Raw genomic sequence first — 288,358 nt, 5'->3', positions numbered from 1 at the left:
GTGTTCTTTTTCTAAAATTATCTTTTTTCTTCATTTTCTATGATTGGTTAATGTTCTGATTTCTTTAAAATGTTCTGAAAACATAACATGTTCTTATTATTTAAGTTAATCAATAATTTCCTTTTGATAAAGAGACTTGCATGTCACAGTTAAGTCTATTATTGTTATCTGTGGGAGGATTTTGATGGTATTTTCTAGATTATCCATATCAAATTTTTAATCCCAGCATGCCTCTGTGCAATCTTGCCTTATAGTGTGTCAGAATATGTAACAGGAAAATTATCAGTTGTCAGTCTAACTAGAATAAAACTGAAAAGACAGTTCATCAAAGTTTCTAACAATTCACTCTAGATCATTTGCTGCTAAAACAATACAGTAAACCTTCACTAAATACTTTAGCATTGCTTGTTTTGTATGAGTGTTTTGCGTATGAGGGGGAAAAATAGAGTTCTTAATTAAAAAAAAATTTTTTTTACCAGTCCCAGGGCTGGGTACTCTGGGCCTGGGTACTGTCCCAGAACTTCTGTGTTCAAGGCTAGTGCTCTACTGCTTTAACCACAACTCCACTTCTGACTTTTTGTGGTTAACTGGAGATAAGCATCTTGTGGATTTTGCTTCTTGTGGATTGGCTTCAGATCTCAGACTCCTGAGTAACTAGGATTATAGGTGTGAGCCTATAATCACCTGGCTTTTTATCTATAGCAAATGGATTGGGATTCATGCTCTTAAAGCCATGCATCAAAAATGAGAAAGAATGTGAGGAAAGTAAGGAAAGTCTCTTTTTAAATGAACTTACTTCTTGGATGTTAGACATAAATAAAATAATTGGTACTTTTTTTTTTGCACTAAGAATATAGTTTTCCTCATCAACTTACTGTACTTCTTGATTTGTAATTCACTTTTACAAAATATTGTTAGTCCCTCCCTTTCTCTGCCTACATCCTCTCCCATTCTGTGTGTGTGTGTGTGTGTGTGTGTGTGTGTGTGTGTGTGTGTGTGTGTGTGTGTGTGTGTGTGTGTGTGTGTGTGTGTGTGTGTGTGTGTGTGTGTGTAGGTACTGGTGTTTGAACTCAAGGCCTAGGTGCTGTCCCTTAGAATTTTTACTCCTCTTTTGTCAAGAACTGGCATCTATTTCTCCACCTTTTTTATGCAATGGAAAAAATAATTCCAAAAGATGCTTAGCTAGTGTTGCTTCACTGGCTTTCCTATGTCTCTGACCTTTATCCCCTCTCCTTCCATTATTTTAATTTTGGAAATATGTGAAGAGTCTTCTAAATATGTGAAGAGTCTTCTAAAAATGCATCATTGGTTTTACTGTACTAAAAACAAAGCGCAGAGATAGTGGCTCACGCCTGTAATCCTAGCTACTCAGGAGGCTGAGATCTGAGGGCTGAGGATTGTGGTTAGAAGCTAGTCCAAGCAGGAAAGTCTGTGAGACTCCAATCTCTAATTAACTACCAACAAAAGTCAGATGGCTCAAATGGTAGAACACTAGCCTTGAGCAAAAAGAAAAAAAATAGCTCAGGGACAGTGTCCAGGCCCTGAGTTCAAGCCCTAGGACTAGTACACACAAAATCTATATATTCCAGGATATTACATAAGAAAACAATTTTCTTGTAATTTTGACTAAGCCACTTGGGTTTGTATTCTGACACCCAGTGTCTTCTTCTACAAAGTAGGGATAAAAATAGCTAGTCGGAAGGGATGTGAGAATTAAATGAAAATCTATGGGGAGTACATGATAAATGTTCAATTACTCTTGACCCCTATTTTAGTCATTTCTGTGGGGTGTGTGCAATCAGCCTAGTTTACCAGGTTTCTACATGGGATTATCCTCTTAAAATAGATTAAGGAAAAGGTGTAAAGCGAATTGATCCACTCTATTGGGAGTTATTTTCTTATGAACTGTTTCCAACCGCAAACGTTTTTAGGTCACAAATATTCATATTAAAATATGCATGCCTAACTAGAATGAAGAACTCCTAGAAAGGAAGCTATTTTCTTTCCATGTTATTCAATTTGGAATCCTTCTACCTGTGTTTCAAAGGCTTGCCCCTAAAAGCCAGTTTGTGTAGTAAAAGAAGAGGATTTATGCTGTATTTTTATTCTTTGAGTGACATGTTCCCTCAGATGGGTTCTGAAAATGTTTGGCAAACTTCTGGCTTGTTGGATGTCAGTGTTTAGTTGCATGACCCGATCAGTTTGCAGTATCTCAGCGCCTTAATTAAAGTTTTATTAAACTGTGTAAACCTTGATCCAGTTTGGATTAGAAAGTAGATGGACATCTGTTTCAAATATTACTACTTCAGCTAGCAATTAATAGCCTTTTTTTTCTTTGAAAGTCAGAATATTTCCTCTATATCTCCTTGCTCTTCTTGTATCTTAAGAATAATTTTAAGGTATAGATCATTTCAAAAATTCACCTTAATAGTTTCTAGTATGTTTATACAGAATAAAACTCTTCAGATGTGTTTTATTAGAGAACAGTAAGTGGAATCCTCTTTGTTTTATTTTTAAAAGCAAGTTTTATAGAACTATATGAAGAAGTATCAAGCTTGCTTTCTTGATTGGCGGTCACAGTGTCTCCTTCCTTCCTTCTTTCCTTCCATCTCTCCTCCCTTCTCTCCTTTTGGTCTGTTTTGACCTCTTTGAGCAGACTACATCAATATTAGTGGTGTTTTTTTCTCACTGAGCAATGAACACTTTAGTTTTCTTTTCTTTTTTTTTGGTCAGTTGTGAGGTTTGAACTCAGGGCGTGGGTGCTGTCCCTGAACTCTTTTGCTCAAGGCTAGCACTCTATCACTTTGTGTAACAGCACCACTTCCAGTTTTCTGGTGGCTAATTGGAGGTGAGAGTCTCATGAACTTTCCTGCCTGGCTTGGCTTTGATGTGTGATTCTCAGATCTCAGCCTCCAGAGTAGCTAGCATTACAGGTGTGAGCCACCAGCACTAGCGTAATTACCTATTTTTTGACCTTTTCCTCAATGACATTACAGTAATCTTCAGGAAATGGAACTCTTATGCTGTTTGTTTCGCCCTAAGTTCAGGAAAGATATCCTCCTATTACATTTCACTCACATAGAAATATGTAATGTTATCTACAGAGAGAAAAAAACAGCTAAAATTTTATATCAAGTAGATTGCTCTATTTTTGCTATAGTGTATTGCTATATTTTGGTTCTGCAAACTCAGGAAAGGGTCAAAAAAGGAATTAGACTGCATAGAATTGCTCTCCTTGAGCCCATTGCTGCCAATTTGGTGGACCCCCCCTTACTGTTTCTCACGTATTATTTCTAGATAAGTTGAGCAAAGTGGAAAACTGCCATCCTGATTTTGTAGCTTTGAGTTTTACTTGACATATCATGGATTCCTCATGTCTTTAAATATGCTCTGAAATACTATTTGTATAAATGACAGGAAAATATTCATTTATATATGTACATGTATATGTTATTTTCATTATAAATACTGCTGAAATGAACATTTTTGTGAATAGATGTTTGGATGTTTACACGAAGGCTTTTGTCTCTCCTCCCCTCTGTCCCTATATTTGCTTATTTCTGAGCTTTTACATTTTGTTCTACTGATCCATTTAGCTCTTGTATAGTATTCTATACTGCCTAATTGCTTAAATTTCATTGTGAGTATAGGTGCTTGGCCAGTCAAGTCCCTTCATATTTTCCTTTGTCTTTATTGAAGTCTTGGCTGTGGACCTTTTCTTCTGTAAACATTCATTTATCCATTTATTCATTTATTTAGGTTGGACTGGGATTCGAATTTAGGGCCTTGTGTTTTCTAGGCGAGTGCTTTCCTACTTGAGCCACTCTCTCAACCTTTTTTACTTTAGTACTTCTTGGCTAGAGTCTTACATTTGCCCACAGCTGGAATTGGATGATGAGCCTCCTAGTCTATTAGGATTGAAACATGAGACACCACACTTGATGTCTCTTTTCATCTAAATTCTTTCCCTCCCTCCCTTCCTTCCTTCCTTCCTTCCTTCCTTCCTTCCTTCCTTCCTTCCTTCCTTCCTTCCTTCCTTCCTTTCTCCCTCCCTCCCTCCCTCCTTCCCTCCCCCTCTCTCTCTCTCTCTTTCTTTCATTTTTCCTCCTCCTCCTCCTCCTCTTCTTCCTCCTCCTTCATCTTCTTCTTTGTTCTGGGGCTTGAACTCTGGGTCTTGGCACTGTCCCTTAGCTCTTTAGCTCAAGGCAAGTATGCTACCACTTGAGCCACAGACACTTTTGGTTTTCTGGTGGTTAACTGGAGATAAGAGTATCATGGACTTTCCTGCCTGGGCTGGCTTTGAACCAAGATCCTCAGATCTCAGCCTTCTGAGTAGTTAGAATTACAAGTGTGAGCCACCAGTGCTTGGTTGTTTCTTCTTTCTTAATGATATCCTCAGATGCAGAAACCTTAGCAGCTTCAATGATGTTCAGCCTATCTATTTTTTGTGTGATTTATGCTTTGTTATCATATGAGCATCATGTATTACAGTTGTCCAGAGAAGCAGAATCCATAAAAATATCTATTTATCTCTCTCTATATGCTCTATATATTTATATTCTATAGGTTCTATATATAGATCTCTACATATATAGAACCTATAGAATATATGTCTATATGTATCTCTGTGTCTATATCTCTATATATCTCTATTGAGACATATATGTAGACATATTTATATAGCTATATATAGATACATAATTTTAAGAAGGGAGTTACTAAGGTTGCTCATGTTATCAGATGACCATTTGCAGGCTTGAGAGCCAAGGAAATGAATAGCTTCTCAGTCCAAGAAGCTGGGAGCCTCAGGACCAGGAGGTCCAATGATGAACCAGTGATGTGGCCTCATTCCTCAGTGGAAGGCCTGGATGGCTTTCTGGAGAGTTGCTGGTGCAAGAGCACATTCAAAGGTTGAAGAATCTGGAGTCATAAGTCTGTGGATGATGACAGCGTGAAAAACATAGACCACAACTGGGTGCTAGTGGCTCATACCTGCCATCCTAGTTACTTAGGAAGCGGAGGTCTGGAAGATCACCATTCAAAGCAAAGGCTGGGCAGAAAAGTCCAGGACATTCCATCTACAAAGTAACCAGTGAAAAAGCTGAGCTGGAATTGTGACTGAGTTGATAGAGCACTGGCTGAGGAAGCAAGCTGAGCAAAGGTAAGGCCCTGAACTGGCCAGGGTGGTAACTTCATACCCCAGCACCTCCATACAGTGAAATGACAGCAATGCAAACACGAAGGGTGGAGCTTTCCTGGGCACGCACTCCCTGCTTATTTTGCCTTTCCTCCTATGTGAGACTGTGGAGTAGTGAATCCTGCTGCCTACCTTTAGGCTTCATTTTCCCAACATGGCTCATCTCACGTTCCAGTCTTCTTGGGACCACAGAAACATCTTAGAAGTGTGCTTTATTAATTTACCAGGCACCTTTCCAGTCCAGGTTGTCAACCAAGATGAACCATCACACATCAAAGTAATAAACCGTGGCCCAATCCACAGGCCTCCATACTCGCATTTGTGTTTTCACCTTTGTGCTTTGAAGGATAGACTCTAAGGCTCCTGACTGGCAGGCGTTTTCTTTTAGTCTTTTGAATATTGTAACCCAGCTTCTTCTTGGCCTCCATGGTTTCTGCGGAGAAGCTTGCTGCCAATGACAGACATTTTCTCCTCTGTGACAAGTCATTCTTGTTTTTCTGCTTTCCAGAGGGTTCTCTCATTTTTTCCCCCCGTCTTTCATTGTTGTTAGTATGCTGTGTCTGGGTGTGGAGCTCTGTGTTGATTCTGCTTGGGGTTTGGGAGCTTTCTGGATCATTCCTGTAATGAAAGTTTCATCACACTGGAAGAGTGTCCAGCTCTTATTCTCATGTATCTTTTGTTGTTCCACTTCGTTCTTTTCTTTGTTTTTCCCCCCACTTCTTTCTTCTCTCTTTTTTATTCTGAGCACGCTCATTTGTCCCTGTTGATCCCATCTACCACATGCTATCCCCACTTCTCTGGGCTCTGCTGATTGTTCTTCATTTATTACTACCTGTTCTTAGGCTGTATAATTTCTATTGGTTTACTTTTCTGCCAGTTCAAAGAGTTCAAGTCCAAAACTCTTCACTTGATTCTTATAGGGCTCTTGCTGTTTGTTTGTTTTTGTTTAGATCTCTAGGATATACCTTGTAAAAATAGTTTATATCTCTTTAGGTATTCCCTGTATGATAGGAAGCAAAGTCCTTCCTTCCTTCCTTCCTTCCTTCCTTCCTCCTTTCCTTCCTCCCTTCCTTCCTCCCTTCCTTCCTCCCTTCCTTCCTTCCTTCCTTCCTTCCTTCCTTCCTTCCTTCCTTCCTTCCTTCCTTCCTTCCTTTCTTCCTTCCTTTCTCCCTTTTTCTCTCTCTTTCTTTCTTTCTTTCTTTCTTTCTTTCTTTCTTTCTTTCTTTCTTTCTTTCTTTCTTTCTTTCTTTCTTTCTTTCTTTCTTCTTCTTTCTTTCTTTCTTTCTTTCTTTCTTTCTTTCTTTCTTTCTTTCTTTCGTGGGTCATGGGGCTTGAACTCTGGGCCTGGGCATTGTCCCTGAGCTCTTCAGTTTAAGACAAGGCTCTACCACTAGAGCCACAGCACCACTTCCAGTTTTCTGGTGGTTAATTGGAGACAAAAGTCTCATGGACTTTCCTGTCCTGACTGGCTCAAATGGTGATTCTCAGATCTTAACCTCCTGAGTTGCTGGGATTACAAGTATGAGCCACTGGCACTGGACTTCATCCTCCCTCCCTCTCTCCCTCTCTCCCTCCCTCCCTCTCCTCCCTCCCTTTCCTCCCCTCCCTTCCCTTCCTTCCCTCCCTTCCCTCCTTCCCCTTCCTTCCTTCGCTCCCTCCTTCCCTCCCTCCCTCCCTCCCTCCATTCCTTCCTTCCTTCCTTCCTTCCTTCCTTCCTTCCTTCCTTCCTTCCTTCCTTCCTTCCTCCCTCCCTCCCTTCCTTCCTTGCCTCCCTCCCTCCCTCCCTCCCTCCCTCTCTCCCTCCCTTTTCTTTCAAGATGGCTTCCTTTTGGTTCTTTGAACATACTTATAGTAATTACTTTGCAATATTTGTTAAATTCAACATCTGAGACCTGTCACATGTGGGACTTTCCAGCCTCAGACATTATTATTATTATTATTTAATTTATGGGTCACAGTTGCTGTTTGTCTCATTATTGTTGTTGTTGGGTACTAGACATTTTAGGCAATACAGCAACTCTGGGATGTGATATTTTCTATCTGGGTGATACTAATTTTTGTTATTTGTTTAGTGGACTATTTTTATGATTTGCCTCTTGCAAAAGTGATGACTGAAGTGTCTTTAGAAAGGTGCAGGCTGGGGCCTGTGCTGGGTACCTTGGGGATGGCTGTGGTTTTAGCAAAGCTAGCTGAGTGTTAACCCTGGCACAGTAAGGCTCTGCTAATTGTCAGATTGCTCTATTGTTACGGTGCTCCAGGGCATAAATTGCTACGCAGTCTGAGCTAAGGAGTTCCAGGGCAGTTTGTAGGATCAGTCTTTGAGGGTTATACTGACCCTGGGATCCTGGGATGGCTTGTGGGTATATTTTCTGCAGTTCTCTTTGGTAAACTGGCCCGTGGAATAGTTTTTGTGACACGGATGGCTACCAGCTTCCTCTTGATTATTACCAACATGTTCATTGTTTCTAGAGTTCCCTTAGGGCTTGAACTTCTCTGTGCTCTCCTGGTCTAGTTTTGCAGATTTCCTTTCTCACTGGCGAAGTCTCTGGGTCACTGACTAGAGGGTATCGTAACCTGCTTCTCTTAGATTGAGACCATTGTTCTGTGAGTAGAATGCTGGGGTCTCAGGATTCTTAATCTTACCTGTCCTGATGTGAAAACTTCCAGTGAATGAGTGAGCTGGCCTTTTGGCCCCCCCTGTATTCTCTGTCTACTGGTTTGGGTATACAGCCCATGAGTGAGGTCTGAAAGAGGAAGGAGGTGGTGATCTCTGCTGGCTCTGCTGGCTCTCCTCAATAGGAATTGAATCATTGTTACTTGGAGAAATGAGAAATGAGAAATGCTAGTGGACTTTCTCTTTTAGGGAAGGCACTTTGTTCCTTGATTGGGACCTGAGGAAAGAGAAGTCACATTTTCTGCCAAAAAAGAAAAAAAAAAGACAGAGGTTCCTGAGGTTAATCCTGAGGTAGGGAAGGCATTAGGGTATATTGATTTGAGGTAGTGCTATAGTGTGTTTTCTTGAATGACTGATTACATCTTGATTTGCCGTTTGTACTCGTGATCATTTCCAAAGACTTAAAATAAAAAAAAAGAGTAACATTTTTATCTGTATGGTGTATTGGGCTGGTGAGTGGCTCCAGAGAACACCTTGTGTGAGCATCGTAGAAGTAAATGTTGTGTGATTAGTTTTTAATTTATTGATTTCCTTGTGTTCCTGAGAGACTTAGGAATGAAGGTTACTAACAATGGAAAGAGATGAGGAATTCAACTTCTTTGGATAAGTTCATATGAGGATTAGAACCTTGTATTCTTTGAGATTTGAAGGTAATGTTCTTTGAACGTTTGGTAGAACTTTGCATAATTATCTGAATCTGTGGGACTGATTTTATACTACTCATTAGATTTATATGTAATGAGTTTTGTATTTGAGTCAGTGTCAAAGTTGTATGTTTTTACCATGAATTTGCTCTTTTGTCTGAATTTGAAAATGTATATTGGTACAAAATTTATATTTTGTTCCATGGTTCCACATGCATTTCATTCAATCTCCAAACCATGGACGTTTATGGTACTTACCATTTAGAATGGACCCAGTCAGAGCCCAGAAATTCATGGTTATAACAGCCCTGGGCATTTCATTGAAATCTTATTGCTGATTCTCAGGTCATAGAGTCCCCACTTAGAAGCTTAGGTGCTACCTGCGTTTGACCCCGGGGGCAGGGGCCCTTACAAACCCTTCTAGATCATGGTCTGCACTGTCGGAAATGAAGGGCCTCAGGCATTTTCTAGAATTTGCTCAGAGGAGTCAGGTAGTACAGCTGGAAACTCTGGGGAGATTTTGTGCTGTGGTACACATACTTACCAGTCTATAGCTTATTAATGGGCCACCTTACAGTTGTTCGCCCTCTTCCCTCATTTATATTACTCTTCTTGCTTACTAGCAGTCCCCAATATATATTTATTATATACATGGTATATTTATTACATATAATACACAATATATAATATATTACTATATAATATAAATTTTATGTTATATTTTATGGAATATATGTATAATGTATATATTATGAATCTAATATATATGTATATAATAAATAATATGCATTATATATGATATATAATATGCTATATATCATATATAACATAATATATAATATGTTATATAATGTATATAAAGGCTCTCTTTCTCCCGTATACGAATTCTTTGAACTAAGGGCCCTCTTTTGTACTCAAGTCATACGCTTGGCATTAGATTCATAGTCATACCATGTTTCCCATCCCCCAGAGCTTCTGGCTGAAAGGTCAGTGTGTCCTATGGAATGGGAACAGGCTCAGTAAAGACAGCAGCTGCAACCACTCTGTGGATTTGAATGCTCCACTTATGGTACGTGCTGGTAACAGAAAACAAGAATCTGAGTATCAAGGAGTGGAAGTTGCATTTGCCTTCTGTGCTAGTCATGGTGATCTGCTTGCAGACTCTGTGTTTCTTGTCTAAGATTGTAGGCAATCTTAGACTCTCAGGGTAAGATGTCCTGATTGCTATAGGCTAGGATGAAGAACACTCATCAGAGAGTGAGGACTGGAAACTGTGACTACCCTATAATCTCTCTCTCTGTGTGATGGTGCACCAGTAGGCCTAAAGTATCACCTAGAACAACAGAGCTCAAACCCCAAAGGAGTTAAGGTAATTACTGCACAGGAGGGATAGAGAGGAATGTCTTTAGCCATGGGATTCACTGAGCTGTCTTCTGGTGTTCCTCTGTCTAGTAGTAACTGTGATTAGACAATTTGGATAACTATAGTCTGGCAAAAGGGAGGCAGTGTTAGGCTCAAGACCCAAGGCAATAAAAGTCACTCTGTAAAGCAGAATCTCAGAGTAGTGTCAAGATATCAAAAGTGGGAAATGGAGGAAGGAGGTGGTAAGTACAGCTTTATAGAGAATCAGGCCTTCATTTTGGAATAGTCCTTACTAAACTTGCATCTACATCACACAGCACAAAATTTGCTGAAGAATAACCAAAGCAATATTGGATTTTGCTCCTACTTTTTGGAAAAGTGCTCTCTGAAAGCAACAGTATTGCTTGTCTGCAGTGGTGGAAGTGGGAAAGAGAACACATCTGATACCAGTGAGAAGGGTACAGAGCAAATCTCTTACAGTGTGAAAAATAATTGTGTACCAGGTTAACTAACAATTAAAAGAAGTGGAAGAATCACATCATGCCTACATTTGGTAAAAGGGAGAATTAGATGGCAATCGGCAAGCAGAATTATAGAATGTTAGCCCCCAACTTTTCTGTTTGAATTTTGTGTTTGATAGATTCATGATGCGATTTGAAAAGTAAAGATATTGTTTGTCCTGTTTGAGGAAGAGTCAGTAAGTGATGTCAGGTTATGTTCATGTTTGCATTAAAAATGCTATCTTACTGAGCAGAAATGCTGCGTAGTTAGCAGGGTTCAGGTGCCTGGAACAGAGGATTTGTCTGCGTTCTAAGAGTAAATTTCATAAAATTGCCACACTGTGGCAGAGGTTTACACATCAACCTGTTTATGAATGGTCTGGACACCTACTACTAATCATTATTGAACAGAACATATTATAAGTCTTCTTAAGATTATCCACGAAGAGAAAATAATTCAAAAGTTTGATGTTTAAACATTTTTTAAAGTTTTAAGATTGAATAAATGAAATAAGTGGCATTTGAACACATCCTTTTCTTACTTTTTAATATCCTTAAAACAGATTTTAAACTGGGCTTATGCCTATAATCCTAGCTACTCAGGAGGCTGAGATGGAGCATCACAGTTTTGAAGCCGGCCCAGGCAGGAAAGTCCCTAAGACCCTTCCACTGACTGCAGCTGCCAAAGAGCATTGCTTATGCCATTTGATGAGAAATATAAGCCATGGTAGTTGGTGGGGGAAGTTTGTAATAACTGGGAAATTGCTCTACTTGTGTTATTGCATTGGCCAAATTGGCCTAACTTTTGAGTTTTACGAAGGGATTGCTACCATTCCCAATCAAATGTGCCCCCCAGCTCTCAAAGAAGTCATTAGTATTAAGAGACAGAAAGTAGCATGAAGTAGCCCTCACTCCTGCTATGGACTCCACTATCCATTGATAGTGCACTTAAAACCTCTGCTCACCATCATGCCCCAAAGGTCCATCCCATCAGCCTTCCCCCCTCTTTTTTTTTGCTGCTTCTGACATTTGCTTAGGAGCCATGAACAGTACTGTTGACATGTTTTCACGTGCTGATAGACCTTTGGCAGATTAGCTGCCTCTGTTCTAAGTGATGACTTTTCTGGTGACACCTGCCAATGGGTCAGAGGTGCAGAGTGGAGGGTTTAATCAGGGTGCTGATAATTGGAGGTGTCGGCTGTGGGGCAGGTTGAGAATGGCAGGCTGTGATTTACCCTTGAGTCCTTTAGGGTTAAAAGATACAGAGGAGTTCTCTTTTTTGAAACCCCTGCTTCCCCTTCGTATTTCAAAGTAGGTGAGTTGGTTCACCGATATTGCTCCTCAAGAAAGCAGCTTAGCCAAGAGCAGAAGAGAAGGGGTCAGTGACTTCAGCTAGATCTGTGACTGGTGTGTCATTGTGGTGGTCCAGACTTCCTGTTTAGCAGCCTGGGAGTGTTCTAGCACCTTCTCAGCCTCCCAAAGCTGTCTTTTTTTTAAGTTGGAAGCTAAAGAAAATCAAAGGCATGCAGTCATTGTGTGCTTATAGAACTGAGTTCTCAGTGCTGATTCTCTTAGACACTCAGTAAGGACTTGTTCTCCTTCCTGTTCCTTTTTTTTCCTTTGTAGCTTTTAATAATTGCACAAAATAATGTATTTCATTATCTGTTCTTCTTGATGGCTGAAAAGATTCTATCTTTGAGTGCAGCGCTGAATAGAACTCCCAGTGGCCCCAGAACATGGTGCGAGGCAGGGGCATGCTGGGGGGTCTGGGTAGATCCACTCTGGAATTTCAGCAACCAGGGAAACTACTCAGCCTCTGGGAACCTCAGTAGTTGTTTCTATTAGGGATCTTTGTCACCTCAGGAGTCCAATGTAATCTAAAGTTATCTTTGTGCCAGGAGGTAAATGAAGACAGATGAATGGGTCAAAATAGTGAAGGCTTTGTGGTGAATGTGGAATCAGAGTAGGGTTTTCTGAACAGGGTTTGCTGAACAGAAGACAGACACCATGAAGTGCTTCCAGATAGAGCTCATAACGGACGTTGGGAGAGGAATAGAGGACAATGGTTTGTGGGGGAAGAGGTCCCACGACTTTTTTTTAATGTTACAACTTGGATACACAGAAAAATGCATAATCCACCTGGGCTTTCTAAGTCATTTTGTTGTTTTTGTTGTTGTTTTGAAATAGGGACTTGGTGTGTAGCTCAGGCTGGCCTTGAATTTACATTCCTCCTTGATTAGCTGCTGGGATTATAGGCATGTACCACCAGGTCTGGAAAGCTGGACTTTCTAATAAAGCTTGTTTTTCATTGCTTACCAAGGAAAGGACTAATATATTAAGTTCATGTGGATTTAAAGTTGGATTGTGGCTCCCCCCCCCCCATTCTTCCTAGCAATAAACCAATATGAGAGCTGACGTATCTCTTGTAAAGATAGAAGAGTGCAGATTTGCTCACCTTATGTTCCTTGTCCCTTATCCTTGCTTCCCTAGTCCTTAAATGACCTATTGACCTTTAATGCTTACCCTTTGGCTCACAGTTGATGAACTCATGGCCCATTCAATTTTCTTTCCTTCACTGACTACTCCCACGCTGATAGATTCCAACCTCTTCTTGGTGTTTGCTGGACCAGAGGACCTCAGGACCTCTGGCTTGTGACTCACACTTGATTTCTTCCTGAGAACCTGACCTTGTTCAATTGAGTTATTTCAAGTGACAGCAGTGATCTTTAAGAAACTTCCTGGCCATATTCATCGCAGTAACTTAGTTTTTCCTACAGAATAACCAGTTCAGGAAAGCTGAGTCTCAGTGTCTCCTCTGTCTGAAGGTGCTGTGTCTCACAAGAGAGTTAGAGTGAGTGAACAGTGTGAGATCTGAGTAGTGGAAAATGGACACATGCCTACTATTCTTCATGTATTGGAAATGGGCAGAACTCCTTTCTTGAAAGTTTTCCTTATGTATGATAACTTATTCTAGCTCAGCAGAGAGGGTAAAGAAAGGATAAAGGGGTTTTATGTACTCTTTCTGAAGATAATAATACTTTAATTTGCAATGTTTTCATTTTGATGTAAAATCTTATTTTCTGAATGTCAGAAGTTGGATATTTCTTCTAACTTTGGTCTTTGCATATCAATTTTTTATGATAAATCTCAATCTGCCCAAGATAAAAGCCTGCACTAGACTTTAGGAAAAGGGTCATATGCTTACAAAGTTAAAAAGAAGTTCATATGTTATTAGTGGTATAAAGGAATGACTCCTGAAAACTGGCCCAATTTCTTTTAACCAGATTTTTCCAGACAATTCTCTTGTTCATGGGAGATTTAGAATGAGTCCATCCAAAAGAGACTTACGGCCAAGATGATCTGCCTTTTGGAGAGCCACAACAAATACTAATTTATTAAACTTTCTAAAAAGTCCAGGGTTAAATTTTGAGCAAGAAACTATCTTTAAAAACTACCAAATATTACTGATTCCAAATAGAAAGCAATTTTTTTAAACGCATAGCTGTGCTTAAGTTTCAGAGCAGGCAATGGTGTGCCAAGTTAGAGTTTAAACTGAAGAGAAATCGGAGTGGCTCTCCATACAGTTTGCTTGGTAATGCTTTAAAAAATTTTTTTGTTTTTGCCAAAAACCATTATCAGGTTGTAATGAAGGCATTTTTCAAAGTAAATGTGTAGTTCAAAGTTGTTCACCCAGTATTTACTTTGAACCAAGCTCTAGGTAGGAATCATTTTCTTTGGGAACCATTTTTTGGTAAAGTGGTTTATGTGATGTGGAAACTATTTTAATACTCATATACCTAAGCAGTGAGTCTTTTGTTAGATCCAATTAGAGTTTTCTCTTCCGATAAAATGTGAGATTGAAATGTTTCACTTGGCTACAGGCAGACTAATTCACTTGGGACCTCTACTGCGTCAGCTTTGCAGAGACGGAGTAAAATATTAATAATATTTATATTTACATGATTGGGGAATTCATTATAGATAGAAATAGCCAGGATAATATTCCCTTTTCTCAGATAATATACCATTAGCACTGATATAAGGATTCTTCCATGATCTATAAAATGAACAGACATGTTTGGCCTATAAAAGTGATGTAGTAAGACTTAGAACTAATTAATTAAGTAAAGAATATTGAGAGGGAAGAGAAAATGAAACAGTGCCTAGATTTACTGGATATGGAAGTAGAAAAATGAGGCTGGAGGAAAATTAAATAAGGATTCTGTAGTGTACTAACCTGTGATTTTTACCTTTATTGGTAAACCTGGACAGTAAGCATTTGGGTAACTATTTGTTTTGAAACTCAAAGAATTTGACTTCTAAAAAGATTTTAAATGTTATGGTGGTTGAATCCTTTGTTACCCCTGCATTTTTCCTTGAAAGGAAATAGTCAAGGAAATCAATAAATATGAAGAAGCAGTCTTGACATTGTGCTTGATAAGAAAATGGACAAATCTGTTTTGTACTAGGCTTTAACTTTTTTATATTAAAATTCTTTAATGGGCTTTTATTAGCTATACAGGGAGAGGTATTTCATTGCTTGTTTTGAAGTTCTTTATCTAAACGCATGAGTAGCAGCTAAAATGATATGTAGAGAATGAAAAAAGTATAGCTCCTAGTTTCCTTCTGGTGTATTTGTCTGGTATTTTCATTGTGTGGGTATCAACAATGAACTATATATTTTTGAGTCCAGTCCAGTCAACAAATACTTCACCAAGCAACATACTTTGTGAGATGACTTGTGTATTTCAACTTAGCTGGACTGAAAAAAACAAAACAAAATTTGTCCTAAAAAAATTGAATGGGACATTGCCCTTACTGGGTCAAGTTACTCATGAGGGAGTCTACCTAAAATTCACACTTAGTTGGTCAAGGCCCTTAACAATATTCCATGAATTCAGTCAGTGTTCCTATCAAATTTTTCTATTCAGGCTCAGAATTTAACATATTTTCCCATCTTAACTGGAGGTTGGAGCAGTTACTTAGCTGGTGCAGTGATTCACTTGGAATATAGTTCTTGTTTAGCAGGTAGTAGCTGTTGAATTTGAGAGGAATTCATTCAAGCTCTTGAACACTGTTTCCTCAAGAGTGTCTCCCTATGATTTGAGGTAATTGGGCAATAATGGTGAAATTGGCTATTTGCTGTGAGCTGTGAGCACAGTTCACGAAGATGACATTGTTCTCATACCTTATAGTTCCTTCTCATTTTCCCTTCTCTGCATCAGTGTTAAGCTCAAAATACAAATACCACTGTTTGTTATGTCTAGTGATAAATAGTTCCTGCATTATGCTCAGGACTTTCAGGAAATGTACTTAGATGCAGAGTTATATTTGGGTCAGATAAACAGCAAATGGTGGTTTGTTTTTTAAGACTCATAGGTCCCAAATATTACATGCGAACTAGTTACATTAAAGTTCTGAAATTCAAGTGTATTGATTGTCTTGTGTTTTATTTGATAGATATGATGACCGTAATACTTTATTTCCCCTTTCATTCAATAAGAACACACTTGACATTTTTATGCCAGACTGTGATAATCAACTACAACTCAGTATCAAGTGGCTCCTTGTTGGTGAGCCAATTGATTCAATGTAATTAGCATACTTTGATCGAGGCTGATTTTTTTTTAAAAGAAAATTGATAGCCCCAACTTACACTGGATGCGTGGGTATTCAATTCCTAACTCTCAGAACTGTTAAGCTTCAGTACTTTGGTCATGACAAATGGCAGGGAGGAACTTTTGAATCCAAATTTTTTTTTTGTATAAAAGGCCCACCCACAACATTCATTTGTAGAAGGAAATGATTTATTGCCACCTATGAAAGAGTGCCCAGTTTTCTCTTGAAATGTGGTGCCAATGTTTCCATATAAACAGAATGTTACCATATTTAGAGATGTGGAAATTTAATTTTTCATAGAATTTATGGTTTTTGAGATGCAAAGGGTCTTCCTAAAGTCCTGGTGCTTCTTAAAAACTTGAAAATAGTTAGTTTTCAAAACTGGGAGAGAGCAAAGAAAGGGGTGACATTATCCAAAAAGAAATGTACTCATTTCCTAACTTATGAAATGGTAACCTCTCTGTACATCACCTTTATAATAACAATAAAAATTTTAAAAAGAAAATATTTAACTTTCATAGTTCATAGATACATTTCATGGTTTTCTTTCTCTGGGTTTCATGGTCTACTTTTCAGCAGACTCTGATTTATACCCTCATTCATTAAACAAGCATTTATTGCACAGTACCTTGTTAGCTGTGTATTATTGAGTTGGCATTTTTTCCTCTAGTCCTCTAGAATTTCGAAGTCAATTTGGGCAGAGAAACTCCTAAACTATGGACTCTGACACATGGTCCATGCTTTCAGAGAGGAAACAGTCAAGAAGGAAGAGAATAATCTTTTTTGAGGAAAGGGTAAAGTTTTCACAGAAAAGAGAACATAGGCTTTGGGACATCAACAGGTTTTGCCTAGACTGGGAAAGATTAGCGAGTATAAAGCAAAATAAATAAATTAAAAAAACAGGAGCAAAATAATGACAGCTATGAAGGTTCATGAGGTGAGTTGGAATCTGGAATTCCAAAAAAATGGGAAGTATAATTTAGAGAGGAATTATGGAATACGCATCTGTACCAATAGACTGGACTGGCCCAATAGACTATGTTTTTGCCTTTTTTTTCTGTTGGGAAGCTGTGGGAGAACATAATTTGGGTAATGAGTTAATGAGGTCCTTATTTTTAAAGGATGGCTCTATTACCTTTGTAGATGACATACATATTGAAAAGGCAGAGTCAGGGGAGAGACCAAACTGACTCTAGAGAGGAGAGATAGCTTGCAGTGATTGCTAATACTTTGTGTACATTTTGTTTTTGAAAGTGTCTTCTTTTTTTGTCATGAGAAATTGAAAAGATAACTGTGTATCATTGGGTCATATATTGACCCAAACTATAATAATTTCACTTTAAAGTGTCATTTAAAGGTTATATCACGTGCCAAATCTTACAGTGTATAAAAGTTAAGAGTTCACAAGAAATCAACACAGCCTCTTTTAATTTTTTCTTTTCTTTCTTTATTTTTATTGTAAAGGTGATGTACAGAGGGGTTACAGTTACATAAGCAAGGAAATGAGTACAATTCTTGTTGAAAAAACCTCTTTTTTATTGTCAAGATGATCTACAGAGGGGTTACAGTTACATCAGTAAGTGCATAAGAACATTTCTTGTCCACCTTGTCACCCCTTCCCTCATTTTCCCCTAGTTTCTTTCCTCCCACCCCCGCTGTTTTTTTTTAATTGTGACATTTGTTGCTTCACAAAAGGTTTTATCTTACATGGGGCTTTTAAACATTGTTCTGATTTTATCCGTTCATTTTTGAATTAAACAAACTCAACACCAAAATGTGCTCAGAAATACTCTTAGGTCATCAAGACAAATGATAGAACCACAACCTGTGTGGGATTTGTATTCTAGGGGGGACAGGCAATGTATCAAATAAACAAGAAAATAAACACAATGGCAGACTGTGCTGAAGAATGATGTTGCCAGCTGAAGCAGATGAGGGGCATGTGTCAGAGGAGGGGTGCTGCTCGTTAGATGGGGTACATGAAAAGGAAGCAATGAGGAAGCAGGCTATGTGGATTCTTAGCGTGGGTAAAGCACAGCCAGGACTAGGATGGAGAGGAATACAGCGGTGTGTCTGGAAGAGAATGATGCAGGGGCTGTGGAAGGCGATAAGGTCTGGGAGGGGTTCAGAATGCACATCCACCTGCTGTTGGCAAGCTCTTCGCATTGTTCTCTGGATGAAATAGAATGGGGAGTTTTAAGTCGATGTGACATCAGCTAGGTTTTCAAAGATGGCCTTTGCCACTGTGTTGAGAGTCATCTAATGGTCCGAGGTGGGATGTTAAAGAAGAGGCTAGCCCAGAAGCACAGTTGAGAGAGCAAATGGTGGATTAGAACAGCTGATCGCAGTGGAGGTGGTGAGCAGGTGTCATGTTGAGACTCTGGGTGCTGACAGATTAGATATGTAGCCAGAGAGAGGGGAGGGAAAAGCAAGAGTGTGAGATGAAAAGATCAGGAGTTTACTCTGGCCATCTTAAGTTACCTTGCATGTTAGCTCCATAGATGGGGTTGCTATCCTGGGCAAGTGGTGCATATAAGTCTGTGTGTCAGGGTCGAAGTTTGATTATATTGTGACTATATTTGGAGAGTAAACTGGAATTAATTTAGAACTGGCAGCAAAGAATTCAACAACAGTTGATTCAAAAGTGCTTACAAAGATGAAGACATTTTAGTATGAATACGGATATATTATAACAACATTATTTTTATAAATGTTCCTCATTGACTATTTTGCTCACATCTTAAGACATTAAGAAAGAAACAGATTCCTGTTTTCGTATGTGGAAACGAGTACTTAAAACATGGCTCATCTTTCATTTGAAGTTCAGGAAGTAAGCTTTTCCAGTCTGCGGCATGCTATTGCCATCATAAACGTCATGCTTACCGTGTTTACTTCTGCTTTTCAGCAATAAGTTTGTGACAGTGTCACACACTGAGTGCCAACTAGCCAATTGCACAGTTCATACCAGTGTGGGCTCTGAGTACATCTTGGCTCTCCAGTTTATTAGCTGACTGCACTTAGGCAAATTACTTAATATGCCTGTGTCTTGTTTTCCTACTAGTAAATTGGAATCAATGCAAGTGTGATTGTGAAATTTAAATATGCTAATGTATGGAAAATGCTTAGAGTCTGTCACTGTATGTCAAAACGTACTCTAGGCACTTTGCTGAGTAATTTTAAGTGACTTTGTTTATACAGAATACATTTGCTACACAAAATGACAGCGTTATAGGAGACTAAATTGAAAACAAGTTTCATTTGACGCTACCAAAGTGTCTTTTCTTTTTCTTGGTTCCTTTTCTCTTGGGCCCATTCACTTACATATTTTGTGTATCTTTCTGTCACTTTTGCATGATGCAGGATGTTTGTGGGGGTTATGCATTTGTCTTTTGGTGGTACTGGGATTTGAACTCAGGGGCTCATGCTGGCTAGACAGATGCTCTACCACTTGAATCACACATCAAATCCTTTGACATTATTTTTCAGATAGGGTCATATATGTTTCTTGGACAAGCTCAGACTGTGATCTACACCTGCCACTTAGCTGGGATTACAGATGTGTGTTGCCACATTTGGCCCTGGTTATATTGTTCTTTTTTTCATGTTTGTTTATTTTTGTCAGTTGCAGGACTTGAATTTGGGGCTGGATGCTGTCCCTGACTTCTTTTTGCTTAAGGCCAGCACTTTATCTTGGTGCTAGCTCAAGGGTGGTACCACTTCGGGTTTTTCTGGTGGTTAATTGGAGATAAGAATCTCTAGGACTTTCCTGCTAGGCTGACTTTGAACCATCATCCTCAGATATCAGCCTCCTGAGTAGCTAGGATTACAGGTGTGAACCACCAGTTCCTGGCTTTGATTATACCAAGTTTAACAACAAAAGTGACTTGGTCATATCTCCACATATGGATGTTTGAAATATTGTATTTATAAACATGGCCATCATATGCTGTTTTGTATTTTTTTTGGGGGGGGGGTCCAGTAGTGGGGCCTGAACTCTGGGCCTGGGCACTGTTCCTCAGCTCTTCAGCTCAAGGCTAGCGCTCTACCACTTGAGCCGCAGAGCCACTTTGGCTTTTTTCTTTTTGCTTATGTGGTGCTGAGGAATCGAACCCAGGGCCTCAGGCATGCAAGGCAAGCACTCTACCACTGAGTCATCTTCCCAGCCCCTCATATGCTGTTTTGAATAGCTCATATTTCTCAGTAAATAACTCCCTTTATTTGCACTTACTTCTTTATAGTAAGTGCAAAAAGTGGAATTGGCAGGAAAAGGAATATGTGTACATATATATTGTATATATGTTCCTTTATCTGGAAACATTTTTACCAATTTTCTCAAAAAACTATGAAGCATGCATACCCTCCTATTATATATAGCCACATGGGGGAAGATGCATAAGGAAGTGGGTATTTACACAACAGAATTCCACACCCATCATCTAGACCTCAAGTGTGTTTAGCTTTGGGTCAGAATGTACAGTTTTATAGTTCAGGCCCTCCCCATCTTCCAAGTAATGGGCTCAGATACATTGTCTCTTCCTTTTGTTGATTCTTTTTTTTTATTTTATTGTAAAGATGCTGTACAGAGGGGTTACAGTTGCATGAGCAAGGCAGTGAGTACATTACTTGTCAATCATTGTTATCCCTTTCCTTCCTTGTCTCTCTATCCCTTCCCTCCCCCACCTCCCTCACTCCTCCCCACTCTACCTCAAATGATTTATTTTCGCGGGGGGAGGCAGTTGGTCATGGTGTCTCTTCTTTTATTCCTAAAAAAAAAAAAAAAAAAAAGGAATACCTAAAATGGAAAAGCAATCTCAAGTCCTGAGACCAATGACTAACTCTTCTTCACATTACAACTTTTCTCTGTGGTTTCCCACTCTCAGAGGTTTGTTGAGCCGTACAAATGGCCAAGGAACTGAACTAATATGAAGCAAATATTCCCGGTCGATACTAGCGCAAGGAGTGATCAGGTCTGATGCCAGTTAGATTTTTAGCTGGAATCTCAATGTGAGCTCCCAAAGAAGGAGCAGTGTGGGAATTCAGGCTCTGGGGCTCAGCCCAGGGAAGTATTTTTAGCTGTGGGTCCTTTCACCACTCCAGCAGCTGCTTACTCTGTGCGTGTGTAAACAAGTTCTTGTCCCTCTTCCCCGAGGACCTGGAGCTGAGACCCTTATTCAGTCCTTCACAAATATAGCATTGGTGGGGGCCTTGCACGCTAATCTGCACTCTTGAGATTTTCAAGTACATGCTGACAGGGATTTTGTGAGACTCTGTAAGTATCTGTTTAATGGCCAGAAGCAAAGCTTTGAGTCAGGGGCTCTACCCAGTGTTGTGCATTTAGATGTAGAGAATAGTGAATAGTGACTAGCTCAACTAAAGTGACAAGTTGGCTTGAAAATATTTTACTCAGTTGTAATTGGAGAGCTTTCTAGCCTAATGCAGAGTTTCTAAAACAGTCTGTCATCTTGAGTGTGTTGATCTCTCCTCATGGTTCTTCTGAGTTCTGCAGTGTTCCTTACTTATGACGAATGGTGCTGGAATGGAACTCAGTAGATTGAAGTGTTCTTGTTGATTATTTATATGCTTATGTATTTTTGTGCTTGAACTCAGGCCCAGGGAGCTTTCCATTAGTTTTTGTTGTTGTTGTTCAAGGCTGGTGCTCTACCACTGGAGCCATAGCTTCACTTCTGGGTTTTTTTTTTTTTTCACTAGTTAATTGGAGATGAATGTCTCTGGCCAGGCTGGCTTTGAACCATGAGCCTCAGATCTCAGCACCTGAGTAATAAGGATGGCGCATGAGCTACTGGTGCTCAGTTTTCCCTAGACTTCTTATCAGTATTAACCACAAAACTATGAGATCTTTGAGGCCTGGAATTCTTGGAGCATCTCGTTCAGTATATTCTTCTATACCGCCCTCTGCAAGCCCCTGAAGACTCTTTTTATCGACGGGTAGAAAGGAAATTTGGGATTTTTTCTTAGAGTGCTAGACCTTGTCTGTATGGAGCTGGAATTTCAATTGTATGGCCTGATTACAAAGTTCATGGTTTATCTTACTTCCTACTTAGTTACTGAACAAATTAAAAAATTATTAGAATAAAGGAACACACACACACACACAAACACGTGCGCACACACCCACACACAAACACGTGCGCGCACACACACACCCACACACACACACCCCCTCTGTTTTCTTGAAGAGCCTTAGGTAGTTCTGATTACTGTGCATGTTCCAGTTCATGCAGCTCTTGGCTCACTGTGGGCAGGGTAGGGAGCTTTATTCATTGTGTGTTCTCAGATGATTGCTGTTCCATGAAGAGTGTTAACCACTAATGCCTTATGGCTTTATATTATTTTATTGGGAGGAGGTGCTGGTACTAGGGCTTGAACTCTGGGACTGAGCTCTGTCCTTAGTTTTTTTTTTCCCCTTAAAGCTGGTGCTCTGCTACTTGTGCCACAGCTCTACTTCCTAATACCTTATGAATACCAGATGTTTTCCCTCCTAAAATGTAGTAGTGATTTTTTTTTTTTTTTTTAGCAACAGAAGCCCTTTCTCTGAGGTCTTAAAAGACATCAAAACTTAAAAAGAAGAGCACGTACTTATACTCAAAGAGCACTTGTATGTCAGGATGTAAAATAAAAATACATCAGAAATGTAGATTATATAATAAGTTCCTATAGGTATTTAAAAATCACAGATACCTAATCTAATGGACATGTGATCCTGCATGAGTTAAAAAGACATGTAAACTGTTTAGAAACACGAAGTGGTTCATTTTACTCTTAGCACTCACTTGAACTTAATAAAACATGTTGCTAAAATTAGAGATTTCAAAACCATGGTATTCACAATAATTGGAATAATGGATTCTAGAGAGAGATCATTAGAACTACCAGTATGCTTTAACTCTTACCAGCTGTGGAAGGGCACACCATTCCTGGTCTTGAGATTTCTGCCTAGAAGCTTAAAAGCATCTGTTTATAAAATGGAACCAATACATAAGTGTCACTGGATTAGCACTTCAGGATTTCATGTTTACACATATATTTCACAACTCTCCTTAATATGCTTTAAGTCTGGCTGAGACTTATTTATGTGTTACACAGCGATACTCAGTTCCATAATCTATAGCTACTTTCTTTTGAAATAAAATTTATTGCCACCAAAAATGGTGGCAAAAAATAAAGCCAAAAGGTGTTGCAACCTACTAATTGGAAACAAGTATTCCGTAGCTAGTACACTGGAGTAAGCATTTAAGAGGTAGGCTTCGTTTAGCTTATTTATTTATTTGTTTTTATTATTATTTTTTTGTAAGGCCAGCCTAGGCTACATATTGACCCTCTCTGAAACAATAAAAACAAAAAAAGGTAAAGGATGCAAAGATGTAATCCACAGAAGAAGTACAAGTAACTAATAAATATATGTCCTAATTTTCTGAGACATGCTTGATATAAATAGTTTACCTATAATAGAGTTAGGCAGGGAAGGTTTGGAAACTCCATTTATTTCTGGCTTGTTTACACTTATTTTTAAAAAAGATTAAAAAAAATTAAGTGGCAATCTAAAGTATAGAAATAAACACCCAGGCACCAGGGGCTCACCCCTGTAATGCTAGCTACGCAGGAGGAAAAGAGTACCAAGAATCATGGTTCAAGGCCAGCCCAAGCAGAAAACTTCCTGAGACCCCCTATCTCAAAAATAACCAACAGGGGCTGGGAATGTGGCTTAGTGATAGAGTGTTTGCCTAGCATGCACTTCATTTAGCTTTTAAAAAACAGTTTAATGTTAATAAAAATATTTAATAATATTAACAAAAGTTTCTCAAAAATCATGTTAGCATTTAGCTAGAATGTATATGTATCTCATGTAAATTTTTTTTGTATTTATATTTATACCAAAACTCTAATCACAATCAATTCATATAAAAGAGTTAATTCTTGGCTTTCGAGAATGTAAGAGAATGTCCGAAGTGGTTCTTAGGTCTAAGGATCTTAATCAAAATTACTAAGACTTCAGTAACACATGCAAAGTATTGAATTTAATTCCATTAAACATTTCTTGAATACCTACTAGGTTTCTATCAAGTAATAGGTGTGTGAGAATGAATTAGAGTCAATTCCTCAATTATCTGGATTTAATTTTGTCATAAGAACAAAGCTTCTAAGTGCTTTCTTGTTTTGAAGATTGAATGTACAATGTGTCAGTAGCTAGTGTTTTTTGATAAATCCATGCCTTGTGCATTTCTTTGGATCATGGGCAAGCAAATCTTCCAACTCGACTTCTCTTCCTCTCCCAGTTAATGAGATACTCCTGTACACTAGACGCAGCAATGTGTTCCTACTGACCATGTGATGGCTGCTCTTTGTCTTAGGCCTACTGGTGCGCAGCAACAGAGCATCTGAGTCTGGGTAATTTATAAAGAGTAGGAATCGACTGCCTCATAGTTTTGGAGGCTGCGGAGTCCAAGATCATGGTACTAGCGTCTTCCTGTTTTGTAATCACATGTCAGAAGGTGGAAGGGCAGAAAGACAAAAGAAGACCCAACTCACCCTTTGCAGTGACATTACTCCTACTTTCCAGCACCGCCATGATGGAGATGACTTCATGACAAAGCACCTGCAAGCCCCTTGAGCTCTGGGGGTGCCGTTTCTCGTATTCATTAGGATGTTCCCTGTCAGTGACACAGGGCCTGAATGACCTCAGGCTGAGATGGGTCTCCAGGGCTTATTCAAATGTCATGGCCACAGGCTTAGTCATAAGATGACTGGTCTGGAATGCAGTCACCTGGGAGACCTGTCTGTTCTTGCTTTGTCTCGAGCAGCATTGCTTTATCATATCTGCTCAAGCAGCTCAAAAGTCAAGACTTTTTTAGTATATTATTTCTAGTCTTTCCACCAGGCTTTTGTGACTTTTTTTTTGTCAGCAAAGCTCTGAGTGATGGTTTATGTAAATGGAAAATGCTATTCCTCAAATGTAGGCTTTAGATACAATTGTATTTTTGACTCCTGGTTAAAAGTATTGGTGTAAAAATGAATTTTTTAAAGTTTTTCTTTTCTCTTTTTTTCTAGTATCAGTGTTAGGTAAATATTTCCACAGGCAACCATTGTTTATACCATAGTGTAAGCTCTCTTGTTAACCAGAAACACTTTTAAATACTCAGTGGAAATATTTTGAAATCATTTGTTATTGAGGTTCTCTTCTGGCATCCTAAATTGGCCTCACCAAAAAGAAGCACTTAAAGAATTCAGAGACAAAGCTAGTTTTCAAAAGCTTGGTTAACACTGGAGTGGTGAACGCTTGGTTAACACTGGCCCAGATTCGAGTTCTTTGCTGCCGAGCAGTTAGTCAGAGAACTGACTTAATGGAAAATGAGCTGTTTCCCTTTGACTCCCCACTTCTCTCTGGTGGTCTGTCAGAATGTGCGTGGACAGGTGTGAACTGTAAGTAAATGTTGAAAGAAAAGCTTTGGTGAACCCTACCTCCACCAAATCAGAAGCTAAAAATGATTCTCAGAGACAGTCAACAAAGGAGCAGAAAGTAACAGTCAGAGTTGATGAATTAATACAGATTAGCCTTTCTATATGGCTGGGTCCTAGCCCAACATGTATTTCTCTATTTCTGCCTGAGAGGTGAAATAGAGGAAAGGTTAGATATGACTGTTTTAGCGACCCATAGATTGAAAAAAATATATATTTTTGTCAGTTGTGGGGCTTGAACTCTGGGCCTGGGCGCTGTCCCTCAGCTCTTCAGCTCAAGGCTAGCGCTCTACCACTTGAACTACAGTGCCACTTCCTGAAAAATAATTTATCCTAGCAGCCTTTTGATTTTTGAAGTTTAAAGCCTTACTTGGTGTTTAAATTCCCTTCAGAATTGTTGAGAAGTAAAACTAAATTTTAATCAAGCTGTGTGTTCAGTGATTAAACATTTTAAGCAGTTTTGTTTGAGTTTGCATCCATTAACTCGCAGAATTATCCTGATAAGCCTAGTAATTTGCCAGCACATTTCCAGACATCTGCTTTAGAGGAGCTATGAAAACTATCTTCACCATAGATTATTTTTTTCCTTCCCCCACAGTTACTTGAGAGAAACAAAGCATTTCATAATGGGAAAAAGATATCTAAATACTCTATTTAGGGTATTTTACTAGAACTCCCCAAGGAGGAAGTCGTGGAGCAACTTTGGCATAGTTTTGAGTAAAAACATGTCTATTAGATATTTGGTATGTGATTGTAGTAAGGTTTTATGTAGTGTTCAAATTACTGTCCAGTTTGTTTCTACGAAACTTTTAATGATCAAAAATCGTAGGAGTCAACAGTCACTAAGTTTGGTAATTTGAACAATTTGTTTCTTTGGTAGTGGTTCTTTGGTGTATTAGGTGGAATGACTTTGGATGCAAACAGAAAATTCTGATTAAACTGACTTGAATGGGAAAGAAGCATATAATCTCTCTTAAATAGATAACCAAGCAGTTTGGGTACCAGAGATGACTGATATAGAGGAGAGGCTCAGGAATGTCATAGCAAACTCAGGATTTTTTTGGGGTGGGTGGGTGGGAGGGACAGTTCACCTCTAGTCTCTGATATTACGTATTGGTCCCATCATCTAGAGATTAGCCATGAGACATGACAAACATACCCATAGAGAAGAGAAATGATATCACTGACAGACTTAGACTTACTGTGTTAGAGTAGATAAATCAGAGGGACTACTGTAATAGATCCATCCAGGCTGTCTGTGTGTGCATATCACGATACTTTGCACAGTATGGAAGCTGCATTTCTTTATTTTTTGTCGTGGTGCTAGGGATTGAATTCAAATGTATTTCATTGCATATGAATGAAAACATTTTTATGAGAAAAAAATCTTAAATACATATTACACTTGTAGAACATTTAGAAAGTACTGCCACGGAGGATATATTTTAAAGCTTTCTAAATGTCGGGCTAGGCATACAGTGACACTATTATTTATTTTGTTGTAAGTATAAGGTTTTGTATTAAGGATGTCATTTCTTTTCCCATGCCATTGGTTACTGAAAATAGGAACTGAAAGCTTTGTTGTGTGAGAAAAAGGGTGACAATAATTCTATGAAAAGGATATGGATTTACATATTTCTTTCATTGCTAATGGCCAATCCAAAGACAAAAATCTTGACAGTATGATACCCAATGTTTCTGTGAAGTGTAAGCGAATGCGGAGTTCCTTAAAGACTCGTGATCAATCTTACTAGAGGGCTTTGGCGGCTTTGTCTTGGTGGTAGAGTTGGCTGTGTGGAGAGGATGCAGCTTCAGTAGAGGGTGCAGGAGATTGCAGGTGTGAGTTCTCTGTCAAGTGTAGTCCTTGGCACACCTGCAGTACTGGGGTCATCTTTCAGCATACATTAAGACCTCGCTTGGGGCCAGACTGCTTCCAGATGGGCTTCCCTTGGTTCCTTTGGTTCCCTCCCCCCCCCCCCCCCCCCCAGTGCTTTCTGCAGCCTTTGCTTTCACTTGTTAAAGTGACATGCAGAGGGGAGAAATTTGTTCTTTGCACATTTTGATTTTCTTATAAAAGGTATGGGATCCTTGGAGTTTGTATAAAGAGATTTTTTTTGGTTCAATTATTGTTACTATTGCTAAGGTAATTATAAGGACAACCTAAGCAATGTATTCTCTGGAGAATATCAATGAGGGAGGAACATCTGGAAAGTTCTATGTAATAATGGAAATGGAAACAGATGCATAATCGCTACCCTGACTCCTGTCAGGAGTGGCTGTTATTAATAATTTAGGAAAAAAATTTATTCTGCCTCCCCACAGGAAAGATAAATAGGTACTTACCATAGTAAATTGTTGAAACTGAAATCAGTAGGTTTTCTATTAATCATATGGATTTGAATGAGAAAGCTTACATTTCTAAGAGTAACAGTTTGCCAATAAAACGGAGCAATTAAACTGCCAAGTGGATGTAAATGTTTTAACTAAAATTTATGTGCCTAAAAACATACAGCATTGCCAGGTGCTGGTAGCTCATGCATGTAATCTTAGCTACTCAGGAGGCTGAGATCTGAGGGTCATGATTTGAAGCCAGCCTGGGCAGGAACGTCTATGAGATGCTTATCTCCGTTAACCACCCAAAAGCCAGAAGCAGAATGGTGACTCAAGTAGTAGAGTGCTAGTCTTGAGCCAAAAAGCGCAGGGACCGTGCACAGGCCCTGAGTTCAAGCTCTAGGACTGGCATGTGTGTGCACATACACACACACACACACACACACACACACACACACACACAAACAAACAAAACCCCAGCATAATACTACTGTCAAAAATGACATAATTGTAAAAACAAGCATAGTACTTTAATCCCATACGAAGTATAACTTTATTTGGCTCATTAAAGGAATACTGTGCTTAAATGGCACTCAGTGTATCAGGAGTCTTAGTTTCCCCATTCTTGTGTGTGTGTGTGCCCATGTGAATGTGCACATGCATGTACACATATGTGTGTATGTGTGCATGTATGTGTGTATGTGAGTGTGAACTGATAGTGGAGCTTGAACTCAAAGCTTTGCTCTCTTGTTTACCTTGTTCTGCTCAAGGCTGACACTCTACCACTTGAACCACATGCTTACAGCTTTTTAAAAATTTTTCTGATTAATTTAAGAATCTCTCAGATTTAATGCCGCAAGAAACAAAGTTGTGCTGGTAGCTTTAGTATGGTCTTGTTTGTGATCATTTGGGTAAATGCCCAGAAGTGGGATTGCTGGGTCATAGGGGAGCTCTATGTGGAGTCTTTTGAGGAACCGCCATACTGCTTTCCAAAGTGGTTGAACAAGTTTACATTCCCACCAACAATGCAGTAGGGTTCCCTTCTGTCCACATCCCCTCCAGCATCTGTTGTTATTAGAGTTCTTGATTATAGCCATTCTAACTGGAGTGAGGTGGTATCTCCATGTTGTTTTGATTTGCATTTCTTTTATGGCTAGGGAGGTTGAGCATTTCTTCATGTGTCTATTGGCCATCCTTCTTTCCTCTTCAGAGAAGTTTCTCTGTAAGTCTTTCGCCCACTTATTTATTGGGCAGTTGTTTCTTTGAGGATTTGTTGTTGGGGCATTTAATTTTTTGAGTTCTAGGTATATTTTACATAAGAGACCCTTTCAGGTTTGTTTGATCTTGCTGGCTTCAAACCACAATCTCCAAAACCCCCTAAAACTCTTTTTTTTTCCTTTTTTTTAATTGTGAAAATACTGTACAGAGGGGTTACGATTACATGGGCAAGATCCCCCCAAAACTCTTATCCTCCAAAAACAAGAACAAATATAAACCAAACAACAAAATAAAACAATCCAAGAAAAACAAATCCTCAAAAAAAAAGGACAACAATAAATGTTTCTAAGTTCTGCTTTTACAATCTCATTTATGTTTGGTGGTGTCTTATATTATTGCTTCTTAATTGTTCCTTCACGAATTTAAGAACTAGAGGAGAATCTACAGTGTGTGCGGACTTTGGGTTAGGCACTTCAACAAACAAAAATCTCTTTCCTCCAAGAATTACTTGATTAAGTGCTAGCCAATAGGGTTCCTAGTCAGTAATGTCTTTGTTAAGCCCCCTTCCTTTCACTCCGCTTATACTTCATTGTTGCTATTCTTGGGGCAGCCATGATTGCTGAGCATCTGAAATAGAACAGAATTTGAACAGTATTTGTCACTTTCTTTTGCTGTGTCACATTTAAGGAGAAGGAGAAACGTGGGCCCATAATATGAACAGCATGGAAACCAAAGGTACTATCGAGGCAGGACCTAATGGTGGGGAGATGATTGGAATGTGAGTCAAGAGACATGTCCTCACCCCATCACCTAGTTCCAGCAAATTTGGTGAGTCACTCTGCTCTTCCTTACCCAGATCCTGGAAACGGAGAGAGATGTCTGCCCTGTCAGCACCTCATCAAGTGTTTATAAACCTCAGATAAGATCATTCGTGTGGCCATACCTGGCCTGATTGTACTTCAGGCATTTCATGCCATTGCCTGTAGCACTTTCTTACTACATGGGAACTAATCAAGGTGAATTTATAGCTTCCAGTTATTCAAATTCACAATAGTGTTGGATTATGCATGCTTTCTAATTAATTGGATTATGGGTTGATCTTAATATTTACTTCACACTCAGAATGACAAAAGAAGAAATGATCGTAAGAAATGATCTATGTGATTGAATTAAAAAAAAAAGAAAAACACCCCAAAATTACCTGATCTAGAGTTGAGGTACTGTTATTTTATTTGGACAGGAATTGTACGTGGTAAGAAGTTGGATTATTTCCAAGGGCAGAATTACTTTGTGCTGAAATACATGTTAAGGAAAACAGTTTTAAATAGTAAAAATGTAGATTTCCTTCTCCAAATGTATTCTGCAAGGCATGGCCAGAAGTTGCTTTCTGCTCGTTGACTCAGAGGTTCAGTAATTGTGCTTAATAAACAATGGTAAGGATGTTCATTTGTTGCTGAACTTTTTGGAGCTTTTAGTATGCTAATGTGTGTGGTGGAATTTGAAGAGGGGCATATTAATATACAGCATTCTCCAGCAGTATTTGAAAGTGGACCCCCAGGCACCATACAATGTGTGCTAACAGCACAGTAGGTCGTCACAACATAGTAGGTTGCTTGTCATGAAAGTGGGGTGCTACAGTACCACCCACCTGGACTCACCCCAGACATGTTGAATTAGGTTCTGGGGTGGGGCCCAGATGTCTGTTTTAACAAGCCTTTCAGGTGATTCTGATACATTTGAGAATAACTACACCAGTTTCCTGGAACCTGGCTTGGAAAATAACGATGTAATGAATCTGAACCAGGTATGAACTAGGTATGCTTTTAAAAAGAATCCATTCTTTTCTATTTATATCTCAAGTTTTTATGCTGAGATTGTGGTGTGTGTGTGTGTGTGTGTGTGTGTGTGTGTGAACTCATCAGAGAAAAAGTACATGGACTTTGCCAAATAGACTAGGTGTGGTAGAATTGAATAGGTGTTGAAAGTTTATGATTCAGGATTTAATAAACGCGGAGTTCCATCAGTCTTCGTTTTGACATCTAACCTCATGCACCACACCCTGACGAAGCGTGCTGTTTATACTTTCTTAAGTTAAAGATGTGTGCACGCTTGCAGCTGATAAATTTTAGATAGTAAAATTCTTCAGGATTTTTGATTTTCACAAAGAAATATGCAGAGCTAAGGGCTGTGGAAAGGGAGCCCATAATAGCAGGGGAATAAAAGGGCACATATTCCAGACTTTGGGATTATAGAAGGTTTCTGGGAGGAAGTGTGATTCCGTAGATGGAGTTTCCTGTATCTGCACAGTGACTGGCTTGGAAATCGGGGCAGGAATGTCACAACATTCTAAGTCTGAGAAGGAAAAACAGTACTTTGTTGGGCGGTATCTCCTGGAGCAGTTCACCTTGTAGAATAAGATTTCACTACATGTATATTTTTGTAGGGTTTGAAACTAACATCAAAGCCATACTTTTCTTGAACTAAAACATTTGCAAATGGAAAAACAATGGTGTTGATACTCTGGCTTGAACTCGAGGCCTGGACACGGTCCCTGAGCTCTTTAACTCAAGGTTGGAACCCCAAGATAGGGACACAAGTGGTTTTTTCTTTCTTGCTACTGTTTTTAACATATTTATAATGTACTATGTGATTTTTTTTTTTGTTTCTTTGGTATGTCTTCCCCCACCGTATAACCCGTTTTCATTGTACTTGATTCTGGTGCCCTACATCTTGTATATACATTTTTCTAATTTGGAGAGGGGAAGGGAAATAACAAAATGCTGAAATAAGGATACAGGTTGGCCCATTGTAACAATGAGATGTACAAGACGGTATGTTGAAAACGAACTTTACAACTTTGGGGGAAGTGGGGAGGAGTTGGGGAGGTGGAGAAGGAAGGGATGGTAGGGGAAAAACAAAGGAGGGGGTAATAATGCTTGATAGGAAATGTACTCATTACCTTACTCATGTAACTGTAACCACTCCGTACAGTACTTTTACAATAAACACACACACACACACACACACACACACACACACATATATACACATATGAAGGTTAGAGCTCTACCACTTGAGCCATAGCTCCACTTCTGGCTTTTTTTTTCTGGTAGTTAATTGGAGATGAGTCTCTTGGACTTTTCTTGCTTTGGTTGACTTTGAACTACAGTCCTCAGATCTCAGCCTCCAGAGTAGCTAAAATTATAACATTTAATAAATATACATATAGTTGAGTCATTCAAGCCAATTCTGCTAAATAGTGTCATCAAACTATCATAAGAAAGAATTATTACAATGGAAAGATTGAATTTATTTTAGCGAATATTACTAGAGCCAAATAATAAATTACTTGAATACTTTCAAAAATTTCCAGATTAAAAATTAATATTAAAAGTGTTATTACAATATTTGTAAATGAAAACCTCCAAGAAAGATATAGAATTCCATCCACATATGTATTTACATTTATGTACTTTTTCTTTATAAATAAATATAATAAGTTATGCATGTTGATAAAACTATCTTTGAATTACTAGTTTTCATGCAATTAGTTAAATTATCTGCTTGTTAATCAGCATTGTATGAGTTGACACTATGTTGTATAATTTTACGTTCTTCCTCCCTCTACTTTTTAAAATTGTACTGTAAAGATGCTGTACAGAGGGGTTACAGTTACATGAGTAAGGCAATGAGTGCCTTTCTTACCCCCTCCCTTGTCTCCCACTAGCACTTCCTTCCCTCTTACTCCTTCTCCCTTACTCTCCCCCACCCACCCCAAATCCTCTACTTTTTAAAACTCTTTTAGGTCTTGTATTACTAAAATTGCCTTTGGGAAAATTTATTTCTCTATTGCCATAATATGTGAAATTTTAATAAGACACATCAAAAATATGTACTCCTTTAAAAAAGTTCTCTGCAGGGAGTGAATTTTCCTCCTCCTCCTGCTCCTCCTCCTCCTCCTCCTGCTCCTCCTCCTCCTCCTCCTGCTTCTCATGGGGCTTGAACTCTGAGCCTGGTTCAAGGCTAGCACTCTACCACTTGAGCCACAGTACCACTTCTGGCTTTTTCTGTTTATGTGAGGAATTGAATCCAGGGCCTCATGCATGTGAGGTAAGCACTCTACCATTGAGCCACCTTTCCAGCCCCCAGAGGGTGTATTATCTACTCTAGACACTATGATTACTACAGTTGAGATAGCATACGTTCTCAAGCCTTACTGCTTGAGTCCAATCCTAGCAGCAATGAAAGCGAGCAAGTAACTGAACTTTTTCTGTGCATTTTAACTTCCTCCTCTCTAAAATGCAGTTATAAATTGTACCAACTTCATAGAGCTGTTATGAGCATTGAAAAGGTTAATTATTACAAAATGCCTCCACTAGCTTGAGGCCCTGAGATCAGTAAATATGAGTTGTGATCCTGTTTCCTATGACCTTCAAGAGCCTTTCATTATTTGTAGGGTAAAGAACAGTGCCCTTCAATGGCCCCTACTCATTCTTTATATGCTGCTGCTTCCTCGCTCTTACCCTTTAGTATCCTCTCCACCATCTTGTTAATATCTCTGGACGTGCTCTCTTCCATATCCTTCTTGACCAACTGATTATTTTCTCAAGCTTCTTATTTAAGCTCAAATTCACATCCTTATCCTAGGCTTTCCTGATATTCAGAACCAGCTCTTAAACAATTCTGCCCCAATAGATACTGACCCATTCAATGTGCTCCTTGTCAGATTTTCATTAGGTCATGTCTTGTCTTTCCACATAGGACTGTTTTATGGACCTAGATAGGTTCTTAGGTCATAGTAGGCACAGAATGTTTGATGGATGAGGAAAAGGGTAAATTATGAATGAATCGCCCTGTGCCCATTTGGGTATTATGCATATTTAGGAATTAGAAATGCAGGTACCAGTTAATCCTGATTTATGAGATTAGACATTTGTTGTTCTTGAAACTTGAGATAGTTAAGTGCTCCAACTTGTGGGCAGGTGCACTTGAGAACTGCCTATATAGTATAATGTTTGGTTTTTGTTGATGAACTGGCTTTTTAAAAATTGGGCTAAACCAATGAGAAGTATCACTGTTTGAATTATGCCAATCATGCTGTGAATATCACTGGCCATTCCCATTGTACCTGGAGATGGATCACGCAGCTCCAGTGTGAACAGCTTTCCCAGGGTTCTTTGGTGGCTGTAGGGGGCGCCATTGGATCCAATCAGGTGCTTGTCCTAAGGCTGTGTGGCCTGTAGGAAGTCAGTGAGAATCATGACAAGTTCTACCCTGGGGAATCAGGCATGCACATTAAGAAACAGATTTGTTTGTAGGAGTGATCAGTTCCACTGGGCTGTGTTGTGTGATATGCTATGTGTCTTATTTTTCTCCTGTCCCTTTCCTTACATTTGCTTTCTTTCTTCCCAACCCTTGGTAGTTTTCTTTCTTTTTCCCTTCTCTTCCAACTTTCCATATTTACTTTTCCTCCCTCCATTTCCTTTTGAGTTTAACCAAGTTGAGGGAGGTTATTTTCCTTCTTCTTGTAAACTCTTTAAGATTTTTGTGTGCGAAGTCTTTCACACCTTTGACATCGGCAGTGAAAAGCTGAGCAAAATTTAAGCCCGTTCAAAGATGTTAAATTCCTTTTCCAATAGAAGATTAAGGTTTGGCCTAGAAAATAAAATTCTATAGTCAGAGTCTTATGAACCAGAACCAATAAAATGGTTCACCAGTACGGCAGTGTTTTACACTTTCTGGATGACTGGTTGTCCAGAAAGTTCAGCATCACTGACACAAACAGTAGCAGATCTCCAATATCTTACTAGCAGGCAAGTGGCAGGGCTGCCAACAAATGAGTCTCATGTTTTCCTTCACTGATTGAACTCCAGATCTCCAGAATGAGGCTATCAATAAAATGTTAAAGGAATCTGAGTATTATGCCAGTTTGTACTTTTTATTTTACACTGGGTTTGAGTTTTCTTTAATTTTTTTTATTGTTACCTTTAGGTACAAAGGAGTTGCCATTTAACAAAGCAGTTTATGAATATAACATATCTTGATCAGTATCATCCCTGTTAACATACTCACTCATGCCTCCTATATGTAGGATAGACATTGGATTCTTGTCTACATTTCCCCGTTCTCTTCTTCCTTCGTCTACCCCTTTTACCTTGACCCCACACCATCCCTTTTCAGTACTCACTTGCTGGTATTTAATTTTACTGAACTTTGAGTTTGCTTTTCTAAGGAATGACTACTATATTTCAGTTAGTACATTTGTATACACTTGCATACCACCTGTCATATTTACTTGGAAATTTAAAAGCTAAACTGTCCACAGAGAAGGGAAAATGTGGATCCTTGTCTCTCTGGGCTTGACTTAGCATATTTTTTCCAAGTCTTTCTACTACTTTACAAATGGTTCAATATCATTCTTTCTAATGGAGGAATAAAATTCTATTGTGTGTAGATGCCACGTTTTCTTGATTTATTTGTTCTTTGAGGAGCTTCTGGGCGGATTCCATGTCTTAGTTATGGTGAGTAAACATTAGATTATTTGGAAATGTTCTGAATATCACAAAGCCTAAGATAGAGTGCACCACATAGATGAGGAGTGATATTTTTATGAGATTCCTGAGTTTGGGAAGATGGGTAGTAGGACTAAGAATGTTCAGTTCTTGAGGTCTTTATTATTTGTTCCTAGGTTAGCCTATGACTGATTCTTCTGTGAATACTTGATTGTTTTCTCTGTTATGTCTAAATTGTTTAAAAATAAAAATAAATACTACTAGCAGGTGTGGTGGCTCAGCGCTGTACTCCTAGCTACTCTGAGGATAGAGATGGGAGGATTATGGTTTGAAGCTAGCCTGGATGAAATTTGCCCATAGCCAGGGTAGATTATAGTCCTTCTATTTATTCTGTGTAATCTAAAATTTTTAGGAGCCATTTTACAAAATAAAAAGAGATAACATTAAGTCTAACAATGTATATAAGCAGAAAAACTTAATGGGCATTGGGGTAGATAACATGGCATCATATGGAATTTACAAAAGTATTAAACAAGGCAGAGCTTTAATCTGCAAAGGAGGACCTAAAAAAATGGAAGTGTTAAAAATACAGGTGCATACCTGCAAAAGAAGAGTCGGGAAGTTTGGTCACAATAGGCAGACAGGAGAATGTTTGTTCTAAAACTTGGAGAGAAAGGGGTAAGAATAATAAAGTTTGTATTTTAGGGTAAGGTTTATAAGTCTAAGGAAAGTAAAAAATGTGTTCTCAAATCTTTTCATGATGAAAGAGGAAACCTTTAAAAAAAATCCAGATTGTTCACGAAACAATAGAACCCTGCTATAGGTGTTCAGTTTTCCTTTTTGGTAATATTAATCCACACTGAAGCTCTGGCTTGTGATTCCAAGGACAAAGTAGAACAAAGTTGACAAGAAATGTCACCGTAGAGCTTCGTGCAGATTTTTCAGGAGCATTCAAGGCTGACTGTGCCAGACAGTGTCTTGGAAATTTAAAGCTGATTCATAAAGAAGGAGATGCATGTTGACTGATGGGAATTCTTGGTGCCAAGCACAAAGAAATAGTGGAGGTGAGGAGGAAGGATAGCATGTGGGGAGAGAAAGGGAGTTCTCGCATGAGTGATCAGTAGATAAGAAAATCTGTGCTCCTTTGCCACACATCATTGTTCTGTCTTTGAATCTTTGCATTAAAAGTATTTGTTACAAGGGACTGAAATGCATCTCAGAAAGAAAAGGAAAGGCAGAAAAATGAAGAAAGGAAAGAGGGAAAATGAAGGAAGAAAAATGAAGGAGGGAAAGACAAAAGGAAGAGGGAAGAAAAGGAAGGAAGGCAGGAAAAATAATCCTGGCTCAACAAATAGAAAAGTTCAGGGATATCTAACTAGAATTGATCCAGTCTCAGAATGCCCTCAGGGTAGAGCCTGCTTTCTCGGACACTCAGCTCTTTGGCTCTCCTTCATTTGTTTATGCCTTCCCCCAGTGCCTCTACTGCTGTGTTCTCTACAGCAAATGCCAGATGCATTTGCCCATAGAATCCAGGGAGGGTCCTTAGGCTCTGGCTGATTGGGTCCCAGCTGATTGTAAAAGTCATGTCTGGGGCTTGGGGTGGAGTCAGGGTTCTTGGATTATACATTCCCCCGCTGAAAGGAGAGCTGTTGGGAGGATGGGGATAGTACAGTCAAGAGTCCTTGCAGTACCAATGGCAGTGAGCGGTAGACACACTCCAGGGACTTGTAACCTTGTGTAAAAACTTCCTTTACACGTTTTGTTTTAATTTCCTGCTTTATTTTGAATACTAAGTATAATTTCAAATTACATTCCAGAATGCCCTTTCATATAAACCAAGGATTCTTTGTATGTCTTTTGAGTAAAATCAATGATTCAAAGCTATTGTTTAACCTATGACTTCAAACATTCCTTCACCAGGAGGTAGGAGTAAACATTTCTTAAGTAATCATAACCTAGTGGAATCTTTCCTACAGATAACATACGTGGTATATAAAGTAAGTAGAACTCTGATTATTTTATAGATATCATGTCTTTAATATACGTTCTGGAAAATCATGATTTTTTTTTTTTTAAAGAATAAGACATTATCTATTTTAAGGGAAAACACCACAATTCACATTTTTTTTTCTTTTTTTGGGTCTGGTTGTGGGGCCTGAACTCTTGGCTTGGATGCTATCCCTCAGCTCTCCAGCTCAAGGCTAGCGCTCTACCACTTGAGCTACAGCACCACTTCTGGCTTTTTTTCTTTTTGCTTATGTGGTGTGAGGAATCAAACCCAGGGCCTCATGCATGCAAGGCAAGCGCTCTACCACTGAGCCACCTTCCCAGCCCCACAATTCACATTTATTTACAACTGCCTGTCTTTGCAATTAACCAGCTCTTAGATATTAATAACCATAGTAAAAACATCTGAGGGTACTTCATTTTTTTTTAATGTGCTTTGTACCCAAGGTCATTACATTTAGTCTGCGAATGTGTTTAGTAGCTGTAATTGTGCTGTAGGACAATTTAAAGACTCACACTGAACTCTTAACCCCAGGTTTCCTCTGAGATAATTACAGGATGAAACATAGCTAAGAGAAAATAAATCTATGGGTCTTCATTAATAAAAAGACCTCACAGCACTGCTCAATACCTTTGAAATTGAATGATGTTTTCATCTCACACACGGTCTGTTCTAGCTGTTTTTAGGAAATAGCTATCAATTTATTCTGATATCCAGATGTCCTAGGAGACATAGATCCTAAGGAATAAACTCTTATTTTCAATCAGAAATAGGGCTTATTATTTCTAAGGTGCCATTTTCATGTTAGCAACATAATCACATTTAGTACTAAAAAGAAAAAAAGAAATTGAGGTTCAGTGTGATTAAATAACTCGTTTGAAGCAAACACTCAGTTACTTAGAGCTGTGATATTAACTTCACACGCCGTGGATTTCTGTTGATGATAGATAGATGTGTATTATATTACATATACATTATATGTATATTATATATACATAACGGGTTGCAGTATTGCTCATGGACTTTCCCAGGTTGAAGGTGGATGGCCTGGCCAGCCCCTACCTGAGCTCAGGCTCTGGGGCACCTTTTCCCAGAGGCTCACTTGAGCTGTACCTTTTGAAGTCATGCTTCCTCGAGTCTTTGATGTGTTTCTTCTTGACCAGGTTCCTTTCAGGTGTCCAACTTCAGATGAATGATAATGGTTCCATTCTTCAGCAATAACATAATAGAATTGGGACTCTTTTTATTCTTTTGTGAGGCGGGTCATTAAATGTTGTATTTTTAGATCGTTTAATTGAACAAATCAGGAGAGTTGAGTTTTAAAGTTTATCTTTTGGTTGTTATATTACATGTAAATATTCAATGGCATTAATTTACAAGCCTTTAGGAACTTTTTTTTTTTTTTTAAACATGAACTGAACCACTCTATTCAAAAGAGATATGGCCAATTGATTTTGTGTTAGCAGGTAACAACAAGGGAAAAGCTTTCAGAAAAATTTTCCCTTCTCTCCTTGACATTCCATTTGCTTTTGCTTCCTTTCAGGACTCATCCTGCCTTAGACAGCTCTATAATGTGCTGTTTTGTAGAAACAGTGAAGGACAAGTTGGGAGGAAATAAGTGTTCAATGCACATCACTTAGAACAGCCCTGTTCTAAATCAAACTTGGAGAAACGAAGAGTTTAATCGTGGTTATAAGGGGTTCTGGTGGGAGGAAATGGGGAGATGTTGGTCAGGATACCACCTTTTCGTTATGAGATGAGGAACTTGTAGGGATCCAAAATATGGCCTGGTAACTTTAGTTACTCATGTTTACTTGAGATTTTCTCAGAGATCCTGAAGTGTTATCATTCTCCTACACAGAAGGCGAAAAAACTACCACATAACCTTTCTATTTTGTCTATTTTAAATCATGTGATCAGTGTGGATGTGAGTGGTTTTGGTTGGGGCTTGTTCTTTCTTGCCCCTCAAACTGAGGCCTCTATTATAGATAGAAGAAACAAGAATAAGTCTTAAAGAAAGTGGGTCATTGAGGGAGTTGAACAATGAGGCTCTGATGTTAGAGTTAGTTTTCTCTTCATCTATGTTCCTTGAGACTCTGCAAATAGGAGGCTTGTCTTTGATCAAGATGACTTGATCTCGAGAAAGTGATGTAAGTTAGATCTCTTCTATACCCCATCTCTGGGCCACAGGAGAGGCACACAGTGTGATTTAGTTGTGGCAGGAGATGGGTGTATATATCAATCAACTCTCTCATCTTTACTGTTCTTTTTGTCTCTCTGCATTTCATAGACAGTCTGGACATAATTTGATGTGAGGTTTTGCTATGGGGACAAAAGACTTGCTGAAAAAAAAAAGAAAGAAGTAGAGGATCCGGTTTCTAAATGAATTTCCCATTGATCGCTAGGTAATTCTCAGTGAGTCATGGTTTTCCTAACCAGTGGCCCAAATGGATAAGATTAATGAGTGTGACTGTGGGGATAATAGTAGTCCGGCAGTCCCAGCAGTAATGGCAGTGCACTTTCACATGTGTCCATCTCTAAGAAAAATCCAGAGAGGAAAGAGGAGCGAGTTATTTAGCATTCATACAGGCTGTTCTGGTTTTATATCTGGAAGATTTCTCTGCTGTTAACCAGCACAAAGGAAGCAAAATAGAATGTTAACCCTAAAGATTAGAAACAAATGATAGAATGTTGAAAGGCAGAATTTTGTAAAGGAATCTGCCACATATAACAGTGTGTATGCGGATTTCATTGTATTGTTTTAAGGGGTATAGAATTGGGAAAGAATGGAAAGTTATATAAGGAAGTATTTTCTAAGACTCCCTTCTTTCCTCTCTACCTCCATGTCTTCTCCTTCTTCAGTCCTTCCCTCCTCCCCTCCTCCCTCCTCACCCTCCTTCCCCCTCCTTACTTTCCTTCCTCTAGTATTCCAACTCAGGAACTTCCCTAAGGGAAAAACCCACTTCCCTAAGAAAGAGGTCAAAATTTAGAGAAAGTTCTATCTCAAACATTACTGCACAGTGTTTTTACCTCTTATTCATGATGTTTTTGAAAACTTTTCAAACCAACTTTTAGTTAAAATTTGATGTAATAAGTACAAATATTACTATCTAATGGACCTATTTATAATCCTTTAAGAAGAAATAGCTAGTCACTAATGCTATTATTTAGGCTTACTAGAGTGTCAGGAGAGAAGTTTGGAGAAATCTCTCCACTTAGGGTTCAGTATTTGCCTTTTTTTTTTTTTTTGGCCAGTTGTGGGGCCTGGGTGCTGTCCCTCAGCTCTTCAGCTCAAAGCTAGCTCTCTACCACTTGAGCCACAGCGCCACTTTCAGCCTTTTCTGCTTATGTGGTACTGAGGAATTGAACCCAGGGCCTCATGCATGCAAGGCAAGCACTCTACCACTGAGACACCTTCCCAGCCTGTGTATTTGCCTTTTTTTATCATGAGTATTAAATAGTGCCATGGAAATTTCAGTGAAAATAAGCATGAAAAATATCTAATTCCCTATAGTTGAGTCATTGGTCAATAGAGGCCAGTTATAGCCTGTCATAATTGTATTCTTTTTCCTTATTTTTTGTGATACTGGAAAATATCTTTGAGTTCTAATAAGAATTAGAGGAGAGGAGAACTATATTTTAGTTGAACTTTTTCTTTTTTTCTGTTTTTCCTTTTTATTGTCAGTCATGGGGCTAGAACTCTGGGCTTGGGCGCTGTCCCTCAGCTCTTTAGCTCAAGGCAAGCGCTCTACCACTTGAGCTACAGCACCACTTCCTAGTTGAACTTTTTCAATAACTCTATAGAGGTACATATTTTTTGAGGAGAAGAATTAGCAATTCATATTATTATAGGTAATATTACATATTACATATTGCTATATGTAATAATCTTTCATAATTAATCCTCCCAAGCCTTCATTTGGGGTATTTTTCATACATAGAAGTCCAAAATAAAATGGAAAGGTGAGGGGGACATGATTATCTGAAACCTTAATCACTGCAGAGGTTTTCAGGGATTAGGTGTGAGGTACAGTTGATTTTAGTTGCCTTTAATCTTCCTGGAAGAGTGAACCAGTGTGGGTGATCCAAGGCACCTGTGTGGCTGATGTGCTTGAAGCCACGCAGGGAGGTCAGTATCCTGGAGTGGGTCATCCAAGGGGAAAGTCATAAGGAGAAGGAAGGGCAACTGGTCATTAGGTCATGTTAGCTCTCCCAGGCAGTCTGAAGAATGTTGTTTTTATTTGGAATGATAGTGGAAAGTCCTCAGAATGTTTAATCAAACAAGTCACGTAGGTTGTCATTGACTTTGCAAAGACTGTGTGACTCATGATGAGGAATGTTAGCACAGAAAGTGGAGACCACTGAGGCGATCTCAGGTAGGCTAGGATGGCAGGGGTAGAGTTATGCAGGCAAGATCAAATTCAGGGTATATCTTAAAGGACACACTGAAAGGATCTGGATTGGACATAGGGGATGAATGAGAGGGTGATATGAATAAAAAGTTCATGGGACATTTTTTTTCTAGTTCAAAGGAGGTCCTTGCCATTTATGACATCAAAGAGATGAAGAGGTGCAAGTGTGGGTTTGTTCGGACACATTGGGATGTCATTTACAGTGAATCTGTGAACTTAGTGGGGAGCCTGCATGGAAATAAAAAACCAAATAGAGTTTTGTGAGTATATAGCTGTTACCCAAAGCTACCAGACAAAGCAGGACTATTTAGGAATTTACAGAATTTACAGAAAGAAAAACTGTATGAAGATGTAGACCTGAGCAGTCCATGGTGGAAATTTGGGGATATGAGGAAGAGCTAGTAAAGGAGAGGACAAGAAGTAAAATAAGAGGGAAATCAAGTGTGTGTGTGTGCGCACACACACACACACGTGTGCACGCATGCACACACATGCATATGCATGCATGCATATATATATCTCAGAAGCCTTATGATGAAAGTATTTCAAGCAGAAGGAGTTGAAAGCTTTAGTTAAATCCTATTACAGGTTTGGCAATTTGGAGGCCAAGTTGGAGACCTTGACAACCACAGGCAGGAGTGTGGAGCCACAGTCCGAGTGCCTGGATTTCTAGAGCAAGCGAGAGCCAAGAAAGGGAGGGTAGTTAACAAATCAAGTCTTTGGAAGGGATGGTAAGGGGAAACAAAGGAGGAGGCAACAACGCTTGATAAGAAATGTACTGATTACTTTGCTCGTGTATGGTATTTTCACAATAAAAAAAATCGAGTGTTTGGATGAAAAAAAAGTGAGCTGAGAATAAGTACTACCAGCTAGAGTCAGAACTGAGGTCAGAAGGCAATGTTAACAGTTTTGAGTTTGGTTTGTGTGAATGGAAGTAAATGTAGCTTGGAAATGATTTAGTAGAGACACACGAGATAAGGAGTTGCTACTTCAGGGCAGTGTTAGACCTGGTCAAAGAGATTGGGGAGTTGGGGGCATCTTCCACAGGTGCACAGCATTTTATCCAGTTAGGAGGATCAATCTAGAGTATCTTGGTAATAAGGTGTGACAGCATGAGTAAATAGAGGGAGTGTTTTGGGGTTGTGTGGGCTGTTTTGTCTTTTAGTGGTGTTATTTCCCTGAGCTGTTCTTGGCAGAGGACTGAAGGCTTAGGATGAGACACTGGGAAGGAATTGGGAGAGAAGGTTCTTTTACAAATTCAGTGGAAGGCTAGTCATCAGTGGATTTGTAGAATAGCTCTTACTGTTAGAAGATATATTATATTCCCTCTTCAAGTGTTCCAGTCCTTCAATGGAAAGCTGCTAAACCGGGAGGGTTGGGCCTCTGATGCTTTCTTACCTCTCTCCCTGCTAGTTCATGACATACTTTTTCTCTCATAGCACCAAGAGCACAGGACGGTTGTGTAGCAGACTTTGACTAAACAGTGGAAGGGGATTGTAGTGTGGTCTTTTTTGGTACTGGGACTTGAATTCAGGGCCTGGACATAGCTTTTTCCACTAATAACTAGTGCTGTACCATTTGAGTCACACCTCCACTTCTTGATTATTTGTTGTTGTTGTTGTTGTTTAATTGGGAGGTAAGAATCTCGTGGACTTTTCCCCCTGGGCTGACTTAAATCTACAATTCTCAAATCTCAGCTTCCTGACTAGACAGGATTTATAGGTGTGAGCCACCAGTGCCTTCTGGCAGAATCTTCTTCCCTTTGTTCTTCCATCCATTTTCTCTTGCTTCAGAGTGAAGCTCTTTTCTTTTTTGTGCTATAGACTTTGTTAAAAACTTTAAAAAAAGATTTTTGGGAGACTTCTACTCTTATCCTATGGTTGAAACTACTTCATCCAGTTTTAGCTCACAATAGTACATGCAAACCTGGCATGATTGTGCTGTAGACATTTTTGTGCAGACTCCCTCCTTGCAATAATTTGTAAGTGAAAAAAAATCACGAAAGCAATTAGCACTGCTCTTGAAATTAAGAAAAGCACAGCTGGGAGGTAATAATGTATGGGTCCTTATTACATGTTAAACAATGAATTTTAGTGACACATTACATGACTACCTTAATTTCAAAGGAGTCAGCAGAGTAAGCAGTATTTCTTTTTTTTTTAATTGTGAAAATACTGTATAGAGGGGTTACAATTACATGGGCAAGATAATGAGTACATTTCTTATCAAGCATTGTAGCCTCCTCCTTTGTTTCCCCTTCCCTTCCCTTCCCATCCTCCTCCCGTCCCCCCAATCCTCCCCGCACCCCCCCACCAAAGTTGTAAAGTTCGTTTTCGACATAATGACTTGTACATCTCAATGTTGCAATGGGTCCACTGTATCCCTATTTAAACGATTTGTTTTTCCCCTTCCCCTCCACAAATTATACCAACATCAAATACAGTGAAAGCAGGAGTTATACTGTGGGGGAGGGACATACAAAGCAACAAAGAAATCATCTTATAAATGTGTTAGAAACAATCGCATGAAAGAAAAAAAAACATTTGAATACATATCTTAGGGTTGATTTCCCTAACATCAACTTATCTGACCTTTTCTTCACTTAATATAATTTATTCCAAGTATTTCCAGAGCTGAGGGGGCATGTGATTTTAGTTGGTGTCAAGGTGAATGGTATTGATGATAATTTTTTGATTTACTCTAAAAGAAGCTGTCTGCTGATACTTTCAATTCTTTAAATATCAAGTGGCTACTTGCACTTTTGTTTACATTTATGCAGGTATGAATGAGTTAATTGAAATTGTAAAGCTGTTAGCTCAGTGTTTGACATGTAGTAAGCACTACACAGATGATATAAGGATCACAAATGTAGTTATACACAAACAGCTAGATTATCAGCCTTTTCGGAAACTGTAAACAGGAGGATCTTGTTAGTCCTGTACATCTCTATCCCCAGGCCTGGCTCAGTGCTGCCTCACTGTATGTTATCAATAAACATGTGTTGCCTGATTGTAAGTCCCCAGCATGTGGTGGTTATACAGGATGGAAATAGATGGAGGAAGAGATATTCAGGTAACACAGACTAAAGGTTAATTCCTTTATCCCTCTTACCTATGTTTGTACAGTGAAATAAGTCTTTCTTGCAAAAACAAAATGACTATGGTTATTGCAGGTAGATGAGGTAGTGGCAGGTATTTAAGTGGAGCTCATCAGCTGGGCTGCTTTGGATCTTCATGGGCAGTCTGCATTCTTACTGAATGCATACAGGTTACAATTGTTAGTATTTTGCATATTCTATATGGGTTTATATGAATATTTTGGAGTGTTTTATTCAATAAATTATATAGATAGAAGAAGACCTATATACACATAAGGAGAATGGCTTATATTGTGTGTGTGGAGATTGGAGTCTGAAGTTCGAAATCTGGGCATGGGTGCTTGCTGTCTCTCTGTCTCTGAGCTTTTGTGCTCAAGGCTAGTGCTCTACCACTTGGGCCACAGCTCCACTTATGGTTCTTTGAGGATTAATTGGACATACAGTTTCGATATTCCTGCCTAAGGTTGGCTTTGAACCTCACTCCTTAGATCTCAGCCTCCTGGTTAGCTAGGATTGCAGACAGGAGCCACTGGCACCTAGCTGTTTATATCTATTTTTAAGCAATGAAAAAATTTCAGCCACTATTCACCACCCACCACTTATATATCAAAGAACTTACACATTTTTTGAAGCATTGGTTTAGACAATTAAACTATATTTCAATAATGAATCTAAGATACTTTTACATGTAAAATGTTGCTCTTTATGAGTTCTAATTGGCAGCCATGATAATGAAAGTACATTATTAGTGTGTGGTTTTAATTTTTGCCTTAACATTCATATACTTGCCAGTTCAGTTAGAGGGTTCAAATGTTCAAATATTTTACAGGGTCATGAAAATCAGTGCATTTTCCTCTTCTAAAAGTAACCACCTCCACATTAAAATTAACACATTCCCTGTGCTTTATTTATTTTATATATTTTTGGATTATCATTGTCTTCTCCTACTTAGAAAAATGACAGAATAGCTAGTAGACTATATATAAAGTAATTTTATATGTGCTGATTGATCTTCCCTTGGGAGCTACTGTAGATTTTGTACCTAGCTTGCTGCCTTTGAAGAAATGCAGTTCTGTTCTTAGGAACTCATCTGGAAAGGGCATTTCTTTGGGTGGGATATGGAGACCATGTGTGGAATTCCAGCCACAAGGAAAAATTCTGAGATTTAGACAAAGAAATATTAGGTGGTTTAACATTGAAAGTTCATTTGCGAAAAATTAGTTGGCTCTTAATAGTCATATTTTATGTTCTCCAAACCTAATTTATCATGAATTCTTGGTCCCCAGTCTGGAGTTTCCAGACTTCTAGTCCTGCACACACAGATTGGTTCTCCTGATTATTCTACCTGTCCTGGTCAAAAGTACTAATTTGAAGTAGCATGGTTTTGATTAGTTAAAAATGAGCAAATGGTTGTTACTTGAAAAAGAGCAATTTCTTTCCTTTGCTAAATTTTCATTAACATGGAATTCATGGAGTAAAAATAAGAAGCTCCCCTTGGGAAAGGCTCTTGCCAATTTGAAATTTGGACGGTAGAGCTGTCAGCTATGTGAGCCTGAAACTTCATATTTATTCAATTACTATATTCAGCTGTAAAGTTAAGAGCACAAACTACTTAATTGAAATTTACTTTAAGACATTGTGGTTTGTTTCCTACATTTTTTTTCTTGTGCTGGTCCTAGGACTTGAACTCAGGGCCTTGGTGGTGTTGTTCCTGAACATTTGTGCTCAAGGCTAGCACTCTACCACTTGAGCTACAGATTCACTTCTGGATTTTTTGGGTGGTTGATTGGAATCAAGAGTCTCATGAACTTTCCTGCTTTGGCTGGCTTTGAACCAGGATTCTTAGATCTGTCTTCAAGTGTGAACCATCAGTGCCTGGCACACATTAAAATTGTTGATGAATGATCAAGTGGTTTTGTTATACTTATGTGATGAAAAGACACAGGGAAGTTCTCTAGATTATTATATTGCATCCACGCTAGCACATAATTCTTAATAGGAGAGGTATGAGATAATAAATAAAATAAAGACATTTTTAATAAAGTCACTTTTACTCTACTTGGATTTGCTATATGCTATTTTCAGAACAACCAGGGTTTTTTTTCCTCCCCTTCCTCCTCTTTGTTAGACTCTCAGCTCATGTCACTATCAAGCCTCAAACATTTTCTGAACATGTTTCTCCAAGTCATCATAAAACCTTGAACATTGTTTCTGGAGACTGAATTCTGAATGAGTTCAACATTTGGCAGTTTAAAATAAGCATTAGATGGATACTTATAGAATGGCCCCCAATATCAGTCCATTCTAATCTTTCAGAAAGCTTTGGGGAGGGTCTGATTCTCAAATGGCTCAGCAATGTCATTCTGCAGTCCCTTGCTCATTCTTTTTTTTTTTTTTTTTTTTTTTATTGTGAAAATACTGTACAGAGGGGTTACAATTACATGGGCAGGATAATGAGTACATTTCTTATCAAGCATTGTAGCCTCCTCCTTTGTTTCCCCTTCCCATCCCTTCCCAGCCTCCCCCCACCCAATCCTCTCTGCTACCTCGTCCCCCCCACTCCCACACCAAAGCTGTGAAGTTCGTTTTCGACATAATGACTTGTACATCTCATTGTTGCAATGGGTCCACCTGTATCCCTATTTAAACGATTTGTTTTTCCTCTTCCCCTCCACAAATTATACTGACATCAAATACAGTGAAAGCAGGGGTTATACTGTGGGGGAGGGACATACAAAGCAACAAAGAAATAATCTTATAAATGTGTTAGAAACAATCCCATGAAAGAAAAAAACATTTGAGTACATATCTTAGGGTTCATTTCCCTAACATCAACTTATCTGACCTTTTCTGCGTGTCTCAGACATATACTAGTTATTGCAAATAAGGGAAACCATGAGATCTATGTTTCTTTGGGCCTGGCTTACTTCACTTAATATAATTTTTAGTCCCTTGCTCATTCTTGTGATTTGTACTTTATCTTCTTTAAGTTGAATTCCAGTTCATAGGAAAGATGAACGTTTTAATAAAAATATGTAGGAGAATAACAGTGAACATTTACAGAGCATTTGTCTGACAGTTTTTAGGGTCTTTATCTCTCATTTCTCAAGTCTGATAACTCTCTGATGAAGCAGGCATGATTATATCTTCATTTTACGAAAAGGAAGATAGAGACAAAGATAAACAATGGTCTTCTCAATGTCACACTGGCAGAAAGTTTCAGAGTCCACCCTTACAATCAGCTTTCTGGGGCTGAGCATGTGTGCATAAGGCTAGTACGCTATCACTTGAGCCAATAGCTTTAGATTGCAGTGATGTTCCTTTACCTCTCTAAGGTGGCTTCTCACTAGAAAATATATTTAGCCCAGACTGACCTTTTTGCTAATAGCACGTTCACTCTCCTCTACCTCCTTTCCAACTTTTCCTTCTTTTGAGTCAATTTGTGAGGTATATGGAATCTAAAAGTGAGTTGTGCTCAGATATTTTGCTTGGTGTTATTTAAGAGACACTGATGGGGCCTGAGTTCTTGGAACTTGCCAACATCATGATGCTTGTCAGCGATTAGCCAGTGAACATAGTCTGCCTGTGTGGTCCAGGATGATAGGAGATATATGAAAACATTACCATGCTTTTAACCAAAAATGGCACAAATAATAAACCCCAGACGGCCGAAGGTAGTGCTTATTTTTTTTTTTTAATTACTTTCCCACTTCAGCTAATGGAAAAGCCAACTTCTCATTTCTCCTGGTGCCAGCTACCACTGAAGAAAAGTAGTTTGTATTGTTACCACTGGTAATATTTGTGACTTTCAGATAAACATTGTCTCCTACTTTCCTTTGTGTTCTTTCAGTATTGTAAATGTCTTTAAAGCATTCAAGTTATATGAATGGATCGGATGAGTTCTTGCCAGCAAAATACTCAAACATGACTTATATGTAAAAGTTAGAGGTATGATTTGATCATTCCACAATGTATAGGTGTCCTGGCACATTGTATGGTTCCCCATATACATCTTTATTTATTATTTGCCAATTAGAATAAAACCTAAAAATTAGTATTTGGCTGGGTGCTGGTAGCTCACGACTATAATCCTAGTTACTTAGAGGCTGAGATTGGAGGATAGAGCCAGCTAGCAGGAAGATCTGAGGTTAGCTCCAAATAACCACCAAAAAGCTGTAAATGGAGCTGTGGTTCAAGTGGTAGAGCATGAGCCTTGACCACAAAAGCTGAGGGACATCACCCAGGCTCCAAGTTCAAGCCCCCTAACTGGCGCGCGCGCGTGCGCGCGCGCACACACACACACACACACACACACACACACACACACACGCACGCACGCACTTGTTCAGAATTGCTAAATAGCCTCTTCTAATTTCTAACAAAAGGCCAGTGATAATCTAGGAGAAGAAAGCAAAAGAGAACAAGCAGAAATCTCATCAAGCTCACAGCAATGGGGAAAGGAAGACGGAAACTTAGTTGGTAGAAACTTTATGTGTACCCTGTGTCTCTAAGTAACTGAATTGGAGAAAATGGGTGGTCTCATAAATCAGTTAACCCAGCAGGGCCAGTGTAGGAAATGTGGATTTCTTTCATAATATCTTCTGATTGCTGAGACTCTTGATCTTTACACAGTGGTGTCTCCTCCTGTTCTTTCTGAAGGAGCTACAGTGTTAGTAGCACACATAAATGACTCCTTTTCCCCCTTGTCTTGCCTCTGTTCTCTTCTTAGTATCCATCTAGCAGTGGTACCTTCTAAAAGCTGTGGGCACCTGAGGAGCTGCAGAGGTAAAATTGCCAGATCACTTGCATCCTGAGAGAAAGATCCCCTAGGCTGAAGGGTTCCAGGGGATGACAGAGAAGGGAAGTGTGTGTGTGGAAGGGAGGAGGATGCTATTTTAGTTTTCAGGTCATCTTTTTGATAAAGGGCAAACTGTAAGAAACACTTCTGCAGTTCAGCAGCAAACTTTGACTGCCTCCCAGGCACCGAGAATTGGACTACACATCCTATTGCACATGTGACAGTGTGAATGAGGATTTCTATATCCACTCAAAGCAAAATGAGCCGGGCCGATGGTGGATAGCTTCGTCCTTCTAGGAAGTGACCACTCACAAGTCCTAAGCAACCTAGGACACATTGAATAAAAGACTGCACTTTAAAGTGATTGCAAGGGAAGATACAAGAGAAAGGTGCATGTTTTGAAATATTTACCACCACTAGGAGCACATTTAGGAAGCAGTTAAGCAGAACAGAAGAAAGAAGAGAAAAGTTCTATAAAACTGAGGGAGCGCTCAGGAGACAAGTTCGTGGTTTGATGCAGGTCAGGAACTCACTGGGATGGGGTGCAACAATAAAGAATTCGTGTTCTGAAAAGCAAAGCCAGCCATGCGTACGAACTTGAGGAACTTTCCAGATCTCACAGCAGCAGTGAGGGATGAGTGAGGTGAACGCTAACAGACTTAAAGGAGAATTGCTATTCTAGCTGAGAAAGACAAGTGACTCATCACATCAAAGCAGCCTTGCTCTTATGCAAAGAAAGATCAATTAAAATAATGTTCCACTTTGTGCCTAATAGTTATCATTGACTAATGATAACCTTGCTCTGACCCTCAGTGAAAAAAAAGAATGATTGCAATGTGTGATTATTTAGGTAGTTAATAATTTATCCTAAATGAATAATCCTAGAAAACATGTCTTAGGCGATGGGGTACTTACATAGTACAGTAGCTTACAATCTCAAAAATCATGTTTTTGGAGGTAGATAGTTCCTGTGATTCCAAGTTGGATGCTGGTCGATTGACAAGGAAATCATATTAAGTAGAATAAAGTAGGAGGTCTCTTGCTTCCCAGATTTATTATGATTTACTTCCTAACTCATTTATTTGGAAAACAAATCATAAGATGGTAGCACCCTAGAGCATATTACAGTCATTCAGAAAGACCTCTGCTCACTTTGCCTTAACCTTTTAGTGCCATTTTATAGCCAGTTTATAACTTTCATAGTGGAACAGATATTGAATATGATATTAATATCTCCCAGATAGGACTAGACAAATATTGCCTTAATTGAAAAATATAGATAGGGTGGGGCCGAAAGGGCTGGGGGGAGGGGTGAGAATATAGCCAAGAATCCATTGTCTATACCACAAAATTAGGTAAGGGAAGGGGTGGCTTGAAGGACATGAGAATGTTGGAAGGGATGACACTGTTCAAGATACGTTGTCTTCCCAAACTGCTTTGTTAAATGGCAACTCCCTAGTGCAACTACTTAAAGATAATAATAAAAAGAAAAGGGAAAGAAAGAAAAAAAAAAGGTAAGTAGCTGAAGGTGTGGCTCAATGGTAGAGTGCTTGCCTAACAAACACAAGGCCCTGAGTTAAAACCCTAGTACTGCCAAAGAAATAAGTGAAAGGAAATAGCCGAAATCATTTAAATGATCATCTCTGAGTGGTGAAACTGTCTTATACTTGGATGTAAGACGAGTTTTCCTCACTAAGAATTTCTTCAATAAGAAAATAATACTTATAAAAAATTGTGTGTGTGTGTGTGTGTGTGTGTGTGTGTGTGTGTGAGAGAGAGAGAGAGAGAGAGAGAGAGAGAGAGAGAGAGAGAGAGAGAGAGAGAAGAGAGAAGAGAGAGAGAGAAATTTGGAAAAAATAGCCATTAAAGGATATAAAAATGGAACTATTCTGGTAATGGATTCACATTGTCATTATTTTCTGTTGCAGAATTTTGTGTTTATTTATATGTTTAACATAGTATGAGATATTTTGTCTGAACTCTAGTACTGCATATAGTTAGTTCTTCCTGAACAATGAAACTGAATTCAAATAGATAAGTTGAAAAAAAAAATGTTATTCTGAGTAAAAGTAAAATGAAAATGGTTGGTTTTAAATTTTATTTTGTCTTAGTCAAAGAACTGAATATAACCAATCTTACTTGTATTGATGCCTGCGATAAGAAAGATGGAATATAAAGAAGTTATCTGCTATTGATTTTTGAACAGTATAGGTATTTGCATGTGTATGTATATTTATTTATAACTTGTGACTTCCTTTTTTATTGCATTAAAGGAAAAGATATGTAATACTATCTCCTCAGTTTTTCTTTGCCACTTGTAAATCAACTGAACAAAGTTTAATTATTCACAAGTGAGATTAAGTTGACAAGAATTTTTGTCCATGTTCTGTTTTCTCTTTTATCTTAGACATGATGACATTTTTGTTGCTCTGTTAATAGATCAGCATGGCAACATGGTTATATAATTTATGCAGTAGTTTTACATGAATAGGAAGATCTAGAAATAATGTAGATCTGTGCTTCTTTTTTTAAAAAAAATATTTTTGAACTATGGTCCATCTGATTAGAACAATCAAGCTTCCAGACCCTACCCTTCATATGAAAACAAGTGGTGTTTAGTGTAAATTGTAAAGTGAAATGAAAAGTACATTTATAACTAGTGATTTTGAAAAACACAGATTGTCATCTTTTTAGTTGCTGAAGTTATTATTATTATGTTTACAATTGAAACTGAAGATACAGTGAGCGCACAACATTTATTTCATTCCAACAAGTGATATTTGGCGGATGTAATATCTTGTAGTGATATTTCTTGCATTCTAAATGCCAGAGTTTTTGTTCTTCAATATCGTAGCATACATCATCTAATTTTGAGACCTTTCTTAACTTTCCTCCCTGTCTGGAGAGGCCCTGAGGAATTCCCCATTAGTGGAAAAAAAATCTGAACACAAAGTTAACAGACTAGCCTCATTAATTTGCTGAATTCTTTCAGCCCTCCCCTTTATCTGTGGTGATTCCATTCAGTTTGAAAGACTCGTCGTGCAGGAAGAATCAGGGCGGACCAATTTGTTTCTCTTAGTATAATGAGTTGGTTTCAATATGGAAGTGGAAATTTCAAATTAAGCAACCCAGTTTTAATTAGTTACAGATGAAAATCACCAAAATGATGTCTGTCACTATGTCAATGATTAACTAAGCTCCTGGAGAACCAAGAAAGGGAAGATTTTTTTGTTTTCATTGAGTGAACCCAAAATGTTTATCTTTGAAATCCTAACTATACAGCTTCTTCATCACTGATACATAATTAAGTAATTTGCTCACCATGTAGACCAAATATTACTACAAAATCTCTTATTTGTTACCTTCATGGATTTCCCAGAAATGAAGCATTTATTATTACTTTGTATTAGCCCTTTTTGAAGAAAAGCTCTCTCACCGAGTTCTCTTATTTTAAGGCTCTTCATCTTTATGCCACCTGGTCTGAGATCTGGCTGCAAAATTGCCACAGTCCCTGATCAAAGCATTCAACAAATCAGGAATGCAGGAGTTGACCATATGAGGATTCCAGCACTTTCTTTGTTCCAAACTTAAGTATGTACAAGAACTTCAGAACCGATCTTGTACCTAGAAAGTTAGTGTGAGGGAGGAATGCTGTATTATCCTAATACACAGTGCAGTATGTGAAATAAGGCTGGTTTCCTCAGCATCAGAGATTACATCTCTCAGACTCAGTCTATCTTGCCAGGCATGTATATTTTATATATGTTTTCCCTTTTTCTAAAGAAGATATGTCTGATACTTACAGACCGTGTGGTGTGTGTGTGTGTGTGTGTGTGTGTGTGTGTGTGTGTGTGTGTGTGTGTGTGTGTGTGTGTGTGTGTGTGTGTGTGTGTGTGTGTGTGTGTGTGTGTGTGTGTGTGTGTGTGTGTGTGTGTAGGGTGCTTTCCCTGAGGTTTTTTTGCTCAACCTAGTGCTCTGCCACTTAAGCCACATGTTCATTTCTGGCTTTTTGGTGGTTAATTGGAGACAAAAGTCTTACAGACTTTCTTGCTCTGGCTGCTTGGTTTGCTTTGGACCGACATCCTGAGGTATCAACCTCTAGAGTAGCTAGGATTATAGGCATGGGCTACCTGTGCCCAGCTACAAATGTTCTTAATTTTTTTTCTTGTAAGAGTTTTTGCCTTTATCCTGATTAGTATTGTTTTTTGCTGTATTAGCTTTGGTATTGGCAAACCTGGGTCTTCCTGATTTTAGGCATTTCTCCTGCCATTCTCTCTTTTAAGAAGTGGTTGGAAACAATCTCAAGAAAGAAAAAAAAAACCATTTGAATCCTTATCTTGAGGTTCATTTCACCTAACATCAACTTATCTGACTTTTTCTGCGTGTCTCAGACATATACTAGTTATTGCAAATGAGGGAAACCATGGGACCTATGTTCCTTTGGGCCTGGCTTACTTCACTTACTATAATTTTCTCCAAGTCTTTCCATTTCCTAACAAATGGGGCAATGTCATTCTTTCTGATGGAGACACAGAATTCCATTGTGATGTTTTTTTCTTTCTTGCGATTGTTTCTAACATATTTGTAAGATGATTTCTTCGTTGCTTTGTATGTCCCTCCCCTACGGTATAACCGCTGCTTTCATTGTATTTGATGTTGGTATAATTTGTGGAGGGGAAGGGCAAAAACAAACTGTTTAAATAAGGATACAGGTGGACCCATTGCAACAATGAGATGTACAAGTCGTTATGTCGAAAAACAAACTTTACAACTATGACACCAGAGGGGGCGGAGGGGGGAAGATGGGAAGGGATGGGAAGGGGAAACAAAGGAGGAGGCAACAATGCTTGATAAGAAATGTACTCATTACCTTGCCCATGTAATTGTAACCCCTCTGCAGGGTATTGGAAAATAAAAAATTAAAAAAAAGAAGTGGTTGGACTAAGTCCACCTAAAAGTTAGCATTTATATTTTAGTGTCTCTGAAAGGATCTCTCTGTTGACATTCCCACATATCTGTACATGGTTTGTTGTGTTTGGGGAGTTCCAGGTGATGGAATGTGGTGATTTAGATAAAGGGTGATGCATGAAACTGGATCCAGATCCCAGGGGTGCTACTTACTAGCTGGTAATTTAAGGTAGTAAATTATTTTTGTTATCCCTTTGTGTATTAGTCTCCTGGAGTGTGTAATTGGCATAATAATGTCACTTATTCCCAGAGCTTTTGTGAGGATTAAAGGTGGTAATGCCTGTAATGGGCTTCAAACAATGTGTGGTGCATAGCCAAAGTCCTTTGTGTTTCATTGAAGGCCCATTAGAACTCGATGTTACCGTCTCTCCCTAGTGTTTTTTCTGACCCTCCATGACGTTGGGTTGTCTATTTGGCCAAGGTTGGACTCTGCCTTTGGCAGGTCACATGTTCCCTTTGAGTCTTAGAATACCTTGTACTCTGCCCTAATTAGTTTCTATTCTACCATTTTGTGTGTGTGTGTGTGTGTGTGTGTGTTTGTGTGTATGCACACACACATACCAGTACTGGGGCTTGAATACAGGGCCTTGAGCTCATAGCTGGTGTTCTACCACTTTGGTCATACCTCTACTATTGGCTTTTTGCTAATTAATTGGAGATGACAGTCTTTTGTATTTGTCTGCTTGGGCTGACTTCAAAGCTCAATCATCAGATTTCAGCCTCCTGGATAGCTAGGAGTATAGGTGTGAGTTACTGGCCCCCAGCTAGAACCTAGTCTTTAGTAAACAGTTAAGATACCACTACCAAACTAGATGGTGAACTTTCTGAGGATAGACACAGAAATTATATTTGGAGATATTCCTAAGCATCATTATCACAGAATGACAGAAGAGGAAGTTATCCAAAAAAACCCATGCCAACTGTAAAATTATGCTTATTGCTTATCTATTTTTTCCAAAAGTTTAGAAATGATGTAACGTAAATCCTAACTGAAAGCTGTACATTTAATTAATACTAAATAAGAAACAGACTATTTATTTATAGATTCAAAAGACAGATTATTTCATATTGAATAGCCCTTGAACATTGTTTGAATGAAATAGCATCATCTTAAGGCTGTATTGTGTTGCGGTGGTGAATAATTTGTATTTATGGCTTACTAAACTTTAATAGTGAAGAAGCTGTTTGTTTCCGTGGAAATTATAGCTGGCATGATCTAAGGGCTATCATGGGCTGTGTATATAACTGTCTGCCAATGCCTAGTCTTGACTGAAAAGCAAAGATCATGAGGACTTAGGAGATTCAAAGTTTAAATATGAATTTGGGGAACATTTATCTTAGTGAAAGATTTAGAGAGTTTATGTTTAAGAGCTACAGCACTTTAGAGAGTTCTCCAGGCTCTGGGTGCCACCCAAGGGTGTGAGTTGATTGTGGCCAACAGTGGAACACAGGAGAGGCAGTGAACATGGCCCATGGCAGCACAGAGATGCCAACAGAATTTCTAGATTTCAGAATTTTCTTCTCTGGTAACCATCTCTGTGAGACCTTCAGACTATTCAAAGTGGAGCGAAGAAAATATTAGCTCTCTCTATCATTTAGTTTGTAGTTTCTAATTTAGGTTTTGTATTTTCCTTTAATGTTTCATTTTGGCACAGTGTGTTTTTAAAATGGACTTTTCTTGTGGATAAGATTTTATGATGTACTTTTTCTTAAGTTCTAGGCGACAATGTGGCGGTGTTTTATTTACTTGGATCATTTGTGATAGGAACCAGACTCACACTTATTTCAGAAATGGTGTTAATTATACAAATAAAAGAGGCAGATATCTTCTTGGTTCATCTACGCATTTTAGAGTTGTTCCTGTGGTACATTCCTGAAACCACATCTAAATAATCACATGTCATCTTCTAATGCAGTAGATATTTTAGCCTAGCCCATGGAAGTGACATTTAATTAAACGACTGTCCAGTAATTACTGGTTGTCAGGGTGAATAGCATGGATAGCTGGTATTTGCAAATGAGATTACAGGCTGTGGAAGATAGGTTCCAATATATATGATGCATTGAATATTTAACTTACTCTTTGAATTTGTAGACTTCATTGATACTTTATTGCTGTATATAAAACAAAGGAATAAAAAAACCCTAGTGCATTATGTTACGTTTCCATGTATGAGAGTATTAAGTGAACACAACTGAAGGATTATGTAATGCAAAGAAATGTTCTGTGGCTTGTGCATCCATCTGTGAAATTACTGAGATCCACTCTTCAAGGATGACTGAGATTAGTCTTTGATGGGACGCAGATCTTAACCTTTCTTCTTTTCCATGTCTTCATGGCAGCTAGGGATGATCGGGGTAGGTAAAGGAAGGTCAGAATAAAGATCATGATACTTATTTTATTATTAAATAAAACCTCCCAAAGGAATCAAGGTAATACTTAGGGATATTTTTAGGGGGGCGAGGAGAATAGGGTAAGAGTAGAGAGAGGATTGGGAAGTCAGTTTGGATATTAGGGGCCTAGGTGTAAGCTACTATTTCTGAGCATGTGGTTTTGTTTTCAAGCTTCCTTATAAGTGATTCTTGATTAGGTACAGAAGTTTAGTACATGACTTAGAGTTTGCATTTAAAGAGTTAATTCCCTAGAATTTTATGACTGTAGATTAGAGACTTAATTATATTCATAACTTTGATAGAAGGGGGGTATAAGCTGAAGGTGCTATATTTATAGTTTGGAAATACTATGCCTAGAGGGTAAAAGTATACAAAACTCAAACTTATGTGATTGCCTTTTAATCAGGTTTATTTAATCATATTTAAAGGGCAGCTGAGAGCAGCATGCAGGATATCTTCAGGTTTCTATCTTTTCTGCTTAAATATGTCTTTTTATATTACACATGAAAAGCAGATTTAACAGTTTAGTACTAAGTGGAAACTTGTTTTGTAATTTACAATTGATACACGACAATGTAGTGATTTATAGAATGTTAATCATTTTCAACTTTAATGGATTTATTCTAGATGAATTTAGAAAAATATAGGGTTATTTATATTTATTAAAATGAATAAGTGTAAGAATATTAGCACGTAGAGCAAAATGCATATATGTTCATATGTTCATACTCCAACTCCAGTGGCCTTCAAAAGGAGATGAACATTTCCAACACAGAAATCTCATATATTTTGTTTATTCACTTGCTAACAGGGATAATAACATGCATTAAATGATATTAATGCCTGATATTTCTATGTCTAACAATAGGACTGATAAAAAAAGTTTATGGAGATAATTATGGAGTAGGGTTATGTCTTATTTGAAATGTTTTGATTATTTGTGTCAGAATTTTTCAAATGTATAGGATAATTTTTAAAATTTTTATTTTCTTGTAAAGACGCTGTACAGTGAGGTTACAGTTCCATGAGCATATTTCCAGTTAGGTACTGTTAGCCTCTTCTTTGTTTTTCTCCTACTATCCCTTCCCTCCCCACCTCTCCCACTACCGCCCAAGTTGTAAAGTTCATTTCCAACATAGTGTCTTGTAGTATCATTGTTGCAATGGGTCATCCAGTGTCCTTGTTTCAGCATTTTGTTATTCCCCTTCCCCTCCTCAAATTAGATAAATGTATATACAAGATGCAGGGTACCAAAATCAAATACAGTGACAACAGGGATGTACCATAGGAGGAAGAACATACAAAAGAAACAAAAAAAAAATCACATAGTACATTAAAAACAACAACAACAGCAAAGTAAAACTTCTTGTGTCCATATCTTGGTGTTCATTTCACTTAGCATCATCTTATATGGTCACATGTATATGCCGTTGAGCTTTTCTGCTCATCTGATAAGATTATCCTAGACATATACATATATTAGTTATTGCAAATGAAGGAAACCATGGGACCTATATTTCTTTGGGTCTGACTTACTTCACTTAATAGGATTTTTTTCCAAGTCTTTCCATTTCCTAACAAATGGGGTGGTGTCATTCTTTCTGATAGAAGCACAGAATTCTATCTATCTATCTATCTATCTATCTATCTATCTATCTATCTATCTATCTATCTATCTATCTATCTATCTATCTATCTACCACATTTTCTTTTTTATAGATTTTTCTTATTGTAAAAATACTATACATAGGGGTTACAGTTACATGAATAAGGTAATGAGTACATTTCCTATCAAGCATTGTTACCTCCTCCTTTGTTTTTCCCCTACCATCCCTTCCCTCCCCACCTCTCCAACTCCTCCCACCATTGAAGTTGTAAAGTTCGTTTTCAACATAGTGTCTTGTACATATCATTGTTACAATGGATCAACCTGTATCCTCATTTAAGCATTTTGTTATTTCCCTTCCCCTCCCCAAATTAGAAAAATGTACATACAAGATGCAGGAAACCAGAATCAAATACAATGAAAACAGGGGTTATACCGTGGGAGAAGAACATACAAAAGAAACAAAAAAATCACACAGTACATTATAAGTACATTAAAAACAATAGCAAGCAAGAAAAAAACCTCTGTGTCCCTATCTTGGGGCTCATTTTGCTTAACCTCATCTTATATAGCTTTGACCTTTTCTGCTTGTCCTAGACATATACTAGTTATTGCAAATAAGGGAAACCATTGGATCTATGTTTCTTTGGGCCTGGCTTACTTCACTTAATATATTTTTGTCCAAGTCTTTCCATTTCCTAACAAATGGGGCAATGCCATTCTTTCTGATGGAGGTATAGAATTCCATTCTATCTATCTATATCTATCTATCTATCTATCTATCTATCTATCTATCTATCTATCTATCTATCTATCTGTTTCTATATATATCTCACATTTTTTTGATCAATTCATCATCCATTCATCTGGGTTGCTTCCATATTTTAGCTATGGTAAATAATGCTGTAATAAACATAGTTGTCCTGGTAGCTTTAGTATGGTCTTGTTTGTGATTATTTGGGTAAATGCCCAAAAGTGGGATTGCTGGGTCATAGGGGAGCTCTATGTGGAGTCTTTTGAGGAACCTCATACTGCTTTCCAAAGTGGTTGAACAAGTTTACACTCCCACCGACAATGCAGTACGGTTCCCTTTTGGTCATATCTCCTCCAGCATCTGTTGTTATTAGAGTTCTTGATTATAGCCATTCTAATTGTGGTGAGGTAGAATCTCAATGTTGTTTTGATTTGCATTTCCTTTATGGCTAGAGAAGCTCAGTATTTCTTCATGTATCTATTGGCCATTCTTATATTCTCTTCAGAGAAATTTCTCTTTAAGTCTTTAGCCCACTAATTTATTGGGCAGTTGTTTCTTTGAGGATTTCTTGGGGATTTAATTTTTTGAGTTCTAAGTATATTTTAGATATGAGATCCTTGTCCGTTGTATGGATAGTGAAGATCTTCTCCCAATCCATGGGCTTTCTATTGATCTTCCTAGCTGTGTTCTTTGCCATGCAGAAGCCCTACAGTTTCATGTAATCCCATTTGTCCAACCTTTCTTTGATTAGTTGTGTTTCTGGGTCTTTATTAAGAAAATTTCGGCCTGTGCCAAGGAGACCTAGAGTTTTTCCTATTGTGTCCTGTAATGTTTTCAGGGTGTCTGCTTTTACTTTGAGGTCTTTGATCCATTTGGAGTTGATTCTGGTGCAGAGTGATATATAAGAATCTAGCTTTAGTTTTCTACAGGTGTTTACCAATTTTTCCAGCACCATATACTGAAGAGGCTGGCTGTCTTCCATTATATATATATATTTTTGCTCTCTTATGGAAGATTAGGTGGATATAGGTCTGTAGGTTCATTTCTGGGTCTTCAGTTCTATTTCACTGGTCCTCAGGTCTGTTCCTGTGCCAGTACCAAGCTGTTTTGATTACTGTGGCTTTGTAGTAGAGTTTGAAATTTGGTATATACCACATTTTCTTGATCCATTCATCTACTGAAGGGCATCTTGGTTGGTTCCATATCTTAGCTATGGTGAATCATGCTGTGATGAACACAGTTGTGCTGGTAGCTTTAGTATGGCCTTGTTTGAGATCATCAAATGCCCAGAAGTGGAATTGCTGGGTCATAGGGGAGCTCTATGTGGAGTCTTTTGAGGAGCCTCCATACTAAATGCATAACATAATTTCAAATGGCATTGAGCAAGATGTATTATATTCATATATTGCTTTATTGCATAGCAACTCCTCTATACAACTACTTAAAGACAATAAAATATATTTTAAAAAGATTCCTTGTAGAGAAAATAATATGTGCTATAAAGTATATTCTTAGGTATAAATCCTAGGAAACTGGGAAACAACATAGCTTATCAGCCTTGTATATTCATGATTTCTAGGCACTGATGGTTGTAAATTAAATTTCTAAATGTTTCCAGCCTGTCCCATTCTCCCATTCCGCATAGAATACTATTGCCACCCATCTTCTCAAGCTCTGTGTAGTAACAGGAACGTTTTCAGAGGATGATCTGAGAAAATACAGTTCATCAAAAATGCCCACCAACCTTCTGCCTTGTATGGCATTCACCTATATATTCAGACTTTCATATTGTCCTCCCTGCTTTCAAGGTATGAGAATCTACCTTTACCCAAACAATACTCTTATTCAATTATATCCCCCTCTTTCTCTTCCCTTCCTCCTTTCCTATCCCCCTTCCCACCCTCTGTTTCTCCTTCTAGCTGCTTTTTTGGGGTGGGGGGGGTTGTTGTGGGGCTTGAACTCTGGGTTTGGGCGCTGTCCCTCAGCTCTTCAGCTCAAGGCAAGCGCTCTACCACTTGAGCCACGGCGCCACTTCCAGTTCTTTCTGTTCATGTGGTGCTTAGGAATTGAACCCAGGGCCTCATGCATGTGAGGCAAGCACTCTACCACTGAGCCACCTTCCCAGCCCCTGGCTCCTTTTATAAAAATCTCTTCTGCTAGCAAAACCCTGGCTCGAAGTCAACCTGGCTCGAAGTGTCTGTTCCTCTGGAAAATTGCTGTTGGTGTTCTTCATCATCCATTCCTTGTTGATTTCTCTGGAGGTCATGGTTGTAAATGCTTCCACAGTCTTCCTCATGACCGTGACTTGTCAGATCTTATGGATACTTGATTCAGGCCCTGAACCTCCTGTCTGTACTCTGTGGGGGGGCTCCATATTAGACACATAGATATTAGTTAAATGAATGGCATTTTCCATTTCCATTATCTTTCTTTCCTTTTTTTTTGTTCCTTGTGGGGCTTGAACTCAGGGCCTGGGTGCTGTCCCTGAGCTCTTTTGCTCAAGGCTATCGCTCTACCATCTTGAACCATAGCACCACTTCCGGTTTTTTAGTAGTTACTTGGAGATAATAGTCTCATGGGGACTTTTCTGCCCAGGCTGGCTTTGAGCCACAACCCTCAGATCTCATCCTCTTGAGTAGCTAGGATTATAGACATGAGCCACCCGCACCTGGCTTTGTGTATAGATATGTATTTTATTGTTATTGTAAAGGTGATGTACAGAGGAGCTATGTATAGTCAGGCAATGAATATATTTCTTTTTGAACAATTACCCTTTTCTCTCTCTCTCCCAGTTTTCCCTCTTGTCTTGTTTCCATTTCTTATAGTTCGTGTTGATAAATTTTATTTTGTATGATCATAAGCACATGGCTATTGAGCCTTTGTGTTTCTCTCCTAAGATTATTCACTGTGTGAATGACAGACATATTGTTTTAAATGGAGACATATTATTTTAAATGGATGAATGATAAAAATATTTTTCTAGCAAATTCTTTAATGTTTCTTTACTCTTTCTATAATATAGAATATAAAACCTCTGCGAGCTTTGGTTTTTAAATCTATTATCATTATCCATAAATTGTACAAAAAACATTCTACACTTTTATTTAGCCCTTTTTAGTTTCTATTGCTAAGCATTGGAGCAAGAATTTTTTTCCTATGATGCTGAAATTTCTTCCAGATCACATGCAGAAGTACTACCCTTTTATTTTTCTTTGAGGTCCTTCCTAAGTGATCAGATGTGGACTTTTAAATATAAATATGTAGCCCTCTAATCTGAGCTCTACCTGACTTTGTGCTATTCAGATAACATGTATCTTCAATATCTGGCTTTGCTTATAGACTCTATTTTTCTTCTTGAAGCTTTGACTGGAATTAGAGGTATGTACTTTTTGTGTAATAGAGGGTTAGAAGACTTGAGTTTGTAATACTCTTATTCATTAGAAATGAAGTGTGACTGAATTCTAAGGATGTATATGTGTTACAGTTAATAATATTTAAATTTAATATGCTCCCAAAGAGTATGTAAGCATGTCACTTAAAGTTGTAGCTTTTATGACGTGGTTCATGTTTTATATTCTTGGCTTTTATCTTTCTTAAAGATGTGCAGCTGAATGATTGTAAGGAACAGAAACACTTTCCTTTCTCTTTGAGATCTGGTCAATATTTGTGTACAGCATAATAAATATCTTCCAGATTGAACAAATTATAGCAAGCTTTCTGCAGCTAAAAACCTAGGGAGACCCTAAGTGTAAGAAGTTGTAGTAGAGAAGGAGTTTTAAAGCAACGTAGCTTTTAAGGAATAAAATAAACTTATCTTGGTGTCTTATATTGTCTTTTAATACAATTTTTTAAGAAACACTATTCAATCTAAACTAAATTTAGCCTTTAGACCTATGGACAGAAGTTGACAAAACTTCACGTGGATTCTTGTCATGTGAACTGAGTGCCATATTTGGGTTTGTTTTTGTGATTTTTCTTCTATAAAGCTTAGAATGTAGACTTTTTAGAGTTCCCAGGCCTTTCCAGTCATATTTGGGTTTCTCATCACTGTAACTGCAATGACTTGCTGACAAGGTTTTTGATGAATTATTTTCCTTTCCTCTTTCAACCAAAGGGTTTTAAAAAAATACTTCAGTAAAATATCTACACTTCTTTTGCTTGTGGTGGAGAGCGTCTTTAGGCATTGGTTATGCTATTATTTGCTGTGTGATGGTTGCAGAATTGTTCTCTCTAATAGAAGCTGAAAGCTTTAAATTGCCATTACAAGTGGTCCATTAATGGCATCCTTCACTTTTGTTTTTCTCTGTCCTCTTATTATACCTTAGTAGAGAGTCGGGTGTAATCAGAAATGGTTTAGGGTGCCATCATTTCAATTTCATTTACTGAGTATGGTAGAGTCAGTTTAAGTGTTCTGGTTACCATGAATGGGGCTGTGGCATTACGCATGGATTTGACATGGAATCATCCTGCACTGATTATCCTCTGTCAGCCCCGTGAAATCTCCCCGATATGAGTGAATGTGTTGCATTAGATCCTGACTTCAGTTCAGAAGCAAAGATGATGCAAAGGACGTTCACAAGAAGCAGAGTTTATGATTGCTCACCTGAGCACTAGGAGCTGTTTTGTTCTAGACTTTGAAAAGTGACTATGGATCTGTGGAAATAGCGTCAGAGCAACTGTTGGATAATCTAAGAATTTAAATGAGCTCCATTATTTGCTGTGAGGCTCTGACACATTGTAAATAATAATTTTGTTTTATTTTACTTTTTATTTTTTGGTGAGAGGTATATGCTCCATATCCATATGTATTATAGAATTAGACACAACGATCAGGAGATAACACTCATTTTGCAGAAGAGAAAGCCATAGCTTGGAGAAATTATGTATCACACAGCCAGTAAAGCACAGAGCTTGAATCTGCACCCAGGGACTGTCTGGTTCAATGGCCTGCTCTTTACTGATACACATTTTGCTGCATGTAAAGGACTCTGTGCTTCTTGTGAAGGTTAATAGGCTAATGTGGGAATCCTTTGCAAACTGAGCTCTTAAACTTCATATGGAAGATTGTGGACATGTTTGTTCTTGGAACCTTGAAACTCATTAATTTCTGCTGCTATTTTAAGGTTTTACATTGATTTGGTAGTTTTATGGGTAACTATTTAATACCTTCAAGATTTTTAATATTTTTAATATGATAATGTCATATCTCAATTAATTTTTCTAAATCTTTGCTATGCCCTACTCCATACTTCATAAAATTTTGTTTGGGAAACTGAATCTTTGTTCAGATTTCCTTGACTCTAGAGTTTAATAATGAGTCATATTATTCTCTTATCATTATTACATATGTATATGTATATATAATGGTAAGATTTTAAACTTTCTATCTTAAAAATTAGCTCAAAGTAAACATCATATTGTTTGTATATATAGTTTTATTTTTTCATATTATATTTTTATGATAAAAATTTTAAATGTCATTTGCTCCCTAGCTGCTTTGAATGTGAGTGAATTGCTGAAAATTTTAAGGACATCTACAGTGTGCATGCATTGCTGAAGTACCCCCAAGGTCTGATTCTAGGAGGCAGGAAAACATTTAAAATTGCAAGAGGAAAACAAATGGATGCTTACTCATGTTGTAACACTTTTCCGTAATTTACCTCAATTTCTGAGCCTGCCCTATAGTACCTTTTATTCAGGTTAGGAATAGATTTTAAGTACACTTGATCTCAAGTAATTAGTTTAATTGTCTTAATGCTATCTTTATAATGATTTTAAGCTGTGGCTCTCTGTGACTGAGTGCCCAGAGCCTGGGTAATTGACATCCTGGTGATGAGGTCTGCTTTCTCTTACTGGCTGTGGCAGCCTGTATGACCTCACAAGAACACCTCTCTCTCTCTCTCTCTCTCTCTCTCTGAAGTTAAAAATTTAAACTATGGTTTGGGATTTCATATGTATGATCATTTAACTAAAAACGAGCACAAGTATTTATAGAGAAATTCTCATACTATCTATAAGTGTAAAAAGAAGAAAAACGGGCTTTTTGGAAGTTATCTTTTAAACATAAGAACAACAGAGTTTAAAATATCCCTGTAAGAAGCAAATATTTAGGGATAGTTACAGCTAAATTTTTGAAATAGAGAATTTCAAATTTTAGTCTTTTGATTAGAAATAAGATCTATGGACTTTTCAGTCTGGGCAGCAGTTAGAGACATCTTTCATAGACAGCATGAATTGATGAATCTACTGGTTTATGCTATAGGAGAGGTATCTTTTATTAATAATTTCCAATGTTTAGCCGATCCCCATGTAAACATTCATCAATAAAAGATGATTGTCAGTTGCCCCAGAGAATAATTTACATACATAATGCTTTTGGCGAGCATGAAACTGAGCCTTAGATTGGAAGGCTGTCAGACACAATCTGCTTCTCAGAAGTGTGGAGAGGACAGATCTGCAAAGCTGGTGTAAGTCCATTCAGGGTTTGAAAGGTTTTCTAGGGCAAATCTTCTATGAGAAAACCCAGAGATTAGGTACCACAGGTCTCTTTCACAGGTGCTTGGACTATACACAAGTGTATACGGAAGTGTTCATGGAGACCCGATAGATTCAAGGGAGAACTCCAATAGTGTAATTCCTTTGAAAGGCAAAAATCAAAGTTCAGCAAAATAAAACACTAGGAAGGAGTGGATTGGGGGTTAAGGAGAAAAAGGTAGAAACATGAAGAGGAGAAGAGGGATAATGCATTCAAGAACCCAAAGTTAAAAGAGTGAGGGAAGGGGTAGGTAGAGGTGAAATGGGGAAGAATGTTGAGAAGAGTGACATTGGTCAAGATGTGTTCATAAACTGCATTGTTAAATGAAATAAAAATAAAAATAAACAAATAGGCCATCATTTTTCACCTTACTTTTCATTTCTTGGTCAGTTTTGAGGAGTATTTTAACAAGCATCTCTGACTTCTTTCTCTTGCTTCTCTGGTCAAAGTCAGAGGTTGTGAAATTCTCCCTGGGGTCCTGACAGTTGTATCTGGGTTATTATTTTCTTCTTTACCTATTAAAGTTTTGCTTCTTTTCGAAGAGCTCTTCGTGGATTTAAATCTTTTATATGGCTTTTCCATCATATTTTCCTAAATCTTATTCTTCATTCACGGTATGAAATCTCCTCTTGTAACTTACGGCATGTTACACATTACTTTATCGATTTGAACATTATGGGTGAAAAAGACAAAACATAAAATTTACCAACTTAGACATTTCAAGTATAGTCTTCAGCATCCTTCATTTTGTTAATCCCTCCATCCTCTGTGGACATTGTTGTTGCTAATGCTTCTTGCTATTTTTGAATAGCAAGAGTGAACTAGAGTGTGCAGATAGACACCTATTGGAGATCCTGTTTTCAATTCTTGGACATTATTTTCTAAAATCTGAGATAAACACCCAAAAGTGAGATTTCTGGATCATATGTTAGTTACATTTTTTAAAACCTTTAAGGACTACAATTTTGTTTTCTATAGTGTCCACATCATTTTACATTTCTACCAAAAGTACACTAGTGTTTTTGGTTTGTCTAGATCCAACACTTGGTATTTTTTTTTTTGTTTTCTCTGTGTCTCTCCCATCTTCCCTCCCTCTGTCTTTTTTCCCTCCCTCCATCCCTTCCTTCCCATCAAAATAGACTTTTATGCCTTCTTTTTTGAGGAGAAAAATGATGTTCAAAAATCATACTCTCCAATGATGCAGATATTTGTGTTAGGTTCTAGGACTTCTAGAAATTAAATATACTGTTTATGCTTTCTGAAAATTGTGAGAGATAGGAAATAATGAAGTAGTCAATATATTGCTTTTTATAATCTGTAAAGTTCTATGATCTACTCAAATTTCCTGCCATTTGGTGGTCATTCACTGTTTATTCAAAGAACAAATTTTGAGTAAAATAGGCCTTAACAATAGTCTCATATACTATTAATCATACTATTAATCACTTTGTCTTGTCCTTATTGAGTGTCAGCCCTTTACAAAACACCATGACTATTTACCAAAGAGGGAATTAAAACACAGAAGAGGTTCACTAACTCCTCTAAGGTGAAGAAGAGATGCATTTAATAATTCATCGATTCCTGATTAATAATCAAGTATCTACTGTGTATAAAGATGCTATTTCTAAGGGACTCACTCTCATGTAAGCATTTCACACAAGACTTGCCTACTTTGAGGAAGCGATTCTTGTGCAGTGGTGTGATTTAGGTTGTTTATATAATTTATTATTCATGTATTTTGAATGTGATTTGAATGTTATTAAACTTGCAGTATTAATTATGACAAGAAGTGAACAACAGTTAATTTTATATTTAGTGCCATAATTTCATATAATTTTGTTTTGTCAAAGTATTAAAATGATTTACATTCCTGATTTTGGGTTATATTCAATTGAATTCTGACCAAATCTTATGGCATTTTTTTTCTTTTTCTTTTTGTTGGACCTGGGGCTTGAACTCTGGGCCTGGGTGCTGTCCCTGAGCTTCATTTGCTCAAGGCTATGCTCTATCACTTGATCCACAGTGCCACTTTCAGCTTTTTCTGAGTAGTTTATTGGAAATAAGAGTCTCACAGACTTTCCTGCCTGTGCTGGCTTCAAATGTGATCCTCAGATCTCAGACTCCTGAGTAACTAGAATTATAGGTATGAGCCACCGATGCCTGGTCTAGGTAATTTTGAACTATATAGAAAATATATTTTATTTTTATTTGGCCATATGGGAGTTTTCTTTGATTTAACCTGTTAATAATGTTACTTTATCTGATTAAGAAATAATTTTTACTAGCTTAATCTGATAGTAATAAAGTGTTATAAGTCTTATTTTTTACCTTTGTTTGACTACATAACCATGCTTTTTTGTGTTTCTCCTTTGTTTTCTGTTTCTTGTTTATAAAGATACAGAAAAATATGAAGAACAAGCAAGTGCAGAAAAACATATTTCATGTCTAATGAATCTGATATCTAGTTCACATGGTTGTGGTTTATATGTTTTACTGGAATTGGTTATATGAAAATTATCAAAGGAAAGTCTGATATTGTATATATGTGTATATATCTTCATGTGTATGTACACACATATTTGTTTTCCTTCCTATTTTTAGAAAATAAACTGGGGTTAGAAAAAGATTATTTATAAAAATCTAAGTTGCATGTTTACCCCAATTTTTTAGGTACCCTTTTATTAAGCAATGTTCTTGTATTAAATAATCTCCTTTAATTACAAGTCTACTTGGATATAGTATTTACTTCCTTTTGGGAAGCTGTCAGAAAACTTACTATGATTTGTTCTATCATACTGCATCATGTATATTCTTTTACATATAGATGAGAAATTAAAAGTTAGAGCTTTGAGGTGTTATACTATGTGTATATTTTCAATCCACTTGTGGATAGCATTGGTTCTACATTAAAGCCAGCAAACTATAATTTAAACTAGTACGCTATAACTTAAACTTAACCCAATAGGTTAAACAAATAGCAACTCAAATGTTTCCCCTTGTTGACAGGGTGGAGTTCCACTTAATCTTTCTTAGATGTGAATAGTCATTTGGTGCCTGGGTGATAAAGGTAAGGTCATAGTAATTACTGAAGTGTTTCGAAGACATTATTATTGCTTTTTGACATCTTGCCTTTGTGGTGTTCTGAAGTCAACAGAAAGAAGTTTTTATGTGTGAATGGAATGTGTAATTGTTTCTTTATCACTAAAAATACTCAAGATAAGGACACAGGTGTAAATCAACGAGACAAAGTAACTTGTGCCTTTCATTTGCAATGTTGGCTTACACACTTAGTCTGTTCTCAAACATTTACACATTTGGTAATGACCTTTTCCCAAATATTGATGTTATCATTATTATAACAATTTTTCAGGCTAATACAGACTAGATTACAATATGAGGTTGTTTTCATGCAAACCCAATCAATCACTCTTTTCTTGTGGTAGTTGCAGTTGGTTTTGGGAAAATGTGAAGTGGGTGGTATGGATCTTGGAAGCCCACTTTGGAGAGGGTTTGCCTGTACTTTGGCGATTGTTCACTAGTACTCCATTCTAAGAGTTTTCCCTCTATGGTGTGGCTATTTTTTATAATGTGCTACAATGTCATTTTCACACTTGATCCACATTATGATCCTATGTAAAAGCTCCCAGGTGATCAGTCATTCTAATACTTTCACAATTTTCTTTAAAATGGATTCTGCTGTGAAACCAACAGTGGCCCATTTTGTCAACTACCTGAATCCTAGCCTACATAGAGAGAGAGAATGTAAGATAACTCTCTAAGATTTCAGGTCTAACTATATCACAGGTTCAATCAACTGTACATTTGACATGGAACAGAAAAAAGAAACAGTGAATATAAATTAGTGGCAAAGATAACTGCTGTCAGAGAATTTATGTCAATGTAAAGAGAAGGTGCTGAATTTGTTTTTGGTAAGTAGAGGTAAATTGGTCATTGAAATCTCACTGCAGCCCAGAGAGGGAATAAACATCTTTTAGCAGGTACTTCACTGAGATTAAACCATTTCATTTTCAATAAAATGAAATTTAGCAAGGATGGTGGCCATGGGCGATGATCCATGCTTGTTCTATGTGAACAACTTTGTGATTCTGAGGGGAAGATGTATTTTATTTCCCTTGAATGTTTTTTAACTAACAAAAGAGCAAGCATAGGAGGAATAAAAGTTGTACTTATTAATGACTTTGAATTTAATTTACTCCAGTGAACTCTATTAAATTTTTTTATACTTCAAATCATTATAAATGTACTCAATAAGATTTTAAGAGGGAGATTTTGCATAGTTATGAAAGACTTTATTACTTAAAAATGACTATGTTAAAAGTGACTAGTATAACCTTTAAGTAAAAATGCAGAAATGATCGATTTAAAAGTATGAATATTGCTCTTTTTGGTGCTGTGAGTACAATCAAAATTTCTTTTCCTAAGTGAAGTGTTTTGAATTCAAACTTACCTTTTAAGTACTAAAATATTAATTGATATATGATAATGACTGTGTTTCTTTGTGGTTTTACAGCATGATATTTTCAGTTTATGTATACTAGGTGTAGGGATTAAATCTGGGTAATTACCCTATGTATCACCTCAAATTTATTAGAACTTGGTGTTAGTAACATTGGAGATGGAAATTTCAACACAAAATAAATTTGTTCCATTGAACATAAAACCTCACATTGACATGGAAGATAGTTTCCCAACAGTGTACATATTAAAATAAACCCTTACTCTCCAAGGTGGCATTATGGGAGGTGTTTTGGTTCTTAGATCATTGAGAGAGTGTCCCTGAAAAAGATTGTGGGAACCCTGTGTGTTCTGTCTCTCTTTTTTTACTTCCTGAGTCAGTGGTTTCTTCTACCACACATACTTGCCACGATGTACGACTCGGTTCAGCAGCCCTGCTTTCTTCTGTAATTTATTGTAGTACCATGAAGTTGAATAACACACTAGACTGTCTGAATCATAGATTTTTATTTAGGTGAGAAATGATGAGGAACCTTTATCTGGCTCCCATCTCTTTCCATTTGGTCATCCATTTTTGAATCTTACTTTCTGTTTATAATGGTTATCATTGGCTGTCAACCTGACTATTGGGAGATGCCCAGGGGGTTAATGAAACACACTTTGTCTATGTCTGTGAGACTGTTTCTAGAGAAGAATGACATGTGGGAGAGCAATGGATTGGGAAAGATGTGTGTGTGTCCGAATGTGGCCAGCCCCATATAATAGGAAGTGGGCCTGGGTGGAATGAAAGTGGAGAAAGAGAATGTCAACCAATGGGAGTGGACATGGAGAATGAGAACGCCAACCAGTAAGAATGGAAGTGGAAAAAGGAAAAGCCAACCAATGGAAATGGAAGTGGAGAAAGAGAAAGACAACCAGAGCTTACAGGCTTCAGCTTTCCTGAGTGTGTGTGTCTGTTGCTGCTGCCATCTTCCATGGGTGCCAGACTCCAACTTCTTTGACCTTTCAATACAGACTCACATCATTACCCTCCTTCTAGGGTATGTCCAGGTGCTCAGCCTCGGACTGTCCCTGTATCATTGGTTCTTATGTTCTGAGGCTTCCAACTTCACAGGCTGAGGAGCTCCTGGCCTTTCTGTCTCTCCAGTGTGCAGCAGCCATTGTTGGACTCCTTAGCCTGTGGTTATATTAGCCAATCTAATGATTCCTTTTTGGTAATCATATTCTGTTGATCCTGTTCCTGAGAACCTGCAACATGCTTGTTAATGGGATCATTGTTCAGCTCTAAAAGAAAAAGGCCTTTTTAACCAGACATATGATGAAGTTAGAGAGCCAGTCAGATGGACTGGCTTTAGGACTGGAGATTCCTTAGACAGTGAGTTGGAATAACAATTAAAAGTCTGAAAAATAGCTGTGCACTTGGTAGAGGTAGAGGGTACCTTTGGGATTTGTTCCCTACAGATAAAATTTAGCATTAATATAAAGTTCAAGATTAATCTAGGTTTCTCCCCCCCCCCATTCCCTTCATATGTAGGTCTGTTAACAGTGTCTAGCTTTGAGAAGAGAAAAATAGGAGTAACTTATCTTGTAAGTTAAAATTTAACTACATTTACTAAATTAGAAGAATAAGGAATGTGAGCACAACTACACAGGTTTTTCAGAGATATTAGCTACCAAATGAGTTAAATGTGAACTTCACTGCATATTTTATTGATGAGTATAATATTTAATACAACAACTGACATGATACTTTAGTGAAATGAATCCCTAGTAATTATAGAAATTTGGTAGCAGAAGGTAAAAACTGCCTCTCTATGTCAGAATTGAATTGATTAGTACTTGTGTTACATAGTATCTAAGAGAGGTAAACATAGCAATAATTATATAAAATTAAATAAAATAGCAAAACAGTCATATTTATCTATACTTTTAATAGTATTTTGGTGATTTGTACAAAATATAAGCACTATTGAAATGTATGTATTTATGTTTCTTGTTTACTTTAGTAAATAGAATTTGGAAATGGCTCAGCAAGCTGGTAGAATTTCATACTACTCCTAACTCATGTTTTCTCTGTAAATTCAAGGCATAACAACCAATTTTGCCTTCAAAACAAAGAATCAATATAATCCTTTAACAAATAGAGAGGCAGCCATGGTTTCCCTTATTTGCAATATCTAGTATAGGTATGAGTCAAGCGGAAAAAGTCAGAGAATGTGATGTTAGGAAAACGAACCCTCAAATATGTATTTTAATGTTTTTGTTTCTTTCATGCATGTGTTTCTAACGCATTTATAAGATTATTTCTTTGTTGCTTTGTATGTCCCTCCCCCACAGTGTAACCCCCGCTTTCACTATATTTGATGTCAGTATAACATGTGGAGGAGACGGGGACAAACAAGTCGTTTAAGGATTCAGGTGGACCTGTTGCAACAATGAGAAGTACAAAATGTCATGTCAAAACCAGCTTTACAATGTCGGTGGGGGGGGGGGAGGGGGGGTATGATTGGGTGGGGGGGGAGGGGGGAGGCTGGGAAGGGAGGTGAAGGGTAAACAAAGGAGGAGGCTGCAATGCTTGGTAAGAAATGTATGCATTATCCTGCCCATGTAATTGTAACCCCTCTGTACAGTATGTTCTCAAATAAAATAAAATAAAATTAGAAAAAAAAAAAACAAATAGAGAGGCAGAAAATCTTTCTGTCTTTCAAAGGCCTGTGGGTAGACACCTGCAACAAAGGGATTTGGCTGAGAAAACCAGGATTCAAGTCCAGGCTTGGGCGAGCATTTTTACTTTTCTGGCCTCTTTTTATTTCAGGAGTGATATAAGATAATCGATTTTTACCTTGGATGATGACTGAGATGGCTTCCAGCTCTGAAAATAATCTTTGCAAATAGATCTCAGACTGAGATTTCCTGGAGTTTTCAAGTGAAAAGAAAGCAGTGGATACACAGTTTTGGAAGTACTATGAAAACCTAGTATATTTGCTGTAGTATGGAAAGAGGCTCTCATGTTGCTGGTACTGGTGCCTCCTCCTTTGGTGACATTTTTTTCCCAATGAAGTTTTCAGAAGGGTGAGGTATTTTCACAGATTCAATTAAATTTTTCTCATATCCTTCAATTCAGTGACATTTTCTTAACAGTATACAAGGGAAGCATCATAGTTTAAAAAATGTATTTTCTATGTCAACATATAAGGACTGTTCTTTCACCAGATATAGTTTAGGTTTCCTTTCCTAGATGTTTCTTCTCTTTCCATTATTTTCCTCCTCAGAATTTAGCTTTTGGGTGGGCAATAGGAGAAAGATGTCTTACATATTTAGCTGGTAAACTACCGTTTTTGCCTTTCTACTTGTAGTATGTTCACTGTCACAGTTGTTTTCTTCTTGTCAGACACCCTGTTGACACTCGGCCTATATTGTTTTATTTTCTCTCCTTGACAACCCTTCAAGGAAAGAAAATTTTACAGTCTTCTTTTTATAGATAAGGAGAATGGGGATCATTGACTCTTATTTACCTAATCCAGGATAACCCAAATAGAATTGGTAGGGTGGAGATTTGAATGTAGGTCATTCTGTCTGACTCACAGTCAGAAGATGGAATGTGTGTGTGGCTTTTATGTGGGGATCTTCAGACCTCGAAGAGATCATGAGGGAGAAGAAAATTACATTTCAAAGAGCATTCATCAGATGTCATGATTATGAATGTAGGTGTACACAGTTTGGAACATTATCTTTGCTGTGATTTGGTTGGCAGTGCAGACTAAATGGAAAACAAACCCTCAGACATAGGTAGGAACAGAACTGCCACCCCGGAGACAGAATTATGAGAAACTTAGTCCATAAATGTAGTACGAGATCTGAGCATCTGTAACTTCGCACCACTAGGAGTAGGCTCCAGTGCTCTAAAACATCTGGAATTAATGGTATTTTTTTTTTTTTTTGAGTCAAACTTATCTAAGCCCTGCAACAGCTCTGTATCACCTCTATTTCCCAGATGAAGACATTTGGGAAGTTCTAAGTAGCAAAATCAACACGCTTGGGGTGGAGAGCCAGATTTGTGCAATGCCAAAGCTGTCCGCATCCCCTCTGCCCTGCTGTAGCTCTGGCTTCCCTCACTGAAGGAGATCGTCGACACAACTCAGCGGCCTCATTCTTGCTCTGAGCAGAGGAAAGGCTCATTAATTCTGGGCTCTTCACTTACTTCATCGCCTCTTCTGTCAGCAGAGAACTTGGCCTCCCCCCCCCCCCCCCCCCCCCCGCCCCCCCAACTCACCATCACCATAATGTGCCACAGCCTTCATGTTCCAAAACTAGAAACCCGAGAAGGGGCCACTGTCTTCCTGTGTGAGCAACAGATGGTTACTGTTCAGACGAGGGTGAAGTTGGCCTCTGGTTTGTGCAGGGGCTCTGGGTGTGTGCAGGGTGGGTGGGTTTGGAGGGCTAGGTCAGGGGACCAGGCTGGTAACAAGATTGTGGAGGGGAAGATGTAAACAAACCGAATGTCTAGCTTTCTTTCCCCTTATGTACTCTTTAATCACCGTTCGTGGCAGGTTGTATTTTTTCTGCCCCCTCCCCACTCCATTCCAAATCGAGGGGGTGGGGAGGGCACCAAGGGAGGGCTGAGTGGGCTGTTGAAATTTGTAGTGTGCTGGCATCAAGCAAGTGCCTTTTGCTGTGGGCTAAGTCTTGTGGCTTGTTTTCTGCCTTCGTGAATAGAGCCTTTCCAGCTTTGCCAAGCCTACAGTTAATGCGGTCAAGGGATTTATTATGAAATGTACTAAATCTTGGCATGGAGCTAATTGCATATAACAAGAAGCGTGCTAGAGGCTCGGACCTGTGGAGTGACACATGCAGAAAGTATTCTCTTTCCGACGCTGCTGAAAGAGGTTTTGTGTAGGGAATGTCTGCATGTCTGCACTTACTGCTAATGAGGCAAGCCCTCCAATCCAAAGTCGATTTCTGAGTTACTTGTTAAAATAAATGGAGAATTTCTCTCTCTCTCTCTCTCCATTTTTATGAACAACTGGCAATTGAAGAATGAATATTTATTTACTAACTCTCCTAAAACTCCTTACTTTACCACGAAAAATACATTCATGGTAGTTTAAACTACATGACAGAGTAATTCTTATGTACTAGTACTTGAAGAATAATTCCTACATGAAGGTATAAAAAGCAAATCAGGATTGAGGTATTGTCTCAAGTTGCTGTAACAAAATACCCTAGACTGAGTTCTATTTTCAACTGTGTGTGTGTGTGTGTGTGTGTGTGTGTGTGTGTGTGTGTGTGTGTGTGTGTGTGTGTGTGTGTGTGTGTGTGTGTGTGTGTGTGTGTGTGTGTGTGTGTGTGTGTGTGTTGGTCCTGGGGCTTGAACTCAGAACCTGGGCACTGTCCTTGAGCTTCTTTTACTCAAGGCTAGTGCTCTACCACTTGAGCCACTTCACTTCCAGATTGTGTGTGTGTGTGTGTGTGTGTGTGTGTGTGTGTGTGTAGTTTATTAGAGATAGAATTTCATGGACTTTTTCAACCCAAGTTAATTTTGAAATGAGATCTTTAGACCCCAGTCTCCTGAGTAGCTGGGATTGCAGACATGAGCCATCACCACCTATCATACAACATGAATTCATATTTTTGCAATTCTGGAAGCTTCCAAGTACAAGATCAGGGTGGCAACAAGCTTTGGCTCCTGTGAGGCTCTCTTCCTAGCGTGCTATGTCTGCACATGGTCGAGAGAGGCAAAGTTCTCTGGTGTTTCTTGTTGCAATCATGCTAATGCCAACACAAGAGCTGTGCTCTCATGAACTGACCTGAATCTAATGACCTTTGAGAGTTTCCATCTCCAAGCACCATTCCATTAGCAGTCAGGTCTTCGATATGAGTTTGAGCATGCGACACCACTCATTCAATAGCAGAAATGTTTTAAATCCACTGTGTGCCTCTAAACCTACTTAGTTTTCTTCAGTGATGTTGAAAGCAATAATTGGAGAAGTGGTTTCATCTTTCTGCAATACAACGATACAATTTGGTTGACTGCATTTTCTCCAAGCTTTTTAAGGATATTTTTCTTTATTCCTTATTTTCTTTATTCCTTATTGTAGCTTAATATATTTATTGTGTCTATGTGAGTACTTGATATTTGATTGATTCACTAATCACTTCTTGCCTTAACATGTTTGGTGACACTTTAGCATTTTCCCACTTACATCTTATTACTGAAATAGGAAATAATAAAACATGATTTGATGAAACAGCACATCCTCTTGATATTGTAAGTATCTTTCTGAAGAAAGCATACTTGGATTCTGGAAACAAAAACCTGTGAAGAAGATGCACTTACAAATACTCTTGTCAGTCCAATAATTTTTCTATGCGAACACTCTGATGCTATACAGAACTAGTGGGAAAAACAGATTATTACAATGTCTTCCAACACATGGTTCAAGCTGATGTTTCTTGCGCTAGTGATTTTAAAGTGGCAATAATTCTGAACTTCAAGCAAAACAATGGTGGCTACAGATTTCAAAAGGCACAGGAACAAAAAAGGGAACATTGGAATGAGAAGATAGGCATTGGAATAGAAAGGGTAACATTCAAAAATGAAGTAGCAATGAGATTATTTGACCCCTACAATATTGCAGATTTATTAATATGTAGGGCTTTGCCAGAATCTCTTAGAATTGTCATTAATTGCAAGAAATTGGCATTGATAATGTTTTTAGCAAAAGGCTGGGTTGCTTGTTCATTTGTGTCTTCATTCATTCATTGAACATTTGTATCCTCAGGTCCCTCTGTGTTTGAGAAGCCATGACTAAAAGACTAATATGCAATAATTATTATCTTCAAGTACTTAAAATCTAATTTATTTAATATTAAAGTGAGGCCCTCGTACATATTAAAATAGTGTCCTATCTTTTGGGACTGAATATGCATAGTTTAAAAAATTGTCATTTCAAAAAAGGCCATGTCACAGTTTGAAGAATTTCATATAACACTTAATTATTCTTAGTTATTGTCTTAGTAACTTGAAGTTTGCTGCAAGGTATGAGAGGAGGTTAATATCCAAGAGGAACATATAACTTTTTAAACAATTGCCCAGTTCTGCATCATGGTACTTTAGAAGATTAAGTACTTGGAGTACCTAAAAGGGAGTCTGGGAACCAATAACAATGTCCTCATTGGAGAAAGTCATAGAAATGTAGAACCCCAGCTCCTGCTCCATAACTATAGAATCTGATGTTAGAATTTATAAACATCTTCATATGCTTCATGTGGGTGGAAAGGTCTGGGATGTTTCCATACAAGGTTTGACTTGTAATCATAATTACATGACATGATATTTTATCTGATCTCCTAGTTGAAATGTTTTATTTGCACCTGTATTCTTTCAATAGGCATTTAGGAACACAAGGATTTCTGGAACATCTACCAAGTATTGTATTGGGAGTGGAGCATTAAAACAAAAGAGAAAGACACTCCTCCATGGGCAGAGCTTCCTCCATGGGCGGAGTTCCTCTGCATGGGCGGGGTGACAACTTTGCGGTGGGGATGGGAAGGGTTGGGTAGGGGAGACAAAGGAGGAGGCAACAATGCTTGATAAGAAATGTACTCATTACCTTGCCCATGTAATTGTAACCCCTCTGTATGGTATTTTCACAATAAAAAATAAAAAAAAATTTAAAAAAGAGAGCCTTTAGTTTTAGTTAATAGTTAACTAAATTTTCTCAAAGTCAGTAGGAAGCAAGTATGTCAGTATGGAGGGAAGACATCCTTCTTGAACTCCACCTTGAAAAACCCAGGAGTTTTTGTTTAGGGGTGAGAGGGAGAGGAACATTCCAGATGTTTTCTCAGCTCCATCTATCTGTCAGCTTTTCAGTTTTAGGTGAATTACTAGAGAGAAGCTGTTGAAAGCCTTAAATATTATTTGCTAAACTTCTTACTCAGGTTTTTTAAAAAAATGTTTTGGTGGATCTTTTCAAGGAAAGTGTGAGGTTAAGGAACTTCAGGGTTCACCATGATAGTTTTCTGTTCTGAGTTTGTTTTCTTCATCTGAAAAGTGGAGAAGTAGTGCAGGATTTCGGTGAAGATGACAGGAACGAAGAACCTAGCACTGTAGACACCAGAGAATTTTAAGTGATCTTACATGACTCCAAGAACAATGTGATTTTTTTCCCCTTGATATAATGTTTGCTAATTTAGAAGAAGGGAAATATAGCAGTGTGCCACATCCTTAAAATAAAGATCTTTCTCTATAATATAAATGAATTTAAAACATGAGATTAAAAATGAAAAACATAGTATCCACAAACTGTATAAAAAGGATGTTTACTTTCTCAAAGAGGAAAATATGCAGAACTTTCTCTCGTGGCTGTAGTCTGTCCTTGGTCTTTGTCGTCAGTCCCCAGACAGACCCTCTCTCTGTGTCTATAGTAATAGGCCATTGCTGTCATTTTTTGTCAGTGGTGGGGCTTGAACTCCGGGCCTGCGCACTGTCCAGGAGCTCTTGCCCAAGCCTCGAACTCTACCACTTTGAGCCACAGCCACTACTGGTTTTCTGGTGGTTAACTGGAGGCAAAGAGTCTTATGGACTTTCTTCTCCAAGCTGGCTTTGAACTGCCATCCTCAGATCTCAGCCTCCTGAGTAGCTAAGATAAAAGATGTGAGCCACTGGTGCCCAGCTTGCAGTCATTCTTAATGAACCTTGGCCCCAATGCCCTTTAAATAATTGAATAGGAAATTTGTGTGAAGTAGGTTCTTTACCATGTTTTGTGTGTGGGCCTGCTAAGAAAAAAATAAATGCATATGGTCTTCGAGAAAATATAACCTCTCTTGTTCTTACTTTTTATTATTTCATAAATCCAGGAAACACATTTTGGTATCATGCTAATAAAGAACAGCTGAGTGTTTCCTCATATAAACAGAAATTGAAATTGGATTTCTCTAATCAGTGAGAAAGAAATGTTCTTTCTTCAGTGCTCAGGGACTTGATTCATTCGTTGTTTTATAGCAGAGTCTTGCATGACTTCAGGCAAAATTTCTTGGTGCCTTTCCATTCTTGTAAAATGGTGTTTCTGAGAACCACCAGTTAGAAAGCAAAATGTAAATGGGAGGTATTAATCTGAAACAAGAGTGGAGGGAAGAACCAAGAGCCGAGTGGCAGAGTCTGAAATGGATAGCAGAAAGCCAGCTGAGGCACAAAATTCGACTCCCACAGTTGAACTGTGCTACTCAAGGTAAACCATTCCCTTCTGTTGTCCTTGGCAGTTCTTGAGTACCTTGTCATGTTAATGTCGTTATTGAAATTGAATTTGGAAATTGTAATGTTGCTCTCATATTTCACTTAAAAACAGTGTTCTGAAAACTCCCACCATGAAAGGAATCACATATATCCATAAGCAGAGCACTGTTAATATTTTACTAACCTCATTACAAGAACAGTGAAATGAAATACTGTGAACAAAGCATGCCCAATCTCCATTTTCTTTGTATTTTAACTTTTTTTTTTTCGGTACTAGGGAATCGAACCCAGGACATTGCCCTTGCTAGGCAAGTGCTTTGCCATTGAGCTACATCATAGCCTCATTCTTCCCAACTTGTTTGCAATAAGTTGTGTAACGTAAAATGTAACCTGCTGTACAGGTTCTTTTACGAATATACAATGGATACTCAGTGTGTGTGTGTGTGTGTGTGTGTAGTGCTGGGTCTCTGTGACCTTGGCAACATTTCAGAAGCTACACTTTCATATAAATCAACAGTTTCTCCAATGTGTTGGTACACACCAGAATTTTTTTTAAACAGTAGGCATTTATACTTTCTTTCCCACCTATTTCCCCTCAACAAACATAGCCATTATGACTGGCAGAAAGTGGGGAGGGAAGGAAGAAATTAAGAGTGGGGGGGGCATGGAGTGGAGAGGGAAAGATAAGAAGAAGAAGGGAAAAGGAAGAAGAAGAAAGGAGGGAGGGAAAGAGACAGAGAGACAGAGAACCGGAAAGCTGGCTCAACAGTTCTGATTACCATTTCTTTTTTTTTTTTTTAATTTAATTTTATTTTATTTGAGAACATACTGTACAGAGGGGTTACAATTACATGGGCAGGATAATGCATACATTTCTTACCAAGCATTGCAGCCTCCTCCTTTGTTTACCCTTTGATTACCATTTCTTTAGATATTTCCATATGGTCTCAGGACAATTTCATGATTTATTTGTCCCTTACTTATTTTTCAAGAAATGACTCTTACTGTAAAGGTTCCTTTCACAATACTTTGTTTTACACATTGCTCCCAGTAGAAGAGTTTAAAAGTTATAAAACAATCTTGACTTAGCGCTAAATCATTTTTTCTAAGAGGTAGTTGTTGATTTGGTTTTGGGTTATTTTTGGAATTATTTGAGGAAAGTAGACTTGTAATTTTATTTTCAGGCCTGGTTATCTTGGTTACTGAATATGAGGAGAGCCTACTCTTCAGCTAATTATTTTTTTTTCTGTCCTTATTTCACGTTTTTGTACACCGTCCTCCTAAAAGTTGTTGCATGAACAAAGCAAGTTCCTTTGATGCCTTTTTTAAAGTTATTTTAAGCTTAGGATGAAACTATTAATTTCTTCCTTTGGTTGCTGTATTAGACAGGAAAGGCATTTGTAAGTAATATGATACAGGAGATGAGTAGTTAGACAAGAAATAGTTAATGTGGATGTCTGAAGTTCTTTAGTGTGCCTCATTGGAAAGATTGGAAAGTATTAAGTTCAACTTTGAATGTAAACAGGTATCACAAAATTCTCCCTTCTGCTTGGTTTTACAGTTGTATAGTCAGTCCAGAGTTGAAAATGTGCTTGTTCTTGAAAGGAAAAATGTCCCACATTGCTGAGATTAATGGAGCCTTTAGACATGTTTATGCTAAGATGGCGGCAGAGAGGTGAATGGGCTCGATGCTCTGCATTTGAAATCATGGCGTCTTGCACAACAGATGTGGCCCATGAACTGTTGTTTATGTAGCTGCCTTCAATTTGCTTTGATTTATAATCTTATGAAAAAATCGAAATGTTTTGCCTCTATGTTTTAAACAAATGGGATTTTAGGCAAACATTTCCATTAATTCTAAATATCCATCGAAGAAGACTTACCTTGCTACAGTTCAGCTCTGTGGTTAAATTATATATTCAGGTTTTTCTATAGTTACTCCATGAAGAAGCTGAAGCAAGGAAAGTTATTTTGTTATTTGAAATCTTAGAAGTTATCATTTGTTAAATATGACCATATGGCACTCCAAAATAATCTTTAAGAAATGCTCTGAGCTGGGCACTGGAAGTTTATGCCTGTAATCTTCGCTAGTCAGAAGGCTGAGATCTAAGGATCATGGGTAGGGATTAACACAGGCAGGAAAGTTCATGAGACTCTTACCTTCAATTATTTACCAAAATGCAGAAGTGGAGTTGTGGCTCAAGTGGTAAAGTGCTTGCTTTGAGAGAGAGAGGAAAAAAAAAAAAGCTTGGGGACAGAATCTAAACTTTGAGAGATCAAACCCAGAACACTGGTGCATCAGGGCACTCACGAGCACACACACGCGTATACACACACACACACACACACACACACGCACGCGCACACACACACACACACACACACACACACACACCCCTTTCAAAAAAGGAAAAAGGAATTCTCTGATGTTTATGAGATATATTATAAATTATGTGACATTTGTTTGCTTTGAAGGAATAAAAATATGTTTATACAATATACAATTATTATATAAGACAAGTTGAATTTTCCTTAGCCATATTTTTTGTCTTTAGTAATTGGAAGTTATACTTTGAACATTATAAAATACACAAAATGATTACACCTTATGCTCTATTTAATGGCAAGATGTTATACAAACACACAGATATGAAAAGTAAGGAAATAGGCTATGAGTACCTTATCTTTAGAAGGTTTCTGGTTGACAGATGATTTGCATTTGTTTAGTGACCCAAATATATTTTTCAAGCTGCCTTTTTGTGACTCCTCTCACAGTTTAACTTTGTTGATGTAACTAGTGATCTTTAGCAAGAATAGCAGTAAAAACTTTCTACTTCTAGAGATTTATTTTTCATTCAGTGATGTAGTCTTGGTTAATAGCTCTTTGGGGATTTATAAAAATATCTTTGCTAATACTAACTCAAAGGACAGAAGTGAATAATATCTTTCTTTGGGGTTTGGGGAAAAAGCTGTTCTCTTGTTGATTTGTTGAAGTTGATGTAACTTCTTAAATTAGTGATATGTGTCTGTGCATGTTGATAAGACTGTGAATATATACATTTTGACAGGTAAATCTAGATTTGATGATAAAAATCCCTGTTCTAAAATAGAAAAAGAAAATTTGGGAAATAGAGGAGGTTTTGATTTGTACATTTGAGACATGATTTTATGTGATCAGTCATTTAATGCCCTGAGTTTTCTGTACTCAAAAACTAAAGGTTGAAAGTGATCTCTAATTTGACTATAATCCTTTCCCCCCACCATTTAATGATATAATTTGCTTAATTATAATCTAATACTAAGAGTTTCTCAGTCATAGAATTGCTTTATAGAAAGGAGATTTACAAATATAAAATGTCTGCTTATTCGTTCTATAATTGTAAGCATTTTCAAAAATACTGTATGATTATAATATATGTTTGCATATTTTATGTTAAATTGCTAGAGGTTTGGAAGCGTTACTTTTATTTGTCTTCTTTGTTTGGGTGGGGGAATGCTAGTCCTGGAGCTTGAACTCAGGATCTGGTTGCCTATTCTTAGCTTTTTCATTTATGAGGTAATCCAGAACTTGAGCCAACCCATTCCATTTCTGGATTTTGAGTGGTTAGTTGGAGACAGGAGTCTCATGGACTTTCCTGCCCCTTTGTTGGCTTCAAACAGTGATGCTCACATCTCAGACTCCTGAGAAGCTAGGATTATGTCATTCGTGTTTATCAATGAAATTATAGGAAGTGTTTATAGAAAATATTAGAGTATTTTAGAAAATGGTTAAGTGTACAAGTTAAACCCTCTTGGAAGGAGAGCCTTGGCCCAATAAACTAATACAAACTATGTAATAAATGAAAAAAACAAGGGAAATAACAGAATTCTCATTTGGAAAGTTGAGTAACTTTTGAGTATACGATTATATGTTGTACACAATATTCTCACTTATTTGTGATTTAGCTTATAAGTGAATCTGGAAGTATTAGAAGGATGCCCAAGAGATCCTTACCTGATAAGATTTGCAAAGCTAAGTATCAGCAAGTCAAAAATGGGCAGGAGGTCTTGACCTTGCCTTTCTAAATCAGGCCGATAAGTTACCCACTCTTTATGGCTAAGCCAGGTTCTGTTGTACCTTCCTCTTGGTGAGTACAAGCTCCAGTTTGGCAACACATGACTTGGCATTGGTCCCAGGTCTTCCTGCTCATGTAGGATGACCTTGAGTGGCCTTCAGATTTTCTTACTCCTTGGGAGTGCCAGTGTAAATAAGTGATAATTGTGTCTACTCTTGCAGGACTCATAGATACTCAAAATCACTGCAGATAAGGTGGCACATTTGAAGACATTTGGAGGATTGTGGCTGTTCAGACTTAATTCTTAAGTATTCCAGTCATCTGGGAAACTAGAGGATTTGTACCTGCTAAGCACCACCTTTATGATAGTCCTCCACCCTTGCCCCAAATACCTGGTATATAACAGTAAAAACTATGAAAAGAAAAAGTCAGTTATAATGCTAATGTGTTTTCCTGGTTCTTTTTCTAGCCATTTGGAATTAGAATGAAAGATTAATGTATATATTTTTTTATATGTAGCTTTCTTATATCACATAATAGTGTGTGTCCAAATACTTTTTTGATGTGAGTTTGGATAGATGTATATAACATTCAGCGAAGAAGACATATTGGTCTACTTGCCTCTCCTGTAGTTGAATGTTCAGATTATTTGTGGTCTTGGATACTGTAAAAAAATTCATGGGAACATCTATAAGAAATTGGATCTAAACTTTCTTAGAATGGATTATTATAGAACCAAGCTATATGGTATGTTTGTACTTTGGATTACCACTACTAAGTTATGTTGTGATATATTGAAAGAAACTTTGCCTTTTGGATTAGGCACTCCCTTGATTTTTACATGAACACTTCATTTCCCTGAGCCTAATTCTTACAAAAAAAAAACCCACAGATTTTCTGAAACATAGACTCATTCATAGTTTTCAAGTAGTAACTTCTCCTCCAACTTACTAATTTGAAAATTCAACGTATTATTATTCTGAGCTAGTAGCGGTGGCAGTTGTTTTCATTTCCGGAAGTTGCTGCTGGTAAGGTTCAGTTTGTTCACTAACTCCCACGCTGAAGGGTAGAAGTGCAAATCAGCATCCTCAAGTTGAAGGCAAGATATCCACAGAACTGTGCTCCCCGGGCAGGTGGGAAGACAGAGTCCTCCCTGGCTCATCCAGCTGTTAGTGGCTGCTGGCATTGTGTCAGATGTGGTCCCATTTCTGCTTTACCTCCTTGGTGTGCTATCGCCTCTGGTTCTCCATGTGAAATCACCCTCAGCGCCCCCCCCCCCAAGGACATTTACAAAGACATTTAGGGTCACCTAGATAATTCAGGGATTTCCCCATCACAAAATCATTAATCTAGTCATACTTGTGAAGATCTCTTTTTCCAATAAAGTTGAGTTTGTAGATTCTAGGAAGCTGGATCTTTAGGTTTGTAAGTTTGTAAGTTTGGTCCTAAGATGAGTCAAGTACTTGGCATAACACTTGAGATTCTTTTTTTCTTTAAATCGTATTTATTGCTTGGAGAAAAATGAGTGATATTATTGGGAAATGATTTGGTTGAATGAGAAACAGGAGTATGGACATAAAAATGTAAGTACAGCCAGTAGTAGTATCTTGTCCTAGGATTATGTGACATCCTATTAAATATTGGCATATTTAGAGGCTGGAAGACATAGCTTGATTGTAGAACACTTTTCTATGTATGGACAAGGCCCTGGGCAGGATCCCCAGCACTGCAAAATTAAATGTGGTATATGTATATTTATTAAGATATAGCAAAAGCATGAATTCGCCCTTTATCATCTCTGTCTTAGAAGTGTAAAACTATTTAATTCAGACTCATAGGGAATAGAGAAAAACGTATAGCCATTGTCATAGTTGAGTGAAATAGTAAACCTTTTGAAATGACAATGCCTATACGGAATCTAAATTACATTAAACATATATAATTATATGGATGCCAATATATAAACACTTTAGATGCCAGCTGAGTTTCTCTGCTCACCCACACATGGCTTTTTCTCTGGTTTCAGAGGTGTGTGTGTGTGTGTGTGTGTGTGTGTGTGTGTGTGTGTGTGTGTGTGTGTGTGTGTGTGTGTCTGACAGTCTGTAACCAGGCACAGTGCTTGCTATTCAAATTGCTACTGTACAATTCTAGAAAATAGCAGGTTGTCACTCCTAGACTCCCATGTGAATGAAGAGCCAAGGGAAGGAGGGAGAAAGAGCCTGGTTTAGAAATAACCTGCCAGTTCTAATCTTCAGAACCTTTGCATAAACAAGATTGGAATGAAAACAGTGTTTTTTTTTTTAAATTTAGAAACCTGTAACTTATCCAATCATAACATTCCATGCTGAGTGCATGCACACGTTTAGAAAGACACCACAGTGTAGGCTTCTGGGTCCCCAAATCTATCTTCAGTACTGGCTTTGTATATAACTTAAACTTAAGACGTCAATTGGCTGCATGGTGTATTTTTACGTTAAATCCAGTAAAATGAAAAGAAAGGATAAAACGGCCAGTAAAAAAAATAGCATTGCAGTAATAAGTTTTAAGAGCATTTTATGTGTTAATCAGAATGTTAATTAGTCCTGTATTTACAAACAGAAAATGATGAAGTTTTATATTTCATATGTAGATTTGGAAACAGGACGACAATGATGTCACATGTTTTCAGTGCTCAGCCTCAAATACATTGGAGATGTATTAAAAAGAAGGGCAGACTTCTCAGAAATGGAAACATTAACAAAAGCCCACTGTCCTATACCTACTTTGTTGAAAGGCACAAGTGTACGTACTTTGAGTATAATAGTTGGGACAGCAAGGAATCTTCTTGTATTATTAAAATAGCAAAGATATCAGTCAACAAGTTACTTGATTACTTTTTAGGGGATAATTTCATAATGGCAAGTCTTAAAACTTATATATCTTTCAAAGGTATAATTTCAGGTAGGCTCCAAAGTATTGGCCTACATACCTCTGAAAACTCAAAAAATGGTTTAGCAAACAACAAAGCTAAACTCAAGTTAGAGACAAATATGTACAGAGCTAAAGAAAAAAAAACACCAAGAAAACAAAAACAAAACCAAAAATCCTCTGAAAATATACTCTGAGAACCCACACTGTGCACATCCCTATGAGAGGCTGACTGGCAGCATGTGGTGTGAATGGAGAGGGAGACTGGGGCCCTTGGCCTTGGCCTGCGGTTGGAACTAGAAAGAATAGTTCCTTTTCCCTAAGCATACTGGAAGAGAGCCAGGGCTTTCCAATCTGAGCATATGATTCCTCTTCATGGCATTGATGAAGAGTTTCAGCAAGCAGTGACTTAGATGGAAATAAAATGCCACAATGATTTTTACCTAAGGTTTTTGCTCAACTTCTCTAACACAGTACAAAACTGAATGGACTATTACGGTTCACTGTCTTCAACAGTGCCTGGCCCACCAGCAGGTCTTTGTGTTTAGATCTTAGGAATGGGTGGAAATACCAGATGTGTACTTTCCTGCTTCAGGTGACTGTAATGGGATCAAATAGAGAATGCCCAACACACAGGGCCATGTTGAACAAGGCTGAGACTCTCCACTGTATTTTGGCCCACTGCCCATCTCCCTGAAATCACAGACACAATCATCTCCAAAGGTTGTCTATCATTTAGGAAATAGAAATTGAAATAGCACTGGAATACTACTTTATCACACTGCACAATAATGCCTCAGGCCCCCGACCAGTTACTGCCTTCACTTTGGGAAGCAAGTTAATGGTTCCTGGTAAAATGGAAAACGATGTGTGTTGTCTCAGACCCAGCACTTCCAGGGGAATGCAATCTTTCCCGCAGGAACTCTCCTGCCTGTGTATGGGCACAATGGTACCCCATTTGTGCCTGCTCACAGGTGAAGCAGTGCAAAGAGATCAGGTATATTCATTCACATGCATGTTCATTCTACATGAAGGTAAGTCTGATCTCTGTTGTATGGTGGAATGGCTAAGTTCGCTAAAAACTGTGTGTGTGTGTGTCTGTGTCTGTGTGTGTATATGTGTGTGTGTATGTTTAAAGGAAGCAGATTGATGAATGAACCACAAGCCAGTTTATAATAATAATATAGCTGTTGGAGTGGAGGAATTCTATCATTACCTGTTCCAGTGGGAGTGTATTAAACATACACACACAGTGAATATGGGAAAAGATATATATATATATATATATATATATATATATACGTATATATATATATATATACGTATATATATATATTGCTTTGAACTTTAACTTTGCCTTTCTAAGAAATTAGATTATTTGTATTCTCCCTTGAATCTAACATTTCAATCAATACAGTTTGGATACACATGCATGCTACCTAATGTATTTACTTATCAGTTTGTAAGCTAATTCTAGCTGCCCTATATAAAAGAAAACACAACCTTTGTCCCTCTGGGTCCTACTTACTTCACTTAGCATAATTTTTTCTTTATAAATGATATAAAATCATCTTTCTGATGGATGAGCAAGATTCCATTGTGAATACATACCACATTTTCTTGATCCATTCATCCATTGAGGGGCATCTGGGCTGATTCCATACCTTGGCTATGGTGAGTATTGCTGCAGCAAACATATTTGTACTGGTGGCTTTACTGTATCCTGATTTGTAATCTTTTGGATAAATGCTCAGGAGGGGAATTGCTGTATTATAGGATAGTTCAACAAAATAAACACCAGGAAATGGGCACTTGAAAGGTGTGAGGTGGGGTGAAGAGGAGAAGGGTAGAGGAATGAAGCGGAATGGGGAGGGGATGGGGCTTGAGAATACAGTCAAATATTCAATCTATACCCCTCAAAATTAAGAAAAGTGAGGAAAGGGATGAGTGGGGGGGGATGGGCGAGAATGACAGGAGTGACATCGATCATGATGCTCTGCTCTTGTATAATGCTTAATTAAGTGACAGCTCCTTTGTACAACTACTTAAAGACAGTGAAAAGTAAATTAGCATAGGGGCTGGGAAGGTGGCTCATGCTTGTCTTGCATGCATGAGGCCCTGGGTTCAATTCCTTAGCACCACATAAGCAGAAAAAGCTGGAAGTGGCACTGTGGCTGAAGAGCTGAGGGACAGTGCCTAGGCCCAGAGTTCAAGCCCCATGACTGACAAAAAATTAGCATAAAAAGAAAAAAGATCTATATATTGTGCTATTATGTAACAACTTCTATTTATGTAAAACTTGTAATAACTGTAAATATTTCTGACTTAATCAGTGAAAACTAATCTGTATTTTCTGTTGAGGTGGTTTCTGTGAAGACTAGACAGATCTGGCATGTGCACACCCTTCCTTTAGCTTGTACCCTTTAATTCCCTGTGCTGTCCCAATGCCCAAAGGCAGACCATGAGATCTCCATGGACATTCTGTGTTCCTTTGTTTGGCTTGGCTGTTGGGTTTCCTCAAGGCATTTGTGTTCTCTCAGTGCTTATGAGGACCAAGACAATTTCCTCTTTCTCCTCCCTCTGTTACCCCTCCCCTTGGGATTTATTTTTATAATCTTGATGGAAAAATTCAGAAGTTTTACATTTACCAGGAAAATAATGATATATATTGTATAATGTTAATTAGCAAATCCATTTTTTTAAAAAAAAAAAGAATAATAAAAAGTCAAGATTCATTTCCCTTTGGGAAAGTATCAAACCACAAAAGAATACTTAGTGGGTTTTAAGATGAACTAAATAATTTTGGTAATTTTTAAAAAGTGTTTCACTGTTAAAGGTTTGTTCCTGTCTAGGAAACTCATTTTGTGTTCAGCCAGGATTTTTTTCCCCTGCTGAATAGTATTTGGATGTAATTCACATCATCTCCAGTGACTTTACTTTTTCCTGGCGGCTAACACTAAATAACTCCTCAGGTTGGTATTTTCTTTGTGTTGCTATTTTGATAAATTAATCCATTTATGGTCAAGTCTGGTTGACTTGAAAACCCAAAGGATTTGTAAAAAAGCCATGAAAAGACCTTTGGAGCTAAGTTTAAATGGAAACTTTTTTTTCATTCGTGTGATTTTTGTTATATCAAAAATACCAGTTCAAGGGCTGATACATTTCAGACCACACATTTGTTAATATCTCATGTGAGCAAAAGGCAAAATGCTCAGGTTAAAGTAGAAGCAGTCCTTAAAAATAGCCCCTCCCCCCAAAAAATCCTAAATATTTTATGACTCACTATCTGTCTTCTTGACTGTTCTTACAAGAAAGACCCATCCTTTCATTTTATGTCTCTCTGACTTCATCTCGTCATGTGAAGCTGGAGGGCTTTCATCTAGCTTTATTTTTAGTGCTTAGAAGATCACTCACATTTCTGTCTTCTAAAACAGATGAACATTTGTGTTGTGCTTCTTGAAATTTCTCACTTTATGGTGTTTCCAGAACACTTCTTGTATTGTAGTCTCTGTTCAGATTATTCCACCCAGCCCCAGGCAGGCCTCAACATCTCAGCTTTGAATACCAGGTGTGTCGCTCAGGTCTCAGTGCAGGTCACCAACTGTGGGATGTATAATCGAGATAGTCACACAGTGAGATTTTCCAGAGTGTGCTTGCTCATATTTTAGCCTAGGAGTGCGGCTTTACAGTTTGGGAAGTGGTAGTTGGAGAAGTGTATTTTGGAAATGCTTCTCAGCTATTCTGACATACTTGCTTCATCAAGAGGCACTGACTATATCACATTAGTGGGTCATAAGCCCAGAGATAATTCAGTTATACTCATGCTTAAAATGACAGGATGGCATTGTTGTTGGTGGGTTTTGATGCCAATGACATTGCCTTTTACAAATGGAAAGGAATTGTGCTATATTAACAGAAAAAAAAACACCTTCTTATCTGTCACACTTATGTGTCAGGAAAATTCAAAGTTCAACACCCAGGCCATGAGCAAGGTAATTACCTGTCGATCTGTTTGGTCTTCTCTCTCCAAAGCTTTCCTCTTCATCCATTCCTTTTCTAAGTAATTATCTATTAAGATGTAAATCAAACAGTGCCATGTATCTCAGCAACACTTTACCAGAACTTGGAGTTAGAACTGGAGGTCAGTGCACTTTTGAGAGGCAGTGGTGTGTATCAGTGTGTCAGTCACTTGTGTTGGCTTGTTACTGGTCTCTCATTGGTCCATGCATTCATTCAGGAAATAGCTGGTGACTTGCACACAAGCCTGGGCAAACTATATTGTCAGTGCCTAATGTAGTTCTAGTTTTCCTGCAGCAGAGGAATGAATGGGAATTCATGTATCTATTTAGCATGTGTCGCAAGCCAAAAGGTCAAAGGTCTTATAAGAGGGTCCATTCCAAATAAGAGAAATCACAGCTGCTGACCTTTAACAGGAAACAGGAAGATTTTTCCCCCTACAATAATTGTTCCTCTCTTTTGAAACAAACTTGTCAGTACCTTAGAATTTTGAAATTTTCTAAAGCTAAGTTTAATATTACTGTATTAAATACTACTACTATATGTGAGAGAGAGATATTTCACATGGAACATTTGAGGTTAGACTTCTGGTCCCTTAAGAAGTCATTCAGGCAGATGCCTGTGGATCACACCTGTAATCTTAGTGATTTAGGAGGCTGAGATCCGAGAATCCTGGTTCAAAGTCCAGCTGGGGCAAGAAAGTCTGTGAGACTATTATCTCCAATGAACTACCAGAAAAACCAGAAGTGGAGCTGTGACTCAAAGTAATAGAGTCCTAGCCTTGAGCACAAAAGCTCAGGGACAACAGGCCCTGAGTTCAAGCCCCCAAACCTACCAAAAACTCCCAAAGACCTAGAGAAAAAAAGAAGTTCAAATGCCATTATTTGAATCCCTGTTTCTTAATACCATATTTCCTCATGGTTGCTCTGATGCTCATTTCTCCTGCTGTTCTGTTGACTCTCAGCTCCTCCGTCTCCTAACCCTCCAAGCAGTGAAGATCCTCAAGGTTCCATTCAGCTCAGCTTCTCTTTTCCTGCACAGAATAGCTGTAATAAGGCCCTGTGTGCCATCTCCATCTCCATGAGACCCATATTTTAATCTTCAGCCTTCATCTTTTTGTTTTATTACCCCTAGTAATTCATTTTAAAAGCTTGGTCATAAGTAAAGGGTAGACTGATGAATATATACAGTTGTAGACAGGACTTTTCATCAAATCTAGTGGTGCCTTTTTAAATGCATTCTTGTCAGATAGCCTCTCTTTTTAAATATTATGAAAAACCCATATTCTCTCCTTTATAAATGCTTTCTTGTTTATAGTTCTTACCTGTTTCTCACCACGGTGCTTTTTTTTTTTTTTTACAGTCATAGAATTGCCATAAGAAATTATGGTGAATGTGGTGGCTTAAAAAAAAACAGTCATTAATTTTCTCTCCATTTCAGAGGTCAGGATTCGGAAATTAACGTGTTGTGAGACCCCGCCCACTCAGGGGCCCCCGGAAACATCTCTTTCTTGCCTTTTTCTAGCATCTGGTGGCTGCTAGCCATCTTGGTGTCTTTATTTAGTGCCTGCATCCCTCCAGGCTTGCAGTCTATCTTTACTCAGCCTTTTCTCTGCAACTCCTTGTATCTCTTCTTGGGAAAATGCCAGTCTGCATGTAAGGCTCATGCCAGCTAGCATGACCACCTCATAACAATAACAACTCCATCTGCATGGCTCCTGCTTCCACTGTTGCAGGTGGATGTGAACTTTTAGGAGATGCTAACCGACTGCACTGTCCAGGTTCATCTATGGTCATTGCCCAGCGTGTGAGGTAGTTCAGAGTACACCTGGCAGAAATTATGGGAAATGGCTGTCAGACTCAGCTGCTCGTGAATGCATAGCCTTGGACCAGTGGCTTAGTGCTGTCCTTCCAATCCTCGAGAACAAAGTGGAGGAGATAATGAGGCCACCTCATAGAATGAGTGTAAAGATGAAAGGATTTGTGTATGTATGAAACGCACAGCAGGAGGTGGCAGCTATCTGTTGGCATTTCTGTCCTCATCAATCTTTGTGCCTATGCCTACCACGCTTCTGAAGATGCTTCCTGGAGATGGTTCTCACATATGAGGGGTTAATGGGCTAGACTGTGGTAGAGCAGATGGCCTTATACACCTTCAGGGTCACTTCTGGAGCTGCTCAACTCAGAAAGTTTTGCACGGCTGAGTGGCTGGAGATTGTGGGGCCTATTATACCTCCAGGTGCCTACGGTTACCTGGGTTCCTTGGAATGTCAATTAATTTTCATATTTCCCTTTAAGTTTCTTACAGGGCTCAAACAAAGAATTTTTGAGTTAAGTCCCAAGTGGTGTTCTCTTTTGCTAACAGTCTCATAAGACACTGTATTTAAAGATTTTTTTTAGAAGGCTTTAAGAAACTTTCTAGCCTTTCAAGCTACTTAAAAATTTGTTCTTGCATCTAGCGCAAGAGCTTTTGGTGTTATCTTTGGTGCAAAGATAACACCAAGTTTCTGGGATTTTAGAATGTATGCCTCGCAATGAGCCGTGAAATGGATTTATTGTAGCTCAAGGACCTGAGGTAAGAGAACACACTGTCGTCTTTCCTCTGAGAATTTCTGGCTTCATAGAAGTTGTATTGTTTTCTCCAAAAGAAAAGCTATACACAGTATCTCAGGTGACAATAGCGTCTAGAGCTGCTGTTGGAACTCTAGAAGTATCCGTGGATGGCACTGAAGTCTTTCTTACTCTTTCCTGCTATTTGAGACCAGTGGCAAAAAGCTAGATTCAATCAAGCTAAATGATTTCTGTATGGAAGTTTGGATGTCTAATGTAACTTGTAAACATGTGTTTACATTCTTGTCTTGGTACCGTGGCATCAGCTGAGATACTGTTCATTCATGAGGGCTTAAGTGTAAATATTACTGGCTTGGCATTCAGTGAATCTATAAGAGGGAATTAAGGAGGAAACTGCTAGATTAAAATACAGTTTGCAAAGAATAAGAAGCAGAAATAATTAACTTTACCTAGGACTGGGGTAGGAAGCAGTTTGCTAAGAGGAGATGACACATTTTGAAACATAATTTGGAAGACAAGGAAGCCAGCAAGATCTTCTCAAGTCATAAAATATGTTATACTCAAGAGCTACAGGCAACTTGTCTTTGTTTATGGTTCTCAGTCTTGATAATAGGACTGTGGAGTTTTTGGAAATTTAGGACATTTTATCAACCTCGTGATACATGCCAAATCGTTTGCAAAGGCCTATAATATCAAACAGGTAAGCTTTGCACAAATGAATATAGACTAAGCCTTGATAACTGATATTTAAAAGTAGAAATTTGGAAATTATTAGAAGATACTGTGATATCCATATCATTTTGGATCTTTCTCGTGACACACTGGACAAATCATGGCAATGGTGATTTTTGAACAGTGGTAAAGGATATGTCATTGGAGACTATATTGCTGAGGTCCTTGTAGGTCCTAGAGCCCATACGCAGAGCTTTGGGTATGAATTTGTCTTTGAGTATGATTGGACTGATATTATTATCAAATATTATTTCTCAGAAACAAAAAGTAGAAGTTTAGCTATGACCACGGAGACTGAGGTTGGTGGAGGTTCAGTAGGAATCATGAGCATGAATTGGAGTTTCTTGGGATCCAGGTTCATAAATGGCCCGTTTATTCAGGTATTCCCAGGTCAGGGATATAGATATAAGGGGGAGAAAGAATCTCCTCCTGGGAAAATATGGATCTGAAAATTCATGATGGGTAAGTTTAGGATAGTTAGTTTAGTGTACATTTTGGTTTTTGTTAAACCAGTCATAGTGAGCTTTCTTTTTTCCTCTTCCAGACAGTCTTCAAAGTCCATTCTCCTTAAAATTGTTTAGAATTCTTAATACTCCCAAGGGAAAAGCGTTTCCAAAAATATTCTTGAAAAGTTATATGGTCTTTTTTTTTGAAAGAGTTGACACAATCCTTTGATGACGATTTAATGTAATATTTTTATTGGAGTGCAATTTTAGTTACAGTTTAGTTATTTGAATACAATTTTAGTGAAGAGTCTATCAAGTAGGCATTTTCAAGTAGATAACAAATACATATATTGTGCAGTTCATAAGTAGAGATTGAGTGTACTTTCTCCTTTCCTTTTCCATTTCAACAACAGATGCTGTAAGATTTACATTATTAACATTACTTATTTAAATGATGGTATCAAGATTAACAGCAGTAACAACCAACACTCTTGGAATGAGAGTCAGAATTTCTGCCCCTGCTACTAAGTTTTTGATTTTGGAAAAGTCACATTCTTTTGCTAGCCCTTAGAAAGGCTCAGTACTACTGAAATAAATGACATGCTTAGGGACAACGTGACCTACTAATTCTTAGTCCTTTTAGAGTCATCTGATTTAAGCTGTAAACTTTAAAAGTAATTTTTCTTTGATTTCTCAAGAGGCTCTGTTCAAGAAGAGTAAAGAGATATGCTAACAGGATATGGAGTTTTAGAAGCTGATTATGCTCATGATTAATTTGTCTTTATATTCAGTTTCAGTAATTCCTCCCTTCCCTTCCTCGCTTCTTTCCACTCTCCTTCCTTCCCTCCCTCCCTGCATGCCTTCCTTCCTTCCTCTCTGCACCTCTCTTCCACCCTCCTTCCCCTGTTTTATATAAGGCTCTGCAGAGGATGGTTGACAAATTCTCTTTTCCTGTAGCATTTATGTTTTAGTATGGCATTATTCAATGGCACTTTCTGCAACAACAGAAACATTGTGTGCTTGTGTTCATCCACACATGGTGGTTGCCAGCAACCGCATATGGTTACTGAGCTGTTATAATGTGGCTAGTTGGGACTGAATTCTCTATTTCATTTCATTTTATTCAATTTCAATACACTTGAATTTTGAATAGCTACCTGTCTTTGGTAGACATCTTATTGGACATTTCAAATGTTGTGGTGAGTTAGACATTAAAATAGTCAGATTATAAGCATGAGCTTTTAACTCTGAGAAATAATCTGAAGGGGATGTGTTTATAGATTTTTTTGAGCACATGCAGAGTTTTGTTGAATTTATAGGTATTGGAAGGTAATCATTAAAAGGCTGAAGTATGTTTGATAGGGGTGGAAAGAAGTAGACAAATTTAAAGGAAGAATAGTATATGAAATAGACAGTTGTTTGGAAAATGAGGATGAAGTAGGTAGTTTCAAAGTTGACTTCTAGATTTCTTGAGTGTAAAACTAAAGATATGAGGTCGGTAAGAGAGAGAAGACTGAGGAAGAGTCAGGCTTACATTTCAGTGAGTTTCCTCTTGCCATGTTGGTTTGGAATGTATGGGCCTAACACTCAGAAGGGGGTTTTGGGTTAGACTGTGAGACTTGTATTGAAAATGTGAGCAAGATTATTCTCACTTAGAATTAACTAAGTTGATCAGAGTGTCCAGTAGTTATTGAAAGAGCTCTAGTACGTATTGGCCAACCTGCAAAAGAAGAATAAGAATTAGAGACTGTGAGAAAATTGAGTGCTGAAGTCTGAGAGAACTGAGAATGAAGGTTCTAGTTCAGTTAATAGGCTAGTGAGTTGGGGGCTCAGGGGGAGGAGCTGATGATTTCTCTAAGACATCTGAATAAGTGAAGCTTGTTTCCTCCAAAGGATCATTCAGAAGTGATGATACAATTCAGGGTCTGATTATGAGAACGAGTGACCAAAATCAAGGAGACAGTATGGTCTAGGAATCTAAGGAACCCTGAAGTCACACAGATTAATCACAGTGAAAAATGTAAGTTAATTCTTCCTTGACTAAAAAGACAAACATTCTTCTATTATAATCACAACTTATTAAAATGTATTTCACAATGTGCAGATATTTAAGTAGTGGCATGTAATATGAAACCTATTTGTTACAGTGCATCATAAAATTAAAGATCATATATCTCATGGGAAGGCTTTCTCATTCAAAGTTTGAAGGTTTGCTGTTAAAAAAAAACACTTAAAAATGATGAAAGATTACTTACACTATTATTAGAAAAGTGTAGGCCCTTCATGACCTTCACTACCACCAATCAAGAAATTCTTTTGATGCCTTGAAGACATTGTTGTAGATTAAATCACCTGCCTAAGCTTTGAAATCTTCAAAACTGTGTGTTCGATCATCCATCTTTCATTGCATTGCCTTCTCTAGCTGCCCTGACTCCTCCCTCCCTGTTTTATAATTAACTAAAACCACAACCTGGAAAGAACATGAGTTATTGGATCTTGTTCTGAAAAATCCCTTGAAGTTTAATACCTGCAGGGAAATAGATAGGATCAAAAACATTGTGACTTACTGTCTGTTAACTAATTTTTACCTTTTCTCCACAAGTTACATAAACGCACACATAAGCTGACCTTTCTAGACTGGGCCGTGTTGTAAATTCTAGAGTTATTTTCTTTCTAATGTCTTGAATCTAAATGTTCAATCTGACCGATGCTACATCTCTCTCTTCTCTTTGAAACTGGTTTTTGAAATCAAGACATTTGATTGATATAATGAAAGTACTAGTTTAAAAGAATGATATAATGATTTGTGCAAATCACATTTGATCAATTCACCAGTAACCCCACAAATAGAAGTAATATAATTTGATAATTAAATACAATGATTTTGAATGACAGCTTTTCATTAAATAATACTTCAATGAACATTCTTATTCTTAGAGTTTGTGTAGCCTCAAGTGTTGAAGCAACTCTCAAGGTACATGAATATACATTCATCACAGTACAGTAACCAGACACAAACTCAGTCCCTTATTCTCAGGTATAGCTCCATTGTAAATGGCAAATGTAGCAAGACGATAGTTGTATTTATTATTGTAGGCAGGCAAAATGTTAGCAAGTCCTCATCTCAATCAATAACCAGGTATAGTATTTCACACCTGTGATTCTCGATACTCAGGAGGTACTTAGACTTACTACTTGATTAGTACTTGAATCCTGACCTTACCACTTGATTGAGATAAAAGTTGGTATTTCATATGTTTGTAATGCATTTCAAAATTGGAGATTTTCACAGAGACACTCCATTCCTTCCCCCTAAAGGTTCACACTGGATGGTATGAATTCGTGGGGTCATGTCTGCTTGTGTTCTTTGCTCTCTCAAGGCTTAAGGGAAGCCCCTAAATGCCAGGGCTTCCCATTTGATCATTGGTTCAGTGCTTTCTGTAGTTGAGGGAAATTCAATGTTGTAGGTATCCAGCTTCTGATGTGCAAATGGGACTACCAGGAAACACGAGTTACTTAAATTCCCTAAAAGTTCCACCCTCACAGTTATTAGGATTATGCTACATTAGGAGTTTCTCTTTGAGTCTTTTTTATTTTCTGGAAGAAGGGTATGAAAAAGTTAAGATGGAACTGTAATCGCCTACTACATTCTTTGATTCTTTTCCGTCATTTGTGGCTATTAATGTTCTTTCATTTAGCACTGTAGCACTGGGTTGGATTATTGTGCCCCTAGTGGAGACAGTATGTTCTTGCACGTTTTCACTTTAGTCACTGTTTCTGGCACTCTTCAAGTACTGTATAAATAAGTCATTTAAAGATAGACACGATACAAATTAACGGAAGAGGGAAAAGGATATTGCTCTCTGTCTTACTTGTTCTCCATTGTAACAGATGCTTCTAAACAGAACAATGGTACTCTCCTGACATACAGGGAAGTCTTCTTTATAAAAGTGCATTTATTTCAGGTTCTTTTACAAACATAAGATGTTGCCGAGCGTTTTAAAGTTATTTATTACTTTTATTGTTCTGCCTGTCGCCTGATGTTAACTCACTGTATTCATTAGACAACTAGCACCCAGTTTCTCAACCTTTCCAGAAGAAGGCCCCGGTTTCCACTAAAGAGTTTTATGGGGGCTCCCCACAGGATGAATTTCACACAGCCGGCTGCACTGACTGTTTATAATGGTCTTTGAATGCAATGCCAAGGCCTCCCACTAATTGTTTTATAGGCTCCGTGTGGGACCAGCATCCTTGACTGGGAAGGCCCTGGTAATAGGGCTGGAGACCCGAGGAGTTGTCAGATACACAAGAACAAGAGCGGACACTAGAAGTCCTGGTTAGCTGCGATGTTGCCAGGGAGAGAAATCCGAGCTGCAAAACATGCCAAATGCTCTCTAATTTTCAACAGCAACCCCGATCACTGAGAAAGCTCCCTTCATTACACTTTTGAGAGAAATTCAAATCACAAAGATCTCTGTTATTAATTGGAGGGATCACTTCAAGGATTGGGCCTGGTAAAGTGTTGTTTTCCGAGGGGTTAAAAAGCACAAGTCACTACATATTTTTTATGTGCTCTTTTAAGGAGAGATAACTCATCGTGGTTATCTGTGAACATTTAGTTCTGGAATAATGTGTTCAAAGTTCTCTATTCTTGTTATCTTTTTTTTCCTCTGAGGTTGAGGAAGCCTGTTTTTACCCTATTAACTATTAAATTACATTCATCTACACTAAAAAAGTAAGTTTTCTGAACTATAAAAAGATTTGTAGTGGTATAATGGAGATTCCTATTCCTTAACTAGGCTTGATATTGCTACTTCTCAGTCTCAGAGAATCTGCTTGGCACTGAACCTGTCTTTTCTTTAGAGACTGAACCAGGGTATTCTTCAGTGATAGTGTGACTTCAGAGAATGCTGTTGGCTTCTGGATTATTGAAATGTGACCAGAATTATTAGGGGTGTACTTCAGTAGTCAGGAATAGAAATACTCTGGGAAGATGAGCACACTTCCCTCCTTTGTAGGACAGTAGCATTTGAAGCAAATGACCTATTAAGAGCTTTGCAGAGTTTGACATTTCCTTTTAGGAGGCTGAAAGAGAAAGAGTTGTATTTTGTAGTAGCTTACATATGCTCATCTTAAAAGAGATTCTAACATTTCACATAAATCTTATATTAGCAATTCTTTATGAAAATTATTATTATTATTTTTTTTTTTTGTCAGTCGTGGGGCTTGAACTCTGGGCCTGGGCGCTGTCCCTCAGCTCTTCAGCTCAAGGCGAGCGCTCTACCACTTGAGCTACAGCGCCACTTCCAGTTTTCTGGCGGTTTATTGGAGATAGGAGTCTCACGGTGTCTCCTGCCGGGGCTGACTTTGAACCGCGATCCTCAGATCTCAGCCTCCTGAGTAGCTAGGATTACAGGCGTGAGCCACCAGCGCCCGGCTTATGAAAATTATTTGTAATACACATTCTGTTAGCATTTTGGGGCAAGGACAGAATTGGGACTTGAATTCAAATTGTTGAGATCTAACAAGACTAGTGCTCAACATCATGCATGAGCCATGTCGCTTTTTCTGGCTCTTTTTTTTGGTGCCAATCCTGGGGCCTGAAGTCAGGACCTTGACAGTGTCCCTGAGAATTTTTGTTGAAGGTTAGCGCTCTACCACTTGAACCACAGCCCTACCTCTGGCTAGGATGATAGGCATGAGTCAACTGCACCCAAGCTGGCATGTTTCTTATATGTATGTATAAAAGATATGTATGTAGCGTGTGTGATAAGCCTATTCGCTGTCCTGTTATAACATCAATATAATAGTGAGGTGAAATGCAGAAAACAAATCACAAATATGATATATATTAAGTATAAAATAAGTTAGATTTCTCAGACTATAGAAAGTAATTCAAAGCATTTGTATATGTTCTATTAGTTAGAATTATTGGTTTTTTTCTCTTTCAAAGTTGATTACAAGATTGCAAAATCTAAAGCAGAGAAAAAAACCTTGATGATAAATTATTCATCCTATGATGTCAAGAAAGCATCTTAATTATGTTATATATTAATTTTAGACAGCATGCAGCTATGATGTAAAAAATAATAAGATGGATTTTTAGCTCTGAATAGCTCTTTGACAAGTCTTTAATTTGAACAAGAAGATACTTAACAGTCTCACCCAGAGGTGGGTAGCATCTGGCCCTTAGTCCTTATTGGGCACAGGGTATATCTCAGAACACACTTATGCTTCATGTATGCTCTTTGTAGGCTGCTTCCAACTGTCTGCCTATATTGATAATTTTGTATGATTGGGGGAATGATGTTATCAATATCTAAATGGTCCTCGATAGAAAAAAGAGCTCCTTATCCCTATATGAAAGAAATCTAAACACTAAGGGTAACTGTTAAAGCTACTTTTATAACTTCTATAAGCTTACACTGGTCATTACTGAAGCACAAAAATATGCACTCTTTTGTGCATCATCAGAATTTCTTCTGCAGACTTTAAGGAAACTCTCCCTTGGATTTTGGGTCTAAGGACCAAATGGAACAGAGTACTCTCACCCACATCAGGACTGATAGACATGATAGGCATCTCTCCCAATGAACATCCATCAACAGTGCTGTTTCACTCAACCATTTTCTACTTGGGCTGTCTAAAACATTATAGTTATACAACTTACCCTAATGTATAACTAATATTTATACCACTTGTTTTACTTCATTAGATCATTCCACTGGATATCTTCCTGTGCATTTTTACATACATTTTGGTAAAGTTTAGAATGAAACTAAGGGCCAGGTGCCTGTGGCTCATGTCTATAATCTTAACTACCCAGGGCGGTCAAGATCTGAGGATTGTGGTTCAAAACCAATCTGACAGGAAAGTCCATGAGACAGCGTGGCTCAAGTGGTAGAGCAACAACCTCCAGCCAAAAAAAGAAAAAGAAAAAGAAAAAAAACTAAGGAACAGTACCCAGACCCTGAATTCAAACCCTAGTGCTGACAAGGACTCAGTTATTAAATAAATAAATAAAATGCAAGTAAAACTACTATTTGGCCTTGTGGACAACTCCGTCTCTTTCCTCACTCTCCCTCACAAGTTGGCTGTATCCACCCATGAAGCCTGGCAGTCGAGGCTCTGTATGCAGGGGTCATTGCTGAACGGAAGTGGTGTAGCTTTAGTGATGCTTCTTTCTTAGATTATACAGGCAGAGGAGTGCCTGGCACGAGATGGAGATGTTCCATGCACAAACACGGTGGACAAATGACCAAGCGGAGAAGTCATGGAACTATACAGGGATGTGAAAGAGATATCTGTGACATTTTTGGGCAAACCGCCCCCCCCCCCCCACAGTGCTCTGAGTACATTGTCAACTTGCATCTATGATTGTGTCAGTGATATGTAAGTATACATACATATATTTGAACTCTATGAATTGTTTATAGGAGGCATTATGTTATTCCAGTTTGCAGGTAGGAAACTGAGTTTTAGGGATGTTGGATACCTATTCTTCAATCACATGGCAGATAGGATGGGAAAGCAGCAACTCATTTCCTCTCAAATTCCTTGTGAAGTATTGAAACAGAAGGGTCTATTCTTATGTCACGATTCTCTTGTTGGTGATTGGTGTGTGAGTTACAGGCCCAATAACAATGTATTTAGATACATGACTCCATTATCCACAATGCTGGTTATTCAAATGACTTCATTCCTGCCAGTTATTTTTAGGATAGATAAAACTCGGAAGTGTTCTTGTCAGAGCTAGTATTGTAGGACAGTTTGAAATGTACTAGAGTAGATGATCTTTCAACTTAAAGATAATCTGGGTTGTAGATCTCTTTGTGATTTTACAAAAAGACTGGCACATACTTGGTCTGGGCTTTAGAAAAATCTATAATACAATGCTAATTATTAGGATTGTTAAACTACAATGGAGTTTCTGTCCCGGGCTTGCTTCCAACTATCAAGGGATTCAATCTAACAATACTGTGTCTTGACTAGCATATAGGGTCTGTATACTTTCATTTTTGGAAGAAGTCCCTAGCACTTCTGAGAATGAGTTGTTTTTTTAATTTCTCTGACCTTAGGGATTAAACATGCTTATTTGAAACATCTGTATTAGTCCTAGTTTGCCACTATAGTTATTTTTCTTTCTTTTTTTCCCCTGGGACAAGCAGGGTAAAATGAAGAGTTTCAAAATTACACAGATCATCTTATCAGCTGAACTACTGGCTTTTTTCTTTACATTTCTAGAGAAAAAGTGTGATCTTTTTTTAAATTTATTTTTAATAAGTTATTTTTATTGTGAAAATACCATACAGAGGGGTTACAATTATATGAGCAAGGAAATGAGTACATTTCTTATCAAGCATTGTTACCTCCTCCTTTGTTTCCCCTTCCCATCCCTGACCTCCCATTGTCCCTCCCCTCCTCCTCCTCCCACCAAAGTTGTAAAGTTCGTTTTCGACATAATATCTTGTACATCTCATTGTTGAAATGGGTCCACCTGTATCCCTATTTAAACAATTTATTTTTTCTCTTCCCCTCCACAAATTATGCCAACAACAAATACAGTGAAAGCAGGGGTTACACGGTGTGGGATGGACTTACAAAGCAACAAAGAAATCATCTTATAAATGTGTTAGAAACAATCACAAGAAAGAAAAACAATTTGAGTCCTTATCTTGGGGTTCATTTCGCCTAACATCAACTTATCTGATCGTTTAAGTGTGATATTTCTTAGATAGGTAGAAAAATAATATCAATAACATATATATATACATATATGTATATGTAGAACATATACATACATATTATACATATATATATATATGAATAATACACATATTTGCAATACTTGGCCTACTCAGCATTAGAAGCCTTAGAAAACATATGACTAGTATGTTAATGGGGTATAGGAGTCTCTTGAAGCATAAGACTATGTTCTGGGGCTGGGAAGGTGGCTCAGTGGTAGAGTGGTTGCCTTGCATGTATGAGGCCCTGGGTTCGGTCCATTCCTCAGCACCACATAAGCAGAAAAAGCCAGAAGTGGCATGGTGGCTGAAATGGTAGAGCACTAGCCTTGAGCTGAAGATCTGAGGGACAGTGACCAGGCCCAGAGTTCAGGCCCCATGACTGACTATATATATATATATATATTTATTTATTTTAAGACTGTGTTCTGGTAGGGCAGACTATTTGGCTGCTTTCCCAACATTTACTTGCCAATTCTCTGCTATCAAGCAGCCCATAATTTCCTTATGGGTGTGCATGAATTTTCAGAGAATTTGAATTTACATCATGCATGCAACTTAAATCCAGACCATCAGTATAGTTCATACTTGCATTGCATCCATGTGTGGAGGCGGGGCATGTGACTTTTCTAACCAATTGCAGAGTGAATCACAGAACTCTGAGCATTTTTGGAACAGTCACGTTCTACATTGACTGCTGAATGTGAACAGGGAAGGTATTTAGCCCCAGGAACTGCTGCCCACTGTTTAAGAATGATTACCTACATGGTACAATGGGAAAATGAAAAGGAACTGGGTCCATGGATATTTCATCGAACCAGTGAATGAGGCCTTACCTGAAGGTTATATTACTCCTTAACGTTTCAGCTACATAAACCAATAAATCTCATTATTGTTGAACTTAGCTTGAATAATTCATTGCCACTTAATGAATATTTTTGGAAGTGAGGGCTGGGGATTGAACCTAGGACCTCTGTACTTATTCTCTACACTTGATCTATGCTTCCCAGCACTTTTGTTTTTATTTTGTTTTTGAGATGGGGGTGGGTTGGGGTTGGGTGGGCTTTGCAACTTCGCTCAGGCCGGCTGTGAACTGTGAACTTGAGATCTTCCTGCTCTTGCCTCTGGGTAGCTAGGACTACAGAAAGGAGCCATTGAGCCTGACTAAAGATACAAATTTTGAGAAATGGGCAAAGAAATGATGACATGTAGTTATTTTCTCATCAACCTGCAATTCTGAAACAGTGAATAACTCTAGTGACACAAAGAATTAATGATGCCAAACAGGGATCCGTCTTGATGTAAGTCATTGCATTTTACTGTTGTTTTTCTCAACACACAGGTCTGTGTGTTCACCTTATCTAGCTATACCCTACGTGTTGCAGTTGTTAAAATAATTACTCGAGAATAGTTTCACAGACTGGTTCAAATCTTTCACCCAGTGTTGGAAGAACAAGTCAAAACAGATGCCTTAGAAATTCTAAGCCTCATCAAATTCAAATGCAAAGAAAATGGCTGAAGTGCTTTGAAACTTAGGTAGAATACTGCGTGTATGTAGGGGGTTTGGACATACGATTACTTTAACCCCCTATTCAAAAAGAAAAGGCAAAGAACCAAACAGATTTTTTAATGTATTTAAAAAATTATCTTGAAGTAGTTGTACAAAGAAGTTTCCGTTTAACAAAGTAGCTTACAAATACATTGACTAAGAAGCAGATTCTTTATGAGATGAATGGATGATAATGGAGTGTTGGGATGGAAAATATCTCTTATTGATTTGGGCCAAATGTTGATTGGCAGCAATCAGCACTTCATAACAATTCCATGATTCTAATGATAAACAATCAAGTCTCACGTAGCAGAAGTTATCTCGAAGGCACAAATTACCCCACTTGCAATCTCATACCACTTTCTTATTTCGCTCTTATTTCTTTCTCTTGTCTTCCCTCCCATCTTTCCTTTCCTGAAGCCTGACTGCTATATGTGACTTCATGATAAATTTCTATTTATAAAAAGGAGACATGCTCTTCCAGATTGCGTTGCAAGATATTTAGTGGATTTTCTTCTAAACAGGTGTTTTGCAACTTTAAGTATTTTTTTTTTTACTTAATCTCAGTCATAAGAATATTATATGATCATATTTAGACACTTAAGTTTTTCTAACTTCAGTGTTTTGTTTGAAAGCCTGAATGTGGCAAGGGTTTATTCAATATTCTCAAGTATTATTAAAGATATTTAAATTTTACAATTTTCATTTAAAGCCAACCACAATATTAGCCCAGAGGAGTTTGCCCTGGAGTTCTGATGCATCTGCCAGTGTGAATGGATGCTCCTGGGACCTATCTTATTTTGTTTCTCTCAAGAACACCTTGTTAAATTTGGTGATCATGTCCAAAGTCAGCAATGCATGCTGAGTTTTGTAAGCTATTTGGCTATATATTAGGTTGCATTTTTCAAGGTTGTCACTGTTTTCATTGAATCTTTCGGTGTTATAGTGATTTATTGTGTCTCTGTATGTGTATGAATTGTAAAAGGCTACCTTTGCTTCTTGAAAAAAAATGTTAAAAATAGTACCTTTGAATGGTGTTCACAGGTGAAAATCTAGTAGATAGCTTTTAGAAAACAGATGATCTCAAATTAACTTAAGTGTTGATCATTAAGGAAAGTATAATTTAAATCATTTCATCTTATTCTGGAACTTAGATGAAGGGTCATATTCTCACTTGGTAGACTATGAAGAGCTATTTTTTTAAAACCTATCTCTTTCTCAAGTTTGACCTAATATTTACTTTATTTGGAAGCTATTTATATATAGCCCATTCTTCCAAAATACTTAAGATTTACTAACAATATCGAGTGAATTGAGATGATCTGGACACAGGTGTGAGTGCCAAGCTTGCTACCCATGGAAGAGACATTAAGGGGGAAAACAAAGGAGGAGGCAACAATGCTCAATAGGAAATGGACTCATTACCTTGCTCATGTAACTGTAACCCCTCTGTACAGCATTTTTACAATAAAAAAAACATACAAAAAAAGCTCACGTGGACAGGGCAATGTATTCCTTCTTTGTGGGTCACGGCAATGTATTCCTTCTCTGTGGGTCACTGATTGAGCTTAGTCCAAACTGACCCTAACACATTAACCAAACCTACCCAAACATATTAACATTTTAGATTAAACTCACCAAACATTGATGGGTTATAGTGAGCAAGTCATTGCACTCCTCTAGAAGAGAAATAGTTCTGTTACATTTTTCTCTTCTTACAGGGACAATTGGAAACTAGTGCACTTGGCAAACTCAAGAATTAACAATATTCAAGACAAAACACAGGGACTAGGCATTCTGTGGGGATCAGAGGAGGGTAGAGTCAGGGATGGATAGGGAAAAACAAAGTCATGAAGGAATCAGTGTTTGGGATTTACTAAGGAACTGAAGGTTGAGAGTCTCATCGAAAGATCAAGTAGCCATTTGGTGAGGGGAGATGGCGGGGAGGGCATTCCATTCATAGAAAAGCTGTAAGCAAAGTTATGGAGGTCAGAAACTGAGAGATGTCGGAGAAGTGAAGTTTCCTGAAATAGATGTGCATGAAGAACCGGTCATGTGAGTGCATCTTAAATGACAGACCAAAGGAGTGTTGGCTTAGTTTGCCAGGTGGGCTTCCTTGGTAATCAAAGTGATCGCCAAGCATTTTGTATAGTGTTTTCTTGGGAGGATCATAGGATGTCTTAAATGCTTGGACAGAAGGACATGCAATGGAGAAAGTCAAATACGGTGGCACATTCTGTATGTCCCATCACATTGCTAGAACTACGTTATCTTCAATAGTGTATTACTATATTCCCCACCAATGGTTGTGGCCATTTGGTGCTCATCTCTCCACTAACACTTTTTTGCAAAGATCATGAATTACTTCCATGATTGAAAAAAAAATCGATTGGCCTCTTTTTAATTCATGTGGCTTTATTTTGGGATCACTGGTCACGTAAGAGTACCCTTTGAAAAACTCTGTTCTGTGTGCACTTCTAGCCACTTGGGTTACTGTGCCTCCTTTTTTTTTCCTTCTTCTTTACTTTTTCTGCTTCTATTGTGGGCACTCTCAAGAGTTCAGTCTGAGGGGCTAGCTCCTGAGACACTCACCGAGGCCAGCATGCCTCCATCAGAAAGAATGGCATTGCCCCATTTGTTAGGAAATGGAAAGACTTGGAAAAAATTTTAAGTAAGCCAGGCCCAAAGAAACATAGGTCACATGGTTTCCCTTATTTGCAAGAACTAGTATATATATGTCTGAGACAAGCAGAAAAGATCAGATAAGATGATGTGAAGTGAAATGAACCCTAAGATTGTTTCTCACGTATTTATAAGGTACCACATGATTTTTCTTTTTGTTGCTTTATATGTCCCTCCCCTACGGTATAACCCCTGCTTTCACTGTATTTGATGTTGCTATAATTTGTGGAGGGGAAGGGAAAAAACAAATTGTTTAAATAGAGATGCAGGTGGACCCACTGTAACAATGAGATGTACAATATGCCATGTCGAAAAACTTTACAATTTAAATGGGGTTGGGGGGAGTGGAAGGGGGGGGTGGGCAGTGTAGTTGTGGAGGTAGGAGGGAAGGGATTGTAGGGGAAAAACAAAGGAGGAGGCAACAATGCTAGATAGGAAATGTACTCATTACCTTGCTCATGTAACTGTAACCCCTCTGTACAGTATTTTCACAATTAAAAAAACTTATTTTTTAAACCAAGAGTTGAGTCTGAGGCTTTCTTCTTTGGGGCCTCTCTTGGCTCCCATCATCCATGTTTATGACTATTGATGTTGATGGCTCTCAGACCTTAGATCTGGAACAGACCTCTTTCATGCATGGGCCTATGATTTCTGCTCATCTGTGCTTGGGAATGGAAGCAGTAGGAGGTTCAGGCACTGCACATCCCGTGTTCCAATCTAAACTCATCTTCTCCTCCCATGCCAGAGTCACTTCCAATCCTTGACTCCCAACCTATTGAACCATACCATCGTTCTTCCCATTGCCCAAACCAGAAACTTAGAGCTGCTCAGGGTTCCTTGTCGGTTGCTGCTCCTCCATTGAGTGTCTTAAGTCTTGCCTGACTCCAGTACCTCCCTCACACGTCGGCTCTTCTCTCTTTCCCAGTAAGTTGTTTAGGACTCCCTACTTTGTCAGAACTAGCACAGCTTCCTTCTAACTGGACTCTCTGCATGCAGTTTTGCTCCTTTCAGTCTAGTTTCTGTTTTTATGTTTGAAGTGAGTTTTTTTCCCCAAAATTCATTCTTGAATGGTTACTCAGAGTAAAATGCAAAACCACCAGTTTGAAATATGAAACTCTTAAATCTATGAAACCACTTCAGTCTTTTCATTAGGATCCAGGTCTTCAGAGACGAGCAGAAATTTCCACTGTAGTGTGGATTCTGTCTTTCCAGCTACTCCAATAGAGTCTTCTGTCACTTTGTGGCCCTGTGGCACACTGGCTGGAACTCGGTGGTGGAGGATGTGGAGCTTATGCTATCCCTTAACATTTTCACTCAAGGGTACCACTGTACCACTTGAGCCACAGCTCTACTTCCTGCTTTTTGATAGTTAATTGGAGATCAAAGTCTCATGGGCTTTCCTGGCTGGGCTGGATTTGAACTGCAATCTTCAGATCTCAGACTTCTCAGTTGCTAGGATCACAAGCATGAACCATTGGAACCTAGCTTGTGTTGAACTCTTAAGGCACTAGATTGCAATAATTTGTTTTTTCTTTGCAATGCCCTTGGAATTTATGCATAAGGATTGTCCTTTTCCCCCATATATACTTATTATTCATAGGTATTGAACATATAGCTATCAGGTAGGAATGTTGAATGAATTAAAGAGGAACTAAATTAAGATCTATAAAGTCTGCATCCTTCTCTCCAGTGATCTCATTATCTAATGAGATGTTTTATAAGTACAAATGCTGTTAAAAAAGGTGCCAACAATTGCAATGCAGAGTGGTATGGGCTATGAACAGTCAGTTTTCAAGTAGGAAGTGATTAAATTAACATCTCCAGGGACTGTCTCTTGAAGATGTATAATAGAAGTACATGGATGTTTTCTTGATGCCTAGCCAAGTCTCTTTGAAGTGAGTTCTTATTGTGACACTTAAGGTATTCATAGTACTTACAAAAACATTTTTATTGATGCTTTAAAACTTTGCCCCATCTTTTGTTTTGTCAGTTTTATAGGGAACTCAGAAAGAAGTCAAGCAGGATGTATTAAATTCTGGACATGTTATTTGCCTGGCTAACGATCCCAAAGATTATTGCTTATTTTTCTTTTCTTTTCTGAAATGCCTATAACCATTTCTATTATCTAATAAGCATTTCAGATGGTTCTGGCCTCTGACTTTGTGCTTCATAACTAATCCACGAAGAGCTAATTATACAATATAATCACAGTTTTCTTCATTATCCTCTAAATCACTTTAGGAAGACAGTACGTATTTAAGAATTTGAGCCTATTGTTTTATGAGCCCCTGGATTTTAAGAGCTATTGTGACATAATTTTCATTATCCTGGAGCAAAGCACCGCTGAAAAGAATTAGTGCCTCCTTCTGACTCTTAGTAATAAGTTGCTGTATGATGTGGCTTTCCCAGTACTTGAGAGAGTTGATCTGAGTATCGACTCTGATGGAATGGACACCTTCTCTCAGAGCTATACAGTTTGGGCTGGGGTATCTGAGGAGCCCTGTAGGAAGCTGAGTATAAGTGTACAGGCTCTCAGTCAAACAGCAGTTCTGTGTCTCCCACTCCAAATCATATCAGTGTGGTGTCTCTGCCTATGAGCAGGTTTAAAAGACCATTTTAATGGAAAGTATTTTGAAAGCTGATTTGTTTACTCGATGCAAGTACTCAAGGAAATTATGGTGTGGACCTTTGAGGAAACCCATGAAAATACCTGGACACATCAGGGGCTCACACTGGTCATCTTAGCTCCTGGGAAGGTTGAGATCTGAAGGGGAGGGTGTGAAGCCAGCCTAGAAAGGCCATGAGACTCTTATCTCCAAGTAACCACACACAACAAGCTGGAAGTGGAGGTATGGCTCAAGTGATACAGTGCCAATCTTGAGAGACAAAGCTCAAGGACAGTACCAGGCTTGACTTCAAGCCCCAGTACTAGCACAAGAAAAAACAACAACACATGAAAACAGAAAATGTGCAATATGGCATTCACTAAGTCATTCCATTTGTCACCATCAGGGACAGCGAGAGCTAGCCCTATGTTTGTAAGTTCGAGGCAAGAGGAGGCCCTCACCCCATATGTTTTCCATCCAATGCTTTCCCTCCCCACTTGATGTTTCCATTGTATAACAGAACCTATAGACCAGGGGCTGATGAATGTAAGGTTGAATTTGAGGGGGACAGTGAGAGGTAGAAGTTTAATGCTTCTTAAGAGCCAGGGGAAAGGTTGACTGTTTTACAAGGGTCACCTGTTCACATCACAGAGCTAAGGGCTTTCATGCCAGGAATCTGGAGTCACATCAGAGTTTTATAGATTTTGGCCAAAGGTGGTTTCATATGCAGAGTTAAATGTTTAAAGGTAATGTTTATTGCTCTTTCTCTCTCATATTTTTTGTCTCATGCTTTTTTTCTTCTGTCTCCAAATAGGTTCATCCGGGTTTCACGATTCAGGTTATTACCATAGTACCCACACAAAAAGATGACAAAGCAAGGCAAATTGATTTCATGATGGGAAAAAATTATGATATTTCAAGGTAACTAAGATTGTGGTACAGAACGTGTATCTAAGACATAGGTAGGAATACACTTTGCTCCAGAAGTCATTTGGATCATATAAAGTGGATAAAGCAATTTTTGTTTAGGCTATAGAGTAACTGCATTTTTTGAAATGCTTAAAAAATTGTCAATGTTGATCCAAAGTGCTATTTTAAAAAATTGCTTTTAAAATGACATTTTTTAAGGTAACTAAAACTGTCAAGTTGAAGGATGGGGTTCTCTTCAGCAGAGCTTGTAAAAATATCCTTGACCATATGTGAAACAGGTTTAGGGCAGTTTGTCATAAATAAATGAGTTTGTCAAAAACATGCATGCGCACGCGTGCGCGCACACACACACACACACACTCAGAGGAAAAATTCCATAGTCTTAGATAAAGAAATCTTGGCTTTTAAAGATTTTACAGGGGCTGGGAAGGTGGCTCAGTGGTAGAGCGCTTGCCTTGCATGCTTGAGGCTCTGGGTTTGATTCCTCAGCACCACATAAGCAGAAAAAAAAAGCCGGAAGTGGTGCTGTGGCTCAAGTGGTAGAGTGCTAGCCTTGAGCTGAAGAGCTGAGAGATAGCGCCCGGGCCCAGAGTTCAGGCCCACAACCGGATCCCCTCACCCCCCCACCAAAAGATTTTACAACATATTGCACTGATGAGACGTTTGAACATACCTGCTAATTAGAAATAGCAGCTGAAGAAGAGCGATTAATTCTATTTGGAGGAAAGATAGCATTTGGGATTATTACATTTGCTTGATTTGGTGAGGGCTGTGAGCCCTAGCTCCATGAGAATTTCATCCTTTATTCTGCCCATGAATGAACAAGAAGTGTCTGCAATAATGGCTATCACACTTGTCCAAACTACTGTTGTATAGCTGGAGCAGCTCAATTTCTAATTGTGAAGGCAACATGAATTCATAGAAAGAATTGTGTTCACTTGTTATGCTCAACCACAACTTATGCGACTGCTTGTATTTTTTCATGTTTTGCATAGACGTGCAGCCTTCCTATATATCTATGTATTATTTCCATCATTATACAGATGTATTAAAATTGGTACATTTCTTTTTTTTTTTTTTTTGTTGGTCGTGGGCCTGGGCGCTGTCCCTCAGATCTTCAGCTCAAGGCTAGCACTCTATCACTTGAGCCACAGCTCTATTTCCTGCTTTTTCTGCTTATGTGGTGCCAAGGAATCGAACCCAGGGCCTCATGTGTGCAAGGCAAGCACTCTACCACTGAGCCACCTTCCCAGCCCAAATTGGTACATTTCTGCCTATTGCACATATATTAAAATTGGAATCAAGATTTGCATATCATTTTTAAGCTTCATTAAAAAAATTTTTTCATTTAACAATTCTTAATTGGGTGCCTTCCATAATCTAGAAATTTTATATCCCTTTAAATATTCTTCGAAAGCATGGTTCACCCTCCCATCTTCCTTCACACAAAGTTGACATTAACGAATGCATTTTGGCCCATGTCACCTCTTTCAACATTCTCACCCACCCCTCCCAACCCACTCCAGCCCTCACCTCCCTTAATTATGGGGGGCTGTACATTGAATTCTATGTCATAATTTATTGAACTATGGGAGACCTTTGTTGTTCACAGGTCCCTACCATTGAGGAAGAGCCACACATGTTCCGGTGCTTACAGTTCACCACCGTTCTGATGCTTGATTCATTTATCTATATCTATATCTATATATGTATATATACACATATATTTGTTGTAAAGATACTGTACAGAGGGGTTACAGTTACATGAGTAAGGTTATGAGTACATTTCCTATTGAGCATTGTTATCTCCTCCTTTGTTTTCCCCCTACCATCCCTTCTTTCCCTACCTTCCTGACTCCTCCCTCCCCTCTCCCCCCACCCCACAAGTGTAAAGTTCATTTTCAACATAGTGTCTTGTACATCTCATTGTTACAATGGGTCAACCTGCTTCCTTATTTCAGCATCTTGTTATTTCCCTTCCTCTCCCCAAATTAGAAAAATGTATATACAAGATGCAGGGCGCCGGAATCAAATACAGTGAAAACCGGGTTTATGCTATGGGGGAAGAACATACAAAAGAATCAAAAAAATCACACAGTACATTATAAGTACATTAACAACAACAGCAACAAAGATAAGACCTCTTCTGTCCCTAGCTTGGGGTTCATTTCATTTCTGATGTTTGATTCATCTTTCCCATAACACCCCTCAGCTTGACACTTTTCAGCAAATCTCAATTTTTTTCTCACTTAGTCACTTCAGTGGAGTACCTTATGAGTTTTTTTTTTTGCTTGGGAGAATCACCATCACTATTGCCTTGCTCTGGGCCACTATTCGCTTTTGGGCAGGTCAATGTTCACATAATTAGGTTCGGGGAACCACCACCCAGTGGGGTAAACACAAATGTGGATGACTAGACACTGGTAAGGAATGCCTCTGTATCAACTAGACTACATTGTGTGTGTGTGTCTGTGTCTGTGTCTGTGTGTGTATAAGATTCTTCTTTGAAAAAAAAATTTTTGGAATTTGATAATTAGGATCAGGCTGGGCCAAAATTGTATGTAATAAATCTGAAAATAAGGTAGGCCTAGTGTAGTTCTATATTGTTGGACATTTATATTATATCAGTTTTTGCTATTATAAATAATGGTTTCATTTCTTTTTCCTCTTTAGTTCTTGTCTGTTTTGGTATTTCTGATCATTTTCCGAAGGACAATTTCAACAACTATTATATTTTTATCAATCAACCAATGAATGGTTTGGGTAAAATTAGATGCACTTAAGCTGGTACAGCACCCCAGATGATAAGCTTTTTAGAAGAAAATCTAATACTTGATCATTGGAACTATTCTTTTAGTAATCCAGCCAGCCAGGTGGGTTTGAAGTGGTCTTGGGTTTCACATTGCTTTATTGTAGGTGCTTCAAAGTTTCTAACATTGTGTAATCACCTCACATAGAAGAGAGTTGTTGTGAACCATAATGCCATTGTGAATTGAATTATTCTTTATCCAGTTATATATCTCTCATTCCTGTTTTCGGGGAGAGTTGAGGCACTGACAACCAATTCACATGTGTAAAGTGGCTTTAAAAGTCTTCATTCCTTGCACCCTTGTGGGTCAGTGATGCTGGGAAATGATTTCAATGTATCATAACTTCTTGCGCAAAAGAAAAGTAAAAAAATAAAATTCCTGTTGTGTAATAGTATAGTCAACAAACTTTACTGTTACTGAATTTTGAAGTATGAGTGGTATGCGGTTCTTTGTCCTGCATCCCTGACAGCTGAAGACTGTAAGTAAAAGATAACTGTACCTCCTTCTTGCTCATGCACAGGCATGAAGGCACATCTTACTCAAACGTGTTTTGGTTCATTTCAGCTAATGGTAACATTCACAGATACACAGCCAAGTATCTAATCTTCCCAGAAAAATGCTTCACATTTTGCCATATGAAATCATTGGTTTCTCAATAGTGCTAAGTCATAGCAAATTATCATCTTTTTCAGGTTGATGTTGTAGTATTAAATACTACTTAAAATTTCCCTTAGATATGAAGCCATTTATTTTTCTCCTAATGACTGAAAATAGCATGAACTAGCCAGCTAGGCTCCCCCTCCCCTCTCTTACCCCCATTTCTTTTTAATGATCACACCAATCTACCTCTGACTCACGTGCGTGTTTCTGCCTTTAGGTCAGTGGGAAATTTTCCCAGCCGTTTTCTCCTCCCTGCCCCCTTCATTCCTAATTTCTCTCAGGAACAAATGGCAGCATAGTTAAGCATTAGAAACTGGTTGCCGAAGGTGCTAACCTAAACATCAGTGCCAGGATACGAGTGAGACTTAATAGACTAATTAATTTGTCTACAGCACCCTGATGTGGGAATTACATACAATGGGCTATACTTATGGAACTGAAAGCTGGGACCTAGAGTAGAGAAAATACAACTCTTGTGTGTGGTACACATCAGCATTCAATTAATAGTGTGGTCTTCTAGAATATAGATTTTGGGAGTGGAATCTTAGTCCCATCGCATGTTTTTGAAATTATGATGCTGTAATTCTGAGTGCCTTTTTGTTCATGGTTCATTTATCTATCTCACAGTATTAAATAATGACCCCCTCCATTATTTTTCCAAATATGGATATACCACTGGCCTCCAGAAGAGCACAGATCTGTGAATACAGATAGCATGTTCTCATGGCAACCACAGAGGCAGGAGAAAAGATGAACTTGAAGCTTGAGTGACATTTTGAAAAGTGTTTGAGTTCTGCATTTCTCACTATGTTGTTCATGCTTCCCTTAGCAAGAAGATTAGTTTGTTTTCCTTTTTTCTGCTTTTGCTCTCTTCTCTGTGGGAGAGATAGTTTAAATACATTTCAAGGGCTGTTAACATTTGATTGTCACAGAATTCATGGCACTGGCTGGAAGCTGAATTAGATACATCAGTTCATATGGGGCTGTCAGTTTCTGGGATCTGGGATCTCCCTGGCTCTTGTATACTAAATATTTTTTGTTTCCTGGTGAGAGTTTTCTTTAGGATACAGTTCTAATAGTTTGGTAGCTTGTGGATTTGGAAGTATTCATTCGACACCCCCAAATGTGTGTTGAGCCATTCCAGGCCCTGAGGATAAAAGAGGGGAGAAGCCCAATTTTTCTCAGCTCTGCTGTGGCTGGCAAAGCAGATGTCGCCCAGGTGAACATGTAGTAATATAACTTCAGACAAGGCTGTGATGCAGAAAATAAAACAGAATAGAAGACTAGAACCTGTGTGTGTGTGTGTGTGTGTGTGTGTGTGTGTATGTGTGTGTGTGTGTGTCCATGTCTAATGTAGCCAATATATTTAGGAATAACTTTTTGAGAGGTCTTCACTGATCTAAGGACTAAGCAGTGAGCCTTGGGTAAGTGTTGCTCTCATTCAGTTATTGGCAGCCAAAACAATACTCAAGGTTCTTCACATTTCTCTCTGTAGGAAATTGCTTGAGGCTTACTAGACACTCAGAGGATATCAGCAGGGATGAACAGGTAGGTAAATACAGACATAAGCCTTAAGGAGAAAATATTCTGCCTTTGTAAAGGCATCATGCTTCCTCCAGTGCTGTAGTGAAAGGTTTAGGTTTTGTAGGTGTAAGTTTTGTTGTGGTGGTGAGGGTTAAAATACAAACCTCAGGTTAGAACATCAAATGATGTTATTTATTTCACATTCTAGGTTTCAAACTGGTCAAGAATGTGGGTATACATGGAGTGAATGTTTCTTGTATAAACCAGAAAAGAAAGAAAGAAAAAGAAAACTCCTACGTTTACCACAGTATTTTCCTACTACTACAGATACCAGTGGCATAGTTATGTAGCTAGTATTCTAAATCAGGTCACAGTTGCTGTGGTAATATGTTGAATGGAAATTAAGTCATTGATGTCAAGGGAAAATCAGAGCATGTTTTGTGTGTCAAGGTAACTGAGACAGTTGGTGCTGTGTCTTAGAAGAAGTTAAGGTATTGAAGCAGTATTTTCAGTTTAGGGAATGAGAACTTTCCAGGAAAGTCTAGAGGTCAAGAGACATACAGGCCAAATAGGAAGGGGTGACTGCAGGCTTTATTCTTGTGTCTTGAGATGACGTTATGGACCTGCTATAGCATGAATACCAGGTATGTTTGTATGTTTACTCTTCACCTTGACAGGTGTGTTTTGGAGGGAGGGAGATGGAATTCTGTTATCTGAACTTTTGTTTGAAGGATACTCCAAGATCACAGGGTGGATAAATGGTTTCCATTTTAGGCTTTAATGATTACTGTTGACCTGTTTCTTCTGGTTTATACATTGAGATCCAGAGTTTTAAAGAGAGAGGAAAACGAGTTCTTTCTTAACTGAGAATTTGTTTTCTAGGCAAGAGTCAGGTGAAGCATCATTCGGTCCTTTGCTTGCCTCAGTCCTCACTCAGGTTTTAGGCAGCCCTGTATATTAAGGGATTACTTCTCTACTTTACACATCCCTTGGCTAGTAGACACACCCTTTGTGTCTCCCTTAGACCTCGGAGTAGCTTCTAAGCATCTGCCCATTTGTCTGGTTTTTCAACTCAGTCATCAGAATCAGCATCACTGTGCGTAAAATGATCCTTCTAGGCTTCGGGACTAGAGAAACCATATCTATGCCACCCAGGTCCTGATTCACCACGTTCTCTTCCATCATTCTCCCTTGTCTCCATCTTTTGTATACCTATGTCCACAGCTTATGGATTTTTAATAGTCATTAAAAAAGCATATTTGCTATTTGCCCATTCAGGATTTCTATTTCTTCATATTTGCTGTTCCAGATGTCTAGATTGCTATTTCTACCTCTTCTTTTGTTTACTTGGCAAATCTTTTTCATTCATTCTTCTGTTTAAAAGAAATGTAGCTTTCTCGGACATATCTTCCCTGTCAGAGTAAGGTATTCCCTCTCTGCCCTCCCCTATTGCCTGGACAATAGGTCCCTTTTATTTCTCAATAAACACCTTAGACTATCTGTCAGCACCATGTTCTCCATCCTTTATGGACAATATCGTGTGTCTATAACAGCCCTATATGGAAGGGAAACTGACACACAGATAGGTCTGGGAAGTTTGCCTTAGATTCAAGACAATTCCATAATCTGAACTCAGAAACTAGGTGTCCTTTCTGCTACTTAACATTGTTTTTCTTGTGCCAGTCCTTGGGCTTGAATTTAAGGTCTGGGCACTTACTCTGAACTTTTTTGCTCAAGGTTAGCACTCTGCCACTTGAGCCACAGCTTTACTTCTGGCTTGGCTCTTTGGTGGTCAAGTGGAAATGGAGTCTCATGGGCTTTTCTGCCTGGAGCTGGCTTCAGACTGGGATCCTCAGATCTCAGCTTTCTGAGTAGCTAAGATTACAGGTGTGAGCCACACTAGTGTCTAGCTGAAAGTTTTTAGGGCTATCATATTCCACATGGACACTACTGACTCTTAGCAAAGTATCATGGGAATTGGAGGTGAAACTGGATGCTTACATTGATAATGTTTTAAGGAAATTCCTTGCATGATTTAAATATGACTACAAATTTAAAATTTTTCTACACCGTGAGATTAATTTTATAGTTTTTTAAAAAGTTTTTTTATTGTGAAAATACTGTACAGAGGGGATACAATCACATGAGCAAAGTAATGAGTACATTTCTTATCAAGCATTGTTGCCTCCTCGTTTGCTTTTCCTCTACCATCCCTGCCCTCCCATCTCCACAACTACCCAGCCCCCCCCCCCCAAACTTGGAAAGTTCGTTGCTTTTGACATGAAGTAAGCTAATACTGTGAGTTAAAAGATAACTAAACTCTTTAACACAAATTTAATAGTTCTTGACAATATGGTGGTGGTTAATGTCCTTGGGTTGTCATGATAACTTTTAAGACTACAGTTTGAAAATAGGCTACAGAGTCTGTTGTGGGCATATATTTGGTAGTTTTCCTAGGCTAATGGAATTGCTCATTTGTGCTTCATTTTTGTTACTTGTAAAACTCATATACTTCGTTACAGGCAGGACCAATCCAAACTGATAGCTAACTAGATCTTGGATGCCTCAAGCTAGCTTTCTTATTTTGTTATAGAAGCAATCAGGAAAAAGGTGACATGCCATGAATGTAGTATAGGAATGTACAGCAGCAATCCTCACTTGTTACGCTACAGTCCTTAAGAATATTGAGTGTTTTCCATAGTTATGATTTGGTTACAACTTTCTTCAGCTATTACCTGGGAGAATACACCTGTTTAGGGTATCATCTTTAAAATCAGAACTATTTTAGGAAACTCCTGCCACATTGTTGAAATTCCTGGCAGGCTTCAGCAGTATTCTCATTAGTCACTTGATGGAATTGTTTGTTTTAAATTATACATCATTACAAGTTAATCAGATGTCACCTTTCCTCTCCCATCTCCCTTTCTTTGTTTAAAAAACAAGACTATCAACATTGATACTTCTGGTTGTTAGGGTATGGCTGTAAAGAACTTTTTCTCCCCGTTCCTGGGGCTTTAAATGCTTCCCCCTACCTTTCCCAAATCAGTTAAACTTACATATAACACAAAAGGTACAGAAATATAAAAGAGCAACAAGAGGGGGGAAAACAGAAAAAGTAAAACAACAAACCTCTTGTTTCCATTTCTTGGAGTTCATTTCGATAAGCATCATTTTATATGATCATAGGCACATACTATTGAGCCCATTTGTGATCCTCTGCTACGAATATCCTCCTAGGGTCTCACTGGGTGAATGTTTAGAGTCCTGTTTAATTGATCATGTCCAAGTGTATTTGTCTATTACTACTCATTGTGTTTACTTGTAGATTTATAGGCACATTCTAATTATTACAAAGAGGGAAACCCAGTGTCTGGCTTACTTTGCTTAATACAATTTTTTAAAGCATTTCTACTTCCTTCTGAATGGTGCAATATCATTCTTTCTGATGGAAGCATGGAATTCTGTTGTGTATATATACTGCATTTTCTTTACCCATTCATTCACTGAGAGGCATGTGGGTTGATTCCATATCTTGGCTATGGTTAACAATTCTGCAAGGCCTCATATCTAAAATATACTTAGAGTTCAAAAATTAGGCCCTCCAAAAATAAACCCTAAAGGAAACAACAAACCAATTAATAAATTGACTTAAAAAGAGACTTCTCAGAAGAAGAATGGCCAACAGACACTTGAAAAAAATGTTCATCTCTGGCCATTAAAGAAATGCAAATCAAAACAACATGGAGATTCCAGTTAAAATGGCCATTATCAAGAAAACTAACAGTTCACAGGTGCTGGCAGGGACGTGGCCAATAGGGTCTGCTACTACCCTGTTGGTGGGAGTGTAAACTTGTTCAACCACTATGGAAAAGCAGTGTGGAGGTTTCTCGAAACATTAAACACAGAGCTTCCCTATGACCCAGCAATCCCATTCCTGGGCATTTATCCAATAGTCCACAAATAAGGCCACACTAAATCTCTTATTTTTGGTCTCAAACTTCAGTCAGGTGATCTACCAGCTGCATCTCAACATTTCCAACAGATCCTGCGTTGTGGCTGCCCTCTGTCAAAGAAGTTGTCTGATTCCATATTTTGGGGGCACTGGTAAAAGACTAAGAGTGAGTCTAATTGAGGTTTACCTGTACCTTGACTTTGTGACTACTTAGGAGAAAGGAAGGAGTTGGGGGGGGGGGGACATTGAGTGTTCTCTCTCTCTCTCTCTCTGTGTGTGTGTGTGTGTGTGTGTGTGTGTGTGTGTGTGTAGAGTGGTGTCTGGGTGCTGATAAGTCAAGCTTTATTTTCATCTGGTGCATTGTAGTATGTCTGTTTATGTCGTGGCCCGTAAGAATTTAAATGGAGTTTGAGAATAACTTTTTCATGGCTGTATTTAAGATGCAACGAGAGGGAGCTTGAATTCTCACAAACTTTAGAGCTAGGTGGGCAATTGAAATGGTGCAAAGAACCTCTTCTACATTACCTCCTTGAAGAGCCAATAAACACATGTGTTTCCTATCTAGGGCATATGGTTAGTGATCATAAATGCCTGGCAACAGGCAGGAAATTCTATAAATGTATCCTATGCTTATCAAGATCATAAAGCGCACTTTTGAGCTTCTGGATATTTATGTTTTATGCTACTGAGGTTAAACTATTCTTTGCTTGTTATAGTCAACCAACCAAATAAATCTCAATAGGCAGTAAATTAAAGAAAGCAGTTTCTCACGCCGATTTCTCATGGAGGGTTTTCTCCTTAGCTATAAATATTTATTTTGAAGCTACATGTAGTTAACCATGGTAGCCCACACCATGTTTAAATGTCATCTTATAGCTGGTATCAGATTTAGCTGTTACTATCACCTATGTATGCCAATCTTGGACAGAATTCCAACCTTACAGTGCAATTCCAGTGAAAGCTGATGTTTAGAAACGTTGCTCTAAAGTTGCAGACATAGTCTATCCAGGTAGATAGGCAGGGTCTTATCTGCAGTGCTGCAGATGTGTTTGCATATCGTGGACATACCAAAACTGATTATGATCTAAGGAAGGATTCAAAGCTTTCTTTGCATATGTGTACTTGTATATTATTTTATATATGTATGGTTATATTCTTGGAGAACTACTTTTCCTGGCAATGATACCAAGATACCATAGCTGATATTCTCAACCATCACCTTTCACTGTTCAATTTTATTAAATTTTGACTTGTTTTTCCCTTTAGGTGGTACTGGGGCTTAAACTCAGAACCTTATATTCGCTAGGCAGTTTACTCTACCACTTGAACCATGCAGTTCTTTTGCTTTTTGTGTTTAGTTATTTTTCAAACAGGATCTCATGCTTTTTGCCCAGGTTGGCCATGGACCATGATCCTCTAACTTACACTTCCTATCTAGCTAGGGCTGTAGGCATGTATGACCATTCCAATAAACAACCATTATTTGTTGAGTGGGCGTTCTTGCTTATTTTTTCCTGAGTTGGCTTTTGGTTATAATCCTTCCCATCTCTGATTCCATTCTAGTCCTCCTAAATAGCTGTGATGATAAGATTATATGTGTGCCATCATGTCAAACACTTGACCTTTCCTTTCCTTTTTTTTTTCTTTTTTTTTGAGTGCTAGTCCTGGGGCTTGAACTCAGGGCTTGGGTACTGTCCCTGAGCTTCTTTTGCTCAAGGCTAGCACTCTATTACTTGAGCCACAGCTCCATTTCCTACTTTTTTGTGATTAATTAAAGATTAATTTCTCATAGACTTTTCTGCTCTGGCTGGCTTTGAACTGCAATTGTTAGATCTCAGCCTTTTTAGTAGGTAGGTAGGATTGCAGGCGTGAACCAACAACACTTTCCTTTTAACTAGAAAATTAATGCAATCAAATCTCTCCACATAAAGACTGTTGCAGTGTGAGTTGAAGATCCTAATTTAAAAATCTCAATCGTGAAATTTATGATTTGTTGACAGTGCTGGTTAGATCTGAGGCCTTTTGCATTTCACCTCAGGGTTCTAGGTCTATCTTTTATGAGTTATACCTCAGCTCCCAACTCAGAAACTATTTGAATGTCATCTTCTGGTAAGATCTATGCTAATACTCCAAGATCCAAAACATTCCCAAATCTGACACACTTTCAGTCTCAAGCAGTTTGGATAAGGGATCCTTCAGTGAGGAACTAGCATATAATACCAGTCTAGTATGGCAGTATGGTAGTATAGGCCTGGGAACAGGAAGCCTAAATGTGAAGTCTTGTTCGCCCACTTTCTACGAATGTGGTCTTTGGTGAATTGTGTAACCTACCCATCCCTCTGTGCTTTCAGAGAATCTGTCTGATTACCTCCTACATGTGTTTGTTTAAAGGTGAGATGAACTGTACACATCCCCTGCTTAGAACCGAGCCCTGTGCAGGCAGGTAAGACTTACCTGCCATCACTGATATTTGGTCTGCTCGTACCCAAGGACCTGGGGAATTACTGCAAATGCAAATTCATTTGTGACAAAGCAGGACTTCATGTAGTTCGGTGTTTCATTCTCTTCATTTTTGCTATTCAAGAAATGGGAAGGGAATACTACAGATAATTTACTCAAGATTAAGAAAAAAACTAGTTTGTCATGAATCTGAAATTAATTGAATTTAAGACCTCTACAATGGGATGAACTTTTTCATCTCAAAAAAATTTCAATAACTTTTCTAGTGATATAATGTATGGGATGAGCCATTAGTAATAATAGTGCACAATTACCTTGCATTTCTCTTCAGACTGCGATTTAGTTTATGATGCTTACTCCATAGATACATAATTGAAGCAGTATGGTTGGTTTAGATGATTTTCAAGAGCCTATTAACTTAGATGTGATTTTTGCAAAGCTCCATGCAGTTCCATGGTCAGGGAGACTTACTAAAGTAGAACTAGAGAGGGCCTAATTACTTGCCTTCAGTAATACTTTAAGTTATTATTATTATTTTTATAAATGAACTGATTGCCTTATTGTAATGCTTCTATACTGTTTACAGTGCAAACTGTGCTCCTCCATTGACAGGAGAGATTGAATGGCTTGACTGTCTGGGCCATGAAATAGATTCCAGCCTTTTTCCGTGACATCATTGTTATAACAGACTTCTTTGAGATTACGAACAGCAGCTGTGCACTTGTGTGAGTTTTGCATTATAAACTGCAGCCACTTTTCAGCTCTCTGCAAGTGATAGGGCAGCTTGATGCTTAACAAATGAAGCCAAATTCTGAACTGTGAAGCTGTTAACAGATCTACTAATGACACGGGCCTCATGCATGGACCATTTCATAACACAACGGGGGCAGGAATCACTTAGCACATGGACTAAATCCTTACCTCTAGTTCAACATACCGTCACAGAATCGGTACAGAACTGTAATTCATGTCACTGCCTGTAGCATATATCTTACATCTTTTTTCCTTCTTTTTCTTAGCAGATTAGGGTTGGAGTCAGGGCCTGGCACTTGCTAGGAAAGGAGGTTATACCTTTGGCCTTTCTTCAATAATCCAATCACCTCTTTATCTATTCATACAATCATGGGCAGCATCTATAATGAAGTGAACACATCCTCATTTGTGATTGGCTACTGTGATTCCAGATCCAAGCAGCCGGGCAGAATCTCTTGGGTTTATGGGTTGGTTATTCTAACTTCTTGATTGACGATTAGTGAAATGATGTGAGTGTTTGTTTTATGTTTTCTTCTTCAAAGACAATGTATAGTTTTAGCACAGGTTTGTTACATCACAGCCTATGCCAGGCCTTGTAAGAAGGTGGATAAAAAGTGGGTGGGAAGGTTGTGATGTGTGCTTGCTCAGGAGTGAGGGTATTGCTTTCTAGCACAGGGAGACAGTGAAAGTGTTTCAGTGGTTTATCATTATTCTCTGACAATAGTGATTGGAAAGTAGGCAAAAGGATACAAAGAGCTAGTAGGTGTAATCCTTGCTACTTAGGACACTGAGATCATAGAATCTCAGTTTGGAGCCAACCCTGGCAGACAAATCTGCAAGATCTTGTTTACAATGAACGATCAAAAAGTTTTAGTATTCACATGTCAGCTGTGTGCTGAAAAAGCACACAGCAAAAGCCCTATGCCCTAGGACCAGCAAAAAAAAAAAAAAAAAGATGCCTTGAAGCAAAACATGTCTATTTTCTGAAAGGTGTACATTGGGTTAAATGCATTTGTTAATAAATTGTATTCTGAAAAAGATTGAAAGATGGAGCCAGTTAAGAGAGCAACTTTTCTTTGTCAGCATGGATTTATAGCACTAATTAGTCTGAAAATGAGAACTCATTCATTCAATAATGTTAATTGTGTGTCTACTGGGTGCCAGCCACAAATCTGTTACTCCCTCAGAGGACATCATTTAAGCATATTGATCACAGCTCATGTTGGATAATAGAGGCATGTTCTTTAGAGTCAGACAGAAGATAGCTCATTGAGACTTTGTAATGCATTAAAAAGAAATGTGTAGTAATTTTGTGTACCACTCAGTGACTCACTACCCTTAATTATTAACATTTAAAGAAATGTTTAATATTTTAAAAATCACACTTACGTTAACTTTTTTATTTTTGTTGGTTGTGGGGCTTGAACTCTGACCCTGGGTGCAGTCTCTGAGCGCTTCAGCTTAAGGCGAGTGCTCTACCACTTGAGCCACAGTGCCACTTACAACATTAACTTTTTAGAAGAAAGACTTTCACTAGCAAGTATAGAAAAATGTGTGATAGAGGGTTTACTATCACTTTTGTAGTTGTGTTTCTTTTTTTGTTTTGTTTTTGTGTCTTCTCAAATAGAAATGGTTGTGTAGTGTTTCTTTTTTGCATTTGTGGAGTATTTTGTGTGTGTTTAGAAATAGGTTGCATTTCTTCTCCAGAAGTTTCATGAAAAGAAGAAGTGTTATTTAGACTCTGGTTTCAGTATTTGCCATTACATTCCTTTCTTCATTGCTATTGGGTTTCGCTTTTTGGAACATATTTTTACAATAAGGTAGAAGCATCCTAAGCTAGTTAACATTTTCTTGCAGGCAATAGAAACAGAGTACCTGCCCGAGGCTTTCACATAATTTCCTTTTATGAGGGCTAAAGATCACAAAGGTGAACCTACTAAGTAAAATTTAAGCAATTGTTGCAGGATTGACAGATATTTAGAGGTTATGAGGTGGCTTGGTAGGAAGCAAAGCAGTTTGGGATTTGTAACCTTGCTAAGAGGTTTACAAATAACTGTACCTTCATCAGACTCCTCAGATTCATTTCTTAGCTAAGACTCAATTTTCTCATCTATAAAATGAATGTGCCAGGCAACAGTGGCTCCTGCCTGTCATCCCACAAACTCAAGAGGCTGAGATAAGGGAATCTCAGTTTGGAGTCAAACCAGGAAGACAAGTCTGAGAGACTCTTATCTCCAATCAGCAAACGCAGGGAATGAAAGCCCTGAGTTGAAGTCTCAGTACTGGCAACAAAGGAAATAAATTAAGTCATTCCTATCTAATAGTCATAAATATGCTAAATATGCTTAAAAAAGAATTGGACTTAGCATTGAGATTTAATTAGTTTTATTTTGCTGGAGTCAATCCAGCCTCTGAAGGAGAGTCGAATGAGCACAGAGCATATGCATACCATAAAGCCCCCAAAGTTGTTTTCTCCATGTGAGATAGACAGCTACACTCTATCCTTATCCCATATTGTACTCAATTTTCATTCTTATGTATTACTGGAGGAAGGATATTTGATCTTTGTGAGGGATTTTTTAGAATGCTTTTGTGTGCCCCAATGGATCTGAAGCTATGACAACCCTATCTTAACATTTTGCATGTGCTTGACCTGGTCTTCTCCTGCTATCTTGCTGACTTTAAGCCTCTGTTCTCTTCTCTTCCTCGCTCTTTAACTGTTTTTTTTTTTTTACTCAAGAATGGAGGAACTTTTTATGATTCATCTTCATAAGACACAGATGTTAGTTTGAGTTCTTTGAATGTATTTTCTGTATTTCTCAGGACTAACCAATGGCTTTTACTTTTACTGAGCATGGAGGTAAGGTGGACATAAACTAAATCTATCCTTTCTCACTATTATAAATCAACAAGCGCTGATTGGAATGGATCAAAGGCTGGTTTACTTCTCACAATCTAGAAGAAATCTTGCTCATGACCATACTTTGGTGTTGTTAAATTGCATTCTCTATAAACTTTTCTTAGCTTTTATTTTTTCCTTATATCTGAATGGTTGGATGAAAAGAGTTAGACTTACTATGCTTCAGACTTTGATCTATAAACTCTTCACCTTGGGAAAAATTCATTAAGCCTTCTATGTATGCACGCAAGTCACTTTGACTGCCATATTTGCTGTAGTAGCTAGCACACAGAACTGGGATTTCAGGATGTGAGATTGACAGCTGTCTTTGAGGATTACGATGAGAATTACATAAACTCATAAAGAGAGTCAAGGTAGTGTGAGTGGAGACTGGAGAGTTTAAGAGGTTGGGATCATAACATAGGCCTTCACATTGTCATCTGACCCTGGGCAAAGTATTTGATCTTTCTGTGCCTCACTTTTCTTACATTTTTATTTTATTGTTATTGTAAAGGTGACATACAGAGAGATTAGTTATGTAAGTCAGGTAATGAGTACATTTCTTTTTGAACAGAGTCACCTCTCCCCTTGTTTGCTTCCAGTTTTTTCCTCCTGACACCCCTATTCCACAAGTTGTAGAGCTCATTTTCAACTTAGTATCTAGTGAGTATCACTGCTGCATTTGTTCTCCCATTGTTCACCATTTCTGTGCTCCATCTTACCCTCCCCAAAACAGATAAGCTTACATATAAGACAAAATGTACAGAAATAAAAAAGTGACAAGGAGAAAACACAAACAAAAAAAACCAAGAAGCAAAATAACATAAAACCTCTTCTATTTCCTGATGCCCCTCAGTAGATGAATGGATCAAGAAAATGTGGTATATATAAACAATGGAATGCTATGCTTCCATCAGAAAGAATGACATTGCCCCATTTGTTAGGAAAAGGAAAGACATGGAAAAAATTATATTAAGCAAAGTAAGCCACGCCCAAAGAAACATAGGCTGTATGGTTCCCCTCATTTGTGATAACTAGAAAGTGCCTATGTATCTATAAGTAAACACACACTGGTTGGTAAAAGACAAACCATACACTTGGACATGATGAATCATACAGAACTCTAGACATTCACCGTGAGATCAAAGAAGGATATTCTCAGGAGAGGATCATATCATGAAGGTTCAATGGCTATCGGCATGTGAATATGTAAAATGATGTTTATAAAAATGAACGTTTGTTACATTTATAATAGAAATGACAGTGCCCGTGTCAAAATGATAGCTCGAAGGTCAAGTAGGTCACACAGAGCACCGTTCCTGGCACACTTTGAATGCCCTGGAATTCTTAGTTGTTTTCCTTATTGAATGAACATTTGGCTTAAGAAAGCTCTTTGACTGGTAGTTCTTCCTATCATTATATTAATTAAAGATTTATCTTCACATTCATGATCCTCTTCAATGAGTCTATGAAAAGATACATCATGTCTCTTCCAGAATTTCATATAACTAGTATTAGAGTTAGTATGTGATTTCAGCTTTGAATTTATGCCACTTGGTAGTGTGGAGGTTGTAGTATGTAAACAGGGCCAGGACCCAGATCTGAACCTGGAGTCTCGCCCATGACCGGTCTTGGCTATATGCATCTTGTTTCTGCCCTCTTTTCTTCAGACAGGCACCTGCTTTTCTCAGGTCTTGAACAAGCTGGAGAAGTGGACAAGATAACGAAAACCATATGTTCAAATGGGATGAATATCTCACAAATACTATGAATACCTCAAGCAGGTGCTCCTCATCCTTCTTTTAGGGATTCATTATTTAAGAGAAAGGCGCCAAAAATTCAATATATATCTTACAAAATGTAAGAAAAGCGAGGGAAGGGTTGGGTTGGGAAGAAAGGGTGAGAATTTTAAAAGTGGTGACATTCATCAACACACATTATATTCAGAAACATCTTTGTTGAATGGCATCTCTGTTGAACAGCTGCTTAAAGACAGTAAAATATATTTTTTTGACAAAGAGTACTGTATAGAGTAGTGAAGAGGATTTATGTTCAGACTTGGGAGGAAGCAGCAGCAGTTAAGAAGGGAGCCCTATCTGTGAGAGCTGATGTCGTGGAGACACTGGTGCGGTGGAACCTAAATAAAGTTGTATGTGAATGGACAGAGCGCCTTCGGATGGTACCGATAATGGGGATGATTTTTAGCCAATGCTAATGCCAGTCTAAGAGCAGCCACTAGGGAGACACGTGCTGCACCAAGTAAGCATTGCTTAGGTATTTTGCACATTTTAACCTTTATTTTATTTATTTATTGTCGGTCGTGGGGCCTGAACTCTGGGCCTGGGCACTGTCCCTGAGCTCTTCAGTTCAAGGCGAGCTCTCTACAGCTTGAGCTACAATGACACTTCCGACTTTTTCTGCGTATGTGGTGCTGAGGAATTGAACCCAGGGCCTCATGCATGCAAGGCAAGCACTGTACCACTAAGCTGCCTTCCCAGCCCCACCTTGGATGTTTTTGAGACAGTCTTACCCTGAAGCCGGGTTGCTTCATAATCCACCTGCCTCAGCTTCCCAAATTGTCGGATTCCAGCCATGTACCACTATCTCTGCCACAGCACTGTTGGTTCTTACAGCAAGTCTATGAGGTGGTTAGCCACAATGATTTCCACCTTATGAATGCGGAATCTGATATTGCCGATAGCTCTTATTTAATTGTGATTATAACTACCAGCCTTCCTTGGTTTCAATTAAGTAACAATTAAGCAAAAGCCTTCACAATTCCTGGCTAGCAAAGATTTTGTAGTTATAGTCTATTTGATTCATAAACCAATTGTGCTTTGTCATTTTTCATAAACATTTCATTTTAGACAGTTTTATGTGTTTCTTTTAAATGAAATTTTTTTCTGAAAACACTCTCCTCATAAAGACGTAATGTGATTATCAACAACAACACAGGACATAAAAGCTTTCCTGGTTAGGAATGTAGAGTAGCTTATTTGAACATATTTTTTTCAAAAAATAATTTAGGTCAGCAGATTAGATTATAATGGTTTCTTTTTTATATGATTAAAAACAACTGGCAAAATGGCCACAGTATTGAGTTTTTCCAAATACTTACATGGTCAAATTTTATGTTTAATTTTTCTTTACTTAGGCTATGGTTCACAGACCAGAATTGCTTTCTGACAACTCTTAATACTCTGATCTTTCCAAACATTATAAATAAAATTGTGGATCATTGACAAATATCTCCTTAAATTATTTTTGGTGCGGGGGAGATGTAACCCTTTGCTGGAAATATACTTTGAGTTAAATTGTATTAAAGGAAAACCATAAATTCAGTTGATCAAGTCCATTCTTTGGTAGTTTCAATTTAATTTGTTTGTAACTCTTATCTTTTTTTTTTCTGATGAGAAATAGGCTGCTCCATGTGACACCAAAGAAATCAAAATTATTTCCAAGGAAATAAACATTACTTATGAGGCCTCTAAAGATGATCATCCACCATTGTGATGAAAGTGGACGCACAGGCTTTTAAACTGTGGATTCATCTGTCAATGCACCTAGCATACAGGGACTATTATTGGCTTATCTGATCAGTAGGGCAAGGGCTGTGAATCTTCTAATTGGGGCTCTAGTTCAAGTGTGTTTTTGCCCATCTCTTTTCTTTTCATGCCTGGATCTTGCTATGAATTAGTGTTAACAGTGCTGGTTTTCAGCATGGCTGTGAAACTTGATACTTCATCTAGGAGACCTGCCTTCCACGGTGGTATATGAGGTGTGGCTGTAAAGTACGAGATGGGTTTCCACTTTCATGGACACACAGTATACATTGTCTGCCTCCTCTGTTCTGGGTGTTTCTTCTTGCAATTCAAGAAGACAAATTTGTGTGGACAAATCTGTAGAGGGATTCTCTGTAGTTCTTCCTTTTGGTCTTTCCCCGTCCCCCCCTCACAGCCTTTGGGGGTATTTAGAATGAATTCTAATTTTGCTCCTTCTTTTAAAGGTTCATAAACTCTTAAAGTTGAAAATAGGATATATTCCAGTTTGCCTTTGGTCATCATAAATGGTACTAATGATCACATATGCCTTTCAAAAAGATATACACTATGTAGATGTTTGCGTCAGTGATTAATAATAACTTTTTACATTCTGGCTCTTGTTGGATATGAAGTAAAAAAACATGGCATGATTGGAGCCAAGATAGAGATATGGGTGATATGCCAAATTTGACTCCTTGAACATTTCTGAAAACAACTTTCTTAAACAGGTGCCATTATTAATTATGGAACTGGATTACTACATACATTTTGCAAATGTTTATAGACTAAAAGGAAAAAGGCAATGTTCTAATTTTCCATCCATCATGTATCATCATTCTGTTGAAAAAGCAGTGCTAGCAATGGTGTTCTGTGTGAGTTATTCTCATTCAGTTATTGTGATCTATAATGGAAAGCAGATCCAGGCTCTAGTTTGTACCTTTGTAGCTGTGTTCATTTTATTTCCTTAGGTTGTAAGCATGCCTTCTACGTGCTCATGCTGTGGGTTAAATTATTAATACAAGAAAGAGAGTTTCGGATTATCTCATTGTTGGAGCACTTGTATGGCATGTTTGTTTGAGACTTGGGTTTAGTCTCACAGACAGACAGATGGACAGGTAGACAGACAGATAGACTCTGTCTTTCTCCGTCCCTCCTTTCCTCCCTCTGTTCTTCCCTCTTTTTTCCCTACCCCCTTCTCTTTCTCCCTGTCTGTCCTCTTTCTCTCCTTATGTATATCAGTTTGCTGAGGCCTCTGTAATGTTGTAAGAGAATCCTATAGGCTATGTGTCTCTAGAGTTTAGGAATCCAAGAGCAAGTTATCCTGAGGGTTCTTGTGGATTATAGCCCTCCTGCGCCTCTTCTATGGGTGCTCCTCGGTGAGCATATGTTTTTCCAGCGTCTCTCTGTGTGTCTGGATTTGATATTATAAAGACACTGGTCATATTAGATTAGGGCCCCCACTTAGAGTCTCATTTTAACTTAATTATGTCTTCAAAGACCCTTCCTCCACAATATCGCATTCTAAGGTATCGAGGGCCTAAATATGAAATTTGATTTCACAATGGATTGAAACCCAAGGTCTAATGGTTTATGGGTTGGGTCCGAGTGATGGGAGTATCTACTAAAGATTACTGAACTGGATAGTGACACAAAAAAGAACATGAGGAAAGTTATAGACATTTTTACTTTACAAATTGTTGTCTGTTATAATGCAAAAGAAAAATCAGTCGCACATTACTTGTGTCACAAAAAGGAATACCTTTTCAAAGCATTTAAAATGGTCGTGTTACCCATTCTTGGCAATGGGTAGCTAGTTGAGGGATTCTGTAGCCTCCTAAAACATCTGGAAGATGGTGTCACGTGATGCCTCATCCCTGCTCTGTGTTCTGTGGCACTATTCCAGGTCTGAGATGCCACACTCAATCAGGCTGGCCTTGGATAATTCCTTAGCCAGTGAGCATCGTTTAGAGAAGTTGAATATGCCTTTGGGTTGTTAAAATACTTCTTACTTCTCGCATTTCTTTTAAATATTTTTGCCATTATTATGTCTGAGCCACATTGGCTATCTTTATAAAGACAACATTCTTTCTTGAAATGTAATATAAAATTTCATTACAAAATATGTAGTTGGGTTCCATTTCATAAAGTTAATTTACTTCACAGACTTTGGAAATGCTTTGGCTAGTGAAGTTTTTGATCTTTGATTAAAATGTCAGGTAATAAAAATATTATGTGAGTTGAGATATATCTGAAATAAAAGCCACGGTAGAGAATATGACTTTAGTTGCGACTTGGAAAAATCTTGTGCATTATTTATTGTTTTTGAAATATCCTTAAAAGTGAAATCTTAAAAGGCCAAAGTGAGAGATAATTTGAAAATTAATTTTCAAAGCTTTAAATGTTAATTGAATTTGTCTACATGTTTTCCATGTCAAAGTAAAAGCTCAGCAGTCTTTGAACTATTGTTTAAACTGGGGCTATTTTCAACACATTGAATTATTGCATTCTTGTAAGGACCAACAAGCACTTTTACCTCATTAGTACAGTCTGATAGGCTAAATTTTCTTTTATTTTGCAGACATAGTAGGCCAGAAACTAGGTAAATATTTAAGATGGAAGTTTTATGCTGAGTATTTCACATTCATAATTCTACCCCTCAGGAATCTGATGCAGGAGATTGCAAATTTGAGACCAGTCTTGGTTAGATATGAAGGTCGAGTTTCCTAGGCTATACAGTGAGACTCTTTCCAGAAAACAAAACCAGCCTGGCTCAGGGGCTTCCACCTGTAAGTTTGCCTACTTGGGTGGTAGAGATTTGAGCCTGAGATCTCCTTCTAAGGCTAACCCTGGCCAAAAATGTAAGGAGACTTTGTCTCAGCCATTAATGTGGGCATGGTGGTATGCATCTGTCATTCCACTTATTCCTAGTATGTGGGAGGTATAAATAAGAGGATTGCAGTCAGGCAAAAACATGAGACCCTCTTTCAAAAATAGCAAGAGGAAAAACAGGCCTGGGAGCATGGCTCAAATGGTAGAGTACCTATCTTGCAAATGTGAGGGCCTGAGTTCAAATCCCAGTACCAAAAGAGCAAAGAAACAACCCAAAAAGAATGTGGCTTTCTTCTGGAAAGAAAGGCAGTCATCCTTAAAGAAGAGTCATATTATAGCTTAATAAAAGGAATAGTCTATCTAAGTTTACTAGTTCTGAGTGAAATGTCTCATGATAATGGATGAACAACTATTGGTTTATCTGCACACTGGACTCTTTAAGGAATCTTGATCATTTCCCATGGTTGTCTCTCCTCTTCTCAATGTTAAGGAGTCATTTTAGAGACAATGTGGTGAATTTCTTTTATAGCCATGTGGTTTTGGAGTAGGTGTTAGTCATGTTACAACTTAACAGTAGAGAAAAATATTTGGCATTCTGAGACAAATTAGGTTTTAGGGTCTGCTTTAATTTTAAAAACAAAAGCTTTACTGTTTCTAGCCAGAAAACCAAATATCTTGGAGTTCAAGATGGAAAATGTTTATAGTGTTGTATAGTTTTATTACTACAGACAGAAGGAAAACAGTTTATGCTGTACCTTTCAGCCAGTAAGAAATTCTAGACAGGCCAGGCATCTAGAGGTGTGCAAAGTGAATTTTTTGTTTAGCAAGAGAGGATGATAAAAGAAGATATCGTGACATTTGTTTTGTGAAGCACCGTCTCCTCTAGCTTACGTGTGTCACTAGAGAGCTAGCCAGGTAGAAGGGTCTGTGACCTTCAGAACTGTCCTCATAATGATCACCTGGTCCTCTTTTTCCATCCTCTCCCTGTTTGCTGGAATGCTGAGGTGGCTAGCACTCAAGTTGACGCCCTAGTACCAGACTTCAGGGATCACATCAGAGGTCATGACACAAGAGTGTGGGCAGAATTGTAAAGTTGCTATCTTAGACCTTGCCTGTTAATTGTGGATTTTGTTGAGCATGAGAGAACTGAACATCTGTTTCCAGCTGGACATCAGGCTCGGCTGGTGGAAAGAATTTTTTTTTTTATCCCCGAACTAGCCTATTGACTTGTCTTTCCTTGAATGTGTGTGTGTGTGTGTGTGTGTGTGTGTGTGTGTGTGTGTGTGTGTGTGTGTGTGTGTGTGTTGTGGTAATTATTTTCACCTCGTATCTGAAATACCTTAGTTACCTTGTTAACGGTTTTCTGAAATCAGCTGCAATCTTTTCTTATCTATTTCATATACTATAATACCAAGATAAGCAATCTGAAATGGAGTGCCTGTATCACTCCTGTGATAAAACACTTAGCACGTCTTCCTATTTACATTTTCTCTTCTGGTTGATTCTCCATATTCTTGCCCTGATCTCTCTTGTTACTTCCTCTTTTTTCCCTATTTGCTTATTTAACTTTATTTATTCAAATAAAAAGATCTCTATGTTTCATGTTTGTTCCAGCCTTTAATTCTCACTCAAGCTACGTACTCTTCCTGGGCTACCCTTTTCTCTGCGTATTCCAAGGTTACATTTTCACCAAGACCACGCCCACCTTCGGGTCATCTAAGAAGTCTTCTGTGTTGTCTCTACCTACTGCTTCCACCACATCATTGTCCTAAGCGAGTGCCAGAACTGGAACCTGACACCTAGCACCTACACATTATCCACTACCCATTTTACTTACTGATATTATTTCAAAATACCAAAATACTTTGTTCCAAATCAATATTACTTACCTTCTGAGAGTTATTTACATTTCACTGAAACAATAGATAGCATGTTTTCATTGATGAGTTTGACCTGGCCTATCTGCTTAACTACACAGACCTTTCTGTGTCTTCTCTCATTTACTGTTTATTTGTGGATCTATTAGTTGAAAGTTAAACGCCTGGGCAGTTGGTCATGTAAAAGCAGAGGACAATTTACTCTGGATATTGTTTGGTAGGATTGCAGTTCAAAGCAGATTGTATTTGCAATGCAAAATTGGCAATCCATTAAATTTTTCTTCCTCTACTTTGTCTACTTTTTCAGGTCAGACACGTGGATGTACAAAGGAATTCTGTATACCTTTAGCCAAATGAAAACCTCTATCTGGCCCCTTTTTGTTGTCATTTTTGAGGCTGTGTGTGGTTGAGTAGCTCAGGTTGACTGTGGATTATCCAAGTGTGGGGATTATAGGTATGTTCAACCATACTCAGCTTTTTTTTGTATATATTTTTATTGTAAAAATACTGTACAGAGGGTTTACAGTTACATGAGTAAGGTAATGAGTACATTTCCTATCAAACATTGTTACCTCTTCCTTTTTTCCCCCCATGATCCCTACTTTTAAATGGAGTTAGTGTCCCTTTTCTCATAGTTTTGAAAGTGAGATGAGCTAACATATATCAAAATCCTAGCTTAGAGTTTATCCTCCACCAAGATTTGTTATTTTTATGATATTTCCTACGACTTGAGAAATCTGAGGTACACTCCCTAGGTATGGGTGGTGTTAATGTTGTTAGAGACCTAGCTATTCAGACTCCAGGTAAATCCATTTATTTTCTGGCCCAGGCTATGGTAGAGACTTCAATTGGAAGCTTTAGAGTTCTAATTTGAGTTTTATTTTTCCAAAAGCAAATTTCTTTTCTGCTTAAAACACTGAAATAAATTAGAAACAAAATATAAAGACTGTCTTTGATTTAAGTGGATCAATGTTTGTGAGACTGATTTATTCTGAATTTCTCTGGCTGGAGAGTGTAAAAGTGTTCTTCCTAGTGTGTTTCGAAGAAAATACACTTGAGTTTAGACTGAAAGAGTAAATTGTAAGTGTGTGTTCTCATGTTTACATGTCTACGTGGGAGTATTGATATGATAAACACATCTTAAGTTCTGATCAGGACATAAAGCAATAGCTCGAGATCCAACAATGGAACATTTGTGGGATTTGAAAACACAAAGAAACACTGGAAAGCGAGTTCATTGGCACACAGGGAAAGCATTAGCCAGCAAAGCACTTAGAGAATAGACATGCGACCACACAGTTGTAGGAAAAAAAACAAAACAAAACAAAACTTTGACTCTCTCTCAATCCAGAGTCTTGGCTTTGGACTACCTTAGCTTAAATATTGACTTTTGAAATAGGATGAAAGTTGATATATGCCATATTGCAATATCTTTCTCACCACATGTTAAGTGGCAATAACACAGCTTTGTTGGAAAACTAGTACTGTACTGTGTCTGATTTATAGGTCTGGTAATTTTTCTTGTTCTGGGAATACATTGTATGAGAACACATGTTGAAACTAAAATTAACTTCAAACCTACCTAGGTAAGAGTGAGAATTCTCATATAACTGACTTATAAATATTTACATTAAAATGGTATTTCAATGGGTAGGTCTGGTGGCCTTCCTCAAAAAAGTATCCGAATAATAATAAAAATACAATATAGAAATAAAAATAATATCAGGAGTGATTATACTATATAATGTTTTAAAAGAGAACATTTAAGTACCCATTGGGGGGAAATATTGTGAACTTTTTGCAGTAAGAAATTTCAGATACAGATTTGCTTATTCAATGTGTAATAAAAATGTAAATTGTTAAGTGGGTCATAGGGGGTGACCCATTGTATAGTTGGATGCTCTTTACGTAATGAACTCTTTATACTGCAGCATATGGAAAAATCTTCTAGTACCTGGGTATTTTCAGAAATTTTGCTTGGCTATGTATAACATAGAGGGGGCCTAAGTGTTCTCAACTGAGTTTATGGCTTAACTTCCATGCCTGACTTTTTCCTTCATTGTATTAGTTTAACTTAAAGTACATGTAAAAATTTAAGACTCAGAGTTTGACAATAACTTTAGATTATTCACATTTATTGTATTTGAAATGGAAATGGTAGATTTGTGCTGGAAAACATAAGAAACACAGCTATTGAGGTTCCGGAAGAGCGCAAGGGGCCTTGGAGAAGTATTGGCCAGCCTGTAATGTAAGATCTGTTTTATTCTGGGATGAACAAGAGGAGACAGGATAAGGAAATGCCTGGAGATCCAAGACAAAATGCTTCAAATGTTATAGACAAGGTCTGAAAACTTACAGAGAAATAAAACCTCAGAATCAAGGGGTAGCTTCCTGATATTTCTCTATAAGATTATGCCTTTTTGGATTCTTTATGAACTTCTCATCTCTCTCCTAAGTAGAAATAAAAACTCTTTCTTTCTTGGGGGTAATGACGAAAGGTATTTGAACTGAGACAACCGTAGATCTCTGGTTTTGCCGGCACCATTTGTTGTAGAGGCTGTCTTTTTTCTAGCCTGTGTTTGGCTTTCTTATTAAATGGCTTGTTTCTGGGTCATCTATTCTGTTCCATTTGGTCTTCTGGCTTGTTTGTGGGTGAGTACCAAGCTATTTTCATTACTATGGCTCTGTAATAGTTTGAAGTTCGCTATTGTCTCTCTAGCACTATTCTACAGAGACCTAGAGCTCTTCGGAAAGCAGGTGACTGTTACAAACACAACCTTGTTTCCCAGAGAATATGTATCAGTCACATAGATGGTAAAGTAACTTCCTATAGTTGCATTTCTTATTAGTTTCTTTGTAATACAGTAATTTTTATTTGCAAGAATTTTTGCCCAGGCAAAAGAGGTTGTTCTGATCATACTACTCTAAAAGCTTAAAATAAAACAGTTTTGGAAATGTATTTTTTATTCTGAGTAAAAAATGGTCTTTTTTTAGGTCACTAGAGGATGTTTTCCAAAGGATGGTGATGATAGTGTTTTAGTTGTTTGATTACCTTTTCAAGTTATGCAAATATAAACTATACATATACTTTTATGTTCAGGGACGTGGTCTTTATTTTTTGTACATTCCTGGAATCTTTCCAGACAGTATTGTTTAATCCTGCTTGCATGGTTTATTATGCTTTGCATGCTCAGAAAGGACCAAAGCTAAAGAGATTAGACTTTGATGGTAACTGAGGACTCAACTGCCTCAGTTTCCCTCCCCTCTAGAACATAAAATCTCCTGAGCTTTGGCTGGAGGAATATTATAATGCACTACTGTGGACCTAATGAAGAATTAGTGGTATTTTTTTTAGTTAAAAAAATAAAATGGCAAATTAAAGGAAGTTATTTTCATGGACTGTTTTTAATTTTTTTTAATGCAAATGATCTATTGAATTCCAGGCAAAATATTTTTCTTCAAAAAATAAGGAAGCCTACTAGACCAGGCATTTGCATGTCAGAAAATATACACTGCTATTTCAGCCACGAGAATGTTAGCTGGGGAGAATATTGGAGAGGTCACAAACCCGAAGTGACTGGACTTCTTAATTTAGCCTTAGCTTTGATCCTTTTACTAAAACCTCAGGGCTGCTCCTGGGATGGATGGACACCTAGCACAATTTGGCCTCTGGTGTTGCAGACCCCTCTTGGATCCTTTCTGTGTGAAGTCAGTATTTTTTATTTTATCTCTTTTATGTTTCCCACGGGTACATTTAGTTTCTTCAGCGTTTGTTCTACATTCTCAAGCATTGGCCATATATTTTGGAGTTCTAGTCCACCCTACTTCTCCTTGACTATTCTGCCTACAGATCCTACTTTTGCATTATTGCTTTCAAATGGATCTTCCAGCAGATTTTCTGACAGGAATAGTTCACTGACACCCTTGTCCTGGGTCTGGTGGATGTTCTAGGCCCCACCAATCACTGCCCTGCAGTCTCTCACACACTTGCTCGTTCAGTGGCCTGCAGTTGCTCGGCCACTGAACTGGGTGTTTAATCTGTACAAAACCTGAAAGTCTTGATTTTTAACATCAAATAATAGTCTCAGAATATTTGTAGCCCACACAAAGCTTTTTTTGTTTTATTTTTTCCACATTTCTTAACAAAGTTCCATCACTTAGCAATATCTTGTTTGCATTTTAGGGTTATTTTTGTCCTACGTTCTTGCTGGACGATCTGGGTCAACATAGCAGAGATCTTGCTCTGCTTTATTTTCTCCTTAGCACTGACCATGAATATATGTTCTACTTCTGAATCATGTGTCCATACCACAAAGGTATAAGCACTAGCTGGGAAGGAAATTTCATTGGCTTTGTTGTGATCTTTGTGTTCGATTCTTTTAACAGCGCCTGGCTCATAGTATATACACAGTAAATATTTGTAGTTTGCAATAGTGCTTGTCATATAATCTGCCAAACAGTTAATGAGCATGCTATTCTAAATGCCATCTTCTTCCTTATATGTATAAATAGTGTGATACCCTCATAGGTTTTTTTTTTTAATATTTCCATATTTTCTAAAGTACAAGTAACTAAGTTATAAGCAAGGATTTTTTTTTTTTGCCAGTCCTGGACTTGAACTCTGGGCCTGGGAGCTATCCTTAAGCTTCTGTGCTTGAGACTAGTGATCTACCATGTGAGGCACAGCTCCACTTCTGGCTTTGTATGCATGTGCACACATGTGTGCGTGTGTGTGTGTGTGTGTGTGTGTGTGTGTGTGTGTGTGTGTAATCAGAGATAAGAGTCTCATGGACTTTCCTGCCCAGGCTGGACCTTGATCCTCAGATCTCAGCCTTGTGAGTAGCTAGGATTACAGATTTGAGCACTAGTGTCTAGTCAGGATTATTATTTTTTATTATTATGTATATGTTTTATTTTGTACAGTCCCTTAATCACGTTTTATATGGACATCATTAAATTCATTCAAATCAATTACACTATGTGTAATTAAGTCACAACATATTCTGTAGTTGTGTAGTGGCTGAATTTAGGATGTCTTTATTTCATCATATGAAAATGGATATGTTTCCCTTTCAGTACTATATAAAATTGTTATGTGGCAATGTCAATGATGCTGTTTTCCATTTTAAGAATTACTCTAGGTATGTTTCAAAGTTTCAGATGATGTTTGAGAATCAGTAAATGTTTATTATTTAGGGTGACTCATAACTGTTGGAACACTGGAAAAATCTTTCTAGAACACTGCAAAACCTGAAATAAAAACAACACAGTTGTCTTCCTTTTCGTGTTTTATGTACTTCTGTTATGCTAATGCACATTGGCCTCAAAGGCCTGTAAGGAAGGCATTGCTTCCCAGTCTGCATGGACCAATAATTTCTCCTATCTCATTTTGACAAATGGAGCCTGCTCCCCTGTGGAGATTCAGTTTTCGAACCCAACAAAGCTGCTCACTACATATGTTTGGTCCCCACTGGGTTTCTGGGTATAAGGGTCCTTAATGTTGAGTGAGAACAGATTTAAGAATCAATCCAGATGTTTCTGATATGCAACCTGCATTCAAGGTGTGTATACGTTTCATCTCTAGTACACCAGAGGTGCCCTCCACAGGCATATTGAGTTACCTCTTTACCCCTCAGAATATTAGACTCATATGTTGAATGCATGTGTGTGAGAATCTAGAATATATCTTCTAGATAGGAAGATATTTTATTAGACCCCCAAACTGTGTGGGCCTGCATCAAAAGAATCAGGCTATAGATCATGATAAATAAAAATAAACATGTTTTTCTAAGAGTGAGTATGTTGAAATTACTTTTTATGGTTAGGGCTCACTTCTATGTATTGTATGATTTTCCTCATCATTGACTATTTTCTCACCAATGTGAAGGTTTTGGTTTATGTTTTCAGACAATTTGTTCTATGCTATAGTCCCAGTGAATATGATTCCCGCCCTACTACTTACCCTTCATTTTACTTGCTGAAAGTTTTGGACATTCATGTTTTGTAGCAGAGCCATTTCGAGCACTGCCTTTCCCTTTGAATCTTACTGCAGTATCCTTACTGAGTCACTGCAGAGTTCTTTGCCCATCTTCAGAGTTTACATTGTCTTGTATCATCATTTATTCCTTGTTTCCTACCCAACTTTGTCTTCAAAGCTATTGATGAAGTCAGATTTTACTCTTGTACCCTTACTTTTCCTTTTGAACGTCTTCTGTGAGGTCTGAGCAAAGATCTGGTATCTACTAACTATAGTTTTTAACTCTCTTTCTTTGCCGATTATCTTAATTTCTGTGCTTTTTGAATACTGGACACTTTTGATCGAGAGCTTCTTTTGGAAGTAGGAGCCATGGTATCTGCTTTCCATACACCCAACAAATAGTGAAACAATTATGGAAAAACTACAGTTCTAAAAGAGAAACAAGAAAGCCCATGGGTTGGGAGAAAGATCTTCACTAGCCATACAATGGCCAAGGGTCTCATATCTAAAATATACCTGGAACTCAAAAACTTAAATCCCCAACAACAAATCCTCAAAGAAATAACTGCCCAATAAATACGTGGGCTAAAGACTTACAGAGAAACTTCTCTGAAGAGGAAAGAAGGATGGCCAATAGACACATGAAGAAATGCTGAACCTCCCTAGCCATAGAAGAAATGCAAATCAAAACAACACTTAGATACCACCTCACCCCAGTTAGAATGGCTATAATCAAGAACTATAATAACAACAGATGCTGGAGGGGATGTGGACAGAAGGGAACCTTACTGCATTGTTGGTGGGAGTGTAAACTTGTTCAACCAATTTGGAAAGTAGTATGGAGGTTCCTCAAAAGACTCCACATAGAGCTCCCCTATGACCCAGCAATCCCACTTTTGGGCATTTACCCAAATGATCACAAACAAGACCATACTAAAAGTACCAGCACAACTATGTTTATTGCAGCATTATTTACCATAGCTAAGATATGGAACCAACCCAGATGCCCCTCAGTAGATAAATGGATCAAGAAAATGTGGTATATATACACAATGGAATTCTATGCCTCCATCAGAAAGAATGACATTGCCCCATTTGTTAGGAAATGGGAAGACTTGGAAAAAATTATATTAAGTGAAGTAAGCCAGGCCCAAAGAAACATAGGTCCCATGGTTTTTCTTATTTGCGATAACTAGTATATGTCTAACAAACAGAAAAGGTCAGATAAATTGATGTTAGGCGAAATGAACCCCAAGATAAGGATTCAAATGGCTTTTCTTTGATGTGATTGTTTCTAACATATTTATAAGATGATTTCTTTGTTGCTTTGTATGTCCCTCCCCCATGGTATAATCCCTGTTTTCACTGTATTTGATGTTGGTATAATTTGTGGAGGGGAAGGGAAAAATTGTTTAACTATGGATACAGGTGGACCCATTGCAACAATGAGATGTACAAATAGTTATGTCGAAAAACAAACTTTACAACTTTGATGGGGAGGGTGGGTGAGCGGGCATAGTGGGGGGAGTGATGGGAAGGGATGGGAAAGGGAAACAAAGGAGGAGGCTACAATGCTTGATAAGAAATGTACTCATTACCTTGCTCATGTAATTGTAACCCCTCTGTAGGATATTTTCACAATAAAAATCATTAGTTAAAAAACAATAAAAGCGAAACAACTGCTGTGTATTGTACTCCATAGAAGAAGAGAAATCCAGATGTGCCGCTTCCATTTGCACAATGAGAGCTCGATGTGCTTCCTGTCCTTAGAGGTTTAAGGATCCTTCACACTGTGCTGCGTTTTCTGTCCTCTGAATGATCACGTTTTGTAAAAGAACGTGATCAGTCTTTGTGGTTGATAATTTTCTAAGTCTTATTCCTGTGTGTGGAAGTTGGGGATCCCGTGTTATACTTCCAGTTTTGAATACTTTGTTTTAGGCCCAACCAATATAATTCTTTAAAAAAATATCTTTGAGGATTTTGTATGTATCTAATTCTAATTCACTCTATCCACAAAAGCCACAACCAGAAACTTTTGTGGTAATCACATTGTTATCAGGGATCCCCTGTGAGGCTGTTGGAGTAATGAGACCCATAAGGTTCTTAATAGTAGGCCCATTGTTTAGCAGAGAAAGTCACCTACTCTGTACTTAGGATTCGTAGAAAGCCCTTTTATGTAGTAAAAAGATTTGACGATGTGCCACTGGCGTATTCCTGAGCTGTTGATAAGGCCATTTGCAATCACCTCTTTACCTTCATTTGTAGCCCAGGACACTTGGTTTTCTATCTTACCCGAGGTTCTGTCTCTGTTTCAGATTCTTTTGCTCTCTGAAATGACAGGGAATGCAGAAAAGGTTTCGTTTAGCCTCTGCAGTTGAGAAATAGTTCCTCTTAATTGTGCTGAACAGAAGACATTTTGTTCCTAAGTCTCTATCTGTATCTTAAGCAGCCACAGGAACACAGGTGTTCCTTTTAGTATTCTGCTTAGAATACTATTGTAATACTATTCTCCTTAGCTTAGAACCTTGGCCTTCACCAGGGCCATTTTCGCTTTTCAATATCAGTGGGCCACATTTATTGCTAGATTCTTTATACTTCAACAAAACGATTTACCTCTTATTAACATAGTCCTTATAACTCTGAAACTTTCACAGTGAAACTCCTGGAGGCTCATTGGCTTCCACTAATGATCCAGACCTTTCTGTCTTCCGTCTACTATCTGGCACCAAAGCCAATGCCATGTGCTTTGAGTATTATTATCTTTTTATAAGACTGTATTTCTACCATCAAGATGTCTTCTAGTTATCTATTGCTTTATAACAAATAGCCATAAAATACAGTGGGTTTTCATGATCATTCCTGCCCTACTCATCGTAGCCAGAGTTTGGAATTGGCCCAGATTCCCCTCAGTGGATGAATGGTCCAAGAATATATGGTCTCACATGCCATAGACTTCTACTCATCCACGTGGAAGAATGTTATTACATTATTTGCAAAGAAATAGGTGGACCTGGAAAAAATTATCTTAAGTCAAAGTAGTTCAGGCCCAAAGAGATAAAAGATGCATGTTTTATCTCAAATGTAGAAGTTAATCTAATCTATAAATACATAAGCCATCATATACCAGGTCATGGGTACATATACACAAATATTATTAACTGAAGTATGGCATATCCAGGGAGAATTTGAATAGTATGTAACTCTTTAGAACAATTAACTCACCGTCTAACAATGAATCCCAGGAAGTATGTGGCAGGATGTAGAGCAGAGGGGGAGTAGGTGAATGAGGAGACAAAAGGGATGAGCATACAGTCACAAAATCCAAGGAAGTTACAGGATTTGAGGGGCTGGTGAAGTTAGGAGGGGTGGAGGATAAAATGAAAAAAACATTGATCAAGAATTTTACTCATAAACTGACATGTTGAATTGTAACAACTACTTGAAGATGATAAAAATATAATAAAGATAGAGTGGGTTGGAATACAAAGATCAATGATGTCACTTTTCATGGTTTCTTAGGGGGAGGGTGTCAGGATTTGGGGCAAGGCTCACCAGGGTGGTTGTATCTTAGGGATCTTTCTGCATTTATGATCAGAGGGTGTGTGGAGGAGGAACAAGAAGAAATGAGCCCTCTGGGAGCTGTCCAGGTTCATGTTCATGAATGTGGTCTCAATCTTCTTTCTCTATGCTGGTACTTGGGTCTTTGCTAGCAGTAGAATATCCTCTAGATATCTAATCTACTCACATGGTAGTTAAACAGTTTGAGAATACGTATTCTAAGGAGTAAAGTGTGAGGTGACTCAAATTTTATGGTCTGACCTTGGAAGCCATAAAATATCACATTTGCTATAGTCTAAAACGTACCTAGAATCTCACTTCTCAATGGGAGGAGCCTTCAAGGCAAATTGTAAGAACATTTGGAATGGGTGACATCCTTGTAGCTGTCTTCACAAAGCAAAATCTGCCATACTTCTTTATATTCATTCTTTACCAGTTAGCTCGGAAGCTAATAGGATATAGATGTAGAGATTTTAATGTTTCAAACCCTTAAGCTTAACTAAACTTTTGGTTTCTACTCTTAATTTTGCTATTTAAACATCCAGCAATTTTCTATTTATATCATTTAATGCTATTCTAAATTTGATGTTTTTCTCTTGGCAAAGTTAAAATTATGGTTACGGGTGGTTCATGTTTTAAGTGAGATCAAGTTCTCAGACAGGCTGAATGTATGAATGGTAATAGTTTTAACTGGCTGGTTATTGAACCCTTCTATTTTTATAAGGAAAGAGGAAAAAAGTCTTTTAAAATGAAGATTATTTACAAAACTCTTCCTAAAAAAATTCTAGCTGTGCGTAAGTATTGGCAGATTTTCCCAGTGATTCTTAAAATTAATCTTGTAAAATATCAAAGGCCATATGGCTGAATTTCATAGTATGAACAATGAAAACTTCACTTAAACAATGAGTGTGCATTGGCCGACATCTCTTTTCTGCCAGCCGCACCCGCTGAGTTAATGTTTTGTCATTTCATATGTGGGCCACGTGGGCTGTGGACCATTTTTGACTGACTCGGATGTTTAGTCTGCCTGGTTGGACCCTGTTGGTGGCCTCTTTTGCTTTGGGCCACTCCTGGCTTTCATCAGCTGTGCTATCCTGCTAGGAATTGGGAGAGAACCTAGCATTCAAGGAGAGAACCACAGAGCAGAAAGCTGTCACTGTGTGAAACATGGACATATCTTCCAGGGAATGGGTAGAGAGCAGGTTCCTTGAATTAATGGTGACATGAAATGAATGGAAAAAAATATCAAGCTGTATCATCACACCTCCCAATAATTATTGGCCCTAAGACATCACACTTCTTTGGGGGCAATAAACCTGGTAACTGACAATGAAAATTCAGACATGACAAAATTGAAAAGCAGTGTCTCTCAGCAAGTTCAAGTTTATTACCTATAATTTGAAAGATGCTCTAAAAAGTCCAGGCAAAGTGTTTTTATAGTAGGAGTTAGGTCACAGCCATCAGTTTGTCTTCATTATTCACCCTCAGGTAAATTCCACTATGATGTCCTGTGAGTCTTAGCAAGGTGCTTAGTGAATTGGTGGGTAGGTCTCATTTTAATTGTCTCCATTTTTAATTTTTTTTTTTTTTTTTGGTCTGGTCGTGGGGCCTGAACTCTGGGCCTGGGTGCTGTCCCTCAGCTCTTCAGCTCAAGGCTAGCACTCTACCACTTGAGCCACAGCGCCACTTCCGGCTTTTTTCTTATGTGGTGCTGAGGAATCGAACCCAGGGCCTCGAGCATGCAAGGCAAGTGCTCTAGCACTGAGCCACCTTCCCAGCCCCTAATTGTGTCCATTTTAAGGCTATTGAACTGTCTTTCAAACAAAGTAGTGAAATTATGAAAAATAGGTCTCATTACCTAGATCTCAGCTCCAAGGGCTGTGCTTCAGACAAAGCTTTTCTTAACCACCCTTCCCCAATCTAAAGCTTTCTCTTCTGCAGCATTATTACATCACTCTGGGATGAGATATTATCTCATACATGGGTTAGTTATTCTCTTCCTTTAGAACAAGAAGTTCACAGGAGCAGGAACTAGAATATCTGGTTTACCATCATATTCCCAAGTCATAAAACCAGGCTAGTCACATCACTGTTGGAGTATTTCCTGAGAAAAGGACCAAGAAGACTGATAGGAATACGATTGTGAGTAACATACCCAATTATATCTCCCATCTCCAAAAATTACATACCACTAAAAGTGGTAGCAGTGAAGTCATGCTTAGAATCACTGTTTACCATACTCTTCAAGGCCATAGTTTGAGTGTTACCATTTTTTTTTTGGTGCCAGTCCTGGGGCTTGAACTCAGGGATTGGGCACTGTTCCCGAGCTGCTTTTGCTTAAGGCTAGCACTCTACCACTTGAGCCACAGCGTTGCTTCTGGCCTTTTCTATTTATATACTTCTGAGAAATCAAACTCAGGGCTTCATGCATGCTGGGCAAGCACTCTGCCACTAAGCCACATTCCCAGCCAACCAGTTTTTTAAAAATGCCCTATGTTTGAAATCTTTGAGTACTTCCTAGGTAACTTATCCTATATTAAGAACTCAGGACCTCAGAACTTCACCAGATCTTCATCTTTTGGGGGCTGTGTGTTCCTGTTATGGCCATTGCCTCTTGATGTGGTGTGATTTGGTCACCTGTGCGTCTCCTTCTCCAGCTTCACTGAGCACAGGGCTTGGGCCTGTAGTACCAGGCTTGTAACACCCAGTGAGTGTTTATTGAGTGAAAGCATAAAAGAAATACAACGTATCCCCACAAGAAACACTTAGAACTGCTAATTAAAATTACAGAATGGATTTGTCAGGATTATAAGTAAGTCAAAGTAGTTTTTAATAGAATAAAGCTATAAAGGAGGAGATACCCTAAGCCAGCTGGGAGAGTGTGATGTTATGCACACTTAGGAAATTAAGAAAGCATCATTGGTGCCAATAAGTCTGGGCACTAGCTTCTAAGTGCTACGTGACCTGTCATCCCAACAAGGTTTTCATCACTCACTTGGGACCTTTTTAGTCATAATTTACCCCTTTTGATAAACTTTTCCATAGCTGCTATTCAGATAGATGCCTTTTCCAGTAACACCTGATATGCATTTTAAAATTTAGCTTTTAATTGATATTGATTGCCCCTAAGCCCAGTAATCACGTTCATTAGTGCACTTTGAACTTTGTTGTTCTACCCATAAAAAGTGCAATAATCTTTGGGCACATAAATATTTAAAGTTCTTTGTATATGCTGTATAGTTCCACGGATCCTGTTAGAATCACTTGAGCACTTGCAGCCTGTTTAGGATTGCTCTAGCAGATTATATCGTACTTCAGAATCGCAGCAGCATTCACATACATAGCTTTACCTGATAGCTAGATGAAAGGAACCATATGGTTGAAATGGACACCTGTCATTGTCTTATTATTGATCACAAAGTTGTTATAAAGGCAAATGGGTTCTCAGAACAGAAATGCTGGCTATGGTTCAGAGAATGCAATGGAAATTACTATAGACAATGTGCTTACAACTTGGCTGCTGGAAGTCTAGGGATTAAATGTGCTTACCCTTTATTTTATGGAGCAAATTCTACCAATCAAACAGTTTTTCATATTTCTAAGGAGAGCTCAAGCAAGTCAACCAAGGAGATATAACAAAGAGCCTCAGCAGCTAAGGAAATCTTCCCTCTTTTACTTTGAATCCATGTTCCCACACAATTTGGGTAGTCTTGCACTAGCTTATTATCACTGTCCCAAGAACAAGAAGCTCAGGGAAGGCCTTACTATGAAGAGACACAGAAGCATGGAAGGCTGGTGCCTGGCATTTCCAGTGAACATGTGGTGTGGGGTGTTCAGCAAGTGTAATGTGGGATTTGGGTCGGAAATGAAGCTGAAAGGCAGAGCCAGGCCACAATGGTGGAAAAGCCTATATTCCCATGCCAAGAAGTTTGAACTCTGTTGTCAACAAGAGGAGGTGTTGAAAAAAAGAGTTCAAACCCAGTAACAATATAGAAGATTGATGAAGGAGTAAGTCGAGTGCTGATGGTGAGGCCAAATAGGGATCATTTCCGCATTTAAGGTCAGGCAAAGCTACATCTGAATTTTGACGGGAGAGGGAAAGGAAAGAAGGAGGCCGACTCCAGAGATTCTTCAAAGATAGAATCTTGAGTATTCGGTTTCTGGTCGACCACAGGGGCAAGCAGAAGTGGGACAAGGTAGTTTCTGGTATGAATGATCAAGTAGTGGAACTATTGTTAACCAACACTGCAGTTAGAAACCACGATAAAGGACTTGTTCTTGTTTGTGTGATGCCACGATCAACACAAACAGGATCCAAATTGGAAGACTTCATTCTGTCCTCTAAGAATTACTTTTGCCTCTCTACAAATCATTCCTGCTGAGATATTTTCCCATGTTGTTACCCAGAAATTTTACTAGGAATTGCCAAAGATTTAATATGAAATGACCCAAATTTTTATCGCTTCCTAACTTTTAAACCTTGCTTGCTTAAAACTTCCTTTGCTTGCTTTGAATTTCATTTTCCTCAAATGTCATGCAGTTTATGCTCATTGGTGGTCCTGAAGATCAGAAGTTACAATATAGGGTAGGGCACCTTGAGAAATGGGAAGTGCCCTATGGATATGATGAACATAAATTCTGTACACTGGAGACACATTTGGAGCAAACACATGGCACACATTCTATGTGGTCTCTCCGTGTACCCTATGAATAGCAGTTTGTATATGCCTTTATAGTTACAATTTTTTAATACAATTATTTTTCATTAGTATATCCTAGTTATATAGGGGGGAGATTTCATCATGACAGTTCTACACGTGCAAATGCTTTCCAACAGATTCTACCCACCTCCATCACTCTTTCTTATCTTCTCCAACAATAATTATTTTTATTTGATTGTTCAATACAAATTGTCATGAAAACAAAATCCACAAGCACAGACTGACTACGACATGACATGCTATTTGTTAACATTATTTCATCTCTGAGTTATGTAAAAAAAGGTATAAGAATGTTCTTTATTCTGACTTTTTCTACTTTTAACCCCCTGCAGCTCTGTTATTGTTTAACCTGGGCCTAATACCAAAATGAAGAACACGAGAGGCAGGGAAAGAAATCTGAGTGTGTTTCTCTATCATTTTAGCCCAACTCAAAAGTTAACTTAAATTCTTGGAAATTTCTTTCACATGATAATATTCACATACATGAAAGTACAGAACTAGAAGGCAGCTTTGTAAGAACAGTTTTTAGTGTTTTTTTCCCCTTCATTATTTCTTAGTTGTTTTGACACCACATTTCAAGAAAATCTGAAGGTCTGTTAAGAAAACAGCTGATGGAAACAACATTTGGTATGTGAACCGAACTAGAGTAATGAGCATTTTGCTCATGTCTTATTATCATTAGTCTTCTCTGCTTTATTCTTGTTTCCTCTTCTTTTATTTGAAATATACTTTGACCAGAAAAAGCTGGAATTGAGATGAAAAATAATATTCCTCAGCTTTACAATTTCCATCCTCCATTGGAAGGTGTATTTATAATGGAATAGTAAAATAAAGGTATTGATTTTGTTTCTTTTTTTCATGCATTATTCCATTGAATTCACGTTCTTATTTTCACTGCCTCATTTGCTGATACTTTTATGAGCTACTGTTGTATGATGAGTGAATAATAAAAATAAAATCTTCATAAGTTTGATAGACAAGCAGTTACCACCCTCCCCCGCCCCATTGAGAACGTTGAGTTGATTTTAACTGAGTCCGTGGAATGTGTGACAATAGGTTGGTTCCAAAAATCCCCCAATCTTTCCTCTTAGCTGACACAAACCCCTCTGATAGAGAGGTGTCAGGATCACTTTTATGAATCCTGCTCCCCTCCCCTCCCTTGTAGTTGGGAAAGACTTCTCAGGATTCTACATCCATTAAAAAATAACTATAGTACAGGTTTATTTTTTCTATAAACAAATATTCTATTAAACGAATAGCATATTGTTATTTATGAGTATCGATGTAAATAGAAAGATCTTCAAATGAGTCCTTCTCAAGAAGAAACAGATATTGCTGGGCGCTGGTGGCTCACGCCTATAATCTTAGCCATTCAGAAAGCTGAGATTGTGATTTGATGCCAGCCTGGGTAGGGAAAATCTGTGAGATGTTTATCTCCAATAACCTACCAGAAAGGATGAAAGTGGAACTGTGGCTCAAATGGTAGATTGCTAGCCTTGAGCAACAAGAAGGTTAGGAACAGAGTCTAGGCCCTGAGTTCAAGCCCCGGACCCAGCACAGTACAGGCAGACAGACAGATGCATGCACGCATGCATGTATGCATGCATGCACACACAGATAGAGAGAGAGATACAACACACATAGACAAGAAACAGATATTTGGAGTTGAACTAATCTTTATAAACAATGGCCAGAAATGTCATGAAATCATTTCATATTGAATATTAGAACCATCCAGGAAGTAGTGGAATTCAACATTTTTACCCAGATTTTTGCTGTTAGCATCAATTAGTTATACCATAGTGTTGCATTTTAATTTGTCCATTCATGGAAACAGTGCATCTTCACCAGAGTCCTCTCTTCCATTTTTATCCCTCCTCCTTCCTGCCATTGCCCCAAACAGTCTCATCGAGTTTTCTTGTTCCATTTTCACATACATAGATTATTACAACCATATTCACCCTCTTCCTCCTCTGTGTGAAGTTTCCCTTCCCACGGCAACCCACACCCCAATCCAGACATGATGAATCTTCCTAGTGTTCTTTAGGTTATACTTCATATTAACTGTTCGGAAATTATCCCGATTCTTACTGTCACATATTCTAGTCTAATTGTGAATGGTAGTGGAAAAGTTTGAATTGGTGGGGATTACATTTTAACTTTAAGAAATGTCTCTTTAGAGGTAAGTGATGATTTGTTTTATTGATCTATTCTCTTGTTGATAGGAACTGAAATTGTTTTCCATGTTTCTTTTTTTTATTGTAAAGATGCTGTATAGAGAGGTTACAGTTACATGAGCAAGGTAATGAGTACATTTCTTGTCAAGCATTGTTACCCTCTCCTTTGTTTTTTTCCTACTATCCTTTCCCTTCCCTCTCCCCCATAGAAGTTGTAAAGTTCATTTCCAACATAGTGTCTAGTGAGTCTCATTGTGCAGTGGGTCATCCTGTGTATAAATGATGATTTTTTAATAACCACAGACTTTTTTAAAAGTAGGGTATTCTTGAAAATGTATTGCAAATGGATCTTGCTATATCAGAGAACAACTTTTGAGATCATCTTCCATATTCTATAAATACATAGCCATATCTAGGAGGATAAAAATAAAAATACTGATGCATATAGTTAGAAACTTGAATGTTGTTACTAAGTATGCAGAGAAATTAGTGAGGTTTTAATATGTTTAACGAGCAACAACTGTAAAATTAAAAAAACTGATATTTTGTTCTGTTAACTTATTAGTTCTGTGTGCTTGATGTACTCGGAATTTCAGAATGATTTCTGTTCATAAATGATAAGGTGTTTAGTTTCTTTTGGCATGCATTTGGTATGATGTCAGATGTAAGTTAAATAAGACATGCATTCTTCACTCTGGTTTGCTTATTTAGTATATTCTTTCTTCTCAACTTACATACAACATTGTTCTAGTCGTAAGGAACAAATGGTCTATTTATTAATTGTACAGTCAATATTTCTGAAACTAGTAATGGATAAGTATTTAAATAGATGGCAGCGGTAAAGGTTGGTGGACTTATGTATGATTTCCCTGTGGGGTCCTGGGAGCCCAAAGTATTTATTACTTGAGAACAAAGAACCTTAGAGTTAAAGGTAGTGACTCTGTGCATGATATGACTGATGACAGGCCCCTAAAGGAAGGAACAGAAGGAAAATTGCCAGCACATGGTGAGCAAACTTTCTTCCTTCTCCCTCCCTCAGGTGAAAATGAGGGCAAGCATAGATTAATGATACTACACTTGTAACCCATTTGCTCCTAAGGAATATCTCACTCTTTATAGAGTTAGATATGTTTGTAGTGTTCATTTCTGATTAAGTTTGTCAGCACCGCATTGCCAAATCAATCACTGCTTAGCTTTCTGCTTTTTTTTAAAAAAAGTCTCTAACTTTAAGAAAGCATTAAAGCATTAATATGAGATATAAATGGATTCTACTGTTCTAGCATTATCTGATGTCTTGTTTATTAGCAAACTAAAGATACCAATGTAGGTAGTTATCAAAAGACTGATTAGAGGATTAACTTTCTCCGTAATTTCTCATTTTTCAAAGTTGCTATCCCTTACTGAGAATCCTATTGAAACTTTATGGAAATTCAAAGTTCGCCACTTTAAAAATGGAAACAATATTCTAATAAATCAAGTATTTCTCATTCTTTAATCATTCATTTTTCTATTACTTTATACAGTTTAACAAGTGGGTAGCCATCGGTTAAAACCAGGAATAACTTTATTGACTTTCTGAAAATAAACTTTCTTTGGGGAGGAGGTCCCTAAAGTTCACCGAGATTATACTTAGTAGCAGCCTAGAGAAAATAACAAAGTATCCGTGCAAAGATTCTTGGTGGTTTTAGTCATTGTGGAAATGACAGCAAAAGTCTACTTTAAATTTCCCAGTATTGCTCAGTGAGGTCATTCATGCCTAAAGTCCCAGTTTACAAAAATCTCAAACTTGGGCTGGCCTGAGCAAGACTGAGGCTGGCCCCATGCAAAAATGAACTAAAGCAAACAAAAAAAAAGGCTGAAGGTATGGCTTAGAAGTGATAGAGCATTTGCCTTGTAAGCTCAAGACCCTGAATTCAAATCTTAGTATCCCCTTACCCCCTAGAAATACCAGTATTGCTATTATAATAAAGACATGGGAATATAGATGTTCATTAAAGATATAGAGAAATAAACACACACACACACACACGCACACACACACACACACACGCACACACACACGCGCACACACACACACACACACGCTTCCAGGGATGTGAAATTGTGAAATGGTAATGCTAATGACCACTTGGGGAAAGCAAAACACACTTTCTAAAATGTTAAATATGAACAAATTTCTCAACAATTTCACTCTTTGATATTTACTGAGAAATAATCAAAAGGCAAGTTCAAGCAAAGAATGTGTCTAAGATGTTCTTACTGTCGTTATTCACCATAGATCTAATATCCAGCCACTGGTGAAGGGTAGGTGAAACTTGGTGTAACTATACAATTCTCCAGTATGATAAAAGAAGGCAGACACTAAGAGTGAACCCATCAATTCATGATGAAAAGCCATCCTTGGCTCTTCATAATCCACCTCGATCGCGAAGCCCCGACCGTGTCTAGAGCAGGATAACTTTCTGTTCTTGTGGTCCTGTTACTTTGTTCTTTTACATCATTACCCACACCCCCATCTCTTCACGGTCAAACCTAATGAAAGAGAGGCTACTCCTGTCTAACCTCACAGGGCTGATCTCTCCCCAAAATTGGAAACAGGCCAGGCACCAGTGCTTCTTTGCTGAGACACAATTCATATAGACTCTTTGGGGTTAGAGATGTCAGTGGTTTTCTGAAATGATATTTTCTGAATGGTGCATGCTCCAGTCCACCCATTTTGTATTTGATCTTTCCATGATATTTGGAAGTTGGCTACTCTCTTCTTAGTAGTCCAACTTCATTCACAAATGTCTTTCCTCCTCCTTCTCTACTTACCTTACTTACTTTGAGTCTCGATGGGCTTCTCCTTGACCTAGCTAATGTTGACTCTGAGTTACCTCTCATGATTCGTGGGTGACTTCATGGCTCAGGAACAATTTCATGTGTATTGGTGCTGGGCTCACCAACGTGTGTGTGTGTGTGTGTGTACACGTGCACATGTGCGTGTGTCATGCACTAACAGGTATTTAGCATTTATTTATTTATTTATTTATTTTGGGGTCTGGTCGTGGGGACTGAACTCTGGGCCTGGGCGCTGTCCCTCAGCTCTTCAGTCCAAGCCTAGCGCTCTACCACTTGAGCCACAGCGCCACTTCCAGCTTTTCTCTTTTTGCTTATGTGGTGCTGAGGAATTGAACCCAGGGCCTCAGGCATGCAAGGCAAGCGCTCTACCACTGAGCCACCTTCCCAGCCCCTTTAGCATTCATTTATTATGTGCAAGGCTAGTTTAGGCACTTGAGATCTATGCTATTGAGCCTTCCTTCTGTTTGTGTGTGTGTTAAAGAGTGCTTTTATTATGCCAAATTAGACACACACACACACACAATCTGCAGTAACAAACTTAAGATTTTGTACTTAAAACATGCACACATGGACATGCTTTGCACGGTGGCCTGGTTCACTCCTCATGCTCTGAGACAGACAGACTATGCCTTCGCCTACAGTCTAGGACCATCCACGGACGGTTAATCGTCATCTGCCTTTACACATGATTTTCACATCTGAGCTAGAGGACTTTTTAACTTTCTCCCTGGCACCTTTGCTTTCCATCCAGTATTCTTAAATCCCCAAATCTCTGCTGTTTTCCCTGGTAACTATGGAGGATTTATTTTGGATGGAATGGGGTAAGCACAGGTGGTGCTTGAGCGCACGCTGGCTCCCAGCATAACATCTGCTTCGGATTCCTCAAAGCATCTTATTTTACAGCCATCCTTTGTCTCCTCTTCCTCTCTCTCCCTTACTTTGTTTCATTACTTTTTGTATGGTTATTATAAAGGTGATGTACAGAGGGGTTACAGTTGCATAGGTCAGGTAAAGAGTACATTTCCTTTTGGACAATGTCACCCCTTCCCTCACTCTCTCCCAGTTTTTCCCTCCCATCCGCAACTGCAAGTTGTATAGTTCATTTGTAACATAGTTTCTTGTTTTCTGTGCCCCCCCTTACCCTCTGAAAGCCATATGAATTAACACACAAGAAAAGGAGAACAGTAACAAAGAAAATAACCTCTTATTTCCATTTCCTGGAGTTCATTTTCTCTCATCTACTTTCTATCAGAGAAAAGCAGCAACAATCCTACAATCAAGAAGGAAATTGGTGTTTTTAATACTATGGCTGCCATTAGGCTTTGCTGAGGAGATGCCAAGGACATAAGAATGGTCACAGCCAGCAAAGGACATCAGAAGCAAACGTGTCCCCATATTTAAGGGATGGTGGTGGAGGTAGCGCGCTATGTGAGCCCGTACCATGAAGAGAGAGGAAAGTGTAAGGGTTGTCAGACTCAACCATGAGCAGATCAGATGGAGTCTTCTAGACACTTTCCAAGACTTTGGCTTTTACTCTTAGGTGAGAAAGCTGTGTGGAGTTTTTATTAGACGAGATTACTATGTCAGGTTTTTTTTGGGAGGAGGGATTTTGTGTTGAGAATAAACTATATGTGTCAGTTGAAGAATTAATTAATTTTCTGTGTCACAGAACTGAATCTTTTAAATGTATTTTGAATATATTCATTGGGAGGCAGCACAGATGTCTCGAGTTCCTGGTGTCCCAAACTAAAACCATCTTTTCTTCCTAGCTCCCAGTTTGAAAGCTGTCTTGGCAATGACCTCACTGCCCAGAGAACAGTTCCCCTGGGTTCTTCATACTTGCTTTTACCCTACATGAGGACATCCAAGTTCTTTATGTCACTTTAATTCTCTTTACCCATTAACTTGCTAGTCCAGTCTTTGAATACCTAATACTGAGAGTCACTCTGTTCATCGAGAGAAATGCGAGAACAAAAGCTCCTGGTGAAGTCACGCTTCTGTTCATTGCCTTGCCCTACTGGGAGCAGAATTCACCTTTTATTAAATGATTGATAGTAAGGCAGGATGTGCTACTGTAGTCCAGTTAGACAGACTTGGGTTGAATCCAAGTTTTATAATTTATTCGTTATAAGAATTCAAACAAGCCACTTAATAGCTGTAAGCCTCCTTTTCTTTATCTTAAACAAGGCAAAACAACTTGTCAGATTTGTGTTTTGTGTTAGAAATAGTACTCTCAGCCCTGCGAGACAGTAATCCTTTGATAAATGATAATGCTTCTTCTACACTTGCTTCGAGAAGAAGGAAAAGAGACTTAACTGAAGTTTATATTGTTGCCCAGCTCCCAAGTTCTCTGTGATTCACCCACTAACCTCTTCTTCAAAGAAATTCTAGAATCCACAGGACTTTTCACTGTCTTCATTCCCAGAATGTCACAGGGCTAGAATCATACACTGTTTAGACCTTTTTTCACACTCAACTATTCAACTTTTACATATAGTCTTTATGAATATCAGCCTAGCTAAGAGCTGTGGTTTATTAATGTCAGTGTTCCTCTTGCAAAGAAAGGTACCTCTCTCATCCTTCCTAAACCTTGCTATGGTGCATTGCCCTGGAGGTGTAGAAAATATAATCACTGAATAATTCCAACTCTTATATTAAATTCTTATTGCGGGGATGTATGATGGGGAGAGCAATTAAAGACATAATTAGGAAAGATGTATTGCGCAAAACTTCTATGAGAAAATGAGGTGGAAATAAAGGTGAAGAAAATAACATCAAAGAAGCATTGAGATTTCAAGATATTAAAAGGAGTGTCTACATATGTAAAGTAGGTTTGGGGCTATATTTAAAGTTTCACTCTAGTAGAGTAAAAATTAAATTTCATTGAAAATTTACTTATTATTATTAATGAAAAGGTCTTTGATATTAGCTTGATAAATAAGCAAGGCTTACATAGTTTTTCAAGATCCATTTAGGGGTCTGTGAAAAATATGTGAAGATTGGCAGCCTACCTTTTCTGTGAAATCCAGGTTTCTTAACTTGGCTTATGTAATTCATCATCTTACTCTTGCCTCCCACCCTTCCTTCCTTCCTTCCTTCCTTACTTTCTTCCTTCCATCCTTCTTTTCTTCCTTCCTTCCATCCTTCCTTCCATTTTACATGTTTAAGTAGCTGTACAAACGAGTTGGCATTTAACAAAGCAGTTTGTGAATACAAGATAGCTTGATCATTGTCACCCATTTCAACACCCATCTTCTACCCACCCCTTTCCTTGCTCTTCTGAATGTTGTAGGATATTAATTGAGGTCTTAACTGCATTCCCCCCTTCTCTTGATTTGTTTTCCCCTTTCCCCTTGACTCCATTCCACCCCACCCCTCTTAAGCACCCACTTCCTGGTCTCTATTTTGTTGAACTTTCACCTTGCCTCCCTAAGGAACTACACTATTTGAGTTTTACCTCGAATCTACCATATTTTAGTTAATATATTTGTATACACTTGCATACCATCTAGTGTATTTACTTATATGTTTATGAGCTAAATCTGTCTCTTTAAATCCTACTTTCAGTCTTACATGCTATGTTCCAGGAAGAAAGAACTGTGTGAAATTTCTTGTATATGTCATGCTTTCTTCTTCCTGCCAATAGATTGTATTATTCCCCCTTCTTGCCTCACTAACCTGGGCATTCTTTAAGATCTGGAAGTCCCAAGCTAAGAATGACCTATATTGTCTTTCCTATTGGCTCTAGTGCTCAATTTCCTGCTTCCTCAGCCTCCCTCCTCTGTTTAACTCCTTGTATAGGAATTAACTCCTCTACCTGGCATAGACTAGAAGTTCTTTCAGAGCAGGAACTTGTCTCCTCAAGATCAAGCTACATGCCTTTCCAGGCAATGAGTTCACGTATTGGAAGATAACCACGACTGAAGTAGTCTGGGAAAAATGGATTTCCATTGTTTGCAAGGTTTTTTGTGTATGAAGTTTTGTAGCAATTAAGTTGTAAAATTTTTTGTGTTATGCTACTTAATTTCTGGCTGTAATAGTTGCATTTGCCGGTCAGGTTTTTAGTAAGCTTTCACAAGAAGATGAATCTTAAAATGAGTTTGAACAAATTGGTGAAAGTATGGTATATGCAAGAAAGGACTCTAATGTAGTAACTTATCTGAAAAGCTAACAAAATGAATACCAGAAAGCTGAAATACATGTTGTCTGGATGGTAGGGGCTCAAGAAGAGGGTGCATGGGTGAGTACACAGTCATAATATTCAATGTACATATGTACATTGTATACATGTGCAGTGTACATATGTGAAAATGGAAGCAGGTAACTTGGTCCATTTGGAATTGATTCTGTTGCAGGGTGATATATAAGGATCTTCAGTTTTCTACATGTATTTAGCCAATTTTGCCAGCACCATTTGTTGAAGACGCTGTCTTTTTCCATATGATGTTTTTGGCTCCCTTATCAACAATTAGGCCATAGGTATGTGGTCATAGGTCTGTGGGTTCATTTCTGGGTCTTAAATTCTATTCCATTGGTCCTTGGGCCTGTTCATATGCCAGTACCAAGTTGTTTTTTTTTATAACTACAGCTTTATAATAGAGTTTGAAGTTTGGTATTGATATTCCCCCAACACTGTTCTTCCTGCTAAGGGTTGCTTTATTTTGGGGTCTTCTATTATTCCATATGAATTTTTAAATTGCTTCTTCTATTTCATGAAAGAATTGGGTTGGGATATTGATGGGTATTGCATTGGATTTGTAGATAGCTTTTGGCAGTAGTACCATTTTCATGATGTTAATCCTTCCAGTCCAGGAGCATGGGAGATTTTTCCACTTTCCACTTAAGTTTTCTACTTAGGTCTGCTTTAATTTCCTTTTTCAGGCTTTTGAAGTTTTCATCATGGAGGTCCTTCACATCTTTGGTTAAGTTATTCCTGGATATTTTATTTTATTGAGGCTATTACAAAAGGAGTTGCTTTTCTTATTTCAGCCTGGCTTCTCTTATTGGCATACAGAAAAGCTACTGAGCTACTGATTTGTGTGGGTCAATTTCTTTCTTTTTTTTTTTTTTGTCAGTTGTGGGGATTGAACTCTGGGCCTGGTTGCTGTCCCTCACCTCTTCAGCTCAAGGTGAGCGCTCTACCATTTGAGCCACAGCACCACTTCTGGTTTTCTGGTGGTTTATTGGAGATGAGTTTCACGGACTTTCCTGCCTGGGCTGGCTTTGAACTGCGATCCTTAGATCTCAGCCTCCTGAGTAGCTAGGATTACAGGCGTGAGCCATCAGCATCTGGCTGTGGGTTAATTTTATAACTGGAAGCAGGTAACTTGAGGGAATGGATGAGATTGGGACAATTCAGGGAGAATAATGGAAGGGGTATCATTGAGCGAGGTGCATTGTTTGATAACCCTATAGTGTTGAATTGAACCCCCTGTGTACAACCATTAAAGATAATTTAAAAAGTTTTAAAAATGAGTTTGAGAATCTCTGTCCTAATGGAGCATGAGCCTTGAGCATTAGGGATTAAGGACTTTAGATTTTTGCCTGTTAAAATGTTTCCACTTGACTCTGGATCAAGTAATAGCCTGTGTGGAGGTTGATTTTTCTTTTTAAATCTAGAAAATAAGTGACCAGAGAATTTCAGAAGATTCTTTTACCTTTCAATTCCTCAAGAGATAAAATTTAAATAGAGCCAACGAGTAACAATCCTTGGTTGTGAGTTATTTTCTAATCACTCACATTATGGAAATTATACTCATATGGTATATGTTGATAATAAATACTTCACTTTGTATCACTTGCAAACTATGTAGAAACATAGCTTAGATTTTATGTTTAATGTCAAAATAGAATTATACCATTAATCTAAAAAACATAAGGAAAACAATTCCAAATGTTATCATTGTAAACCTAGAAGTTCATATGACATATAGATTTGCATTATTTTCAGATTATAACATATTAGTTTATTTTACCAAATACATGATGTTTCTCATTAGTTCTATACATGCCTTGATATCATTCTGGAAATGAATTTACTTATGTCAAAACATTTCTTTGTGGCCAGCGACTCATTTACGAAGGTCTTGTTTTAATGAGGAGCAATAATAAAACAATTACAAATGTGGGTTCCTGTATTCCCAGTCATTCTTAGTATGTAGTAATTAAGGTGTATAAAGCTTGATCGAATGACATTTAGGTGTGACTTGGGTACAGGGTTTGCAATGGGTTGTCTAGCCAGAACAAAGGCAGCATTTCCTTTCTTGTCTCCCACTTTTCTCAGCCCCCACCCCCACCCCTCCCCAACCCCTTTCTCCACCTGCTTGAGAAAAGCTGTACTTCTTCAGGCAAACCTCATAATTGCCCTTCTGTGCCTGATTTGGGCCTCAGGAAAGGCCCATAGCATCTGTAAAGCTGGCAGCGAAATGGTATTTCCAGGCAGGCACAGGGTTGCTGGGTAGCGAGCCAATCCACTGCTTTGTCTGAGCAGCTGAGAACTTTGCCGGAGTCTTACAGCGGTGTTCAGTAACACAGACCTGTGCCATGAGCCAGTAAAGCACTGAGCAAGTGTGAGGGTCAGTATTTATAGACCACTACGTAGCTGAGCGAGCAGGGGAGAGACACAGCACACAGAGGGCAGGGAAGGAAGACAGCAGAGGAGGGAAGTTTAAGTTCCAATGTTTTGTGTGTTTTTCTTCTTTCTTTCTGAAAGACATTCCTTTTAACTGTCAGGTTTAAACTCCTGCTGAATCATAACCACTTGGCGCTGAGCTATGACAAGAGAGGAAACAAAAAGTTAAGGAGCCAGCCTGCGGAAAGTGAGAAGGTAAGTGATTAGCCAGTTCAGGCTGGCTCTTGCTTATAAACTCCATCTCCCTGTTGGCTGCTTTGCATCATTAAGCAAAGGGTTGTGGGGACAAGTGTGTGCTCACAAGCAGGAGCTGCCTGTTGACTAATGTTCTTGGTGGTAGAATAGCCTGGTGTACCACGTAGAAGGAGGCAGAGAGGCAAGGTACCCCCTGTGTTGGCAATGGAAACAGTGATCAACACTGATTTCATCCTCAGTTACAGTTTCTCTCTGTCTATCCTATCAAACGCAAGGTCTAGCTGTTGGTAATTGCTTCCGTGTTTTTAGATCAGTGTTTTTAGATCCATTTTTTGCTCAGATACATTAGTATCAGTTAAGTTTATAGTTGTGGCTACTCTGGGATCCAGAAGGAGTGCTCCCTCAAACTTGTAAACAGGTCAGAATGTCCATTGGATACTGTATTGAAGTGAAATGCTCACTACCTTTGGGAATAGACACGGGAAAGCTATGAGAAGTAAGGATAGTCTTCGTACAAGGTGTGAAGTACTTTGGTCCATGTAGGAGACATTCTCTGCTTGTCAAAGTGACTGTTGGTTCCCTATGAAATGCAACCTCTACTAAACACTAATCCAACATCACTGGCTATACAGTAAGTGTATTTTCATTTCCCCTTTTATCTCATGGAACACATTAAACATGTTTCTCTCTGTGTGCATAATGCTGACATATGTCCATTTACTTATTATTATATTCTCCGTACCTCTGATTATCATGGAAGAAAACTGCTGAAAAATAGGAAGAACACATTTTCTGTGTATTTTCTGATTTTCTCTGTTTTCATGAAACTATTGTATACTTTAATGTTTGTATTGACTACCCAAGGGTTGGAAAATAAACATATTGCTAGGGCACTAACTAGATTAAAAACACCAACTGAAGGAATGAAAATTTCTTGTTTGTTTATTTTACATTGTGGAATGTTAAACACTATTGTGGAATGTAAAAATTTTTAGGCTGGGTCACAGATGATGATTATTATAGCAAAGTGTGCCTATACTCCAATTTTAAGTTAAGAAAATGTTATTTTAAGATTGCCTTAGAGTTTAAACTATAGGCCAGTGGAGAGATAAGAACAGCTAATACTTTGGCACAAACTTAAGTTAGATGGACTGTGCAAAGTCAAGCTCATTCTAAAATAGAACCAACCAGATTTAAAAAAAAAAAAAAAACAGTAGAAGAGATAGGTCTAAATGTAAACAAATTCATTAAAATCAGGACAGTGCTTGTCCATATCATTCTTATTGAACATATCTAAGGTTTTTAAAAGGATGCAAAATGATTCAACATGAAATCTACCAAATTTAAGGCTGATCTGCTTGCTATCTAGGCTTACAACATATTGTAATATTTATTGAATGTTTGCTCTGTCTTCTAAATCAATCAAAAGTATCAAAGACCTTAGATTTTTCAAGCTCTGCCTTCCAGATTCTTAAGGAGTTGGATTTGGAATGTTGGCAATATGCTTATTTTGAAAATACAGCTATGATTGGCCAAGAATGGGCATAGCCCACTTAACTAGCCTGACTGGCTGAATTCATCATTCATTTTTTTCTTTGCTACTGTCTTTGGGTAATACATCATAGTCATGAATACCATTCTTTTTTTATTCAATAGTTTTTAGTATGTTTTATATGTTGTATAAATATATTGCTTTTGGATCCCTTCTTACTGGCTTTATTTTTGTTTTCTAATATCTTTGTTTTTGAAGTACAGTGTTGAAAAAACTGGAAAGAAAACAGGACAAATACATCACTAAAATGAAAAAAAATTGAAGGAAGTTTACCTTCAATTAGGAGAATAAAAGGACATTATGATATGAGTCGATCATGTCTGAAGGGGTTGTATTTTGGTTGAAGTTGGTTAAGTGGTTTCAAACTTAAAATACTTTCTCAGTATTATGGTTATCAGTCTTGATACTGGCTATTCATCATATTGGTAGGTAATGTTTATTCACAGGTATCTTATAAAAGAGATGTGGGGTATTTGTATTATGTGTTAAATATCGACTGAAGCAATATGAGTGACTCAGCTTGAGATATTAATATTATATTTCCCATGGAGCCCAATGCTCATCTTCCTTTGATAGGCTACCAGTCCATCTGTTATCCTACCCCTATAGGAGCAGTCTCACATCCTGACCAACACATCGCTTTTCTGCCATCCTTTTGGAATGCTGCCACTTCTTTCTTGCCCACCTAGGATTGTGGGCATGAGGTTGTAGGAGTTCCATGACTTCTTTTGTTTTGTGTTCTAATGCTACTCAATGTCTCAGAATGATCCAGAGTGTGTTGTTGCTCCCTGTCGTTTATGTGACACTGGCTCTCATCAAAGTCCCCTTCTTAGCATTTGCTGTCCAGTTACAATGAAGTCATCTGCTACTCTAGAAGCCCGGCTTGGTCCATTCACCATCTGTGGCCTGGCCTTCTTACTGACCTTCACAAATGTTTTCTACTTCTTCTTTTACATGGGAGTATAAGCAACTTGTGTCCAGATTTTAAAATTTATTCTTTTATACTATATTCCATCAAGACCTAGTATATAAAAGGTGTTCCAGAATTTGACTAAAACAAAAACTTTATTGTATTATATATAACAATATATTATAAGATATATTACAATATATGTAATAGATATTGTGCATATATGTACAATGTATTACAACTTTATTGTAATCTATCTATCTTTTATAGCCTTTTTACTTTAAGATATTGTGAAACTTTGATAAGTCAGGTTGAAGGAAAGCACTTCAACAAATAGCAAATGTTTAGAGGACAATTGCAATGGTTTAAAAGAAAATATTTTTTTCTTTTCCAAACACTTTCACAAGTATGTATGGTATGGTGTGTGTGTGTGTGTGTGTGTGTGTGTGTGTGTGTGTGTGTGTGTGTGTGTGTGTGTGTGTATGCACATGTGTGTTCATCATTGTGCATTTGTTAAGCAAAAGTACACAATTACATTGGTTAGCAAATGCAAATTGAAGATCGATAGGCCCAAAGGGTACTTCTTTTGATGAAATCTGCCAACATAATCAATTACTGTGTAATAAATGATACCTGGTGAGTGAATGGTATCACACTTCCCAAAAGGCCAGGAAAGCACTTGAGAAGAGAGTAGATCTGTGCTCCCGAATGCTAAAGAATTGCCTAGTGGTATCTTTTCCAGTTACCAGTAAAGGGCCTTTGCATTTATTTACTGTTTCAGAGATAGAGATTTAAGGAAATAACAGAAAATCATGGTTTGCAAACTTCCAAACCTGAAAGGTGTACTCCATTTCAGTCAGAAGAAGAATTTGCTTCTCAAAATAGAAATGTTGAAAGAAAAGGAAGTCATTGTTTAAAAAAGTTGTTGAGAAATAGCAGCTGTTTCTTGCAGCTCTGATATTCAATAAAAATAAAATTTATTTGTCTTTAATGATGTCTTAAATATCTATCATACATAAAAGTACTTTGCATCTGAAATAAATGTACACACCAAAAACAAACATAAAGCTTTATGCACAATTTAGAGTAATTTACAGTTTTTCTCCTTTTGATTATTTTTACTTCTTTGGTGTGCTCTACCAGCACTTTCCACTACTATTTAAACTCATAAACCTCTTCCAGACTTTGAATATGACTCTTTTGTTTGTTTAACCTTGAATTGTATCTGTCTCAGGAATGAAAACAAGATTGGTATTTTCATAGGAAAGTTTGGTAACTGTTTAATTGCTTAAAATGGCCCATAGTTCAATTTGGAATTTCTATTTGGATGTATTTTGCCGACATGACTATCCTATGGTAAAGTTGATATTGAGAAAGGTGTCTTACCAAAAATTGGTTAGTATAAATTTTATAGTTCTTACTGGCATATCAAATAATATAAACACTACAAGACTGGATGGACGGAGGTTTCTTTGATCATGGATGTTGAAACGTGCGTCGTTCCTGTCATTCAGTGAGGACAGAAACCCAAGCTTGCCCTCGTATTAAGAGATTAGAACAAAAACAAACATAGGCAAAACACCAGCACTGCACCAAGAGAAGGTCAAAGAACTTTGTGGTTGGAATGAAGCATGAAGGATTGTACCAAAACAGTAGTCTTACTTTATGATTGTTAGCAGCATATTTTGTGAACTCTTTTTCGTAAATATGCATGGCATAGAATTCACAGAACTTGAGAAGAGTAAAATTAGTTATGACACTAGAAACTTAAAGCTGTTCTTCAACTCTTTCTTGTTATAGAAGGAAAAAGTAAAGCAACAGGAAAACTATAAGTAAATATTATTTATTTGTGGCATTTATTATACCACAAAACATTAGCTTTTAAAGTATCTAGTTAGGAGTGAAGTTGGGTACAGTGGCTCCTGACTGTAATCCAAGGTATTTAGAAGGGAGAGATCCAAAGGATCATGTGTTTAAGCCAAGCTTCATGGGGGAAAAAAAATTAGCAAGACCCCATCTCCGCAAACACACTGGACCTGGTAATATGTATGTATCAGCCCATCTACTGAGGAGTCATAGGCAGAATGATTGCGGTACTGCTTGACCTGGGAAAATACATGAGACCCTATCTGAAAAATTTCTAAAGCAAAGAAGACCTGGGGTATGGTTCAAGAGGTAGAGCACCTGCCTGGCAAATACAAGACTCAAACCCCAGTGCCACGACGATAAGAAAAAATTTAAAATGAAGCACATAATTGTAAGGTCAATTTTTTTATTAATGATGATAATTTCTTCACATCCATTCTAAAACTTGTAATAATTTCTTTATACTCAGTTAAATTTTTGTATTCTGCATTCATGGTGTATTAGACACTTTTGCATGATTTAATTCCTAAAAGTTAAAGCTAGTAAGTATTGTCCTCCGGTAATCTGGAGTACTTTTCCACTCATAACTATACTTACTATGTTTTTCTAATGACATGCCCTTCTTGGCTCTTCTGCTTTCCCTTGTTTTGTTTGGTAGTACAATCCCATTTATAGCTCTTGACCATTCTCTCAACAGAAGAACATAGCAGATAACCCCTTCAGAAATGAGAGAAACTATAAAGATAACTCTTATGCTATGGACATATCTAAGAGGTTCTAATGGAGGATATATAGTTATACTTCTGTAACTTTATTTTTTGGTTTTAATTCTCAGCAAGGAAAGTCTTTTTTTAAATAAGTTTTTTATTGTAAAAATACTGTACAGAGGGGTTACAGTTACATGAGCAAGGTAATGAGTACATTTCCTATCAAGCATTGTTGCCTCCTCCTTTGTTTTTCCCCTACCATCCCTTCCTTCCCACCTCTACAACTATACTCCCCATCCCCGCTAAATTATAAAGTTCATTTTTCAACATAGTGTCTTGTACATTTCATTGTTGCAATGAGTCCACCTGTATCCCTATTTAAACATTTTGTTTTTTTCCCTTCCCCTCCCCAAATTAGACTGACATCAAATACAGTGAAAACAGGGTGTATACTGTGGGGGAGGAATATACAAAGCAACAAAAAAAATCACATGGTACATTTAAATCAAACACAAAACAAAAGAATCAAATGTGTTTTCAACCTCTCTGAGTGAAGTCTTTGATTCACTGTGTCCTAACCATTTCTACCAGCTTTGTGTCCATCTCTGAAAGGGAATTGATGTTCTTTGGCTGTTTTCATCCTCATTCATTTTAAAGTCCTTGGTGAGAATTGCTGTGTACATAGAAGGGAAAGAGACTGAGAAAATAACAGATGGTTAGCTTTAGCCTTAGCCTGTGCTTTTTGCTCTTTTGCCCCCTCCATGCCTGCCTCCTTCATATCAAACTTCACATCAAATTTCATATCAAACCTATACTCACATGTTATTGAAGGGATTCTGGTAAGTTCTTAGTGACTGCAATCCATTGGGTTGCTTACTACTCCCTTTGGATATGTATTCTCCATCTTTTTTAATTCTTTCCTGTGAAGAAATTCCTTTCTTCACTATTATGGTAAAGGCAGTGATATTTTATTTGACTTCTGATTTCTGTTACTAGCAAATTTGAATCAGAGGGCAGTATTTGTTACTAGAATCTCACTCTTAATCATTTCTATACTTTTTCTCATAGGTAGTATTTTTTTCTTTTTGATTCAGAATAGTTTTTTTTTTGTTTTGGTCATAAAAATGTTTTTTTTAATTCCCTAAGGTGAAACAGCCTTTGACATTGATCAAGACTCAATGTAGCCATGAACTGCTATGTTGAATGGCAACTCTCGAACAAATATTTAGAGATAGTTTTTAAAAGAAGATGAAGAAAACAGATACTTTAAATGTGTTTCTGTAGAGTTTTCTAAATGTGGCTTTGAGCCAGAAGCATCAGCCTCACTTGGCAATGGTTAGATATGCGAATGTTCATCTCATCCAAAATCTGAATCCCAGGTTCTGTACCACAGTTAAAAAATTAGTCAGAATACATTAATATACTTTAAGTGCTCTAGCACTGGCTCATATCCCTTAAGCCCTTGACTCTTTAAATTCCTTTTCATTACAGCTATTTTCACAAGCTTTGGATAATTTTAAATCTTAATATGTTAAGAAAATAAATGTCTGTCAAAATACCTTAATTTTTTTATTTTTTGGATTATTTTATTTTTTTAATACCTTAATTTTTAAAAGCAATATTTCCTTCATGTCCTTTGAAACTTGGAGAGCTCTTTCATATCCAGTAGTAGGAGTAATATTTTCTGCAGTTTCACTGTTTGTATTGGTTCTGTGATCATAGGATATTATTAACCGAGTACTTCAGCAAATTTTTTTAAATAGTTCTTCTTTTGTCATTTTTCACTGTGCAATGATGCCTTTTTGTCATCCTGTGGTTGAAATTGAAAACTTTTTGGTACTGTTCAGTTTGTATTGCACTGAACACTTTGTCTGTATGAAATAAAATATTTCTTATTAAATGAGATTGAAACATTAGAACATGTTCAAGTGGTGATGCTGGAATGAACTTGGCATATCTCTTGAAGTTACTATAGACAGGAATAGATTGCACTTGAAGATGACGTGTGTGTGTGAGTGAGAAACTAAGCATTGATTATAGCCACTATTAAATCAAGGCTTTGTGTTATGGTATATTCTTTAGCTCTTATATGAGACCTTTAGGTGCTTTCTTCTTTTTTCAGGATAAAGAAACAGAGGCTCCAGAAGGTACAGGAACTTGCTCAACCTGTCATACATAGCTAATTGTCTAATTAGCTATGTATGATTGTATAATTGTCTAATTAAGAAAAGTGAAAGGAGGGAAGGGAAGGGATGGGTAAGAATGTTGACAGGGGTGACACTGATCAAGAGGTACTTTATTCATAAACGGTTTTGTTGAGTGGCAACTCTTTGTACAACGACTTAAAGATAACACAAATATTTTTACAAAAGCAAAAAGAGAGAAGGTCATGAGTTAAACTCAGATTTGGTCAAAGGCCATCTTTTAAGGAAGTATTGTCAGAGAAAGTATGCTTTTTCTCTCTCTCTAGGTAGAGGGTAGAGAATAGATTGGTTCTCCAGGGATCAGATGTGAAGACTCTATTAGCTTGGATCTACCTATGGACTAGTAAGCTCAGGAAGAGAGGTTTTCCCAGCGTAGAAAGAGGTCAGTGACTCAGGAGTGAGAGCCTTTTATTATTCAGGGTGAGCACAGAGCTACCAAATTCTCAAACTGGAAAGAGGACGATCCTATCCTTTGAGTCAGTTTGGAAATAGCTAAAATTTTCTGTTAACTGGCTCAGATTTATGACTGTTGATTTTCATCATTTTCCCCCCATTTAAAGACACCTGATACTTGAATTCCCAGTCCTGCGCTTAAGGTAGTACAATTTCTCAAAAGTCTACTGATGACCTTAGCAAGAGAGTTGTCCAGGAGCTGTTGGTCACAGAATGAGTGTCACTTGCCGGTCCCTTCTTGAATATTGTAAGATAGATCCCTAGACATAGGTCTAAGCAGAAGCCTTTGTGATCAGTCACTCAGGGATGAGACTGGATCTTCTTACTGTGAGAGCCAGCTGTGGTATTCAAAGCAGGAAAGTAAATTCTGAGCATTGTAATATTTATACCCCAGCACTCAAACATTAATTGATTTCCTGGAATTATATAGGATAGCGTAAATGGACATGGCTTGTAGTTTGTTTTGTTGTTGTTGTTATGCCTTTGGCTACCATGAAATAATTTGTTTTGTTTTTCTCTTTAATCCAAAGCAAACCATTTTGCTTGTAGATAACATAAGCCTTTTTCCTCCTGCATTCTCTCTTCCAAGGATGCAGGTGTCTGTATTTGGAAACAATTATGCTACTTCATTGGGATTTTGTTTTACAGTGTCAATCAAGGAGGGATATTTAAAAGTAAATTATATATTTTAGCAAATAAATAGGATTTTTGTACTATTAGTTTGAAAAGTATGTGTTTATAGCTATACTAATTAACATGCTTTTTTTTCCTTTTTTTCTGTCAGTCATAGGTTTTGAACTTAGGGCCTAGGCACTGCCCCTGCGTTCTTCTGCTCAGGACCAGTGCTCTAACAGTATGAGCCACAGCTCTACTTCTGGGTTTTTTGGTAGTTAATTGGAGATAAGAGTCTCATGTGCTCCCTGCCTGAGTTGGCTTCAAACTATGATCCTCAGATCTCAGCCTCCTGCATAGCTCTAGTATTACAAGCATGGCCACCTTTGCTCCGCCTAATTAACACTCTTAAAGCTATAACTAGTTCCTGATATTATTTTTATTTTTCAGTAGTCTCTTGCTTTCCTACAAAGATGATTAAAACATTATATATGACTGTACATATAAAATCCCCAGGTAAATATTTGTGGGTATTTTGTTTTGTACCTAAAATTTACTTCACTTAAAAATCTCTTTCCCCTTTTCTCCACACCAGTTTTATCTTCAGCAGTAAATTATTATTATTCCCAGTAGTAGTTTAGCTTACCAACATCTCTGAAACATCTCAGAGTCTGGTTGGCAAATTGAACTTGACAGTAATAGGGAATGAAAGCATGATGATCCAGAATCCATCCTTCTACTGAAGGAATTTAGTGTTCTTTTAAATGTGTAAATGCTTTTTTAAAAGTTTAAGTGAGTCCATATACAATGTAGATGTTCTATTGAGGTATCTGCTAATACTCCTCATGAAGATCTTGTAAATTATTATTGGGAGACCTAGACAGTTACTCAGAGGGACTTTAGGGAATTTAGGGTTCTTTGAATGTATAAATTTTTTTAAAATTTATTTTAAATGAATCAGTATTCCATGCCACCAATACTCCACATGAAATTCTCTTAAAGTATTATTGGTAAACACAGATAGTTATTTAGAATCATTCTCCCCTCCATCCTGCCCTGGGCATTTGCAGTCTGAAGAGAAAGGATATAACTTGTAAAGCACAATGTGAGTTTAAAACTTGTCTCGTGTTCTTAACTTGGACCTGGTTTTGTGGTCAGTTTGAAGCTATTCACATACTGTGTGTTCTTTTTAGTGGAGAGGAAATGGGATATCCACATTAACATGATTTTGCTTTCTTAACACTGCAAATTCCCTCAGATTTGCCAAGAGAGTCCATTATTATATTTTTGTTAGATTATAGAAAAGTATTTTTCTATGACACACATATGTTTCAGTTTAATAACTATATGTTACGGATAGTATTAATTCATAATATTAGAGAAAAAGCATGCCTGAGACCCTATACTAGCTTAATATTTTTAATACTTAATATGTTTTACATGTCATACTTTGTACGACATGTAGAACACACAGGTGACCAGCTAACTCACACTTGTGGATTGTATTTGCTGTCAGGCTGAGTAATTCTGCAGGTTGGGTAAGTCAACTAGCAGGCTGAATAAGGACGGACCGCCCATGACCAGCTCAGAGTACCCCCTGGGAACTGTGCATGCTGCTGATCCTCTGATTTCTTCCTTCTTCTTCCTTTCCATCTTGGTTGCTTGGTTGCCTCTAAGTTAGGAAAGCCTTTGTCATGTGACATTAAAATACATTTAATATCTTTGACAACTTTTTCTAGGGGCATCTACTCCCATGTTTCAAAACGAATGTTATCTAGGCCAACATTATGCCATAAATACTTGAGTATATGATAATAGTCTCATGTGAACCTCATGTATGATAATTATGTTGAATTGTTACTGTTGACCCTCTTGTATTTTTTATTTAAATTTCTTTTTTTTTGGCAACCTGGTGGTTTGAACTCAGAGGTTTACACTGAATAGCCAGGCCTTATACTACTCACTTGAGCTATGCCTTTGGCTGTGGTTTTATTTTGAAATAAAGTCTTACTTTTCTCTGGGCCAGCCTGCACTGTGATTTTTCTAATTATGCTTCCTACTATAGCTGGGATAACAAGCATGCCTTGAAATAACCACATTTCTGTTGAGATGTGTTCTTGCAAAGTTTATGCCCGGGTCAACCTTGAACTGCAATCCTTCCAATCTTGGCCTGACAAGTAGCTAGAATTTCAGGCATGAACCACCAAATCCAGCTCCCTCTTTGAAAGATGAGGAAGTGGGAATTTTAAGAGGTCTCACAATGCATTAACTCAACAGCATAGACCAGAGACTGTACAGGAGGACAAGTGCAGTGGATCGCACCTGAAATTTGAAGTACTCAGGAGGTAGTGATAGGGAAGATTGTGGTTTAAGGCCAACCCAGGCAAAAAGTTAGTGAGACCTCCCCTCTCCTCCCTCCCCACCATGCCAATCTCAATCAATACAAACTAGACATGGTAGTATGTCCCTGTCAACCCTGCTGCATGAGGAGCATAAATAGGAGGATCACAGTTCAGACTGGCCTGGAGGGGAATAATACAAGACAACTATAAACAAAAACAAAAACAAAAAAAGCTATACATAAAGAACTGAAGATGGCGTCAGCAGTAAAGTGGCTATCTAGCAAGTGTTAGACCCTGAATTCAAACCCTAATACTGAAAAGAAGGAGGAGGAGGAGGAAGAGGAAGAGGAGGAAGAGGAAGAGGAGGAGGATGAGGAGGAAGAGGAAGAGGAGGAGGAAGAGGAGGAGGAGGAGGAAGAGGGGAAAGGGGAGGAGGAGGAGGAGGAGATGGCAGCAGTAAGCACAGGAAAGTCCAGTTCTTTCTGACTTCTCAACCTTATGGTCCATCACTTCAGCTAATAGGCAAGGGCTGCTGTCCTTTTCCTGTGTACACATCTGAGAAAAAGCACAATGGAGTAGAAGCAGCAGAAATCCACACCAGAGAGCCACAGCTCAACTTCTGCAAGATGCAGAGGTGCCTTTGGTATTTACCTCCAGGTGGGATACATCCCAGTCACCCATTTCCGCCTCAGCACAGTCTGTACCTTCCACTTTTGTAATCTGACCAGGGTTTCTTTACATAAATAAACAAAAATTACCCAGAAAGAAAAAAATGTTCTTCCAGCCATGTTTAATCCATGGAAGGTTCATACAACAGCGCTTATCTTCATCAGTCACCTCAATGGACACAGTTAGATCCTTTTCCATTGGTTTGGACATGTTCAGATTACATCATTCTAAAAAATTACATACTTTTTTGGTTATTTGGAAATGAGTGGGTTTTTCTGTTGTTAGTAGTTTAACCTTTGCCTTCTTCTGCTTTTTAGGAACTTTATTAGAAATTATGTAAAGCAGGAAATGACATTTGAAACAAATGGATTTTGTTTTACTCAAGATTAAAAGCCTATTTTCCTGTTTTGTTTTCTTCTTCAAAAGAGTTAGTGTATGGAAAAAATTAAAATACAGATAAAAATGAAGAAATTATCTGTGGGTTTTCTTTTTTTTTAATGACTGTTCACAGCTTTGTATTTGTAAGACGCAACTGAAGGTTGCGGAAATTACAACTCGAATGAATCATCTTACATTGCCAAAGCATTTTCATGCTGAGTGTTTGTCCTGACATTCCTTCTCTTGCCCCAAATAAGTGAGTTCTTCCCATATTATGCATGGCAAAGTTAGCTGGCGTGACTTGGGAATGGTGTGGGAATCCTCCTTGGAGAAGCCGAGCATTTCAGTTTTGTCAGGTTACTTCTAAAACTTGGTCAGCTTAATTGGAATATGTAAACCGGCAAAGAAATGAGTGTATAATCATGTTAACCAAAAGAAATAATAAAGAGCCAGGTGTAAGTCATTTAAGAAAAAAAATGATGAGAGTATTATATCAATTAGGTAGAAAAATTTACAAATTTAGTTTAGTTGCTCTAGAATTCATCTAGAATAATTGGCCAATCTAGTGTTAAAGGCAGTACATAAAAGTACTGAGCCGGGCTCTGGTGGCTCACACTTGTAATCCTAGCTAATCAGGAGGATGAGAGCTGATGATCGTGGTTCAAAGCCAGCCTGGTCAGGAAAAGTCTATGAGACTCTTATCTCCAATTAACCACCAGGAAACCAGAAATGGATCTGTGGCTCCAAGTGGTAGAGCATTAGCCTTGAGCAAAAGGAGCTCAGAGATAGTGCCCAGGTCCTGAGCTCAAGCCGTACAACCAACTCACACACACACAAAGTACTTACTGAACATATAATAGCAGTAATGTGTGCCTGATAGTTTCACAGGGCATATATGCGTGCCAGTAGGGTTTGTAAGGGATACAGGCCACTGTGGGTGTAAAGTTACGACACCATGGCTATCTAGACTTCCATAAGAAGTATACAATGTCATATAATTTGAACATGGTGAATCTTGTCACATTGCTTTTCCTCCCTGAACCATCTCTACTTCTCTTTCCCTTATAACCGTATCGACCATATGCTTCATGCTCTGCCATGGCAGATACTACAGATGTTTCTGTACCTGTTAAGTTGTGGGGACCCTGGAATCAGTGATGGGTTATCCATTTGGGAGGTTATGTTTACATACATTGAGGAATAAGCCAGGAGCCGATGGCTCATAACTGTAATCCTGGCTACTCAGGAAGTTGAGAGAAGGAAGATTGTGACTATAAGCCAACCGAGGCAAAAAGCGTTTGCGTCTCCATCTCAAGCAATAGCTGGGTCTAGTGAGATATGCCTGTCATTCCCATGCATTTGGGAACCATAAATAGAATCCTGATCTAAGCAGATCTGGGGGAAAGTGAGACCTTAAAGTCAGAAAAGTAATCTGAGCCTAAAGTCCTGGAGAAATGGCTCAAATGGTAGAGTGCCTGCCTAGCAAGTACAGAGCCCAGAGTTCAAACCCAAACACCCCCCCCCCCAAAGAATCAAAATCTAATACTGTTGGACTTCAAAAGGAGTGAATTTCTGAGGCTCTTGTCTTTGGTAGTTGCTTGGCTTGTGTGAAGATTTGATGAGTACTTGACTCTCTTAGGCCTATTCCTTCAAGTCCCAAGAATTGGGAGAACTTTGCTGGGAAATCACCTTTTAATTCAAAGTCCACGATGTAGTTTTCCCAGTAAGAAAACTCTTCAGTTGTTCAAAAATAATCAAGAAAGACTTATTTCAGGTGAGTTTTGCTGTTCACATCAATTGAAATAAGCTGGCAGATTATCTTTCCCACCCCAACTGGACATAGTATGTGTGTTTAATTTTTCATGTTCTTTTTATATACATTCTCCAATTCCGGAATTGAATTTAGATGCAAGTAACAGAAACTAGAAATATGGTGGGATAAAACGGCACTTTGTTCGTGATTTATCATCATTATGTTGCCATACTGGTTTTTGAGGTCAGAGCCTTTCGTTTGCTAGACAAGTGTTCTACCACTTGAGCTATACTTCCAGCCCTTTTCATTTTAGTGGGGGTTTTTTTTGGGGGGGGGCATTGTTTTGTTTTAATTTTTCCAGATAGGATCTCTAATGTTTTCCCAACTAGCCTCAAGGCACAGTCCTCCTTTCTCTGTCTCCTACGTAGCCCTCAGAGACTGTTCTTACAGAGAGAAGTTCGGAAGGATTGGATGGCTGTTCACAGACATGTGGGTTTTATCTTCAGTCAGATGCTGTGGTCCATAGTGGCTTCTGTTGCTCTGGATGTCATATCTAAATTCTAAGACAGGAGGAAAGGTGTATTAAGGGACAGTTGATATGGACTCAACTCCCAGTAAGCAGTGAAGTGCCTTCTTCTCGGGAGGATTTCACCCCATCTCAACTCTGGTTACATTTCGTTCGCTAGCTTTTAATAAATGGCTGTGCCTTCCTCTCCTATAGGCTTTCTCACTGCCCTGCAAAACCAGAATTCTGTTGTCAAGGTGGAAGAAAAGGATAGACAGTCATAAATAACTGTCGTATAGGACTTACTGCATGTGTTTCACTGAAGACATTGACAGAAGTATTTTCCTACCCGAGTAGGAAATGGACCTTTTGTTTTTAGTTGTAAGTTTAATATGCTGATTCTCCCATTCTCAGCTTTTCTTGATGGACTCTTTAATGTTCATTAGACATTTAGAGAATTCAAATATTCCCTGGTGCCCATTATACCTTAAGAAAGGAAGCTCAAAATGAATAATTCCATGACAGGGTTTGAATTGAGGAACTAAAGGATCAACCATGAAGTCTATGTCTGGTTGAGAATGGTAACCCTCACTGTTATCTGAGCTACTCTGAAAGTACAGATTGGGAGATTATATTTCTTTGAGGCTACTAGAGGCAAAAGGAAAAAAAAATACCAAGACACCATCTCAGTAAACTGGCAGTAGCACATATCTTTAATCCCAGCTACTTTGGGAATCATTGATTGGATGATTATGGTCCATGCTTAGCTTGGGCAAAAAAAAAAAAAATTCAAGACTATTTGAAAAGTAAGTAAAGCAGAAAGGCATGGTATAGCTCAAGTGGTAAAGCAAGTACAAGACCATAAGTTCAAATCCCAGTACCACCAAAAACAAACACCAAAACAAAACAGAAAGAAATCTATGTCAAAATGTACAAATGTCAACACAGGGCAGGTATATATTTTAAACAAAGTGTGAAGATGAGGTACTAATTTGTCCAAGTCCATAGGTGAATAAATTATGAATTATTATTTCAGCAATTTATGGCATTGTTAATTCAAGAGAAATTGGGTTTTCAAGTCTTTGAGTGATTCATTTCTAGTCTAAAGCATACAGACTTAACCTAGACTTCGGGTACTTTGATAAAACTCTACCTATGCTGCTTCTAATTAATATTGATTTGGAATTAATATTGGCTTAGGGACAGCTATTTTTGGTGCCTTTCCAGCTGTGTAAATACCTTTATTGCATAAACAGTCCAAATTTAATCACAAAATTTACTGTGTTAGCAATATTTACAACCTCATTGTGGACCTAGTGCTTTAAACATCTGTCTCTCATTTACTATATCTTATACAGCCTTATATAACCCAGGAAGAGTTATAAGTATTTATAGAAAGATGTTATAATGAAATAACATTTGGTAGAAGGAATAAATTTTCTGAGAAAAGAAGTTTCTTAATATTCAGCACGGTGTGAGTTAGTAATCCTTTCTCCCAAGGAATTGGATGCCTGTCATAAATAAGGAAGAAAGCACTTTTGAAAGAGGGGTCATGGGGGAAAATTTTGAAATAATTTTGAAGATATTGAAAGGGAAACTTTGTGTGTGTGTGTGTGTGTGTGTGTGTGAGAGAGAGAGAGAGAGAGAGAGAGAGAGAGAGAGAGAGAGAGAGAAAGAAAGAAAGAGAGAAAGAGAGAGAGGGAGAGAGCATGCCAGGGCACTGTCCCTTAACTTCTACTCAAGGGTGTGTGCTTGGGCTGCATATCTTGAGCCATAGCTTTATTTCCAACTTCTTTTTATTTTTTATTGTTATTAGAAAGGTGGTGTACAGAGGGATTACAGTTACATATTTCCAGTTTTTTGCTGGCTAATTGGAGATAAGGGACTTTTCTAGCCTAGTATGGCTTTGAACTCCTTCCATAGATCTCAACCTCCTGAATAGCTAGGATTACAGGCAGGAGTTCACAGGTGCCCAGCTGAAAGGAAAACTTTTCAAATGCTGTTTTAAAGAATATTTGTCTTATGTTAAATCAAGTTTGCAAGTTTGTCATTAAATACAAAAAAAAAAAAAGGTGGGTGGGTTGTGTTCTTCAAAGTGATTGAAGAGGCTGTAAAGAAAAGATTTGGTGAATAGGACTTTCAAATCTGTTTCCCCTGCAAACAATGACTGTATATCTGTCCAATATGATTATATAAAAGTAGAATTTTATTTTTATAAGTTTTTTTTAAAATTTGAGCCCTGAGAGGTTAGTTCCTCATGTATTTCCTCCAACTGATTTTATTTTGGATAAAATTATTCTTATCTGATCTTCCGTTGAGACAACATAGCCATTTGCTTCCTTGGCTGACTTACAGGTACAAGTGAGTCCTGAGCAGACCCACATGAATGGCTTCGAGAAGCAGAGCCTGCCCCATGCAGAGATGCCTCTGGGGCTCGCTCTTTGTGCTCAGGCAAAGGCTAAATTGCATGAGAACATAAGCCCTGTTTCTCAGGATTGATACACTTTGTGTTTTTTTGTTCCCCACCGCTGAATACATGGGAGCAAACTGTTCTTAGAGATGGGAAGAAAAGATTGGGAAAATGTTAAGTACTAGAATAATACTCCTGATCATATGAAAAAACAAAAAGATGCTGTTTGAAGTTGTCTGTCAGTCCACATCGAAGTCTAGATACCCTCATTGCAGTGACTACTCCTTATTGTAAAATTAACACCTTCATTGTCCCCTTTAATTAAATATGGGCTTCGTGTGTGTCTATTATGTTCCCCAGTTTGATTGCAGTCTTTTTGTGGAAACTACTGACTTCCTTCTGAACTTCCTATGACGTGTCTTAGTAGGTACTCCAAAAGCCTAAAATGAAGATGCTTCCATTGCTGTACATTTGATTAGCGGTGAGCCTCTGAAGGCTTGTGTTAGAGAAAATGTGGTGATTAATTAGGTCAGGGGCTCTTGTCTTGTTGGTTTGATATGGTCTGTGTGATTCTCCGCATAGTCCCTAACTCTGAGTTCTAAGAACTAATTAACTACAAGAATGAATGAACGATTCTATGATCCTTAAGCACTAAACATACTGTAGTCCTGTAACTAGGTCCTCTCCGATGTCCTTTCTAGTTCTAAATTCTGTAATAAGTATAAATCCTGTAATTAGTATAAATATTCACCGACTCAGCAAATGTCCTCATCCAAATTGAGAAGATATACTATCTTACTGTTGATAGACCTGGTCCAAGAAACGGGGAAGTAAGCTTTTGAACAATGACCTGCTTCATATAGACAAACTCTCCTGGCATTCAACCACCATGATTTAAGAAACTATGAGAAAAAAACCCACCCCAACGCACCTATTAATGAGTCTAAATCAATTTTACTCCCTAGTGCTAAACTCCAACTAATTGGATAGAATTTTTTTTATTAACCTGGCTGGGAATGAGATTTCAAGATGATTTCATTCTCTGTTTTATGTAGGGTAGGATTACACTGTCATAGTAATATTAGGATTCTGAACAAGACTTGACTCCTTTTTTTCCATCTCCTTTTTTTATTGTAAAAGTGACATACAGAGGGTGACAGTTACATGTCAGGTAAAGAGTGCATTTCTTTTGTGAATGATGTCACCCTTCCCTTGCTCTCTCCCAGTTTTTCCCTCCCATCCCCACTATCACAAATTGTATGGTTCATTTTCAACAGTGTCTAGTGAGTATCTCTGTTGCATTTGTTCACCCTTAGTCCCACCATTTCTGTGCTCTGCCTTACCCTTGTCTAAACAGATAAACTTTCATACAAGACACATGTACAGAAAACAAAAACAGAAACAAAGGGAGGAAAAAATCCCTCTGGTTTCCATTTCTTGGAGTTTTTTCTCTTCTCTCAGAAAGAATGAAATTCATTTGTAAGGAAATGGAAAGAAAGACCTGGGAAAAATTATAGTAAGCAAAGTAATCCAGATCCAAATAAACAAAAGTTGCAAAAATAAAAATAAAAATTTAATTAAAAAATAAACAAAAGTTGCATGGTTTCCCACATTTGTGCCAACTAGTATGTGCCTATAAATCTACAAGAAATCACACTGTATGGTAAAAAGCAAAAGGCAATAATAAAACACTTGGACATGATAAATTATGCATGTCTCTAAACATTCCACAGTGAAACCAAAGGAGGATATTCTTAGGAGAGGATCACAAAGGCTCAATAGCTATGTGCATATGACCATATAAAATGATATTTATCAGAATGAACTTCATCTTTTATATGTGAGATGGATTCTTAGGAAGTGGCTTAGATTTGGAGGTTTTTATTACTAGAGATACCTCCAGACCTTTGATGTGAGCACTAAGGCCTTTTTGAAACATCATTATTTCCCAGTTGTTCCCTAAATTCTGAAAGCGGAATATCAATGCTGTCTCCTGATAAGCTACCTGTTTTTACATCAAATTTCTTTTTTTGGGTGCAAATAGTTATTATTATATTTTTGTGTGAAACGAACATTCCAACAAGGAATTGAAAATACCCTGGTAAGACACAATATTCTTTTCACATTTCCTTTGGCTGGTACTGGACCTGCACTCAGAGCCTGTGCACTCCCTGTTTTCTCTCTCACAGCTGATACCTTAACACTTGTGGCATGCATCCAGTCCAGCATTTTCTGGTTAATTGAAGATGGAGTCTAATGGAATTTTTTTTGCCTAGGCTGGCTTCTAGCTGCAGTTCTTAAATGTCTCAGCCTCTTGAGTAGCTAGGAGCACAGGTTTGAGTCATTGGCATCTGGGTTATTACACTTACTTGTAAATTAATAAATACATTTGACGTTCTGACATGATAAATAAAATTCAAGTCAGGAAGGGATGGTAGGGGAAAAACAAAGGAGGAACGTAACTGTAACCCCTCTGTACAGTATTTTCACAATAAAAACTTATTTTAAAAAACAAACAATAAAAAATAAAATTCAAGTCATATATAAACAAAAATGTGGCATATATACATAATGGAATTCTATGCCTCCATCAGAAAGAATGACATTGCCCCATTTGTTAGGAAATGGAAAGACTTGGAAAAAATTATATTCAGTGAAGTAAGCCAGGCCCAAAGAAACACAGGTCCCATGGTTTCCCTTATTTGCAATAACTTGTATATGTCTGAGACAAGCAGAAAAGATCAGATAAGTTGATGTTAGGTGAAATGAACCCCAAGATATGTATTCAAATATTTTTTCTTTCTTGTGATTGTTTTTAACACATTTATAAGATGATTTCTTTGTTGCTTTGTATGTCCCTCCCTGTCCCAGGTATAACCCCTGCTTTCACTGTATTTGATGTTGGTATAATTTGTGGAGGGGAAGGGCAAAAAAAAATAGTTTAAATAGGAATACAGGTGGCCCATTGCAACAATGAGATGTACAAGTCGTTATGTCGAAAAATGAACTTTACAGCTTTGGGTGGGGGAGGGAAGAGGGGGGGAACAGGGGTGGGCAGATGGGAAGGGGAAACAAAGGAGGAGGCAACAAAGCTGGATAAGAAATGTACTCATTATCTTGCCCATGTAACTGTAACCCCTCTGTACGGTATTTTCACAATAAAAAAATTAATCTAAAAAATAGATACATGAAACACATTTAAATAAATCTAAACCAAACATAAACAAAAATAGAAACAAAAGTTCTTTGAATCGTAGGACCAAAAGGATTGCTGATGGGACTCTGTGGACAGTAGGTTAGAGTAGGGGCCTGTGTGCCAAGCCCTGCAGGGATCTTGCTTAACATGTATTAGCTTGTTGTAATGTTACTCATTCATTTCTCTCCTATAAACTGATATATCCAATAAAAGTTTTCTGTACCCTAGGTATTCGGTTAGCTATTTCAAGTGAATGAGCTGATCCCTTACTTTCAGGTTCTAAAGCCAGGTCCATATGTCATAATTTTTCTTTTTAAAAATTAAATGTTTTGGAACTTCAGAATATTGTTCAAGACTGTTAACAACTTAATATGTCCATCAAAGCATCCAGTGTTTCTTACTGAGAGTCATGCCTTCCATCATTCTTCCCAATGATGACAAATGTGTTTAATATTCTGGGTCTGCTCGCATGGTTCTTAGAATTTAAAAAATATAGAAATGTAGTTTAGTATTTATTTTCACACTGGTGTCATTTGCTGTGACAGAGATGGGCTTTTATGTGAGCCAGTATACCAATTCTTTCTACCCTTTTACTTTCTAGTATATTGAAGGGATGGGTAAGTGAGGATCTTTGAAACATTTGGAATTTAGGCAATTATAGATGGACTGGAGAAAGAAGAAAAAGAGCACAGCATCATTTGGAAAGCAATTTCTGAATTTTGCAGCCTGGTGCAATTGTACACATTAGGAACTATAGGCCACATTTAAACTATGTGGAAGTTATACATTAAGCTAACACACAGTTAAAAGAGTTAACAAAATATTTGTTCCTTTTCTCCACACACACAAGATCTAAAAATGAAAAAATACAGTAACAGTTTCTATTGAATAACAGAAGTGAGCACAATTTAAAAATGCTTGCCATTTTCCACTAGCAATGATGGTTTATTCAAGGCAGACCTAGAAGTATTGGTGAAGCAGGATAAGAATGGGAAAGAGGTTAATCTCATGTTGGCTCTTTCCAGCCTCTTCTTCAAATCCCTTAAACAATTCATAGAGAAAACACTTACCTTCTTCTGTATGAATGAGGCTGCTTGAGTCCCAGCTGCTCAGCAGCTCACTATTAGGAGCACCTCCACATTCCTGCCCATACTTCCCACAAAGATGATCAAAAGGACCAATTTGGAAAAGTTCTTTTCAATTCCAATACACCAAGCAGGCCTGGCCTCTTCCTGTCCTGTTTTTCATACAAAAGTAAAGTTGAAAGGTGAGGTTCCAGTGCGAAATTCTCAGACTTGTTCAAGTTCTGTGTTGGACTACGGCTCTCTTGGACATAGTAACCCCACCATGACCCACTCCATCATCTATTTTTGGTACTGCACCACAAGGAAGTTTTCTTTTGCATGCATGTGGGTATCTTAGCACTTTTGTCAAAGTCTTACATGGCCACCAAGAAGTTGGCCTTCTTTTAGCTAGAAGTATATACTTTGGTTTTGGGGGGAAGAGAATTCTAGGATGTTGGGCATGCAAGAACAGCTTTGAAAGGAGCCCTGGTAGAGTCTAAAGAGGTGGATTTTCTTGCTCCATGGATGTGGTTACTGGGGGCAAGGCAGTCAAAGAGAGCTAGAGTCAGCCAGGCACTGGTGTCTCATGCCTGAAATCCTAGCTACTCAGGAGGATGAGATCTGAGTATCATGGTTCAAAGCTAGCTGAGACAAGGTAGGCCATTGGAGTCATCTTCAATTAACCACTAGAAATCTAGAAGTAGAGCTGTGGATCAAAGTGGTAGAGAGCCAGCTTTAAGCAAAGCAGCTCAAGGACAGTGCCCAGCCCCTAAGTTCAAACCCCAATACTGGCACCAAAAAATAAATAAGAAAGTTAGAAAGAAAGAAAGAAAGAAAGAAAGAAAGAAAGAAAGAAAGAAAGAAAGAAGAAAGAAAGAAAGAGGAAGGAAGGAAGGAAGGAAGGAAGGAAAGAGAGGGAAAGAAAGAGAGAGAGGGAAAGAAAGAAGGAAAGTAAAAGAAAAGAAAGAAAGAAAGGGAAGGAAGGAGGGAAGGAAGGAAGGAAAAGAGAGTGAAAGGAATAAGGAACGAAGGGAGTGAAGGAGGGATCGAGGGAGGGAGGAGAGAAAAAGGAAAGAAGGAATGAAAGAAGAAACAGCCCTAGAGTATATCTTTCTCTCTCTAATGTCTAAGTTTCTACATCTTATTCACCAAAGTTTTCTACTAGTATTGTAGCATATTTCTTTGTTATGTGGTGATTCTAGAGATGAGATGAATTTATATCAGCACCAAAATTATTGTTGTGAAATGGGTAACCAATGAGGAGAAATACTCTCTGATTTTGAACAAAATATCATTTTCCAATAAAATGAGCTTACATGAAGTAAAACCAATTTCATTATGTAAGTTAAACTGGAATAATTATCGATAGGCTATTATGAAATGATTACTAAAGAATTCATGTCAGTCACAGGTATATAGCAACATTTTGAATCTTGCAGTGTGTTTTATGCTAACAATTTGCATTTTCATGTATTATTTTCACTTTTGTTTTGAGAGACACCATATTGCTTTCTAGCAGTCTGGCCTGGTGCTTGTTCTATAGCTATCAGGCTTTGAACTTGAGATTCTCCTGCTTTTTCCTGCCAAGATTACAGAAATGCACCAGCACATCTGTTATTTGAATGCAGAAAAGGAATAAATCATTGTCATTTTCAAGAATGATATTACTGTCTCAGAAGAGCAGTTCTGGGTAAAGCTTAAAATTGTATGGTAATACCTACATTGTTTTTAGACAATATTTTTTTAGAACAGTGGATATATTTAAAAGTAACTAGTGATGGTTCTCTAAAACAAATAATGAAGCCATTTACTCATTTTTGGAGAAAAAAAAAAGTGTGCTCTTAGACCCATAACTTATTTACTAGCCAAGGGATGGTATTTACCACTAACCACACAGCACTGGAGTTGTTTCTCTTGTTTCTCAGAATTAATCATTAACTACCACAGATTTCTGATTTATAATGTGAAAATATTCTAGTCAGTGGATGGCTTGAGTTTTTTTTTTTTTTAGTATTTCATGAAACAGTGAATGACCATTTGTTTATGGAATGATTTCCCATTTCTATGCAGCTCCTTGTGGAGTTATTATTTCACACCACTGGAAAGTCTTTCTGATGATATGTTAGTACAGTTGGTCACCATGTCCAAAGAAATCAGCACAGGGCTCAATTTTGGGTTGCATAGACAAATGGCCATAGTAGGCTAAGGAAGTGGGGCCTGCACTGGAAGAGTTAACTGTCAAATTCAGCTAGTGCCCTGTTTACTGATCCTTTTCTGCTTCCTAATTGGCACCTCATGCCCCACACTAATTAATGGGATAGCAAGGCGCAGGTGGCGCCATTCTCTTTTGATAATCCTTGTCAGCAATGGCCGTGTAATCTTTTTGTTTCATTATAATGAATGTGCAATTGGGGTGCATGAACTTTCCTCAAGGTGTTTTCCACTGAAGTTCACTGGCCAAGCACAGTCCTGTTAACTCTCAACCTCGACTCCCTACCACATACAAAGCCAGGTGTGTCGACATTGGGGTAACCGCTTCACTCAAATGGAAGTCATCAATGTAGGGGTGCATGCTTCTTTAAAACTAGATGAGTATAACTTAATCCTTTTCTTAGTTTACTGAGAATAAGAAATTGTGTTTAAATAGAGACATTGAATTTTAAGAGCACTTAGTGGATGAAAATATTACAGTAATGTTTTCTCTGGATGGAAGAGCCCAGGCAGGAAGTCAAAATAAATGAAGCTGCTTTGCTTAAGAATTTGCACGGTTTAGCTGTGAAATGACTAGAGAAATGAGAAATGATACTGCTGGATAGCTTATGCCCACTAGAAGAGGAATATTTTTCTCCTCTCCATTTTAAAGAGATGACTATGTTTTCAAATATTAAGGTAGATTTAGGTAAAATAAACTCATGATATTAGTAGGGTTGAAGTTTGGGGACCAACCCTAAAATTGTGATCCATGCCATTTATGCATTATTTACTTGGGGGAAGTAGGAGAGGAGGAGGGAGGGAAAAGCGTAGAAAACAAACCCCAACACCTTCTTGGCTGTTAATACCTTGAAACTTAAGGGAGAGGAAATAGCACTCAATTTATAGGGACTCCAATATAAACAAACAGGAGCTATGATAGGAAATAGCACTAGGGCTAATTTATAAGCGTTAGTCCATGTTCACTTTTCAGATAAAACTTCCTGTACTTCCAGCCTTTTCATTCAGACCGACAGCAAAATCAGTCTTCCTCCGATGGTGAAAGGAGACATTCTAGTTTGGTGATATTTTTGGAAAATCAAAAATAGTAACTTCTACTGTGTTGATATTTTGATCATTTGTGTGTGTGTGTGTGTGTGTGTGTGTGCATTCACATGCCAATACTGCAGCTTGAACTCAGGGCTTGGCCTCTGTCTCTTAATTTTTTGCTTAAGGTGCTGACCATTCGAACCACAGCTGCCTTTCTAGGTTTTGTTTTTCTTTTTTTATTGTTATTATCAAGGTGTTGTACAAAAGGGTTACAGTTACGTAAGTCAGGTAATGAGTACATTCCTTTTTGAACAAACTCTTTCCCTCCCTCTCTCCCAGTTTTTCCCTTCCATCTCCACCCACAGGTTGTATAGTTCATTTTCAACATAATGTCTAGTGAGTACCACTGCTGCATTTGTTCACCATTTGTGCCTTGATTCTGTGCCCCTTACTTTCCCAAAGACAGATAAATGAACCAACAGGATGAAAATAAAATAAAAAGAGCATCAAACAGAAAAAAACCCTCTTGTTTCCATTTCCTGGAGTTCATTTTGATGAATATTATTTTATATGATCATATGCACATAGGCATTGTGCCTTTGTGTTCCTTCTAGCTTTTTATCGGTTAATTTGTTCCTTCTAGCTTTTTGTTGGCTAATTGGAGATGTGAGTCTCACAGACCCGGGCTAGTTTTGAACTGCTATCCTCATATTTTAGCCTCATAAGTAGCTAGGATTACAGGTGTGAACTAATGGCTCCCTGCTAAAATCTACAAAATGTTACTGACCATAAAGTGTAGACTTGTATGAACTTAGCTGTTTCTTATTTTGTTATTTATTACATACTAATGGAATTTGATTGTTTGTATTTAACCAGAGGCTCTTAAGGTATCTTATTTTAGCTTTGTAATTAAAATAAAAACTCACTGCTTTAAGTCTGTGGTTCTTAACTCAAACAGTTTTTTGACATTTTTGTGTTGACCACATTGCTAGAAAATAATGAGTGAAAGCAATTGAGGATACTCAACCGAAAGATTTCTCCATCCCCAAATGTTACTATTGCAGGGATTAAGAAACTTCTTCTGCCTAAATGAAGCCCTCTGATGAAGCACTGCCTTGTTTATCAGAGCTACTAGAAACTTCTTGAAGGATTGTTTCACGCGGAAAGAAGCATGCCTGTGTGAACACATGTTGGATTGTGTGGGGTTAACTGACAGTAACTCATTACTAATTTTGGTTTTTTTCTTTCTATGTGAAGATTTTAAATTGTACTTCCAGTAATAAAAAAAAAAACCACAGTAAATCAGAGAGAGAAAACGTCTGCAATATCGTGGGTTAGAAGGCTTACAGATTCCTTGTAGCCTTTAGCCTATTCCTCCCCTCCCCCACTTTGGTCTAAAGTTATATGCAGAATGGAAGAGAACAGATCTTAGCAAAGCCTAGCAGGTGGGCAGTGTGTATAGACTGATGTGTTCTCTGCACATCTATGGGTTTTATAAAGCCCTGGGTATTTTGCTTCATGAGAGGTTGCTCTATAATAGAGAATTTTAAAGAGGATTTTTTAACTCAAAGGCTTAATTCAAACCTTAGTTATCTGCTTTGTACCCTTCCTTTATTTGCATGTGATTTTATTTTAACCTAGATAAAGTTTAAAGCAGGTATTTCCTTACTATGAAAATAATAACCCAATTCTGACTTATGTACTTTGCATTTTACTTGCTTCTTTTTTTCTCATGACAAATACAGGTAACTGAGTATTGAGATTTATCAACAAGTGAATAAGTATTAAGATTTATCTCAGCCCAGGCAGGAAAGTCCATAAGACTCTCATCTCTGATTAATCACCAAACAAAGCCAGAAATGGAGCTGTGGCTCAAGTGGTACAGCGCTAGCCTTGAGCGAAAGAAGTTCAGGGACAGTGTCTTGAACTCTGAGTTCAAACCCCAGGATCAGCACACACAGACCCAGACACAGGCACAGACAGACAGACAGACAGACAGACAGACAGACAGACAGACAGACAGACACACACACACACACACACACACACACACACACACAGAGATTTATCAGGTGCTCCTTTTTGGCATTTTGATATTCATAATTAGACTTTTCTTTGTATAAATCATGTATAAACCTTGTATAAATCATGCAAAAAGTATAAAGAGATAAATTATATTTTGCATTTACAAAATGTGTAAGTAGGAAGGTACATAAAGTACTTTTGAATCTACTGTTCTGTGTAAGACATACAGAATTGCCTTTTTTTTTTTTTTTGTCATTTCAATGTTGGCTGAAATAAAGTTGAAATAAAGTTGACCCAGTGTGTACCTGGAGCTGAGCGTGTTGAATGGGAAAGGCTTCCTGGGCAATGCATAGGGAATCTCTACGTGTGGGTTCCCAGAAAATAACTTGCTAAGTAAATGAAAAATAACTTCTCCAGAAAACAGGTTTTAGTATATTTTTATGTTTTATTACCTGAGAGAGTAGAAATAGGACAAGCACTGTGGCAAGCAGAGGTGGTAAAGGGCTTTGTCCACAGCAACACGGAGTTCATTCAGCTCAGAGCCTGCAGCATGTTTTATAAGGAAATCCGTGTCCCAAAAATAGAGGCTGAGTGAGGCTTCCTTTGCAGGATATGGGGCCATATGGTTGTTAAAGGGCCACTTTGTTTTATTGGAAGGAAAATAGGAGAACTCCCCATTTGGAAGCGAGGGGCTGTTGGAAAATGCTATCTTTCGGGGACACATAACTAAGATAAATGTCCCAAGGTGTTTAATGGCCACATTCTATAAATAGCCACTGGAAACAACAAACATTTCTCCAAATAGGATCAGAAGAATCTTTTCTGTGTATGACAGTAGAAAAATCATTTCTCCTCATGGTCCATACTCTAATCTCTATTTTTCCTCTGAATTTTGGTGGATATTCAGTCTGTGAAACTGAAAGAAAACGGTAATGAAGTTGTAGATATCTTTTGCTATTTATGTGAATACCTTAGTTCACATAAGCATTCACATGATATATGGAAGCCATGGTTTTAACGTCATAGTCTATGACTGGAAGTACATTTTTATGAAGTTTACAAGTTCATGTACCAAAAAGAGTCTAATGTATAAATGCAATCTCCTCCTCTTCCTCCTCTTCTTTCTCCTCATCCTCTTACTCCCCTTCCTCTTGGTCCTGCCCCCTCTCCACCTTTTTCTTCTTTTTTTGCCAGTCTCGGGGATTGAATTGAGGGCTTTATTCTTGCTATCCTGGTGCTTCACTGTTTGAATCATTCCCTCAGCAATTTTTACAGAGGCTTTAGGCACTAAGATTGGTCTGGACTTCTGTCTTCCCATGTGTGTTTTCCTTTGTTGCTAGAAAACTAGGCATATGTGATCAAACCTAGCCACTGATTCCCAGGCTGGCCTTGAACCATGACCCCACAACTGCAATCCTGATCCCTGCATGCAGTATGCTAGCCTTGAGCCACCATGCCCAACACATCCGTGCTGTTTTTGAAGTTTGGACTTAGAAAAAGACTATGCTTATTAAGTTTGGGGTGAAACTTTAAAAAACCAGAATGTGCCTGGAAACTACTACTGCTGGTTTAAGTGAACAAGAAAGACTTATACTTAAATCGATTTTCCTTCTGCTCTGTTGCAGCTAAGACTGACCACATTATAGATTTCTGATACTGTATTAGAGCTCAGGCTAGACGTAGCAAATGAAAGCTACCCTTTCTTTATGGCCATGAATGCTTACCACCTGAAGTATTTCAGATTTCAATATTTTTTTGAATTTTGGAGTATTTGCATGTAGATACTGATATACTGATATATCTTGAGATAGGGCCCAAGCCCAAACATGACAGTCATTAAAGTTTTCTGTACGTTGCACTTACATAGCCTGAAGGTGATGCGTGCACCTGCATGTTAGAGTGCACAGTGCACAGACTGTTACAGGAGGCCACTGTGGAATTTTCACTTGTAGTGTCATGTTAGAGTTCAGAGGGTTTGTTTTTCAGTATTTTTTTTTCAATTTGGGAGCATTTTGAAATTTCAACTGAAAGTCTCAAAGAGCAACCTGAAGGATTGCCTAACTTGTTTATGTTCATGATCATGAAATCATTACTATTTTTATTCTCCTTCACGTCAGAGTATTTCTCGTTTGTCATGTAAGTCTTTTGGACTCAAAAGATATGAAACCTAAAATCTCACTAGTCTAAACACCCATCTAGTTGAGAGCTTCACTCTTTCCTTTTCTCCCCTCTCCTCAGAGACCTTTGTCTTTTTCTCAATAGCACATACCTGCCAACAAAACTCCTAGTATGATGAAATGTCTTATATTTATATGTTCTTTCCAACTCTTATGTCAGAGAGCCTCAAACTTACCTCAGATCTAGAAGCAACGATGGCAAGTCTTTAAGATTCCTTTCTTTAAAAATACGTACGTTTATATGCATTTGTGTAATAAGTTTTCAGGCTCCTGGCTTTGAAACAGAACCACAAAAGAAATAAATTTCTCACACCAAATGTATTTTAATACATGCAAGTGTATACACACGTAAGGAAGTATGTATGACAAGATTTTATGTGAGAATGTTAGTAACATATTGCACAAAACTAACGCTTTCACTACAATATATGATTTATTCAATGAGACAATATTCTGAGGTATCAGGAGATTTGGGTCTTATAGTAAGAACTGGTATTAGAATTTTAGTAGAGCTGAGATTTGTTACTCTCTCCTAGACACTTCTCCTTGGATTACATCAACAGGATGACACTGCTTATTCAGTGTAGTGTGTGTATGTATGTGCATGTGAGTGTGTATATGCTGGTCCTGGGACTTGAACTCAGGACATGGGTACTGTTTCTGAGTTTCTTTTGCTCCAGGGTAGCACTCTACTACTTAAATCACAGTTTTACTTCTGGATTTCTTGGGGGACTTTTTTTTTTTTATTGGGGATAAGAGTCTCATGAATTTCTCTGCTTAGGCTGGCTTTGAACTATGATCCTCTGATCTCAGCCTCCTGCGTAGCTAGGGTTATAGGCATGAGTCATCAGCATCCAGCTTATGTATAGTATTTTTTTAAATTCAGAATTATCGACTCTGTAACTTGAGTAATGATAACTCTAGTATCTAATAAATTAAGAGTCTACATTTGCTTACTTCCTATCCTTCAATATATCAAAAGCTGAATAAGTTTGGTCTATCTCATCTTGCTTTTTGGTTACTCACTCTCTCTGATAATGAGAGGGGATTGTGGTGACCTGGGGGGCAGGGGTGTTGTGAATTAGTGGTTCAAATGGAATTTCCATTGAGTATAGTGCTACCTGGTATTGATAGCTTACATTGGATATGAGACTTGGGAGCAATAGAGGAGTCAGGGAAGACCTGTTGGTTTGTCAGCAGAAGCTCTGTCTTATAGGAGGTAAATTGGTAAGGATTTAGTCATTGTTTATGTTTATGGAAATATGGAGTGTATGAGTATTCTATTTTGAGTCATTTTATAGCCATCTGTGTCTGATTAAGTTTTCAGAAGTTCCTACCTCAGCAGGTTCCACTACACAGCCAAGAGAAAGTATTAAATGGAACTCATTTTAGGATCAGAATTTGCCATTGGCTAGCTTATCTTGATAAAGAAAATGTTCAGATGTGCGCTATAAATTAGAAAGTCTTGGTGGATCATTATAATGTTATTTTAAGAGGGCAAATACAGTTAAGCATTGGTTGGTAGAACATTTCAATTTATTTAGGTGTTATAAGTACATTTGACTGGTTGGTAGGGCTGCTTCTATAATCAGTGTACTTATATCTGCTTATTTTATAGAACTTTCAATAATCTTTATAGAATTAGGTGGATGACTATGTTTGAACCTTTTAACTTAAAAAATTTAGCTCATATATATGATTCATATGATTCAAAAATCCTAGTTAGGTACTCAATCCCAAACTATAATATTAGGGTTAGCTCTAAAGTTTTAGAAAGTCACAGTCTTCTGAACACAATTGTAGGGCTATACGTCCTGCAATGTTCTATCCATACTATCACATTAAACATGATTTCTTACCATTTCATGGTCTTTAAATATCTTATATCTTATGTTCTCAGTATTATGTCTAGTACTTTTCATTTTCCTAAGGACATAATTCCTTCAATACTCATATAAATTTAAGAAACCACTAAAGTTTTTCCCCATAATATTTACAGTTTTCAATCAAAATGCTAATCATGACAGTTGCCCCAGATCTTGGATTTCTACAGTGTTCTCAAGTGTTTTGCAGTTAATCATTTTAAAGTCTTATTTTTATACAATGGAAGGCTGACTTTTCTTTTATCTTTAAGTTGTACAAAGTAGTTACCACTTAACAATTTATGAATACAATGCATCTTGATTAATGTCACCCCTTTCAACATTCTCAACCACCTCTTGATTTTCAGTGGATTCTTGCTTGTTCTTAATTGCATTAACTCTTTTTATATAACTAAGACCAAAATACCAGATGGAGGCAACTTAAAGGGAGGAATTCTTTATTTTGGCGCAGAGTTTCAGAGACCCTCAGGGTGCTGGGTGAGGGGCAGAGCAGAGCAGATCCATGTTATGGCAGCCATGAAGCAAAGAGAAGGACAGGAAGGATCTAGGCACAAGATACCACAAAAGATCCGGCCTACTTCCTCCTGTGTGGTTCTACCTCTTTGATTTTCCAGAATCTCCCCAACTAGCATGATTAGCTGTAGACTAACCCTCTAGCAACATTAAGTAAACATCACACTAGCCAACATTTGAAGTCATCCACATTGTTCTTTCTCAAAAACTCTTTACTATCTGCTTTGTTTGTAGAACATGATAGCACTATTTGTTTCCAGATATCTCCCAATGAACTTTTTCTTTTGTGCTTTACTTTATTAAAAAAAATTAAAAAATAGGGTGAGAAGTAGAAATGCTGATTGCTTTATGAAGTAGTTCCTTGGAATCTGAAATAATAAACCAGCTATCTCAACTTTTCTGATAAAAATTCTAAAGAAAATGCCTTGATTTTTTTCATCACCAAGTTATTTTGCATCCTTTTCCTCTTGCTTTGTTACTCATCATCCATTTGAACTACTTGATAAATGCTGACCTACCCTGACAAGCCCACTCTGAAAATGCCCACAGTAACAAACCTTTTGTGATGAACACAGGAGATAGCTGTTTCCCAGTTTAGGAAGCCTACATATATTTACAACCATCTTATACATATATTATACAACCAGCTTATAGACAAGGAAAATGTGAGACAAAATAAATTATATAAATCATTTTCACTTTTGATCTTATATTTGAATCTCCAGATTACTCAGATAATTAAATTGGTAGACAAGATGCCTGCTTTTTTGCATATATATATATATATATATATATATATATATCTGCTGTCCATTAAGTCATGTACCTTTTCTCAATGGTATTATGAATGATCTTGTATGTATGATGATATTATGATCTTTTATTCTTGGATGGTTGTATTGTGTTTTGAATGTGGTGCTGGGTCTAAATCCTTGTGACTGTTAGATAAATTCTCTACCATGGAGCTTAAATCCCTAGCCACTACGTATTACTTTTGAACTGCAACTGTGATAAAGAATGTGTTTCAGAGATCAGTAAGCCACTATGGAAGAGCCATCAGAGCAAATAAAAGTACACTATTCAAATGATTTACCTGAATGGCAGAAGAAACATGAAGGCAGGGTGGAAATTACCTACCTCAGGAGTACAGACATTGCTAAAGACAGTGAAATGTTAGTATGGGTGATTGGAGCTAGTGGGGGTAGGGGGTGGATTCCTTCACCCAGAGTTGCAAGAATTAACTGGTGTCATTTTGAAAGAGTGTTTTGCTAATTGACATCTCCCATTTGTCTATAATGCCAACACCTTTGTCTATTAATTATTTCCCATAAGCCTAGCTCAGTAAGGTAAAACTGCCTGCAAACTTACAAAGGTTTAAGAGGAGCTGTTGCAATTTAATTAGTTTCCAAAAGTCTTTTGTGAACTGTAACAGTTCGTTGGTATTATTTGTGTAATGTTGTGTTGTTTGACGTTGCACGCATTATGTTCACATATTGTGGTGATGGCCTGCTGAGTAATTGCAAGGCTCATTATACTACCAGAACTGTCAAGGGTATTTATGGATATTCGTGTGCGGTGAACCCTTGAACTTGAACTGGTCATTCTGTCTCCCATGGCTGGAATTGTGTGTACTCTGAATGGCAGGACAAACTAATTATGAAACCAGAAAAGAGGTAAACTTATCTAGGTTTAAAATGGAACAAAGAGTATTAAATGTGCCTGTATCTCTGCCTTCTATCAAATTAATACATCTTTATGCTCAAGGAGGCTCATCACGATTCTATGCTTTATTTTTGTTTCTTTAGTCCTAAAGAGATCCCAAAGTTATGTTTTTGTGTAAGACGACACTAAAGGTATACTATTTTTACTGCAGGAGTTATAAATGTTGAGCAAAAAAAAAAAAAAAAAAAAAAAAAAAAATAAATGTTGAGCAAAGATGAGTAAAATCGTAAAAATGTTAATGTAAACGTAAATGTGTGATTCAAGCAATTGTATGTCAATTAGAAAAACTTTTGATTTCTTTTTTTTTATACTTTTTTGTTGTGAAAGTGCTGTACAGAGGGGTTACAGTTATATGAGCAAGGTAATAAACACATTTCCTATTGAGCATAGTTGCCTCCTCCTTTGTTTTCCCCCTACCATCCCTTCCTTCCCACCTCCACAACTACCCCCTCCCCACAACCAAAGTTGTAAAGTTCGTTTTCAACATAGTGTTGTGTACTTCTTTGATTTCTTAGTTGTATGTCACGATTGTATGGAAGAAATTTCAAAGTAAAATCCAGGAAGCATAATGTGCCTCCTTATGAACATGCAAGTTCATGTTAAAGCTCAACTGTGCGCTGCCATCATTGGAATGATCTCTTTCTCAGTATGTATCCTCCCTTACCCCTGAGTGACTGAGAACAGAAACATTGCCATATGCCCTATAGCTTATCTTCTTTCTGTGTTAAATACATAGTACCTAGGTGATACGATTTGTTGAGGTGAGGAAAGGTGAGAGGAAAGAAGATTGCCAGTGGAACGTGCATGCTGTGTCTGGACCATGGGGTGTTTCAGAGTTGGAATTTGAGAATGAGGCATGCTACGGCTTCTGTTCTCTGGAGCTAGAACCACATACAGGAGATAGTACGGCAGGATTTTTTTTTAGGTCCAATTGTAGGGCCTGAACTCTGCCTGGGCACTGTCCCTCAGCTCTTCAGCTCAAGGCTAGCGCTCTACCACTTGAGCCACAGTGCCACTTCTGGCTTTTTTCTTTTTGCTTATGTGGTGCTGAGGAATCGAACCCAGGGCCTCAAGCATGCAAGGCAAGCACTCTATCACTGAGCCACCTTCCCAGCCCCTACGGCAGGATTTTTGTGCCACTTATCACTATGACAGCAATGCAGATGACGAAAAAATGGACAGGACCTACGTTCTGATAGATGAGGCCAGGATATGCATCCTGGAAAGCCTGGCTTGGGCATGGGGCTTACATGTTTTTAAATACTCATGAAAGTTTTTTTTTCCCCTTTTAAACTGTGGAAAAGTATACATAAAATTTACCATCTGAATCATTTTTGTCATAGTTCATCAGTTTCAGGACAAACCACCTGGTTCTTCTGTCTTCTTGAAGCACTGTATTTCACTCTGCTTTACCTTCTATGACAAAAATACTAGAGTGGGTGGTTTTAAAAGCCACTAGCTATTCCTGCAGTTCTGGAGGATGGGAGTGTAACACCAGGGTGCTGGTGGAGTTGATTCCTGGCAAACGACTTCTTTCTGTCTTGCAAGTATCTGTCTTCCTGCTAAATCTTCCCATGGTAGAAACGAATCAGAGGGGAAAAGCCAAGAGTCAACATACAAAAACATCCTGGAACTCTCTTCCTTTCCCCATGGAGACAGTAATAAACTCATCTGGAGATAGAGCTCTGAGCTAGAGCATGCAGGATGCACTTTTGGAAAAAAGAATGAAGGCAGAGAAAGAATAAGAGAATCTATTGATGTCACTGGAAGCCATCTTCCAGGAATATGGAAGCTACTGTTTGAACTTTATACTTAGGCTAAGATCAGCAGCCTTCTGATGTTTTCTGTAGCTCAAACATGAGGTTAATGTAAATCTTTTACAATTCAGAAAGACATCAAATGTTGGGACGGTGAAAATGTGAACTCTAACACAAAAAGGTGAAGTATTGATCTAACCAATGACAAATGAGGCTAAGATCCCATATTGAAGAGGCAGAATATAATCTATGATAATAATTTGTGGCTCTGGTGCCTAAATCCATAAAGCAAAGTAAACTGTTTTGGTCTTATTGTCAGTTTCTAAATCTACACCTAACATTTCAATAAAAAATCAAAATACTTTTCAAGCAAGTGATTATAAAAGGGACAGTTGCTCCTTTTGAACCTCTCCCCTTTCCTTGTTTTTTTTTTCTTTTTTTCAGTTTACACATCCTTTGGCGGAGGTGCTAATGAGGTTCACTGAGGACTTTGAAGTGTTTCCACCATAAACTTTTGAGAGTCCTTAGAGTAGGAATTATGGTGACAATTTAAAGGACATTTGGCTGTCTTCATGGATCTTAAATCATCTGAATAAATACAAGTTTTACTCATGTTGGTTAAGGGTGAATTTGAATGTTTCATTTGGCTTCATCCGTAGGGTAACAAACTCATGGAGTGTTTTACTTTGCAGCTGCATGTTTGGCGGTAGCCATTGAAGCCATCCTGAGGGCCAACTATCTGTAGTAGTCTGTAGTACCTGTAATGAAGAAGGCCTACAACACTCTGTCTGGACTCTAACATTGGCAAGCATAATATTACAGGCTCCTTTATCCCCATTAGACTACTAAATAATTGTCTTTGTGTCAAAACAAATCATTGGTTTTGTTGACATGCTTATCACTCAAGTTCAACTCCTTTCCCTTTATTACCTGACTCTCATAGATCATGAGTATCTTCTGATTTTGCTGAAGTACTATCAAGAGCCCTTAGAAAGAAATACTGGGTATCTGGATTTACATTTTCCTCCCCCCTAAGGCTTGTTTTCCTTTGCTGTAAGATTTTCTGACCAGAAAACATCTACCGTACTGCACTGCTGTATTTCATTTTTACAAAAAAAATTGTCCAGCTCTCCAAGCCAAATTTCAATCTTCTGAAAACTTTCTTTCCCCCTATGAAATTTGGAGAACTGTTGATTCTAATAAAAAAAAGAAATCAGACTCCCTTTTAAAATGGAGCTTATTGTAAGTTGGGTTAGCATTTGAGAATTTTCTCGATGCAAAAATTCAACTCTCTTAGGCTGGGAAGGAGGCTCAGTGGTAGAGTGCTTGCCTTGCATGCCATAAGGCTCTGGGTTCGATTCTTCAGCACCACATAAGCAAAAAGAAAAAAGTCGGAAGTGGGGCTGTGGCTCAAGTGGTAGAGTGCTAGCCTTGAGCTGAAGAGCTGAGGGACAGCGCCCAGGCCCAGAGTTCAGGCCCCACAACTGGACCTCCCCCCCTCCCAAAAAAAAATTCAACTCTCAAGTTCAGGTGCCAGAATGGCAGCCGTCAGCCTATTATTGTGTTTATTCTTCAACAAACAAATAATGAGCAACTTTTACTTAGTGCCTCATCAGCAGGGATTATATCTTTAGGTAGTTCATCTTTTGGTGTGCGGACAATAATGCCTTCTGCAGAACATCAGACTCCTGTCTCCATGGTCTGGAGATGTCACCCTGCATCTCCAGGATACCAGTGAACTCCAGTACAAGCCAGGTCATGAAAAAAACTTCCTTCTACAGCTCTAAAGCCCCTCACTCATTTCAGGGCTCAACAATTCCTGCATTGAAGGGCTGTAGAAGAGTGGAAAACAATATATGCAAAACACTGCTTCATATTAGTGATAATATGAAGATTTATTATTATTATTATTATTATTATTATTATTTTATGCTGGTCCTGGAGCTTGAACTCAGGGCCTCGGTGCTGTCTCCAAGTTTTTCTGCTCAAGGCTAACAATCTACCATTCAAGCCACAGCTACGCTTCTGGTTTTCTGGTGGTTAAAAGTTAGAGTTAATTGTCTCAGTCGGGTGCCAATAGCTCATGCCTGTAATCCTAGCTACTCAGGAGGTTGAGATCTGAGGATTGTGGTTCAAAGCCAACCTGGGCAGGAAAGTCCATGAAACTCTTATCTTCAATAAACCACCAGAAAACTGGAAGTGGCGCTGTGGCTCAAGTGTTAGAGCACTAGCCTTGAGCTAAACAGCTGAGGGACAGCACCCAGGCCCAGAGTTCAAGCCCCATGAAAGGACCAAAAAAAAAAAGTGTTAAGAGTCTCACAGACTTTCCTACTTAGGTTGGCTTTGAACTGTGATCCTCAAGTCTCAGTCTCCTGCATAGCTAGGATTACAGGCATGATCCACCAGCACACAGCTATTGTAATTATTTTATAACACAATTTCTATGCTTTAAAGGGGGAGATTTGCTTCTTAGTGGACCTGAAATTCTGGGTCTTTCTGAATGCACTAGCATGGCTTTCATAGTATGTGTTGCAACCCTCCTTCCTCCAAAGCCTGTGTTCAGACCCACACCTTTTGTTCCAGCCTGCGTAATTGCTATCAGTGATATTCTCTGAATGAATCTCAACAGCTGCTCAGAGTTTCTTGAGTCCTCCATCTACTGAATGGACAATTTCTGCTTCAGATATTTAGTGTGTGTGTGTATGTGTTTTATTTAAGTAGTTTTACAATGGCGTTTCCACTTAATAAAGCAGCTTATGAACACAACGTCTCTTGATCAGTGTAAGCCCATTCAACATTCTTCCTGCTTCAGATATTTCTTGTAGACCAAAACCATACTGAGACGTTGGTGACTGATACTATAATCTGTAACAGGATGCTTTATTGTGGTCACACTCAGTATTCTCATCTGAAAATAGGAATTCTATGACACACCTCACAGTGAGGATTGAATGTGGTCCTAGATTAGGGACATCACATCGTGCCCATGAGTGGCTAAAGCATGCCAGGTGGCATGTATCATGACCATCATGTTGTTGCCATTGTTGTTACTCTGTGTTTATTTGGAATAACTACACTGTCTTTCCTGGGTTCTTAGCTCTGGTCAAAGTATCTTCCTCCAGTTCAAGTAGTGTCTAGTCACAGATAATCACATTTACTAGCTCATGCTTTACCCGATAGTGATTAATTATACAGAATAATGTCACATGCTATCTAACCACTCGCTTACCTATAAGAAGGTGTAAGTCTGGATGTCTAATCCTTCAATAAAGCAACGCTGAATCCAAATAATAAACTAAACATGCACGTGAGATTTGTGCATGGTGAAGGCAGTCTGGACATTTGTTGTTTTAACTTTAGACTTTGTCTTAGCAAATTGAGTTAATTTTCTTTGGTTGTGTAATTATATCACTTGCCTTTGAGTTTTTTCTTACTCATTTAATGTTTTGTTTTCTCATAAGTTTTATTGGGTCTATCCTTTTTATATTCTTCTATCTATTTTTGTCATGCATTTTAAGATGGTTATTATAAAAGTGATGTGCAGAGTGGTGGCAGTTATGTAAGTTTAGTACACGTCTTTTGAACCATGCCACCTCACAGGATCTAGCCTTCTTATGTCTCAACTGTGCATATATATATATATATATATATACATGTATTATTTATAAGTCTGATAAAAGTCTTGGTAAAGAATTCTGTAGTCTCAATTAAATGAGGCTTGCACTAATTTAAGATACCATTCCATTACCAAATTCCTGATGGTTTTGGTTGAGCTGATGCTGACATTGAACACTCCCAGTACATACTCAATGTTGTGATGTCTTAGAGGAATGTAGTTTGGGGCTTATTCTTTTATAAAAGTGATCTCAAATCCCTTTAATGTGTTAAGAGGAGGAGAAATGACAAAAGACCAACACTGCAAGCCTGTATGAGTTTAGTGTGCAGTTGTCTATTCAATTCTATTAGAATTCTTTCCTTTTGGCACTGACAAGATTGTACTAGATTAAAAGTAGCCCATGAAGCTGCTAGAATATTTTATATTAAATGTATTTCCTTATTCTAAATGTATCAGAAAGGATGCCTTTTAGATATAGTTGTTTGTACGGAACTTTGTATAGTTAGAAATAGATCCACAGTACTGTGTCTCTGTGGGGCAGGGCTGGGGGTGGGAGGGGGAGGGGGAGGGCGGGATATAGCAACCTGCTAAAGCCATTGAGACCCAGTCTAGTATCATAAACGGTTTTTGAAGGTTTTAAGCTGGCATGAAATCTGACTGTCTGTATTTGCATGTGAAATTTCGTTGTTACCACTGGTAACTATAGAGAATTTGTTTTAATGGCACCCTTTAAATAACAATGGTCTCCCCAAATGTAGTGTGGCATAGCTTTAAACTTTATTAAGTTTGCCTTGGACTCCCCAATTCCTCTCTGGAAGAAAGGTTTGGCAGGCTCCATGCTGAGCTCTTGATTGATGTCCAGAACATCTGAGGGACTTTTGTGTCCTGCCTGCTCTCCGTGAGTGCATAATGGGTGAATATTTAAAGAAGGTCAACCCTTATCACATGGAATCTGGGCCTGAAAGCAGATCAACAGTGACAGTCCTCACCCCTAAGTAAGGACACAAATCATCTCTACATGCTTTAGACAAGTTGTGGGATATTTTTTTTTCTCTCTCTCTCTCTCACTCTTTTTACCCTCTTCCCACTCATGGGGGGAGCTTGGCAGAGCAATGAAAGCAGAGAGAAGACATGCTTGGAATACTGGGCCACTCTTTCCAGGGAGGAAGGGGTTGTTTATTTGTAATGATGTGCCGGTCTTTCACTGGAGCCCAAGGGGAGCTCTGAGCTGTTAATGACCAGTGATGTGGAATGCTGCAATTAGAAGGGGGCAGGGGGAGTAAGGGGGGGACGGGACCAGCCTGAACGTGGGCTCACATTGTGGTCTTTATAACCTCCAAAGTCAGAAAACAAATGTGTGTGTGTACTTTGAGTTTTCGAATGTTCTCTTTGCCCCCTAACTGTGGAGTACCTTTTGTTTTTTGCTCCCCCGCCCCATATCAGCAAGTTGTTTAGATAAAATGCAGAAGACAATGAATTACAGTTCCATTCTCGATACATTTTTTTTCTTTCTTGGCACAACATAGATTTAAGTGTGAAAAATATTTCCATTCAATACTGTATGGAATGGCAGGGACCAAAGATGCTATGGCTCCTGCCTGAAGGCAAGAAGAAAATAGCTCATTTTTTTTTTAACCTGACAGACAGGATGTCTGAATAGAAGTTTGATTTAAAAAGTAAATTCTCTTCAAAAAAAAAAATCAACATAGGGATGCCCAAGTAACAAAGAAAATAGCACCTTATTGTTCCCATTAACAATGATGAAGGGTTTTGGTATACATTCTTAGACTCAAAGGGAAATAATTTTCATCTTATTTCCAACATGTTGCTAGTCTCCCTTGAAATAGCATCAGCTCCAAGAAGTGGTACTTGCAGTGAGTTCACACTAGAGAATATGGATCCACCCGCCTCCAGGAAAGAAAGCATGTCTTCCCAGGAAATCAAGTCATGAACATTGAGCTACACAGCCTTCTTCATATTCCTCCATGTCTGTCCTGTCTGCTCTCTTTGCCTAGGATTCCTTAGCTCTCTCTTTCCCCCTAGTGAATTCCTCCTTACCCTGAAAGGTCTGGCTCTAACGCTTCTCTGCCTAACACATCCAACCTCAGCCTTGGGAGATTTTTTTAAATTTTAATTAATTTGTATTATTATTAAAAGGTGACATATGGAGGGGTTATAGATAAATAAGTCAGGTAAAGAGTACATTTCTTTTGGACAATGTCACTCTTTCCCTGGCTCTCTCTTAGTTTTTCCCTCCTGTCTCCACCCACAAGTTGTAAAGCTCATTTGCAACATGGTGTCTAGTGAGTACTGCTGCTGAATTTGTTCACCCTGTGTCCTTCCATTTACCCCAGGGAGATTTAACCCCTATGTATCCACTGTACCTACCCTGTTCATCAGTACTGCAGTTTCTATACTTACCAAATTATCATTCCTTGTTTGCATATCTGTCTTCCATTAGATTGTTCTGAAAGCAGGCATTGTCTCTTTTAAATAGTCTTATTGCATTCAATAAACATTTCCCCCAAATACCGCAAAAGGGGATTGTATGGTTACTTACAACTGAGGGGGGGGAGAAGAGGGAGGGGTAGACAATGAAGGGGGAAGGAAGAAGAATGCAATAAAAAATTAATTGCATGTACTACAAAATTAAGAAATGTAAAGGAAAGGGGAGAGGACTATTGAAGGGGGTAACACAGATCAAGATGCCTTGTATTCATATACTGGTTTGTTAAATGACACTTCCCTGCTACAACTACTTAAAGATAATAAATTTTTAAAAATCAAGATGGGGGGAGTTCTATGTCAAATCAGTAATGTGGTAGTGTCATTACAACTATACAGTATTCTGCTTCATAACTATACAGTATTCTGCTTCAAATGTATGAATATTTAATGAATGAAGTAAATGTGAGTTGCTTAACATTGGTACTGTTGCAGGTGTCATTTGAACTTCTTTTTATTTTCCCAATTTAATAAAAAAAATTCTTTAAAAGCTGGGTGCCAGTGGCTCACACATGTAATCCTAGCTACCCAGGAGGCTGAGATCTGAGGATCATGGTTTAAATCCAGCCCGGACAGGAAAGTCCGTGAGACATTTTTAAATAAGTTTTTTATTGTGAAAATACTGTACAGAGGGGTTACAATTACATGAGCAAGGTAATGAGTGCATTTCTTATCAAGCATTGTTGCCTCCTCCTTTGTTTTTCCCCTACCATTCATCCCTTCCCTCCCATCTCCACAACTACATTCCTGCCTTCCTCCCCCCACCCCCCCCAGCCTAATTGTAAAGTTAGTTTTTCCACATAGAGTCTTGTATATCTCATTTATCTCCAACTAACCACCAGAAAACTGGAAATGGTGCTGTGGCTCAAGCAATAGAGCACTCACCTTGAGCTGAAGAGTTCAAGGACAATGCCTAGGTCCAGAGTTCAAGCCTCACGACCAAAGTACAAAGGAGTTGCCATTCAACAACTTATGAATACATCTAGATCCATGCCCCTCTTTCATCATGTAAATCTAGCTTTTAATACATGAGACATTTTATATGTTATTAATGATCACATTCTTTGTCACAGGAACATGCTGGCAAGGGCTACCTCATAGCCTGCATTACAGAATGCTATTGTTGGCAAATGTTATCATGTTGTGTGGTAAGAGAATGATTAGAGAAAGTAGTCAGGAAATAACTGACAGTTTCTCAGGTTTTCCCATGTTTTGGACATGGTATTCAGTAATATATATATATATGTATATATATATATATATATATATATATATGTATGTGTGTGTGTGTGTGTGTGTGTGTGTGTCTTGTTTAATACATACAATAGTCATCTTAAGAGTTCGGTAGTAAGCAAGTTTCTTAGTCCTGGGAGTTTAAATTATTTCCCCAGGTTGTACAGATCCTGCAAAAAGACCCTCCCTACAACACAGAAAAGATGAGTAACTGTAGGAGGCACAGGTCTGTGTAAGAATTCTGCAAATGCAGTTATGACATATCCCATGCCTACTGGCAGTCAGTCTTATACCTGCCTCGCTCATCTCTCAGGCCATACATTTATATATCAATCCCTTTCTTTTCATCTTCCTGTCAGGGATTTAATAAGTGCTCATACCATTTCTTGCAAAACTTAGGCTTTGTATATTTCTATGCATGATGTTAGCCAAAAATAAAACCCATGACACATAAGCCATACTTGTTCTCCTTTCTGGTATTTCTTCTCATAGATAAAGCTGGAATTAAACTTAAGTAGACTCTCTTGGAGCACCGGGCAAATCTGCTTTGCTCACTTCACAACTATTTGGCACTGTGGCCTCCTATGATAGCCCTCAGCCCCATGAGATGTGTGATAAAAAGCAGTTATTTATGTGGTATAGAGGTTTAATTAGGTTGGATTCTGAAAATTGAAATGTAAACCTGGTAAAAATGATGTACAGCATCCAGCAGGTGACAAACAGTACAGGAATAGTACAGTACATCTTGAATATCTTCTTATAGCGAAGTGCAAGAAAGAAATCTACCTTAAGCCCCCCCCAAAAAAAAAAAAAGTCAACTAGTTGGAAACCTCTCTTCACACTGTAATTTATTTTTCATGGCTTCCCACATAGTTGGAAATTGAGGTCCAGAGACTCATCCTACATGCTGAAGCCCTAACTCTTTTATTCATGAAACCAGTCAGTGGCTGAAAAGCCTGTAGCCATTTGTATAATATATAGACTGTGCTATGTAACCTGTATTCAAAGTCCTGGACAATATGGTTCCACTCTGTCTAGCTTTCTTTCCAGACACTTACCAATAGGAGCCCGCTCTTCCAGTAACATTTTCTTCCCGTGCTATTGCACAAATGAAATATTTATTCTTACCTCAAAGCCTTGCCCGTATAATTTATCTCTCTCCAACGGCTCTATTGCTGCAAGCATTCAATTCGCTTTTAGTATCCAGCTCTCCCTTCTTTGGTCCAGGCAAATCCATCATCCACCCTGCATTTCTGTGACTATTAGCTTTGGAGATACCACATTGTAAAATACACCCCATTTCCCTAATTATTACTATCTTATTTTTATGTCGGGAGTACATTGTACATTTCTTGAGGGCTTCTTTTTCAAGTAATATGTAGCTCATGATTAGATACAGTTGTTCATATGAGTCAGCTTGAACTGAATTGGGATCTGGGGAGACAACAAAGATGTCTCTTTATGCTTCCAACCAGTTCTAGGTTGCCTTGTTTGGGAAGTGTGAGCTGAGAACGCTGTCCCACATTTCAGCCATTCAATCCATGCCCCAACTCAAGAATCAGTTCCAAACTGGCAGCAGAAACCCACAGCCAATGAGTTTTTGGATAGACGCAGCTTGGATGGTGGACTCTGATGCTTGATTTTTGCCTATTTTTAATCACTGTTACCCCTCCCTGCAGGTAATCTCTATCCATTTTGCGTGTTTGTTTTATTTATTCATAATTTATGCTGAAACACAATCACTTTCTAACCGTCCCTAACTTCCGTTTTCCTGACAAGTACATTGCTTGGCTTCCATGGGCTTTTATTAAGTTCTGACTACCCTAAGATTTCCTATCTGGTTGGAAAGTCTGTATTTCTGTTCAATTTCATCCCACACAAAGTATGTATTGATGGCAGTATTTATAAAATAGTAAGAAACAATGGTTGGAGTCTCTCAATCCAGAGAGAGAACTGAATAGTAGATTGACAAGTAGACTAGAGCTCAGAGGTAAAGATGGCATTAGGGGTAGGTAGAGGAACCAGGGTTTTCTTGAAAAGTGGGATGATAGCAGAGATTTTTCCCTAAGAAAATAGTTTTTAAAATACCTAGTAAATATATCTTGATTATATCCGTCGATATCACCACTGAAATATGTTCTCTCTTAAATTGTTTTTCAGGCAAGGTAAAAAAAAACCACTATTCCTCTTTGCATCTGTCTGTGTAACTTTGTAGTTCCCACACGTATTCATAATTCACTTACATTTGCTGTTTTATTATTTGGGAGTCTTGGCATATAAGAAAATAAATTAAAACTTTGTGTAAAAAAGAGCTTTCCTGTGGAGAAGATTATTCAGTAGCATGAAAAATGTATACTTGCAAAACTATCTAGTTCATAATGAGACACAATTACAGTTAAAACTCACAATTTGAATAACACGATTGATTGGGATCACGGCACTTTTTTTTTCTATGTGAGAAACTTAACAACTGTAGTCATTTAGAAATAATTGGTAAGTGAGTAGCTTCACTCACATGTTAATTTATACTGATTAGAGATGACCTTTCTATGTGACCCTTTTTCTTATCTGTGTGCTTGATGGGAAGTTATTGGTTTTATTGCTATTTATGTGTTAACTGTGGCACAAGAAATTTGCCCTAACATGACATTTTAATGTGTGGCCCCTCTCTTTTCTTTAATCAACGAAAGTGCAGATTTTTCTCCTTGTCTTTCCACATTTCTCCAACATTGAGATTCTTAGCAGAGAGCAAACTTTGGCAAAAGAGTTGTTTTCTGGCAGCAACGTGTAGGTGTGGTCTAGTTTGGATTGCCTCAGCCTCCTACCACAGAGATTTAGGGGACTGGGTTGCTGACATTTCAGGGAGAAGCCCCCTCAAAGCAAGCCTTGGTCCTGGTGTAGGCTGCAGGGTCAGGCTCCTTTCTTAGGAAAACAATCTGGCTAGGGGGTCCTTACTGCCTTTTGTGGCGAGCCACGAGGTGACCAGATGAAGTCTCTCTGGTGACAGAACCAGTTTGTTACAGGCTGGCCCTTCAGGGTTGCCTGGAGGCTTGCTGGCAGGCTCCTGGAACGAGCTGACAGAGCGGCAGCCGCAGAGGGGTCTCGGGGAGCGGAGACAAGGCGAGAAACTGGAGGCGGACGCAGGCAGGTCACGACAGTGGCTGCAGAGGGTTGGCTGGAAGAAGTGAAGTGCATGCAGCTTAGCATTTCCTCGCTCGCTCCTTCTTCTGTCTTTGCACGCGAGGGGTAAGAAGATCAGAGGCCCACATCGCAGTGCTCACAGGGGGCTGAGTTCAGGTCTGATTTCCGTGGCTTTGTAGCACAGAGGGGAAAGTTCAGGGCAGAAGTTCAATAGCTGAAAACTTCCATTCCCCCATTCTCCAACTACTCTCTCATCTTAGCACTTTTCCCTGTGGGGCACAACTTTCTAAGTGATCTAGTAGAACGATTAGGAAGCGATTTAAAGTTTCTGGTTTCTCTAACAAAGATTGTGTGCAGTTGATTCAGAACTTGACTGGGAAGGGAATTATTGACAAATGGTGACAGATTATCTGTGAACAATGCAAGACAGTGATAGTGCTAACAAACTTTGTTTTGATTATCATTTGCCTTCTGTCAGACTTTTATAGGCTGGCAAACTCTGAAGGTCATTGGAATTCTTACACAGATGCATTTAGTACCTCTGCAAATTTACAATGTATCTGTGAATATATGAAATCTTTCTGTTTGTTCAAGGACAAGCTTGGTGGGCAACAACGTTGTGCCCAGAAGTATGAAATCAAATTGACCAAAACATAGCAATCTTAAAAGAAAAGTGTATCTTACATTTTTGAATGAAAGAACAATTTTAAGAGCAGGTGAACAATTTTCAATTTGAAAGGAAGGGAAAATTTAATTTGAAATATCTCTGATGGTGATGGCCGAGAGAGAGCTGTGAGTTTGGAAATAAAGCCACAAGATAAAGGGAATATGTATGAGAATGAAATACATGTATACTTCAATTGTGGGTGTTTGTGAATGTACTTCATAGAACTAAGTTGACAATACTGTTGATAGTGTAAGTATGTACCATTGACTGGCAGACACTGTTAATTGGTCCTTATAAAAACAAGGTTTGCATTATCTCCATGTATTCTATAACATTTTAAAAATATATATTATATATTTAAATATATAGTATGGTTTTACTCTAGGGAAAATGCTTTAAAATTAAAAGGTAAAGATAACTAATTCCAAGGAGTCCTGTGATAAGAGGAGGCATAACAAATCATCTACCTAGTTTGTGAGTTTTTTTCTCCAAAAAGTGTTATAATCTGATGCTTTATGGAAGATGCTAGAAAGATTTCAGAAAAATTGCTTTCTAAAAAGCTCCAGCAAAATCAAAGTATAATATATGGGCGGAAAAAGTCATCATTCCTCTATTTCAGCTAATGCTACTTTTTTATTGTCTGAGTTAGTATTTGCCTTGAAACCTGAATATCTGGATTTAATATTGAATTAGCCAATATACAACAGAGGCCATATGATAGACACAGAATCTTCAAGTAATAAGGTGGCTAATCTTAGAATGTGCCTTGAAATATTGTTCTATAAAATAGTATCTTATTTTTTTTTGGTGTGGAGATTGAATCCCAGAGACATTTCTTGTCTTTTTCTAGGTCAGAAAGCCTTTTGTCAATGTCCCTATCTTGCGCTTTTCCTCATATATGTTAGTATATGGGCGTGTGCATGTATGTATGTCTGCACATGTGTGCATGTGGTTGTTTATGCTTCTATTTATTTATCTTATATTAGTTAGGAGTAGGATTCCCAGGACAAGAGTATCTCGGTTTGAGTCTTAGTTCTGACATCTACTAACTATGTGAACTCAAGTTATCTTACTGATATCACAATTAATCTCTGCTAAAAATTAGTGACAACAATTGGTTATAGAATTGATTGCATTACTAATATATATTAGCACTTAAAATAGTGTCTGGTATACAGTATTACCTGCAGATTCATTAGTAGCCTTATTAATAACAAGTAATCTATGCAAGCGATAGAAACCAGCCACACTGGAAATGTACATTGTGGCAAGGTTGTGAAGAATCCGGTCCCACATCTCTGTGTGATTTACATATTTCCTGCTTTTTCACCAATGACTCTTTCTATGGGTGAATTTATATGTCACATTTTATAACAACTAACTTTATGGATGAGGCAAAGCTTTGTGGGGTCACAGGGGTGGAGAGGAGAACTCTTAGTGCCGGGGACAGTATGGGGGGTAGCAGGTTTATATAATGTAACTGACCAGCCTAAGCTTATCACAGCCTAGATCTTATCTCAAATGTTTTACTCCAGCAGACTCACGCTTAGACCAAAGAAGCAGAGTACATCTTGGTACAGAATTTGAACTTTAGGATTTTTATTTTGGCACATTGTGTTTGCTCCCAGTAAGCTTTTTTTTTCTTTTTAAACTAAGGATCCTTAATATCATTACCATTCTTCCTAAGTGCTGCTAGAGGAATTTAATGACGTTAGAAAAAATACTGGATTTGATAACCAAAAACGTAATATGGTATTTGCTCTAGAACATTGGTTAGAACCAATGTGCCCTTGTTTGTGCGTGTGTGCGTGTGTGCGTGTGTGTGCGTGTGTGTGTGTGTGTGTGTGTGTGTGTGTGTGTGTGAATTGTGGGAATTGAACTAAGAGGCTGGGTGCTATTCTTGAGTTGTTTTTTTTTTTTTCTCAAGGCTAGTGCTCTACCACTTTGAGCCACTTCTGGTTTTCAGGTTGTTATTTGGAGAAAAGAGTCTCATGGGCTTTCCTGCCTGGGCTGGTTTTGAACCATGATCTTCAGATCTCAGCCTCTGGAGTAGCTAGGATTATAGGTGTGAGCTAATTGGCTCTCGGCTAGCAGTGTACACTTCTGAAAGGTTGAGCCTTGTTCTGTCGTTTACAAAGTTTCCCCTTAAAAAGAGAAGTATAAATTCCTAGAGATGTTTTCCTCTATAAAATTAAGCTGACAGGTTATCACAGCACTATGAATGTATATAACACAGTCTTCAGTTGAGCCAAAATATCATTTTAACCTGACTGAAACAATACTTTTTCTTCCATGCTTATTTGCAATGCTAATTTTTTTTTGTTTTTTTACTATTTTGAGCCGCAATTCAACAAAGCTTCAGAAAACATGTCCATATGAGCCAAAACACTTACTTTTAACTTACCATGTAATTGCTAATAAAGTTGTTTGGATTTTTTGAATTAATATATATATATACTTATATATATAGATACAGAGAGAGAGAGAGAGAGAGAGAGAGAGCTTGCTGTCTCTAGTTCAAGAGTGCTTCTGAAAACAGATACAGGAAAAATGGGCAAGAAAGGAAAGAAGTAGGATTGGCTCCTTTTGAGTGTAAATAAATAAATAAATAAAAATCCCCAAACTCAGCTTACATAAAGAGCCCTTCCTCTCCATGGTCCTTATCACTTTAAATAATCCAAGTTTGCATCTTGTCTCTGCAATGCCAGGACACACGCCATATTTTCCCCGTGTGACATTTATGTCTGACCTGTTTGACAGTCATTCAACATTTAAAAGTCAGTGACAAAACATTTTACGCAAAATTACAACTAATAGGGAAAATCCCAAAAGCAGAAACAGGAGGATAATACACATGGTTGTGAGTGTGCAGTCTCTGCATTGGATGATAATATTGCTATAGCAGCATTATATTTGAGGAAATATTTTTTTGCGTGAAACATGATTCTGGCTACCATATGGCCAAATATAGTGAAAATGTGGACTGTTAGACCGACACAGCTGTTAAATGCATAAATGTGGTTCTGTGTTTAAAATGTTTTCTACTACTGCTATTATGCGGCCTTTCCAACAATTAATCTCAGGCTATTAATCGGCAGTAACTGCAAGTTGTGGTAAGCATCACAGATGGAGGAAACTTGATCTCACTGTAATCCACCTTAGAAGGGAAACGACTGAACTCTAGCTCCCAACCGAAGTTCTGAAGAGTAGAATGAATAAAGATATGCATCCAACTCTTGGATGTAGCTTCAAATCATTTGACTCTACCTTTTTATGAGAAGTTGTGATCTTTACAATGTGGTAGAAATCCATATTGATAAGGTGTAAATGTGTATGGATCTCTGTGCATATATCTTTATTTGTGTGTATCACATATTTGTAATCTTTTTTCCTTTAATTTGTAAATTATCTTCAAGTGATTGTACACAGAAGTGCCATGCAGCAAAGCAGTTTATGAATACTATGCATCTTGATCAGTAGCTCGCCTTTCAATGTTCTCACCCCCTTTGACCCACCCCTTCCCTTACTTTCCTAAATTTTGTGGCAGATACATTGAATTCTTGATGCATTTTCTCTCTCTCTGCCTCTCCTTCTCTGTCTACTTCTCTACCCTTCGCTCCATTCCCCCACCCCTTGGAAGTCCCCATTTCCTGGTGTTGGTTTTGCTGAGTTTTGACCTAGTCTTTCTAAAAGATTGTACTATATGAACTCTCCATAGAGTCTATTTTACTTCAGTTAATTCATTTGCAACCACTTGCATACTGCCCAATGTGTTTACTTATAGATTTATAGGCACATTCTATCTACCACAAATGAAGAAAACCATGCAGCCTTTGTTACTCTGGGTCTGGCTTACTTCACTTAACATAACTTTTTCTTTTTTTTTTTTTTTTTAAATTTTATTTTATTTGAGAACATACTGTACAGAGGGGTTACAATTACATGGGCAGGATAATGCATACATTTCTTACCAAGCATTGCAGCCTCCTCCTTTGTTTACCCTTCACCTCCCTTCCCAGCCTCCCCCCTCCCTCCCATCCAATCATACCCCCCCACCCCACCCCCCCACCGACATTGTAAAGCTGGTTTTGACATGACATTTTGTACTTCTCATTGTTGCAACAGGTCCACCTGAATCCTTAAACTCATACCTATACTAGATATTGCAAATAAGGGAAACCATGGGACCTATGTTTCTTTGGGCCTGGCTTACTTCACTTAATATAATTTTTTCCAAGCCTTTCCATTTCCTAACAAATGGGGAAATGTCATTCTTTCTGATGGAGGCATAGAATTCCATTGTGTATACATACCACATCTTCTTGATCCATTCATCTACTGAGGGGCATCTGGGTTGGTTCCATGTCTTAGCTATAACATAACTTTTTCTAAGTCTTTCCTTTTCCTTACCAATGGTGCAATTTCATTCCTTCTAATAGATAAGTAAAATTCCATTGTGTTCATATACCGTATTTTCTTGATCTATTCATGTGTTGAGGAACATCTGTAAACTTTGAATTATAAATATGTGGGGGTATTGGAAGAACTATAATATTGGTAATATTAGCATGACATCAAATGTTGTTTTTCTTCTGTAGGCCAGTTGAATCAAAGGTAACACTTTAGAATTATTTCATTGACTGAGAACTGTCAGAAGTTAAGTCTTTGGATGTTCTCATTTCCAAAGAAACTGAGCAAATCTTCAAATAAAAGAAAGGATCAGTAACCAACTAGAGGAAAGTTATTTTAATCAGTCAATCTTTCTGGCCAATTTTCTTATTCTATATTTTGGATCCAAATAGGTTGTTTTGATCTTATATTTTTTAAAAATCTATATGATAATTAACTTGCCCATGACTTGGGCAATGCCAGTATAAAAATGCATGAGGTCATTTTGTGCCTCAGAACTATAATCTCTTGTTTGTTCCAGGTCTCCCATTTCTAAGAAAGAAACGTTGACCTCTGTGAAATCTGTTTTCTCTGCTTGATGTTATCTATAACACATTTCTTTGATAATTTACTGTTCACATATTAGTAGCAATGATATTTTAGTTATAAAGAAGAGAAACTTGGTCAGGCACCAGTGGCTCCCGTCTATAATCCCAGCTACTCAGGAGGCTGAGATTTGAGGATCATGGTTCAAAGCCACCTCAATCAGGAAAGTCCTTGGGACTTTCATCTCCAATTAGCCACCTGAAAACTGGAAGTCGACTGTGGCTCAAAAGGGTAGAGTGCTAGCCTTGAGCAAAATGCTGAGGAACAATGCCCAGGTCCTGAGTTCAAGCCTCACAACTAACCCCCCCCCCCAAAAAAAAAGAAGAGAAAAGAAAAGAAAAAGAAAGAAAGAAAGAAAAGAAGAGAAATTTTAGCAGAGAAAGAATTGATTGGAGACATGAAGAAATCCAGATGAAACACTGGCCTCATGGGAAGACCAGTAGGACCACGCTTCTGCTTCTGCTTGGCTGCCTCCCTGAAGCAGATCTTGATGTGGGCACCAAGTTTGTCAGCCAGTGCCTGCCAATACACTGTGTAGCTCATTTGCCTCTCGGTGAACACTAGTCACAGAGGCTTTTCTTGTCCTGATTTGCTCCCTCCTCCAACAAAGAAAAATACAAACCTTTTTGTCACACAAGTATTTCCCCCAGCCTAGGAATTGTTTTTGCCTTCCTACTCCCCCTCCCCCACCTCACCCAGTGTTGGTCCTGGAACTTGAATTCAGGACCTGGGCACTGTCCCTGAGCTTTTCTACTCAAGGCTCTACCCCTTTGAGCCAGAGTATCACTTCCAGTTTTCTGGTAGTCAATTGGAGATAAGAGTCTTAATGGACTCTCCTGTCCAGGCTGGCTTCAAACCCTTGATCCTCAGGTCACAAGTGGCTGGGATTACAGATGTGAACTACCAGGTCCTAGTTGTACTCTTCTCATGCAGATATTTGCTTAAATGTCATCAACCTAAAATTTCCCTTACAGTCTAGGTTAGAGTCCCTTCATAAAATTCCTCACTGTAAGTTTTATTTCTCCTCTTTGGTAGGTATCATGATTTATTATTATACATATCACTTACCTACTGGAAGCATGCCCTTCAAAGGATAAAACTTTGTCTCATTTATTATATTGTTATCTTACCTTGGTGTAAAGCACAAGCTTGTTGTGGGCCGGGGGGAGGGAAGGGGGGCGGTCCTGTGAGGAATTCTCTATCCTGGTCACCCTCATTATTTTTATATGATCCAAATGTTCCCCTGATGTCCTAGACACATTTTTTACATGGGTCTAGAGAAGTAAGTAACAAATGCTTCACACTGGGCACCAGTGTCTCACCCTTGTAATCCTAGCCATTCAGGAGGCTGAGATCTAAGGATTACAGTTTGAAGCCGGCCCAGGCAAGACAAGCCTAAGAGACTCTGACTTCCAATTAACTGACCCATTGAAAACAACAACAACAACAATAAAACAGAAGTAGAGCTGTGGCTCCAGTTGGTAGAGCACTACCCTGGAGCACAAAAACTCAGGGAATGTGACCAGACCCTGAGTTCAATCCCTGGGACCAGCAAAAACAAACAAACAAAAACCAAATAAATGCTTCGCTATTTTTTGTTTTTAATTGTTTGAAGAGATAATCCAATCTATTGCAGAACTTTAACACAATCAACTATACTGTAATCACCTTGTATGGGGACGGCCTCTTGACAGTCATGTATACTCTGAGCAGATACATATTTAGCTTGTAATCACAAACTTTCTGTGGCCAGAGATGTGGCTTAGAGGTTGAATGCCTGTCTAACATGTGTGAGGCTCTGGGTTCTATCCCCAGCACTGAGCAATGCTCAGTATAGCTGTTGTTGTCACTGATAACACTGTGACTACTTCCAGGATTCTGTTGTGGAGGGTAAATTGCTATTGGCTAGAAGTTAACTTATGTATTAGCTAGCTATGTGTTTCAAAATCCTAAACATTTTAGTATTTTGAACATTAGAATCCAGGAAATGTTACTTTAAAAAATGACACCATAGTTCTGTCATTGCTATAGAATTATTTTAACAGTGAATGAAGGGGTATGTGATTATGGGTTACTTTTTTTCCTTTTCTTTTTGAAGAAAAGATGAAACTGAAGATATCAGAAGTAGCAGAAATAGTCATGAAACAAGTCTTGAGGCTACTTGACAGATTATGTCTCCAGGTTGTTAAATAGATTCTTCAATTTTTTTTATTAAGATAGTCATTGCAATCCTTGTGTTTCACAGAGAATACCATTGAGGCAGCAGCTGTAGTCCCTCAAGGATCATAAGTTTGAGACTCGAATTCTACAGCATTTCCTTGATCAGATTGTGAAAGTTAGTGCCTACAAGCATAGGCTTTCTCGTAAGGTCCATAGGAAAGTCTTCCTCCCTCCCTTCCTTCCTTTTATTCACTCTACTTCTTCTCTGCTTCCTTCTCTCTCATTATCCCTACAAGCATATTCACTTCTTTTCTTCTTTTTCTTTTTTTCCCTTTGAACTCAAGGCTTTGTGCTTGTCCTTGCTTGCTAGGCTGGCAGTCTACCACTTGAGCCATACTCTAGCCTTTCTCTGCTGTTTATTTTGAAGATGGAGCCTCAACAACGAACTATCCTGCCCAGGCTGGAGCTATGATCCTCTGGACCTCAGTTCTCTGAGTAGCTAGGATTACAGGCTTGAACCACTAGTGCCAGGCTTGAGAATAATTCACATTTTTAAAACTCTCATGAGTATATGTTGAATAATGTCTGACTCATAGTTTTTCCTGGACAACAGGTCCTGGAGTACACAATGTCTCCTTGCTCATCTGGGTATGTTTGCAAGTTCAGTAGGAGTTTTATATATGTGGAAAAGGTCACTATGATACTTATTTTTTTAATTTTTTAAATAATTATATTTGTTTTTAATCATGGTTATCCCATCCCTCATTATCTCCCACTTACTCCTCCCTGATATTTATTTTTATTAGTTGTGGAACTTTAGTAATTAATCAATGAGCTGAGCCAAAAGCGACATCACTGAATATAGCAAAGTATCTTAAAATTCTGTCTGTCCACGAGTCTGTTTATTTTCAGATACAACCTAGGCCAAGGTTTGTTTTGCAGACTCTTCAGGAAACTATCTTTCTGTTATTATATTTATAGACCTACTCAGTACCAAACTATGCTTTTGCTAGTGTTGGCCTTCATTTTGACGTCCATTTAAAAGAAAATTACCATTTTTCCCCGTTTGAAAAAACAAAATCAAATCAGTATTTTTGATCAGTATTTTTTTCTTCCAAATCAGAAAAACAAAAACTTTCTGATAGTAGTTGGTTGCTTTACTGATTATATACACAGGAACAAAAAATCTCAACTATGCTTGTGTGGGTTTGAATTCAAATATTCCAATGAGTATTTAGTTGGTTAGTGCCAATTCTGGGGCTTGAACACAGGGTTTGGGTACTGTCCCTGAACTTCTTGTGCTCTAGGTTAGTACTTTACCTTTTAAGCCAGAGCTCAACTTCTGGCTGTTTTGGTAGTTAATTGGAGATAAGAGGCTCTTAGACTTTCCTGTCCAAGCTGTCTTTGAACCATGATCCTCAGATCTCAGCCTCCTGAATAGCTAGGATTGCAGCTGTGAGCTACTGGTACTTGGCAGTAGCTACATCACAAGGCAGCAATGTTTTTATGTCATACTTTAAAACAAACAACCACCAAAATCCACCAGAATTTGTGGTGGATTGTAAGACTAACATGTTGTGTGTATATTACTCCTGACCTTTTAGCTCCTTTGAGTGAGGAGGGTTAGCAATTGGCTGTCTGGATGTCAGCCACCTCTGACCTCAGGTGAGTCTCTTAAGACCAGAGCATGACAACCTGGCTCTGTCTTAACATGAACGCAGGAAGTCATGTCCCCTTTTGGAGGATCCTGACCAAATTGTCTTTTCACGTGGCACTTTCTTACACAGATTATCCATAAGCCACACATGTTTCTTATGTTTTCATAGTATTATTTTAGCTTATTGAAATCAGACAATATCAGTTAATATTTCCTACTTAATTTCCTATGCCCTGAGTGAAAACATGTTCTAACTCAGGTCTGCTTGCAAAGGAACTCATATGAATTACAGATACATGGAGATTCTTTCAATAGGGACATTTCTGGAGATGGCGTTTTTGGCTTGGATTTTATGAATAGACACCAAATTGTTTGCTCATAACAAAAGCATGTTAAGCTATTATGCTTATTATCAGTCTATTCTGCTTAGCTTCTTCTAGTGAAAAAATTATATATATATAAAATATAGTATATATATAATTTTCCATTTCTTTTAAATATCCTTAATGATAAACATCTTGCAAATTAGATTTTCATATATTTCATCTCTTTCTTATGCTCAATTTAATCTATCAAAGCCACACATTGTAGGAGACATCTGGTATTGAGCTTAAGCAGCTGGGTTTCATTTGTAAAGGTTTTGAGCAAATTCTGGTGCTTGCCAACAATAATACAGCCGTTGGCTGGTAGGTTTTCTCTGTGGCAGCTTTGTGCGGAGAAAGAGAAGAGACCTGAGTTCAGGATCAGGTGAATTTCTGCCTGGTTCTGGCCTGACTGGCAAAATGTGAGGGCCTTGTCAGCTGTGTAGTCAAGCAGCTGAGGGTAGACTATGTGTCGGGTGAGCGGTGTGCAGCCGACATTCAGCAGTGGGATAAGCATGGCACCTGTTGCTCTTATCCCAGGTTTTCTGTGAGTCCTGTGTCCACATCACTGCATGACCCACTGAGTACCCCATCCCACATCTACTAAACCCAAACCCCAAGAGCAGAGCCCAGAAAGCGTCTGCTTAAGAAGCTCTTCCAAAGGATTTCACGCACACTGAATCAGGGCTCATAAATTTCATTTCGTTCTTTACCCTCAGATAGAACCTCTGAAATACAGTGAAGAATTGACTGTATTAATACATAGGAAAAATGAATTGTTGGAATTTGTTTCAAAGGTTAGCTAGAGGCCCGTGTCTCGTGCCTGCCTGTATTCCTAGCTACCCAAGAGGCTGAGATCTGAGGTTCTTGGTTCAAATCCAGCCTGGGAAAGAAAATTTGTGAGACTCTTATCTCCAATGAACCACCAAAAAACCCCCAAAGAGCCAGATGTAGAAAAGCTGTGGCTTATATGGAAAAACATCTGCCTTGAGGAGAAAAAGCTAAGGGACAGTGCCTAGGCTCTGAGTTTAATCCCCAGTACTATCATGCACACACACACACACACACACACACACACACACACACCAGACCTGGTGGCTTATGCCTATATTCCTAGCTCTTCAGGAGGTTGAGATCCAGAGGATTGTGATTCTAGGCCAACCTAGGTTAAAACAAAGTTCGTGAGACCAATCTTAACTGATTAAGATAGCTGAGCATGGTGGCAAATGTCTATGTGAGAAGCATAAATAAGAAGATCGTAGCCTCCATTGGTCTAGCAAAATGTGAAAGGCTATGTGCATTGCTTATGTGGGAGAGTGTCTGCCTAGAAAGTGCAAAGTCCTGAATTCCGACTCCAGTACTGAAAGTAATTTTCCTATAGACTCTTACACATGCTGCATTGTATGACTTGCTATTGAACATGATAGCAATACCATACCCAGTGCTGAAGACGGAGCAGGGAGTCCTGGGAAGAGTCTACTTCTCAAGTCTATTTAGGTGATTTCTGCCTCCTGGTAGTTAAACACCTGCTAGGCTTCCGGAGTTCCCTTCAGAGTTTCTCTCTGGGAGCTAGCTTCAGAAAGCACCCAATGGTGGTTTGCTTGCTCCTGCCTGAGCCCCATGCCCACCCCACGCTCAAGAAACATGTTGTTCCCAGTGAAAAATAATTTATATCGTTGTGGTCATTTAGCAGTGTTGGGACCTGTTCTGGAAAGAAACGAGAGTCGTAACTCTCTCTTCTCCTGGAAAAGTTCTGTGCCAGAATTCTGACTACCCTAGCTTAGTATTGTTTTGCTGGTTCTGGGCCCAGGATTGAGTTTTCCAACCATCTTTTTTTTTTTTTTTTTTTGAGGTCCATGGCAATATAGAAGCATACCCGGGGAATATGTGTGGATGGGAGGTTTGTCTTTTTATAAGTTCATATGTAGCAACGTCCTGTTGTTCAGTGTCATTAACTGGAAATATGCTTTTTTTATTTAAACCTTATCTTGCTTTGAAATTAGCCATCAGTCATTTGAGACAGATTCTGTGCTCTTTGAAGGGCTTGATTTGAAATAAGCATGCACACACACACACACACACACACACACACACACACTCACCACTTGCAATGTATTCAGGCAATACACTAGAAATAAAAAAAAAAATTAAAAGGCTGGGGAGGGGCAGCCTAATGCTTGGGATTGTCTCATTCCATGATCCCTGTCATGCATGCGGCTACGTCTGCAGCTTTTTGAAGTTGTTGGAGGAAGCTTAGCCACGCAGCTGTCTCTAATGTACTGTGAACCTTGAAAAGGAATTTCCTTTCAAGTAAGAAAGGAAGTAGTTTGTGTGTGGGATGGTGGAACTGAACACTTTTTTTTTTGAAGCAGAAAATAAAGTACCATTATGTCTATTTATCTGATCTAAAAGAAACCTGGTAGGGGTGTGCATAAAAGATAGCTACTCTCCCATTTGTACCAAGATCGAGATAATTTTAATGACCTTCTGTCTTCTCATCCTTGCCAGGGAGAACAATGAAACACAGGGATTTTAGGTGGCTTTGTCTACAGTGGATCAGTAAAAGAGGCAGAACGGGACTTGGGATGTCAGAGTTTGTCTCTTGTTCTACAGGAATTGAACATTTGATTTTCGAGTGCTGAAGGAAAACCTTTGCCAGACAGATTACAAAGTTTTATTTCAGGAGACATTAACACCCAAACCGCAACCACCAACAATAATTCAATATATGAGTAAGAACCAGAACTGATAGCTACTGTTTTTTTTTAAATATCTAGAACTTGATTTTATTTTTTAAAAAATCTAGGAAAAAATGAAACATACAGTCAACTGAACTTTTGTTTGAAGTCCACTTATGTGAAGTTTCAAAGGTTTTGCTCACTGTTGGAGGGTAAAAATACTCAATTTTGAATTATTCTCTAATTTCTTATTTTATGAATTATTTGTATTATCTTTAAGTAGGTGTACAAAGGAGTTGCCAGTCACCAAAGCAGTTTATGAATACAGCACATCATGCTCAATGTCACTCCTTTCAACATTCGTACCTACCCCTCCCTTCCCACCCTTTCCCTTGCTTATCTTTGTGTGTGTGTGTGTGTGTGTGTGTGTGTGTGTGTGTGTGTGTGTGTGTGTGTGTGTGTGTGAGTTATGGAGCTCGAACTCAGGGCCTGGCACTATCCCTGAGTTTCTTTGGCTCAAGGCTATCACTCTACCATTTGAGCCTCATCGCTACTTCTGGCTTTTTCTGAGTTTATTGGAGACAGGAGTCCCATGGACTTTCCTGCCTGGGCTGGCTTCAAACGTAATCCTCAGATTTCAGTCTGTGGAGTCAGTAGGATTGCAGGTGTGAGCCACCTATGCCAGGTTCCCTTGCTTACCTTAATTTTAGGCCATGTATTGAATTTTTTTTGTAATTTAACAACTCAGTTTATGTGTACAGTGCATCCTGATCTGTGTCATCCCTCCCTTCAACCCACCCACTCCTCCCCTTGAATTTCTCAGTTCTGTGGTATGGTATATACAATGAGCTCTTGCCTGTCTTCTCTTCCCCTTCCCAATTCATTCTTCTACTTCTCTCCCCTCGGTCCTCCCCTCCTGTCTTGCAAGTAACCATTTCCTGGTACCTATTCTGTTGGGCTTTGACTTGGTTTTTCTAAAGAATTATATCTCCGTGGAGTCTTATGCACTGCAGTTAATTCATTTGCAACCCCTTGCTTACCACCCAATGTATTTACTCTTAGATTTATTAGGCACCTTCTATCCTAGATGCCGTTTTGATGATTCTTACCATTTCAGTACATGTGAGGTTCCAGAACCTACTCTATGCAGCCCTGTTTAAGCTGTCACAACGCAATGGTCATGGGGCTGCAGTTTATGTACAGTTTGTCCTGACCCAGAATACCGTAGTATCTGAAACGAGAAGGGGAGAAATTTGAGGAATGCATTTGAGTTCTAGGAGGAAAGTGTTGCAGCCCACCTTGAAGAATCCTGTCCTTTTACTCTTTGCTAACTTATCCATCTAAGGTTATGTGCAAAATATCCCACGTAGCCCTGGCTGCAAAGAAGAAATCCGATCTCCGATCTGCAGCTTTGCTTCTTGAGAGCGAGGGCTAACTCTGCAGATTTACTTCTTAATGCTAAAATTGCTTGGTCATTGTTCCTCCCCATGTTAGGATATCACTTGTACTGAGATCCTCTAGATTTACACACTGGATTTTGTGGCCCTGGGCAGTTGGGATAAAATGTGTTAGAATCATTTAATCTTTAGTAGAGATTGCTGTAGTGCTGACTTTATTTTTAGCATCTCTGTATTGACTATATCTTCGTTAATTCTGAACCCACATTTGGGATTTTGTAAGCAAAATGCTTGACTTTGTTTTGATTCTTCTCTCTGCTATGGGAGGGGTTTTAAAGATCTTCCGAGGATATAATATCCTCTCTTCATATTTCATAAGACATATAAGCAAAATTACTACCCACTCCAGAACTTCTGTAATGTTTTAATTCTTAGTCTGGATAGTTTTACTATTTTTGGTTGGTTAAGATAGATAATTACTTTATTATTTACAAAATACTCAAAATGTTCTAGGGATGAATAAAGAGCAAAAAGGTCCGAGAGTGTGGCATACATTATCAAATGCCTGCTCAGCAACATCGAGGCCTTGAGTTCAAATTCCAGTCAATGCACACAAACACAGGCACACACACACCAAAAGAATCATGTTGGTGATCAATAAGGAGCAATGGAACCGCACCTGGGAATATATAATGGTGTGACCACTCTGCCAAACCCTGATAGTCCCTCAGATTATTAAGTATATAGTTGCTTTATGATCCAGCAACTTGATTCTGATACATATGAGACTTGGAGAAGAGTAAGGGTATAGGTCCAAAAAATGTTCACAGCAGCAATATTCATAATAGCTCTAAAGTAAAAACAACACAAATATCAATAGTTGAACAAAATGTTGTACATCTAGAAAATAAAATATCTGTCCACAAGACAAAATAAAGTTCTGACACTTATGATAATATAAATGAGCATCAAAATGACTGCTACGTGAAAAAATGAGGTGCAAAGAGCAATGCTGTATTGTTGCATTGATCATAAAATTGCACACAGAGTAAATCAAGGTCTAGACCACAGACAGAGAATGGACGGATCATTCCAGGCTTCCTGGAGTAGAGTGAGATGATCCAGCAGCGACCACTGTGTGTTTAGGGGAGGCTGAAACTGTTCTAAAATAAGATTTGTAATGGTTACACAATATACATATGCCAAAAAGGATTTGACTGTACAACTTGAATGGGTGCCTTATGGTGTATAATTTCGATTATAATAAATAAAGATTTAAATTTTTACAGCAGTGATACTACATTCAGATATTACAATTAGATAGTCAGAGCTGAAGGAAAAGCAAATGGATGCTCATTTGGCCTTATCATAGAGTATATTAGTATTATTATTTTGTCAGTTGTGGGGCCTGAACTTTTGGCCTAGGTGCTGTCCCTCAGCTCTTCAGCTCAAGGCTAGGGCTCTATCACTTGAGCCACAGCACCACTTCCGGCTTTTTCTGCTTCTGTGGTGCTGAGGAATCAAACCCAGGGCTTCATGCATGCAAGGAAAGCACTCTACCACTGAGCCACCTTCCAGCCCAGTATTTTATTCTTTGGAAAGAAAACTGAAGACTGTAAAAATGAGTTGGAAGAATCCAGATTCTGTTTTTTTTTTCCCTTTTGTGTATTTTTAGAATTTGATAGACAACAGACATCCAGTATATACTCCAACTCTACACGCTGTCAGCTACAAACATAGCTTTTGCTTTTTCCTTAATAGTTAAAAGACTTGGTTTAGAAAATATACTCTACAACTGAAATATTATTGGGGTCCCCTATTGACTGTTGTTTACCTTGTATGTCCTTAATTATAATACTTTAGCTCTAAAATAAAAATAGGCAGTTTAATCATTTTTATGAGAGACATATTTGTGATTAAGAGTTCGCATCAGCCCTAATTCAAATCAGAGAATTGTTCCTTTGCTGGAAATTTAGCAGAACTGCCCACCTGAAATGCTGTCACTCAGTTAAGGTGATAGGCTGCTTTCTGAGATGCTGCTATTCTTAATTCGGAGACTAGCCTTGTGGTAATCTGTTGATTTGTCTGTGAAGCTGTTCCATGGGCTCTCCCCCTGCAGATGAAAGTATTCTCTTAGGGATGGAAGCTGGCAAGGCTCATTCTGGAATCAAAGTTGCCCATTTCTTTTCTACTTGATTACATAGTTGGAATGCCTTTCCTCACTGACAGGCCATTCTCAGATAGGTGGACTCCTAGACAGAACAAAAATGCATTTCTCTAGAATGTTGTTTTATCCTTGTTCATTCAAGGCCAGGGCTGTGTGGGGAGGAAAATTGACCTTGCAATCTTGAGGCTTATATATCAGACTATGACTAACAACCTATGAACCTACCCAGCGTTCAAGCTGATTCAGGGTGGCTTGTAACTATAGTTGTGGCAACATTCAAATACAATTGGAAAGAGTTCCATGAAGAACCCAGATTAATACAATCCCCCGCACTGGGGTAGCTAGAACTATGAGAGTGATTGTAGTCGTCCAAGCAAAGCAAAACCAGTGATATGAGAGTGTGTGGAATGAGATATTTGTGAGGAAACAGGCCATCGCTCTATGTTGTGACAAGGCCTGCTTTTCTTAGGAGAACCTTAGCTCAGCATTACAGGGGAACTACTGGAAAAGCAAGTTCTTGAGTCCCACTGTGCCTTACGGAATCAGAAGCTCAGAACCACGTTCTTGTGCATGTCTCCCAGGTGATATAGAGTGCACAAATCTGTGGGATAACTAGCAGGGCCTGGGAGCCATTTTCCTGCGAAAGGCCATGAATATTTACATGGATACAGGCATGTGTCCCCATGCAGCTGAGGACAATGTAAGTGCCAGTCCAGTCATGGACCAAATGATTTGCTGGGCCTTATAGGATCCAGGGGCCTGATATTCCCCAAGCCGGCAATGGAGGTCAGAAGGTTGAATTTGTCTCCCATTGCAATAGAAATACATGAAATATGAGTGAACAGAATTAGGGCATGGCTGATAGAATGATTAAAGCAGTGCTTGATGGGGTATTTTGCTTTGTGTCCCTAGTGGGAGAATTTCACTTCGTTAAGTATAAAAATTCCATATATCTGTCAATCACATTTAACCCATACATTATGAAGGGCATATAGGTTTGTAGGGTTTTTGCTACTGTTGTTGTTATTGTTGGTTGTGGGTATTGAACTAGGGCTGGCACTGTCCCTGAGCTCTTTTGCTCAAAGCTAGTGGCCTACCAATTTGAGCCACCGTACCACTCTGGTGGTAAATTAGAGATTAGTGTCTCTTGGGAACTTGTCTGTCCGGGCTGGCTTTGAATGGTGATTATCAGATCTTGGCCTCCTGAGTAGCAAGGATTACAGGCATGAGCCACTGGTGCCAGCTACAGTTTCTTCTAATTGACAATTTGGTAGAACTTTAGAAGTCTCCAACTTAAAAGATTATTTTCGTTTTGCTATAAATGACAGGCAGTTCTGCTAGTGTGGTATTTTCTTTTGTACATTTAGATTATTTTACCCATTTAACAGGACCAGGTATACTTGCAAATCTTGAAGATATTATCTATATAATTTTCGAAAACGGCTAAGTGCAGTCTTTGGGTCATTTTTTTCTGTGTAATTTTCCCATGCATGTTTTGCATTTTAAATAATTTCATTTTTCCTCTTATCTTGGTATGCATCAGTAACACATGATCTATGGGAAGAGCCATTTGTTCCAGGTGGAAAGAAGTAGACCTAGAAAATGTAGGAGGCCAAGAAGTTAACTCAACGGAAATCTATAGTGAATCTAAAACTAGAGTGGTTACATTTTTTTCCCATCAGAATGAAAATGGAATAATGCCAAAAAAGAATTGTGAGAAATTTGCTGGTTTCCGCCCTGAATGAACAACATCCTTAATTAAATATGAACTAAATATGTCATCTAGCTCTATAGATAATAGAAAGCACATTGGAAAAAGATGTATTACTTCCTATCATCTATCTGTTTCTCTGTTTTTTCATTTTGTTTTGCTTTGTGATGGAATCTTACTATGTTGCCCAGGCTAGTCTTGAACTCTTGGCCTCAAAACATCCTCTTCCTTCTACCTCCTACTTCAGTCTTGCGAGTAGCTGAGCGTTACAGGTATGTGCCACTACATTCTACTTCAAAAGTTGTTTTCCCTGTAAATCTGAAATGGAGATAATAGCAGAAAATCGGATTAAGTTACCTTGTTTTTCCAGAGTCATTTGGGTCAAAGTTGGAATGATTTTACTTTACCGCCCAATGAGTGACTTTTTGTGTTTCAGTGGAACGTAAAATTAAAATTCAGTAAGCATTTTTACTCTTAATCTACCTAATCCTGTAAAATATCCTAGAATATCTTACACACAGATCTTGTCTACGAGTTAATTGTTTGGAAAAAAGGAAGCAGCTTGTTCTAATAAAAAATGAAAAGACATGAATTTCAATTCCCTCCTTGTTACTACTTATGTACTTTGGATATCACTGTTAAAAATCTCAGAGGACAAGGTGAGAGTAAAATACTGAAGTATTTCATGTGAACAGTTGGTTTGGGGAACTTGTTATTTCATCTATAAAATATATAATGAGTTGGAGAAACAATTTTTTCTTCATTTTCTCCTCCTTTTATGACATCCTTAGTACCTCTCAACGTTGTGCTATGCCTGTGACGTCAAGGGACATATTTCCAGATGGCAGTCACCTTCCGGATGGTAGGCATATACAAACACAAAGAATTCTTGGAAAATAGATGATTGTGCACGATTCTGACTCCAACTAAAGGGTAAGAAGGAATTGTGGGGGTAGAGAATGGAATTAAACACATGATAGACAGTGAAACCAATATGCACAGAAGGAGAGGAGAGGGGAGAGGGAGAAGGATAGAGAGAAACAGAGAGAGAGGGCTAGACAGAGTCAGAGACAGAGAGAGAAAGAGCTGCAGACTATCACTGTAGAGCTGGAGAGAAAAGGAAGGAATAGCTAATTCAAGATTGTAAGCAGGAGACAAAAGAACTTTGTATTGACCCAGGCTAGGACACACATGCTTTTTTCCTACAGAATTCATAGGTCCTTAGCTGGTTCCGTTCATGTAACTATATGGAAAGAATTTTCCTCTTCCTCTTTGAGTTGATAATGATTTCATCCTTGTAATTGATTAGACAATTATTTGGCATTATTTCAGCTAGTCTTTCTCTCTCACATAGTGTACATAGCTTGTTGGAAAATGATCTCTACACTGTCTCTATGGGGTTCCTCCACAAATCACTTTGTAATCTTTATATTTTTTTGTCAGTCATGGGGCTTGAATTCAGGGTCTGGGCACTGTCCCTGCACTTTTTTTGCTCCAGGCTAGCATTCTGCCACTTTGAGCCATAGCTCTATGTCTGGTTTTTAGATGGTTAATTGGAGATAACAGACTCACAAAGGACTTTTCTGCCCGGGCTGGCTTTGAACTGCTATCCTCAGATCTCAGCCTCCTGAGTAGTTAGTATTACAAGCATGAGCCACTGATGCCTGGCTCATTTAGCATCTTTTAACCGAATAAATGAAGAGAAAAGGAAGGGTTCCAGGGAATATAGACAATTAAAATGATGGTGTTGTGTACCGTATGGATCAGAGAAGCCTGAGAAGGAAGAAATCTAAGAAAATTCTTGAGAATTTCCACTTTGAAATCTGGGTGGACAGTGGTTATGTGCATTAGAGAGAATGATGAAGAAAGCAGATTTAGCTAGGTACTCAGGAAACGGAGGAAGGAAAGTCAGGACTTTGAGGATAGGAAAAGAATAGGGTGGAGAGGCCTCAGGGAGGAAGAATGTTGTGCTTGGTATATCACCAAGACATTGAAGCATCCAAAAAGGTAGAGACACAGTCCTTAGTTGGATATACTGGCCTAGAGTTTAGGAAAGTGTACTGTTAAGTGGGCTTAGGAAAACAACACAAGGGAAACCACACATTGCTCTCAGACTTTCTATTTGTAATTTAATAGTCCTTAACAGTTTCTGCAATGTATTTCCTCTCTTGCTTCTTAAAAATGTTCAGAAGCATGCTGAGCGTGATGACACCCACCATAATCCCTGCGAGAGGTGACCCTAAGTATAAGTTAGCCCCAAATTCTAGCTAACAAATAAACTGAAGCAAAAAGGGGTGGGGCCGGACTCAAAAGACACGTGCTTGCTTAGCAGGTGCAAGGCCCTGAGTCTAAACCTCAATAGTGGGAGAAAAAAATAGCAAGAAAAACCTTGAAAAGGAAAAGAAGCTTTGCCTCAATCCACGTTTCCTGGTCTATTTAGCAAGTAGGAAAGTTGTACTCTTTATCTGGAGACAGAGTCTCACTTGCATCCTTCAGAGAACAAAGATTTCACCCTCTGCGGTGAGCTGGCTGGCTACCTTCAAACTACACATTTTGCTTTCACATCCATCTTGTTTTATTGGAAGCATGTGTTGAAGCTCTTTTCTTTCTTTTTTTTAACTTTAGTCACTGGAAATGACTGTCCTCTTCAGCAACACATCCAGAATACATGCAATGGAAACAGTTAATGATTTTTAGTAAGACTGTTGGCATATATCTAACAGTAATAACAAATACTTAATGGCTATATTCTTTTTCTAAATAAGTTTTTTTATTGTGAAAATACTGTACAGAGGGGTTACAATCACATGAGCAAGGTAATGAGTACATTTCTTATCAAGCATTGTTGCCTCTTCCTTTGTTTTTCCCCTACCATCCCTTCCCTCCCACCTCCACAACTCCCCCCGACCCACCTAAATTGTAAAGTTCATTTTTTGACATAGCATCTTGTACATCTCATTGTTGCAATGGGTCAACCTGTATCAATATCAATGGCTATATTCTTTACAGACATTTTTTGATGTACCTTGAAGTTTATGTTTTGCCAATAGTCTTCAAACCTCTGTTCATATTTATTACCTTTTTAGTAAAGGAGAATCTAGTATTTTGAACTGGTAGTTCGACCTAGAAATGAAAGAATTTGACTTCTCAAAACCAACACAAAACAAAAACAAAACACCGAAACAGCACTTCTGCAAAGGTGACAATTTGCAAAACTCCAGGCCAGTGGAGGATAGAGATGGAAAAGGTACTGCTCAAGGAAATTTACAGAAAAGAAAACCAAGTCTCTTAATTTGTGGGCACACCTAAACTCTGAGTGAGATATTTGACTGGGTTATATGCACTTAATCCCTGCTACTGAGTCTCACACTCTTGATAGCACGAGGCTGTGATGTTAATATTCCCTCGATCTTAGCTTACATTTGAAATATAGAGTCTTGGTGGGTGCTAGTGACTCATGCCTGTAATCCTAACTTCTCAAGAGGCTGAGATTTGAGGATCAGAGTTTGAAGCCTGCTCAAGCAGGAAAGTCTGTGAGACTTATTTTTTTTAATTATTATAATAAAGGTGATATATAGAGGGCTTACAGTTACATAAGTCAGATAAAGAGTACATTTCTTTTTGAACCATGTCACCCCTTCCTTCACTCTCTCCCAGTTTTTCTCTTCCATGTCCACCCACAAGTTGTGTACTTCATTTTCAACATAGTGTCTAGTGAGTACCACTGCTGCATTTGTTCATCCTTTGTTTCTCCCTTGCTGTGCTTTATCTGACACTCCCAGGGACATATGAATGAACAAACTAGACAAAAGGAGAAGGAAACAAACACAGCAACAAATTACAAAAAAGCTAGGTCTCTAGGCATTCACATGGAGTGAGACCAAAGGATGGATATACCTAGAAGAGGATCACAAAGGTACAATAGCTATGTGCATCTGCTCATATAAAATAATACTTATCAAATGAACTCCAGGAAATGTGAGACTCTCTTACCTCCAATTAACCACCAGAAAACTGGAAGTAGGGTTGGGGCTCAAAGTAGTAGAGTGCTTGTTGTGAGTAAAAATGCTCAGGGACAGTGCCCGGACTCTGACTTCAAGCCCCTTGACCAACAAAAAAAAACATGACAAATAAAAAGAATGCAGAGTCTTTGGCTGCATTGCCTGGACTGCTGTCAACAAAACGGATTGTGAATACATGTATGATCACTAAATTGCATTGCTGGCAGTGATAGTGCAGTTCTTATTTTCTTGGATGGATGATATTGTGAGAGTCATAACACAAGAACTAAAGATAGTTCAGGTTTAATTAAAAGAACCTTTCATATTTACTTTAAAAAAAACCACCTGGTTGTTTAAGAGACTTTATAACTTAGAATGACTACATTACTTAGGATTCTTCCCCAAGAAAGAGAGCCAATACGATGTGCTTAGGTAGGTCTGTATAAGGAAATTAATGATTAACAATTGGCTCACAGGCTTTTGGAGGAAAACAAGTCTCAAGGTTTGCAGGCACAAGCTAGACGCTCAAAAAATCTGACAATCCAGGAAAAGTTTAATTTTGAAGGCAAGAAACCCAAGAGGGAAAACCTGGATATGGCAGGTCAGTCAGTCATCTGATGAAGGGAGACAGCCAGTTCCATTGAGGGAGTCTCTTTGGCTGTCACTAGTAACATCACCATGATGAACCTCCTTGACATACATGTTCATGACAGGGAAGCCTGTCTTGTGCCCAATAGACTTTTTACTTCAGCTGTAGTGTTGACTAGAGTGAGTGGAACTGCCCTGTTGGAATTGAAAGTTCTGGCCTCCACCCAGGCCTCCCTGGGACAGTAGTGAAAGCACTGGTTTTGTAGGAAGTTACACTTGCTGGTGGTAGGAAGTAAACCGCAACTTTGTATGATTGGTTTCCATTGGAGTTGCCATATTGGTGTGTGACTTCCCGTCTCTCCAACCAAAGAATGTTAGCACTTAGTTAGCACCACTCCAGAAGCTAATGTGTTGGGGATGGTCGCCAGTTTTCTTCATGTAGATTTCTTCATATCTGTTCTGACTGTGGGATGGGGCAGCAGTGATTAGTTGTTGCATTCCCAGTGTGTGAGCATGCTCATTGGTCTCTGCCTTCCTGCATACCAGCTGCACAGTCCTGATCACCAGTTGCAAACATGATGGTGGCAGAATCAGCCTGAGATGTTCCTGTTTGTGATCAGGTCACTGTGTCCTCAGGAGTCAAGGGTAATCAGTCACATAATACTAACACTGATATTCCCCCAAGAAGTTGGCAGCCCTAGGCTCAGATTTTTATTTACTTAAGACTCAGGAGTAGTTGAAGGAGCCCTTTTCCATCTAAGAAGTCCCCTCCAAATTTCCAGTGGTTGACAGTACCACCTGGGCAATTAGAAGGACAGTAATGGTGAGCTTTTCCAATTGTCTGTGTCCAGTGAAGGTAAAGTTAACTGGGGTCTTTTCTCACCTTTTCTCTGGGTTAGTGTTGATCTTTATGATACATGTGTACTAACAGCAACCCCACTGCAAACAAGCTACAATGCACCAAGTACCCGTGTGTCACCCCTATAATCCTAGCTACTCAGGATGCTGAGATCTGAGGATCATGGTAAGAAGTCATCCTGGGAAGGAAAGTCTGTGAGAGTTTTATTTCCAAATAACCACTCAACAAGCCAGAAGTAGACCTGTGGCTCAAGTTGCAGAGAATAGTAGCTTTGAGCAAAAAAAAGCTATGGGGGGCTGGGAAGGTGGCTCAGTGGTAGAGCGCTTGCCTTGCATGCCTGAGGCCCTGGGTTCGATTCCTCAGCACCACATAAGCAAAAAGAAAAAAGCTGGAAGTGGCGCTGTGGCTCAAGTGGTAGAGTGCTAGCCTTGAGCTGAAGAGCTGAGGGACAGCGCCCAGGCCCAGAGTTCAGGCCCCACGACTGGACCCCCCCCCCAAAAAAAAAAATAAAAGCTAAGGGACAGTGCCCAGGCCCTGAACTCAAACTCGAAGACTCTCTCTCTCTCTCTCTCTCTCTCTCTCTCTCTCTCTCACTCTCTCTCTCTCTCACACACACACACACACACACACACCATAATAATTAATAATTTGTGAGCAAATTATCTTGGTAATCCATGTACTAGTCATAATTTAATGTTGACAGATAAAATGAAAACTCAAGTAAATTACTTCAAATTCATTCAATCAATGGTTCTAGGTATTCTCAAACTTAAAGAAGCAAGGAATACAAATAGGCTTAGCTAAGGGGTATTTGATGATTTGACTGTAAAGAATCTAATCATTTTGAGTAAAAATCAAAGCATAAAAATAGTTTGGTTGACATCCTATTAAGTTAAAGATTCAAAAACATTAAAAGTATTTTATGTATTCTGTCTGAATTTGGCTATTGTAAATTATAATTATGAAGACTCCATTAAAAACATATTTGTATTTATCAGATGCATGTTAATCTCTCGTTGGTCACACATTGGACTGACATTTCTCTTGCTTCTGGCTATATCCTAATGACAAGCTTTGACAGTTTGTTCTTTCTGGATGGTATTTTGGTAGAAACCTATCTGTTGACGTTTCTTGGTTGGGAAAACAAAAGTTCTCCGAGATAAGCAGGAAGAATAGCCATACTTGTACCGCTAGCAATAGCAGAGGTATTTTCCCTCTTTTCTAGATGCTTTTACAAAGTGACTGGGGAGTGGAGGTGGGGTGGATTTGGAGAGATATCTTCCTAGTGACTTGATACTTGAAGTGCAGCCAGGCTGCTGCATTCCCTAGGCTAACTTGGGACCCTGCCATTACTATACCTTGTGGCATGCATGCCTTTTCCCTTTTGACAGCTAGGAATTACTCAGAACTATAGCTTCAACAGGCAGCATTTATCTGTGTGATAGTGTTAGCTAGGTGCTGAGTAGAGATGATGTAAAAACACCACATTAGGAAAAATGCTGTCTTTGCAGACTCAAATCCCACGTGAAAACTGTCCTAAGAAAAGAAGTTTGTGGTACTTTCCTAATAGCCTTGATGTAGGTCACCATCCTTTTCCTCCCAACATTGCAACTTCTTTATGGATCAGTGGTACAGAAGGCTCATTTGGAATTGAATGAGAAGTAAAACGAGTATCACCAACTGAGGTGACTGACTCACTGCAGAATGGGTCAGAAGGCAACAGTAAGAGCATTTTCTCACTGAGATTCTGTTGGATTCTGATGAATTCTTTGGACCAACCTCTAATACAGAAGCAGATGTTTACACTTGCACTTTATATGTACTTTACGTTGGAAGCCATGGTATTTCTGCCTTCAGCTTATAGAGCTAGGAAAGAATGTCTCTAAAAGTGTGTCATGAATATTTATGGAGTCCTTTAAAAATTAAGGTCTCATTACAATTGAAAAGAAAAGCGACCAAACCCATTTAAGAACAAAGCAAATAGAGGTGACAAATAGAAACTCACATCCCTTTTTTCCTACTTATGAATTGTCAGGTCAGAAACTTCTCTAGTAGCATAAGTACAAAAGACTCATTTGGCTATTACACGGTCGCTTTGATTTTTTGTATTGACTTTTGCCTTGGTGAGTGTTTCTCAAGAGTCTTGAAGTGCCTGCTTTTCCATGGCATTTCATAATGGCTAGGTCAAGCTTTAGTCAGACACGCTGTGTTTACGTCTGTGTCAACTGCTTTCTTACTCGACGACCTTGAGCAAGTTTTGGGTGCTTTGATTTCTATAATGTGGAGAATACAGTGATACCCACAAGCTCATTGGAAGAAGCTGATGAATTTGTGTACAGAAGGGACGTTGCAGAGGTCTTGGCTCACTGGTTTCTGTCTGGAGAAATCTCTCAGTTCACGCTGACACTCATGAAGGCCATTTGGAAAGGCCTTTGTTCTTCCTTTTTCTGTAGTAGTGCAAAGAAATAGTAGCAAATCACCTCCTCTGATGGTATTTCATTTCTTTCTTCATTTCATCACCTACTTTCTTTTTACTTCCCAAGACTAAAGGCTTACCATCTTACTACTTCCAACTGCCTTGCACTGAAGCTGTTCTCTTAGTTCAAATGTGAAGTCAATTGTAGGAATACCTTACTATACAGTCACAGGTTTTTCTTTTATGGATGAGAAATTGCTAAAGTGATCAAGGTACTTTGATTTACCATTTGTGCTACTGCTCCACTGTAAATCAGTTGTTCGATAATAGAAAGAAAGACATGCATGGACCTGATCAGACAGTGGATTGGGAAAAATGCGTTCTTGCTCATTATTATTTAAAGTATGAAATAATATTAGGTACTGGATTGCACCAAGAGCAAAGAAGCATCTGTTTCCTAGTTGTTGTTTCGTTTTTGTTTTTTTTTTTCCCTGTTGGGCTTAACCCTCACAAAAGTGAGCTCTGACTTGGAAACCAAAATCTTGTAGTTTTATGGATACATGTGTTTTGTTCTAAGAGCACACCACATATTCTTGAGTAATTTGCCATTCCACATCAGACATAATAGGTCAGGGGATTGAATTTATCTTGTAAAGTGCAGAGTAGCTGTTATTTAACTCAAACCTTATCTTTACGATATCCCCCATAAATTTAATAATAATTGGTCATAGTTTCCACTGGAATTTTTATTGTCTTCACCATCTGTTTTTCTCAGAGTCTGCAGGCAAGGTGTGGGATCTGTTTTGATAGGAACCAAGTAAACTTGTCCTTCGAATAATTATATCTATTGGAAAAAAATGTCCTACTTAGGATTTTCAAGTGGTTCTTACAGAGTCTTCAGTAGTTTAGATGTTGTATGGATAGAATTTATTGTCATATGTTATGCTGAAATTAGTAATATGTCATGAATGAAGATTAGACTATCTTTTTTTGTTTGTTTTTTTGGTTGGTTGTGGGGCCTGAACTCTAGGTCTGGGTGCTGTCCCTCAGCTCTTCAGCTCTGGGGAATCGAACCCAGGGCCTCATGCATGCAAGGCAAGCACTCTACCACTGAGCCACCTTCCCAACCCTGACTATCATCCTTTTATCACATAATGGTTACTGAGTATTTAGTCCAAGTGTTGACTATAGTTAACTTTGCCTTTATTTTTACTCATCTGCTTCTTCTTTTGCAATAGTAAAGCTTAAGAGAATACAGACAGACACACTTTCCAAGGAGGGAATCAAATACATCAGTACTGATCATTTTCCTTTCTGGTGTAGGTCACATCAAAGTGTCTATCTGCACACACTCATTTATGGTCCAGCTACTATGACAAGCTACTATCTTTTCCTTTTCGAGTTGTAGAAACAGAGAGCTAATCGATAAGAGTTATTGGCTAATGAAAGAGGAAAAGAAGATATGTGAAAGCTGAACAAGTTATATAATAATCAAATATAGCAGTAAGAATGGTCTTACACTTTAGTTAGCTTGCTTTTCAATTCATAATGGTAATGAATATAGTTACTGATGTAAAACTACTTGTTGTTATAAAGCAATCATCAAGTATGCTTTAAATTTCTTCCTATTTTTTTTTTCTAATCTAGAAGGTATGTCTAACTTGGTCTCTTCTAATGATCATTAGAATTAGATCATTAATTAGAATTAGATCATTAATTCATTAGAATTCACTCTGTATTCCCTCAGCAAGCATATGCTGAGTATGTTTCCTGATGTTCTGTGTGTACTGTCTACACCTTATTTGGTAAGCCATTACTGAGCTGATTTCCCAGACAAGGTATTCTGCAGCTTCCCAAGCCATTAACATGCTGCATAGCATGACTCCTCTGCATGTTTAGGTCCGGCTGTCCTATTACATTGTAAGAAATGGTGCTTGGTTGCTTGTTCTGAGTATAGGTTATTACATGTAGATGTAAAGGCACAAGAGTAAGCCTCCCAGGGTTTCTTTTCAGGGCTCTCAAACCCATTTCCCCCCTGTGTACTGATTTTGTCCTAAAACCCCTCTCCAGCTGGCCTGGTGGAGGTTGGCACAAGACTCTTTGATCATAACCCCAGAGGAGAGGTACGGAGGCAAACTGTCCTCTGTAAGAGCAGTCTTTGCTCCACATCTGGGGATGTGAGAAGAGATAGAAGCCAGTGGACAAATGGTAGGTCTGTGTCCCTACAACAACCAGCCAAGATGAAAGAGTTCACAAGCAAGAGTGGGTGGGTGAGTGGAGGGGCGAAAAGGGACATTTCACACCTGGAGTTTTCTGGCTTCTCCATGCCTGTGGGAAGAAGGAACGAGATGTCTAAGGTTTGAAGAATATTTTAAGATTTTGAGAAACCACAGTGGTGGGGAGGGTCAGGAGGCAAAACATGAAGAAGGCGATGAAGAAAATTCTCAGTGGACTCAAATAGAGTGATACGTGTCCCCTTTCCAGCTTTCTGAATGCATGTGGCATATTAGTAAAGGCTTCCAAAGAGAAAAGCAAAACTGAGGAACTTGTTATATGTAAATATGAAATATTTATGCAAAGTTATCAGCCCCTATTGATATTGTAGCAGATGCTTAGCACGCTGTAGTGCATCCGGTCCCGAACAACTGAGAGTCTTGTTTTTAGGACTTAAGTATTTAGACATTGGCTAATGGGCTGAAAACAAGAAAAAGGTAATAAATTCTAACTTGTGCATGTTTGAGCGTTAGCTGGAGGATGTGTTTGTTCAATTGTAAGACATTTCTGAGGTATGGAAAAGAGTGGGAACATTTGAGAAGGACACATAGGATTTATGGGAATCAATTGTTACTCATAGAACTTTACTGTGGAGGTAGATGTAAAGAAGTGTGTGTGTGTGTGTGTGTGTGGGTGTGTGTGTCTGTGTAAAAATAAAGGAATAAATGAATATACAACTTTTTATGTGAGTATAATGTTATTGAAAATGAATTTTCTAAGAATAGACAGATGTGATTAGTGTGGATTTTGAGTGAATGCAATCAGCAATCTATATTCCTACGTGTAGTAAGTAGGGGTTTAAATGTCTAACACAGAGAGATTATTTTTGTCTTTACCACAAACAGTGGTGATTTCACTTTTGAAAGTACTGCTTCTCTCTTTCTATGCCAGTTTTGTCTCGCAAGCAGTCAAAACATAAGCATGCTTTCCACAAGACCATGGCCGCTTGAGTAAGCTAGTCATTCTCAAGCATTTGTTATGTGATAATCTAACATTATTTTTCCTGTGGGTTGTTGTAGCTTTCATGACATGACAATGCTTATAGGTGTTGATATTGAATGTTGTATTGTTCCCTTTGTGGTATTGCCGGGGAAATGGACCAGAAGAAGTGATACTGGAGAAAACATTAAAGGTTTGTTAAGAAGTGGGAGGGAGTTGGATGTTTCTGGCAGAGGTACTTTTAAACAATACTGCTAGAGGATAGAATTCATGAGATTGGGGATTTTTTTTTTTTAAGTTAGTAAGCATTAGTGTAATACTCCTTCAGAGATCGTTTGTAATGCCCACAAGAATGTATGCTTGGAGGGATCAGATTCCAGGAGAGCCTGTAGGTAGCTTCCGTAGTTGACATAACTCACACCTGTGTGCTCACTTTTCTCATCTCACATTTGTTTTGAATAGTTTTTGACATCTGGAAGTGGGGAAGGGAGCAGATTCTTGTTTTCTGACAAGTAGAAAAAGAAGTTATAAACATGGTGTTTTACCCATGTCTGGTGCTCCTAGTGAAGATCTTAAGTTCACATGTATATAGTCATTTGTGATATAAAACGATAGGTTCTGAGATATATTAATACTTCCTTGAAGCTTTTTTGCAAGCTACAGTGCTACAAATAGACAAATCTCCATTCATCTATTCATCTTTCCATCTATCCATCTGCCTATCCTCTCTAGCTTCTTTATATATACATATATATGTATATAATTAACATTTATTATTTTTTTGGTGGTGTTTTGTTTTATTTGGTTTTATGTCAGTCCTGAGGCTTGAACTTAGGATCTGAGTACTGTCTCTGCCCTTTGTTTTTGCTGAAAGCTAGTGGTCTACTACTAGAGCCACAGCTCTATCCCCTCCTCCTTTATTTTTGGTGTTTAATTGTAGATAAGAGTATCAGAGACTTTCTTGGTCAGGCTGGCTTTCAGCTGTAATCCTCAGATCTTAGCCTCCTGAGGAGCTAGGATTACTGGAATGAGCTACCTACACCCAGCTTTGTTGTTGCTTTGGATAGAGTCATCTAGAAATTCTCTCTTAAAGGAAATTGTTTGTGAGTATGTATGCTGGTGCTAAAGAATGACCCAGTTCAGTTTCACCTCTTATCTAATCTTTCCTTGATAACGTGCTTAGATCAGTATTCCCATAAATGTTGTCACTTACAAGAGACTATCAAGTTTCAGTGAATTTATTTTGAATGTGAAACTACTCTGCAATAACTTTGGTAACCAAACCAGTTGGATTTTTAAAATATAATGTGTATTTTAAATATCATACATATGTCATAAAAATGCTGAGTGTTTTCATATTTTAACACCTCTGCTATTCCACATTAAGTTTCATTACATCTACAGATTTTTTTTTTCAAAAGTAAGCTTCCCTTGTTTGGGCAAGGGCAATGTATTCTTTCACTCTATTTAATTATATGGCTTCCACTGTTTATCCTAAAGGGCGGATAAATGGCTTTCAGCACACTGTTTATAGTTGATTCACTCCTAAAGTGAGTCCACATTATCAGCTAGCGTCTTCATGTCATAACTAATCACCTCTCTGCTTATACTGCCCCACTAGTGAGGAGACACTGAACACGGTAGAGCTGAGGCTTCAGGAACCTGCCACAGCTGGAGAGAGGCTTGTTTATTAAACACCTTAGTAAATAAGGTGCTGTTCTTTCTTTGTTGGTGTGAAATGGGAAGAGAAGTCCTTGACCACCGTAACTGTAGCATGCACTAGAGCTGTCATGAAGCTGTGAAGTAACTCTTATGTCAGCTTTTCTGTTTAATATCTGGAGAAATTTTAATACTTTTCAGGCCATTGGACTTAATGATAGAGAATGCAAGAGACAAAAAAAATATTTATCAAATAGCTATGATGGTTTTCATGGTGAGGGAAAATACTATTTTTATAGCCAGAAAAAGAAAAGCAATTAACTTCAATTGTTAACTAATCATTTATTAAAATCAATGTCTTTTCTTTCTGAGAGGTTATCATGCTCTTTCACTAGAGAAACAAATCAAAACAGATGTTCAACACAAGCTTTTTATCAATGGTCAAGAGACTTAACTAAGTACTTGAAGTTGAAAAACTTTGCCAGACACTACTTGCTTTGCTGTTTTGTTTTGTTTTGTTTTGTTTTTTGCATAGAGAATAGAATGTTTTATAAATAGATAGGGGAAATATTATTTTTATATCTGTGGAATCAACTAATATGTTTTGGTAAAATATTTTGTTTGCCCTCATACTATTCTTGTTAATTTGGAAAAGGTTGTGATCAACAAGGTTACCAAAGATGGCCATTGGCTTTAGCCCCATAGTTTAAGTGTTTAGGAATATATACTATGGCTATTTAAATTGAATATAAATATGTATTTTCCTCTCTTTGTATTCTGATTGTGGAATTTAAGAGTATCTGCTCAATTTACCAAAATATTTCAGGATCAAAAAATGGCGCATACACACAGAAAGCTATCTGTCTTATGTTGATATTGTTTAAAGTACAGAAATGTGGAAAAAGGGTTTGTGAGAGGAAATTATTCTTTCATAGGCATCTTTGATTATTGTGAGAGTCCATACAGTGATCATTATTTTCAAAGGCAGACGAAGGAGATATTTTAGTGTTAAAATAGAATGTGTGGGTGAGAATGATATTGGTCAAAATTAAGACACAGGGATTGAATAAACATATATAAAAAAAGAAAAGTAAAAATCAGCCAGGCTTTCACAGACAGGACGACTGAGACACTAGGTACTACATAATATAATCAGAAAGTAAATATTAATAATAAAATATGAAAGTGCTTTGGGATATGCTTTGGAAATGGAATTTATTTGTTTATTGAAGAGGGCCAGGATGAGTAGTACCAGGCCAGGATCTCTGAACACACACTTTCCAGAGAGCACGTTTATTTTAATCACATTATTTCAGTTCAAATTGCCTTCCAGTTTTCTACCCACAATTCAGTATGATTGTCCTCTGGTAGACTTCTTCCTGCAGATCAAAAGAGTGAAGGTAGCTTAGTGTTTTGAGAGCACCAATTACATAAAATAAAGAAAAAATGGTTTTGTTCTTAAGTTATCATATATTTAGCCAAATATATATATATATATATATATATATATATATGTATACATATCTATCTGTATCTATAGCTCTATCTGTCTAGTCATGACCCAATTCAATTCAACTATCTTATTTTCCTTTGGACAGACAGACTGAATTTAGGACAAAACTAACATTTGTGGCATACAATCTAAGTACTGATCTTTCAGCGGGCCCCACAGTATAGCTTAAGCTTATAGCTTGAATTACACTATTATTTTAAACCAGTGTCTGAATGTACAGAGAAAATTATTCAGACTTCTCAAATCATGATGAGAATGTTCAACAAAAGCATTTCTTTTAACCTTATTGAATATATATAGATATTCATCCATCCATGCATGTACATGTTTTCCTAATGAAAAATCTTTATGCACAGCTTGTATTATAATTAGAATCTAAACAGCAAACATAAATGTGTCAATATTGTAAACATATTTTTTATAGATGTCAATAATATTCACATTTTGATACAATTTCGTCCTGTCAGCTCTTCTTTCCAATCAGATACAAATATTTGTGAGCTAGTGGTCATAGCTATTCACATTAAGCCTAAAGGACCTCATATAATAGTGTCTGTATAAATTAGGTATATAATATGATCTTCTGAATTGGTTTGGACTTGTTTGATTTTTGTTTTGTTTTGTTTTGTTTTTGTGCCTGTCCTGGAGCTTGAACTCAGGGCCTGGATGTTGTCTCTCTGAGCTTATTTTGCTCAAGGCTAACACTCTACCACTTGAATCACAGCTCTACTTTCATTTTTTAGTGATTAATTGATGAGTCTCATAGACTTCCCTGCCAGGCCTGGCTTTGAACCATGATCCTCAGATCTCAGCTTCCTGAGTAGCTAGGATTGGAGTGTGAGCCACTGGTCCTGACCTTATTAACGCCTTTTAATAAATACTTTGGTTGACTCAACCATGATGAATAGTTGTGTCTGAAATAGAAAGTTTTCTGTCAACAATTTTGATGAAACAAACCAAATAATATAATAGATTTGGTCTGTTTTTCCCACAGTTTGAATGGATGAGAATGATAGAAGGACTCGACACACAATAAAGAGAAATTTCATTAGTGAAAGCTTTCTGGATAAATGCTTATGTAGCTGATGAATTTGTGATTTTTTTTCTTTTTCTTTTTTTTTTGGGGGGGGGAGGTCAATCACAGGCCTTGAACACAAGGTCTGGGCTCGCTCTGTCCCTTAGCTCTTTTTTTGCTTAAGGCTAACACTCTACCACTTGGAGCCACAGCTCCACGTCCAGTTTTCCAGTGGTTAATTGGAGATAAGAGACTCACAGGCTCTCCAGACTGGGCTGACTTTGAACCACCATCCTCTGATCTCAATCTCCTGAGTAGCTGGGATTACAAGCATGAGCCTCCGAATAACTTCGTGAAATTGCTTAAAACAATCTTAAGGCATTCTCTGTTGAAATACCACTCTGGATATCTAAGGGGTTACAAAATAGATACTTGAATATCTATTCCATATACTTTTTTTGCCTTGCATATCATCAGAGGCAGCTTTTAACCATCTGTAAATACTTCATAATACACTGCGGTCAGTGCCTTTTATTTCTTTTTTTTTCCCTTCTCTTATTTCAAGACTTCTTTTGTCTTTTACCTTCCTACTGTCATATGCTGTGGATGCCGAGCACAGCTCAATGGCTGCCTGGAATAATCTCTCCTGCCAGCATATAATCAAAGGGAAGACTAAGAGAAACAGCTGAGTATTAGGCAACCCTTGTTTGGTCCAAGTTTCTTAACAGCTGACTAACATGCCACAGGTACAGGATTAGAGCGGCCTAGGGTGCTGGAGGTTTTTACTGGGAACCCCAAGCGATTCTGTGCTCCCCCTCGTGTCTGTCCTCACGGGAAACCTGGCAACCAGACATCAAGCATACAGAAATCAAAAGTGAGCAGCGTGACAAGGTTTCTATCTCAGAGCCTGTCACGTCCCCATCCAAGCAATGAAAGCCACATCTGTAAAGCCCGTGCTGGCACAAGGAAAGGTTGTGTGCACTTGGTCTTTTCTTGGCATAGTGTAATGGAATGCACCTATTGGAAGGGCTCAATGCTTTGATACGCCAAAGTCACGTGGCAAGAAATGGCAGTTCAGCCGATCTTTCCAGGCAATGTGGAATTAGGCTGCTTTTACAAACAAGTGCCACTTTTACATGTGTCCAGCATTTGTGTGGAATATCTTGGAATGAGGGTGTGTTCACTCCCACATATTTTCTAATAGTCATAGTTAAGAACAAGTGGTTGCAGCTGAACAGTCTGTGGGTATAATTTGTTCAGAGATTTTGGTATTTTGGAGTTTCTCCTGTCTGTGACATTTGATTCTTTAATAGATTATGAAAACCAAGGTGGCATTTTTCGCAAATATGGGCTTTAAAATGCAGAACTGACATTAATGTACAAATTGAATGACTTTCCACCTCAACTGAAGGTTCTGAAAATATGATGACTGAGTAATTTGTTTTGATGAAGATGGATGCACATTGTAGTAAAATAGAAAATAGTCTTGGAGAAATAAAAAAAGTATGTTTTCATAATATCTGTTGGTTTGTGTGTTATTTGTTTTCCTAGAAACTTTTCTGTGAAGCAGAACAAATAAGGATTCAAACCAAGATCCTTAGATAGGGCTACAAATTTCAAAGTTTCTTTTTTATTTTTAGTTTACATATTTCTCTTAAAATTCTAAAATGCTTTTCTAACATTTAGATTTTATTTTAATCCATTTTGTTTCTAGTTATTATCACATATTGTTTCGTAGGAGGCTGAGATCTGAGGATCTCAGTTCTAAGCCAGCATGGGCAGGAAAGGCTGTGAGACTCTTACCTCCAATTAACCACCAGATAAACAGAAGTGGTGCTGTGGCTCAAAATGGTAGAGTGCTAGCCTTGAGCATAAAGAGCTCACAGACAATGCCTAGGCCCTGTGTTCAAGCCCTACAACCAACCAAAAAAAAAATCACTGGCAATAGTAATTGATTATTCCACGTCTCTTTTTTCATATGTATGTGTCTATGTGTATGTGTGTTTATGTGATCATTCTAATTAGATTGATAGATAATATTTAATACTGAAATATTTAAACATTATTATTAGCAATAAGTTTTCATATTTTTAGGAAATATGGGCCATACCTCTGGCAGTATTCTCACTACAGGATGTTCTAAGTATATAAAACAAAGGTTCTTAATGCTTTCTAGGTTTTTCCTTTTGAGGGAAAAGCAATAGCACTAATGTGGTCATGTGGTTTCTAACCTGTCTGCTTTCCTTGACACTTTTCCCTTTATAGATATGAATGTGTTCAAAGTAGTTTTACAACTCAGGGTGTCTTGTGAATGCTTTGCAAAGCTGCAGAGCAGGATTTGCTGTGATGGCATGTTGGTTATCCACTTTGATTAGCTTCAGAACTCTGTGAAGCAGAGCACTGGTAGAGACTACCCCAGTTAAAACCAAAGCTCCTGGCTTGGAAATCAGCCAAGGTCTAGTTGATTCTTTGACATTATTGGGAAAGGGACCATGGTTCAGTTTCTTTTCTATCCATGTTGACCTGAGCTGACACATTAAATACTGTAAGGTATAGAAATATTTTAAAAACGTAATCATCCTGTTAGCTGTGTCTATGTTTGTCTTATGGGCATGGATTCAGATTAATGTTAAAAATCGTTTATTTTTTGTGTGTGTCAATCACCTTTTTATCATGTCGGTAACTTTAGTAAAACACTTATGACCAAAGTTGTTTTTCATAGTATTTTTGAGAGTTCTGAATTTAAATAAATACTTCAGTGGTTGAGTTTCTGCAAATTTAAAAGTCTAAGAAAAAAAGCTACCTGTTGCTTTAACATCTGAGTAGAAATGTGATACAGAGGAACTTCAAATTAGTATCATAATCAGGATGCTTACTCAAGTTCATAACTCTGTAATGGTTTCAGAATAATATACATGTACTTGTCTATTGATGTTTATGTATTATTGTATATAAATGCATATAGGTTGCCTTCTGACATTCATATACTGTTTAATCTTTTCCTGATTTGATAAGTCATAATGTGACATCACAAATAAAATAGGACCTTTGGCTGATGGAAGCTTTCTATTTATCCAGATGGTTTGAGGTTACTTTGGTCTCGAGTCTTCTAACAAAATACATTGAAAGTATTATTATCATTATTATTACTATTACTATTAGCAGTAGTATTATGCAACATGAGCCCAGCAATGTGGAGGTGTGAGAAGTTGAAAACAGGAAGACAAATGTTCACGCTGAGGAACTCGTAGAGATATTTTACAAGAAAGTGTCCTGTTTTTATTAGAAAACCTACACATTTCTTTTTTTTTTTTTTTTTTTTTTGTTGGTCGTGGGCTTGAACTCTGGGCCTGGGCGCTGTCCTTCAGCTCTTCAGCTCAAGGCGAGCGCTCTACCACTTGAGCTACAGCGCCACTTCCGGTTTTCTGGTGGTTTATTGGAGATAGGAGTCTCTAGGTCTCTCCTGCCCGGGCTGGCTTTGAACCGCGATCCTCAGATCTCAGCCTCCTGAGTAGCTAGGATTACAGGCGTGAGCCACCAGCGCCCGGCTTCATTTCTTACATTGTAAAAGCAAAACATTTCTTTTAAGCTATCCAGTGTCAACAGTAAGTAGTTGACATGAAAATGGATTGACCTCTGGTTCTAGTGCTTATATATATAGTGCTGGTAGATGACTCTCATCCAAAGTAATATTTCCTTTGTGCACTCCAGCCAAGGACTAAGACTTAACAATTATATGTGGTGTCATTGTGACACTTACCTTATTGTTTGCATATACTGTTTCTTGGACTTTTGCATGAAATTGATTAGTCTTACCTATAGCATTGTTATTTGAGTTAGGGCATTGTCAGGGTATTCTGGGCCATTGTGTTGTTGTAGATGTGTTGTTTTTGCTTTAGAAGTTGAATTTACTCTAGGAAGAAAGAAACATAGTAATAGTATACTAGTCATCTCTGCACAACTAACTGCCAGTGTTTCTTAAACCAACAGCTTTATGTTTTTATGGATATTTTGGTCACAGTGATGAATCTGGAAAGAAAAGAGTAGGAAATGAAGCTATGGGAAGGGGAATCTGAAGGATAAGAGAAAGATCTGGGAAGGGCAACAGGAGGAAGTAAACCAAGTAGAAATCTAAGAGATGAAGACTAGGGAACACGAGTTGGGCGAAACCAAGAGAGAAAAAGAGAGAACCCTGAAGAATGGAGATATAAGGTTTCTTCAGCAGCACAGAAAGCAACAATAAATTAACACTGACATTTATTATGTGTCAAGAACTGCGGTGGGTGCTTTCATTTGGTTTTCTTGCCTGCTTCCCACCCCAGCTAATGAACTGCTGCCATTCTTCTCATCTTAAGAAGGAGTCAGTCCCATTGCTGAGGACACTTAGAAAGGAAGTAGCTGAACTGCATGAAAACCAATGTGCCTGTTTTACTCTGTAAGCTGGTCAAGTCTGGTGACCATATCTGGCACTGTCTTGTCAGCTGACATTCATTCACCCCAGCAGCCTATAAGAGCATTTTCCCCTGTCCTACATTGCTCTGCCTCAAACACATGGTGGATGGGGGGGGGTAATAGTCCTATGTATATATAACATATATATATATATATATACATATATAAAACATATATAACACCATGCTTTCTATTTTCTCTCTACATTTGAATTTGTTCTGATGTCTTAAATCAAAGCTGAGTTCATATTTTATTATTTATTATTCCTGAAGAGTTTAGGCACAGATCCTAAACGTTTATTAGTGTTATTCCCATTATATATACATATGTATGTATACATATGTATATGCACATATATCTATGCACATATATCTATATGGTCCTTAAGTTTCTGCTGCAAACAATAGAAGGCAAGTTACTTTATTCCATAGTATAGTGAAAAAAGGGTTAATTAGACAAAGAAAATAAATACCAGGCCTTTTGAGCTTTAAAACAAATTTACATTAAATTATATCACTGAAACCTGAAGAAGAGGCTTCAAAGTTTAGGTTGAAAGAAGAAAAAATAGATATCTGCAGATTCACTATTCAGTGTTGCTGGAAGTTATGTTTAAAGTTGATAATTGTTTTTGAGGTATGATTCAGGTTTTATTCCTGTGCAAATGAGACAGAAATAAACAATATAGATATTTTAAATCACTTTTGGTAGAGAAAGGAGATGGATGTTTCTTCATGTTTATTATCATAACCATGTGAACAGAGATAAGATGGATCATTCCAAAGCCCAGCAATTCAACATTTGAACTTTTTTCTTTTCTTTTTCCCTCTTTTCCCAAGTCAGAGCAGCTAGCTTCTTTGATAATTTCTCTTCTTGCTCCTGCTTGCCCTCTGGTGTACATGTCTTAGAATAGCAAGCAGTCAACTTTTAGTTAAGTTTTCAAACCAAAACGACCAAACCAAAAAAAAAAGAAAGAAAATAATGAAAGGATAGATCATTAGTATATTCTCCAATATAAAATAATCATATCAGTTTTCAACGACTTTTAGAGAAATATCCATATATGTATATACTCATTTATTTATGTATTATCCTTCACAGATCATTCCTTGTATATTCTAATGTGTCTGTTGTTCTAATATTCTCACTGTCTATAACATATAAAACAGCCTTTTACATCACAAATTTAAGGTATTTTGTTTATGTTATTTTTTTTAAAGTGATAGCCTGTTACTGAGAAAAAGACAGAGATGGTGAAAAAATATTATAGGATATGATGGCTGAATATTGGAGACAGAATTTAGTTGTTATAAAGTTATAAAGTTTAGGGGATTTCTTAGTTAGAATGCATTGTAATCTTCCCTTTCACCATTTTATTGTATTATTCCTGTCAAGAAATGTGCTTTCATACTAACATTTTAATGACTACTCAGGAATCTCATTTTAAAGATATTACTAATCTCCTATTATGATAAATGTGCACTGTTATAAACAATATCGCAAAGAACTTTATAGCTAAACTTTATATATCACTCTTAAGAATTACACTATAAGAAAATGATGAATCTTTTAAAGTAGTTTCTCCTAGAGCAGCATATTATTTCTTATATGAAGATGTTTCTTTTTCTATTTTATTCATTGCAAAGATTTCATTTGACAACTTTTCTAAGCAAAGAGTAAATTCTATGCCTCTTTCATTCATCTCTTACCAACTGTGTATTGGTTCTGACCCAGGCTATGTCTGAAACATGGTAAACCCCAGTATGTAAGTGAACATCTCCATAAAAAATGAATGTTTCTTTTTCTTTTTCTTTTTTTTTTTTTTAGCAGTCCTGGACTTAACCTCAGGCCCTGGGCACTGTTCCTGAGCTTCTTTGGCTCAAGGCTAGCACTCTACCACTTAAGCCACAGAGCCATTGTGGCTTTTTCTGTGTATGTGGTACTGAGGAAGCCCCTGGTTTATTTTTTAAACTTGAAAAAGAAAGGTTCTGATGTGGATGGGCGCAGGGTGTAATACGTTTTCCATACATCCCTTCTCATCACTTGGCCCCTTGAGGTAGCCCAGGCTGTCAAGTGAGAAGATTGAGGACCAGGTTTACAAAGAAAGAATCCTCCGTAACAAGGTGACAGATGGACAGACCTAAGCACACTGCACCTGGATAGCATGTGGGGCTCACGGCTCTTCCCTGAACAGACTTGTAACAGATGAATGGCTTGCCAGACAAGCTACTACAGGAACTGTGTTTAGCATCACTGTATTTACGAATTTACAAAACTAGGGATGAGCATCCTATTGTTTTAAAATAATATAGTCCTATTGAGGTTTATTATGTGATTGGATGAAATATTATTTACTTAAAAGAAGCCAGGATTTCTCTAAGGAGCCAGCTGTACGTCATATGTCTCAAACCAGATGTGGAGCATGTCCTTTGCTTGCTCCCCTGAAGCCTACAGTAAAAGCTTTCTAGTGGTGTTCCCTTGAATTGTATATACTCAATTAAATATATGGTTTGTTTTGTGGTTGGGTGGGGGAGAGGCTTGAACTCAGGGCCTGGGTGTTGTACCTGAGCTTTTTTTGCTCAAGGTTAGCATTCTACCATTTTAAACCATGGTGCTGCTTCTAGTTTCCTGGCAGTTAATTGGAAATGAGAGTCTCATGGGCTTTCCTGCCTGGGTTGGCATTGAACCTTGATCTTCAGATCTCAGGTTCCTGAGTAGCTAGGAGTACAGGCGTGAGCCACCAGTACCTAGCCTAAATATAGTTACATTTAATGTCCAAAATACTACCTGAAAAGTATTATGGGTGTTTCTTTGATATGAGACATGCACTAGAGAGAAGGTTTAATATTTAACAGCGATAGCAAAATAGTTGTCTTTCTGTTTCCATCTTTCAGTGAGGTGAATACTTCATTTTCCATGGGATCTCATCCTTTTGGCAGAATATGGTAGTAGACTCTTCTACAACGCTTAGCTCTCGCTTTTTCTTCTTTTCAGTGAAGTTCCTTGATAACATGCTTTTGCGAAGCTCAGGAAAATTAAGCGTGGGCACCAAGAAGGAGGCTGGCGAGAGCCCCGCCCCCACCCCTCGTCCCAAGGTCTTGCGATGTAAATGCCACCACCATTGTCCTGAAGACTCCATCAACAATATTTGCAGGTTGGTGACACACAGGATTTAAACCTTTGCTTGCATGAAAGCGCACACAGTTTTGATCATAAGCTAGCTAGCATGTCAAAGAAAGTACACTCTGCAGAACAGTGCCTAACTGCATTCATTGTTAGAGCGGGATTGCACCGAGAAAGCTAGAGAATCGTGTTCTGAGACTGCTCCCTTCCTGCAGGCAGCAGACATGCTCAAAATCATCCAGCACGGATCACGAGCAAAGCCAGTCATTTCTTTAAAAAGACCTGTTCCTCATAATCAGTCCAGCTACAGCGGATGGTACCTGTGTGTGATGCTTTACGTTTTAATCATTCATCATGCTGATGTATTTGGGAAAGAACACCTAAGCCGCCGGGAATATTAATACACCGGCCCTGGGAGGCAGCACGATAATGAAGCTTATATGAATTCACCAGAAAGACATTGTCAAAGTCCAAGTTGGGAATCATGTTTTTATAGATAGTTTAGAACATTTTTGAAAATGAACTCTCTCTCCCTCCCTCTTTCCCTCCCTCCTCCATCTCTGCCCCCCTCCCTCTTGCTCATTGCTGATGGTATACCACTGGAACCAGCATTTTGCTGGTTAATTAGAGATGGAATCTCACTGACTTTTAGTTTTTGCCTGGGTTGGCTTTGAATCAAGATCCTCCATGTCTCAGCTTCCTAAGTAGCTAGGATAACAGGTGTGATCCACTGGTGCCCGGCTTGCGCTTTCTTTTTTTATATATCTTTATACAGCCACACCCCCTTTGCTGATCAGGGTAGATTCAGTCACCCCAGAATGGGAAGGGGTGGGGATGATTGTGAGTAGAGAGCCACAGGCTTAAGAGGTAGAGAGGTGGATAGGTTACTCAGGCAAGTGGGCCTGCTGGGACATAAAATGATTCAGAAACAATAAGTGCTTCCAGAGAGGTCACAGACTCATAATAAAGCAATGGGTGAGCAGCTACATTTTCAGTCCAAACAGAATATCTGGGCCATCATTTGGGACTTTGGTCCCAAATGGAGTGGTGTTTTGCTTTTGTTTTTGGAGTGCTTTTATAAGGTGTTCTACAATGTAGACTCTAATGGAAAAATTCAAAATATGAAACACTCCACAAATCTAAAACTTTGAACACAGACAAAGGTGATATCACCAGTAGGATGTTTTACACCTTCCTCATATGGTAGGTTACAGCCCAAATGCAGGCACAGTGAAAATATTGGATGAAATTATGTTTTTTTGGTGTGCAAAAGGTGTATGTAAAATATAGGTGAATTTTATGTTTATATTTGGGGTTTCTCCCTCAGATAAATATCTTAAAATAGAATAGAATAGAAGAACTCTAGATTAGGTCATATTCTAGACTCTGAGAAATTCTGAAATACTTTGTTCGTAAGCATTTTGGATGCGGGATGCTTGGCCTGGAAAAGTTTCCCAGTGTATTTTAAAAACGTAGTGTCTTTAGAATAAAATTACAAATTAACTAACTCAGAGAGAAAAGTTTGGTGTAGTTAAAAACACATACCTTACTGAGTCATCAGAACAACAGTGTTACAGGGCATGCTTATGGTCCACTTTAGACAAAAGGAATTTGGGTACAGAGGTCTTGCAATGCTCTCTTTAATACTGAATAATGCTGAGATTGCTGAGTTTTAACATACAATGATTTCAAGCCCAGACAATTTTATTTTTGCATAGGAAATACTATTTACAATAAGCACACAGTGTCAGACAAATGAGTTCCAGTGGCATCAGTTAGAAAAGTTAAGAGTTATTTTATGAGACCAGATTGAGATGGCCTGACATTTATATTGGGTCACCTCTGATTCAGGATATCATTGGAAACCCAAATCTATAAGACTAATAATGGAATCACTGAAAAGAAGATTGGTACATTATTACCTGAATGAGTTTACTCACGGATGTCAACAGAAATTATTTGCTTTTAAAAATATGATCATGTTTACATTCAACCATATTTAATCATCTCAGTATTCCTGTGAAGTAGTGTTATCTTTTTTTTTAAATTTCTTTACAGGTAAGAAATTTGAGGTGTGAAAGGTTAAATAATTCTCAGAAGATAGGATGGTAAACAAAATGTGTGACCAAGCTTCCTGAATTATGAATTCTTGGCCAGCAGCCAGCCTCAACTCTGCTTTTCAGGGGAGACTACATTCACTGTTGAGGAAAATGTGCATGGACTTTGCTAATTAATTATTCCAGTAGGGTCTTCTCATGTGTGAATCATAGGAACTACATTTTTCATTTTGTCCTAAGACCTGGAAAAAAAAAACCCCAGAAACATTGTTTCTGTAAGCCTGTGCACTATTAATTTTCCTTTAAAAGAAATGTTTCTCAAGCTCTCTCTAGTGAATAAAAAGCTAGCCACCTAGAAGTGTACATGAATACTTCCCTAAAATATGCCAAAAATGAATTATTACAAAAATTAATAGCTGTACATTGCATGTTCTTTCTACTTTTCTATTGAGTTCAATAGACATGACATTGTCCCCTCAAACTGCTGTGTTAGGTTTCTGTATTGACATCTTCACACCAGTAAAAAATGAATTTCTGTCCTTCAGGGCACCAGTCTTGCATTTCTAGATAAAATAGGTTTATGAACAAAAGTTTGCTTTCTTATGCCTTAGTTATTTAAGCTCTTATGGGCTGGTCTACGTTGTCTGACCTGAAACTTTGAACTCTGCAGATCTTAGTCAGTGTCCCAAGTAAGGTTTCATGCTCATCAATTACTACATTTAGCTCCCTGGAAAGAATAATCCAAAAATGAGCCAACAGTCAGAAGTGTGCACATCCTTTGAACCAACTGTGAAATCCCACACATCAATTCAAAGAACAGAAGTGCATTTTAGAGGTTAGGAAGTTCTTCACTAGTACATCCTTGCTTGAATAGCTAACATTAAGGCTCAAGTCATTGTTGGTTTGGTCTCTGATGGATGCAGAAATCCACACTACTCGAACCAATGGCATTTCCATTGTTGTAGAATGTAGTGTAAATGTATCATAATTGAGTACAGTGTCAGGGCCCTTTACAAATCTGAATCTTCAAGTCTAGGGTAAAGCCATTTGTACTTTCTCCATCAAGTGTAATATCTATTTTCTAAATGCTTCTAGTTGCCATGTTATATTATGATCCTTCCTATTCCTTAGTTCTGCTACTACAACTACAAACTATGACTATGAACCTCAAATGCTGCAAATGATTAAATCATCAATTAGTTCTCAAGTAATTATTAAAATATGAAATATTAAAATCTAATATGAAAATATTAAAACTCTTAAAACAATCCTTAAGTAATTCTTTCATGGTACCCACTACACACATGTTCTGTGTGGCTTTGCTTGCTCTCAGATGCAGTGAGTCTCAGCCTTGAGTGTTTGTGTTTTCTCTGTACAATTCAGTCTGACCATGGATCATGGTCCCACTATGGCATGTGACAGCCATTGTTGTCTTCATTTTACTGCATCTTCTCCCTTATACATCTGTATCCATTTGTCAGTATTACTTTTCCATTATTTTTATTAAAAGATCATTTTAACACTCACTTTTATCACTGATTTCTGATGAAAACATTTAGCATTTAAACGTATAATAATGTAGAACGATAAGGTTTGCATACTGGATATATTAAGTAAGATTGCTTCCATGAGGAATTAGATAAGTCAGTGAGAGAGGAGAGAGTCCCAGGAGCAAAAGGAAAAGGTTTTGTGTTGTGATGTGAACCTTTTTTTTACCCAGTATACACTAGCCCAGGCCTTTTAAGCCTCTTGCTGAGTAGAGTGGTGTGAGTTTTCAGGCAGGTAATTGTGACCTCAGAGGATTTAAAGTGTGCACATTTTGCTTTGTTTTTATGCCAACCTTTGCATAGTACCTGTCACTCTAAACCACTATTGCCCATGTTATGGATGCATTGAGCTTTATGACTCTTTTCTTCCTCACACATGTGATTTCAACTCATTGTCCTGGAGAGGATTGTGGTACATGCTTGAGGGCTTGTTTCAGTTGTAAGAGTCTATGATTACAGAGTCACTCATGGCGGCTTGTAGAATCACTCTCCATTTGTGCTTCTCATTCAAAACCGCAGGAGTTTTGAAACGCCACACCATCCCCTACCCCACCTCACTCATAATTGTTACTCCAGTACACCTCACTATTTTCAGTTTTGCTTAAAATGATTTCTGCTTTGACTTCCTTCATGATTCTTTATCTTTTCTGTTTACCATTTTCTATGTGGTAAAAAGAGGAGAGATAGAGCAAAAATCTGCATAGAAAGCGTGAAGCAGATTTATGTTTCCAGGCAGCAGAATTTTTCAACAAGCCCATGGCAGGAGCCGTCTCTGTGGCAGGCAAGAGTTGATCAGCTTTGACTTTGGAGCACAGCTTTGCTGTTTGCATTTGTGCTTGCTTGACAGTTGACAGCTCCCAAGTCATTCTTAGGTTTCTGCATTTGTCCTGCTCGTTTCCAGTTAATGTGTGTTGCAAGGTGGAAGTTTCCATGAGAAAGCTTGTAAATCACATTTGTTTTGTTGTTGATAAGGTTGCCTGAAGTGGCTTCTCACTTCCTTTCTTCTCCTTGCAATATCTGATTCTTTTCTAACTTTATGGCTAATGAGTTACTATTTTCTCCAGAGATTCCTTTGTTCTTTCCTTTTATATTCAGTTCCTTCTTCTTTGCAAACCATTTTTTTTGTATGTGTGATGGTCCAGGAACTTGAACTCAGGGCCTGGGGTGCTATCCCTGAGCTTTTGTGCTCGAGATTAGCACTCTACCATTTGAGCATCAGCTCTAGTTCAGGCTTTTTGGGGTGGGGAATTGTGGTGGTAAATTGGAGATAAAAGTCTTATGGACTTTCCTGACTGGTTTGGCTTTGAGCCTCCAGAGAAGCTAGGATTATAGTTATGAGTCACTGGCATTCAGCCACTAGGGTTATTTTTTAAAGCATGAGTTTTATTCTTTTTGTTGTTTGCATTTTCTAGAACAACAGCTCCACTTCTTAATATCTATTCCCTTTTAAAATTTTTGTGTATTTCCTAGAAATCCATCTAGGAAATATAGTCAGATTTCAATTAAGAGGAGCCCATGATTGAGGAGAAATTAGAGTTAGATTTGATACTAACTACTCCAGCCTCTGAATTCCCAGGGTCAGAAAATTAGAACAGCTGTTATTTCTGAAATTTTCTGCTTCTTGCATTTGTCATGTATCATCTAATTATGTAGAGAAAGAATTTATAAATCACATGAGTATTGTTTGTTCATGTTGTCTAAATCCCCAAAGAACAGTCTATTTATGGCTTTAAAATATTAGGCAATTTCAATAAATTGACTAAAAAGCCTTAGACTGTGAGTTGTTCAGGGCAAGCCCTCCCTGTATAATATTCATGCATTTGACCTTGGTCTACCAGAGATTTATCATGGGCCCTTCCTAGCTCTTCATTAGAATGTTTGAACTTTGCTCCACTAGTTCTTATAAACGAAGGCCTGTTGGATCACTTGAGCCTAACAAACCAAATAAACAATTCTAAGGATATTGATATTAACTGGATGGCTAATGCATAGCAGAACGCTGAGAGCACTGAGAGCACTAATGCAAATAGACACACCACAAATCACGGCCAATGCCATTCTCACGGCTCTCTTCCCATGACCTTTGAGGACTGCATTGTCCCATTTCAGGCCCGGCACATGCATATGGATGAGGAAGTGTGCTTGTGACTTCTGCTGGGTGTCTGCCCACATTCATCACCCAAACATGAGAAGCTGTGATCTCTGTTTACACGTAGTTCCATATATACTAGCTCAAGCTTTTCAATTTAGGCCTACGATGGCAGAAAGCCATCCTAGAAAGAAAGTAAGATGATGTATAGTATGATGCCGATAACCACTGATTTTCAGCCTCAGTTAGACAATCACTCTGCCCTAATCTTAATTTCCTCACCTTCTCACGATTGTTCAAAGGATTACAAAACTCAGAAACAGTGAACTTTTTTGTTGCAATACTGGAGTACATTAAACAGGTACTGTGGTAGGTGTGCCAAATCCTTTTGGCTATAGATATTTCTTTTAGGAAGGGGCTCTAGTTTTTGCCCAGGCCAGCTTGGACTATGATCCTGCTACTTGCATATGCCACATAGCTGAGGTAAGCGGCATCTGCCACCATGCCTGGCTTGTTAGTTGAGCTAGGGTCTTGCTAGATTTTTGCTCAGGCTGGCATTGAACCATGCTCCTCCTGATATCCACATCCCCAGTAGCTGGGATTACAAGGATGAGCCACTGCATCTAGCTCATGAGAGTTATTTGTAATCTAGAAAAAGCTACAGCATGAAAAAAATTTTGCATTGTCTTGTCACAACCCTTCCTTACGTTTAGTTCTATCTCTATCCCAGACTGCTTACAACAAATATTAATTTCTTCTGTGGCAGTCCAGCCCAGAAGAAGGGGCACTAAGTGACAGAACCTTCACTGCCTCAGTTTACCTTGCTGATCCAGCTTCTGCCTGTGTTTAGTTGTTATGATCTAGTCAGAGAGGAGTATGTTTCCCACCTCAGAATCCAGGAGAGCAGGCTTACCTTCACCTGTGTGTGCTTCTGTGTGCTTTCCCTCCCGCCCTCCTTTTGTCCTTCCTTCATCTTCTCTTTCTGCCTCCTTCCCTCTCCCTCTCCCTCCTCTCTCTCCCTCTTCTTCTTCCCCCTCTTTCTTTGCCTTTTCCCTTGCCCTCGCCTTTACCCTTTCTTTTCCTTCAGCCTCCACCTTCTTCTCTGCACAACTCTTAAGAAATTCCTCAAAAGCTCTGAGCCTTATGGTAGTGCTATTTTTCTCAGAGCTGTTTGCGTCTTTCTGGAAAAATCGTTATCTGTGAAGGGTCCTCGTAAGTTCCATAAATGGTGCATGTGGTTTAGTAATAGTAATTAATGATAAATGGAAATTTTGGATCCTTCTTTCTAGGTAAGGAAGGTTTCTAGGTAAAGAAGGTATTACCAAGTATTTTTATAGAAATTAAATCCATGAAAGGAGATGTTGAGATTGTCTTCCTGCTTTGTGACCTGCATTGATCATTGCCATTTTGCCTTGTTTGCAAGGACACAGTGATCCGCACCTCTCACTTTACATTTCCCAGACATGAATCCTCTTCCCCCTCCCCGTACACCCTTCCTCCTCCCTCACATACTCTGCCTGTTTGGTCTTCAGCACAGATGGGTATTGCTTCACCATGATCGAGGAGGATGATTCTGGAATGCCTGTGGTCACTTCTGGATGTCTAGGACTGGAAGGGTCAGATTTTCAGTGTCGGGTAAGAAAAATTACTTGGCTGTATTTTGTAACCCTACATTGGCTGGTAAAAAATGTGCCCAAGATTAAGAAATAGTATAGCATAGCTAACCTATTTTCAAGAACCTGGAAAATAATTGAAATATCTCCTTGGGTAAATTGTCCCTTCATTCTGAAGCCAAATACTCTTTTGACATTTGCCGATAACTTCTTGCTTAGTGTTCCATTTGATCAGTTTCAAAGTCAAGTTGAGTTAAACTTGGCTAAACAACATTAGCTCATTTTAGGATTAGCTAGTTAGCTAAACTTCATTTTAACTCATCCTGGCTTCGCTGTATTAAGACAAGATTCCTTATGCAGCTTATTGCTTGCATCCTGATTATCATAAGCCTAGTAGTAGTTTGGTTGAAACACAAACATTGCACCAGGATCATACAAGATTATTTAAATTCAGTCCCCTGATAGCAAACAACATTTTCAAGATGTTAGGGTAAAATCAGTAAAGCTTTGAATCCATTCTCGATTGATAATTTCTTATGTTTTTTTTTTTAATGATAAGACATTGAAATTCAAAGGAAACCCAGGATTAACCTGTTTGGGTTCAATTTTAGGACACACCAATTCCTCATCAAAGAAGGTCAATTGAGTGCTGCACAGAGAGGAATGAATGTAACAAAGACCTTCACCCCACACTGCCTCCACTGAAAACCAGAGGTAAGGCCAGAGACAAGCTTGGACTTGGTGAAATCAGTGCTTCCTTCTTCTCTCCTTTCGAATCGAATCTCCCTGTACTGTTTAACCTGCGGCCTCAGAGACAGGTGATACGTAAAAATACTTCTTAGGGCTTCACTTCTGTAATACTTGCTACTTAAACATCCCCCTTTCCCTCCCCAAACCGCAATTCCTGCAGGAAGATAGGGAAACAAGACAGCAAGCACTTTATATTCACCCTTAAAAGTTATTCACCGTGTGTGTGTGTGTGTGTGTGTGTGTGTGTGTGCGCCACTTTTATTTTCATGCATTGTGGGGCACCAGGGCTGTGTCTATGATTTGACTATTGTGAATTGTGCTACAATGAACATTGCTGTGAGGTGCCTTTGCCTTTGTTGTATCCTGAGTAATTCTGATAAATGCACAATAATGGTTTTGTAGATCTGAGAGTAGCTTTATGTTTAGGATATATTGTTGTTATTGTTGTTGTTGTGTCAGTCCTAGGACTTTAACTCAGGGTCTGGGCACTATTTTTGAGCTTTCTTTGCTCAAGGCTAACTCTCTACCACTGGGTCACAGCTCTACTTCCAGCTTTTGGGTGATTAAGTGGAAGAGTCTTACAGACTCTCCTGCTTGGGCTGGCTCCTGAGGAGGTAGCTAAGATTACAGGCATGATTCACTTGCACCTCTCTTAGGTTTAGGTTTTTGAGAAATCTTCGTATTGATTTAATGAAGTATGCTTTTCAAATAATTAACAAAATGAATATCAGGAAGCTGAAACAAGACTGTAAGTGGGAAGGGGGTTAGTAGGTGAGTAGTGATAAATGAAAAAGGAAATGCGACCAATACAGATACAGAAAGCTGGAAATATAAACATGAATCTGAAGGGAGAGACAGATTGGGAGGATGATCAAGAAGGGAATGGAACTTAGACACATTAAACTGTAGCTCCCTTGTATAACCCCTTGAAGATCAGAAAAACTACCATTTGACTACATGCATTTTTAAAAAAGTAAATGGAAATCTTTTTACAATTTCGGCGGGGAGGTGGGAGGGGGTGTCGTTGAGGAGGTGGGAGGGAAGGAATGGTAGAGGAAAAACAAATGAGGAGGCAACAATGCTTGATAAGAAATGTACTCATTACCTTGGTCATGTAACTGTAACCCCTCTGTACAGTATTTTCACAATAAAAACTTGTTTAAACAAAGAAGTAAAAGAGCCGGGCGCTGGTGGCTCACGCCTGTAATCCTAGCTACTCAGGAGGCTGAGATCTGAGGATCGCAGTTCAAAGCCAGCCCGGGCAGGAGAGACCGTGAGACTCCTATCTCCAATAAACCACCAGGAAACCGGAAGTGGCGCTGTAGCTCAAGTGGTAGAGCGCTTGCCTTGAGCTGAAGAGCTGAGGGACAGCGCCCATGCCCAGAGTTCAAGCCCCACAACCGACAAAAAAAAAAAAAAAAAAAAAAAGAAGTAAAAGGTAATTTGCTTTGTGACATTTAGTTTCGTCTATGCTGAAATCAAATCCCAACATATTGATAAAATGAGGAAAATGTCTAGTTTTCATTTTGAAGCTTACACATTGAACTATTGCTTTTGAAAAAAGAGAATGCCTTCTCAAAAATACTCAGAGAGGAACAACTCTGAGTCTAGTGATTTGTAGTTACTGCAAAGCCTTAAGCCCTGCATGTTATTTACAATGGTTTAAAATAATCCTCATGCTTGATTTTATTTCTTTTTTTTTTTTTTAATTTTATTTTATTTTATTTGAGAACATACTGTACAGAGGGGTTACAATTACATGGGCAGGATAATGCATACATTTCTTACCAAGCATTGCAGCCTCCTCCTTTGTTTACCCTTCACCTCCCTTCCCAGCCTCCCCCCTCCCTCCCACCCAATCATACCCCCCCTCCCCCCCCCACCGACATTGTAAAGCTGGTTTTGACATGACTTTTTGTACTTCTCATTGTTGCAACAGGTCCACCTGAATCCTTAAACGATTTGTTTGTCCCCATCTCCTCCACATGTTATACTGACATCAAATATAGTGAAAGCGGGGGTTACACTGTGGGGGAGGGACATACAAAGCAACAAAGAAATAATCTTATAAATGCGTTAGAAACACATGCATGAAAGAAACAAAAACATTAAAATACATATTTGAGGTTTCGTTTTCCTAACATCACATTATCTGACTTTTTCCGCTTGACTCATACCTATACTAGATATTGCAAATAAGGGAAACCATGGGACCTATGTTTCTTTGGGCCTGGCTTACTTCACTTAATATAATTTTTTCCAAGCCTTTCCATTTCCTAACAAATGGGGAAATGTCATTCTTTCTGATGGAGGCATAGAATTCCATTGTGTATATATACCACATCTTCTTGATCCATTCATCTACTGAGGGGCATCTGGGTTGGTTCCATGTCTTAGCTATGGTAAATAATGCTGCAATAAACATAGTTGTGCTGGTAGCTTTAGTGTGGCCTTGTTTGTGATCATTTGGGTAAATGCCCAAAAGTGGGATTGCTGGGTCATTGGGGAGCTCTATGTGGAGTCTTTTGAGGAACCTCCATACTGCTTTCCAAAGTGGTTGAACAAGTTTACATTCCCACCAACAATGAAGTAAGGTTCCTTTCTGTCCACATCCCCTCCAGCATCTGTTGTTGTTAGAGTTCTTGATTTTTGCTGTTCTAACTGGAGTGAGGTGATATCTCAATGTTGTTTTGATTTGCATTTCTTTTATGGCTAGGGATGTTAAACATTTCTTCATGTGTCTATTGGCCATCCTTCTTTCTTCTTCAGAGAAGCTTCTCTTTAAGTCTTTCGCCCACTTACTTATTGGGCAGTTGTTTCTTTGAGGATTTGTTGTTGGGTGGTTTAATTTTTTGAGTTCCAAGTATATTTTAGATATAAGACCCTTGTCCGTTGTATGGCTAGTAAAGATCTTCTCCCAGTCCGTGGGCTTTCTATTGATCTTGCTAGCTATGTCATTTGCCCTGCAGAAGCTCTGCAACCTTATACAATCCCATTTGTCCAGCCTTTCTTTGATTTGTTGTGTTTCCGGGTCTCTATTCAGAAAATTTCGGCCTGAGCCAAGGAGACCCAGGGTTTCTCCTATTCCATCCTGTAATGTTTTCAGAGTGTCTGCTTTGAGTTCAAGGTCTTTGATCCATTTGGAGTTGATTCTGGTGCAGGGTGATATATAAGGATCTAGCTTTAGTTTTCTACATGTAGTTAACCAGTTTTGCCAGCACCATTTACTGAAGAGGCTGTCTGTCTTCCATTCTATTGTTTTAGCTCCCTTATCGAAGATTAGATGGCTATAGGTCTGTAGGTTCATTTCTGGGTTTTCAATTCTATTCCATTGGTCCTGAGGTCTGTTCTTATGCCAATACCAAGCTGTTTTGATTACTATGGCTTTATAGTAGAGTTTGAAATTTGGTATTGATATTCCTCCAGCAGTGTTCTTTCCGTTGAGGAGCGTTTTTGCTATTCGGGGTCTTTTATTGTTCCATATGAATTTTTGGATTGCCTCTTCTATTTCCTTGAAGAATGAGGGTGGAATTTTGATAGGTATTGCGTTGAATTTGTAGATAGCCTTGGGAAGTATTGCCATTTTCACGATGTTAATCTTTCCAATCCAGGAGCATGGGAGGTTTTGCCATTTTTTAAGTTCTGTGTTGATTTCCTTTTTCAAGATTTTAAAGTTTTCATCATAGAGGTCCTTCACTTCTTTAGTTAAGTTAATTCCTAGGTATTTTATTTTTTGTGGGGCTATTACAAATGGAGTTGCTTTCCTAATTTCAGCCACACTTTTCTCATTGTTGGCATACAGAAAAGCCATTGATTTTTGGGGGTTAATTTTATAACCTGCTACTTTGCCAAAGTTTTGAATCAGCTTGAGTACTTTGGGAGTGGAGTCTATGGGATTCTTTAAATACAAGATCATGTCATCTGCAAAGAGGGAGAGTTTTATTTCTTCTTTCCCTATTTGGATCCCCTTTATGTCTGCATCTTGTCTTATTGCTGTAGCTAGGCATTCTAATACTAGATTGAAGAGAAGTGGAGAGAGTGGGCATCCTTGTCTTGTTCCTGAGTTAAGAGGAAATGGCTTTAGTTTTTCACCATTGAGTATAATGCTGGCTGTAGGTTTGTCATATACAGCCTTTATTGTATTGAGGAATGTTCCATGGATTCCTAATTTTTCCAAAACCTTCATCATAAAGGGGTGTTGGATCTTGTCGAATGCTTTTTCTGCGTCTATTGAGATAACCATGTGGTTCTTATTCTTGCTCCTGTTGATGTGATGGATAATATTAATTGATTTGCGTATATTGAACCAGCTTTGCATCCCTGAAATGAATCCTGTTTGATCGTGGTGTATGATTTTTTGGATGAATTGTTGAAGTCGGTTGGCCAAAATTTTGTTGAGAAGTTTTGCATCAATGTTCATCAAAGAAATGGGTCTATAGTTCTCTTTCTTTGATGAGTCCCTGCCTGGTTTTGGGATGAGGGTTATGATGGCTTCATAGAATGTGTCCGGTAGTGAGCTTTCTCTTTCAATTTCATTGAAGAGTTGGAGGAGAATTGGTGTGAGCTCTGCTTTGAAGGCCTTGTAAAATTCCGCTGTAAAACCATCTGGTCCTGGACTTTTCTTAGCTGGGAGGTCTCTTATTGCTGTTTCTATTTCAATGCTTGATATGGGCCTGTTAAGATAGTTTACCTCATCTTGGTTTAGTTTTGGCATGTCAATATTTGCTAGGAAGAGGTCCATTTCTGTCAAGTTCTCAAACTTATTAGCATAAAGTTTTGAGAAGTATTCCCTTATAATGTTCTGAATCTTGCTTGTTTCCGTGGTGATGTTTCCATTCTCATCTCTGAGTTTATTAATTTGGGTGTGTTCTCTTCTTTTTCTGATAAGATTTGCTAAGGGTCTGTCAATTTTGTTAAGTTTTTCGAAGAACCAACTCTTTGTTTTGTTGATTCTTTCTATAGTTTTTTTGGATTCTAATTCATTTAATTCTGATTTAATTTTGATTATTTCTTTCCATTTACTGGATTGGGGCTCTTTTTCAAGGAGGTTTAGATGTGTCATTAAATTGTTAGTTTCAGATCTCTCCAATTTGTTGATGTAGGAGCTCAGAGCTATAAACTTGCCTCTGAGTACTGCCTTTGCTGTGTCCCAGAGGAGCTGGTATTTTGTGTGTTCATTTTTGTTGAATAGCATGAACATTTGAATTTCCTTTCTAATCTCTTCGATGACCCACTCATGATTCAGCAGTGTGTTGTTCAGCCTCCATGTGATACCGGACTTTCTTTGGTGGCTTTTGGTGTTGAGTTCTAACTTTATTCCCTTGTGGTCAGAGAGAATGCAAGGTATAACTTCAATGTTTCTGAATTTAGACAAGTTTGCTTTGTGGCCTAAAATGTGGTCTATTTTAGAAAACGTTCCATGTGCTGCTGAGAAAAACGTGTATTCTGATGCTGCTGGGTGAAATGTTCGGTAAATGTCTGTTAAGTCTAGTTGATCTATGCAGCTGTTTAGATCTGCGGTTTCTCTGTTGAGTTTTTGCCGAGTTGATCTATCTAGTGGGGAGAGTGGTGTGTTAAAATCCCCAACGATTAATGTCTTTGGATCTATATGGGATTTGAGGGAAAGTAGTGTTTCTTTGATAAATTTGGGTGCTCCATTGTTTGGCGAATAGATATTTAGAATTGTAATATCCTCCTGAAGGAGAGATCCTTTAATTAGTATGTAGCGACCTTCTTTATCTCTTTTCACGAATTTTAATTTGAAGTCTATTTTATCTGATATTAGGATTGCAACTCCTGCCTGTTTATGCGGTCCGTTTGGTTGGTAGATTTTGTTCCAGCCTTTAACATTGAAAATGTGTTTGTTTTTACGGGCAAGATGTGACTCCTGCAGGCAGCAGATAGAAGGGTCTTGTTTTTTAATCCAACTAGACAGTCTATGTCGCTTAATTGGAGAGTTCAGTCCGTTAACATTAAGAGATAGGACTGAGAGGTATTTGGGAGTTCCTGCCATGTTATCTACCTTCTTGGGGGATGCGAAAACTGGGTTCTTCCTATGGTTCTTGGATTCTCAGTTTGGGTGCAGTTTCTTGGCCTTTATTGCGGTCTTGTTGGTTTTCTATGTGTAGGACATCTTTAAGAATCTTTTGTAGGGCTGGTTTGGTGGAGATGTATTGTTTCAATTTTTCTTTGCTATGGAAGGTTTTTATTTGGCCTTCAGTTATGAAGGAGAGTTTAGCTGGGTACAGTATTCTTGGTTGATAGTTGTTTGTTTTTAGGGCATGGCATACATCATTCCAGGCTCTTCTTGCTTTGATTGTCTCTGCTGAGAAATCTGAGGTGATTCTAATTGGTTTCCCTTTATAAGTGATTACCCTTTTCTCTCTGACAGCTTTAAGGATCTTTTCCTTGTTCTGAGTTGATCCTGTGTGGATTATAATGTGACGGTGGGATGTCCTATTCTGGTCTGGTCTATTTGGGGTTCTAAAGGCTTCTTGTATCTGGACAGGCCTATCTTTTTGCATGTTTGGGAAGTTCTCTGCTGGGATCCTGTTAAACAGATTTCCTAGACCATTAACTTCTGTTTCTAGGTGTTCCTCTACACCCATTATCCTTAGATTAGGCCTTCTGATGGTGTCTTCCAGGTGTTGGATAGATCTATCATATTTCTTGGACTTGTCTTGGATGGTTGTATGTTCTTTCTCTATAATATCTAGGCTGTCTTCAATCCCTGAGATTCGATCTTCTGAATGGTCTAACCTGCTGTCAAGACTCTCTACTTTGTTTTTTATCTCTTTTCCTTCTAATTGGTCAGCTTTGATGGCTTCAAGTTCTTTGTTGAAGCTCTGTTTTAGGTCTTGTATGAATTTCTTTACTTCCTTAATTTGGTGTTCAGTGTTTGTCCTCAAATCACTTAGTTGATTGGTTATGGTTTCTTTGGGCTCCCATTCCTTCTGTTGGGTTCCATTCAGCATTCCCTTTGTGGTCTCCCTGACTTCCTTCATCTCTTTGTTAATGGAGTCCATGAATGCCTTTAGTGATCTTTGTGTGTTCTCTACCTGGTCTCTCAATTCCTGTATTACTCTTTGATTAGCTTCCTCCCGTTCGCGGGATTCCTGCAGATCTCTTTGAGTGTTCTCAGCCTGCTCACGCCATTCCTCCCTTTCTCTTTGAGTATTCTCAAGTTGTTCACGCAAATCCTGTATCAGTTTTTGAGTAGCTTCCTCACGCTTATGATATTCCTGTATAAACTTCTGGGATGCCTCCTCTCTCTCCCTATCACGCTCATACAGAGTCCTTTGTACGTTGTCAAACTTTTCATTTATCATGTTTGCCAGCAGTGTTTGTAGAGCTGTTTGGGAACTCTCCTCTGGATTATTCATTATCTGTTCTAACCCCTGATTATCAGGATTGGGAATTGAGATACCCGAATTTGCCATTTTTCTTGTGTTTTTCCGGCTTACTCTGCCCATTTGAGATGAAGATAGCACCAGTTTTGTGCTAGAACACTATCTTAAGGCAACCATCAACCAAAGTTTGCATTTGTACAGTCAATAGTCTACAGATACAATCTAGTTCAACAGATACATCTATTCGACATCAAACAACTATATGTTAAAGGACTTCGAACCGCAGAGAAGAATTTGGAAAACCAGAAATTATTAGGGTTAGGGAGAGATGTGGGTAAAAAATAGGAATAGATTGGTGTGGGGAGGCACAGGGAGGGTTAACTATGTCCTAATCACAATGCAGGAAATAGGTTGGGTAGGATGTAAGTAGAGAGAGAGAGAAAAAGAAGAAAGGGAAAGGGGAATGAAAAGAGACCAGAAAAAAAAATAGAAACGTAAAAATTAATGTTATTTTAGAGATTAAAAGACCATCTATTTATAGAGGAATATGAATATGTTGAGAGAAAGGGAGGGACATAGAGGAGATGAGAAAAACTTTAAAAAAATGCTTAAAATATTATATAGGTATAAAGAGGTAGTACTGCTATTAATGAATTTAAGTCTCAGAGGTTTTGAATTGAGTAATAAGTTTGTGGATTAAGTGTGTACACAATGGGGGATAGGGTCTACTGGTTAACTACGGGTTTATCTGAGGATGTGCAGGACAAGAGTTAAGTCACATAAAGATGAACAAAGAGGAAAAGATGGAAAGGATAGGAAAGTGAGAAGAAAAGATCAGAAGTTCAGTAGAGCTAGAAAAAAAACCAAAAAGATAATTAAGAATGAAAGAAAAAGAGAAAGAAGACAAGAAAAGAAAAGAAAACACACATTCACGTATTCCTAAAATAAAAATTATAAGAGGAGAAAAAAAAAAAGTTAATGGAAAACAATTATTTTTTCAGAAGAGGCAAAAATTAAAGATTAATAAAAAGTTTTAGAAAAGCAAAAAAAAATTTATATATATATATATAAGGTAACAAAAAACGAAAAAAAACAAAACAAGAAAAAGAAAAAAAGAAGAAAAGAAGAAGAAGAAAAAAAAGTTCTTTGATTTTTTTTTTTTTTTTTTTTTTTTTTTGGGAGGGGTGGGAAGAGTCCTGTATCTCCCTTTTGTCTGTAACCAGAGTCTGGTTGGAGTCTCTGGTCAGCTTGAGGTCCTGTGGCTTGATTGGTTTCTTAAGTCAGTTTGTTGGAACAGGCAGAAAAATGCTCTGCTTTACCCAAGATTTTGAGATCCCCCTCCCAGGTTAGTTTACTGGGAGGGTGATCTGCTTTGAGAATCACAAAAGAGGGGGATGCAGTGATGAGGCTAGGTTCTGGGTAGAGTTGAGGCCTTTCAACAAACAGTAGCTTTTCCCTGGGGCTATTTTGTGAAAAAAAACTCACAGCGCCCAGCCTGGAGCCATTCTCAGGGTTTCTGTTTTTCAATTGATTGTGGTGGCTGCTAGAGGGAGGGGCAGCCTCTGGCTCTGGTTACCCAGTGAGGAAAGCCACTCCAATGGCTGGCGCCTGAGCTGGGTGACTTTTCCCTGGATGGAACTGAGTCTGTGAGGTCACTTCGCCGTTAAGTTCTTGTGACCTGCTAAATGACTCGTTTTATTCCAAGGCCTGAGCTGGAGCTAGCCGCTCCTCCGAGCTTTGTCGGTATCCAAGATGGAGATCACCGGTGCTGGGGGGGGAGGGGTGGCCTTCCCTCCTCTGCTCCCAGAGAAGGAGTGAGGAAGTGGGGCTTCTACTCACGCGGAGTCTTGGATCTCGGGTCGTCTCTGGTCTGCAAAGTGCAGGATGAAGTTGTCCGCTCCTTGTCGGTTCTTGCTGGTGTTGAGTAGAATCCGCTCGTCCGCTGCGTCTGGCTCCTTTGTCCCGGACTGCGTCTCAGGTATGCCTCCGCGGCGGTGGTTGCTGCTGTGACCCTGCCGCCGCAGCGGCAGCTGCTCAGATGTGTCTGCTTGGCTTCCCCTCTCTTGACTAACTCTCTGTCCTGTGATGGCACACTTGGTGTGATTCTCTGGCTTGGAACTGTTCGCTGGAACTCTGAAACTGTTTTCTATGCAAGAGCTTGTTCAGATTCCAGCTTCTCCTCCGCCATCTTCCCGGAACTCATTGATTTTATTTCTTGAGAAGAGAAAAATAATCCCAATAAAATATGATAGAATTTTATGACTTTGATCACATTTCATAAAAGGGTGTTTTTTTTTGGGGGGGGAGGCTGTAGTCTAGAAAACTATACAAGATTAATTCATATGGAAAAACTCATAGTTTTGTTTTTGTAAAAAAATACAATTTTGCAAGTAATGGGATAACTGTTAGAGATACAGAGGTAGATAGAGAAAATTCTTCCTTTAAAAAAGGAGTGCTGGAGGGTGTGAGAAAAAAACATGGAAATGATGAACCTGTATTTGGTCAGGAGTCTCTCATTGTATATGAGGACATAGAAGAATGGGTAGCTGGCTCAGTCCAGCCTGGGAGAGTATCAAAATAAGCCTCATAGAAATGACACTTGAACAGAACAGGTGAGGCAGAATAGGTGAATGAATGAAAGTTAAAAAATTAAGATAAGCTGCATGTTGTTGGCTCTAGCATAGCAAAGAGCTGTAGGAGAATGTTCTCTCTCCTGAAGGAGGAAGTATCAAGTATAGTTTGATCAAGTATAGCACCTGCATCAGAAACAAAATGATCCAAGAGGCCTACCAATATCACAGTTGTTAATAAGCGTAGGAAATGATGTCTGCGTTGATGTGGAAGAAGGTGTGATGTGATCCATTTTCTTCCAAATTACTTGAGGCCCTCGGTTTCAAATTCAGGACCCACTTTGCATATAGTAAAGCAGGCCCTTTTTCTGCCTAGGTTGACCTGGTCTGTGAATCCCTTATTTATGCTTCCTGTATTGCTAGTTTAGGTATGTATTACTCTGCCCAGAATTTTATTGGTTGAGATTGGGTCTTGAAAACTTTTTGTCCTGCTTGCCTCAAGCCACGATTTTCCCCATTTCAACTTATTTTTTTTTTTTTCTTTTCTGGTGGGGGGCTTGAACCCTGAGCCTGGACGCTAACCTTGAGCTCTTCAGCTCAAGGCCAGTACTCTACTACTCAAGCCACAGCACCACTTCCAGTTTTCTGCTGGTTTATTGGTGACAAGAGTCTCACTGACTTTCCTACCTGGGCTGGCTTTGAACTATGATCCTCCGATCTCAGCCTCCTGAGTAGCTAGGATTATGGGTATAAGCCACGGGTCCCTGATCCCATTTCAATTTATTGAGTGGCTAAGATTATAGGTGTGAGCCACTGGGACCAGCCAAATTATAGTCACTTGTTTTTCTTTTTTTCTAATGAGCACCAAAAGGAAATGATAACATGGCATTCAAATGAAAAAAAAATTAGAAGATTTAGTGAGATAATTTGGTTTTATTACATTTCCAACATAAGATTTTAGATAGTTTTTTAAAATAGATATAAGTTTAAATATTTAAAGATGGAATTCACCTATACTGACTACATATAGACTTTAAAGGAAATTTATCTGAAATAATCTTTTTTTCCCATGAAACAATGATAATTACAATGTGAACGCATAATACAGGATTTCCAGATTTGAAGTGGTTCCTTATTCACTTAAAAGTGGTTCCTTATTCATTTAAAAACTATAGTTTGGGCAGCTCACAGATTGTCTTAAATGGTATTCCTTAGATATTGCCAAGTATAAACTGATCTCTAAAAGTGACAGGTGTTTAACCCATGCGACATCTGTATTCTCCTTAACACTGACCAAGATAAGGTGCAGCATGCAAACATGAGCCCTTTAAGTTTCCTTCTGTTGTATCAGATGCTTCCAGCACTTTACATCCATCTATGAGTCTAAGCTAATTCCTTGCTAGTGAGCAGCCAGATATTCAGCTTCTAACTATTTCAGAATGTCCATGTTAAATATGTGGCACAGTCGAAAGAAATTTAGAGGTAATTCATTTTTATTCTTATTGAATTCAGTATCTGGACAGAAGTTACCTATATTATCAGGAAAGAAAATCACAAATACTTTTGCAAAGGAGAACAACTAGAATATTAAGCTTCTGTGTTTATTTCCAGAGTTTATTCGATAAGAAACTTCCCCCAAATATGGTAAATGTGTATGCAACTATTTGTGGCTAGAATTCTGACAAGAATATGTTTTTCAGATTCTCTGTGCTACATGGAAAACTGTCTCCTACCTACTCCTCATTGTTGAACCTAGAATACATAAAATCATTCTCATAAGAGCAAGGGGTAATTTCCAAGATTCTTTCCAGCTACATGTTTAAAAACAATGTTGTTATTATTTCGGTGATGTGCAGAAGAGCTGTGGTTTCATAAGTCAGGTAATGAGCACATTTCCTTTTGGGCAATGTCACCCCTTCCTTTACTTCTCCCAGTTCCGCCCCCCCCCCCATCCCTACCCATAAGTTGTGTAGCTCATTTTCATCATGGTGGCTACTGAGGACGGTGACTGCACTTGTTCACCCTCTGTCCCTCCATTTCTGTACCCTTTCTTCCTCCACTCAAAAGATAGAATAACACACACACACACACACACACACACACACACACACACGAAAAAACAAACACCATCTCCACCAACCCAGCTACATGATTTTTCTCTCACTTCAGGTTGTGATAATGCGCCATATTCCAGGCTTGTAAAAACAGCTCTGTCATCTTCACCAGTGGCCCACTCGCTCTCCTCTGCTTCTCAGAGAGGAGACAGTCCATGCAGAAGACAGTTTGGTGAACTGGCTGGTGCGCTCCCTGGCCTGTCAGAGTGATCCCAACTCCGCTGGGGAGTTCTCGGTTCCACTTCCCTGAGCAGTTGGCATGACAGCCTAGGTAGAAATCGGCCCAGAAAGAAAGCTTCAGGCTTGCTGTCTCCTTGCTTTCTCCATAGAAAGTGTTGGCTTCCTCCAGACTCTGGCAGTGACTTGAAGGTTTACATTGTTAATCTTCTGAGCAGAAGTAATAGGAGATTAAGACATGACCAACTGACCAACAGAAAGAGGGCTTATTTATGAAGATCACCTTAGCTATGAAGGAATCCAGGGAGGTGGAAGGCAGGAAATAGCATCTTGCAGAAAAGAAATAAAAAAATAGGGAGGTAATGAGTGCTTGGTGGTAATGAGTGCTTTGTGGTCTCATAAATCAGAAATGCAATCAGAGGAGAAGGAAAAAATAGCGTCCCTGAAATTTCTACTGTATTCTTTATTCTGCATTTCCATGAAAAATAAAAATAGGGAAGTTGAGAACTTTAGGAAAGTTATAAAGGAAGGGTATTCTCTGTTCATATGCTGTGTGTGCTGTGATTAGCTCAAATTTTACTTGTGTAGCATTCTCTTTCGATTTCTGCAAAGTCATACTTTTATTTTAAAATTTGGAACTATGTGGCAAAAAACGCAGGTCCAAACCTGTTATCCTAGCTAGCTACTTAGGAGGTAGAGACTGAATGGGAGGATCATAGTTCAATATCATCCTGCACAACAAATAAGCAAGACCTTCACTAAGATGGGCATAGTGATGTACTTCTGGACTCTCAACAGTTCAGGGGGTATAGTTTAAGAGGATCACAATCTGAAGTTGGTCCTGGGCAAAGATGGGAACCCTATCAAGAAAACTAGCTAAATCAGAAAGGAATGGGAGTATAGATCAAGTGATAGAATGCCTGCATACCAAGTGCTTCTGAGTGCTGGAGTAAAGACCAAATGAATTTTATTTAATACTTTGAGAGTATCCCACATTCTGTGGCCAAAACCTGTCCATTCTTTAAAACATGATTGCATTTGTGAAGAATTAGAGTCTACATATTGAAGGACATCTTTGCTTGAAGTCATGTTATGAATATATTCTTTTTCAGGCCCCCTTTGAAAGGTTCTCTGCCCTTGTGTTTATAATGAGGTGACTATATTTTTGTAGCAGCGGGATAGATGGGTTTTATCCAAATTTGTCATGCACAGTGTTCCAGAAACCACATGGGACAACCTTCCACTGAATCTAGAGTAAAGATGAACCACTGACCTATATTTTAAGTATGTTATATTTTCTCCCCTAGATTTATTGAATGTCAAGCTCAATCTTTCCAGAATGGAAAGCTATGTTGTGGTCATAAGTGTCTAGATGAATCAGCGAGTCATCCTATGCCAACTTTACTTTTTCAGCATATGTGTCTTTTCTCATAATTAGTGTGCTCAAAGATTTTGGTGTTTTGTGTTTTTTTTTCTCTTCATCTATTATTTCGTACCTAGCAAGAAGGGGAGAAAAGTTAATTCTTAATTTTTAAGTAAAAAGTACTGGATATTTATGGTTTTCTCTCTCCATTTTAGATTTTGTTGATGGGCCTATACACCACAAGGCCTTACTTATATCTGTAACTGTCTGCAGTCTGCTCTTGGTCCTTATTATTTTATTCTGTTACTTCAGGTAAGTTTCCCCTATGTAGAGATGCAACTTTGCATTTATTGTATCATTATTATGTTATTATATTCTACCACTATTAACTGTTGATTTTTTTGTTTTTGTATTTTTTTTTGTTTGTTTTTTTGGTCAAGGTTTCCTTTGGCCTACTTAGATCTTAAGTTTAACTGTGAATATTGGTAATTGTTAAAGAAGCTATTTAAAGATAATACAAGGTCCTAATACTAGTCTCTGTTCTGCTTTTGACATCAAAACTACGTAGGCAAGAATTTCTTACCTAAGGAAAAGAGGGTAGTTAGGGAATTCAAGCCTAGTCATGACTTGATTTTGATTTTTTTTTTTTGTCAGTCATGGGGCTTGAACTCTGAGCCTGAGCACTGTCTTTCAGCTCTTCAGCTCAAGGCCAGCTCTCTACCACTTGAGCCACAGCACCACTTCTGGCTTTTTCTGTTTATACGGTGCTGAGGAATCAAACCCAGGGCCTATTGCATGTGAGGCAAACACTCTACCATGGAGCCACCTTCCCAGCCCCTTGAGGTTGATTTTTTTTAAATTTATTTTTATTTTTTTTTTTAAACTCAAGGCCTCACACTTACTCAGCTTCCTTGTTGCCACTTGAACAGCATTTCCATTCTGGCTTTTTGTTGGTTATTTTGGAGATGGAGCCTCTAGACTCAAGAAGAAAATTCTCAAGAAGAAATTTTTCCTTGCATTATTGATTTGAGGCATTGTGTAGAGATGAAACATTAAATTATTATATTAAATTTTCAGTCACTTATAAAACATGTTTTCAAGTTTGTGAAATATTGTTACCTTTGTGTCAATTTCTTTGCCTTCTAAGCAATTTAGTATTCATTTGTGATACTTCCCAGATGGATAAATTAAGTATGCAAATAAGTTCATTTAAAAATTGAAGATATTATAATTAACTGAAAGTTTATGTTTTAGTTTTCATTTTTTATACTAGTCCTGGAGCATGAATTCAGGACATGGGCACTGTCCCTTAGCTATTGTGCTCAATACTAGCACTCTACCACTTGTGCCACAGTTAATTGGACAGTCAATTGGTTAATTGGAGGCAAGACGCTCACAGACCTTCCTGCTCTGGCTGGCTTTGAACCATAATTCTCAAACCTTAGCCTCCTGAGAAGCTAAGATGACAAGTATGAGCACTGGAGCCTGACTTTGTAATTAACTCAAAGTTTTAAAAGTTTAATTCCATTCCATTTGTATTTGTTATTACTTTGTATATTACCTTGTATGGCAGTCAGTTGTCATGATTTTTGTAAATCAAAAATTTTAATCTTTAGTTAATTAGGGACCAGAAAGGAAAAGATTTTAGGAAAGTATTGCAAATACTAACAGAATACAGTCTACTCGAAAAACATAAAGTAGAAAATTTATAAATAGCTGAGACTGAGTCAAAAGATTGTGATTAATTAAAAACAAATCAGTGAGTAGGATAATTGTGATTTGTATCCTGACACAATAACCAAGTATAACAAATACTAAGCATTTGATCTTTTGTAGTCATGTGCTACAAGTTTGTGACCTCTCTTTACCTTTAGTCCACCATTGCACGTAAGTTTGTAACTTATCTCCCCTTGTCCAACCCTTAGGTATAAAAGACAAGAAGCCAGACCAAGGTACAGCATTGGGTTGGAGCAGGATGAGACTTATATTCCTCCAGGAGAGTCCCTGAGAGACTTAATTGAGCAGTCTCAGAGCTCTGGAAGCGGATCAGGCCTCCCTCTGCTGGTATGACAGGAACATATCCCCCGTTGAAAGGAAATGTCTTCTGAAGGGAAATGTCAGCAAACACAGGGTTTCATTTTACTGAAACAGATAGGGCTCTGAAGGAGCAGCAAGCTCTGGGAAGCAAGGTGGACATCGGATCTTAGGCGCAGGCTTTCCTGATAACATTTTGACATTAGTGAGGCTAAGCTGATTGTTTTTTAATGTAAGTGTCTGGTTACAGCCCAGACCCTCAGACATCCTGATGAAGAGCAGGTTACAAAACCTTAAACGAGGGACCATCTTCCCTCTGTTTTCGGTGTGGATAGCATTACTGCACTTTGGCCTGGCTTTTGAAGGCAGAAGTATTGCGCTCATCTAGGATCTGAGAACTTTGACAAAGGAAGAAGTCTACATTTCAGCTGCAGGGTTAGGTTTCAGGTTGAAGGCTGACCTTTTCCATTCAGAAGAGGTTTAATGTTCGGCTGGTCAGTACTGTCAAACTTGATGGGAGACTATACCATATACAAAGCATTGACTTCAACGAAAAAGCTACTTGATTCTTTTTGGGAACCATCAAGTGAGATTTTTGAGTTCAGTATGGTAATAATTTTAATGACAAATATCTTCCTAGTCTCCATTACTTTTAATATCTTCTCTATTAGTTTTGAGACCCTTTTTTTAAGAACTTAACCAACTGTTTTAATCATTCTGATCAAAATAATGGTGCTTCAGATTAAAGATTAAAAAAAAACTTCTGTAATGATCAAATAGCTTAGTTTTACAACTTAATATTCCACAGCTACCATTAGTGTGTTTGTGACTCTGTAGCATTATACTTTATGTTTAAAGAAAAGTACAAATAGTAAACTTCCATTTGGTTTTAATGAATTAAATACACCTGCTGTTAGATTGGTTCTACTTCCGTTTCCTCCTTTTAACTCGTCTTATTACTGGGACGTTTCCTTCCTAAAAATCTCAGATCTTTCTGTGTTATTTTATGGCTGTAACATTTTAACACCTCTGCTCTTCACAGGCCTTCTTTCTTCCTCTGTTTTTAATTTTTCTATTTTCTTAACAACCATTAGTTGTATGGAGAGTTTTATTTTGGCATGTCCATATCAATGTATCGTGACCAGACTCACCCTCCATCATTCTTCTGTAACCCCTGGCCCTTCCCAAATTAACTTCAAAAAGCATCCTTGTGGGGCTGGGAAGGTGGCTCAATGGTAGAGTGCTTGCCTTGCAAGCATGAGGCCCTGGGTTCCTCATTACCACATACACAGAAAAAGCCAGAAGTGGGCACTGTGGCTCAAGTGGTAGAGCACTAGCCTTGAGCTGAAGAGCTCAGAGACAGCACCCAGGCCCAGAGTTCAAGCTCCATGACTAACCAAAAAAAAAGCATCCTTGTTCAATTTTCACACCTGTTGGTGACCATATTCACCCACCTCCCTCCCTCCCCTCCCCTCCCCTCCCCCCCTCCCTCCCCTTCCCTCCCCTCCCCTCCCCTCCCCTCCCCTCCCCTCCCCTCCCCTCCCTCCCTCCCTCCCTCCCTCCCTCCCTCTCTTCCTTCCTTCCTTCCTTCCTTCCTTCCTTCCTTCCTTCCTTCCTTCCTTCCTTCCTTCCTTCCTTCTGTCTGTGTTTTATTTTGGTGCTGGGGATTGAGCATAGGACCTTACACAAGCCAGGCTTGACCTCAGCCCTATTTATTTGGTGGCAAGTTCTCATTGTGTAGCTCAGGCTGACTATGAACTCTATAACTGCCCTGCATCCTTCCCCTCCTATCCCCCCTACTCAGATTACAAGTGTGTACTATCTAGCTCCACTATGTTACTTCTTTATGTCTATAAATTCTATAAATTACCACAGATATTAGCCCCTTGATTTATAGAACCACTGACAAAAGTGTAGGTGGGATAAATATCATATATGCAGAAACATTTGGCTTGAATTACTTAGCTCCATTTTTTTCTTTGCTGCATGCTATAATTCTTCAGAGTCACTTTAAAGCTTACTGAATGACTTGTTAGTGTAACTTTCTCTTACTAGTATTTCTCTATAGTCCATTGTTTTGCTTGTTTGTTTTGTCCTTTTTATTGTGACAACTGTTCTACTTTGAAAATGTCTTCAATAATGTCTTCATGTTCATTTTTTGATCTTCTATATCTTAAACATACCATGTAGTTACTTGGCATTTCATATCTGATAATTACAATATAAAATCTGAAGGTATTAAATTCTGGTGGGTTGTTACTGTTGATTTTCAATTATAGTCATTGTTTCCATTTGTTTTAAGGAATTTATTCTATAAAATCTTTTTCCTTTTCATCTTCTGTTTTCTTTCTTTTCTTTTTTCACTTCCCACCATCTTGGAGATTTTTCTCTATTTTTTTTTTTGGTGAGTCAAACAATGCATTACAGTTTCTTTTTTACATTATATCTGGGATTAAGTTGTGTGAGGGCTAAGGTTTTGTGGGGGAGTTTATTTTTTACTCAGTAATAGATGTAGAACCATTTCATCAAGGGCAGATTTGTATTTTGGTTTGCTGGGAGCCATGGCTTGGTACCAGCCAAGGGCAAATTCTGTACCATTTGAAAATCTCAGCTTAATGCTGAAGTCCTAGAAAAGATTCCTGTAGTTTCAAAGCAGTTGAGGTTTAGACTCTACGTCCTACTGTTTGTTTTGTTCTCTGCTTGACACCAACTTGGCATTTATATTTACTTAACATGTTTAGTTTTCTACTCTGGTCTTTGCTTCCTTGATACCTCTTCCTCCTTCCCTCTGTCCCTTCTTTCTTCTCTATCTCTCGTGCTTTTTTTTTCCTGCTTTGACCTTTCCGGTATTTCTTTATGTACACCATGGTGTGTCATATTTCATTGTGTTTGAATGTTTCTGTTATTAGTAAGACATTAGTATGGAATTGCAGGCATTCTGTTCTGTCAGGTGCCGTACCATTTTTCTCTACAAAAATTGTGAGAGGTACAATGAAGTGTTTGATCATGTAGAAGCAATGTTTTGGTCATTCGGAATCCACAATCTGAAAAATGTTTAAAAGAGGACATTAATAAATAAAGCAAAAAATAAAGCACTAAATGCTTTTACAAGCAGTAATTGTTTCTTGTCTGGAGGGGAAAAGAAATTCAGCTAATCTGTAATGCTGCAAAACCACTAACAGAGTGGTTTTGGATTTCCCAGGTCCAAAGGACGATAGCTAAGCAGATTCAGATGGTGAAACAGATTGGAAAAGGTCGCTACGGAGAAGTGTGGATGGGAAAGTGGCGTGGAGAAAAGGTAGCTGTGAAAGTATTCTTCACCACTGAGGAGGCCAGCTGGTTCAGAGAGACAGAAATATACCAGACGGTGCTGATGAGGCACGAAAACATTCTGGGTGAGTGAAAATCTGGGCAGCAGTGTTCCTACTTTTCCCGTATCCTTTATTTTTTAATTTGCATATTAGCTCATTTGTCTGGATGGACCTGTTAGGAAGCCGATAGAAAGTTTCTTCTTGTCATGAACCTGTAATCGTGTAATGAGAGACTTCACAGGAGGTTGGCAGAGGCACTTCTGTGAATGGGGGAAAGTCTGGAAATGGAACACTCAACCAATGGGCTTTTTCTTCAGAAACAGGAAATGCAAAAGTAATAGTAGAATTTCTTAGGGATTTGGAGAGGCATATTTTTGTGTAAGTGTTAGGAAACATTTATACCCTGCGGGCATTTTATCTGCAGTGTTTATTTATGTCAAAGATTTGTGTTGAAAATCAATTCACATCTCCTTTTCTCAGGCTAGGATGTGGTCTGTCTGGAATTCTAGTAGAAGGCACAGAAGTCTAGCTTTCTTCACACAAGCGATGGTTTGGTGAACAATATCTTATATGTCATTGTAAAGGCACAAATGAATTGAAATATCAATGGATGATCAGAAAAAGGATTATGTTTCCTTTTCCAAACCCTCAATTTTGCTCTGTCCTTAGAAGTTCAATTATCTGTGGTATGAATGGTTTAATACCATCATGACCACAGAAAGCTAAGTGAGATGCTAAACAAAAGATATCTGTGAACAAAAAAAGTGGTATTTGAAAATAGGAATGAATCCCAATTCTGTTCTGCAAACTTCTTCCTCCCAATTCTAATCTTTTTTTTTTTTGTTCCCCCTAAAGGTTTCATTGCTGCAGATATTAAAGGGACGGGGTCCTGGACCCAGCTGTATCTGATCACAGATTACCATGAAAATGGTTCGCTATATGACTACCTGAAGTCCACCACTCTAGATACTAAGTCCATGCTGAAGTTAGCCTACTCTGCCGTCAGTGGCTTGTGTCACATACACACAGAAATCTTCAGTACCCAAGGCAAACCAGCAATTGCCCACCGAGACCTGAAAAGTAAGAACATCTTGGTGAAGAAAAATGGGACTTGCTGTATCGCTGACCTGGGCCTGGCTGTTAAATTTATTAGGTTAGTATCCAAGCAAGTAATTATACCTTCCAGATTCTATCAGTTTTCATAGATGGTACATGCTGCAGATCATCTGTTTAGACAGATGAGAGTTTATCCGTTTCCAGCTGTGGGAGCGGGGGATGAAAAACACCCCCAAATATTTTCCTTGTGATGCAGTGTTTGCACCAGTCCTCAGCCATGACCCAATTTAGGGACTAGATGTCAGAGGATTGTAGCTGTCATTAAGCTCTAAGGAATCGAGGTAACATACACCTGGGAATCTGTGGGTAATAGGAAGAAGTTTCAGGTCTTAGAGTGAAAAGGGCAACTATTTATTTCTTCTGTGCAGTATAGGAAAGATTATCTCCATAACCATTTTTGTTCACTGGGCTTTGTATTGTTTTGGGCTGTACTAGAATTTGAACTCATGTTCTCACTCTTGCTGGACTGGTACTCAACTACTTTGGCCAAACTTTCGGCACTGCTTTTTTTTGGGGAGGGGGGTTGTATTTTGGAGATGGAATCTAGGTAATTTTTTTGGTCTCAAACTCCAATCTTAAGCTCTTAAGTAACTAGGATTATAGACATGAGCTAATGGCACCCAGTTACCATACGCATTTTTGAGAAACATTTAGGAACTAATAAAGTAAACACATTTGGTCTATTATACTATAAGTTAAGCACTGGCTATAAATGTAGCCAGTCTTGTGGGGTGTGGCTGTCAGGGTTCTTTGAGGTGTTGGTTGCTCAGTATGGAAGCTTCAGGTCCCTGGTTCTTCAAGCTCTATTTTCTATTACCTCCTCTTTAATCAGAGTCATTCCTTTTATCTCCAATGTGATCTAATGAGAGTGAATGGTTCCTCTGTTCTGAATATAAAACAAAAGGAGTTTTCCAACCAAGAGTGCACAAAAACCATCATATAACCACCTTCTTAAAAAAACAGCTGTTGCACAGCCTTTATTATATGATTGGACCAGCATGGATTTTCTTTAAAGATTCTGTAGCATGTAGAGAAGAATAATGGAGAAAAAGTCACATATGTGATTAAAAGCTTGGGAAGTGAAACTAATGAGTTGGTATGTTTACTTGCAAGTAAACTCTGGAGGTGTGAGTTAATAACAGACCACAGATCTGTTATTTTTAGAAATGGCAAATTGAAGTTGATCTATAAAAACCAAGCCAGGGAAGTGAGGGTGGCTATAAATTTAAGTGAGAAATAGGAACATCCCGCCAATAAAGATTATGAAATCTCCTCTCCCTTCTGAATTCTTTCCTGTGACCCGCAACCCTTTTAAAGTCTCATCGCAAAGAAACTTCCCATCATTATTTTCCATCGATCTCAATCGATTCTCTCTATCTTTCCATGACCTGTTGAAATTCTCCAAAGAGGTCCAAAGGCACTCTCCTTTGTCCATCCTAGTCATTTTTGATGTCTTGTGCTTTGACTTCTGTTCCCCCCTGCCCTGCCACTTCTTTATGGAGAGGACCAAGGGTGACACACAAATCACCATCTTCTTGACACCCCTTATCCACAGTGCCCAAATCGCTCCCTTCGTTTTCTTGTGTCCTGCTTTTGAGGTCAAGACTTGCGTGTCTCTCCTCTTCCCTGCTTACCTTTTGCCTTTACCTCTTTACCTACTGTGAGATGGTCTGCTGTTGCTTTCTAGTTCCTAGTTAAATCGATCCATTCGAAAACATAGGGTAGCTCACATTTTTCCTCTGTTCCCTCATGTTTGATTTGCTCAGTTAAATGGATTCTTTTATTCTCATCAATTGACATTCCCATCTTACCTGGTTCATTTGGGGCCCTCTCTGCCATTTTTCTAGGTTCTAGACTAAGGCATGTTGCTATATCTTCACCTCTTTCTTTCTGCTCTTCCATCTCTTCTCCATGCCACAGCTAGATTGATTTTCTTGAAGCATAATTGAGGACATCATATTTTCATAGTTTCCTGTGACTTTGGGTTAAAACTTAGTTGGTCTCTTTGTTTTCGGATCTTGGGCTTTTCTTCAGGCTTTTTCTTACCAACACAACTCATCTTTGGCAATATTTATTCTGACCATTATATTTTGCACAACCACAGGTTGTTTTATTATTTATTGACTTATTTTTAGTGGTATTGGAGTTTTCTTTTTTTCTTTAAGTAGTTGTACAAAGAAATTCCCATTCTACAAAACAGTATATGACTACAAACTGTCTGACAACATGTTACCCATGGCTCCTAACTCACACCTCCTCTCACTGTTTTCTTTTTTTAAAATTGAGATTAGGTGATTACATAAATTTCACATATTTCACAGTAGTGTGAACCTTCACAAGGCAAATTGTCATTATCATGGTCTATAAAGTTTAGAATTCCATGAGCTTTGACAATACAAGTATTTTTTCCACATTAGGTGATATTTCCATTTCTTTCCTTTTGCTTAGTGTAAGCTGGTCCCTCTTTCCCTCTCATTCCCTCCCTTCCCACTGCTGTCTTTGAGTTGCTTAGTTCATTTTCATCTATGTCCAGTGCAGCTGATGGACCCCTCTTTTATGTTTTCCTGTTTCCCACTGATTCTGCGTCCTCCTCCTTGCTTCCCTCAGTAGTGTGCATATATATATATATATATATATATATATATATATATACACACACACACACACACCACATACGTGGTCAAGAACAGGGAGTCATTTAGCAATGATATGACAACATGCATGGAAGTCCTTTGTTTCTCAAGTCCTAATTACTTTTCCATATTGCCTTGCATTTTGGCTTTAGCATCCGCATATCAGGGAGACCATGTGCTATTTGCCTCTTTACTCTTCTTTACCTCACTCAAAATTCAGGGCTTCTCACTCTGTAGGCAGGAGCTCTACCACTTGATCCATGCCCCTAGTCCTTTATGTTTTGAGCATGTTTTTGAAAGAGTCTCAATTTTATTTTTTGCCAGATTAGGCATGGACAGCAATCCTCTATTTATACTTTCTGTGTAGTCAAGTGACAGACACAGACCACCACTCTCGACTGTTGGTTGAGATGAGGTTTTATGCATTTTTTTGTCTGGGCTTGATGATGATGTCAGCCTCTCAAGTATCTGGAATTACAGGAGTGAGCCACTGTGGCCACTTCATTTGCTTTCTTTGACTAAACTGCATTCTTTCTTTGTTCTCCTTATGTAACTCAATCTCATCCCTGCCTGGCTTTTGATGGCATCATCTCTAGCAAAGAAGGTTCCCTGCATCGCTGTGAACCTTAATCTAGTCTCAGAGTTGCCTCAAACTGCTGTGTCTGGCTGTAATTAGGAATAATGACACTGCCTTCTGCATCTCTGTAGTAATTTCCTGGTCCTTGTCTGCCTGGTATTTTAATTATTTTGATATTGGCTTCATCTCTCTTGCTAGTGTCTGGGCATCGTGAGAACAGGATTCATGCCAAATTCAATATATTTCCCATTTGACATGACACAGTAAGCCACCCATTGTATTCCAACTGTTTAAAATCGATACATGTAGGCCTAGCAAACTAACTGAGACCTCATGTCCTTTATTGACCTTAAGACAAAGGAAGTCGGTAGTGTATTTCTGAAACTTCATTCTGTTTATTGTTAGGGGAATTAACTGAATTAATTTCAGGTAAACTCAGATTCTAGGAAGTAAAGTGACCCCACACAGTAAGGATTCCCAAATTTATGAGAATGGCAGCTCAGGTGTGTGCTGTCTAGAATTAAGTAACTAAAGATTAGCTGGGCATTTGTGTATAGGAAACTTCACTTTCCTCTTCCATAAGGGGAGGTGATATTGGAGAGCTTTTGAGATTGTTTCTTTTATTTATTTATTTATTTGATCCATCATGGGGCCTGAACTCTGGGCCTGGGCACTGTCCCTGAGCTCTTCAGCTCAAAGCTAATACTCTACCACTTGAGCCACAGTACCACTTCTGGCTTTTTCTGCTTATGTGGTGCTGAGGAATCAAACCCAGGGCCTCATGTATGCAAGGCAAGCATTTTACCACGAAGCCACCTTCCTAGCCCCCTTATTCTTTTATTATTATTTTTTTTGATGCCTGTCTGGGGGCTTGAACTTTAAGGCCCTGTCTCTGAGCTTTTTTGCTTAATGCTAGTGCTCTACTACTTGAACATAGCTCCCATCTCTGGCTTTTTCCCCCCCTGCTAATTGGACGTAGAGTTGCTCAGACTTTTTTGCCCAGATGGCTTCTGATAAAAATCCTCAGATTTCAGCCTCTTAAGTAGCGAGGATTGCAGGCATGAGCCAATGGAGCCAAGATCTTATTTGTATCTGTTGAAATTTGCACTTTTTAGATTTTTAGCTTAATTTTTAAACTCACTTTATATCGATATGTGTTTCTTTGTTTTTTTCTCATTTTCTGATTGTTTTATAGTGTGTGTATGTGTATGAGTGTATGTGAAGTTACATGCTTGCAAATGCACAGATGCTTAGTGTTTTATTGCAGGAAGTGTCCAAGGCAAGCCACTGTTGAATTTTCAGACTTTTTATATGTTAACTTCCTGTGAGAGCTTAGTCCTTACTTAGTTGTCTACATGATGGTAAGTGTTCTGTTAGGCTTTTAAGTCCTTTCTGGGAGATTTCTAGGCAAGGAGCGGGGAGGGGATTTCCTTGGAGATTTCTTGCTCTTGAACTTTTCTTGCCCTGTATTGGTTTCTTTGTGCATTCTTTCAAACGTGATGCAAAGGCTAATGCAGCTGAGATTTAATTCAGGTGGTCCCTGGCAAACATCACTATTACCTTGGCCTGCCTTGGGAAGAAGAAAGAATAACACACAAACTGCCTTGAGAGAAATCACATAGCTCTTCGTGTTTCACTCTAGAGAATCAAACAACTCCTCTGGTACTTCCCTGTCAGGGTAAAATATTTTCTTAGGGGGCAAAATAAATTGTAGCTTGCAGCCTGTCTGTACTGAATTTTAAATAGAAGGTCTACTGCGAAGACTGGGGCTGTTGTACAGGTCTCCCGACTGAGGATGATCCAGATGCCAGCGAAATGAGTGGCCAGTCGGGAGCGTGATTTGATGTTTGCTTCCTGCCAAAGCTGAGATGGGAAATGTATATAAGCCATGCTCAGGTTTATTTTTCTGTTGAGATGAGGTCCCCAGAACTTTATGCCCAAACTACAACCATGGTTCACCCTTTCTCATCCTTCTGCATAGCTAGGTGTAAGCCATTATAGGTAGTAGTTGAGATGGAAGTCCCACTATTTTGTTTGTTTGGCCCAGGCTGGCCTGGAATTTAAGTTCTCCTATCCCATTCTTCTGGAGGTAAGATTCCATGATCCATGGACATCCAATTGATGTGTACATTTTCCAGTTGTTAATTCTGCTAGGTTCTTTTGACTAATAATATACATATATATGATAATATAAACACAAAATACTATTTTAGAAATGCTCCTTAGGGTATTTTAATATTAGCACATATTAAGAGTTTATCTTATTATCCTCTGGTCTTCCTTTTTGAGAGAAATAAAGTGTTGAAGGTAGTCTGCTTGTGTTGACTTCCCTATTTTATTCGCTTTTCTCCTTGTGGAAGTCATTAATATCCTGTTCATATTTTCTGCTATGACCTTATACTCCGACTGCGTATAACGTAGCTACTGGAATTATTTTGTAACTTTGGAGTCATTTTCACTGCCTCCACACCTTTTCTGTGATATGCATCTTTTCCTGTCAACCTTGTTGGTTCACCCCTCTCTACTCCTCTGTGCAAAAAGTGGCTAGATCAAGCTGCAGACACCCTGATGATCTTTTATGCTCCCTTCCTGGACCCATTTCTTCTGATCCTCTACCTTCCTCATATATTAACCAATGCTATTTTCCTTCCTTTTATTTGTGGCATTCTAGTATTAAGTCAATTTAATTTCTATTTGGGGCCTTGAAGATGAATACAAGCTCAACTTTTTTTCTGCCATTATCTGAGAACAAGGAAAAAGATGTCACTGTCAAGTGGAGAAATGCAATTGAAGTACTTTCCAGCATGGAAACCTGTTTGAGAAGGGAGCTCTAACGTTTTAGAGAATATTTATAGATCAGACACAAATTGATTATAATTAACATGCTTGTTGTCAAAACATAGTGCTAAAGGCATTTGCCATTTGGTTCATAGTTATCTTTTACAAAATTAATTTGTTCAACAAAATTCTCATGCCCTGAGATAATGGCACTCTCTCATCTGATGGCCTTTATATATCAAAGATTTATTTTTTTCCTCTTTAAATTATCTATAACAAAGATTACTGTGAACAGGCGTTTCCTGCTTTCATCTAAAGTTCACTGTTTCCCTCTGTATGTACAAGACACCTTGAGGGTGGAAATGGATTGGGGTTTTTCTCTTTAAGAACATACTAAATGCTTATGCTAGATATTTGGGGATTATCCAAGAATTTCTCTTTAATAATTTCTTCCTTTGATCAACTTGGGAGTATTGGCGTTACATCTTTATTTCTTTACTTTCATGAACTAATTAAGTGTCTCATGCATCCCAGGACCTGAGAGAATCTTACATGTTTTACCTCACTGTCAGCCCAGTGGTTTAGTGGTTTGCCATTGTGGGCTCCGAACCCTGGTTGCAGCTCACTTAGCACTGAAGTGGAGGCCGCCATTTGGGACCGTATCTTACAGTGTTTATTTCCCCCCAAGTCCATGGAAAGCAACAATAAACCAACCACAGAGTCAAATTTTAATGAAGCTGGAGATCATCCTTTCTTCCTTTTTAAATAAAACTACAAAATGGGTATCAGGGGTTCACACGTATAATCCTAGCTACTCAGGAAGCTGAGATTTGAGAATTGGAGCTTGAAGCCAGCCCAAATAGGAAAGTATGAGACTCTTCTTTTTTTCTTCGGGTCCAGTTGTGGCCTTGAACTCTAGGCCTGGGCGCTGTCCCTCCACTCTTCACCTCAAGGCTAGCACTCTACCACTTGAGCCACAGCACCACTTCCAGCTTTTTTTGGTATGCTTATGTGGTGTTGAGGAATCAAACCCAGGGGCTTCATGCATGCAAGGCAAGCTCTCTACCACTGAGCTACCTTCCCAGCCCATGTGAGACTCTTATCTCCAATTAACCAGTAAAAAAGCCAGAAATGGAGATGTAACTTAAATGGTAGAGCACCAGCCTTGAGCACCAAAGCTAAGGGACAGCACCTACTTCAAGCCCCAGTATGTACATGCACACACACACACACACACACACACACACAAGGCCATTTGTTCCATGAAACATTAGTGAAAATAGAGAATTTTAATTTTGTTTTCCTTCCTTATCAAAGTGTTTGAAAATTTTAAGTCTACCTTCCCACTACATTGTTAAAAAAGAAATTAAAGTTAAAAAGCCTTATATCTCGGGGTGGGGCGGGGGGAGGATGGGAAGGGATGGGAAGGGGAAACAAAGGAGGAGGCTACAATGCTTGATAAGAAATGTACTCATTATCTTGCCCATGTAATTGTAACTCCTCTGTACCGTATTTTCACAATAAAAAAGCCTTATATCTTGCTTTAAAAATACTGTCTCATTGAAATAGTTGGCATTGAACAAGATGAATTGTATTCATAAACTGATTTGTTAAACGGTCACTCCTTTGTACAACTATTAAATAAAAATAAAAAAAGAAGAAATAGGATGAAGCTGAAAAGCATTTCTACATTAAAAAAATACAGCATCAGACTGGTGGTATAACTCAGTGGTAGAGTCCTTTCTTGCATATCGAAGTCCCTGGGTTACATCCCAGAATTGTAGAACAATAACAACAAAAACCTCCTAACACAGGACTGTCTCAGACAAACAACTATGTTGTATCTAAAATACAGAGGGAGGAAACGTATTTTTAAAGATATTTAGCAAAACAGTTCTAATTTGATCTTGTAGGAGCCAACTTTTATGTGTTACATCTTCATTCTGAGTTGGTCTCATCTGCCCTGTGACTGTTTACATAATACTATGGGACTGGCCGGGCGCTGGTGGCTCACGCCTGTAATCCTAGCTACTCAGGAGGCTGAGATCTGAGGATTGCAGTTCAAAGCCAGCCCGGGCAGGAGAGACCATGAGACTCCTATCTCCAATAAACCACCAGAAAACCGGAAGTGGCGCTGTAGCTCAAGTGGTAGAGCGCTCACCTTGAGCTGAGGAGTTGAGGGACAGCGCCCAGGCCCAGAGTTCAAGCCCCACGACCGACAAAAAAAAAAAAAAAAAAATACTATGGGACTGTTTCAGGTGATTTTTGGCAAGAAATGTTTCTCTTTGTTTTTTTCTTTCTACGAAATGTTGTATTTCCGGGAAGTTTTTTTTTTTTTAATCCACCTTTTATGAACGCACCTATTTCAAGGATCACCTGGATGACTTGTCATTTGTTAGGCCTGTTTGATGCTGACAATTCTTTGCTGTTACCTTTTCCTCAGTGACACAAATGAAGTTGACATCCCACCCAACACCAGAGTTGGTACCAAGCGTTATATGCCTCCGGAAGTGCTGGATGAGTGCTTGAACAGAAATCACTTCCAGTCTTACATCATGGCCGACATGTACAGTTTTGGACTCATCCTGTGGGAGGTGGCTAGGAGATGTGTTTCAGGAGGTAAGAAACAGTGATATCTTTGAAAAGCTATGAGAAGAGATGCTATAAACCCTTCCTCATCAGAAGCCCATGTTATCGTAATAATGTCTACTAAATCAGGTTTGCTTTACTTTTCTCCTTTATATCCGTTGATGCAGTCAGAGTCTTTCCAGGAAATATCTGACATGTTAGAATAATCTTTGACAGCCTCCTCTTCTCCATCTACCACTAAGGTTTCCTCGCAGACAGTCTCTTGCCTTTTCAAAGGACATCCTCAGCTAATCTTTGTTGTCTCTTTTTTTCTCTTGTGTTCTTCCTCCTGAAATTGCTCCATTCATCAAGTCAGTCCCCTTTCTATTCCTTAAAGCTTTCTTTCTCTCTCACTTTCTGAGCCTCATTTCTAACCCCAGAACCCCATTCCCTTATCATATCCTAGGCAGACATGACTCTAGAAACAAACATGATCCTTAATTCATTTCTTTCTTGTCTATAAAACTTCCTCATAAAACAATTTGGAAACAGTTCTTTTTTGTATATACAAAAGAAGCAATTCAGAATACTGTTACTATTCATGGTTTTTCTACAAGCAAAAAAAAAAGACTCTCTAAATAAGACCAATTATAATGAAAAGAGCCTTTAATATACAAAAATAGTATTCCCTGAACCATTTTGACTACTGCTGTACAATGTGTTCTAGTAGTTTTTACCTCTTGTTAAAAGTCAGAATATGGCAGGTATGTTATTCTGCACGTGGTTACAATCATTTAAAAAGCCTGCTACTCATTGGAGCTCACCAGACACTGATGAAAGTGAACTATATGACTCGGGAGATGACAGGAAGGAGGGGCTGGGAGAGAGTGAGGGAACAGAAGACACTGTAGGAAAGGAAATGCACTCATGACCTCACTCAAGTAATGGTAATCCCTCTGTCCATCACCTCTATAATAACACTAAAGTAAATTAATACAACTAAAAACTAAAAGCTTGCTACTGCTACTGTTCTTCATAATGGCCAGTTTGAACTCCTGAGAAAAATTTGAACTTGCACTGGGTTGCGATGTGTAAGTAACTAGTACAAGGAATTATTCTTGTCCCTGCTATTCATTTTCAGGCATAGATTTGTTTCCGTGTTCTCTTAAGAATAAGGTGCACTACTGTATCCACTTTACATGGTTATGGGGTTTCAATAAGTACACACAGAGTGAATTCTTGTGTAGAGTCGGTGAATAGCACTTAGCACATAGTAACAATGCTTACTAATTTTCACTTTGGTTAATTGAGCACAACATATTTAGATTCATATTTAAACATAGAGATGGAATATTTACTGGACAAGCATTCATATTCATAGATGCAGAAATACTCGTTTTTCAGTGATACAATGACTTCTACTAACTTTGAGGATTTTGAACCTCTAAGCAAGAGGAAGCAAAACACATTCCCTTTGAAGTGACAGAGCTCTTAAGTCCAGGAGAAAGTTAAGACAGGAAGCTTTTGTTAGCCAGATAGTGAATAAATAAAAATTGCATCATAGGAATGAAGTACGAAAGAATGAACCAAAATGCATATTGACTGATTGCCTCTGTGCCTTGCTTTCCTGCTTGGTGAAGGAGGGAAGAGACTATTTCTGAATTATCTCATTTTTACTTTATTAAGACAAATTTGTAGAAATCAAAGGTATTCCCGAGTACAAGAATATTTTTATAATTTTTTTAGCACATCTAGAGTAAGTCTGCATTGGAAAGTGAAGATGACAGGAGGATGTAGGAGAAATGACCTCAGCTCAGAAGCAAGATAGCTTTGAGTAGGAAATACAGCCTGAATTGCATTGGCTGACTTTGCACACCAAGACTTGAGAAGGATCCTAAGGAGTCTGACACATTTCTCTGAGGATAGAGTTACTGCCTGCTCTAGACCAGCTGCATGGTCTGTATTTCACCCTTTGAACTCAGTTTCCTCATTGTGGACAGGATGTATTAGTACAACACACAAAAGTTTTGGAATTTCCTAAGGTAAATTCCTTTGCATACTGTGCTTGGGGTATGGTAGGCTCTCAAAAAAAAAGCCTTTTCTTTTCCAGAGGTAAAACACAGAATTTTCATTCTTTAAAACTTTTCTTTATGAAGATGAACAGATTTCTGGGCATGTCTTTCTGGTCCAGGTTTTTGGTATTGAAGACACAACAGATTCAGGCTTTTCCAACTTTGAAATCACAGGGCAGGAGAGTTTGGAGATTTTAAACCAAGAATTAAATGACAGCTTATATGGGATTTTTTTTTCTTATTCCAAGGCTTGAACTCAGGGCCTCATGTTTGCGCTCTGTTTGTTTGCTCACTGCTGGCACATTACCACTTGAGCCATGACTCCAGTCTGCTAGTCATTTACAGGCAGAGTCCTGGGGACTTTTTCTTCTTCTGGTTTTCTTTCAATACTCAGAGTTCAGCTTTCTGAGTAACTAGGACTATGGGCATAAGCAATTGATGTCTGGCTGCATGGAAATTTTTGAGGATTGTGTGAAGTAAGGGCTATAGGTCAAAGCCTAGATTTGATTGATCTATAATTTTCAGTGGTTGGCTTTTTCTGTGTCTGGGGTAGTTTACCTCACTGTCCATTGAAGTAATGCCACCAACATGGAAAAAAATAGGAAATGAATGAAGAGGTATGGTCCTTACCTTCTCAAGGACCATTGCCTTGAGAGTTCAAGAGAGGTAAAACTGAAATGAAGTGAGATCTCAGATCTCATATGTGTTGGGCTTGGCAATCTACCTTTCATCTATCTGTCTGTCTGTCTATAATATACTGAGATAATGAAACACAATAAAAGGAAATATAGCCATAAATAATATGTAGGAGAGTGCTCTGTAGTGATTCCAGATAATCACAAATGTTGAGCCACTAATGGGTTGAAGTAATCTGATAAAACCTTTGAACCTCTGGTTTGATGTGATTTTATATGGGTCTTTGTTGATAAGGAAAGGCATAATATGGACCCCAGATTTGGCCAGAGCATTCCTCCAGTGAGTCTAATGATGTTGTGAATAATCTTCCTACTTGTTGATCTCGTCTTGCTCGAGGTGAAAGCCTGAACTATGTATAAAATATAGCTTCGAATAGAATGTGGAAAGATTGTTCAGAACATGGCCCTCTTATCAGTTGTGAATAGAAGTCACATGGAATTATTGCATCGGTGAAGTTAAAAAGAAGACATCTTAAAGGGCAGGAGGGAAAAAAAGTAGAAATGGGCTACTAGAAAATGTGAAATGAAATAGAATTAGTAGAAAATTTAAAGAAGAAAATATAAATCAGTCTTTTGAACTTAAAAAAACAACCATTTTTCTTAGTATTTTTGGTCTATATAATTTTCTAAGCATTTCATGTACAAAAAAGGATTCTTAGAATTAAGCAGGAAAAATATGAGTCTGACCTTTTGTTCCAACAGGATGTGTTTCCAGACTTTCGGTATTCATAATCTCATGCTTTGGTGACACAGTCACCATGTGTCTTCTAAATTTACATTGAGATTTTTGTATAGATTTTTTTTTAAGTTTGGCTTTGTTTAAATTACAAACAAATATGAGGTACTCATTTAACTTGGCCTTTGGAAATTTGAAAAAAACACTTGGAAATTTGTGATAACATTTTTTTCCATATGTTTTCCCGTCAGTGCTTTCTAAATTAGATTACGCATTTTGGGGATCAGTTTTCGAAGGTTGACTTTGTGATTGTCAGCTTGAACCTGTGTCTAATATTGACAGCTATTCCCTGGGAGAACAGTTTTGTATTGCATTACATAGAAAACAACAACACTAAGATAATAATAACAGTAATAATAATACTAATCATAGAAACATGTTTGCAGGTATAGTAGAAGAGTACCAGCTTCCCTATCATGACGTGGTACCCAGTGACCCCTCTTACGAGGACATGAGAGAGATCGTGTGCATCAAGAAGCTACGCCCCTCCTTCCCTAACCGCTGGAGTAGTGATGAGGTGAGGCTGGGCCTAGCCACCTGGCTGGACTGATTTCTAATGGACTTTTCCTCACTGCCAACATTCAAAATACTCACTACCGAAATTCTGCTTTATTTTGGTGGAGATGTGTTTTGCCTTGTTGCAGAAAGGTATATGGAGCAAATCTGTATGGTAGGGCGAATCTGTGCCTTTCATTTCCCCCTAATTTAATTTTACTCTTTCCAAAATATATTGAACAAGCCAACATTAAGCCCACATGTTAGTGGTTTTTTTATTTGCATAAATACTGTTATTTCGTCCTCTGTGTGCTTTTGAAGCACTATGCTTTTTTAAAAAAATTACACACCCAGGTATATTATTCTGACATTTTGATAAGAATAAAAGGTAGGAATCTGACTAGCTGAGGTTTCAATATGGTGAAGTAATTCAAGTTGGCCTAATGGAGCTGGTTGATTTTATGCTGTGTGTCTTGGATCTGATTTGCACAAATCATATCAGCTTGCTTCTAAGGATGTGGTGTTGAGAACCAAATATGCTTGCAAAGGAGCTGCCTGGCAGGTGGAAGTAAGCTGGATAGACCTTACCTCTCCTAACTCTTGACTCCTATCCGTGTATCACTCCACCAACTGTGGACTCCATTACATTCATATTCGAAAGGTCTCTGATAGGTGGAAACATTCAAGATGAGTTGGAAGTCCCCTAAGAGAAAGACAAAAGGCTCTTACCAAACCTGCACCACACCCACTGCAGACAAATGCACAGAGCCTTATGTATAAAGTAACGGTTCAGTGTAAAACTCCTTAAAAAGTGACCTTGAGCTCACTGGCTTTGTGTCTAGTTACAGAAATGCCAAATAACATCCACATTTCCCAGTGAGCTGTGGCACAAAGCACAAGGCTTGGTTACAGTAGCTTGAGATGGTTGTAAGTGTCAGTGTGATTTGACACTCCTTCACTGAGGGTTTCCAGTAGAGGGAATTGTGTGCTTTTCAACAAGAAGACCAATAATTGATGTACCACAGGAAAAAAAAAAACACAAGGAAAAGTTTTGGCAAAGTTGTGTTCAAGTCATTAATATTGTTAAATGGCCAAGTGTTATGCTCATTTACTGTGACTTATGAATAGCTGTATTTGCTTGAATAGTACAGACTTAGATCAAGTCTTTAAGGTTGAAAATCATCTGAGATTTCAATCCGGATTCTCTAGAAGTTTTCGTATTTGCTTATACAAAAGGCCAGGCACCATGGCTCACACCTGTAGCACCAGCTACTTGAGATGACCAGGATCCTGGTTTACAGTGAACCATGTAAAAATGCTTATAAGACTGCATCTGAAAAAAAATGTGGAACTGGTGGTTCACACCTGTAATTCCAGCTCTGCTGGTGGTGTAGGTAGAACATTTCAGTCTAAGGTTCACTTCAGGAAAAAAAAAGAGAGAGAGACACCATCTGAAAAATAACTAAAAAAGGGAAATCGAAGGTGTGGCTTCTGACTAGCAAAGTGTAAGTAGGAAGGTGTGGCTTCTGACTAGCAAAGTGTAAGTACAATCAGCGGAGCCACTTGTTTACTGTCACACCTGTGTCTGTGTCAATCTCACCTTTCATGAAAAGAATTTTTCATGCAATTTTATTTCTACTTGGTCTGAAGGGTACTTTAGGAAATCCATTGAAACTTCATAACCCCCCCTCCTAACCCCCCCTGACCAACAGCCAAATTTCAAGAGCCAGCCTCGCAGAAAAAATCTCTCTCTCTGACGTTAGTGTTCCGCTTTCTCTTTCACAGTGTCTGAGGCAGATGGGGAAACTGATGACGGAGTGCTGGGCTCACAACCCCGCTTCCAGGCTGACAGCTCTGCGGGTTAAGAAAACCCTGGCCAAAATGTCAGAGTCCCAGGACATTAAGCTCTGACGTGAGAGGAGGAAGCATCTCGGTAGAAGACCAACAGATAACTCTCTGCTTGTGAGCAGAGCAAAAAATATTAGCGGCATCTGCAGTGGGAGCCTTGAACACCGTCTTGCTCTCCAGGGTGGTCCGACCCCATGTCTCCTACAGCCACCCGGATAGACCCTGAGAAGTACCTGGATGTACAGACTCATCCTTGTCTGTAGGAGGGAGGAACTGCTCGGGTACCTTGTTCAAGATATGATGCATGTTGCTTTCTAAGAAAGCCCTGTATTTTGCAATTGCCAT

General features: G+C 38.3%; 1 protein-coding gene across 2 annotated transcripts; it reads left to right on the top strand.

Moving 5' to 3' along the window:
* Positions 1–69,115: 69,115 nt before the first annotated feature.
* Bmpr1b (bone morphogenetic protein receptor type 1B) lies at positions 69,116–288,138 on the top strand. Of its 2 annotated transcripts, XM_042701712.1 has the most exons (12): positions 160,174–160,207; positions 160,365–160,458; positions 245,393–245,552; positions 252,747–252,849; positions 253,439–253,541; positions 267,366–267,462; positions 269,076–269,214; positions 272,387–272,579; positions 273,351–273,648; positions 282,043–282,218; positions 286,057–286,187; positions 287,951–288,138. In XM_042701712.1, exons 3-12 carry the CDS (start codon positions 245,410–245,412, stop codon positions 288,074–288,076), a joined length of 1,509 nt encoding a protein of 502 aa, XP_042557646.1. In that variant the 5' UTR covers positions 160,174–160,207; positions 160,365–160,458; positions 245,393–245,409; the 3' UTR covers positions 288,077–288,138. The 2 variants fall into 2 exon arrangements, with proteins under 2 accessions (XP_042557648.1, XP_042557646.1); XM_042701714.1 differs by lacking the exons at positions 160,174–160,207; positions 160,365–160,458 and adding an exon at positions 69,116–69,170.
* Positions 288,139–288,358: the final 220 nt, after the last annotated feature.

This window comes from Dipodomys spectabilis, unplaced genomic scaffold, assembly GCF_019054845.1.
Source record: "Dipodomys spectabilis isolate Male_0828 unplaced genomic scaffold, ASM1905484v1 ptg000297l, whole genome shotgun sequence".
Classification (NCBI taxonomy): Eukaryota; Metazoa; Chordata; class Mammalia; order Rodentia; family Heteromyidae; genus Dipodomys; species Dipodomys spectabilis.
The sequence above is the reverse complement of the archived record's forward strand: the minus strand, read 5'-3'. Positions and strand labels throughout refer to the sequence as shown.

Bases quoted from the DNA above. Each gene is read 5' to 3' on its own strand.
- Bmpr1b (XM_042701714.1), top strand. From the start codon at position 245,410: ATGCTTTTGCGAAGCTCAGGAAAATTAAGCGTGGGCACCAAGAAGGAG. The intron at 252,850-253,438 runs GTAAGAAAAATT...GTTCAATTTTAG, and splicing joins GGTCAGATTTTCAGTGTCGG to GACACACCAATTCCTCATCA. The intron at 253,542-267,365 runs GTAAGGCCAGAG...TCTCCATTTTAG, and splicing joins GCCTCCACTGAAAACCAGAG to ATTTTGTTGATGGGCCTATA.